Below are 279727 nucleotides of genomic sequence, written 5' to 3' on the forward strand. Positions count from 1 at the left end.
GATATCAAGGAATGCAGGGTTGTAGATATATATCCAAGCGGGAGCCTGCTGGGTTTTCTCATGCATTTCAAAACAAACGTGGAGGATTTTTTTTTTAACACATTTATATAATTTTGTAGTGTAAATCATGAATCCAATAAACCACCAGATCTAATGACTCCCTCTAGTAAACAGATGAGCACCTTATTTATTCTACACAATTACTCGCATTAATTATGTAAACTTGAATCTACATACAGCATGCTACTTTTGCGATGTGTATCATTTTGAAAAAAATGCTGCTTACATCTTAATTTATCCAGAATTTTCCCTCCACAGAAGGTTGCTAGGGCCATCTTCACAACAAAGACAGATATCTTGCCGTGGCCATCTCTAGAAACAAGAACATTATATTATAGTCATGCACACAAAAAAAAAGAACTGTGAGACAAGGGAAGATATGACACTGAAACGAGCAATGGCAATGAAAATGATCCAATTAAAAATAAAATACAAGAATTAATTTACAGTATCTCATAAAAGTGAGTACACCCCTAAGTGAAAATTTCCAAGGTGTCAATATTTAGTGTGGCCACCATTAATTTCCAGTGAAAATGTGGACATTTTGTTTGACTTTAAAGCAGCACTGCAAGTTAGTGGTTAGCACAATCGCTTCACATTTGAGATGTTCTGGGTTCAAATATCTGTTTAAAGCCTATTTTGTGTGGAATTTGCATGTTCTGCCAGTGCTGAACTCATTTGCTCCCAAAAACATATAAATGCGTTCTATCTAAAATAGTACCATGCTCCCAAAAACTTACTTATATGTTTTTTGTTTTGTTTTTGTTTTTTATGCTAGAGCATACAGAAGGCTTTGATGCAGCTGCTGACCTGAAAAGGTCGCACAAAAGGCAATGGTAGTTATTACAAAAAAACGGCTAGCAGGTGGCAGCAGAGTATAAGAGATTAACCAGTGCCATGTTGCAACAAGCTCTTTCCCCCAGTGTTTACAACAGGTTTGTGAATGATGAAACTTAGCTATATTATAATGCTAATTGCTGCAAAACGGAAACAGATACAAATATATATATATATATATATATATATATATATATATATATATATATATATTTATGTTTTAATAGCAATAGAACACAATATTATTTGGGCTTTGCCAAATCAGTCAAAATCCAGTAAAACAGCCAGGAGCGAAGTGAAGATGGCTGAGAGTCAATGAGTTAAGTAGGCATCCATGATTAATTGAAAACTTTAAAGGGGAAGACAACCCCTGAAAATGCTCTTGACAATATGTTCTATGCAGCCCCACTAGTCTAAATACGGTACGCATCAGTTTTTATTAATATCAGAAAGCAGCCGTTTTGTCACTTGCTGTCGAGTGAAAATGACATCACAGTTGCGCAGGTCTGAGGTAACAACCAATCACAGCTCAGCTTCAGAAAACAGGTGAGCTGTGATTGGTCGTTGCCTGAGCCTGAGCAACACATGATGTCATCTTCAATCGACGGCAAGTGGCAAAATGGCCGCCCCCTGAGATAGATAAAAACGGCTGGATTTTGCTTCATTATTCATATTCCAAAAATGTAATATTAATCAGAATGTCATGTTTAGACTAGTGAGGTCACATACAGTGTAACATATTATTGTCAAGAAATGTTTAAGGTTGACTTCCCTTTTAAGTTGGCCTGGACTGACCCCTCCCCTCCCCTCTATTGAACATAAAATTGACCTCCACATTACTTTATGGGAGCTGCACGTAACGTTAATTAATTAATGGTGGACGCACGTCTGATGAAAGACATTTAGACCATTTGTAATTGATAATGGTTTAGCTCTAGGTTACATTTAAAGCGGGTGTTTTTGTGTTTTTTGGGGGGCAGACATTGGTCAAATGTAGAAATAAATTATGATATTGAATTTATTTTTGTAATTTTGTAAATTTGTAAATTATAGTTCACCTTGACTATAGCTGTCATTCATTTTGTGTTAATTAGGGTAACGTTTTACTTCTTTCTGCCCCCTCTCATTTAAATAAATAAATGAAATAAAAATGAAATGTGTTTTCATTAACATCAAGTCGACATTGCATTTACATTGCACTCACACTGACAGTTATCAGTGAAGCCTGATTTGAATCTAAAGACTAGTGAGGTCACATATAGTATATTATTGTCAAGAAATGTTTAAGGTTGACTTCCCCTTTAAATTGTCCAGAGGTTTCAATGTGAGCGCAAATGTTTGCTTGTCCCTTGGTGCCCTGTGATTGGCTAGCATGGGCGCCATCTTACTTGTTTCCCTAATGAGAATGAGTGCTAAAAAAAATGGATGGATGTTTGACTTAAAAAAAAAAATCTGGTAAATATTATATTCACAGGCTCCACTTTGCTTTGTGTGACTTTTATAGAAAAATGACACACTATTTGCACACAGTTGCAGTCGATAGTCAGCAGTGTCCCTCCCACACTGTTTGTGTATTTCTCCACCTCAGGCGACAAAGAAGCAGGCGTGACTCACGGGTCGTAGGCCGCCAGCAGAAAGTTGAGCAGCAAGCCGATGGCGTGCTCCACGTTAATCTGGTGCGTGGTGGGCATGCGCTTGTTCAGCTGGTACAGTATGGTGGACAGCACCACTTCCAGGCGGGCCACGGGGAGCTCGGCGTGGAGCTCCTCGGCGTTCAGGCCGTTTTCTCGGAAGGCCTCGATGACGTTCCAGATGTCGATCAAATGGACTGGGGCGGGGGGGGGGGGGGGGAGTGGAGGAAATAGTACGCGGCGCATAACGGCAGCAGAGGTGTAAGTGGACACGTCATACTCACAGTTGCATCTCTTCTGCACAAATCTCAGTTTGCAGGCTGTCCTGTATGTTGACAGTCGAATGGAGTCCAAATCCTGAGCCCCTGAGGAACATTTTCTGAGTGAATTACCTTATAATTAAACAATCAATAATAGGGGTTTAAGGCGATAAAAAAATCATCATAATTAAATGCATGACTTTAATAGTTAACTCATGAGTAATCGCAAATCTGTTCTAGATGTGCAATCAAATATACAATCAAATATTTTTTTCTAATTTTCTTTACATTAAAGTGGGAAAAATGTTAAACTAATAGAAACATGGCTGCATCTTTTAGTCACTGATAGTCATTTCATAATAATTCATTAAATTGACTTAAAATAAAAAAAGATGTTCTGTACTGTAAAAAATGAGTGTGATATTGATTTGTGTTGAGGTCATTTTTCTGCCACTGGATGGCATAATTGCATTTGTAAGATGGTGACAGCTCAGAGCATTTTTCTTTTCATATTAAGAGCTATATAATCTTTAACATTAAGTAACTTGTGAAATTCTGCACATTTTTGAAAAAGTAAAATACAACTTCACCTTAAATTTATTACTGCTAAATATTGACGTGGTTGTGACTGGAATTCCCCCAGTACAGGCTGTCCAAGTAAGGGCTGGTCATTAATCGCGCATTAAAAAAATTAGTTTTGGTAAAGGAACTTTAAATTAAATCAAATTGAATGCACTCATTTCGACACCCCTAATCAATAATGTTTTTTGGGGTGGGGGGGATTCACAGAGATCCAGCAAAAAAGTCACATGGTATCGTGTGGTACACACATGCTGAAAATAGGTGCAAAATTTGAGCTTGATTTTTTTTGTTTGGAAAAACAATCGGGGCTGAGGATGTAAATATTAAACCTGTTTAATATTGATAATCGCAGATCCTTAAGTGGGGTATAAACATAACAAAAATCGGGCTTAATTTTAGCATTTTCCCTTCAAGCTTGTCAGATGTCAAAACATTACTCTAAGTGATTATGCTGTGTTCACTGCAAAAAGGACTGTAGAAAATGTAAGAAAAAAATATAGTAAAATAAGAAAATTAATACTTCAAATAAGCAAAATTATCTGCCAACAGAACAAGAAAATTGTACTTAAATTTACCTGTAAGATTTTGAAAAATAAGAAATCAATACTAGGCCCATACCAACCACTACGGTCTTGAAAATAGTATTTTCAGACTAAAAATAAGTAATGTCGACTTTTTTCAAGCTGTAATAAATAGAACTATTTTCTTAAATTACATGAGTAATTTTCTTTACATTTGGATAACTTAGCCTAAGTGTCAAACAGGGAGGTAACGGGTCCCATTTTCTTTGTCATGAGTTAGCCAGGAATTGAACCCACAACCTTCAAGTCTGAGGGTAGGCACGCTACCACTAGACCACTGAGCTGGTACTGAAAGAAGAATAAATGAGCTTAGTAAATATAACGAAATGAACCATATTGCACTCGTCTGTTTTCATACTTGTATTTTTTTTCCATTTATCTTAAAATAAGAAACCCCAGTTCAGGGCCTTTGATGTTGGTTAGTTGTCATCTTAAAATGTAGGAAATGCTTGTTTTAAAAAAACTAAAACTGGCTGTTAACACTCAATGTCAAGACTGCTTAATCAAATAAGATAATTAAGTCATAAGGATCTTAAAATAAGCACAATAATCTTGCCTGACAATTTCATTTTAAGTAAAAATAACTTGTCAAATCAAAATAAGCAAATTTTGGTTAAATTTAATAAATTATATCTTACTTAAAATTTTTGTTTTTTCAGTGTTATGTTAAAAGAAGTTTTACTCCCCGATCAGCGTGGGATAACCATCATGGTCAACAATCGTAAAATTTGGAGCAATCCTTAATCAGGATACACACGTACCGATAATCGGGCATAATTTGAGCCAAATTTTGCCCTTACGATTAAAGTTAGCATAGTTGGTCGGTTATCGGATGTTTCTCAGTGATTATCCTGTAGTGAGTCTTCACCACCAATCTGCTTGGAAAAATGGCCGGGCCGACAATAGCAAATGCTAAACCTGTTCAATCTTTACAATACCAAATACTTAAGGGTTGTACACACACTCGTAAATGGGCCTGATTTCCACCCTGTACGGGCAAAGTCACTAAAGTTTATCAGTAATTGGATCTCTTCAAAAGATTATCCTGTGGTGTGTGTTAAGAGTTAAACCCTGTTCAATAAACGTGTCCGGCCATTGCACTGTCTCCGTGATTGTGACATGTAACAGAATAATAGCCAATTAGGAAGCAACCTGAAGCTTGTGTAATTTCTTAATGTCTTAGAAGTCATTAACTACAAAAAAAAAAGATTAATAGTGTATTGGTCATCTTAAGAACACTGCACACTGTAAGAGCAAGCATGCAGATATTTCCCCCCACCTCATGTATGGGCTCGCTCATTTTTAAAATTCTGCATGTGCATATTAGTGCACTTTAGTGAAAACATAGTTTTTTCATTTTAACACTTTCAAAACACATCATACGAAGCTCATCGAGGACCTTGGGTGCCGTCCAAGGCGATACAAGCGTAGCGCCGCCTCTCAGTCTAGTGTGAAGTTACTTTTTAATGGGCCGACGACTAGAGCCGCAGCAATTAACTTAAGTTCACTCGAGCTTTTCAACCCTTATTGTGAAAGGTCTTAAAAACGCATCGGATGAGTTCACATTTTTCACAGCTATATATTTTCCCTGCATTTTTTTTTCAAGTGGATATTTCTTTCAGTATGATCACTGCACATTATATTAACTCATTCACTGCCATAAATTGTCTCTCTTTTTTTTTTAAAGATCATTAAAAAATTAGGGTCAAGAGGCGATTCAATTTTTTAATTGTAATTAATCACATGACTTCACTAGTTAACTCACAATTAATCAAATAATTTTTTATCGGTTCTAAATGTACGATAATAAAATTCTAGGTTTTCATACTCTTGTTAACAAAAGTGGGAAAAATGTTAAATAGAAATAGTTAAAATGAAATTTTGACGTTTATAGCCGTCAATGGCAGTGAATGAATAAAAAAAAAAAAAAGAAAAGATAAAAAATTCGGGGCGTCAGGCGATTAAAGTTTTTAATCTTAATTAATCGCATGACTTCACTAGTTAACTCACAATTAATCAAAAATTTTATATCGGTTCTAAATGTACGATAATAAAATTCTAGGTTTTCATACTCTTGTTAACAAAAGTGGGAAAAATGTTAAATAGAAATTGTTAAAATGAAATTTTGACGTTTATAGCCGTCAATGGCAGTGAATGAATTAAAAAAAGAAAAAGAAAAAAGAAAAGATAAAAAATTCGGGGCGTCAGGCGATTTAAGTTTTTAATCTTAATTAATCGCATAACTTCACTAGTTAACTCGCGATTAATCACAAGTTTCATATCTGTTTTAAATGTACCCAAAAAAATCTAGGTTTTCATACTCTTGTTAACAAAAGTGAAAAAAAATTTTCAACTAATAGAAATAGTATATAATAATAATAATAGAAAGGAGTTTTAATGAACGGATTAATTAAAAAAAACTGTTTAAATAAAGATTCAAATATAATGCATAATACATAAAAGTTAAATTGTGCATCATCATTTCTAATAATTTGTTTACCTTGATGGGTTACAAGAGAGGGGCAAACATGATGCATTGTTTGGTAAAGGGCGTGATGTCATCCTCCTCCAGTTTATCATCAATCTAGATATGACGCGAGTGAGATCATTTCATCTCCATCATATTTGCCTTACACGCAAACTTGGGAGAAGCGAACATTTTAATGGCCGCTGGGTGAAGGGAGGCCGGCATAGATTAGGACACGGGCGTGTGCGCCTTAGTACTTACTCATCTCGACAAGCAGTTGCCTTCTGTCTGCCATGTTGTCCCCGCTCCACCCGCAGTCTTCAATCATTCTGATCAAGAGAGAGAGAGAGAGTAAAAGTCAATCTACGCATTCCTGATTTTTAGCGTCGTCCTCATAAAAATCACGGCTTGATGACTGAACACGAAATGTTTTCGACTTAATTCCCAGAAGCGTCAGAAGGCAACTGATAAAACCATTGTGCATGTGAGACTCTAACCACTTCATTAACACAAGCAGGCATAATGAGACAACAGCCATTCAGCGTGACCACAACTCAAATTCATGTACTTTCATTTGTGTTTTTGTACATATAAATGCATTGAACACTTCATTAGGTACACCTGCACAATCTAATGAGATGCAATACAAGGACTTGGAGGGGAACCATTCCTTCATTATTCACTGAACAACTCACCTCACTCTGCTATTTTTGCACTCAGGTCAAAGCCATGTCTAATAGAAAATATTGCTTTGCATCTGGTGGCATCATAGGGTCAAGGATCTGTTAAAGTGGAGGGGTGGAGCTTCGTTTCAGTCTAATAGAAAAAAAAGTGCTAGGCCAACATCTTGTGGCATCCGTAAACAATTACAACCCTATTTGGGTGTGTATCAATCAATTATGCGTAAATAATTTGCGATTGACAGCCGAACCACTGCCAACAGCGGGTTACGCTGTTCTAGAATGGCACATCTCATTTCACTTAAAGTGTAGAATTTAGTGGCTAGCAAGAGCTCACTAAAGCAGCTAACAAGAGCAGTTAGCGAAAACTCACCGGAGCGGCTAAAAAGAGCAGTTAGCAAGAACTAGCTGGAGCGGCTAACAAAAGCAGTTAGCAAGAACTAGCTGAAGCGGCTAACAAGAGCGGCTCGCAATTACTAGAGGCTAACTATATTTGTTAAGTTCTTCTCATTTGGGTATCCATAGCAGAAAGATTATAGGGTCAAGGACCTGTTAAAAGTGTGGGAGGAGGAGCTTCATTTAGTTTAGTGTAGTAGACAATTACAACCCTTTTTGGGTGTGTATCAATCAATTATGCGTAAATAATATGCGATTGACAGCCGAACCACTGCCAACAGCGGGTTACGCTGTTCTAGAATGGCACATCTCATTTCACTTTAAGTGTAGAATTTAGTGGCTAGCAAGAGCTCACTAAAGCAGCTAACAAGAGCAGTTAGCGAAAACTAACCGGAGCGGCTAAAAAGAGCAGTTAGCAAGAACTAGCTGGAGCGGCTAACAAAAGCGGCTCGCAATTACTAGAGGCTAACTATATTTGTTAAGTTCTTCTCATTTGGGTATCCATAGCAGAACGATTATAGGGTCAAGGACCTGTATAAAGTGTGGGAGGAGGAGCTTCATTTAGTTTAGTGTAGTAGACAATTACAACCCTTTTTGGGTGTGTATCAATCAATTATGCGTAAATAATATGCGATTGACAGCCGAACCACTGCCAACAGCGGGTTACGCTGTTCTAGAATGGCACATCTCATTTCACTTTAAGTGTAGAATTTAGTGGCTAGCAAGAGCTCACTAAAGCAGCTAACAAGAGCAGTTAGCGAGAACTAGCTGGAGCGGCTAACAAGAGCAGTTAGCGAAAACTAGCTGGAGCGGCTAACAAGAGCGGCTCGCAATTACTAGAGGCTAACTATATTTGTTAAGTTCTTCTCATTTGGGTATCCATAGCAGAAAGATTATAGGGTCAAGGACCTGTATAAAGTGTGGGAGGAGGAGCTTCATTTAGTTTAGTGTAGTAGACAATTACAACCCTTTTTGAGTGTGTATCAATCAATTATGCGTAAATAATATGCGATTGACAGCTGAACCACTGCCAACAGCGGGTTACGCTGTTCTAGAATGGCACATCTCATTTCACTTAAAGTTTAAGTGTATAATTTAGTGGCTAGCAAGAGCTCACTAAAGCAGCTAACAAGAGCAGTTAGCGAGAACTAGCTGGAGCGGCTAACAAGAGCAGTTAGCGAAAACTAGCTGGAGCAGCTAACAAGAGCGGCTCGCAATTACTAGAGGCAAACTAGATTTGTTAAATTCTTTTCATTCGGGTATCCATAGCAGAAACATCATAGAGTCAAGGTTAAATGTAGAAAAAGCTAAATAATACACACTGTCCCTTTCATAATTGATTTTTGTGGATGTGCTTTTTATGCTAATCCTGTAGGTGGATAACCAACATCACGTGTGCTTTGGGAAGGTCAACTACATCCACCACATCAGAGCTTCCGACAGCAAGCACATGAAAAAATATACTATAGTTAATTAATTTCCACAATAAACGATCACAGAGATTTAGTCAAACTGTATTAAACACAGTTTCTTGTGGTGGGTGAGGTGGGCCACTGCTCCACTTGGCCCCCATGCAAGCAGACTGTAACAGAGAAGTAAAATTTCATTTCCTCAGCCTACACTGTTACCTGGATTTGCACAAAAATTTTGCTTATGTGACGTTGACAGGCAGAGCACTTTGGCACTGTGATGTCATTTTTCCGTGGACAGCAAGAGGCAGTACAAGACAAAATGGCCACCTCCTGAGACAGATTTAAAAAAAATGGGATGAGTGGGGGTGCATAGAGCTTATTTACTTGACTTCAATTTTAAACATTTACTCTCAACGATTACTCAACTCTTAAAATAATTGTCAATTAATTTAACAATCGATTAGTTGTTGATGAACAGATTAATGTGACACCTCAAAATCAAACGTTTAAACTAAGCAGTCAGTACACACAAAATTCACAGCTTCACCTTTTCCTCTATTTTGCGACACTTCCAAATTAAATGTACAACGCACACACATACAGAATCCGAGGGGAGGTGAGCAAACATAAGTAAGACAAGGACAAGACTTTCAAGGAAGCAGGGCAGAGGGAGCAGCCGAGAGACGACTCACACCACGCCTCGTCGCACACTGTCCGAGGCAATCTAATACACCTAGTCATGTGCATTGTTGCCATGGCAGCAAGCCCCCACACACACACCCCTCCCCGCACCCCCTCACACGCCTGAATCAACACCGACCCCCCCACCCCCACCCACACACCCCACTGCAGACGGGCAAAGTTTAGGGAGTAAAGTTTTTTTTTTCTTCTATCGTAAATATCATTTATGAGATGTAGCTCAGTGGGGACGGTCGTTTTCTTTGGACGAAAGGTTTGAGATGATTATTCAGGCATGCAATTTTATATTACTTTGACAGTAATTAGCCGTTTTCTGCAGACACATGTGGCGTAATTAAAAAAAAAAAGTACCAGAATTTAAAATCAGCAGGTTTCATTTTCTGATCCCAATCATTGCGAACAGTCACGGTTCTTAGAACCACAGTTGGCAAGGAAAAAGAATGTGCTAATATGTTAAGATGGGTTTACAGAGTTTACAGAGGGTTTGGACACATTTTCAAGGCCAGATTTAAGCAAGATCAGCTTTCAAACTTCTCAGACTTTCACTTTTGCTTGGTGTTAAGTAGGGGTGTTGAAAAAAATTGATTCTGCAATATATCGCGATATTACAGTGTACAATTCTCGAATCGATTCAATATGCGGCCAAATCGATGTTTAAACCTAAAAAAATGTATGGAAATATTCAACAAAACGTCTTACTTAGGGTTAGGGTTCACACTTTAGGCATGGAAGAATGTTATATTAATGGAACATTAAGCCATCATATTTTATTTCAGTGCTGTTCAAACATAAAACAGACTGCAACCTGTTAAATGCAGTGGCTCAGTTATAAGCCTGAATTTTCAGATAAATAAATACATTTTCATACAAATGTTACAGTGTACATGTACAAGTTTACTGAATCAGTATTTTCTAAATTTGAGCTAAAAAAAAATCGCAATAATCAATTTATATATTTGTATCGGGATTAATCGGCATCGAATCGAATCGTGACCTATGAATCGTGATACGAATCGAATCGCCAGGTACTACACAATTCACACACCTAGTGTTAAGAATCATGTTCAAGGTCACTAAAACATGTCCTGTGCTTGTTCCTACATAAGGTGAATAGACTACTTTAGTGCGGTACAGTGGAACAAAGGTCTTATGATTTGGAAAAGGACCCAAATTTGTTGGAAAAAAGTAAGAATAACTCAAATTCAATATTTAATAATGAAAAATTGAATTTTAGCTTAACGTGAAGTGATATCACATGCTATTTTAATTACTTTATGTAAATTTATTTTTACATTTGTATGGCGTATTTAAGGTATTTAATTTTTCATGATGACGACAGTTTAAGAAAAAAAATATTTCCATGACCTTTGACCTTGGAGGTTCCACTGTCCCTTAAAATATTTGCCACAGGAAAAAAAAACGTAGAAAGTATAATACTAAATAGTCGGTTTGCTAGGCATGAGTCGATTACCGATTAAACGCTTTTAATGTAATGAGCCGAAGGGACTTCTAAGCACAATACGATTGGCTGCTTGAAGAGTTGAGTAAAGTTGCTGCCTCTTCAAAGTTAATTCAGGCCAGCTGCTTTTTTTTCTCTCCTCCTCGGTGAGCAGCGAGGGGAGGGCGAGCCATTATGTGCGCTGGAAGGAGGACGCAAGAGGAAAGAGACACTGCAAACACAGATGCCATTTTTGCTTTGTTAATTAATGTGTTGTCCTTAAAAATAAATAAAAGTACATCAGTAGAAGAATTAAAACAGAAGATGCTTGTTAACATTTATTGATTTAGCTATTTATTTATCTAAACTCATCATTGTACACATTTGTTAATGTGACAAATGTTCTAATAAATAGATTGTGTTCAACTTCAATTGAAGAAAAAAACTGTATTCACTTATATATATATATATATATATATATATATATATATATATAAAGCATTTTAAACTGACACTTTTTAATATTGTGATGCAGCGATATTTTGGCTCAAGGTTGTCATACCGTCATAACGTAATATCGGCCCATGCCTACTGTTTGGGATCCATCCATTTCTGTAGTGCTTATCCTCAATAACTCATTTGCTCCCAAAAACATATAAAAACGTTCTATTTTAAATATTGCCATGGTTGCAAAAACACATTTATATGTTTTTATTTATTTATTTATTGTTTTTTTTTATTTTTATGCTAGAGCATACAGATGGCTTTGATGGAGCCTCTGACGTGAAGTGGTCGCTTAAAGCAATGGCAGTTATTACAAAAAACGGCCAGCAGGTGGCAGAAGAGTATAAAATATCTTTTCCCCAGTGTTTTCAACAGATTTGTGAATAATGATGAAACCTAATTATATTCTAATGCTAATTGCTGCAAAACGGAAACAGATACAAATATTATTTGTTTTTCCTAATGAAAGAAGAGACTCTAATCTTGTGTAATCTTAACACTTTAATAGCAATAGAACACAAAATTCTGTGGGGCCTTGCAAAATCAGTCAAAACCCATAAACCAGCCGAGCGCAAAGGGGGTTTGCTTCAGTGAAAATGGCTGGGAGATAATGAGTTAAGGACTTTAGGCGAGAGGCAATGTACACCCTGGACTGGTTGCCAACCAATCACAGGGAACCTAGATGAACCATTCACACTCACACCTATGAGTAATTTTGAATTTTCAATAAACCTAACATGCATATATAAATATGGAAGGCAGCTGGAGTATCTTGTGAAAACTCACAACATGCAAACTCCACACAGGAAAGATGCAGATGAGATTCGAACCCAGAACGTCTGGACTGTGAGGCACAAACGCTATCCACTAGCAGCCATGAGGCAAATACAACAGAAAAGCCGTTTGGATAAGAAGGAGCATCCCTTTAGGACAAGACACGGCCATGAAGTAGTGCTTGATTCCTTGTGAGGCCAAGCTGAATGTGCTTTGAGATGTGTACACATGAGGCCACCACCAGCAGCCACTAGGCCACTGTCACACTTCAAGCCCGCTACATTCATCATTTTCTCCTGGGAGTGAATATAAGCGCAAACATATGCACTTTTAAAAGATTCACAACGATAGCAGCGCTCGCACGGCACGTCCGAGCCATGTGACCTTTGGCAGATTGTTATGATTCTGGGAAATAACAGAGATTGATACAATCTAGCGCATGAGTAGATATTAAAGCAGCCAAAACGAATCATAGTGTACCGTACCTCTCATAAAACACCATGCTTGCGACTCCTTCCGCTCGCCTCGTCTTGACTTATTACAAAGTCCTGACGGAGACGAAGTGCATGCAAGGCCAAATCCCCGTCTTAAGGGGGGGAAACCTAACGACAAAAGAGCCGGGACTGAAGATGTGTCTGAAATTAGAGCGTGTCTAGGACGCGGCCTGCGCTGCCTCTATCTTTAACTATCAAATGAGAAGGCTCCACATTCTTGTGCAGCTTTACTGGCGCTCCAGTTGCAAGACCCGAAACCTCGTTCCTGGCATGTGCCCAACACGCATTACTCTCTCCCACCCTCCAACCCCAAGCCACCTCCCTTTCTGTGCTACTGTCACACTGGCAGCATTGGAAAATAAATGCCCTTAAAAAAGAAAAACATCACATACAGGGTACATACCATTAACCACCGACAGCCTCTGGGGCTAAATCCTGCCAAAAGACATGGCAAGGAATGCAGACAGAGATTTTTTTTTAATTGGCCAAACATGTGACAACTGTTCCGACAAAGTTATATATAGGTCATTACAGAATTTTCTGTCCCGCTCATGAAATTTCTAATAATCCATGCACAAAAAACAGAACTTGTGTCTAAATCATGTCATCCATTTCGGGGGTAGCGGCCATTTTACCACTGCCTGTTTTCATCCATCTCATGGTTTTATGGTTTTATTGAACATATAAAAAAAAAACACATTACAAGTCTAAAATATAAATTGAAGTAAAAAAGAAAAAAATAATAGGTAGAAAGAAATAGTTTATATGTTCAAAAGGGGTAGGAGGAAGTTAAAAACGTATCTAGTCCTACCCCTTCGTTTTATGTTGATAAAATGATAAGGTAATGTATTCCAACATAAGGAAATGTATCAACCTAATCATATATACAAGTGCACTTTAACGTATGCACATTTGCCAGCAACATATGTACATGAAATTCATAGACATATACCACAATACATTTATAAATCATATCCTCATACTCACCTATACAATTTTCATTACACTCATACCGATACATCCAAAGAAATTACAGCATAAATATATTTTTAACAACTCATGGCTGATCTAAGTTTTTTTTTGTTTTGTTTTTTTACTTTGCTTTTAAACATGTTTTTAAATGGGTGGGGGGCATTTTTCCACTCTCTGTCAAATGAAAATGACATCACAGTTGCTTAGGACTCAGGCAACAACCAGTCATGGCTTGTGAGCGTCACATGACGAAAATCAGAAAACAGGTGAGCCATGATTGGTTGCTACCTTAGCCCCGAGCAACTGTGATGTCATTTTCAGTCGACAGCGAGTGGCAAAATGGCCGCCCCCTGAGATGGATAACAACGGGTGGATTTTGCTATTTAATTCATATTCTGCAAACACAATATTAATCAGAACACTGAGTTGAGACTAGTGGAGGCACATAGAACATAAGCACATTTTTAACTTGACTTCCACTTGAGCAACCAGTTTTTTTCCCCTCTTGAGCCTCCCTCTTGATTAACTTAAATGTAAAATGTAAATGATAAAAAAAAAAGGTTTTAAATTAGCTTTTTTGGTACAATTTTGTTGATATGCCTTCTTGATAATTGTTTTAAAAATATATATTTTTTCACATTCATATTTTAAATAGTAGTAACAAATATACAATGCTTCGAATTTGAGTCTTTCAACATATACACAACTCTGTTGCTGAACCCTTTTTAGCCAAATAAAGGACGAGTGGAAAAAAGTGAGCTACATGACTCGGCAGAAATGACGTCATGAAGCTCGCTTCTTTTATTTTTCATTTAAAAAAAAAGATTTTCCGATGTATTGGAGTGTGTGACTCAAACCAACACAGCCCTGTTACTCATCAGAAAAAGACAATCATATAAAGTTTTTTCTTTTTTATATATATACTTTTATTATATTGGAAAGTTCTTGATCAGCAAGAAACAACACTAACATTAGCAATGCAAACAACCTACTTTTATTTTTTATTTTTTTATGTTGGTGTCTTAATTGTCCTCCAATTCTGAAAATGCTCACATACTTTACTATATATAAGCATACTGCAAGTTTGTTTGTGTACAAAAGTTCATTTCTGTCCAGTGAGTTGGAGCACATCATGGTGTGACATTTCTGTAGACAAACACACTTACTAGAGTTTCAGTCCACTGCCTGTTTGCGGCACATGGCAGCTGTTAACACCGATTGGCCGGGGGTTATTTTTTGCACCGCGATACTATAAACTACACTGGCTTCCCATCCTCTGAGCCAGAAGGGAGAAAAACGTATCCAGAGATGCTGCACAGCGTAGCTGTCTCTTCCTCTTGCGATCTGATTACTAACTTACCGCCATAGTTTTGGTCAAACATACCCTGATTGAACATAAACAGAAAATGCATGGATAAAATCTGCAGTAAGATTATAGTGTCTGTATAAACGTCAGTGACACTGTGTGTGAGCGTCTGAGCGTGAGCTGTGACCGACAGCAGCTCCTGTGTATGTGGGCTCATTGGTTTTGTGTGTTCTGCTATTGTCTCACTGTTCAATAAACGGTGGGAAAATGCATCGGTGATTGTGGCTCACCTTTACTTACATTTGATGTATCATAGTAAGTATATTGTAAAAATCCATTGAAAAACACCAATGACACGATGCTATTCATTAGCCTGTCTATATCTCTTTTTTCTTCTTCTTTTTTTTGCATTCAGCCAAGCGAACTTTCCTAAGGCAAAACTATGTAGTTGTTTGAAATGCACACGTAATTCTATTTGTTGTATGCTCAGTGCAGTAACCTCCAACTGGAAGTGGTAATAAACAGCTTGAGGCCTCAATTTTGAATAATTGTTCACTTTCTGCCAAAACTGCTGGTTGTTGTGAAAGTGAGTGTAGTTCACCATGCAATGCTCGAATGTCAAATGTCGGAAAAAAGAAATAACCTCAGCTCATATTTTGACAAACTCGTGATTTGGTTCACAAATCAGAAGTTTTGAAAAATGGTGGCAAACATACATTAAAGTATGCAACTAATTTTTTAATTGTTAAAAGAATTGTAAAATCAGTTAAAAGTGAAGGGAAATTGAAAACTCCACACAGGAAGTCCTGAGCTGGGATTCAAACCCAGAACCTCAGAACTCCGGGGCGGAAGTGACAACGCCTACCGTACCATGGTGCACACGCACAGCAAATTTCCAATTTAAGCCAAAAAGTTTGGGAAAACCTGCTTTAAAGATCATTTCAGTGCACACAATGACTATGATGAGGCACTGAATTGAGTGCACAAATGGCCATGCATGCACGGGACAAAAACCTAACCAACTCACCTCATGCACGCGTAAGATTTTAAAATAAACGCACCAAACACTGGCCTGCGCACAGGGAGAAACGCGTGTAAAACATCCACAGCAGCCATTGTGGTCAAAAGGTAAAAAGGGCAGCGAGAAAAGGCAACAGGCGCCTACTCGTATGCTCAGCATGCATCTTGCAGGAGACACCTGTGTGAAACACTAAACGCACCATTCCGATGTTTACATCAACGCAGAAGTGTCATTTACACCGCGTAGTGTCAGACGACACACGGTACAGTCCCGGGTTAAGGTCGCGATTTGACTGCAGCTGCACGGCCACTTACCACAACGTATTCCGAGGCATGCCACGCCACATCGTCCCTCCGGGAATGCCACCACCAACACAACCGATCGTGTCCTGCAGCCCGCTAACAGGCTTCCTTCGTGGCCGGGCAACGCATCACTACAAGCGGCCGTCCCCCCTTGTCGGACTCGCTGGTGTTGTCGGGAATGTTCGTGCTTTGCAAAGCGCGCACACGCACTCGGGTGGCCTTTGCGAGATGACGTAATGCGGAATCTCGTCACTCGCGCCAGTGTGCTTTTTCTTTTTTTTTTTGGGCTGAAGGATCTTTCAAGTTTGGAACATAAATGGAGATATACTAAGTCCATATGCTCGAGGTCCTTTTTTTTATTTTAAAAAATAACAGATGACTATGCAAAGTTTTATTTATCCCCCTTAACAATGACGTAATGCACATCAGGGTACTAAGCCTAGAAGAGATTTTGCCAGTGATGGCATATTGGTTGATTGATATAAAACGCAGAAATAGTCACATTCAAAAAAATATACATTACTGTGATTTTTACATTTTTATTTCATTATTTTTAAGTTAAAGTACTTGCATTTAAAGTATTAAATCACGTGTCAATGTGGCTTAGCAATTTCAAGTATCATACTGAAATTCAAGTCTAAATAACAAACTACCGACAACGAATGAAATCGAAATGTTTTAGTTGTTCGTTCAGGTTGTTTATAGAATATTTCCAACCGTAGGCAATGTTGTTGAACGCCTCAGGACCCTGGAGCGCAGCTCCTTGTTGCCTAGCAACCACCCCAGGAAGATTGACAGGCTGAGCGTTTTGTTTGATTCACGTAAAACTTTGGAAAAAAAGACAACTTGCCAACCCGGCGTGGTGTTAGCCGAAACCGTGTCACGCAAAGGGGCCACTTAGCTTAGGTCAACGAGTCACTTCCAAGTAAGTCGATTTTCACTTTCTGCCACGACAACGACCCCCGCCGAGCTCATTAATTTGTTATTAGCTCAGTTAATTAAGCGTTGACGCGAGATCGGTAAGTGACTTCCGACTATACGGAGACGGTGAAGGTATCCATTTATGCTAGCGTTAGCTCACTCGGGTCGACTCCAAACACCACATTTTGGTGAGTGTTCAGTTAACATTTGCTTTCCCCGCCGGTAAAGGAGCATTTTATGTTGTACCTTCACAGGTGGTGATTTTCATCGTGGATATTTGTGTCCGTGACCGTGACAGTCAAATGCTTGACGTTGTCCAGGCCCTCACGTTTCCTCCAACAAGAGGACCAGATTCTGCTTTTAAACAAAGTACAATTTAGTTGGACTGTATGGAAACCCATTTAGGCTAAATAGGATTTTTTTTTTTCAGAAGCCCGAATCCGCCAGTTCTTCTTCTTCTTTTTCTTCTTTTTCTTCTTTTTACTTACTGACCTCCAATTGACTGACTTAGCCTAAGTAAGTAGGAGTACTCAAGTAGGAGTACTTTTACTTTAGCGATGATGCAGTATATGACTCAAGTAAAAGTAAAATGTAGTTCTCCAAATAATTACTTGAGAACGAAACTCTTTGCGAGAAAAATAATAATAAGTGGTGGCACAGTCTAAAATTAACATTAATATGAAAAAGTTTTTGGGGGTCTGAAAACTGCGATCACCAAAATTGACCACTCATACCTCTGAAAATATTTAACATTTACTTTAGTGTTGTGGATGTTAAACTTTGCTACGTTAAGTGTTTTAGACTGTCCCCAACTGGTAACTTCTTCTTATTGTTATTTTTATTTTCTTTAAATCAGAGCATTTAAGTAAAAAAACAACAACAAAAACATCTCTAAAGGGGAACTTGAGATATTCCTCACCAATATATCAGTTTCATATTGATGAAACGTGAGTTGACGTTCATCAGTCAATAAAGTCATTGAGATTTTCTTTCCCCAGTAGACTACTTTTTTTTGCATTATGGACCGGTTGCACTTAAAGACATATTTTGACAACATGGCTCAGAAACAAATGATTTAAAAAATACAACTCACCACTGTCCTGATTGTAGTTGTAAAAGTGTGAGCCCTGCAATTGTTTCTCTTCTAAGAGCCAGCTTTACTGTTGGAAGTGTTACCACGTTGACGTCAGTGGCTTAATGTGACGTAAATATTGTGATTTTGGTCGTGGTGTATAGAGCATTTTTTTGTCATCTTGGACGCAGAGCTATGAAGATTTGACACTTAATTATGGTTTCAATGCGATAGCCTGTCAATCTTAGGTTAGCATATCAATTAGCATGGCTTCTTCATCTTTTCTGGTCATCCTTTCATTAGAATGATACTTCAGAACGATACTTATCAGAAATGTGGCACTTTCGCCATCATTGAGGCGCTGATTACTGACTTAGGAGTGATTCCGCAATGTGTTTTTAGATGCACTCGTAACCAACCGAAGCTAGTTGCTAGCTAGCAAAGAGCTTCCCTCGACCTCGGACTAACCACAGTAGGTGACGTCCAGCCCAGCGAAGCTTTTTCGTTCCGTCTAGGGGCAGTTGAGTCTCACTTGTGCTATTGAATGTGCTTCGATGAGGCGCAAAATGAAAATGGTGCCTCGCAAACTGTGATGCAAAACCGCTTATTTAGAGTCTTGACCTGTATTATCAACAGGTATGTGGAACTTTCTGGAAGTGTTGGCATTTATTAACATTAACAGCTCAGCATGACACAGCCTAGGGAAGCTGCATCATACTGAGAAGTGTTTCTTATATTTTGCCCCTCTCATGTGACTAATTAGTACTGCTGGAACAAGGAAACATATCACTTACAATATATTCTAAATTTATGTTTTCATTCAACATTCCTATTATGTGACTGAGATATTTCACAATTACAAACATAAATATGGCAGATGTTATACATTTTAAGTATATTTGATATTAATATTGCATAGTGATGTGATCAGATATTGTACAATTATATGAATGCTAATCTCTCAGTTGTTGACAATTATTGACTTTCAAATATATTTTTATTTGGTAGCTATTGATTTTGCTTCGTGACTCGAGAAGCATTCAACCAATACGGAATGTAAATAACACAAATATTTGTTTAATTTAAATTTTATATTAAACAATGCCTTGAGCAAACATGCATTCTAGAAAATATCACATATTTTTATTTGTATATTTTCTGTTTAATATTGTAGAGCCTAATTACTAGAGCATATATCATCCAGTTACATGGATATAAATATCTGAGACATTATATATGTATATATATATATATTTTTTTTGTGATGCTTTTCAGTTGATTTGCAGCTACTGTGTTGCTTAGTGGTTAGGGCCGATATTCTACAGTCAATGTAGAATGTTGCCCTAAAAAAAAATCATATGCCTTTGGTGGCTACAGGCAATTTTCTAGAGTTGTATTGAATATAAATCCATCCATTCATCTTCTACAGTGCTTGACCTCATCGGGTACATGTAAAATATTTCTGATCAAAATTGCTCAAAATGTCTGCCATGCATCACTTATTTGTATTGTTTACCTCCAGATGGCGCCCTTTCCCCACCTTGGCTTTTCCTGGAGTTTGCTCCTCTCCCTGACACTTTCAAAAACAAAACATGTCAGTCTATACGACCACACTCCCAAGTGAGAGTACGGAGTTGCAGAAGACGTTTCACAGCCAAATAATTTTTTGTAATTACTTTGCAGAGTCAAATTAATCAAATAGAGCAAGTGTTTGTTCCAACTACATCTGCTGCTTCCTGATGTTCATGCTGCGATGGTTCTACCTCCACGTATATTTCAAGGGGCTTTGTTTCATTAAATAGTGACAAGTGTTTGTTTGTGATACACAAACATTCGAGTCTGGTTCACAGAGCTCAATGTTCTCATGAAGCAGGCCTGCCTGTCGACCGTCTCTTCCGGACGACGTCGCGCTTGTGCACTGCTCAACAGTCCCTGCCCGAGTGTCAGCAAAGCTGTTCGCCATATCCAGGAGCTCCGCAGGAAGGTGGACAACTGGCGTCAGCAGCAGGTAGACTAAATCAAACTAATAATGACCCCCAAAAAAGCACAAAAAAATCTGACTTTTATTTCCTACCAGACTAGAAATGATCAGGCACGCGCTCCCCAGGCCAATCACCAACACGGCGACGCTTCAAGGTGATTGCCGTCTTTTTTTGCAACATATGTTTTTATTTTTATGAAGTAAAATATTACTTTTTCCTCCGCAGGTGCCCTACCAAAGATGCCAAGTTGATTGTCGAGGGCTTTGCAATGACCATAAGAGGTGAATTTTGACATGTGGCGATTTTGAACACAGCAGGTGACTTCATTAGGCACAACACAATAAAAGAAATGTGTCAAAAAATAGTTTTTTTTTGTAGAATGGCACTGCATGACATAGAAACAGAACCATGAAACCGACAATGAAGCTCCTCTTTTTTTTCTTTCTTTTCTTTGTCACATACCAGTACTCAAAATTTGACGTCTGCATTTGACCCATCTCAGCCAAGACCAGGGTTACTTTTAAAATGTATTCCATTACAGTTACAAGTTACCTGCTAAAAAATGTAGTTAGTAATGTGTTCCAAGTACCATGATATTAAAGTCATGTAAATTAATTACTTTGGATTACTTTTGGATTACTCCAACACCAAGTATGCTCATGAAGACAAAATAAAAATAAATATAACCACAATATATATTTCTATACAGTGCGCCCCTGCTATTAGCGGGTGATAGGGACCAGACAACCTATAAATAGCAAAAATCCTTTTTGATTATAATTAAAATATATGAATAGATGGGTTTGTTGGTTGATTGATTGATTGAAGGCCATATGGTGTTTCGAACTGTTACTGAAAGCAACCACACCTCACAGACAGATAGATAGAGAGATAGATAGATGTTGCTGGAATGGGGAGAAAATTTGCTTTTGAAAGCAACATTTCCAATGGTAGCTTATTTCACCCATGCATGCACTAATACTGATATGAGGTTGACCATGCGTGATATCATCTACAAAACTTTTCTCCCAGTCACGACTTTAGCCGTGCATATTGTGTATAAGCGTTTAAATAGTGAATTGGTGGGAGGGAGATTTGTTTGGAAGGTAACTCACATTATGCCTATGGTTAGCAAGAATCTCAGCGTAACATGCCGCAGGACTCTCAGATCAAACATTTTCTTTGTTAAAGACAAATCGGTCCTTCAGCAAATTTCCAAACAGTGAATGCCGGTCGGAACTTCCTCCTTTCGTCTGTGAAGCTTTTTAAACGGGCCGCGTGCGGGTTTGGAAGTCACGACATCAACACGAATACAAGAGCAGCCTCTCTCTCTCTCGCTCTCTCGCTCTCTCGCTCTCTCTCTCATCGTAGAAAATCCCTTGAAGTAATCCCTATTTTTAATAAATACCTGTAATCTGATTACATGTTTTTTTTCCTGTACTGTAACGGAATAGAGTTCAAAATTTTTTTTTAATTCTGATTACGTAATGCCAGTACATGTATTCCGTTACTCCCAAAGCCTGGCCAAGACACGCTATTAGTGGCACCTATTAGAGAAGTATGCTCTTTAAGTGCCCAGGAAGGGCTTCTTTTTATTTATTGTTTTTTAAACATTTTGTTTTGGGGAAATAATGTTCAAACAAATGGAACTGTTGCAAGTTCTGGTGTTCGGGTTAGAATCTTGGCCGTGGTCTTCTGTTTTGGAGTTTTCAGATTCTCCCTGTGTTTGTGGTACAAAAGCGGCGTAGAGAATGTCACTGTTTTAAAAACAAAACAAAAAACAAAGTGACATACAATGAGCAAAGTCTGACTGTCCTTACGATTTATACTCTATTCAAAGACAAACTGCTTCGATGTCAGCTCAAAATTGTAAGCTGCAGTGGTCATGTTCTGCAACCATACAATACACTATTGTAAGTGTTGTCATCCCTGCAGGAAGCTGTCCATTATCACCACTGTTGAAAAAAATAAACCACAACCTTGGAGAAGCCACATACCTTATTGAGCGTCTGGAGGCCGACCGTCAGCGTACGGCCGAGGCCCTTGTCAAAGAGAAAAGAAGAAAGAGACGTCTGCAGAAGAAAGTTGAAAAAGTTTCGCAGTGGAGGCAACCGGAGTGCTATTGTGTTGTTGAAGAAGGTCAGTTTATGAGGATACATTAGAGTTGCCTTTCTAAAAAAAAAACAAACAGATTGGTTTACCGTAGATATCAAGACTTATAGTACACTTTACACACCACATTTCATGCCTTGTTGAAATTGGTGTGTTTAAGATGGGGCAGCGTTGTCTGGTGTGAGCACTTGGACAGCCATGCTCAATGATCTGCATGACTAATGGCATAGGACAGATTTCACACAATGAAAATGGAGTGGAGCCTGACTCTTGTGACTCGGGGGGGTTGGGGGGCAGAGTATTTTCACTCAAGTAGGCAGCACTTCATACACTACACGGCATTTTAGTAGCATAAAACACAAATACCCCACCACCATGTCGACTGCTTCACAGAGAATTTAAGGACGTGCTACTTTTCAGAAGCTAACTTTGTTAGCTAATGCTAATTTGTGAGTCCAGCAATACTAAGTGCAGCTCTGCTTACCTTTTGACTTTAATATGACAGCAGGCATCGCACCCGTTGGGGATGTGGATGTTTCTGCATGACATGATGTAGACAGTGTAGCCGGACTCCAATCGTCACTTGAAAGTGGCTCTTAAGCTTCACCCAGTCTAGCTTATTATGTCATCTGCAGTTAAACTTGGTGGCGGACAGACACATTTTAAGAACTAGGCGGAGAAAAGATTTATTTGGTTGGTTTGGGTAGGCACTCCACAAGAGACCCAACTTTTTTTTTGTATACAAGCCATTAATAAGTCAATTTTCCATAATATGTCTCTTGACTCTGTAACGGGTAAACTCACATTATTTCCTCAAAATCAGAACTCGGCCAGTACCCCGGAACAAATAGTGTTCTCCTTAAGACGATCTGCTCCAGTGCTTTCATCGTCTTGGCAACGCTACTACAAATGTGAAAATGTTTGCTTTATTGTCCAGAACAAGAGGTCTGGGCTAAACATGTCTCTGAGCTTGTGTGTCAGCTAAAAGTGCAAAGGGACAAACTTGAGCAGGTCCAGGGGGAAGTGACACACACACAGAGCTTTTGAATCGGCACTTGGACGACAACATCAGTCTTGTCAAAGCGCAAACCGCCACTCTGAGAGAGACGCTGGACTTGGAAACGGGCATCATCAGTCAAATCAACACAACACATGCGGAAGTAACATCCAGCCACATTTACGCTTTGTTTCAGTTTTTCAGTTCTTGATATCGATCTCTTTTTTTCTTCCTTCAAGGCAAACGCAGTGTACTTAAAGACACAGAATGATCTTGTATTGCTCGAGTTGAAACGATCCAACCCAATGTAGATGAAGAGATGTGATTCTCAATGATATAAATGTTTCAGGATTGTTTATTGATGCTTGATAACAGTACATCTACTTAGACAAACTTTGTTTTAGTACATTCAAATTTATTGGACACCTCCACATATTTGTGTTTCGGCATTTACAAATTTACCTGGTGATGCAAATATTTGTATTGAAACCAATCCTCCGTTATTTTCAGAAACTCATACTTGCCGTTTCTGCGTTTGTGCCGAAACAACAGTATAGCTTTGGTGGCATCTTGATCTAATGGCTAATGCAACAATTTCAAGTGATTTAAGGAGATTCATTTAGTAGTTGGGAATGGGGGGCGGAGCTAGGGCATGTGACGAAGCGAGAGGCTACTCAGCATTTCCAACGTAGTGACTCAGTCCCTCTAGTGGATTTTATCTTTCCAAATCTAGCAACTTTTTGTGGCGCTATTGAAGACGGATGGCGCATCAGTGGCTAATTCTAACATCAGAATTTGGCCAAATCCAAAAACGGTTCACAGGCATGTTTTCAAAAAGAGGAAGATAACAAAAGATTTACTGTACTTGGTTGTTTAATTTCACACTTGATGGGTGGCCAGGCACTCTGAAGACCCAACAATTTGTATACAAACAATTACAAACTCAGTTTCCCATAACATGTCCCCTTTAAGTCAATTAAAACAAGTCAAAGTCCAAAAAGTTGCTTTGTTGTGATTGCTTGTTTTTCGTATGCCGTCCTACTTTGGCTTTCACATCCTTTCCTCGACCGTGTTTTTAATTCACTTACCTTCAAAACAATTTGTCACCTCAGAGAAGAGTTAAACCACTTGGAAACGCTTGAAAAAAAGCCTCTGCGCTGAAATTGCGGATGCCGAGAAAGAGTGCGCATCCGTGACCCGGCGTTTGCCTCAAATGACGGCATCGAAGATGGCGAAAAATAATCAGGTATCTTATTGTGTGCAGTGGAACCTCCAAAGTTGTAGCACGGTGGGCTAGTGGTTTGCACGTCTTCCTCACAGTTCAGATTTCGGATTTTGGTTCTAGCCCTCCTGTGTGAAGTTTGCACGCTTCTTCCCACGAAGGCTGTGCAACTTTAAGCAAGTAAATACATATTTTGAGGAACTAATTAGAATTCCACAATCATGTTAAATGTTTTATTTGGCTTTTTTTTGTTGTTGTATTTTTTTGTATAGTGCACCACAGCCACACTAGGTCCAAATATGAAGCCCAAAAGAGGTTGCGTTCAATTTTGGAGGTTTTATTGTATTAGTGGGGAAACTCAAGAGATTTTCATGTTTTTCTTTTTCTAATTTGCAGATTGCACAGTTAAAATACAAAATTCAGGTGGAAATACAACCCAGTAAGACGCTAAAAGAAAAAAGTAGTTGCACTTCAGCAGGAAATTGAGAAGACTGTAAGTACTGTCATGATAACACACCTGTGGTGACTTTGCACATTCATTTTAGGATGTTTATTTTCAAAGTTTTATTACTGCTGTACTTTGAAATAATTCCCACTAAGACAAGACTCTGTTGTACTTGCCTTGTCTAAACACGTTGTTTGAAACTCCCGCAGAAACTTCATGGAGAAGCAGAGAGAAGAGCAGCTTCAGTCAAAACGTAACACACTTGCTTGTGTCCGTCAAGAGAACGCAGAGCTTGAAAACAAAGTGAAACCATCAAACTTGAACCATCAAATAGCCAAAAGGTACATGACAAAGTGGAAAGTTAGATAGCATTCTCTGAATTTTGAGGCGATATAGACACTCAATTAACACTTTATTTGCTACATCTTGTTGAAGAAAATAATCATTTTCTTCGCGTGTTCGTTTTCTTTCGGCTAGTGAGAATGTTGGTTATCCGAATACAGGCTGGAGATCGGTGAACAGTTCCTTCGAAGGTTTTATTTCTACAGAACATTCTGGGCACAAGCAAGCTCCCAACAATGGTGGCAGCCTCTCGCAAGTGCGAAGTTACAGCGGATTCAAAACATTCGTATACTATCTTGAAGGGGCGGTACCACAACGCCCCCTCCAAACAGCCCACCTGGAGTTCACCGGACATGAGATAAGACTTTCATTGATTACAGACACTTTTACAGAAATTGCGACATCACTCACAAAGACACATCCACAGATAAAAGTTCTACTGAGGAAATAAATAAATTAAAACAGTTATGACTAAATATGGGCAGAAGACCCTCTTCAATCTACAAAATGGAGAAAATTGTATCCAAAATCCTGCCTTTTTTGTTTAACATTATAGAATAGGAGTGATTCAACTGCACTGCATAATCATGAGAAATCTTCTATTAAATTGCTGTACTTATTTAGCTATGTGAAATGGTCAAAATACCTTTCCGCATGATGCAGTGATGTTGTACATGACTTTGAAGAAAAAAGACATTAATAAACATGTTAAATTAATGTCAGTGACTATGTCAATCAAAAGTGAGCATTTGATATTTGTATTGCTTTTTTTTTCTGGAGAGCCCAGTATTGTTCATTCGGTAATTTTACCGATTTGACATGTCATCGTCATTGCTCTTTTTTTTTTTTTTTTTTTGGAAGTGGGTGAGCGTGTGCGTGCGTGCGTGTGAGTGTGTATTCATTAGTTCACCTAAAACCTATTAAAAAATCCCATACCGTTCACCTAAACCGAACACTTGCAGCCAGAGTCGTGAGGCCGTCAGGAGACCCGAGGAAGGACCAAAGAAAAGAAAGGAAAGTGAAATCCAGCACCGACCAGACACCACCCACTGCTTTTTTTTTAATAGCTCCTATGCTAATAGCTCCTATGCTTGATCTGGTTTTCCAGTGCACCTAAGGTTGTTGTCTAAAATTCAAGTTTGAACTAGACCGTTGAACTACACCGTCAACATATTGAAGTGAAGACTAAAAGCAGTCACAAAATACGACAGCAATGATATGATTCTAAATAAACCATCATTTTTAATTTTTAGATGACAATTCTTTGTTTTGACTGCCTGAAGTCCATAAGCACTCAAATCTGAGTTTTCCTCCCTGAAGATACTGTACTTTTTGCCTGGCCTTATGATCCAAGTCATAAAAATGATGCTTGTATTTGAAATTATGTCTCTTATCCAAACACTTCTTGAGCCCCAGGAAATGAAAGCACTGCTGCATCAAATGGCTGCAATTCGTAAAGACTATTTTTTGTGTGTATGAAACGTTTTAATTTAAAGCAAAAAGTTGCCACTTAAATCACATTTGATAGTTTTATTTCAAATCCATTAGGCAAAAATCGTCAAACCTCCGCACCTAACTGTATGTGTTCACCCTCCATCTAGCCAGACGGCCAGTGAGGCAAATGTGCGAGGAAAGGAAGCAGATGCTCCATAAGGTTGCCTCCATTGGCGAGCAACGGGAAAAAGCCCGCCGGGCGAATCACTCGAATTGAGGCCCGGCACAGCGTCACTCGGGCGGAGCTTAAGCAGCGGCTGCGGCTCACCTTCACGGAAGAACGGCGGGTCAGGGTCAGTGGAGGCATTGCCCCGTAACCTGTTATACATCTCTTGCGTGAGTGTCGAGGGAAATTCAGCACTCTCTTGTGGATTCCTTTCTTTGTTCCTTACAGGGAGAAATGGAAATGCTGTGAAATGAGCTGACGGGTCAGAAGACTGTGCTGGAAGAACTTAAGGTAATGGCAATGGCCAAGTCCTCTGCTGGTCTCTGTTTAAAACCTAAATTTAAAGGTCTCCCTGATTTGTTGGAATTTAGATGTCTCTGGGGTTGGTGAAGGACTCTGGTTGGTGGCCTGGTGGGTGGTGTCTGGTCGGTGCTGGATTTTACTTTCCTTTCTTTGGTCCTTCCTCGGGTCTCCTGACGGCCTCACGATTCTGGCTGGAAGTGTTCGGTTTAGGTGAACGGTATGGGATTTTTAAATAGGTTTTAGGTGAACTAATGAATACACACACACTCGCACGCACGCACACACGCACATACACATTCTCACCCACATACAAAAAAAAAAGAAAAACAGAGAGCAATGATGATGACACGTCAAATCGGTAAAATTACCGAATGAACAATACTGAGCTCTCCAGAAAAAAAATAAAAATACAATAAATTTAATTTAATTAAAATAAAACCTCAATTTAAATTTTTGTGGCTTTACTTGGTAAATGTCCACTCAAGCTCCAGGCACCAAATGCAAATATGATTTGTAGTGGTTTGACCATCATTCTTGTATTTATTCAATCAGCGTCAGTGTGTAAACATTAGCGACGAGCTGCACCAACACCAAACAAACAAGCTCAAATCTTGTCAACCAAAAACTTCAAGTTGAGGTTCTGCAACACCTACACCAACTACAAACTTTTCATAAAATAACAATCATTGACTCAGAGTGTTCTTGTGATTGTAGAATGTCAAGAAGTTGACACAACAAGCCCGAGCAGACGCAGCGGGAGCACATGGACGCTCTCGCTGGACTGGGAAGAAATGAAGAACTGAAAGGTGGCCAACTGACAGCTGCCGAGGTAAAAAAAGATACGTCTCACACTTGCTCAACTGGGCTCATTCTGTAGCACTTGTTGATGAGAAAGTGAGTGGCAACTATTCTTATGTATATTCTTTGTGTACAGGAGCTCCAGTCTGCCACGACAAGGCGATATGACAACATAATTGGCAGGATTGGTGACCTCACAAAGAAGTGCGAACAATACGAAGATGCTTCGGATACAATGGAAGAAAATGTTGGATGCATGTCTGAAGCAATGGCAAAACTCCAGTAAGTAGAAGATGGAAACTAATAACATGGGCTACGTTCACACTGCAGTTCTTAATGCTTAATTACGATTTTTTGGGTGAAATCCGATTTTTTTGAGTAAGCGTTCGCATTACTTATTTTTTGTGACCTCAGTCTCGTCTGCTGTCTGGACGTAATGCATCCCCAAAGTGATCCACATGCGCAGAAGAAGATTCGTAGAAATAATAAATCATATTGGACTTTTGATGACGTCGAGGTTGGGTATATGCGACCTGGCCGTTCAGACTGCGGTCGCATTGCAAAAATTCGGATACATATCCGATCTAGGACCACATATGAAAGTGAACCAGGTCGGATATGAAAAAATCGGAATTGAGACATAAAAAAGTCAGATACAGGTTGCATTTGGGCAAAAAAAATCCGATCTGGGTCGCATTTGCCTGCAGTGTGAATGTACCACTGTTGTTGGCCCCTCTGCGCATCCTTACACATTTTAGGGGTTTTCGAAAGCAAGAACTAACATAAGCTAGCCAAGCTATCTGATTTCAGTCTTCTCAAAGAAGAGTGTTGTTAACAACCCTGCCAAATTATGATAATAAAAAAAATTGGCAATTACATTAAATGAAGCTTTGAAATTGTGGGGGAAAAAAATCAAGTTACTTTCTCCTAGGGGTGTTAGAAAAAATCGATTCGGCAATATATCGCGATATTACAGCGCACAATTCTCGAATCGATTCAATATGCGGCCGAATCGATTTTTAAACATCAATTTTTTTATGGGAATATTCAACAAAACGTCTTACTTAGGGTTAGGATTCACACAGTAAGCATGGAAGAATGTTATATTAATGGAACATTAAGCCTTAATATTTTTATTTCAGTGCCGTTCAAACATGAAACAGACTGCAACCTGAATTTTCAGTTAAATAAATACATTTTCATACAAATCTTACAGTGTACATGTACAAGTTTACTGATTATTATTTTCTAAATTTGAATTAAAATCGCAATATTCAATTTATAGATTTGTATCGGGATTAATCAGTATCGAATCGAATCGTGACCTATGAATCGTGATACGAATCGAATCGCCAGGTACGAGGCAATTCACACCCCTACTTTCTCCACTCTTAAGCTCTCTGGGTGTGCCTGCTGTGTACTGAAGCCACGCCCCTCAACTGTGTCAATCAAATACTACTACTAAGACCGAGAAAAATGGATGCCACTTTGCTAATATATCCCGTCGGGTTACTTTTCCATGCTATGACGAGTCGCTCCAAAGCGTCACACTAGCTCAGAGTCACTGTCTTACACATTGGCTGTCAACGTCTGATTTCCCCCCCCCCCCCCCCCTCTATCCATCTTCTCTCTGTGGCGTGCATACACTCAGGGCTGACAATCAGACACTCTAAAGCAGCCAAATCAGCGGACTATCCGAAGGGAAGATGCACTTCCAGGGTCTAGCCATGGCTAAATATCCTATTGTTTTTGAATAGGGAGGCTCAATACCACTTTTTTTTCCAGACCAGTACCAGTATGAGTACTCAACTCATGAGTAGTCACAGATACCAATACCAAAATAAAAATACAATTTCAAAAATGAAAAAAAAACAACAATATAGCATTTCCCTTAAAGTTGCATGAAATTAATGGCAATTTTCTATTCTTCTAACTTCTAGCTACTGATTGTAAAACGGCCATAAGGGGGCGGCCACTGTCATGAGTACCGATACCTTAAAATAAGGCTGGTATCGGTAACAGTAATACTAATAATAATAATAGTAACAATAATAATGATCATGATAATAATAATAATAATATTAGATTTTATTTAACACATGCATATCACAGGCAACAATATAAAAGCAATGGAAGCACAGAGTAGATAAAATTGTCAATTAAAAATCTGTTAAAAAAAATATACAGTTTAACAACAACAAAATTAAAATCAGCCAGGAAAAGCTTTTTTTGTAAAAAAAAAAAAAAAAAGAGAAAGAAAAATGAAAGGTTTTGAGTCCTTTCAACGACTCGCCCATCCCTAGTTTTGAAGGATATATGACTAAAGCCTAGTTAGCTGAGGTCAAACCTTAAATGAGTACCATCTACAAACATTCATAATTTCAGGCGTCAAACCAAAAATGATTTCCGTTTTTTTTAAATGGTATTAGGCACAAACCAAGCAAGCAAAAATTACATTTTTATTGAGACCTGGAACATGGCTGAACTATCTGAAGTCAAACTTTAAATAATTTTAAATTCTAGTCTTCTGTTCAATCAGGCTAATCACCTGACTTTTAAGTGTCCACTGTCCTACCCTACTGAATTTTAATCGATACCTGACACATCCTTGATTGTTTTGTAAGCATTATTATTGGACACAAACGCAAAAAGTGCCACGATGGCTTTCATTCTGGAACCCACTTAACATTTCATGCTATATTTTTCCCATCAGGGCTTCTTTCTACATGGAGGAGTTCAAAAGGGACTCAGCTGCTGCCATAATGAGCGACCACGACGAACGCGGCGATCCACGCGGAGGCACAAACTCAAAAAACCAAGGTGACGCAACATCACGCCGACAATTAAGCACATGACATATAGTGTCAAATACTGACAGGACCAAAAAAAAAACCCAACAACAAACAAACAGTGTTTGTTTGTGGATTTGCACATTGCTCGTTACAATGCTTCCCCCTCAAGATGCAGACAAAAGAGCTGTGGGCAATTAAAGCTACAAGCCATGGTCAATCTTGTTTAAGTGCTTTTCCCACAAATGACAACTCACAGTTGTTATAGTCTTTTGTCTGGATGTATTTGATGATGCGTGTCCCAGGGAGATGCCGCGAGCCCCGCGCTGCTTGTTACCTGTGGGCCGACACCGCTTCGGGATAAACATATAATTTGTATTTGGGATTTAAAAACGCCGGGAATTGCCAGAGGAAGCCCTGTTCATTGTAAGGTTTTCATCTGCAGGATTATCAGCCCCATCCAGAGCCCTCTTTGCTGATGGGGGTTTCACATGGCTTATCTAATGTGAAATCGCCATGTGGTATATAGTTTCATTAAACGGTGATCAAGAATGCATTAGTTCAAAACAAGAAAAGGCAATGGAGCTTAAGCCGGCACGCATCCAAGTGCAGCAACTTTAAGGAAGTTGTTGGTGTGAGACAATTTAAGAATTAGAAGTCGCACAGACACAACTCCCATTAGCCAGATAAGAGTTAGCCAAGCAAAGAAAAGGCTTTCGTCTTCGCACTTGACAAAATTTGATGCCACAACAATAGTCCCCGGCAAATACAAAGATGAGAGTCGGCCGCGAGAAGTAAATTGGTTACTTTAATCACACAGACTCAAATAAAGCACATGAGATATCTACATTAGCATTTTTAACCTCTAGTTGCATATAAAAATAATCATCCATCCATTTTTTCCATAGCGCTTTTCCTCATTAGGGGTTGTGGGTGAGCTGCATCCCATCCCAGCTGTCTTTTGGGTGACAGACGCTGTACATCCTGGAACACGCACAATCATAGAAATGTAGAGTTGATCTTTAAAAAAAAGAAAATATGGGAATTCGCGAGTTAAAAGGGGCAGCCAACCCAAAACTTTGCACTACAATCATCATTCTATGTAGCCCCACTAATCTAAAGATGATTAATATTGTGTTTGTGGAATATGAATTGAACAGCAATCAGTTTGAAAATTTGAGGGAAAATGTTATATTGGGGGGGGGGGGGGGGGCAACCAGTTCAGGGTGTACCCCGACTACTGCCCAAAGCCAGCTGGGATAGGCTCCAGCACCACCGCGACCCTTGTGAGGAATAAGCGGTTCAGAAAATGGATGGCCGGATGGATGTTATATTGGGCTATATACAGTAAGTCTTAAAATTATTGGCCATTGTTTTTTTAAAAAAAAATATATATATTTTTTTGAGGAGTGTCAAAATTAGGGTGTTCATTTTTAATTGTTTGAGTTAATTTAAAGTTCCTTTAAAGCCACGTTTTTTTTTTTAAATGCATGATTCATGGCTACCCCTTACTTGGAAAGCTTGTACTGGGGGAATTCCAGTCGCAACGCAGCAAACATGTCCACGTCAAAATTTAGCAGTAATAAATTTAATAATAATGCATATGTTTGTGGAGACTGGGGTCAAGTTGTATTTGACAATTTAAAAAATGTGCAGAATCTCACAAGTGACTTCATGTTAAACAGTTAAAGATTAGATAGCCCTTATTAAATAAAAACAAAAATGCACTGAGCTGTCACCAACGTCTTACAAATGCAATGCTGCCATTATCCAATTATGCCATCTCGTGGCAGAAAAATGACTTCAACACAAATCAGTATCACACTCATTTTTTTACAGTACAGTATATATTTTTTTAATTTTAACTCAATTTTATGAATTATTATGAAATTACTGTATCAATGACTAAAAGATGCAGCCATATTTATATTACTTTAACATTTATTTCAACTTTTATGTTAACAAGAGTATTAAAACTTAGAACAAATATTTATTGATATAAAAATTTGCAATTAATTATTGAATTTATGTGATTAATTATGATTACAAATTTTAATCGCCTGACACCTCAAGTGGTACAAATACTTGGTATCGGTATCAGTGACTACTCAAAAATTGAGTGCTTTCACTGTTATCGGACTGAATAAAAGTGGTATCGAACATTTCTAATTTTAAATTAAACTCAACTTTTCTGGAAAACTGCACTTCCTAAGAATTCAAACTATCATCATGTGTGACCTCATGTGAGACGTCAGAAATTCCCATGAGACTTCAGCTCAGTGACCATCCAAAGGATTTGTGTTTTGTATTTTCTTGTTTTTTGTTTTGTTTTTTGGTAAAGGGTACTAGTTACAGTATAGTAAAGGAAAATTGTGAGACATGGAGTCCTCAAGTTACGAACGAGTTCCGTTCCTACGCTGGCGATGTTACCCAAATTTCCTCGTAAGTTGGAAATTTACATAAAAATACTTTGGATAAAAATAATCATTAAATGCATTAAAATAATATAAATAAATAAGATGCTGTACTTACCATTACTGCTCGGAGGTGGATGGAAAAGCCAAATATATTCTGCCTGTTCAGTGCAATCATTCAATTTACCAAGCAGATGCCAACGAAAATAGTACAGTGGTTAATGACGAGCATGATGTCATGTGACTGTCTGGCATCTTCAAATGGTGAGTGGTTTTACTTAAGTTTAGTTGTACAGCATTTAATTTAATTGCACAGTGTTTAATTTCTACTTTATGCTTGTGTGACAGGTCAGCGTATTAAAAAGTAACTTAAAACATTGCCTGTAGAGATAGTAAAGGTTTTATGATGAGCCTGCAACCAATTAATAAGTTCAAATGACTTCTTATGGGAAATGTTTTTATTGTAACAAGCCCAACTTTGAAGGCAACCTGCGTCACAGAATGGATCGTGTTCCACTTTGGAGGTTCCACTTCATTTTCCTCGCTCCTTAATGCGCATATTTCGGTATTAGCGAGTAAACAATGCAAACTGCCGACGCTATCAGTTTCTTCTGCGCAACCAAGTGTAATTTGTTCCATTTACATTTCACAACGGCGTCAGATGGGCTTTGTCAGAGCTGCACGGAGTAATTAAACCCAAAATCAATGGCAGGCATTTGTCATGTTTACAGGCCCCCTTTCTGCTGGGTTCAACTCATCATCACTGTTGTGCTGTTTGCTTTTTACTATAGGGGGACACACTCCATTATGTCTCCAGGTAGACTTTAAATATTTAGCGGAAACATGTAGACAGACGCCACACTTGAGAGCTTTTCTGCATATACTTAATTAGCCGTACATTATCTCTGTATTGTAGACAAACTTTGATATGGCAAAACCTTCAAATGTGATCATACTTGCCGTCATCGTATGTGTATGGCCTACTTGTCTAATGTGCATCACATATTTGCACACATTTGCATCTGGGCTGTGCATTGTGCTGCCTCAGCAAGTTTTCAACTCGCATCAAGTGAACTCAGGCAGTGTGTTTCTTATCTTAGACAAAAAAAAGCAAAAACATCAGTTAATGTTTTCTTTTCTCTCTCTTCTAGTGTGCTATTCTTACTTTGGTCTGACATTTTCCCCCATAGTAAATAATTGTCTTAAACTGTTGCCATCGTAAAATCTTGAACTGTGTATGCAAAACAGTCGGACATTCCTAACTGCCTTACAAAAGAGGCCAAAAAAAAAAAAGACAGCTGAAATAAAGTAAAACTACTCACCCTTTAAAGTCACATAATAGAGATCGATCAGAAGGTGTTTGCTGAGCAACACTGTTACCAAGTGGCCATTTATAGGTATTGCTGATATAAAAAATAAATAAAAGGAAGACTGGAAAAGAAAAAAGGAAAACACATTTGTGTTAAGTCCTACAATTTTTTTGTGTTTGGTCATATGTAATGAGAGAAGATCATTTTGGTTGAAGCGCTTTACATTCGACTATTCATGATGCGGCATCAAGAGCAACTGGGGGTGTTCAGTATCTCACTCAAGGATACTTTAACATGGTCACAATGGCATGGGATCGAACCCACAACCTCTGGGATTGGGAGATGGTCACTCTACCACTGAGCCACGCCGCCTCATTGTACATTGATTATTTATTCAAATTCCTTGAACAATATTATTCAGTCATCCATTTTCTTGAGCACTTGACCTTATTAAACTCACCTGGAGCCAATCTCAGCTGAGTTTGGGTGCGAGATGGGTTACATACTGGACTGGTTGCTAGCCAATTGTAGGGCACATAACCATATATACCAATATACCAATATATAACCATTCAAACACACAATTTAGAGTATTCACGTAATCTAACGTGCACATTTTAGCGATAGCGCATACAAGCATGGGGAGAACTTACAAACTCCACACAGGCCCAAATCAAAATTTGAACCCTGAACCATTCTTCTTTTTTTTTTTTTGAGCTCAGTATTGTTCATTCAGTAATTTTACCGATTTGACATGTCATCATCATTGCTCTCTTTTTTTTTTTATTTTTTTTTTATATATGTATTTTTTATTAATTTTTATTTTGTATGTGGGTGAGAATGTGTATGTGCGTGCGTGTGAGTGTGTATTCATTAGTTCACCTAAAACCTATTAAAAAATCCCAAACCGTTCACCTAAACCGAACACTTCCAGCCAGAGTCGTGAGGCCGTCAGGAGACCCGAGGAAGGATCAAAGAAAAGAACGGAAAGTGAAATCCAGCAACCCTGAACCATTCTGACGGAGGTAGACGTGCTATTAGTTCACTTTGCTGTCATCAAACTCAATATTTAATCTAATTATCCCCTCCAAAAACACATTACTGCTACTTCTTAACCAGTTGAAATCTAATTATGACAAATGAATACTTGTATACTTTGATTTGAATCTGTGTAGGATGCGCTTCAAGTTGCACTGAGGGAAAACGAGCAGCTGGCCAGCGAGTACGAGGGTCTTCACAAGCTCCTCGTGCGCAAAGATCTTTTGGTTTCTTACACACAGGTACGTTTTCTTTACGTTAGGTTACCCCAGTGTTTTTTTTCTGTTGTATTTTGTAATGTTTGTATGGACCACATGGGATACATTAGTGGTCCAACTGATATATTTGTTTGCAGATCACAGTTTATAGTTAAAGTTGTATTTTTTGTTGGTTCATTGTAGCTAAATTGGCTTTTAAGATGGTGTCATTTATATGTAATTTGGTACATCCTAAAATAACATTAGAAGACGTCTTGATGTAGACAAGTGCTTCTCCCCTGTTTAATCTTTATAGTTTCTGACACTATTTAACCGGAATGGAATTGCACTTGACAGCTTTAATGTCACAACGAGGATGTGCTCTCCCCGCAATGAGAAAATACATATTATTTGTTCCAAAAAACTGACTAATACCTTTACTTGAGCAATTCCTCATCTAACTGCATGAATGTTATCAAGTGCAAAATGCATGCAAAAATAAAATCCTGTGGACAGGATTTTCCACGCTCGTGATCAAAGCCTGATTTCTTTTTACTCCGGCTTCAGCCCTCCACCGTTTTTGTTTGTCTCCACTTGACACTCTTACAACACAAGCCTCTTGGCTTCTTTGCTATATTCCTAAATTTAGTTTTTTTGTGTGTGTGTTTTTTTTAACAAGCTTATGTCAACATGTAGATTCAGACGTATCCTGTTGAATCAAATTTACATACTTGCAGACTTGTTACGTTTGGGCTGTTTTACTAACATTTGATCGCCAGAATTTCATGCCACATTTATGTATGTACAGACTGCACTGCCTTTAATTGATTTGTTCTCGACTCGAGGCGCTTCTTGTGTAACAGCCTTTACCGTTGTTGGGATCAGAAAATCAGCACCTCGCATTAATCTCTTTGATATTCAGCAGAACGATGCAGTGAAAATAAAACCGCATCCCAACAACATTGAGTGCCATCGAGGTGAACCGTTGTAAATGAACCATTATGTTGTCACAATACGACAAATTAACATTGGACAAACACCGACAAGTAACAACGGAGAAATTTACAATTCAGAAATTTATGCTTTATAAAGGCATTATTTGCGTGCAGCTATTTGCAGTGAGTTAAGTGAAAGTCTGTCAGTATTTGATGCCCACCCAGAAAGGTTTGCAATTGCCTAAAGTTGCCACAGAATAGCAGCATTATTTTTATTTTTTTTTATCAGACAAGTCTATGGCCTGACTAAATGATGTTGATAACGGAAGGTAGGTTCCCCAAAATAACCGTTTCTACGAGCGCAACCACAATTTGTTCACTGAGCTAACAGATAATTGCAGTAAATATTTGTATAAAAACCCTTGTTGGCCAAAAATATATATATTTTTTTAATTAATTGATGATTGTGATCAAAACTTTTTTTTATTTACATCCCTTTTTTGAAAAACAGGACACGCGGAAACCACAAAGACAAATTGGTTATGTTTACTGGCTTAGTACATAACATCTGTCAGACAATCTGCAAAAAGTTTAATATTTGTTTGCAAATGTCTTACTTTGATTCAACTCAAAGATAAACGGTCTGCTTTCATGGAGGACTACAGAAATGGGACAATATGTACTGATGAGTGGCTGAAATTCCGAGGATTCTGACTATTTGAAGTTAAACAAGGCCTCTCGATACATGGTTAATTGAGAATTTCACAAGCCAACTTTCTAATTGAATCAAAAAGTGACTTTTCACTGTATTTTCCCAAATAGTGGCCATAACTTTCATAAATGCCACGCCCACTCAGATAGACGCCTCCCCTAATTGTTCACACACAAAGATCAAATAGTTAACTGATTAATCGGTCTGGCCATTCCACTGTTGCAAACCAAAACAGCAGCTCTAAAGCATATAAGCAGTCGCTCCGTTTAATTAATAAAATGGAGACTTTAAAGACTTTTTTTTATCTTAAAAATATGCCAGCCCATATCTTTATTTGAGTGAATGAACACTTGGCTACTATCTGTTTAAATTCTGTGCCTTACTCGGCTATGACCATCGGGGGCACTGTTGATTCTGTCTCAACAAGTTTGCTGTTAAAGGGGAAATCGCCCCCCAAAAAATGTCTTGACAATAATATGTTATGTATGCAGCCCCACTAGTCTAAATACGATATTCTAGTTAATTTTACGTTAGTGGAATATGAGTTTAAGCAACAAAATCGAGTCGTTTTTAACAATATTGGAAGGCGGACATTTTGCCACTTCTTGTCGAGTAAAAATGACATCATAGTTGCTCAGAAAACAGGTGATTGGTCGTTGCCTAAGCCCTGAGCAACTGTGATGTCATCTACAGTCGACAGCAAGTGGCAAAATGGCCGCCGCCTGAGATGGATAGAAACGGCTGGATTTTTGCTGCATAACTAATTTCAATCAAATACCTGTCCCTATTGTGACTTCTCATCGAAAATAAATTAGTATATAACGGCTCCTATTATAAAATACCCCCTCCTCCCCAACATTGAGCATGATAGCATGGCTTTGTTACTTTGTTTTTTAATAAGGTACCCTAATCAGCCTTCATGTTATTGCCTTTCATGAAAGAGCTGATGACTTAGCTTAATTCACTTCACTTCCCAGCATTGGAGGACACATTGCCAGGTGATGATAAGCTTTGTCGAAAGAGTAAAGGTGTGGGGGGGGGTTGCGAAGTCATCAATCACAATGGAAAACCTCTTTTTGCGTGAAACTGTGTTCAAATAATAAAGCAAGCAGCATGCCTTTCCAAGAGGCTGGGAATAATTTCTGCCTTCGGTGGGGGGTTCATGGCTCCGTGTGTACGTGTAAAATATGTCTTGAGGGGATTGGTATAAAGTTAAACTGGGTGAAGTAGAAATATTTTACTCATCAGCTTTGCAGTCACAGAGTTTGCCTCAGCTAGAACAAAACTGCTGAAGCATTTAGAGAAAATTAACCCCCCATCCTGGCAGCCAGATGTGACTGGATTCTGATGAGTGCACACGAGTGGGCAGAGAAACCAAGAGACTGTGAAATTCCTGTCAGGCCCGTGTACTGCAGAATGGGCTATTGACTGCTTTCTCTATTCCCCTCCATCATTCTTCTTGAACACTGCCATTAATTTCCTCTCCCTGCCTTACCAATTCCTTTTCTCTGCCTTCTCTCCCCCTAGCTCTCTTTGTTGCAGAAGAGGATGCACAAAGCTTTGGTGAAATACTTCAGACAACGCAGCCTCAGCGGCGAGGCTGAACTGGACCGCTGCCAGGCTCTTTGTCGAGAAGCCGACCAGAAAATAAAAACAGCCCAGGTACAGTATTTGTATGCCTGCATGTCAAGTAAAGTGCAAACTGTCACCATTCACTACAAAGTGATTCAACTTTTTTGCTCAGACAAGGATTTTCTACTGGATCCTATCTTCAGTGTCACTCAATGAAAAAAAAATATATATAAAGGGTTCTCAGTATACAACATTTCAAGATTACAAATGGCAGGCAATGACCTAGTTTGCACAACACAATGTCATACCGCGGCACAAGAATGAAAGCATACTCATTTACCGTTGCACTTAGTATTTTTCATTCGGTTCTTTACAATTTATGGCCTAGACGTGTTCCAAATTGCATACAAATTCCGGTTACGTATCCCCTCAATTTCCATTGGCTGCCAGAACTGTCATTCAGTGCACATACAGTAACCCCCTCCATTAAGTTCAAGATCTCACCACATGTGAAAATCCGCCACATAGAAATACGTCATGTACCACATACAAAAAAAATAATAATAATAAAAATAAAAATAAAAGAGAGAGAGCAATGATGATGACATGTCAAATCGGTAAAATTACCGAATGAACAATACTGAGCTCTCCAGCAAAGGAAAAAAAAAAGAAATACCTCATGTAAATACACCCTGAGCATGTTTTTATGGCATTTATATATTTCTTAACACAATTTTCAAACAATAAAAACACTTTTAAACTTACATAATATGTGAAGAGAGCAGGTGCATTGGACAACAAAAATATTCTACAAACAATATTTAAAAAAAAATATATATATATGTATGTATAGAGGATGGGTTTACTGTACTTCGGGTTTAGACCTTACCTCCCTCATTTTGGATCGTAAAGAGAAAAGATGATTGACGTTGCTTTGTGTCAACAACCTTGGATTATGAATGTTTTGCGTCAGTGAACCAAGTCTGTATGCACGTCAAATTCAAATGGCAAAAGTTACCATTTAACCGTGAATTATGCTGATTTTAATTTAAAATAGAAATGCCTTACTTTGGTGAAAACATCATTTTATCCTGCTAGTTATTGTTGCAAACGTAAAGGAAGACAAATGTATGAGAATGTCAGCTTCACATTTTAGATTTAGAGCATTAAATCAAATGTGTAACTACAACATACAGCAATTGTGCTAAACCACTTTTATTGTCGTGTGTTTTTGTTTTTATGAAAGAGAAAGTTAAGTCAAACATGTTCTTTACAATTATCTGATTAATATTGTGTTTGTGAAATATGAGTTCAGCAGCAAAATCCAATGACATCACAGTTGCTCAGGGCTCAGGTAATGACCAATCACAGCTCACATGTTTTCTGAGTTTGGTCATATGACATTCACAAACTGAGCCGTGATTGGTCATTACCCGAGCCTTGAGCAAAAGTGATGTCACTTTAAGTCCGCAACAAGTGGCAAAATGGCTGTCCACTGAGATGGATAAAAACAGGTGGATTTTGCTGCTTACTTCATATTCCACAAACGCAATATTAATCGGAATACCGTTTTTAGACTAGTGGAGTCACATAGAACATATTATTGTAAGACATTTTAGGTATTTTGAGTTTGGGTATAGTCATCATTGCTGAAGCTTTTGATTTCATTTTTAGGCGTACTGTATATTTCTGAACAAAAGGTGGAAGTACTAACAAAACCTGATACTAAATGAACCTCACTTAAAAAAAAGAAGTTTTTATTGAGTTTGCATTTCCATTCTTAGTGGACTGTTTGCAAATTAAAAATACTAATTGTCGTTTTGGCTGCTTAACTCTTTGACTGCCAAAAACGTTAAATAACGTTTAGTAAAATCCTACGGAGGAGCGCCAAAGACGTTAAAAGACGTTCACCAAGTTTTTTGGGGTTTTTTTTGGAAACGGGTGGAGGAAAGCCTTGGCCAGCTGTGCTGAAAGTATCAAGCAGATCTAGTTAGTATAATGACTATTTTTGGCCCCTAGATGGCAGCGATGACTCTCTTTGGACAAGATCGGGTAGGCGTCAGTAGAAGACGTGAGGCGGAGCTAGAGTGTTGAGGGGACAATGGCTGAGAAAGCAAAAATGCCGACCGGTGGGAAGCAGCTCACGCTTGATCGTTTTTTTCAAAGAAGAGAAGCATCAACCAGTGCTAAAGAGCACATTGATGACGACGATGAAAATAATGATGATGGTGACTTCGAGGTTGACGCCGAAGTTGGAAGCGTTGACGCGGCGGCTATGATCACGTCATAAAACCTCACCGGCTAGCGATGCTAACGCCGGAAAACGCGGAGCACAACCGAGCACTTCAGCTCAGGCGGATGTTCAATCGGACGACGAAGAGTGCCCCGAGTCCAATGCATATTCATCGGAGGAGTGGGTACAGTCTGATCACGGAGAAGACACTGGTTCTGGACTACGATGCCACCATGAATGGAGTGGATACGATGGATCAGAACATCTCTTAAAACCCGGTATAGGAACTGAAGGACATGAGGAAGCCAGACGTAACACCACCGTAACGTCGCCGTATCCTGATCCTGAGAGTAGGCTTGATGGCAACATGGCCAAACACACACTGCGGTATATACTTGCTATTCCCTGGAAAAAAAAGCCAGCAAAAAAGTGTAGCGTCTGCAATCGCAGTGAAACTAATCTGTTGTGCAAATCCTGCTGCGTCCCCTTGCACGCAGGGGAGTGTTACAAAAAGAAAAACTGTATTTGAAACATCCACATAATTGTAAGTAGTACCACGGTTGCACACATTTGTAAATAGTTTGCCAAATTGTTTTGTCAAATTGTTACACTGTTGAATGTAAATAAACGTATTTTGCTATCAAAAAACACTTTTTCATTGTTGGTGGTAGTGTTTTACAGAAGTAAAGCACTGTTTAGGTGTTTGTGGCATCATTCATGGAAAAAAAAGGTGTCAAATTCACTAGAGTGCATGAAATAACATCGTTTCACAAAAAGCTTGATTTCTCCGTATTTTGTTTCAAAACAGAGCATTTGGGTGAAACTAACCATTTTCTATTGTTGATTACTGAAAAACGGAATAAGGTAGAAACACGAAAGATGAGAGTCCAATCTTTCATTTGGTAGTATGTGTGTTTCCATAGTCCAAACACAAAATTTTCTGTGGACCTTGAAAGATCAGTCAAAATGCTTAAATCGGCTGCCACCCACGGCATCCCTTTTCTGAAAACGTCTGGCAGTCAAAGAGTTAAATACACAACAAGAAAAAACACAAACTTCTAAATCTTGTCTCAAAGTAAAAGAAAACACAGCCATGATCACTCCTGTGTAAATGCTGAAAGCCGCATCATCTCTTAAATGGAGGACGTGCCCATGCTCGAGTATGTGGCAGAACACAGATTCAAATAATGAGCTTGATGACTTTTCTCCAACCAAGTCTATATTTATTGTGACCGGCTGAGATAAATTACTCCCATAACTGCAGGCCTCAACCCAAATATACACTAAACTGAGTATTAAAAACATCCTTTTGGATCATTCTTTACATACAATACAATTTTTGTCAGATTGTTTCCCTTGCATCATTGACCCTTCTCCACTCCGTCCACTCGGACTGATACTGAGATACTGCAGATGATGCTGAGTCTGCTTGGGTGCTTATGCCGCTGACCTCGTGTGTCGGACATAAGCTCACGTTACATTAAAAAATGGGACTTTTTTTGGCAGCCGAACAGCCCTCCGCCTCTCATGCGGACGAGTAGCTGCAGATTCCGCAAGGTTGAGACGTAAGGATCTTCAATTAGAGCGTAATCAGCGTCTCATCTGCGCTGCCATGTGAGCTGAGGTCACGGCGGACAGAGGGACAGTGATGAATCATTTTGTCCCACGTTACCGCAGAGCCAGGTAGCGTGCGAGTATAAGGGAAAGTCCACTCTTACCTGAACCTCTTAATGGTCACAAAAGGCAGATTTGCTGTTTGTCATCAAAAGTGAGCTGATCTACCGGATATTTGCTAACACAATGATTTGATTAGAGCTTTTCCACCTTGTGAAAATACTATCAAGTGGTTTCCTCCTCACACAAACTACACACACTCCTTAGACTGCTGACATGCTTTTTGATGGCTCCGGTCCGGACATTACAGAGGGTAGCCATGTCTCATTGGCCTAGCCTCCGAACACACACACACACACACACACACACACGTACACACCCCCTACCCCCGGCACATCACACAGCTCGAGGCGGGGTGGGGAGGAGCTATCAGTGGGCTGCAGAGTGTGAAGGACAAAAGAGCCGGTGTATTCAAGCGCACCGCACCGTCACCCGTCACAGCTCAGCGCAGGAGCCATCAGAGCAGGCAGTACTCACTTTAGCTCCTTGTGTGAAGTGGCCAAGCCTTCCCAAAAAAAGCAGAAAAATTGAAGGACTGTCAGAATATTAAGAATCGGACAGAGATGGTAATAGCTTCTAATTGAGTGCGACATGAATTAGCGACGTCATTTGCCAGTTTCGAAGCAAGAAATCAATAGAAGCAGACTGAATCCTACTGGGGCTCTTACGGATCCATCATGTCCACTTGACCCCGCCTAGCTAGGCCAGGCCGCGGGAAGGTCAGGCTACGGCGAGCTCGATGCGGTTTTGCTGGAAAGGAGCTTGAAGGGAGAGGATGGTGGCAAACCTCAGGGGCTGGAGATGTGCTGGTGGTTATGTGGAGTGAAGTGGGGAGGGGAATGCAGCGGGCTGTCAGCCCCGCTACACTACAGCCGGAACTGGCAGTTCAGCTTTGTGTTGCGTGGGGTTTACACCAGGGATGGCATAATTGACAATGGCTAACAGTGGAGAGCAGCGGCGAGCCTTGTTGAATGGCCGGTAATGATTGGAGCAGACGCCCACCGGCCCAGTCCCGGGGGACAGTAATCCAAGATCCTGTTTCTGATATAATTGTTAGTCAGAGAATTTCTGCATGGTTGCGCCAGCTCACATTCCCAAGCTGGTTGACAGTGCCAGGCAGTTTAATAGAAAAACTGCATGCTGAGAACAGAAGAGCAGTGAACCTGCACTTGGTTGACCATGAGTCTCTTTATCCTTTTTATCCCAAAACACACTCTCACTCGTTTTAATTATAGCGGTGTCAGGAGATTAAATTCTGTTCATCGTAATTAATCGCACGACTTCAATAGTTAACTCACGATTAATCGCACATTTTATCTGTTCTAAAATATTTTTTTCTAAGTTTAGTGGGGAAAAAATGTTAAATAGAAATATGGCTGCATCTTTTAGTCATTGATACAGTAATGTCATAATAATTCATAAAATTTAGTTAAAATTAAAAAGATGCACTGTTACATAAAAAAAAAACAAGTTTGATATTGATTTGTGTTGAGATAATTTTTCTGCCACTAGATGGCATAATTGAATATGTAAGATGGTGGTGGCATTGCATTTTTCTTTTCATATTAAGAGCTATCTAATTTTTAACATGAAGTAACTTGTGAAATTCTAATCTGCACATTTTTAAAATTGTAAAATGCAACTTGACCCGTCTCCACAAATATATGACAAAACACTCACACCAGCTTTGAGAATCCCAGTGCAGCTCCAGATAAAAGTCGGCCAGCTACAAGATAAATGAACAAATGTTCAAAATTAAATAAATATATACATTAATTAATTTATTATTATTAATAATAATAGTAATTAGGGGTGTCAGGCAATTACATTTTTAATCATAATTAATCGCATGACTTTAAGTTAACAATTAATCACAAATTTCATATCTGTTCTAAATGTACAATAAAATGTACAATAAAAAAAAATCAAAAAAGTTTTCATACTCTTGTTAACATAAAAGTTTAAAAAAATCTTTAACTAATACAAATATGGCTGCATCTTTGAGTCATTGATACAGTAATTTCATAATGATTCATGAAATCAATCAAAAAAGATGTATTGTACAATAAAAAAACGAGTGCGATATTGATTTGTGTTGAGGTCATTTTTCTGCCACTAGATGACATAATTGCATTTGTAAGCCGTTGGTGATTTTTCTTTTCATATTAAGAGCACGAAGTAACTTGTAAGATTCTGCACATTTTTTAAATTGTAAAATATAACTTGACCCCAGTGTCCACAAATGCATGCATTATAATTAAATATATTACTGCAAAATTTTGACGGGGACGTGCCTGCTGTATTGCGACTGGAATTCCCCCAGTACAAGCTTTCCAAGTGGGGGCGGTCATTCATCGCGCGTTAAGAAAGATTAGTGGCGTTAAAGGAACTTTAAATTAACTCAAAATTAACACACTAATTTTGACACCCCTAGTTGTAATTATTGCTTTCATGTTTCGAACCAGGTGGCGCTGTCACAGGAAATTGAGCTCATCTCGGCGTTCCAAGCATCCATCACCACTCATGACCCGAGCAAACAATCCAGCGTGGACAAGTAGATGTCTTCAGCTCGGGACATTCACCTGTACCAGACAACTTACTTACCCTCACACGCTTCACTATCTTCCTCCCCCCCTCCTCTTTTACTCGCTGCAGATCCATAACAATGAAACAGGTGACTTTCATGCTGCTGTCAGGACTGATCTAATTTTAGCTGGGTGAATGATTGCAATTGGCTTTGCCTCATCAGATAATTAATCTATGTCACCATTAATTGGAAAAGAGAATAATTACAGGCCGTGTTGACAGAAATTCTACGCTTCTCCAGATTCCGAGATCTAATTACAACTAGCGAAAGCCGGTGACCTTAACTAGCACTTAGCACACCTTGACCACCATGTGAGGATCCGCGCGCGCGTGATTCAGAGATGGCGTTTTGGTTGTCGATAAGAACCGCGACGCTCTCCGCCACTCGGAGAGCTGTCTCCCTCAATCACTTTTCAATATTCAATCTTAATTTTGTGGAAGTTTAGCATTTTCAATGAGCTGGAGATGAATGATTAATGAATAAATTTGAATGCTTCATTTTGTCCACGGATCATTAGTTAAGTCCTTTGTGGGAAGGACCTGAGAAAGGAGTGAAAATTATTGAGACATTAGCCCCGAGCAATCCAGGGGTAAATAGTGTGCACAAAAGGATGTTGCTTCTGCACTACGGGAAGAAAAGAAAAAAGCCTGGGGAAACATTATTTCAAATTGAAATATTAACTGAATTGCATTCAAAAATCAATATTTTTTTTCCCCGTCACCAGCATCATGCTGATGATGCATGCTCCGTTTTAAAAGTTCAATGTTCCTGAATAAATAATACATGCCAAAACGCAAACCGAGCCATTAAATATTTACATCCATCAAAATAGGAATAATAAATAATGAAAATGATGCATGAATACAAATTCATTTTGATGGTTGTCGGAAATCTGCCGCTTTCAGGATCGCTTAGGAGTACATGTTGCTCCCATTGTGTCTGTCTGTGGGAGCCTAATAGAGATGCTGTTGTTGGTTTTGTGCTGTAGATGTGCTCGTGCTACCAGACCGGTCTGCTGGTGGCAACAGAAGGGGGCAGTATGGACACAACAACCTCACGCCCATTGACAGTGCTGTTAGTAGCTTAAAACGTTTCAATAACAAGAAAAAGGTCATTGTTGTCATTGGGAAAAATTTGGGTCGAAATGAAGTTTAGGTTGTCTTCATAAACTTTAACTTGGCCTGCATAGAATCCCTAACAACGACCTCTAAAAATCGTTACTAGTTTGTACATTGACAAATGATCCATCAGGAAATGGATGAATCATTTGTTTATATTGCTTCATATTTTCCTGGTTGATCCTAGCTGGCTTCTTATGAAAGGAGGACTACACCCTGGACTAGTTGCTAGTCAATCACAAGGCACATATAGATACAGACAACCGTTGATTTACATCAACAAATGATATTTACCGCATTTCCTTAATTTATGGGACTCAGTCATTAGTCATAAGATGCGTAATCCACTTAAGATATATAAACACTTCTCCTTAAATAGACACCTCCAATCTCATCTGGGAAAAAGCATAACTAGACAATTTTGTACTTGATAAGCCCATTTGTACATTGTTGCTAACCAAAACCGCAGCACCTACCCAGGCAGGTCTAACTGATAAACTGCTGACATATGCAACTTGAACAAGAGCAAAATATAGCTATCAATTCTGACCTGGAACGGAAAACCTGCGACCTCTGGTGTTCTTATCAGGAAACAACATTTTTTCTGGCTCCACATTATTCTTTTTTTTATTGATCCACAAGTAACATGGTGTGATTGTCGAGGAAGAAGTAGATTGCGCTGGATTGGATTGGCTGTTGCTATATTATATTAAAACAAAGAGAGGAAGCGGGTGCGAAATAAAGGAGAAAGTGTGGATATTTAAGAGGCTGTTGGCAATGATTGCCCCATTCATTGACTGCAATTCATTTCGGGGACAGAGACTCTGCATGCTTTGCTTTTTAGCAATATACACAATTATTTAATAATAGATTATGACACTTTGTTTATATTCTTTGTGAGTTACAAGTTACAACCAGCTGTCATCACTATAAAGTGTACACACCTAAATGTTGCTATAATAACACTGAGGTGGACACTCCAAAAATTTACTGTATTTGCGCTTTGCAGTTTTTTGTGACAATGATGCCGAAATCTCACTGCGGGCTTCTATTCTGTGATATATCGAAGTGTTTCTTTCGCTCGGTTTCTATAGCGGCATCCTATCTAAAAAAAAAAAAAATCTGATTTACAGGCAGCATTTCAGCGTGGCGCCACCATGCAGGCGACGGGCCCGTTTCGCGCCGATTCACCCCAGCGATCGCTTTTAGTCATCAGCGGCAAGCCATGTGAATCGGAGCGTGGCTCTCAGGCTAACGAAAACTCTCTGCTTTGAGGTCTTTTTGAAAACAGGGAAATGGAGGTGTCCTCTCTGACCAGGCCGTCTTTTGTTCCCGAGCCAGACAGCACAGTTGAGCCACCGAGGCGACGGAGAACTGGGAAAGAATGTGAGTGGGGAAGAGATTTGCCACTGTGTCTAAAATATCAATGAGAGGGATGCTGACAAAGTTTTGGGGTACACAAGCGACAAGACAAATGTATACAGTATAACCATGTATTCTAGGATGGGCATAACAAGCAGTCATTGAATCAAGAGATATTCTCATCGCATTAAAATGTATATTTTAAAACAACAACTATAAAAAAAATTTTACCCATAGTATACGAAGGAAATTTTGTCAAATTTGACTTAAAAATTCAGTTTGTAGATGGCACTTTTTTGGATTACTTGAAAAAGCTTAAAAATATATAAAAATATACCCCAAATTTCTATTATATATATATAGATATAGATATATATGTATATTTTTTCTTTGTGTGTGTTGCCCTGCAGGTTTTTGCAATTTTCCACAAAAAGACAAAAGAATATATAAATATTTATATATCCATCCATTTTCTTAATCGCCTGTCCTCACAAGGGCCGCGGGGTGCTGGAGCCTATCCCAGCTGGCTTCGGGCAGTAGGCGGGGCACACCCTGAACTGGTTGCCAGCCAATCGGCTATATATATATATACAGTATATATATATATATATATATATATATATATATATATATATATATATATATAAAATGTGATATTTTTTTTTCTCAAGAGATTTAGCATGTTTAAAGATAATTGCTGACAACGTGAGAACTACGCATAGATATACTAAATATAACTATTTTCAGAGACAAGCACCAGTGAGCTCGGTGCAAAAACAGGCGCATCTTCATTTTTATGCTAGGACAAGTCTACTTTACCGCGTTTGGGAATTTGGTAGACCGTACTACACCTCAACAGGCATTCCCGGCGTATTCTATTGCACGCCCACCCGCGCATCTGGCAATTTGGTGCAAAAAGTAGATTTTAGACTAGCTAAAAGGAGGTCTAAATGGTAGTGCAGGTGGTGTAATGCGATTTTGGTGGATTTGATTGAGAAAGGACAGACAGATTTTGAGCTGCGGACGTGTGTGGGGAGTGTCACTGTATTCATGAATATGACAACAGCATTGCCCTGAATCACTGTAGAAATCAATTGAACAATTCTTAAAAATACTTTAATAGCACCCCCTGATCGTACACGGATGCATGATCAGGGTGGAAGGCGGTCTCTGATTGCCCCTCCACAGCGGCCAATTTTACATCAAGTGTTGATGTTCTTGCAATTCCTTTTAAAAGGACAATGTGCTGAATTTTGGGATTTTTCAATGTTCATTCCTTTTAAAACCCCACTCTTAATTTCAATAATATGCAAAAACACATGTTCAATAACATCAACGGGCATTTAAAAAAATATATAATCATAGGTCTAATAATAGCTAATCATATTATATAGATCACTCCGTGCCTTGGAGGAGACTAGGATTCGGCGGCCAACTTTCTGCTACAGATACTCGAAGGAGAAATACTTTGACAACGTAGTATTTGGTGGTAGGCTTGCGAAGTGTGGTCTGTCTGAGGCACCGTAGTACGCGCTTCGAACTTTGCATTCTATTAGTTCTCTACTAGATGGCTCTAAATTCTACGTACTTTAAATGTACTTTGCGCGAACCCGAGAATGTGATTACACAATCTGAGGCACGCATCTGAAGAAGGTTGGCCATATTTGTTCTCCAACTACAGCAACTACACTCGTTGAAAATATGTAGGAAGGTACCACAAGTTGCTTTTCCAACATTATGCCCAGCTCTTCACTGATTGGTTCTTTCCACTGTCTGGTCAGGTTTGACCCGCCTTAAAAATGTGTTTCAAGACGACCGAGGTTTTCAGTTGAAAATACACATAAACCAAGAATACATGAAACACCTGGATGTTGTCTGAAAAAGTGATTCATCAAATAATCATAAACACAACGATTTAAAGAAGACCTTGTAAAAAAGAAGTCCAGTTTTTTTTGTTTTTTGCACGTTTCAACTCACTTCCTATCAAAACATGTCGCATGTGAGCTCTATCCCTTTTAATGTATCTTTAAACATTCACACACAATGAATATAGCAGTAATTCTAGGCACTGTAATTCTGTGTTTCCGCGAAGATCAGCAAAGTAAATTATCTGTCAATGCTTTAAATTCTGTATTCTCTCAAGTGATTCTTTAACGTGCAGAAAACATGCCAAACTAATTCATCAGGATAACAATACATGTTCCTTCTGCCTTCACACTCGTCTGATTTTCCCAGATATTTATCTTAGCAGGATAATAATTTGTGAAAGTCTCTGACATTTGTGGCTAGCTAGCATGATAATAAATCCGTGGCTCGGAACATTTCTTAGTTAATTAGAGTCAATCAATCCAAACTTTGCTCACTTACCGGTGTGAAACCGGAGCATAATGAGCAGAAATCAGCATGGTGATTGGAAAACACAAATTACAGCTGTTAAAGAGAAACTCATCCACTTTTCTTGCCGTCGACGCCAGTGCCTGCTGTGAGGTTTTAAAATTAGCATGGCATTCCTTTAATGGATGCTGGGGGAATGTGCTCCTCTATAATTAAAAAACCTGTAATACACTCATCGGCCGAAATAGGAGTGGCGGCAATTCTCTCAAGGGACCGATCGGTCCCTTCACGCACCAAAAAAAAAATAATAATCTGCTTCTTGTTATCATAACATACGTTAGGGATGCTTGATACCACTTTTTTTTCCCAGACAGATACCACTACAAATACTCAACTCTTCACAGGTACCAATACCAAGTATGAATACCAGTATTTTTGATTCATAAAGTTCCCTCTCAAAAACCAATGGCAGATCATTTTAAAGAAAGATCTATGTATCCTGATATAGCATTTTTTTTTAAAAGGTTGCATGAAATAAATGGCAATTTTCTTCTACTTTCTAGTTCCTGATCATAATACTGATATTGACCGATGTCGTGAGTACCGATACTTTGAAAAAAGGCCGGATATAGGCACGATACAAATACCTGGTATTGGTGCTCGTCCGTCATCTGGGGGCCCAATACAAACCCAATCATGAGTCCTTCACATCTGCATTGCCAAAAAAGTTTTAGAATATTAACTCATTCACTCCTAGCCATTTTCACTGAAGCAACCCCCTTCGCTCCTGGCTGTTTTACTGGATTTTGACTGTTTTGCAAGGCCCGCAGAATATTGTGTTCTATTGCTATAAAAACATGGATTCTACCAACACAAAGATTAGAGTATCTTCTTTCATCAGTCCCGTTTTGTATCAATTAGCATTAGAATATAGCTAAGTTTCATCATTGTTCACAAACCTGTTTAAAACATTGGGGAAAATAGTTTTTTTTTTTTTTTTGCAACATGGCCCTGGTTGATCTCTTATACTCTGCTACCACCTGCTGGCCGTTTTTTGCAATAACTACAATTGCCTTAAGCAACCTCTTCAGGTCAGAGGCGGCATCAAAGCCTTCTGTATGGTCTAGCATAAAAAAAAAACATAAAAACATGTCATCAATGTTTTTGGGACCATGGCAATATTTAAAATAGAAAGTTTTTTATACGTTTTGGGGAGCAAATGAGTTAATGTTTATCATGAACAAAATATGAATTTGAGAAAATTCTCCTATTTCCTGAGCTAGTGTATATAACTTAAAGCCCATAAAAGATTTGTTAAGGATTATCTAAGTGAATAATCTCATTTGCAACTAGCAAAAGCCTCTTGCTTTTGCTGCTGTCTGTTACACACATTGTGTTACCGAGAAAAAGTTTGAACTGTTTCTTCTCCACTTCTGCGCTCCATTGGGATAACATGGCTTCGTTTTCAACAAGGGCTTAGTGAAAAGATGGACTAGCCCTCGCGTAACATTAATGCGCTTCATATATGATCAACAACACTTGTGTACAGAACCTCTAAAACATCTTCAAAGGGTGAGTAGTTTTACTTTGTTGTACTATACACTTTAACCTATTTTGCATTTGTTACTTAAGGGGGAAGTCAACACCCCCAAAAATTCTTGAGAATATGTTCTTTGCAACCCCACTCATCTAAATACGATATTATGGTTCATACTGCCTTAGTGGAATATGAGTTAAGCAGCAAAATCCAGCAGTTTTTATCAATAGGCTATCAGAAGGCGGCCATTTTGCCACTTGCTGCCGACTGAAGATGACATCACAGTTTGCCAGGGCTCATGCTGCGTTCGAGGATGGCCAGAAGTCAGTTTTTTTCCCACCTCAGTTCCGACCTGAAAGCATTCGAGGCGAATGGTGGATAGTGGTAAATTGTTTATTTTGGTCCTCAAAATTAATTTTGACCTCCAGCAAAATTTTGCTTCATTTATGTATTTATCATAAGCATTCCATACTGTTCAGTAGTTCGCCGTATAATTTCATGCAGAGAGTGAGAGGCATACTGTCAAGTATGTTGTTTCACGTGAAGTTATGTAGAATATTTATGACTGACGAAAGCTATCTAGTTTTATACTCGAGTAAATTGTGTTTTACCATTCACGGTCTGTGTTTCCAAAGGGGTCGCCATTGTAGAATGACGTCATATTGTACTCCGTCAGTGAAGTCGGGGTACTTTTTTTTCCCGACTTTGTAAGTGGAATTTCCAAGTTCAAGGGGGAGTTCCCGTACACACTTGCTGGTTTGAAGTCGGAAAAGTCCAACTTTCGACCATCCTCGAATGCAGCATCAGGCAATGACGAATCACAGCTCACCTATTTTCTGATGGGTTGTCATCACATCACAGTTGCTCAGGTCTCAGGTAACGACCAATCACAGCTCACCTGTGTTCTGAAACTGAGCTGTGATTGGTTGTTACCTGAAACCTGAACAACTGTGATGTCATTTTCAGTCGACAGCAAGTGGCAAAATGGCCGCCTCTTGAGATGGCTGGATTTTGCTTCATGACTCATATTCCAAAAATGCTATATTAATCGGAATGTCATATTTAGACTAGTGAGGTCAAGAAATGTTTAATGTTGACTTCCCCTTTAAAAAAAAAAAGTATGCTTTGTGATGGTGAAAAATTGAGCCTTGAGCTAATTGATCTACTTTCCATGTTTTCTTATGGTCGCATACTGAGAGGTGTGTCTAATATTTAGACTCGTGTAGCTAAATAAGTTGCCCAAAACATTACAAGCGACTCTCCCCCATGATGCAGTGTAATAATAAACACATTGTTAAATGAATACCTCCCTGACAGCTCTTGTATTGGCTCTTACTCGATTGTGTGAGTATCTAATGAAGTGTCCAGCGAGTGTGTATATGCACTTTATTAGATATATTAGACATAATGTTGATATGCTTCGGATGATAATGTGCTGAAATAGTGTGAGGTGGTGTGTGCTTTAGTGAGCTCATGTCACGTGACCTTCCTTGACACGAAACGGAACTGGCCGGTTCGAGGCCGTGCTTGCTGCATAGGTCGGGATGTTTGCATTTTTCTCATTCTATTTCATCACAATATCAGACATATATGATATCAGTTCAGAGGTACTGTCACTATGTGACCTGGCTTGCAAGGGGCCACCATGTACAGTATGACATCGCCCCCCCAGGTGTATTTTCCTCTAGCAGCTCTCTGTAAGGGGAAAGCTTATGTTATGTTGTGCCCGGAAACAGAAATTGCCATTGTATTAATTATTGTCGGCGAATCCAAGGAGTGAAGATAATGCAGGATGCACTGGGTTGGTCCCATTTGTTTCACTTGTCAGTGGACTGAATAATTGCGAAAACTGACCATGTTAGACGCCGAGTTTTCCAAAAGATAGGACTCCAATAGTTGCGACACAAATGTACGCTTCAGAAATGAAAAGCTTTGGAATAATTTGTCGGCTTGCCTTTGCCAAAGGAATCTAGTGAAGTGAACACTGTTTACCGCAGAATATTATTCTAAGATATGTGTTTTGATCAAATACATCCATTCGTTTTCTATAGTGGGCTATTGCAGTTAACCTTAACTGCTAAGCCAGTTGCTAACCAAAACAGCAGCATGGTAGCACTTTTAACCATCTCAAGTTTGGCGTTTGACAGCATATTGTAAATGACGTAATATTAAATATGATTTTATGTCACGTGGAGACAGCGTCTTTATCGATGATACATGGCTCAGTCCACGCTTATAAATGCCGGCTGCCCACTTTTAGTCCTGTTTTTGTCCTGTTATTTAAGTAGGATAACAGGACACTCGTGCCAATAATCCGGCCAAATTTGTGTATTTTTGCTCAATTCTGTCATATTATTATCCTGACTGGTTGTGAGTTGGTGTGTATTAAGAGTGATTTTCTTTCCTGACCTGTTTGGAAACTGGTCCGGGCCGACAATCCATCCATCCATCCATCCATTTTCTTAACCGCTTGTCCTCACAAGGGTTGCGGGGAGCGCTGGAGCCTATCCCAGATGGCTTCGGGCAGTAGGCGGGGTACACCCTCAACTGGTTGCCAGCTAACCGTAGGGCACACACAGATGAACAACCATCCACACTCACAATCTCACCTATGGACCGTTTGGAGTGTTCAATTAACCTGCCCTGCATGTCTTCGGAATGTGGCAAGAAACCGGAGTACCCGGAGAAAACCCACGCAAGCACGGGGAGAACATGCAAACTCCACCCAGGAAGGACAAAGCCCGGACTCGATCTCACGTCCTCTGCACTGGAAGGCGGACGTGCTAACCAGTCAGCCACCGTGCCGCCATGAGCCGACAATTGTAAATGATTTGCGACTAAAGCCAGAGGACAGCCATCTTGAATTGCCTCTGTTACTGACAACTTCTGTTATTTTTTTCCCACTGAAAACATTGTTATCAGTGCGTGTTTTATGCCACAATCCCTGTATGGAGTAATGTGAGTCTGAGTCGAGCAAATAATGAATTTCACTGGCTGCATCGACACTTACGAGAGTATATTACGGTTATTTGTCACTTACAGAAGTCTTGAATGGAATTTGCTGTCATTTCATTCTGACAACTGAGCACTCGGAGATATACCTTCTGAGATTAAAAAAATAAATTGTAATGTCATCTTTGCCAATTAAATGTTTATTTAGAGCTTCTCCCAGACTTGTTGGTACAACCGTACGCCATATACTGTGCCATTTTTGTGAAAACTTCGCAGAGAAATCAATGTTTTCAAGTAAAGTGTGCTTATGAGTGGCAACACAAGATGGCTACCGATGGCTTCCCTTCTTGCCTAAGTTATTACAATATATGGGGTCATTGACGGACAAGCTTGTCCAATGATGCCTATTTTATGGATTATCATGTGGTGAGACCTAAAAAATATATAGCCAAATTAGGACTTTTATTTTGAAATGCATTTAAAGACAGGAGTTTGTATCATCCACAAGACAGTCAAGGACACGTGGGAGCAGCTATCAGGTTTGTACTGACTCATGTAAAAATGTTACCCTTTTAGCAACTGGTATGTAGTGGTCATATGTAGACATCATGTGGTATGACCTGAAAACAATAATTAATATTAAATTTGTCCAACAAATATATATTTTCAGTAGAACTTTACTTGTGTGGCTAGCTAGCTTGTTTTGTTTAGATGGCTAATTGCTAGATTCATAACTTTGATTTAAGTTGAAAATATTATGTGGTGCGACAACAATAAAGGATAAGTATTTAACCCTGGAGAACCCAATAACCCTTTTCTTCTTTGGAAAATTATGAATTATACATTAAATGACTGCTAAAAGTTCACTGAACACCAAAATATATGTTTTTTTCAATTTTAACCCTTGTTTTTTGAACTAGCTCAGAGTTTCTAATTTATCAAAAAACATACTCCTAGGCATTCTGCAACATGATATGAAATAGATTAACAAAAAAACACAATTTTACCATCTGATGGTTTGCTGAGAAGATGGTTTTGTTTGGATTGATTTCCAGCTCAACAAAACAGCATGTTGTGTTGCCAGCCATCTTGTCACCACCACTCTGGCTCATGTAAGTGCAATATTCATCCACTAGATGGCCCCATGCAGGGGTCAGAAGTGGCACTCTGGACTTTTGAAGTTAAATTTGTAAAGAAAAAAAAAAGGTCTTTGTTATTTGAGTAGCAGAATTTATAGCGGCCAAATTTGACCCTGTGGGTTCTCCAGGGTTTTGATGTGTTTTTATAATAAATGAACTGTGCTGTGTCTTGTAATATCCTTATCCATCAATGACCCATATACGCACACCTGTGTGCGAAACTGAAAAATTCTTCTCTTTCTTCTTTGTATTTCCAGGAAGCTTGAAGCCTTGTGGTACCATGCTGCCTTTCACAGGTTAGTATTGCGACTGCATCATAAATCTTGCATTTGTCGATACAAATATGTGTTTGATGTCGCTCATCTCAAATACACCAGTTGAGATCAAAGTTAAACATCACTGGTTTTATACATTCATTGGCCACATTAGTACTCACAGACAATTTAGCAATTTTGGTCACCTTTCTTCATCTACACGAGAGGGACAAATGATTAGATACGACTTTGACTAGAATGCTGAAGGCTTGAGAACTTTGTAAGAGAAGGACTTTGCTAATACAATGGGGCTCATCTTGCAGTCCTCCCAAGGAAGAACTATCAGTCCTGCTACAACGGCTTCAGCGTCCCCAGGTGACCGCGCCACTGAGCCCGTGCTCGCTCCGTCGCACCCCACTCCACGCCTGCTGCCACCCTGAAGGTAGATGCATCACGCTGGGGGACTGTGCAGCAGAAGCACCCCCCCCCCCCGCCCTCCTTACTTCCCAGCTGAAGGCGCCACTTCAGACCCCCGCTACCCACATACAGTCTGGACTCTTCCCTCAGGTCAGTCCCAGTTACAGTCGAACCCCACAAACTAGTATTCGTTCTTTAATTTGAGAACCACACACATATGTTCCTGTGCTTGCACATGGGTGTGTGTTGTGAAGGTGGGGGGGGGTAACACACCGCCTGTTTCTCCCGGCTGCCTGCTGACTCCCTGAGGCGTGTCTGTGGTGGCTACGCCATGTGTGGGGGTTAGAGAACAGCAGGGCTCCCCGAATGGCACATACTGTATACGCAAAAAGTGCTAGTCCTGTCTTGTTTATCTTTTTTGCAACTGCGGATGGTTTAGGAGTCATATCTGATCAGAAAAAAAACCCGCAAGCACCCACTTAACTGTCAGTACAATAAATACTCAAATAAGTCTCTAGCTCTCTTTCCTCTTCTAAATTGAGCACGAGAAAGAAAAGTTGCAACCTTTGACTCCTTTGCTTTCTCCTCATTTGTTCCCTTCATGGAGAAGTGAGGAGACTGTTAGAGTCTTTGTGAAGCAGCTGCTGCCCATTCAAAAACTCCTGATCCTCTAAACTACTGTTTCATGACCTCGACTAGCTCCATCTGTGCTAACATGTACTACGTTATTTCAATCAGAAAATGAAAACATTTCCATTGAGAATGCCAGAAGAATCAAAACAACTGATCTTTCATTTTAATTAGTCCTTCTCCATTATTTTTTGTTACGCCACCCCTCCCAGGAATAACAAAATATTTTGCGCCCCCCACCCCCAACAACAACAACTCCCTGCTTCAACAATAATTGGTACAATTTGTCTATGACATTTTTTTTTTTTATAAATACACCTCTACAGAAGAGCTAATATTTCTTGCAAATTCTGTGAGAATGAGAACGCCACTGCCACCTACTGTCGTGGATGTACAATTAAACGTCATTCTAATAAGCTAGCTTTCTTAATATATTGTAATCACGTTATCTAAAATATCTTAACTTTGTCTACCTGCAGATAACCATAAGTATTTTCAGTTTTGTGATTGCACTTTAAGTTTGCTGTGTTTTGGAACTGCGTTGCGCAATACTGAGGGCTGTTCTAATAATTTGGGTTATTTCCAAAGCCTTTAGTACAATGCAAACCTCTTTTCCAGAAATAATCCTACTTTTTTGAATTGTTGTATTGGATCTCATGTAATTCTGCCATTGTACTTGTACAATTTAATTGACTCACATTACACATATTAATTCATAAATTGCAGTACCATACCACAGATAGTTAACAAAATATATATCTTCTTTTTTTTTTTTTTTAACAAGCAAGATGATATCGCCCTCTCCATGATATTAATATGATATGTTCTGTGATCTGTAAACAGCTGGTTATCTTGCTTTTCCACGATAAGAGAAAGTGCTGAGGATTTACGCTCGCTGAGCACATTTGGGCTGAATCTTTCACACGTCACAAATTGCAGATGGGAAGCAGTGATCTTGAACAGCCGATCACATTTCCGTGACCATCTGACACCTTCCATTTAGGAAAATAATACTTTCTATCTTAGCATAACCCCCCTCCCTCACCCTCCATTTTCTGTCTGCAGAAGCTAGCAAACGGAATTATGGATGAAAGACTTTGCTATTCACAACTCTGGATTTGGCCTTTTTTGTTTCGGTGCACTGATGGGAGTAAATGTTCACCCTTTAGGTTAACGAAACAAAACATGGCTAACCTTATGATGTGTGCACATGCAGTGTGGAAAACAGCCCCTTTATAGGTTACCATAGCATTGCGATATAGCCAATGGTCTTGTTTATTTTAGCTGTTAAAAACTCAAATAAAAAAGCGTGACCTTACGCATAACTGTCTTTGTGCTGTTGACATCATCTCTAATGGTTCCTCCAAAAAGAACGGAGGTGGACCTGATCTGATCTGTGTAATATGACACCTAAATATGAGTCGGGTTAACTGGCACAGAGAGTTGTAAATCACTGTAGTGTGATTCTTTGTCTCAACGGGTTTAATTAGTCTTGAAATTCTTCTCTTATCTGATGACCCCCCCCCCCTTTATTCCCCTCCTCCTTCCCCCCTTTACCACCACCACCTCCTCCTGCTGCACACTGCAACCATAAACGCCCAGCAATCTGAAGACCAGCGGCCTCGGGAGACTGAGCTGCTACAAAGAGCTGAAAGAGTTTGGAAATGGTCATTTTATTGTGTTGGAATGGCTCGCTGGAGACTTGGGTAATTTAGTGCTAACTGAGCGCTTGTAAAGATAACAGTATGTGACTCCCAAGTGCAACACGGCCGGCTACTGTAGCGCTGCCACGCGTCCTCGCAACTACGACTTAAACCGTAGTAAACACCAACTAGGCATGTTTAAAATGACTTTTTTTTTAAATGTCACTCAAACGTTTCATCTTGCTAAAAAACATCTAACATGTGCTAGTTAGTGCATGTCCATATCCATAGCACAATGTTCTGTTTCATAGTACGTGAACATTTATCCAAATCTGTCATTCCATATAACTTTTGAGGTATCTGTCACTGTCGGTCCCATGGGAGTCCCACATGGAAGTTTTTTGCTCTAATTGAGCTCTTTATTTAATTGACAGTTCATTATGTCCTATTAAGTCACTCTCGACCAATTTTTTCATAGCATTATTAACCATTCGTTGCCATAAAGAAGACAAAATTCCAAGTCAATCTGCCTGCCATTCTGGTCTTGGTCTTTGTGCAAGTTTGTGGGGACAACTCTTCAGAGTTCTTTATCAATTTGTGGTCGTTAGCTGTGTGTCCAGTTGAAAGGGCCCTTGGGACAGGTGATAGCTGAGTGATGGAGCCTAGAGATTGGTGAGACACTGGGACGATTGTTTTGGGCATGTATGGGACACGTGCGCCTCTCTCGAGAGAGGGGGGGGGGGTGGATAGTGTGCTGACGCGTGCTTTCATTACATTGATCTGGCTAACATACCCAGGCTCTAATGTGTCATGGTTAGTGTACTGTTATTTCTGTCTAATAGACCCAGATTCAGGGCTTTAGATTCAGGGCTCGATGAAAAAATAGACACATCTTAATTTTCATATCGGAGCAAGTCTAGTTTACTGTTTGGGAATTTGGCGGACCATGCTGTGCATTTCTTGGCATTCCAGACTGAGGACGTTTTTTATTACACTCCCCCCGGCGCACGTGACAATTTGGTGACAGAAAGTAGACTAGCCTTTAGACCAGGTAAAAGCAGGTCTAACTGGTGGTGCAGGTGGTGTAATGTGATTTTGGTGAATTTGATCAAGGCATTCTGGTCTCCGCTGTTAAGAGTCGGCAATGTAACCACTGGTTAGGGCAGGGGATTGCTCTGGTTCGCTGTAGTCTGCGGTAAGTTGGATGATTTATAGGGGTGGGAATCTTTGAATGTCTTACGATTCGATTCTGATTTTTGGCTATGCGATTCGATTCAGAATCGATTAAGAACTATTTTTGATTCACAATGATTTGATTGACAATGATTTTTGCTTCAATTTAGAGATGTTCAAGGAATTGTAATGATCTACTCCAGTCTGACTCGCTAATGCTAATTAGCGCGCTACTTGCGGCACTTTTATCACTCAAAAGAACAGCTCCATGCTGCAAAAAAACAACTTTAATTGGAATAACTTGATTGTGACTTTTTCCTTCTACTCTCTAATGTGACTACAACTTAACAGTGTATCAGACCACGTGGGACCACACTGCCCCTAAGTGGCCAAATCGGGTACAACATGAACAACGCTCCCAATAATTGCGCACAAAAACAAAGGGAAGACAGTATAAAATAATTTGAAGAAAAGCGATTTTGGGACGTTTAAAATCGATTCTGAATAGTACTAAATGAGAATTGCGATTCTTATGAGAATTGTTTTTTTGGCACACCCGTAATGATTTACTCACTTAAATACTCGTAACTCGCTGAATTCTTGACAGATTTTTAAAAAAAAATTTAATCGCAGATTTAAAGTGGATGTCAACCCCCCCAAAAAATTATTGACAATAATATATTCTGTGGAGCCCCATTAGTCTAAATACGATATTCTGGTTAATATTGCGTTAGTGTTATATACGTTAATCAGTCAAATCCAGCAGTTTTTTTTTTTAATCTATATCAGAAAGTGGCCATATTGCCACTTGCTGTCGTTTGTTGACAGTTGCTCAGGGTTCATGTAACAACCCATCACAGCTCAGCTTCAGAAAACAGATGAGCGGTGATTGGTCGTTGCCTGAACCCTGAGTAATTGTGATGTCATCTTGAGTTGACAGTAAGTGGCAAAATGGCTGCCCTCTGAAATGGATTTTTTTTTTTTAAATGTCTAGATTTGGCTTCTAACTGCCACTATCTACAAAAATACCAAAAGAAGCAAAACTCTACAAATGCACAAAATTGTGCTGGGCACGAAAATGGGGCCCTCGCTGTGTGTTTCCTCACATCGCTGTAACAATTGATGTCAGAATTTAGATGGTTTGCTGTGAGGACCCTTTTTGAACCCTGCTGTATCTGATGGACGCTGGAGGTGCGTGAGGTACTAAGATTATTACAATAGGGCAGGGGTCACCAACTTTGGTCCTCAAGGGCCCCTATCCTACATGTTTTAGATGTTTGATGCAGGGCAATAGAGTGATATAAAGTGTGACGTGTGTGTCTTCCTATTATAGTGAGACAAAGTTGGTTTGGGGGCCAATTTTTGCACCGTGCATACAAACTCAGGTTCATTTCTCTGATTGTGTCCAGTCCTGTATATACAAATTAGTGTCGATCAAAGTACAGTATAGTCCTTCATCTGTTTTTGTTTTATTGTCCTGTGCCTTCATACGTAAAAACAGAGGTGCATCCTGAACACGGGAGTGGACATATACATATGCATCATAAATTCCAAGTTGTATGGAGCACCTTGCTTTTTGAAGGACTAGCTGCAGGAAGGGGTGGGGGAGATGAGGGGTTATTTTGCCGATGGAGATTAAGGCAGGGGCTTTTTGTCATTTGTGCGAGACAAGCCATTCATCCATCCAGTTCACGGCCAAAAAAAAGGCTGGTCCCAGAAATTAGCAGTTTCAGCTCAGCAGCAAAGTCGCCGGGCTGTGAAGGCAGAGAGAAATTGACTAATTAGCAATGCGCACTAAAACTTGACGGTTTCTCTCCATAACAGCGAGGGGTGGAAAAAAAACCGAGACTCGCCTTTTTCTCCCCCCTTTTTTCCCTCTTTCCTTTCTTCCATAGATGTTTGAAATCGCAGTCATTTACGCTCGACAGTTTTTACAATAGCCTTGAGCCATAATTTTGCGAGTCTCTCCAGCATCCATACCCCTGCATGGTCTCTCTCCACCGGCCATGCACGACCGTTTCTCTCCCCAACCGTGGATTTCCTATTACTCTCGTTACGACTCACTGAGCCCCAGGCCCAAGGATAATGATGTGTTGTTTCTTGGTAGCATAATTTGTCACACGTATATTTCTTCTTCTTCTTCTTCTCCTCTTGCAGAAAGCACGGCTCCCTTCTCACATAGTCGCACACTTCTGGTTAATTCCGAGGAAACAAATGATCAACAAATAACGCCAAATTGGGACTTTCGTTTCTTTTTTTCTTTTGGTTGGACTCGCTTTTCTTTTTAAAAAGGAGAACAAAAGAAGGGATTCTTGAGTGAGCTTTCTGGGGACCCCCCTACGAAGATTACTTACTTTCTTTTTTTTCTTGGAGTGTGTGCGTGGCGAGTGTGTCAGGTAAGTTGTGGCTTGCTCTCATCATTTAGTTGTCACATGCGCGCGTAAGTTTACGCACGCACGGATTGCGTTTTGTCGCGGCGCGGACGCAAACAAAAGACGCGCACGTCGCGGTGAACTTTTCGACGTTTTTTTTTTTTATTCTTTTGGACGAGAAGATTTGACTGTTTATGTGAGAAATGCGCGCGCACCAGCGTGGTGTTTTGGTCGCGGGGGTGCGCGGCTGTAGAGGGAAAGGACGAGAGGGGATCGATGCTGCATGATCTCCCTAGCGGGGATCTCGCCACTGCGCATCCGCCGAGTGGAGCCTCGTCGCGGGCTGAAGATCCGCAGCGTCTCGGTCGTTCTGGTTCAACCATAGGCGGCGATGGGAACGCGTTTTTTGTGTGTGATTCTTTCACGAATATGAAGTTGAAGACTACCTGATCCACGTGGGATGTAAATTCCCTGGCATCCTGGATCACTAACTTACCCGAGAGATTGTTTTTCCTCTTTTTGCTAGACTGAGCCTCCCTGTGTTGTGCTGCTTGGAAGTCAATGGCTTACATGGTTTATTTGTTGCCCAGGTGGCGTCCACAATCAGGAAGCCATGTCCAGATCGGGTGACAGAACGTCCACCTTTGACCCGGCGCACAGTGACACGCTGCTGCACGGGCTCAACCTGCTGTGGAGGAAGCAACTCTTCTGCGATGTGACTCTCACCGCCCAAGGGCAGCACTTCCACTGCCACAAAGCGGTGCTGGCGTCCTGCTCCCAGTATTTTAGGTCGCTCTTCTCCTCCCACAATGCCATCAGCAACAACGAGGGCGGCAAGGGGGACCAGGGCAGCAGCGGCACCCCCTCGTCCTCGCCCGACGACAAGCTGGTGACCCCCAGTGCCAGGCCCATCAACAACCTGGTCCTGCAGGGTTGCTCCTCTATTGGACTGAGACTCGTGCTGGAGTACCTGTACACGGCCAACGTGACTCTCTCCCTGGACACTGTGGAAGAGGTTCTGTCGGTCAGCAAGATACTCAACATCCCTCAGATCACCAAGCTGAGCGTGCAGTTTCTCAACGACCAGATCTCGGTGCAGAACTACAAGCAGATCTGCAAGATCGCCGCGCTCCACGGACTGGACGAGACCAAGAAGCTGGCCAACAAGTATCTGGTGGAGGACGTGCTGCTGCTTAACTTTGAGGAGATGTGCGCCATGCTGGATGCTCTGCCGCCGCCGGTGGAGTCGGAGATGGCGCTCTTTCAGATGTCGGTGCTGTGGCTGGAGCACGACCGCGAGACTCGCATGCACTACGTGCCGGACCTCATGAAAAGGCTGCGCTTCGCTCTCATCCCGGCCCCGGAGCTGGTGGAGAGGGTGCAGTCGGTGGATTTCATGAGGAATGACCCGGTGTGCCAGAAGCTGCTGCTGGATGCCATGAACTACCACCTGATGCCCTTTAGGCAGCACTGCAAGCAGACCACAGCCAGCCGGTAAGACTATACGACCACCGGGCACCACTTTTGTCTTGTAAATGTCAACAAGTTGTGTGTAGTCAGCTGCAATGTTATCTTTCGTTATGACATCAGTGGCCAGTTCGGTTTTTATAGTCATTCGCAGGCCATATGTAATTTGTCATTTGAGCATTTTGTGGGTTAAATGGTGATTTTCATAGCAGTACCTCTGAGGTTTTAATTGTTTTTTAGAGTTACATGGCGGGCCGGATTTTATCCACCACGGGCCGTATATGGCCCACGAGCTTCAGGTTGCTCACCACTGTGTTGTGGTAAAAAATACCTGATTTGTAACCACTGTCACTTGCACACTGTAAAAAAAAAAGGGGGGGGGGAGTAATATTTACTTGAAAAAAAAAAGTTTTTTCACCCACTAAGTAAATAATACTAAGTAAATTTTATACGGAGAGTTTTGGTTACATTATACTAGTTTATTTAAAAAATAAATAAATAAAAAGCTAAGTAAGCGTTGAGGAACAAACTCATGCCCTTCAGCTTAACAGACACTTTTTTGCTGTTTGCCACTATACTGCATTGCTGGTGGTGGGTCCAAAATGAGACCACAAACTGGTCTCTTGGAGGTACGAGGATTCCACCTGACACTAGCAATATACTAACACACAGAAGAGAGTGGCATGGCTCAGGTGGTAGAGTGGCTGGCTGTCACACAAGCTGAAGGTCATGAGTTCGTTCCTCAACACTTTTGACTCTTTTTTTTTTTTTTTTAAATAAACTAGTAAAATGTACTCAAAACTCTCCTTTTAAAATTTGCTAAGAATTTTTGGGTTAAAAAACAAAAAAATTCAAGTAAATATTACTTTTTTTTTGCAGTGAAGAGGTTACACGTATAATTGCTTGTCACTAAATACTTCATTTTAATGAGACTATATATACCTGTAATATACATTCCCGTTAGAACATTTAGGAAAGTCCATACTAAGTTGTTGAGGAGCTGAAAGTAGACATCTTTTATCCGGAAGTTAATTGAATGGCAGTGATGTTATAATAATAAGCATAGGTGTTCATCTCCATAAGTGTTTTGAGAGCAGAAATCCGTCTAACATCTATTTCCACGCAAGTACCTAAATGAACACGGAATCGGAAATCGTCATAATTAGTTTCACATGCCACTGTGTTTCTCCTCTCAATTAATCACCATTATCTATGTCCAGGGGCTCATTTGCATACGAATAACCCCTAAAACACATCCAAGTTGGCCAGTGGCACGGAGAGAGCAAAAGAGACGCGAGTGATGTAGCCATGCATAAAAAAGGACAATATGAGAAAAAGGAAATAAGGTTTATGTGACTGAGTGTAATGTCATATAATTACTGCACTTTGTGATTAATTGCTAGATTTGTGTTGGAGCCCATTAGGAGCCAGACAGTTCTCCTAAATGTAAAGTAAAGCGTGACGCCGCATCACATGCAAACTCTCACAAAACGGCCGGGGGACGTCACATGAATCATTGCAGCCAATGAGATGGAGACATTGTATAGGCAAGGTTATGTCGTCAATTGCCTTTTCGCCTCCGGCATGGCACCCTGCAGGACCATCCTCACTTCACAGCTAATTAGAACCAACCATTTTCAGAGTGTAATAACCATTCGATAACACAGCCCCGTGAAAAGTGTGCCTTTTGTTAATTGTAATAAATGTCTTCAAGTGCCCCTCTATAGGAGCAGTATTTCTTTTATTTATTTATGATTGCAATTGTTCTGTCATTACAGAATCCGTTCCAATAAGAGAATGCTGTTACTGGTGGGTGGTTTGCCCCCTGGACCCGATCGCCTCCCCAGCAATTTGGTCCAGTACTATGACGATGAAAAAAAAACATGGAAGATCCTCACAAGTGAGTTTAAAGCAAAAGATTTTATTTGATTTTTTTTTCCAGCTTTCTCCTGTTCGGGGATTTTTACGGTCGTTCCTGTGGATGACTTTAACGCGGGTTAATTTGAGCGAAGGAGTTCCCTAAATCCTTCAGGTAATAATATATCACTATCACTTTTTAATATAAGTTTCTAATCAGAGCGTGACTTCACGCCACTGCGGAGCGTCACGCCTGGTTCGCCTTGTTTTTGCTGAAATATGCTGCAGAGATGCATGATGAGATTCACTTGAATCTAATGATCTGCTGTGGCAGAGATTGAACGCGGGGCTTGAGTGATATCTTTGCCGAGTGGCTTTCAAATTCATCCTGATTATTCACTAACGCTGATCAATACCTGCTTGAATTGCTCTAATTATTTACACAAACACAGTTTAAACGTAGTCTGTGGCCTTAGTCTCCTTACTTGAATTTAGAACAAAAACAAATTCTTAGCTATTTTTTTGACAATCTGTAATAAAATACTATCTTGAAATGTTGTTAGCATTTAAAACTAATTTTAGCACAGACTCGGAATATGCACAGCAAATGAATGTATCTTTGCAATTCTGTCTAACTGATCGTGTCTTGAAGCGAATGAGGTGAAAAGGAGTGCATTACTTGGCTGCGACCAGCAGAGGCGCTGTTGATTTACTCTACTGGCTTTGCTAGCAAATGAAGTGCTGTTCATGGCATCGCCTATGAAAAGTTGAGCGACATTCACGCTATAATGTAACTAATGCGGTTTTGCTAGCCTAGCAGCAGAAGCTCAGAACATTTAGAGAGAGCATCAGGATCCTCATCTTGAAAATAAAACCATTATCTGATTGATATTTTTTGCCCATCGTCAATCAAGGGAGTTTATCCCCCCTTATTATATAATTAATATAATACATGTCTTGGCTAGTCCACAATTATCAAAGATCACCAAAGTAGACTTGAAGCAATTTCAGGCAGAATGCAGTGCAGTACTTGGCGGCAACCAGCAGAGGCACTGTTGGTTTACCATCAATTAGTTTGCTGTCTAAAAAAGTCCACCATGATAACGAGGTGCATCCACGCTATGATGCAAATCCTTCGAATAGTATTATTCTGCTCAGTATAACACTTGTGGGGTAACAGGAGTACAGAACATTTAAAGGGAGATTTCCGCCTCACAAAAATGATTGAATAAATTCCTTGATTCTTAATTTTCTCCCATACTTGATAAATATTATCCCTAGTATAGATAATGAGTCAATAAATACAAGATTAATTCACTCTCAACTACTTTGCGGTCTGAAAAAGGGTGACACAATGTCAGATGTGGGAAGTCAACCACGCTAATATGCAACACCAGTGTGGAAACAGGAGTTCAGAACACTCAGAAGGATTTCCCCTACCCGGAAAATGAATTATTTGAGTATTTGAATGTTATTTTTTTTTCCATTAGCATCTGTAGCATAGACATTAGCACCAGACGAGTAATGACCTGGCTGGTCCACCAATATTACACGCCACTCAAATTTTGTGTCACCATGGCAACAACTAAGATGGAAGGTTAACATTTACATTAAACGATAACATTTTTGAGGTTGTGAACGGTGCACGATGAACTAATTTGTGTAGTGGCGTAAGTATTCGTGTTTACATTACACAAAACGGCACATTCAATTACCAACGTACGTTCTGTTTTCCAGGCGATTATTTTATTTTTATTGCTGAGAAGGGATTTTCTAAAAAAAAATATTTACTGTAATTATAACTTTCTATTGGGTCTCATAACAATTCTCTTGTTCTTATGGGCTTCAAGCTTAGGCAATAATTGAGACCTTATAAATTCTAGGATGTTTATTTTCTCTTAGCTTAGTGCTCTGTCATCATATATTCTGTATGTAGACTCACAAACACGTGACGTCACTCACAAGGGAAGTGTATATGATGACAGAGCTATCACAATAAATATCCTACAATTTACAGGTCTCAATTATTGCCGAAGCTTGAAGAACAACAGACTTATTGGAAGAATGTCACACATGTTGAATTATGCTAGCTTAGTAATAGGCTAGCGCCTTTCGACTTGCGTACAAATTCAGTTTATGTCGCCGCCAAAGGAACGGAAGTCCGTCATAAATCCTCGGTATTCCGAGCATCAATTATCGCACAGTGTTGCTTTATCCAACTCCTCGCAATCGTATTTCATATGTGGAAACTGAGCCACTTTCCCTCCCTCGCTACCATCCATCCTCGACCTTTTCCAGACTCACCCCTCTATTTGCTCTCATATCGCAAAGGTCAAACTTGAGATAATGGGAAAGCATATTTTCTATTCTCTCCTATTGAGCTTTTATTTGTTGTTGCTCATTTCTCAGCATTAGCAGATAGTTTTTTCCCTCCTGTGCCTCTTTGGAGATTCACACTACACAATTTTTTATTTTTTTTAATGGGTGTCAAAATTAGTGTGTTCATTTTGAGTTAATTTATAGTTCATTTAACGCCACTATTTTTTTTTAACGTGCGTTTCATGACCGTTCCTTACTCGGAAAGTCTGTACTGGGGAAATTCCAGTCGCAATACAGCAGACCCGTCCACGTCAAAATTTAGACGTAATAAATGTAATAATAATGCATATTTGTGGAGACTGGGTCAAGATGCATTTTACAATTTTAAACAGAATTTCCCAAGTTACTTCATGTTAAAGATGAAATAGCTATTAATAAGAAAAGAAAAATCTATTGAGCTGTCCCCAACGTCTTATAAAAGCACTTATGCCATCTAGTGGCAGAAAAAGGACCTCAACACAAATCAATGTCACACTCGTTTTTTTTTTTACAGTATATATTTTTAATTTAACTAAATGTTATGAATTATTATGAAATTACTCTAACAGTGACTAAAATATATATTTCTAAAATTTCTGTATTTCTATTAGTGTAACATTTTTTTCCACTTTTATGTTAACAAGAGTATAAAAACTTGTACATGTTGTTTTACATTTAGAAGGGATGTAAAGGTTGTGTCACAATAATAATAAAAAAAAGATTAATAATAATGTTGTCTTTTAAAAGCCATGGTTATCATGTGTGTCCACGCACCAATCACATAAAAAAAATGTTGTGCTTATATTAGTCCATATTCATCCATTTGCACTCCACATGCACATGCTCAGCCTGCGCCGCCATTTGCTCATTACCCTCAGCCCTCATGGGTGTAAACGGCAACTTGCCAAAAAGGTCAGTGGGGATTTCCATCAGTCACAACTAAAAAAAGTTAACACTCAAATGGTCCGTGGCCTTGCGGAAGGACAAAACTGCACAATCATCCCCTGAACACATCAGCGAGCGTCTGATGTCGCCTGCGCACACAATGGACGTGAAAGAGAGGGAGATTATTAACATTCAATCATAACTTTCCAATGAGGCGAAACCTGAGAGGGACAGCCTTTGATTAAGACATTCATCAAGATAATTTGGGAAGATTCTTGATTCTCTTCACTCTTGTTGTGTTTCACACCGAGTGGCTCGCCGTTGATCCCAGTGTGAAGTTTGCCATCTAGTGTACCGACAGAAGCGTGAACGCCCGTAATCGCGTACTTTGCATCATTAAAGATAAAATAGGACTCCACCCTAGTGCGGAAATGGAAAAAAAAAAAGACACAAAAGAGAGAGAGCTGGCGCATTAGCCGTGGAGTCAGTCAAGCGTGGCCTGCCGCCTCCATGCAGAGGTTTCTGACTCCCTCTAGTGAGTTCCTGAGCTCAGTGTAGACAGCCGCCACCGAGGCGACCCTGCAGGAGGATCTCAAAGCGAGAGGGTAGATTAACTTCATCCACTTTCATTTTACAATAAGGTCCAACACGGGGGAGAGGTAAAAGCCAATGGCATGTTTTATGCTTTCCACCATCTCAGGTATGACGCCTCGCCTGCCACTTATCCTGCCGCCCGCCTGTGTCCGAGACACCTGTAGGCGGCAGGACAAATGTCCCGCTTCCTCCGACTCCGCAGAGCCCCTCCCCCCTCCCCGCCCCCTCACAAGATGATTCCAAGTCGCTCGACATCAAATCAAAAGCCGCCCATGCGTGGCCTATATACTGCTGACTGAACAATAATGTAAATAGCATGTAAGGGAGTTTGGCAGTCATATGGTACTTGTCTTAGAGGCGCGCTGGAGGCAGGCAACCTAATCCCCTCGTTTTGAGATAAAGCTGTGTTTAGCGTACGTGGCGTTAGCGTCTCTCTCTCTCTCTTTCTCCCGCCTCGTCGAGGAGCGAGCGGCACATGTCAGGCAGGGCCGAGTGAGATTGCAGCGAGAGGGCCAATTGGAAAGAAATGAGATTCAAGGCTGTCTAATTCTGCAGCAACTGTGATCCATCAGGCGCCGGGGAGGCGGCAGTGGAAATGACTGATGGAGACAGACAGGTGGGCCTTAACATTCCACTGATTTGTGCTCCGGCAGAGCCCCCTCCCCGCCAAGCCGCCACCTCGGCCGAGATTTATTGAGTGAACACGATCATGTTCATTACGACTGTCACCCAAGACCATTTCTCCACATCTCAATGGGGGTCACAGCAACAAAAGAAGATGGAGGACAGGGAGGGAGCGCAAAAGCAGGTGAACCCCATCAAAAGTGATTTTTTAGAAGATAACGAGGATACTCACCAACTCCTTTTCATACTACTTCTTCTGAAATGATGGGAAGGGTTTATGCGCTGCCACTAGTCTAAGAACAGTATTTTCATTAATTGTGTTTGTGGGATATTAATTACACAGAAAAATCTGTCTGTTTTTATCCATCTCAGGGGGCGGCCATTTTGCCACTTGGTGTCAACTCAAAATGACACGACAGTTTCTCAGGGCTCTGGTAGCGACCAATCGCGGCTCACCTGTTTTCTCAGTATGGTCATGTATCATTCGCAAGCTGAACCATCGTTACCTGGGCCCAGAGCAACTGTGATGTCATTTTCAGTTTCCAGCAAGTGGCAAAATGGCCGCCGCCTGAGGTGGATAAAAAACGGGCGTAGTTTGCTGTCGACTGAAAATGACATCAGAGGTTGCTCAGGGCTCGGCTTGCGAACGTCACGTGACCAAACCCGGAACACAAGTGAGCCGTAACATTCGCAAGCTGAGCAATTATGCACTGTGATGTCATTTTCAATCGATAGCAAGTGGCAGTACAACACAAAATGGCCGGGATGGATAAAATATTTTGCTGCTGAATTCCTATTCCACAAATGCAATATCAATCAGAATGCTGTGTTTTATTTTTAATGCACCACATACACACACCAACACAACTCACCAATTTCTGGGAAGCAGGAGGATCGGAGCGGGGGGGATATAATTTCCCTCTGCTCCTTCTCACCTGCTCCCAATTTTAATGCACCACACACACACACACTTGTAACAGGGTTAGTTTTCACTAGGCACGCTGGCGTGACGACCGGGACCTTTCGCCGCTCGGCCTGGGGACCGGGGGTGCCGCCCGTCTCTTGGTGCTCCCCTTCCGTTTCCCATGCGGCTGGAGGTGGGCTGGGCGCGGGTTAATTGATGAATCAGATTTTTTTTTTTTTAAATACAAGTTTAAATTTCCCTCCCTACATTCAAAAACAGGACATTGCAGTGCAGAAAACGGACAAATACAAATGAAGTAGGATTTAGTTATTATTTTGGTCCATAACATGTCAGAAAATCTGAAAAATGCGTATTGCTTTTCAAAGTAAAAGCAGATGTTTGTGACTGTTTTAATTTGATTTAACACAAATATGATCATTCATTTTTGAGAGAATATTTCCTGTTGAGAGGCTGAAATTCTGAAGATTTTCACCATTTAAAATTGAACGCGCTTAATTGAATATCAAAATAATTATCGGGTAGGTAAATATCGATTAATCATTGCGCCTCTACTGATGTCACACCCCACTGCACCAGGCCCCGCCCCTTAAGGCACATATCTAACACACATACACTATAATAGATACAGTATTTTAGATACGTTTTTTGTGTGTGTGTGAGTTCAAATACATTTACAATGTGTTTAAAAATGTCAACAACTTTGTGTGTTTTAAGTGTGTCCGAGGGGTAAAATAATTTGTCTCTCTAACGCAGATTTTTTTTCCTATTGTGAAAATAAATCGGGTTTCATTTTACCCCGCTTTAGTCACGGTTTAATTTTCTTGCTTTCTGTGTGCCGCGCAGTAATGCCTTACAACAGCGCTCATCACTGCGTTGTGGAGGTGGAGAACTTCCTGCTACTGCTCGGCGGAGAGGACCAATGGAACCCCAACGGTAACGACGATGCACCTCACCCGCTTCCCGTTCACATCATTTTCTACGAGCTAAACCATGAGAGAATTTTGTCGACTGCACTCACTACTACTTGTTGAGATCACAACTTTAAGCCAAATGAGCACCGAGTGGACAAACAACACCCACCAGTCAGTCACACTTGTCACGATTTGGCACCGAGAAGTAGAGGTGAAATATTTGATGTGTCAAGTTGCTTTATTGTGAAATTGTGATGACAATCAAGTGGGAAGCAAAGACTGTAAAATCCTAATTGTAAATACTGTATGACATTTTCTCCATTTCCATTTCTGTAGGGAAACACAGCACCAATTTTGTAAGTCGCTATGATCCCAGATTCAACAGTTGGATACAACTTCCTCCTATGCAAGAGAGGTGAGGACACTTTCAGGACGTTTTGCACAAATCTTGTATTAAATTGCAGCAAGATGATTAATTAATTAATTATTGATCAATTCATTTTTGCAAGAGCATCAGGGTGTCCGTTGGGGTTCAAATTAACTGGTAGTAAATGGAAATGGCTTGAATGAATGGATTCTGGCTTGAAACCCTAATTTGAAACCCTAACTCTTTTTTCAAAACCCTAATCCATGCTTGAAGCCCCAACTCAAACTTGAACTCCTAATTTGAAACCCTAACCTGGGGTTCAAACCCCACTCTATGCTCGAGTCCCTATTTTTAAATCCTAACCCTTGTTTGAAATCCTGTACCTAGCATGAAACCTTAACACAGGCTTGAGCCCATAACTTTAAACCAACTACAACCCTGGCGTGAAACTACAACACAAGTTTAAAACCCTAATTTTAAATCCTAACCCTGCTTTGAAACCCTACTCATTTCTTAAATCTCAGCCTGATCATCCTGGAAGGGGGATTACTACATTTGCGTTCCCTTCTCAAGATTTCTCATTTTTCACCTGATGTTTTTTTCTTCTTTTTTTTTCTTTGCCCTCTTGTGGTTCGATTAGGGGATTTCGTTGATATTTGTCAACGGTGGACATGTGAAGTATTTTTAGACTCTTGTGTGATTGAGGGCTATATAAATAAACTTGACTTGATTTGATTTGACTTGACTTGAATTTGAAACCTTTGCGATCCCTAATGGCACAATAAAAGAAGAAGTAGCCCTAATTTGAAACCCTAATTCAGACAAAATCTAACCCAGGCTTGAAACCAGAATTTGAAACCCTAACCCTGGTTTGAAACCATATTCCAGCTATAAACCCTCATTTCAAACAATAGCCCTGGTTTGAAAAGACTCATTGTGAAAGCCTAACCCTTGTTTGGAACCCTAACCCCCAGCTTGAAACCCTCATTTCAATTTCTAACCCTTGTTTGGAACCCTAACCCCCAGCTTGAAACCCTAACCCAGGCTATTTGAACACGTAAAATTGAAACCCTAAAATTTCATACTCGCACGCACTCACACACGCACATACACATAATCACCCGCATACAAAAAAAAAAAGAAAAAGAGAGAGCAATGATGATGGCATGTCAAATCGGTAAAATTACCGAATGAACAATACTGAGCTCTCCAGAAAAATAAAAATAAAAAAAATAAAAAATAATAATAATATAAAATAATAATATACTAAGAAATTAACAGAGGGTATTAAATATAACTCAAGCGTTTCTGCGATTTCTAAGGAGGAGGTAACATGTCCTCCTAGACACAGTACTGAGGGCATTTGAGTTCTTTCGCTGCTCCGCTCCTTGACATCTCGTGGGCGCCGCTTCCTCCCCAGGAGAGCCAGCTTCTTCGCCTGCCGCCTGGACAAGCACCTGTACGTGATCGGCGGCCGCAACGAGACGGGCTACCTCTCCAGCGTGGAGTCGTACAACCTGGACACCAACGAGTGGAACTACGTGTCGTCCCTGCCGCAGCCTCTGGCCGCCCACGCCGGCGCCGTGCACAACGGCAAGATCTACATATCAGGTCAGAGAAAACAACAAGTAGGGTTGAGGCTGCTCGAGCAGGCGGTCGCTTTGTATTCGTTACTGTAAAACTGACACGTAAAACAAACATTCAACATTGTACGGTATTTGTAAATGTGTTTTGCTACATTTAGAGTAAAAGTGTTTTGTGAAGGTCCTTATTCAACTCATTTACTGAAGTAAAAAATGAAAAAGTTCATACTCTTTATTTGTCAGTATACGGAGCACCTGTTTTAACTAGACTAAATGCAATTTCTGCAAAAATTGCGTGGGAATGCTGAAAGTTGAATGCTAAGCTGGATGCAAATGAAGGAAATTGAAGGATACATTATATGAAAATTACAAAGTATTTAACTATTAATTACTAGTAATAGTTGTAGAAAATTACAAAGTATTTAACTATTAATTACTAGTAATAGTTGTAGTAGTAGGAGTAATAATAGAATTAGTTTTACTAGTAATTATTAAGTAGTAGGGGTGTTAGAAAAAAATTGATTCGGCAATATATCGCGATATTACAGCGCGCAATTCTCGAATCGATTCGATATGCAACCGGATCGATTTTTAAACATCTATTTTTTTGATGGGAATATTCAACAAAACGTCTTACTTAGGGTTAGGATTCACACATTAAGCATGGAAGAATGTTATATTAACATTAAGCCTTAATATTTGATTTCAGTGTTGTTCAAACATGAAACAGACTGCAACCTGTTTGTTAAATGTAGTAGCTCAGTTATAAGTCTGAATTTTCAGATAAATAAAAAAAAAAAATTCATGCAAATCTTATAGTGTACATGTACAAGTTTACCGATTAGTATTTTCTAAATCTGAGTGGGGAAAAAATCGCAATAATCAATTTATAGATTCGCGTCGGGATTGATCGTTATCGAATCGAAACCTATGAATCGTGATACTAATCGAATCGCCAAGTACTAGGCAATTCACACCCCTATTAAGTAGTAACTTGTAGTTGAGTGATAAATGAATAAAAAGAAAACTTCAACTGCAATTTGGTGAAGGTGGGATTCGAACCATCGCCTTCTGTTTACCGGTCAAAGCTCCGCTGCACTAGCTGAAGAGTTGTCCAAGCAGGGTTCAAGTGTGGCAGGTAATTGCTCAAACCACTGTGCCATTGTTGCCTTAGAAGAATCTGTGACATTGTATATACTGAAAGCTTACGTTGAATTTGAATTTGGGATTACTGGACAATGCACCACTGAGGAGTATCAGAGAACTGGTAATGATGATAAATTGTATGTATGGAAGTGGGCGTGGAAAGTGGGTCCCATTGAAAATGAATAGGGAAAAGTTGATATTTAACGTAAAATTGTGCCAATGCTCTAAGAAATGTGGAATCAGACGATAAATACCAGGATAGGCGTGAATTTTTGAAGCAAGTTGAAATTTGAATGGTGTAAATCAGAAGTATTATGTGAGAGTTATTACACGGCAAAAAAAGTGTAGAAGAAACAAATCCGAATTAACATATGCTTTCAGCATTCCCACAATAATGTGGCAGATTGAAAAAAAACTTTGTTTCTCTCTTTTATTAACTTTCATAGTGTTTGTACTGAGGAGGAAAAAAGATAGTTAGCATTCGTTACGGCTTTTATATCAGCAAAACGTGTTTTGATCGCTTCTCTAACATTATGAACTGATTACAAAAAATGCTAAATTAGCTAAGGATGACTTTTATGTTTTTCTCGGACTGCAATAAATTGGAAAACTCGAATAATTCAGTTACAAAAAAAAAGGCTGAGTTAGTTAAATCTCTGCCTTAAAGCTTCGTAGGTGTCATCTAACTTACATACAGTGACACGCACAACTCTGTATAGCGTCACAGCAGCGAGTCAGAAGACAAGAGTCCCAAAAAGACAGAGAAAGTCCAAAGTTCACGCTGACAAGGAAGATAAAAACGTACCACAATAGCACGTTTACGACGGCCATCACAACGTATTGTATCAATGTTAGCTAATTTAGCATAGCCTGGCATCACTAAATAGATTTTTTTTTTATAGGTTTTAGGTGAACTAATGAATACACACACACTCGCACGCACACACGCATACATACTTACCCACATACAAAAATAAAAATAAAGGAGAGCAATGATGATGACATGTCAAATTGGTAAAATTACCGAATGAACAATACTGAGCTCTCCAGAAAAATAAATAAATAAATTAATTAATTTTTTAAAAACTAAATAGAATGCATTGCAAGTGGTCAAAAATAGACACAGCTGCTGATTCTATAGCTTTATTGAACAAATGATCAGAAAACAAACACGTAAGCACATTCATAAGTCACTCAACACGCAGACTGGCTAACGTTAGCTAGTTAGCAGCTAGCAACCGCCACACTCTCATTTGCTAAATACCACTCAACTTAGTATTTTTTCTGCCTTTTAAGTCTCCAAGATCTCAATTTATCAATCAAGAACTCAACCGCTTTGTATTGTTGATGAAAAGTGGAAAAGTCATCGCCAAATGAAAAGTAAAGTACAGATATCTGAGAAATGTACTCAAGTACGTCCCACTACTTATTCTTAATGTCCAGTACATTTGCCTTTTCCAGGCGGGGTCCACAACGGCGAGTACGTGTCGTGGCTGTACTGCTACGACCCGCAAATGGACGTGTGGGCCCGCAAACAGGACATGAACACAAAGCGCGCCATTCACACGCTGGCCGGAATGAACGATCGCCTCTACGCCATCGGGGGGAACCACTTGAAAGGCAAGCGCCAAAGCGTGTCGGCAAACCATCAAGGAATTGATCTGGGTTTTTTTGTCGGTGGTCGTGAGCGGGCGACCGTGATCTTCGCTGCATTGTTTCCCTTCTTTCTCTTTTCTTAAACTATACAAAACAATGCTGTTGTTTTGCTTCTTGCTCTTCCTGTGAAAACATTTTGAGATACTTATTTTTTTTTACCCTCAATGTTTCCTCGCCATTTTCTTGTCCTATCTATAGAGGTTTATTGTCAGTGACATATTTATGATGCTATTATTTCCCTATGTTGGGATAAAACCGCTGTGAACTTTGAATGCTAGCTGACACTAGCTACTTCAAACCCTAAATTGAAACTTTTTCCCTGGCATGAAACCCTGCTTTAAGTTCCTTACCCTGGGTTGAGACCCTAATAAGTGGACCCTTACCCCAAATTGAAACCTAAACCTTCTCTGCAAATCGTACCCCCACCCACTTGTAGCACTAATTTGAAACCCTGACCCAGGTTTAAAAAACCCTATTTGTGACTTAACCCCGGATTGAAACCCTAACCCTAATTTGAGACTGCAACGCCTGTCTTCAAATCCTTCTCCAGATTTGAAATCCTGAATTTGAAACTGAGGCTTGAAACCCTATGCCTCGATTGAAACCCTACCCTCAACTTGAAACACAATTTGAAACCCTAACCCTCGTTTGTAGCTCTACCGCCATCTTAAAACCCTTATTCAACATTTTAACCCTGAAAAATGAAACCCTAAAAAAATTATTTAAACCATAACCTTAATTTGAAATCATAGCCTTGGTTTGAAACCTACCTCCATCTTGATAATCGTAACTTAAACACATACTCTATTTATTTTTTTTCAATCCTACCCTCATATGCTATTTAAATAAATGAATTCCCCGCCATCCCAGTTAAAAGGGATCTTTGACATCCATAGCCATTAATGGCAGCGAATGAGTTAAATACAACTCGACTCAAAGTAAAAACTGTGACTGATACCAGATTTGTGAAGCAGAGCTTCACTCCCCTTCTTCAAGTTCCCATTCAGAGATTCTTTCTCAATGTCAAAGCAAGAACCGTATTGATTCTGGAGGATATCCAACACAAGATATGTGAAGCAGGTCAGATCAGTGCTCACAACCTTCTTTTTTTTTTTTTTTGCAACGCTCTGCCAGGTGCCATTTTACACACTCACACACACTTTTCAGGGATTATTTCTCTGTGAAAGCAAGAAGATCAATTTTTGAAGAACATCTAAACCGAGCGATCAACTTGTTCCTCTCGCACATAATCCTTGTCATTTTCCATTCATCTTCTTCAGGTTTTCATTCAGGGATTCTCTCTCAAAGCAAAAAGTTTTTGAGATATGCACAAACGAAACTCTCTGCTATGTGTCATTTCCCACTCATTCTTTTCAAGTTTTGGCCTATATTATTGATTTTATAGTTCTAACCCTGGAGAACTCAAATTTGGCCCCTATAAATTCTGCTACTCAAATAACAAAGACCTTTTTTTTTTTCTTTTTTTTACAAATTTAACTTCAAATGTCCAGAGTGCCACTTCTGACCCCTGCATGGGGCCATCTAGTGGATGAATATTGTACTTACATGAGCCAGAGTGGTGGTGACAAGATGGCTGGCAACATGCTGTTTTGTTGAGCTGGAAATCAATCCAAACAAAATCTTCTCAGCAAACCATCAGATGGTAAAATTGTGTTTTTTTTTTTGTTAATCTATTTTATATCATGTTGCAGAATGCCTAGGAGTATGTTTTTTATATAAAGTTTGATAAATTAGCAACTCTGAGTTAGTTTAAAAAAAAGGGTTAAAAAAAAACAAACATATATTTTGGTGTTCAGTGAATTTATAGCAGTCATTTAATGTATAATTCATAATTTTCCAAAGAAGAAAAGGGTTCTTGGGTTCTCCAGGGTTAAGGTAGCCATAATCAAGTTTTAATTTGGTACCAACTTCTTAAAAACCCTTGTTAATTATGAACAATATCAGATGAAATTCTCAAAATGTCTGCCGTTGCATTTAGCAACATGCTAAGTCCTTCTAGCCACATGCAAGCTTAACCTGAAACCCTTCGTTTTCTGTCCCCACTCATAGGTTTCTCTCATTTAGACGTCATGTTAGTGGAGTGTTACGACCCCAAAGCCGACCAGTGGAACATCCTGCAGACGCCCATCCTGGAGGGACGCAGCGGGCCGGGCTGCGCCGTCCTCGACGACAGCATCTTCCTCGTGGGCGGCTACAGTTGGAGCATGGTACGGTACAGTGTGTTATGTACTTCGAGGGTAATTGTCGAATATTTTTTGGAGCGTGTTGAGAGTCTAAATTTTGACAGGTGTCAATTATCTTAGGGTGATTTTAGGATTTCCCAATCGCCGTCATATGCGAGCAGGCGTTTCCGGTTATACGCAAAATATGAAATAAAAGAAAAGACCTCTGTCTTTGTGGGCGTATAAAATAAAAAAGAGCAATATTATGGGAGTGCATTTTACGAGGGGAGGTGAACAAAGGTGAATAGAGGAGCAGCTTGTAATTGACTTGTTAAAATATAACTTGTTCTTAGTTCAATTTAAAATTGAATAGCAAAATATTGCACATTTTATTGTAAAAACATTACAAACATTTTTAGGTTCTCACCAGCTGAGCTGAAGTCTATCACACACTGGGCTCGTCACCATTATATCAGACACAAGAAAAAAAAAGAGCAATGATGATATGTCAAATCGGTAAAATTACCGAATGAACAATAATACTGAGCTATCCGAGAAAATTAAAAAAATTATTAAAAATTTTTTTTTAAATAAATAAATAAAAAAATAAAAAAAAGTGGTTTTCTAAAGAAAACATATGGCATTTTTAGATATACATTTTTTTAAATTAATGAAAACATTTTGTCTTGGAAAAAATATACTAATTTATTCTTGTAAGATTGCAACTTTGTTTTAATTTTAAAAACTTTTAAAATATATTTTGCCGAAAGATCACAACTTTTTATCTAAAACGTAAGATGACTTTTTTTTCCGTGAGAAAATACAACTTTGAAAAACACAAGTTTGATTTTAATTTATTTTTTGTTTGCGTTTAAAACAAAAAAATGTGTTTTATAAGAACACAACATTTATAAAAGAAGAAAGACATTTCATTCTGAAAAAAAATAATTTCATAAGAATTATTTTTTTCTTGAAAACATGTAAAAAAAAATAATACCATTTTTGTCTTGTATACAACTACATTAAAATTATATTGTTCTCTTTATAAAAAAAAAATTTCAACAAATGAAAATGACTTTTGAAGAGTATGTTTTTTTCACACAGAAGTTTTATCTTGAAAAAAAATATTGACAAATATGACCTTTTATAGTCTGAATATACTAATAATGTTTAATTAATTTATTATAATTACTGTACAATTTTTTTTAAATTTATACTTTAAAAAAAAAGAAGAACTTTTTTAACTACAAGATTTTTGGGGGTAAAAATAAGACCTTTTATCTTTTGTGTTAAATTCTTATTAGAGTATGACTTAAAAGATAACACATATATATATACAGTATATATATATATATATATATATATATATATATATATATATATATATATATATATATATATATATATATATATATATATATATATTTATTTATTTATTTATTTGTATTATTTATTATAATTTTTTTTGAAGAATCCATCTATATTAAGATTTGACTTTTTCAATTGGGAAAAAAAGCTTGGGGGGGAGGGGGGTGCTTTGTACCTTTACAAAAATGTGTCCATATGTCTTGAACAAATATTTAACTCGATTTAGTCTGACCTTTTTTTCTTGATTCTGACTCTATTCCCACTTTTTTCCCATAGGGGGCGTATAAGTCTTCAACCATCTGCTACAGCCCCGAGAAGGCCTCATGGACAGAGTTGGAAGGCGAGGTGGCGGAACCTTTGGCGGGCCCGGCCTGTTCCACCGTCATCCTGCCCGCATGCCTCCCCTTAATGAGTAAATGACAACTAATCCGGCCCAGGGACGACAACCAGAGTGATGATTGGGGGGAGTAGCGCTTGTAAGCTGACAGCCATTTTACCACTAACCTCCCCCTTTTCTGCTCAGTCGCATGAGGGTGTATAAATTATTTTTTTACAAGTTTGACCGGAGCACTTTGGTTATTCCCCTCTGAAGGTGTAAAGAGAGGGAAGGAAAGCGGTTGTGTAAGTCATGTATTTAAACTGGTCATGTTCATACCGTATGAGCTCTGATTTATTGACACTGTCAGTGGCTGTTTTCTTCTATTCTATAGCACATTATCACAATGCTAGCTTCCGGGTCCGTCATATATACAGAGAGAAAGAATGATCATTCCCGCTGGACATTGGAGCACAACCAGGACCGCGTGAGTTACTTTTCATGTATAAATAGTTGTCATGGCTCAATATGTTGGCACTTGGTCATCTGCTTTAAACATACTTTCTTTCTATTTTTCTCACATTCTTGCATCTGAAGTGGGACCTTTTTTTTTTTTTCAAATTACACTGTAAAAAAACATCATGATGACTTTTAGATGTGCAGCCCGAGTGGACCGAATTCCAAACGGTTCGGAAGATTTTCTCACCTTTTGGTTGATTTCATAAGAAATCTCAATCGTGACACGTTCATTTGATCAGTGTATTGAATGACATATTGATGGTACAATCAAATTGTAATTGCTCGCCAATGTATGGAAGCATGTTTAGGTGAATTGAGTGGCGACTAAAAATGGACACGCCACCGACAGGAGAAAAAGGCATACTACAATCTTCCATCTAAGAGTATGAAGAAGTATTCGAGCCACACTGAAAAGAAAAAAAACAACAACAACCATATACTATGGGAACAAAGTTGTAGTCTTACGAGTATACAATTGGAGGGGGAAAAATTACCAACTTGTCTGGCCTGTGTACATTTTTTTCAAGGATAAAGCGAAAAGTCACAATATTATAAGAATACATTTTACAAACGTAAAGTAAAGGAGGAAATAAATTTTTGGGGAAGTCCCTTGTTAAAATGTGTCTTTTTATTTTATTTTTTTTACTTTAATCATATAATTTTTTCCTCTTTTTTTTTAGCAATGTCTTTTTAGCCAATAGAAACAATCGTAGACTCAAGATTGCAACTTTTTTCCTTGAAAATACAGATACTTTTTCAGAAAAAAAGACTAAAATAATATATACCTGTACCTGTAATAGTATTTTTCCGGGGGGTTGGCTGGGGGAAATTACGACTTTTACTTTTAAAATGCTTTATTTAAAACTTAAATCTAGTCGGATTCAAACTTTTTTCCTGGAAAAATATGATTTTTTTTCTTTTTCTAATGACTTAAAAGTCTGACTTTGCGCAAATGTTTTTTTTATATTTCCTTTTTTTTCTTTATTTTTTTTAAAGGGTCTTCTCATTACAACGCAACTTTTTTTTCCTGGAAAAATTATTATTATTTTTTTTTTAATGACTTAAAAGTCTGACTTTGCGCAAATGTTTTTTTTATATTTCCTTTTTTTTCTTTATTTTTTTTAAAGGGTCTTCTCATTACAACGCAACTTTTTTTTCCTGGAAAAAAAAAAATATTTTTTTAATGACTTAAAAGTCTGACTTTGCGCAAATGTTTTTTTTATATTTACTTTTTTTTCTTTCTTTTTTGTAAAGGGTCTTCTCATTACAACGCAACTTTTTTTTCCTGAGAAAATTGCATTTTTCTTGAAAAATATAAGACTTTTCCTTATTCATAGATTATGACTTTTTTGAATAAATACAACTTTTTCTACTACGATTGCGTTTTTGTTTTTTTCCCAGTTTGGCCCCAATACTCCTTCATATATGAGCATTCAGCGGACCTTAATGCACTAATAGTGAGCTTGTGAGTTCACTGTAATGTAAATGAATTATTGTGTTGTGTTACTAACAAAACAAAAAAAAACGATTTCAGTACAAATGAGTCCAGTCATGTCTATGTTACGGAGTAAAAAAAATAAATAAAAAAAAGTCGACTAAATGTTGAATCCTGTAAAGCTTTGTTGACTTCATTCCTGTACATACTCGCTTGCAGCAGTGAAACATTTTTGGATTTATTCTCAAATCCTGTTTATGTCCTTTGCATTTTAGAATATGGAAATAAACTGACTCTTGATGACTAAACGCTCCGTCCATCCATTTTCTATGGTGCTAGACCTCATTTGGGTCACAGATGTGTTGCAATCTATGCCAGCTGACTTTGGGTGAGAGGTGGCGTAAACTGGCCAATCATGGGGGCACATTTAGATCAACTCACATTCGCACCTATGTATAAATTTGATGGTGGAAAACTGAATGTATTTCAGTTATTCAATTCAAAAAGTGAAACTCGTATAGATTTATTACAGATGGAGTAAATATAGTGTTCCCTCGCTGCTTCACGGTTTAATTTATTGCAGCTACACTTTTTTTTTGGGGGGGGGGGATTTGTTTGACATAAACTGTATTTAACAATTTGATTTTGTATATATTTTTTTATAATTAAAGCTTACAACCCAAATTTAATTCCTTAATATGAATTTCACTTTTTGAATTGAACTTAAATACATTGAACTGAAATAAATGAACTTCTCCACGACGTTCTCATTTATTTAGATGCACCACGATGTCCAAAGTGTTGTGGGTGGAGCTATGGCACGCCACTGTCCACTGATTGGTTGGAGCCACAAGGTATGTTGGCAGCACTGTTGGAAGCATAATGTAAAAATGTGTTTAAAATTCTTTAATCAGTATGTGTCAAGGCAGAAGGCCCCAGTGCCAATGTGAAACGCCTCTTCATCTGCTTGGGGAATTACTGCAGTGAACACAGGTGAACTTTTAATTAACAGTGTGGTCAAATAATAGCACATTTTATTCGTCACACAGGATGTGAGCTTTCTGCTACTCTTGTGGTCAGGATGTGGCAATAACCTAAAATACGGTGACTCAAAACACATTAATGCTTTTTATACTCATACATTTTCATTCAGTTTAGTCATAGATTGTGAAAATGTCTCTTTTGTCACAGCCGGAACATTAGAATAGAATGGATGTGAATGCTTAGTGATTCTAGCATTCACACCAAGCTTACCTCGATTAGAGGAGAAAATTGAAAATGAAATGTAATGGGGGGAAAAAATCATGAGCTTTTTACTTTATGCATATTTACATAGATGGAGGTTATTTGAGGTGAGGTGTTTATTTGTTCAAGTGCACATGCATTGACGTCTTAACCAACGGCTTTAACACTTCTTATTATATATATTCATTTTATTTATCCATTTGTCCTTTTTACTCTTAGAAACAATTTTTCATTATTCTCACGCCGTTTTTGTGACATGGATGAAGACATTTATTTGTGGTGAGGTGTTTACGTGTTCAAGTCCTCATGCTGCAATTGACTAATGCGGTAAATCTTGGTTTATTTATACAGTTAGCATTTTACTCTGAGAAACCACTTTTTTATCACTCTTACACCATTTTTGTGACATAGATGAAGATAGATATTTGAGGTGAGGTGTTTATTTCTTCAAGTGCTCATGCATTGACATCTTAACCAACGCTTTAACACTTGATTTATTTATCCATTTTTAATTTTTACTCTTAAAAAACAATTTTTCATTATTCTCACGCCTTTTTGTGACATAGATGAAGACAGATATTTGAGGTGAGGTGTTTATTTCTTCAAGTGCTCATGCATTGACGTCTTAACCAACGGCTTTAACACTTCTTATTATATATATTCATTTTATTTATCCATTTGTCCTTTTTACTCTTAGAAACAATTTTTCATTATTCTCACGCCGTTTTTGTGACATGGATGAAGACATTTATTTGTGGTGAGGTGTTTACGTGTTCAAGTCCTCATGCTGCAATTGACTAATGCGGTAAATCTTGGTTTATTTATACAGTTAGCATTTTACTCTGAGAAACCACTTTTTTATCACTCTTACACCATTTTTGTGACATAGATGAAGATAGATATTTGAGGTGAGGTGTTTATTTCTTCAAGTGCTCATGCATTGACATCTTAACCAACGCTTTAACACTTGATTTATTTATCCATTTTTAATTTTTACTCTTAAAAAACAATTTTTCATTATTCTCACGCCTTTTTGTGACATAGATGAAGACAGATATTTGAGGTGAGGTGTTTATTTCTTCAAGTGCTCATGCATTGACGTCTTAACCAACGCTTTAACACTTGATTTGTTTATCCATTTAGCATTGTTTACTCTTAGAAACAATTTTCCATTATTCTTACGCCTTTTTGTGACATTGATTATGCCATTTATTTGTGGCGAGGTGTTTACTTTTTTAAGTCTACACGCTGCAATGCATTAACCAATGCGGTAATGCTCAATTTATTTATACAGTTCACATTTTACTCTGAGAAAACACTTTTTTATCATTTTTACGCCATTTTTGTGACATAGATGAAGACAGCCATTTGAGGTGAGGTGTTGATTTCTTTAAGTGCACATGCATTGACGTCTTAACCAACGCTTTAACACTTGATTTGATTCATCCATTTATCATTTTTACTCTCAGAAACAATTTTCCATTATTCTTACACCTTTTTTGTGACATGGATGAAGACATTTATTTGTGGTGAGGTGTTTACGTGTTCAAGTCCTCATGCTGCAATTGACTAATTCGGTAAATCTTGGTTTATTTATACAGTTAGAGAAACCACTTTTTATCATTCTCACGCCATTTTTGTGACACAGATGGTGTCTATTTGAAATAAGGCTTTTATTTTTGCGATCACAGCATCTATTGAGAAGTTGCTTAGGTATGTGGCTTCACTCCACCATCTAGTGGTGAGTGTATGAGTAAGACACGCACGCACACATGCACATGCACACATGACTACACACTCTTCCCTCAATCTCCAGCGAACCTGTTGCACTCCTCTAATCTCCACTCAGATCTTGTTTGAATGGTCACTATGCAACAAAGGACAATTATTGACATTGTTTCTAGTTTGCAGAAGAAGAGAGAAGCAAGCATACAAAGTGACTCATAGCACGGCAGCCGGTCGGTTGGGGTGGGGTGCTGAGGGGAGAGGAGGGGGCGTTTGGCTTGTGGGGGCTGGTGGTCTCGCTTTATTGCCACGCTCCACTTGTGTTTACGCTCCTGCATGTAGGGAAGGAAGGAACGCTGCTCCCTGGCTGCCAGCCACCCCGCGGGTATTTATAGCCCCCCCCCCTCGGCGTGAAGCATCACTCAAGGAATCCACGCGAAAGCATCATCCTCTTCATCATCACCATCCTTCTCCTCATCCTCGTTCCTAACTTGTGTGGAGCGGGCAGGGAGGGTCTGCGTGGAGGATGCAACCTGAACCGGACGCCGTGAAGGAATAAGGGCGTCTTGTGGAGGTAAAAGTGATTCATTTTTGTCTAATCAGTGCATGGATTTCATTTGTGTGTCTGCAATTGAATGGAAAGGAATGGTCAACTGCTCCAATCGAACCCAATGGGCAGGTCTCCATAATTGGCTGATGAATGAATTGCTACATTTGATGTGGATAAAGTGCACAATGTGTGTGTGAGTGCATTGTGAGCCACAAAGCAAAAATAGATCACAGCCACTTACTCCAGTCATCACATTCTTCAGTTTAGCCAATCATCTGTTTTCAAGCAATCATTATTTCAAAATGGATCAATTCCCATAGTATTGCTAATCAGTTGTGTTTGTTTTATTATCAATAGATCCTCATGACATCCCTCATCAAATGTAGTTTATTATCAAGCCATTTGGAGTGTAGTTTGCGTTGAAGCGCAAACGTTTAATTTAATTTTGTTATATTATGATCCAATGCCACTTTTCATATGCAAACAATTTACTATTATGGCCAATTAGTGAATATTGTTCTTTTCTTTTCTTTTTTATGTTAAAATATTGTATTTTATTATCAACTCAGCTATAAAATTTCCTTTATTTTCATGTATTATTTTCTATATTTTTCTATTTATTTTATTAGTTACCCAAGTAACAAATATTATTTATATTATTTGTTTTGTATTTTAAAGCAATTTATTTGATTTGATTATATGTTTGAATTTTAGTTTGAACCTATGTGCAACTTTTTTTTTGCATTTTATGCAATTCTCAGACAATTTATTCTGCTTTGTTAAATAAATAAATTAATTAATTGTTTTAATTTTAATTTTAATATCAACCCAGGTGTAACAGATAATTAGCTTGATTTTAGTGGTTATTTTATCGTTAACCCAGGTGATAAATATTTTATTTTATTTATTTATTTTTAACATTTTCAAGCAATTTATTTAATTTGATTAAATGATCAAACACTGAATTTTATTTTGAGATCAACTTGGGGCAACATTTTATTTGTTGACGTTTGACGAGTGACTCACTGCTGTGCCTTGGCCTCATCTTCATCCTCATCCTCCTCATCCTCCTTTCAGCCTCCACATCTGATCCATCTTTTGTGACTTTTTGTGTGACTGAGGCTCCGCCGGGACCCTTCCGCTTCTCCACGCCCCCGTCTTTGGACTCTTGTCATGCTTGTAGAAGAAAAGAGTGCTCAGTAGCTGAGGATAATTTTTGCATGGGCCAGGGAGGCGTGTCTCTTCCCATGAAGATTGAGATTATGTTGTGACCACATGCTATGTTTTGCTTATTCAAAATTTCTTTGCGTCAAGAAAATCAGTTTGCGAACGTCTGGCGAATGTCTTTGCAACCGTGACGAAAAAACATTTGCTACATGCGCAAACACTCGAAACTAAATAATAAATGTAAATAATGTTTTTTTTTTAAGTATAATAAGCAATTGTAATTAATAGTGTTTTTATTTGTCTAAGAAAGTTGTTAATTATAAGCACATTAATTATACAATTAAATATAAATGTAAACACAAATTTTGGTAAAAAAATAACCGAAATTGGGTCAAAAACGGACTGACCCAACTTTTTGAGTTATTTGACCACAAAAAGGTGTGTCAAATTAAATGAATAACCCACAAAGCAACCCATTTTTTTAGGTTGTTTTGTGGGTTATTCATTTGACCCAACCTTTTTGGGTTAATTGAATAGCTCAATTGAATGGTGTCAAAAAATAACTGACTGACTGAGTTGTTTAACCCCAAAAATTTAATTACAAGAAGATTTATTTAACCCCAAAATTTGGGTAAAATTTAATTAACAACATGCAAAGTAACCCATTTTGGGGGGCTGTTTTGTGGGGGTATTGATTTGACCCAACCTTTTGGTTACTTCAATAACTCAATTGAGCTGGGTCAAAAATAAAGTGTCAAATTAAATAAATAACTCACAAAGCAACCCAATTTGGGGGGTTGTTTTGTGGGATGTTCATTTGACCTAACTTTTGGAGTTATTTGACCAAAGAAAGTGGGGTCAAATTAAATTAATAACACACAAAGCAACCTTTTTTTTTTGTGGGTTACTCATTTGACCCAACCTTCTTGGGTTAATTGAATACAAAAAAAGGAATCGACTGACTCTGAGTTATTTAACACAAAAAGTTAAATTCCAAAAGGATTTATTTAACCCCAAAAGTTGTGTAAAATTAAATTAATAACCCACAAAGCAACCCAATTTTGGGTGTTTTTTTATGGGGGTATATATTTTACCCAACTTTTTGATTATTTGAAAAACTCAATTGAACTGCAGCTCAAAAATGACCAAAGTGTGAAGTGTCAAATTAAATTAATAACCCAAAAAGCAGCAAATTTTGGGATTGTTTTGTGGGTTATTCATTTGACCCAACTTTTTGGGTCAATTGAATAACCCAATAAGTTGGGTTAGTCCCTTTTTTACACAATTTGGGTTATTTTTGACCCAACTCTTTTTAGAGTGTACTATTTTACATATTTGACATGTGCATCTTAACTTTTTAATGTCATTTTGCCATTCAAAAAAAAATCTGATGTACAAATGTAGGCCAACTCCTGCTTTTGATGTTTCTCAAAACTGACATAAATGTTTTTTCTGCCTCCTTGTCTCTGCCCAGGCATCTTTACATGTTGGACTGTTGCCAGCGTAGAGATGTTCACTAGTTCCAATCAGTCCCTGTCCGTCTCCCTCACGCCCACCCTCCACTCCCCGTCCACATGTGGTCCGGGTGGCCAACAGCGCGTTCACTCTTCCCTGTCCCTCCCCGAACCCGAGCCCTGGCGTAAGCCCCTCCCGGCCGGCCGGCCCGGCCTGGCGCAGGGCGTCCGTTCCTGCTCTCTGCAGGTGCCGCACGGTGAGTTCCCGGACCTTCCCACCCGGGCGGCCAGCTTTGACTTGCCGCATACCGGGGGAGACGAGTCGGACCGGGGTTCGGGCTCTCCGAGCCCGCACGGTGCGCTCCGGCGGCGCGGGGGCCTCGTGGGGCAGAAGGACATCATCATGGCTCACCAGGCTCACAAGATGCAGAGCACGCCGCAAGCTCGCAGAAAGGAGTGGGAGTAAGTTGTTCTGAACTCCTGTTTCCATATATTACCCTGATGAGTTTAACAAATGTAATAAGTAGATCAGGATGTTTTGGCTGATCAGCGAGTTTGTAAAATGACATGTAATGTCTTATTTTGTGGATCCAATGACGCCATTGATCGATCGGGCAAATTAAGACACTACAGCCAATCACCGATTTTGCATGAAAATGCTAACTATCATCCGATCCCGATCCAACTGATCAGATTGGTGTGAAGTCTAATAAAAAGATAACAACACTGATCAAAATAATAAAGTGGGTGCTTGGCCATACCCAAGCAGAGGATGATTATTGCATGCGCCTGGGAGGCAAGTCTCTTCGCATAGACTCACTTCACTGAATACATTATTTTTTGTTCTTCTAGATAGAATCAAATACAGACCTATCAGTCTGTATGCTTTAGAATTTAAAGTATCTTTGTGCAGTTTGTCACTTTTTTACTCGCGACTGCCACCTCTGGCCCGAAGCGTAACTGCGGCATCTGTGTCAGGCTCGTTCATGGTGCGAGTATGTGCACGATCTTAAAGCAACAGCCACAGTTGACAAACAAAAACATGACTTAAAATGAGGTCAGAAAAACTCCGCCCCTCCCTTCCACAAAGAAACTGTGGCGTGTGCAGGGTCCGCACATTCTACTACAAAGGGAAGATAAAAGGTGATAGGTGCAGTCAGAGTAACACAGTCAGGGCTCTTCGTACTCATCTGGGAATTGGTGGAGCATGCATGATGTAGAAAAAGCTTTAATATTACCTTTTTAAACGGCACAATGCACCTTTAATATAATGTAAGTGACCCAGTGACCTTATTTTAGGTTTTACACAGTAACAAGCTGAGGTCATTCAGACAACGATCATGTTATGAATTTTAGTACCAACGTCTTTTTTTTTTTGCATGTATCAATAAAAAAAATAAGTGAAGTTTTATAAATTAAAATAACATTTAATAAATTATAGTAAAAATAAATTGAGATGGAATAAAATTACATTACATTAAATCCATTTAAATAACAATTACACTACAATAAATTGCATTCATTTAATTTACATAAAATAAACACAATTAGATAACATAAAATAATAATTACGTGTGTTTAAATCAAATCTCTCGTCTCCCAACTGTGAGTCGAACATGCTAGCCACTATTCCACTTTGCATTTTGAGCTTATAATAATAATAATAATAGGAAAAGAAGAACATTTGTTAGGTCATGTATTATAAAATAATATGATATATCATTATAAAAAGTGAAAAAGAAAATGTTGACATCACGGCCATCCAATGGAAGTGTTGTGAGTGAGTCACCGAGACAGGAAGTCCATATACAGAACTAATGCTGTTTTGGTGCTGCTAACTTTTTTTCTTTAAGAGTTCTGCAGGAAAGCAATGAATCACGCAATCATCTCCCAATGATTCATGGCTCTAAACACTATTTATGTGTGTGTGTTGAGCAATGCGGCGGCCATTAACGGCCGAGGTAAGGGTGCCGTGATGAGCCGCTTGCCAACACTTGAGCGTGGAGTGGCTCTCCATCAAGCGTAACCCCAAGCCCGCCCCCCCACCACCACTTCCCCCAACCCCACAGACACACACTTCCTCCCCCTCCTCCTTCCTCTATTTCCTCCAACACCCACTCCATCCCCTTCAACAGTTAGCACTTCATTGTTTATTTGCAAGCCTCACTTTTTATTATAGGACATAACACATTGGGAAGGTGAAAGGATGCGCCAAGCTGTGCTACTTTCTTTTTTTTTCTTTTTTTTTGTGCCGGGTGTATTGCAGTTTTTTGTCCATTAGGGGATGCTAGGGAATCAAAGTAGGAGAGCAGCGGGGGAAGCAGCATTGGATGCCTTTGGGATTGACAGCTTTCAATTTATTGCAGCTTTCATGTGAATAGGATGAATTTAGGCTTACAAAGGGAAGAGAAAACACATTAAAATTTGAGAAATGGTATTTAGATTATGTACTGTATACATATGTCACAAAAGTGAGTAGCCCCCTTACAACACTGAAAAAAATGACGCTTTGGCACAATGAAAAATAGTATCAACTTATATAACAAAATTACTCAAAATACAGTCATTAGTAGCTAAACCTCTGGCAACAAAAGTGAGTACACCCTTAAGTGAAAATGCCCAAAGGGTCAATATTTTTTTTATGGACATCATTATTTTCCAGCACTGCGTTTAGTGTGTTTGTGTTTAGGTTTAGGTTTAGGTCTGGAGACATGCTCATCCCCAACATCTTGGGCAAGGCAATGATAGTCTTGGAGGCGGGTTTGGGGTCATTATCATATTGGAATATTGCTTTTCGACACAGTTTCCGAAGAGAGGGTTATTGATCGATATTTATCTATTCATCAATTTATTTTTGTATTTATTTTCACATTTATTTTTATTTTTGTGTTTATTTTTACTTGTATTTATTTATATGTATAGATGTATTTTGTTTTGTTTTTATTTCCATTCATATGTATTTTTTTTATTTAATTTTGAATTGTCGGTTTTTATTTGCACATTTATTTATTTATTTTGTATTTTGACATTTTCGGTCCTCCATGCAGCCACATACGCTTGACACCATCTGAACCAAATAAGGTTATCGTGGTCTCATCAGACCACAGGACATGGTTCCAATCATCCATGTTCTTAGTCTTCTTGGCTTCAGCAAACTGCTTGCGGGTTTTCTTGGGCACCTTCTTTAGAAGAGGCTTCCTTCTGGCAGACAGCAATGTCGACCAATTTAACGGAGTGTGCGGCGTATGGTCTGAGCATGCAGCACCGACAGGCTGACCCCTATCATCTGCAACAATGCTTCATACTTTGTAATTACTTCTCGAAAAGTTTTATTTAAAAAAAAATCCATGATTCATTTCCTAAACCAGATTTTTAATTAATAAATCAAGTTCATACAAAGATAAAAGTTATCATAATGTTTAGACTTTCTTTTTTTAACTCATTCACTGCCATTGACGGCTATAGACGTCAAAAATTAATTTGAACTATTTCTATTAGTTTCACATTTGTTTCCACTTTTGTTAACAAGAGTATGAAAACCTGGAATTTTTTTTATTGTACATTTAGAACAAATATAAAATTTGTGATTAATCGTGAGTTACCTAGTGAATCTATGTGATTAATTACTATTTAAAATTTTAATCAACTGACACCCCAAATGTTTAGCAATCTTTTTTTTGAAATCACATCAGGCGATTTTTAATTGTAATTAATCGCATGACTTCAATAGTTAACTCATGATTAATCACAAATTTTATATCTGTTATAAATGTACAATAACATTTTTTCCCTCGGTTTTCATACTCTTGTTAACAAAAGTGGAAACAATTTTAAACTAATTGAAATAGTTAAAATGAATTTTTGACATCTATAGCCGTCAATGGCAGTAATTGAATGCAGAAAATTCCATTTCAAATCGCTACTGTCACCTGTGGCCGAAAAATGAAACTGCACACACCCTTCTTCACATACACGATGCGCACATAATGTCACATCGGCAGAAAGAGGGCGGGAAATTTTAACCCGAATCCAGTTTGAAAACTCCTGGCCAGAGGTACGCGGGAGTCCCCATTATCAACAGCTAAGGTGTAATTAGAAGATGTTTCAGTCATAAATGGTCAAGGGCGGGAAATTCGAACCCGAATCCAGTTTGAAAACTCCTGGCCAGAGGTACGCGGGAGTCCCCATTATCAGCAAAGGTGTAATTGAAGATGTTTCAGTCATAAATGGTCAAGGGCGGGAGATTCGAACCCGAATCCAGTTTGAAAACTCCTGGCCAGAGGTACGCGGGAGTCCCCATTATCAGCAAAGGTGTAATTAGAAGATGTTTCAGTCATAAATGGTCAAGTAAAAAGGCTATTATAAAGATATTTTTGCGCAAATTGTCAAAAGAGCGACTTTAATTACTCTGAATTCATAATTTCCTTACCATTAAATTATGTTTAATACATGTCCAATTAAATCAAACATTCCTTTGATTTTACATTTCTTTCATATTAATGAACAATTGACATCCACTTCCACGGCATGGTTAATCATACATTTGAGCGGATATCCGTTGCTAGGGAACAACTGAAAAGAAAGAATATTATCTCAAAAGAAAAAAATACTCAAAAAATCCTCTTGAGTGAATGTTGGCTGTAAGCATGCAATTATATAAATGCAGACGTGCATAAGTATGGCCGCTTTACAGCTCACGTGTGTGCGCATGTACCCCGAGGCCGGAAGAGGCCACTTTCTTTGCTTTACAGGAAATTGTATTACGTGTCCCTCTATCATGATCGATACTACCCAAGTCAAGTCAGTTTTTAAAGGTATTATTTGCTCATGGAAAAATAATGAAGTTATCACATTAATAATAGACAAAATATCATCTTCTTACTGTTGAAAATGGCTCAATGAGTCAAGTATCCCTTTAAACACGTTTAAAACATAACAAAGGTTAATAATGTCATTCAAATTGAATTGAATTGAAATTCAACCCTCTCCTGTTATGATGCAGGTCAAATTGACCTCTGACCTTTACTACCACATCGATATGCTGATCCAATTTAAAATCACTGTCCAACTTAAAGTTAATGTTTTCAAGACATAATAAAAGTGCTTGTTAGGAGAAGACATCTTTCTTCTTAAGTGGCACATGAATCTGACTGAAGTCATGTGCTTAATCAAAATAAAACCAAAGGGCAGCAAATGCAACAAGAAAAGCAGCAGCCTTAAAATTGTACCCTGTGGAACCCCAGTAGACAGTGGTGTAGCGCGAGACTCAGACCTAGCAAGTCTACCAACCACCTTGAAATCTAAGGCTGGATAAATGTTCAATATAACACAAATACTGTTGTTGCTTCGCAGAAACTGTATAAGTACTGTATATGTGTATATAATATTTCCTTTTATTTATTTATTTTTACTGAGAGAGCTCAGTATTGTTCATTCGGTAATCTTACCGATTCAACATGTCATCATCGTTGCTCTCTTTTTATTCATTTATTTGTTTGTGTGCGTGTGTGTGTGTGTGTGTGTGTGTGCATGCATGTGAGTTTGTTTGTCACCTAAACCGAAGATTTTAGAAACTCGCTAGAGACCCGAGGAAGGATCAAAGAAAAGAAAGAAAAGTGAAATCCAGCACCGAACATCATCTACCAACCACAGGGTTACAAACCAAAATCTTTCACCAACCCCAGAAACATCTAAATTCCAACAAATTAGGGAGACCACAAGAGACCAAAGGAAAGACTAAAGAAAGGAAGGAAGGATAGATGAAGTGAGATCCACAGACATCAGGCTCCGATTCAGCGACTAGAGGAGGAAGCAAATTGTTTGAATTTCGGTAGATGCTGCTGTGGTGGATCTGGCATGCATGAAAACCTCCACCAAAGAAGGGAGCCATCGACCCCGGTCAGGACAGGGCAAGCACAACCCCCCAGGGCCCCCCAGGGCCCCCCAGGCTGCGGCCACCGGCCGGAGAGCAAACCTAGGAGCCCGGTGCGCCCCCCACCCCAACACGGCAGAACGGGGAACAGCAGGCCTACCAGGCACCCCACCGGCCCACAGCCTCTGCTCCCCCCACGACTCCCCAACCCCACCACAACCCAGCCCCCACAACCCCCCACCACCAGCACACCCCACCCAGCCACCCATACCACCCTCAACAAGCCGCCAACCCCCCAACCCCACCCCAAAATCCAGACACCCAAATCCCCCTGTACTCTATATAATATTATTATTATATAATATAATAATATAATATTTCATTTCATTCATCATACTATTTTATTTGGATAAAAATAGGGGAGGAAACAAAATATATTTTGTCATATGGAAACAATCATTTTTGGCTGAAAATGGAAGAAAAATCTATGTTGGTATTTTTATCATTTTCATTTTACTGTATTTAAAAATATTTATACTTTCATAAGCACATATAAAGTTATCAGGGGTGATGATAAATTATGATTAAGAGGGAACTCAAGGAAGGTGGTCCCTAATTGATATTTATTTATTAATTAGGAGTAGATGACAAAAATGTCCCTCACAGGAAATCTTTGAGATTTTCTAGATTTTTCAATACTGTTTCATTTCCACTATATAGCACGAAACAAAAACTACAGTAGATCTCAAAGTCGGACCGAGACGCTCACAGAGTCGCTGCACTTCTGTGTGCGCGCGCGCACGCGTGTGTGTAACGAAAAGCAGATTTCTGTAGGAAGAGCCATTGTGAAAGATGTCTTTTGTTGGCAGAAATAAAAAGAACGGGAGCAGGAATTGAAGCCAACCCGGTTGCTATGGAAACAGCAGACAGTTGGAGACGGTGCAGATCGACAGAGAGAGAGAGAGAGAGGGAGAGAGATGTTTGCAGGGATGGACAAACATTTTTGGTAGATGATGTTTCTTATGTAAAAGTGCAGGAGGAGTTGCTAATGTAGCATGAGGTACATAGCATAGAGTTGTTGGTCATTTTTACAACAAAAAAAATCCCCCACCAAGTGTCTTTACATGCTTTTCGTTAATCAGTGAACACTTTTTAAAAAATATATTTTCTAATTTAAAAAAATATATATGCTAACTAAGAATCGGAATCATAGATTTTGGTCATTTAAGAAAGAATGAAAACATAATATTTAAAGTAATTGACAAAATGATGCATTAAAAAAAATCAAGGTTAGCAATTGCCTGCAAGGATTTCATTGGACAGTGAATGATTTGATATGCAGTAATATATTTTATAAATGTACTTATGCAGTTTATACAATAGGTGTACAGTATAAAATTATGAAAACGTACTTTTTAAAGAAAATTAATTCATTTAAATAATAATTATAATGAAAAATTTGAACTTTATTTGGACAGCGTTGTGTTCATATGCAACATAATAGATTATTAGACTGAACAATACATGCTTTTAATTTGACATTGACTGTAATGACATGCTCACATTCTTATTGTTTATTTTATTTTTTTAAATTAAGAACTTGATATATTTTTAATACGAAAATGCTACTTCCGCTAATAACAACAACAACCACAACAATAATGGTTATGACGATAATAAACACAAAACAACAAAAATATGATTTTGATGATCAGAGACACTGACTATTTAATATTATGTAAATATTAATTCAGATTAACATTTATTTAATTTAAATAGTTTGAGTCTCATTCAGAATTTCAACAAGGATTTGTATTTTTATTGTTTTGAATAAACAATATGCAAGAAAAAGTAAAGTAAATAAATTGTCTTCTTTATATGTTTTAAAAAAAATTGAAAGAAATGATATAGAATTTGAAAAAAATATGTAACTCCATTTTTAAATAGGCAGTGATAGTAATGATTTTGTGTTTATTTTTTATTTAAAGGGGAAGTCAAGTCAAACATTTTCTTTACAGAAGTATTTTTTATGCACCCAGACTTACGCTCACCTGTTTTCTGTCTTTGGTCATGTGACTTTCCACAAGATGAGCTTTTAGGCTCTGTGATGTCATTTTTAGTCGACAGCAAGTGGCAGTAAAAGGCAAAATGGCCGCCCCCTGAAATTGATTAAAAAAATGGGTGGATTTTGCTGCTTAATAAATATTCAACAAATACAATATCAATCATTCTTATAACATGACAATTGTAAAGACGATGTTTGACATGACTTCCCTTTTTAAATAAATTTAGAAAATCAGGTCATTTGGATTTTAATCCCACACTTGATTTGTATATTTTTCTTCCTCGCAGACTTGCGCTTGTTTGCCAAGTGTACACTTGTCAATGTCTGTTGGCTGCCGTCCCAATCCCCCATCTGAGCCCTCAAACGCTGCCCATCTGCACACTTATGCGGGAGACTTTCATTTGCATATGAGCTTTTTCAATCATGTCTTTTCTCAAGGTCATCCTTAGCAAAGAATGCCGGGCTGGAGGTGCAGTGGATGGAGCCAGCAGCAGCCTAATCAGGTCTCACTTGTGGCACCCGAGGAAAACACTCCTCTTATTTTTTTTTCCCGCTCCCCCCCAAAAGAGGAGCAGATCTATTTCACGCTCTATTTTTACGCCTGACTTTTTCTCCAATATTAGCACAATGGCCTCCTTTTGAAATATTGCTATAGTGCAAGTAAGTCCCCATTGAGCTTATACTTACTATCTGTTTATTGACATTCAAGAGTGGGCAGCATACGGCTCATGTCGCATTTAATAAGTTTATGTGGCGGAGAGTCTCTGTTGCCAAAATGGACAATGGCAATCAAAGAATGGGGCCACCATTGCCAACAACTACTCAAATATTATTTTATTTATTTTTTAAGGAAAAAAAGAATATAGTACAATACAGTACAGTATTTGTGGCAAGTCAAAAATGTTTCCCTGTAAGAACACAAGAGGTTGTCGTTTTTCCGTTGCAGCAAGTTGGCTTGTGTGCAAGGGTCAATCGGGAGGTTGCAGGTGTGAGTCTCTGACTGTAATTTGACTGCATCACTTCACATGCCTGAGACAAATATTCACTTCAGCCTTTACTACTACAACTATACTATACTATATCATACCATACCATGCCATACTATAATATACTACACTACTACGATTCCTCTTCCTCCTCCTCCTCCTCCTCCTCTTCCTCCTCCTACTACTACTGCTATTACTATTACTCTTACTCTTACTAATAGTACTACTTCTACTTCTTACTGATACTACTTTTGATAATACTCTTGCTACTAATACTGTTACTTGTCTTACTACTACTAGTCCTACACTTACTACTATTACTACTACTACTACTATTACTATTACTCTTACTAATAGTACTACTTCTACTTCTTGCTGATACTACTTTTGATAATACTCTTGCTACTAATACTGTTACTTGTCTTACTACTACTAGTCCTACACTTACTACTATTACTACTACTACTACTACTACTATTACTATTACTCTTACTCTTACTAATAGTACTACTTCTACTTCTTACTGATACTACTTTTGATAATACTCTTGCTACTAATACTGTTACTTGTCTTACTACTACTAGTCCTACACTTACTACTATTACTACTACTACTACTACTACTATTACTATTACTACTACTCTTACTAATAGTACTACTTCTTACTGATACAACTTTTAGTAATACTCTTGCTACTAATACTGTTACTCATCTTACTACTACTAGTCCTACACTTACTACTACTACTACTATTACTATTACTACTACTATTACTAATAGTACTACTTCTTACTGATACAACTTTTAGTAATACTCTTGCTACTAATACTGTTACTCTGTTACTCGTCTTACTACTACTAGTCCTACACTTACTACTACTACTACTATTACTATTACTATTACTACTACTCTTACTAATAGTACTACTTCTTACTGATACAACTTTTAGTAATACTCTTGCTACTAATACTGTTACTCGTCTTACTACTCCTAGTCCTACACTTACTACTACTACGACTACTAAAACTACTACTTTTACTACTACTACTACTCTAACTACTACAAGTACTACTCTTACTTGTAGTGCTACTCTTACTTCTACTTTTAGTGGTTGTCTTGCAACACCGAGGTTGTGGGTTTGATCCCAGGCCATTGTAAGCATGTTAAGTATCCTTGAGCAACATACGAAACCCCCCAGCTGCTCCTGATGCTGGGTCATCAATAATGACTACTTTCTGTACTACTACTGGTTCTATGACTGCTACTACGCTTAACAGTCCTACCACTACTCGTATGGTCACTACTATAGTATTTCTTACCACTTCTACCACTACTCTTAATAGGACTACTACTACACTTACTATTTATACATACTACTACAATAATGAATATATCAAAATTAAGCGTAGTATCCTACAATTGTACGATACTACTACTAAAAGTTCTCCTACTACTATCACCAATGTTAACATTCGTTGTGTGATATTTGGACCTACGGTAGGCTATAATACCACTACCGTTACTAGTTGCTGCTGCAACTATTGTAAATACTTCTACTCGAGTCGTGTTGTGAAAAACATGTATCTACAAAGGATAAAATGAATATAAGTATTTTTGTTTTGTATAAAAAGAAGAGAAATGTGGATACATGTTTCTCATTGGCGTTTACGGTTGTTTCATGATATGTTTTTAAAAAAAAAAATGCAGCAGTGTGCTTAGAATTGCTATGGTAACGAAGCGGACGCCCCTCCTTCTCTTGGTCGTCCTCCATTGAGCAGCAGGTGGCGTACGTGAGTCCATGCGGTGAGAGGCGTGCTGTGCTGCTGCTTGTGCATCTTATCAGTGCAGCAGGTGATCATCACCAATCCTCCTCCTCATCCTAATCCTGTATTTGGACGCGTGCGTGCGATGGAGCCACTCGGGCGACGAACCAGCTTGGCAGAGTAGACTCACTTTCGGAGGTCTTTTTTTTTGGCTGTGATGCTTAAAGTTTTCCAGGACTTGGCGCGGATTTGCACGCGCACATCTTGATGCTAAAAGTTGTTTTGAGCGCACTTCACAGACGGGACATGAAATGGAGTGATCGGCGGCAATTGAGCTCTTTTCAACTCTTTTGCTAGAATGGCTCGCTTCGGTGACGAGTCCGCCCCGAGCACCGTGGACTCCGGGGACGGAGACGCGGAGCGCGGCGGGGACGCGCAGGACCTCGAGGCCGGCGCGGCGGCGGCGGCCGGAGGAGGCGGTGCCGACGGATCGGCCGCGATGACGGCGTCCATGAAGCAAGCCAAGGCGCAGCGGGCCCGGACCATGGCTCTATACAACCCGGTGCCGCACCGGCAGAACTGCCTGACGGTCAACAGGTCGCTGTTCATCTTCGCCGAGGACAACATCATCAGGAAGTACGCACGGCGAATCATCGAGTGGCCATATCCTTTTACTGTTGGGTTCAGCACCACGGACAGCGCAAAACAAAACCCCTCCACCACTTAACACTTTTTGTGCTTTGAGTTGAGATGTTTGTCATTGAAGTACAGTAAATATCTTAAAGCATATTTGCTTTTCAATAGTGCCGCATATGGACAAAAGTATTGAGACACTTCTTGATTAATTATCGTTAATCTTAAAGCTATCTAACTTGGTCCAGAGCCCTTTTTTTATTTTTTATTTTTTTAGTTCAGTTAGAGAAAACAAAAACATAAACACAAAATTCAATGTCAAAAGTATTATTATTATTATTATTATTATCAATATTATTATTATTATTATTATTATTATTATTATTTGGTCACTTAATCCACCATAAATCATATTTTTTTTCACTTAAGTATTTTTCAAGTAGTTAAAAATACAATGATATATAATATAATAATTTTAAATATATTATTTATTCTCTATATTCTAGTTATCATTTTCATTATAAAATTAAAGATGTGCCTTCTTTACAATAATTTTTTTGCACAATTTCGCCAAGTTGATGTGATTTATTAAGATTTTTTTTTTTTTAAAGCTACTTGGCCCTGTGTGGAAAAAGTACTTGCCCCCGAAACCTAATAACTCGTTGGGCCACTGTCAGCAGCAACAACTGAAATCTGCCATTTTCTATAACGGGCAATGACTCTTTCACATCACTTTGGAGCTTTGGAGATATTTTGTCCCACTCTTCATTGCGGAATTGCTTTAATTCAGCAACACTTGAGGGTTTTTGAGCATACTTTTTTCTTCATTTACATTTTTAACTTAATTTACAAGTTACAGTCTAGGCCTACGCTTATGGAAAAAAAAAACAAATAGCATCATTTTTGACACGCTCTTTAATTTATGAAATAACATCTGGTAAGAAGAAATAATATATTTTTCATAATTTCATTATCATACATTAAAATATATGTTGTCTACTATATGCATGTATAGCATGCAATGTATTTTTTCATAATGCATAGTAGCATCCATTCGACCACTGTACACACTGACTGAGTAGATTTAGTTGAAACAAATTATCTATAATAGCTCAGACCCCAGACTACCATGTTCAGACTAATCACTCAAAAGCAAGTTATCAATTTACCAGTACATAGTAAAATAACTGGAAGCCGGAAAGTTCAGTTTTTCCACCCCAATTTCTGGCGCCTCCTGAAGCCATGGCACCAATTAGCATTCGCCTTATTCGACTATTAGACGAGCTAGCTCTTGATAATTTTTACTCTATATATAGAATTCATAGTTCCATCAATTACAGCAAGTCATCCATGTCCTGGAGTACTAAGGCAGCCCCAGACATCACGTTAGTATTGAGCGCTTTTTATGAAGTGCTGCTTTTCATTTTTAGCAGATGAAACGAGACACACAAAAAGTTCAACTTTCATCTTGTCAGTCTGCACTATAAAAAAAATTGTAATATTGAAATGAAAACATCTTTACACTCTCAAAACATTTGGGGCAAAAGTAACCCAATGATGGATCAAAAATGGACCGATCCACTTTATGGGTCAATTTGACCCAACTTTATGGGTCGTTTTATACAAAATGACCCAATTTTTTGACCCAAGTAAAATATCTGACCGATATTGATGAGTTATTTTACGCTGAAAGACCCATTTCTTGAATCAAAGTTGGGTCAAATCGACCCAAGTAGAGGGTCCGTCCATTTTTTACCCATAGTTGGGTTATTTTTGACCCCAAAAAAAATTCCCCCTCAGAAATTCTAAGTAACTTTTACAAGGTAAGTTTTAAGTACATTTTACAAGGTGTTTAAAAAAGAAGAAGAAAAAAAAAGCTATGTGAAAATTGAGGAACAGACTCATGACAGCCACTCTACCACCTGAGCCGTGCCACTCCTTCTGTATGTTAGTATATAGCTGGAGTCGGGTGTCCTCGTACCTCCAAGAGACCGCTTTTGGTCCCATTTTGGACTCACCAGCAATGCAGTATAGTGGCAAACAAGAATGGCATGGCTCAAGTGGTAGAGTTTGTTCCTCAACGCGTACATTGCTTTTTTTCCCTTCTTCTTTTTTAAACAACTTGTAAAATGTACTTAAAACTCACCTTGTAAAAGTTACTTAGAATTTCTGAGGGGGAAAAAAAACTTCTGTCAAAAATAACCCAACTATGGGTAAAAAATGGACGGACCCTCTACTTGGGTCGATTTGACCCAACTTTGAGTCAAGAAATGGGTCTTTCAGTGTAAAAGAACTCATCAATATTGGTCAGATATTTATATTTTTTTTTCATTTTTTTTTTTAAATAAACTTGTCAAAAAAATCGCATAAAATTTACTTGAAAAAAACGTTACTAGGATTTTTCAAGTACATATGACTCCCCATTTTTTTTTTACAAGGCTCCCTAACATTTTGAGAATCACTCAAAGATTCACCTTGTACTTCTTGGTCAGCAGTGGTTTTCCACCTTGGACTTTAATAGACCATAGAGGGAGGAGAAGGAATCTGAGTTTTTGACTTCCTGGAGGTGTCCCAATCCTTTTGTCCATAGTTGCTCTGAATTCAATTGCCGCGGTGTGCACATTTTTCACATCGTGTGCTCCACTCAAGGCAGAGGACACAAAGTTAGTGTGTGTGTGTGTGTATGTGTGGTGATCATTAGAAGCAGCAGCAGCCTGTGGGGGAGGCTCACACAGTGTGGGCGCATGTAAGCACAGCACTGCATGCCTTATAGTGCTCTGAGTGGGTGTCGGTTCAAATCCAGCTCAGCAGCTCCTCTCCGCTTCCTTGCACAGGATGTTTGCGTGCGTGTGTGTGTGTCCATGTAATATAAACAGAGCTATGATTGTGAATATGACGGAGTTTGCAGCCCTGTTCTCTGCCCGAACGATGCGCCGTGTTGGGCTGTGGATCACTCCAAACGGCCCCCTCCAGTTTGCAGCGTGCCAGTCGTCCTCCGGTTACCTAACCAGTGTGGGTGAGTGGGAGTGGGGGGCTAGTGGTCAAGACTCGCTCCGGGGCCTTGGAATCGGCAGAGAGGCGTGTGGGAGGGCTTTGGCAAAAATGTCGGCGTATTCAGACCCACGTCTTTCCCCCACCGGCCGGTCCAAGTGCAAAACATTCAGATGAATTCAACGTGATTTTGGGCTGTTGAGCACAATGCTTCGTCACTCTTGTACTTTCCAAGTCATGCCGCAATTTGCTGCCTCCAAAGTGGAACATGACAGCTGTGTATGGAGAGCAGTTTGACCTTGTATAACCTTTATTTGCAACATGTCCTCCAACAATTACCACCATGTTGGTCGTAATTAGAGCTGTCAAAGTTAAAGCGTTAATTGATGAATTAATCACAAAAAATGATCGCATTAATCATAAATTAACGCATATTAATCACACTATTAATTTTGACCATAGATTAGCCTTTAGCGTGACAGTGGATGGTTACGTTAAAAGCAGTTTGAGCAATAAACATAATTTCCTGCATTAAAGTAAAGCATTTAATGTTTGCGTACCACATTTAGAATATTTGTTCATCATTGGGTCATTTTTTTCCCATTCTAAATTATGCAAATAATTAACTGATTAGAAAAAGAGGAGGATGAGCGTGTGCAGTGGATCAAAAAAAATATTGAAGACGTCCTCATAACCCGTGCTCTTCAAATTTGGTTGGGGGAAAATGTAGACAAAAAAGGCTTTTTTATTAAAAACATGTAATCAGATTACAGGTACATTTATCAAAAATGGGGATTACAGAGGGAGCGAGAGAGAGAGAGCCCGCCCGCACGTGTGGGACAGTTGCTACATGTCGGGGAGGTGGGAACGAACGAACTGACTAGTCGTGTCCTCCACACGCGGGCACTTTGAAAAAGCTTCACGGACGGGACAAAATGGCGACCGGTATTCCCTGGAACTTACTCGGAGCGAAAGTTTGAGCTGAGAGTCCGGCGGCATGCTACGCGCTGTAGCTTCTTGCTAGCTAGCCCGCTAGCCTACAACCATAATGTGAGTTACACCTTCCAAACAAATCTTCCTCCCACCAATTCACTATTAAAACATCATGCACAACATATACACGGCTAAACTTGTGACTGGGATAAAAGTTCATTTTGCAGTTATCTATCTATCTATCTATCTATCTATCTATCTATCTATCTATCTATCTATCTATCTATCTATCTATCTATCTATCTATCTATCTATCTATCTATCTATCTTGTCTGTCTGTCAAACTGTGAGGTGTGGTTGCTTTCAGTGACAGTTCAAAAACAGCATATCAATCAATCAATCAATAGCCTACATGCTTTTTAATACACAATGACTTTTGCTATTTGTAGGCTGCCCGGGTCCCTCTCACCCGCAAATAGCAGGGGGCACATTGTATAGAATATATATTGTGGTGATAATTATTTGTATTTTGTCTTCATGAGCATACTCAATATTGGAGTAATCCAGTTACATTACTTTCATATTATGGTACTTGGATTACGTTACTAACCACATTTTTTAGCAGGTAACTTGTAACTGTTACATTTTAAAAGTAACCCTCCCAACCCTGCCGATAGCATGTGCTGTTATTTTGAGCTGCTATCAATAATTGGCACTGTCAAAGTGAGCACCAGGTTGTGAGTAAGCGCTGCGGCCTCCAGGTCACCATCCCAGCCGGTCCTCTGTGAGGCGCTGACCTCCTTTCACTGGAGGAGGAGACACGGACTTCGAGGCTTCCTCACGCTCAGCTCTCACTAACTCAAAACAAAATATTAGTTTTGAATTTAATGGCCAAGTAGGTAAAAAACGAACAAATTCTTCTTCGCAGTCACAACTTTACAAAACAGTGACTAACAAAGTGACAGAGTGGGAAGCCTGACGGTGCGCTAATTAGTGCCCCGAGTTTCTTAGATGGGGGAAAAAAAAGGAGACATGAGGAAAGAGGCCCGCCCATTCTGTGCTCTTTAAAAGGGAGCACAGTATGGACCTGGAAGAAAATAGCATGGACTTACTTTGGAACTTCAAACATTAATACTGGACATCCATTTAGTGCAGGGGTGGCCAAGTTCGGTCCTCGAGAGCCACTATCCAGCCTGTTTTCCATGTCTTCCTCCTTCAGCGGAGCTGATTCTAATGATCAGCTCATCAGCAAGCTTTGCAGAAGCCTGATAACGATCCTGATTATGAATCAGGTGTGTTAGTGGAGAGAAACATGGAAAACAGGCTGGATAGTGGCTCTCGAGGACCAAACTTGGCCACCCCTGATTTAGTAGATAGTAGACATTCATCATGTTGATACTGGTCATTCATAATATTGATACTAGATATTTACAAAAAATGACATTTATAATACCAGTTTGTAATATTGGCTTTGAACATTTACATGATCCGATCATATTTATACTGGAAATTCATTTGCATCGTGCTATCTGTCAATACCGAATATTTTTCAGAATCAATTTATCGATTATTCAATGGATTAATTGACTAATCAGATTGATTTTCATTTTGCATTAAAGTGTATTACACAAGCGTTTTCCCCTGTTTATAAGCCATTGATTATTATTCAGCGTTGATTATTATGGATTGATGTTGTCGGGTCGGTCATTGTTTGCAAATGTCTAATTTTGATTGTAGCTGTCAAATGATTATATTTTTTAATCAGATGAATCACATTTTAGAATTTCTTAGAATTTAATCGCTTAATTAAAAAGGCTTTTTTGCCCGCCAAATTTGAAGAGCACCTGTTACGTTAAATCTTTTGACATTTAATGTTATGAGGACGTCTTCAACATTTTTTGATCCACTGCACACGCTCATCCTCTTTTTCTAATCAGTTAATTACTTGCAAAATTTAAATATTTTATATTTTATAATTTTGAAAATATTTTGAATGTCATTCATTTAATGCTTGAATGCATGTAGTGATGATTATTGTTCAAACACAACCTGTGCTACCTTAAACGTTACCATCCGCTGTCACGCTAAAGGCTGATCTATGGTCAAAATTAATAGTGCGATTAATCTGCATTAATTCATGATTATTGCAATATTTTTGTGTGATTAATTAATTAGTTACTGCTTTAATCATTCTTCTTTCATTAAGGACTACAGAAATCAGTGAACAATTACTGTTGATATGCTTAAATCAGAGGATTTGGCTCAGAACGATTAAAAAAGGTGTGGATTAATTTGATAATCAATTATTTGTCGATTAATCGATTCATTTTGACAGCTGTTCTTCAAAACTGTACATTTTCAGTAACTTAACAGCCTTCAGGTGTGTCAGAGTTTTTCGTCCTCCCAGTCGGGCCAAGGTGACTCGGCAGCACTCGAGTTGCGCTCCCACCCTCGCCGACTCCCTCTCTCACCTGCTCGCCATGAAAAGCACTTCAAAAGGCTTGAAGGTTGCCGTAGCAACAGCAGCTTCCTAACATATTCGCTTCCGTATCACAAAACATGAACAAAGCCTTAATTCATCTGTCATTGAAAAATCATTCATCAGGTTGTTCTTGTGATTGCGCACGGCTGACGCAATTGTGGGTTTTTTCAAAAAGTCAGAACTCGCACACTGTATGTCGACTTTATATGTGAGTGTTTTCCTTAACATTGTTGTCCTTACTCCGTTCGAGTACATGATCCTGGCTACCATCACCGCCAATTGTGTGGTGTTGGCTCTGGAGCAGCATCTGCCCGGAGAGGACAAGACCCCCATGGCCAAGAGACTGGTGAGTGCATATGCGTGGAAAATATTCAGCGTGATTTGAAAGTCAAAGATTTAGCTATTGACATCAACTTCAAGAGCCATGTGCTTTACACAATGTAGACTTTACACAGATCTGATGAATCCCATCAACCGGTATTTAGCATTTTATGCTATTTTTTTCATTAGCCACGATATCTTCAATTCACCGATCGATCAATGATGTCATTGATTGGCTCCGCAAAATAACTACAGTGTTTCCTACATACAGTACTTACTACCTGTTGTTGGCCACCACAAATTAATTTTGGCCATATTTAAAAAAAAAAATAAAATAAAAAAAAGTTCATTCATTGCTGCACACGCTCTGCTGCTTGTGTGGTTCTTATATGAGTCTGCTAATCGATACCATGACCGATTTATTTTGTGTTACGATACTGCAAATACTCTGGCTCAAATGACTGCAGTATTAATAGTAAGTCGTAATATATAATCATATTCATGTTTAAAGTTTGGGAATCGATTCAGGCTGTCACAAGCGAATCTTTTGGGAATCGATTATGCTATCGATTATTCCATCGATTACTTAGCAGCCCTATAATCTGGCATATTTAAATGTTCATTAACTCATTTGCTCCCCAAAATGGATAAAAACATTCTATTTTAAATATTGCCATGGTCCCAAAAACGTATTTTATATGTTTTTTATTTATTTATTTTTTGCTCCCAAAAATTGATAAAAACATTCTACTTTAAATATTGTCCCAAAAACATATTTTATACGTTTATTTATTTTTTATGGTAGAGTGTACAGAAGGCTTTGATTCAGCCTCTGACCTGAAGAGGGCGCTTAAAGCAATGGTAGTTATTACAAAAACGGCCAGCAGGTGGCAGCAGAGTATAAGAGATCAAACAGGGGTTGCTTCAGTGAAAATGGCTGGCAGTGAATGCGTTAATATACACAGTCCCATTTTAAACAACATTAATAAATACATACATTAAAAAAAATACACTGTATGTGTACAGTAAACAAAGAAGCTATTTAAAATAGACATATTGCTTCATCTTGTGATCAAATGAATCGGTTTTTATTGATCGTTGATTGGTGGATTTGGACTTTACCTGTATACTAAACATTTTTCAAAGAAGGTACGGGACATCTTTTTATGGGGACTCGACATTTGCTTCACCGCTAGGAAACTTTCACAAAACTTCAAATTCGATGTATCAGTCCTCTAAAATTGTAGTATCGTCTTTGAACTTTCACAGTATCTGTGCATTTGCAATACCTCTACTGGATATTTGGGAACATTTGCGGTTTACAGTAGTTGTGTAAAACTGCAGTAAACATGTCAATTGCAGCGGTCACGCGTGTCATGAGACATGTTTTGCAAATATAAACAACTATGAACTCTGAAGTTGTGTGTTTCGTGCTCTCTGCTACACACACACTTATAATTGCAGGTTGTTTGGTTAACACACGTCCCAGAATACATGCTGTTGTTTTGACTGTGCGACATGTTTATGACCACGACGATTCTGACCCGTCAGGAGAAAACCGAGCCGTACTTCATCGGGATCTTCTGCTTCGAGGCGGGCATCAAGCTATTGGCGCTGGGCTTCGTTTTCCACAAAGGTTCCTACCTGAGGAACGGCTGGAATGTCATGGACTTCATCGTGGTGCTCAGTGGGTGAGTGGCCCGTCTCCATGGCAACCGCAATGTTTGTTTAGCCCAAGTTGATCCTCGCCAAACGTTGTTTTTGGATTGGCTCGCGCGAAGGCAAATAATCGCAGTTGCTCAGAAATCAACGTCTTTTCTTGGTTTGTCTGGAATTGTCTACCGAAATCAGGCTTGTTTCATGCTGGATGGTTGATGGATCACAACTGGTTGTAATGTTGCATTATCATCTTGGACATTTGCAGCGTTGCAACTTAAGTTGACAGTTTTGACGTTTTATTACTTGCAGTGTCACAATGGAAATTTGTAATAATGTTGCTTTTTTGACAGAATCACAACTGACCCGTTCAAGTATTGACATTTCCAGTATTGTTACAACAAGACATTTAAAGGGACAGTGTGTATTATATAGCGCTAGAATATTATTTTAAATAATATGCAAAAAAAAATCATTTATAAATATATATATAGGTCTAGTAATCGCTAATTATATTAAAGAAGTGCAGGAAGCTGACATGTTTCGTCGACATCTTTCTGCTACGGATAGAGAATTTTGCGAACATAGTTAGCCTCTGGTGGTGCTAGCAGCTCGTGTCAGACCCAATGGGTCGAGCGCCGCTTACATACCACAGCTGGGGCCTGCAGGTGGTCATCACTGCTACTTGTGTCCCTCTGCTTTGCTAGCTTTTGCTAGCTTCTCCCGCTAGCCACTCTTGTTAGACGCTCCAGCTAGTTGTTAGCCACTCGAGTGAGTTTTTCAATGTATTGTTTTGGACGTTTAACTCATTCACTGCTATTGACGGCTATAGACGTCCCAAAAATTATTTTGACTATTTCTATTAGTTTAAAAAAAAAAATCATATGAAAACCTAGAAGGAAAGAAATTATTGTAAATTTAGAACAGACATAAAATTTGTGATTAATCATTAGTTAACTAGTGAAGTCATGTGATTAATTACAATTTTAAAAAATGTAATCGCCTGATAGACCTAATTAAAAAAAAAAAAAGGGGCTTTTAATCATAATTAATCGCATGATAATTTTGTATCTGTTATTATTGTACAATAAAAAAAATAGGTTTTCATAAAAAATGAAATTAAATGAAAAATTGTTAAACTAATAGAAATAGTTCACATGAATTTTTGACGTCTATTCTCGTCAATGGCAGTGAATGAGTTAACATATCGTCAGTGGAGATGTTTGGTATCAGGACATCAAATCTCCAAATTGCTCCTGGAAAAATTTGTTGTACACATTGGACACTGATGTTGTCGCACTTTTCTGGTATTGATACAAGACATGTTTGGTATCACATTGGATCTCTTACTAAACATATTTGATGTATCCATATGTGACATTTGCGGTATTGTGTTGCTAGAGGACATTTGCGGTAGCATATTGGACATTGGAAGTATCACATTGCATATTTACAGTTTGGACATTTGCTGCATCATTACTCGTAATGAGCTTTAGTGGGACGGCATGGCTCAGTGGGAGAGTGGTTGTCTCCCATCCGTGAGGTTATGGGTTTGATTCCTCACCCCTGGTGATCATGTCGAAGTGTCCTTGAGCAAGACACTGAAGACTGAACCCTGATTTGCTCCCAGTGGACTTTGCAGCGCCCTGCATGGCAGCAGTTGACCACTGTGTGTGAATGGGTGAATGTGAGGCATTGTGAAGTGCTTTGGGCACTTCTTAACTCATTCCAACGGGTAAATACGTTTTTAATACTTTGTCCTTCACTCCCAAAAATGTATTTACACGTTTTTTTTATGCTAGAGCATACAGAAGGCTTTGATGCAGCTTGTGACATGAAGCGGTCGCTTAAAGCAATGGTAGTTATTAGAAAAACGGCCAGCAGGTGGCAGCAGAGTATAAGGCTGCGTTCAGACTGCAGGCATATGTGACTCCAATCGGATTCCTCCTCAAATCAGATTTTTAGGGCCGACTGTCCAGCAAGGGTCCAAATCCGATCTGGCCCTGTTCAAACTGAGCCATGTTATTGGCCCATCTGACAGGTTGCTGTAGCAACGACGTCAAACGGAGGCGGCGCCCAGCGCATGTAGTGTGACGCTGTTTACTGCTCCGTACTTCCCATTCTTTTCATTTTCTTTCTTTCTTTCTTTTTTTCTCTCTTTCTTTCTCTCGGTTGTGCGTGAGAGGAGCCGAAGGGGCAGTGGAGCCGTCAAGGCGTTTGACAGCCGAGCATCCGAGAAACCGATTGGATATTGACGGGCGCATTGGTTTTTGCGCGCGTAGATATCCGTTCCGAGTGTTTCGAGCATCTTGTCCAAATCGGATATGAAACTACCTCCCGCATTTGGTTTCAATCCGTCCAGCAAAAATCGGATTTCATGTGCTTTGTGACTGTTCAGACTACAAAAGAGCCATCCACATTCAATCTGGATGGGTTAAAAAACGGATTTGGGCTGCCAGTCTGAACAAGGCCTAAGAGATCAACCAGGATCAACAAGCTCTTTTCTCCAGTTTTGTGAATAATGATGAAGCTTAGCTATATTCTAATGCTAATTGATGCAAAACGGAAACAGACACAAATATACTTTTTTTTCCTGATGAAAGAAGATACTCTAATCTTTCTTTTGGTTGGTTCCATGTTTTTATAGCGACAGAACACAATACAGACGCTCCCCTACTTACGAACATTCGTGCTACGAACAACGGTACATACGAACATGTCTGCGCGCATGTCAAAAAATGTTCGGAAAGAGATGCTGTAAGTTCGATTTTGTATTGCGCACCTTTTTCCGAGTACTGTAGTGCTTCTTTCCGCCGCTAATACCGCCGCTTGGCGCTGTGAGAGCTCACCCAGCATTGGAGGCTCAGCAACGTGTCGAGGAGGAGGAAGAAGAAGAAACGCCTGTCGCTCATAGATAAAGCCATCGCACTCTTCGAGCAGCAAGACCCAAATATTGAACGTTGCACAAAGGTTGCAAATCAATTGAATGATGCCATACAGTGCTACCGCATCATTTATGATGAAAAAAGAAGAAAACTGTGCAATCGTCGTTAGATCGCTTCTTTCGGACAGTTTCTAGTAAATCCTCCAAGGAAGATACTCATCAACCCTCATCTTCTTCTCCTCGAAACCTCAACTTCTTCCTACATTGAAGTTACGGAGGAGGAAGTAACTTTTGAAGCCCATTCCAGCGACGACGAAGAACCTCTCATGATATAAAATCCTCCTCTTCCTCCTCCTCCATCAAATCCTTAAGCATCGAGTACATCTTCCAAAAGTAAGTTAAACTTCATTTTATTTATCTTATTACGTACATGTACATACTGTGTGTGTGTCTTTCGCTCTCTCTCTCTAACATACGTAGTACAGTACTGTACGTATTCTCTTTAAACATAAATTATAATACAAAATATAGCACTGAAGCAACTTACGAACAAATTCACCTTACGAACGATCGCTCGGAACGTAACTCGTTCGTAAGTTGGGGAGCGTCTGTATTCTGCGGGCCTTGCAAAATCAGTCGCAATCCAGTAAAACAGCCGGGAGCAAAGGGGGTTGCTTCAGTGAAAATGGCTGCGAGTGAATGAGTTAAAAGCGCAATAGAAAAAGCAGTCTATCTACCATTTCATCACAATGGTCATGTTGAAGACATTCTGCTTCCCCGTATACTTACTGCATGTGAGCGTTTTTTACAATGCATATATAGTACCTCCATTTTTAAACTGACAACTGTATTAGAGCCCAAACAACTTTAAGAAAAAATAAACCTCAGCAATGCGAGTGTGCAATTAGTTGGGACGAAATTCATTCTGCGTTTACTAGGCTGCGGTTGGTGGAGCGAAAGATTAATTTCAGACACGCTTTGTCATCTTATGTTGGTGCGTTCAAGCGTCCCGCTACCTCCCCTCCCATTAGCGACAGGCTCTGTGAAGGCGTCTATTCGTGATAGCGTGAAGCTTGACCCAACCGTTGGATTTTGGCTTTTGTCAAGCAGATTTCCTCAATTCAGACCCAGTGATACGAATATAGGAAATGCGCGTTTCCATGGAGCAGCAGCAGCAGCCAGCCTTTGCCTTCCGTGTTAGGTGGGTGGATAAATGGATTGGCACTTGTGTCTAAAACCCGCTTGCGGTCGCCCCCAGCGCCTCGCTCCATTCACTGAGAAGTGGGGGAGGGGGGGAAGCAGCGGGCTAGCAAGCACACACAAAAAAAAAAAAGCACACACACATAATGTGAGTTTTAATTTGAGCGTTGGGTTTAGTGAATTAATTGCACCGTGCTGCATTCAGGGACGACTGCTTTTGGTGTGTTTACATCTCGTTTCAACCTGACACCCACATGTTTTTTTTTTCCCCTCTCTCAGTCTTTCCATCTGACCATGCGCTCTCTTATATAAAATAAACATTTGCTTTGACTTTCTCTCATGATCCAACCTGCTATGCCGCTTAACTGGTACACACATACCGATTTTTTTATTTTATTTTTATTATTTTTTTTTTTTTTTTATAACATCTTAAGCGAGGTACACACAAGAATGACAACAACAATCGGGCCAAATTTGAACATTTTCTCTACCTCTTATCAAATGTCAGATTATGGAGACCGATTAGCCTGTGATGTTGTGTGTGTAAGGAATGATATTTCCTCGCTTAAACTGCTTGGAAAACTCTGGAGCCAACGATCATAAATCTTAAAACTGTCCAATATTTATGGTGGCAAATCCTTTTGTGAATGGTAAATTGGGCCAAGTCACAGACTAGCATGAAACGGATTGGTAGCCAATCAGGAAGCTAAATCCTCACACTTGACACTACATAGCGACGGAGGCTTAGGATCAAACTCTACCACCTGAGCCATGCCGCCCTCAAGTAGTAGAAGTAGAAGAAATTGCGCCAGATTTGTGACATACTCCAGATCTTACAAATTATTTTCCACTTAAATTCCTCCTTCTGCTTGAGCAGCTGGAAAATTTAGTAAGTAATGTGAGGGATAACCAGTGCAAAATGGCACACTGCAAGGTTAATTTGAGCCACCAACTGTTTTGAAGAACTTAAAATGATCCCTCAGAATATATTTCCTCATTTTTCTAGCAGCTTAATTGCTTAAGGTTTTCTGTCCGCTCATCTTCCCGCTGCTGGAAGCCAATTTGCTGATCACTGCTGAGATTGGAAGTACATCACGCAGTCCATAGAATAAGCTAGGCTAACTCTTAGCTTGTTCGCTAACTGCGTAGCGGTCTCCATGTCATTTTATTGTGGTAAATGTCTCGCATGGACAGAATTTCTAGGCGCACCCTCGGCGTTGAGGGGGTCCGGTTTTGTGGCCTCAACATTGCATCCCTGCTTTTTGCAGATGATGTGGTGCTGTTGGCTTCTTCAAGCCGTGATCTCCAACTCTCACTGGAGCGGTTTGCGGCCGAGTGTGAAGCGGTTGAGATGAAAATCAGCACATACAAATCTGAGACCATAGTCCTCAGTCTGAAAAGGGTGGAGCGCCCTCTCCGGGTCGGGGATGAGATCCTGCCCCAAGTGGAGGAGTTCAAGTATCTTGGGGTCTTGTTCACGAGTGAGGATAGGTTGGAGCGGGAGATCGACAGGCGGTTCGATGCTGTGTCTGCAATGATGCGGACTCTGTATCGATCCGTTGTGGTATAGAAGGAGCTGAGCCGAAAGACAAAGTTCTCGATTTACCGGTCGATCTACGTTCCTACCCTCACCTATGGTCACGAGCTGTGGGTCGTGACCGAAAGAACAAGATCCCGGATAGAAGCGGCCGAAATGAGTTTCCGCCGCAGGGTATCCGGGCTCTCCCTTAAAGATAGGGTGAGAAGCTCGGTCATCCGGGAGGGACTCAGTGTCGAGCCGCTACTCCTCCGCGTTGAGAGGAACCAGTTGAGGTGGCTCGGGCATCTGGTTCGGATGCCTCCTGGAGAGGTGTTCCGGGCATGTCCCACCAGCGGGAGGCCCCGGGGACGACCCAGGACACACTGGATAGACTACGTCTCTCGGCTGGCCTGGGAACGCCTTGGGATCCCGTCGGAGGAGCTGGTTGAAGTGGCTGGGGAGAGGGAAGTCTGGGCTTCCCTGCTAAAACTGCTGCCCCCGCAACCCGACCCCAGATAAGCGGTAGATGATGGATGGACGGATGGATGGATAAATTGCTCGTAAGACACATTATACAAACACTCAACAACTAGATGTCTTACGGCGCTGAATCTAACGTCCGCACAGCTGGCCATCTTGTCACAGGCAGGCATTCTGGTCTGTTGTATTGACTGTGAGCAAAGATGAGTGATCTAAACAAACGTAAACGCTGTTATCTCGCTTCAAACTTGACGGATTTACACACGGTTTGCTTCCTCACAAACTTTAATAAAGTAATAATTCTGGATGGATAGTTATTAACTAAAGGCTTCTATGGATTATTAATTATTAACAAGTATGCTACGCTAAAGAACTAAACCGCTCGATAATCTGTTGATTCTTGGTAAGCCGCTATTTTGAAGCATTTAAAAAACATGTACGATAAAAACACATAGTTATGAACGAGAAAGGCGGAGCGAGATGACTGTGGCAAGATGGCCGCCCCGTGCGGGTGTTGGATTCCATTGGCCAGCAGCGCAGACGAGACATCTAGTCTTTATAGATATCTATGCTCAACTCAACCAGTTGCTCTTATTATTCCATTTCATGTCACAGTCACACAGTTTATGTCTCATCTCAACAACAAGGTGTTGGTGACCACACATTATATATAAAAACAATATTGAACATGGTTAACTTTTATGATAATTGTCATCCCTAAAATCATAATTCTGTGGAGGAAACTTTTTTTTTTTTTTTTTTAGCTTGAAGCTTAATCTAGTTCAAGTCAAATGAGAGTTATTACAAAATGTAATTTATTCTGGAGCATCAGCATAAGTGGTGCCAGACTGAGTACTCTATTTTTGTCTTCTTTCCCACTTCACAACTATACATCATCCAAAATGAGAGGAGCCGTTCCCATTGGCCAGGTAGCAAGTCGCTATGTTCACTCCCACAACGGCGCAAATGCCTCTTTCTAGCCACACGTCTACGAAAATACCAGAAGAAAGAAAACTCCACACATGCGCTCGGTTAGACCGCGCTAGCACTAGACTTAGGCTGGGCACGAAAATAGGTTCCTAAGTGCTCCTGAGATACAAATGACATTGTAGCTATTTTTGTAAACGCGTGAACAGAATCCATGTAACTTTTCAGTATTTAGTGCAACCCGGAGATCATGTTGCTTAATTTAAACCACATTTGGTGACGGACGGCCTGGTTTCCTGCCTGCCATCTGACACATTTATCTCTCGACACATCTGCTTCCCTGTCTATCTGTCGCGCACACACCGCCACATAGACAGTCAAGTAAGTGGCATTACAAGTAAGTCAGACTTAAAAGAAAGCGTGCACATGTGTCACGGAGGCCGCGTGGGAATCCAATCGAGGCCACTGGGCCAGCGCTGCCGGCATCCATTTCCATTTGATATTAATGAATCGCTACAATCCAATCTGTTGGGACATGCGGCTCAATTAAAAAAGTCTTCATCTTAGCTATGATCAGCGCGTGGCAGTGAAGGAGAAACCTGCCGGCTAATTGAAATAGGCGGGGACGTGTCCTACGGCGGCAAACTCATCGCCACAGGTGGACACCGGATGCCTTTGGTCAGGAGTAATAAAAAAAATGTGACTCGTGGTCGTTGACTAGCTTCCTAAACTTAGCGGCACAATTGCCCCCTTGTGACACATTTAAATGACAGACATTATTTTTTTTTTAGCTTGACAGCCGGGGAAAAAAGGCTATCTCTTGTGTGTCTTTACTTGCTTTTAGCATCTGGATTAAGTGCTACTACGTTGACATTTAGAAGTCAGATAACAGTCGACATTTTAAATAAAGTGGCTTCCTTTAGAAGCATGATTATTTGCTAAGAACGTTTCAGACACAATATATAGCTATAAGTTAGCATTAGCGTGTGAACTTATCTCTTGAAATGAAATGAAATGTTCCATTCAACAAATCCAAAGGAATACTGTATCACAGTCCCACTTTAGACACTATTTAACAGTTACAAAATGTTAATGTAGGGCTAACACAGCTGTATTTAAAAATAGGATAGAATAATATTTTTTAAAAAGTAGCTTGCTAGCTTGAGCTTTAAATCCTGAAATGTCAAAAATACCATCAAACATCCTGTAATTTAAAAAAAACCTTCAGAGGAATACGAGGGCGTTTGAAAAAACTCATTAACTATGCAACATTTCAGTCATTATCATTAGCTGTTACTAGCCTTTAATATTGAGCTAGGCTACAGCTAGCATTGATTTATTTAAGGAGAAAAAGGGGGTAGCTTGTGAGCTAGCTAAGGTTAAGATGTCTATTAATGTTTAAAATTGTTCAGAGATTAAATAAAAGACCCCAGACAAATACGCTGCACTTAAAGAAACCACAGTTTTACACAATTTTTGTACCTTAGGTGGAAATTAGTGTGTTTAGGGGGTAAATTAGCTCAGCGCTCAGTAACCCAGTCAGTAATGTCCAAAAACACTTAACCTCCTTTAATTTGCAAAAACAAACAGATTCTTCATGTCATTATCTCACAGTTTAACCCTATTTTTGTACACTGTAAACATTAGAAAACAGTAATACAAGGTTGACACGGCTTTAGCTATTAGCTATTATTGAATGTTTGAAGGATTTAATTAGCTAATTTGTTTGTTTAAAAAAATGTTTCCATTTTAACCCTTTATTCCCTAATTTAAGATTAGGGCAAAATTTGGCTTTTTGGGATTTAGGGGTATCACTTCGAAAAATCACAATAGCAAAAACTGTCAGTAAACTATTTTGAATTTAAGAAAAATAATCAATCAAATGCACTGCTACATTTAACTTTTTTTTTTGTTTTACTGTATTTGTTTCATGTTAGAACTGGATTTTGAATGTACAAACACACTTTGGCCAATGGAAACAAGAACACAGGAAAAAAATCACTGCTTTTTTTTTATCCAAAAATCTGTTCTGTCAGAACTTACACTAGACATTGTGTTAGTCTTTGAAACAATTTATTTGTTGTTAATGCAGAGATGTACTGCACATTTTTCACATTGTATTTCAGTCTTGAAGTCCTTGCACGCGGCACATCGACGGCAATTTTCCTCCTTGACAGGCCAATGGCCGATTTGGTCAAAATGGACATCTGCACTCTGATAAACTCGAACAAATCTTGGTGGTGGCGGGGATGGGGGTAAGGAGGAGCTAGGAGTTGATGGCCTTCCCCACTTTCTTGCTGTTCCAACTTCAACCAAACCCTGAGCAACCAAACCATGAAACTTTAGATCCAGTGTTATCCTGGTAAAGGAGCCATGCATTGATCACCGCAACAAACATGAAGTGCCAGAAAAGTATCAAATACCAGCGACGGGTCCTGATGGGAAATTTAAAATGCGAGATGCAAGATGCGCATCCAGCATATCAACACCTCCCATGGAAGCGTTTTACTCTTTGATGATGTTCGGTTGATCTATGTAGGTGTACTCTTTTTTTTTTTTTTTTTTTTTGTACTTGTCCCAGCGCCTAGCTTTTCCCAAAGGCTGTGGTTAGGCATATGTTGACATTAAACTGACTGCTTTCGTGTCTTGCCATTTCAAACAAACTGTGTTGTGTTGGATAATCGTAGGATAGGATCCAAGGCCTTTCTTGGACAGGTCTTTGTCAGATATCAGGTTGCACTTGGACATTTTTTCCTCACAGTTCCTGTGTAGTAGATTCCCATCCATCCATCCATCTTCTTAACCGCTTAGTCCTCTCAAGGGTCGCGGGGGCGCTGGAGCCTATCCCAGCTGGCTTCGGGCAGTAGGCGCGGCACACCCTGAACTGGTTGCGAGCCAATCGCAGGGCACACAGAGACAAACAACCACCCACACTCACAATCACACCTATGGACGATTTGGAGTGTTCAATGAACCTGCCATGCATGTCTTTGTCGTGGGAGGAAACCGGAGTACCCGGAAAAACACAAGCACGGGGAGAACATGCAAACTCCACCCAGGAAGGCCGAAGCACGGACTCAATCCCAGGTCCTCTGCAATGGGAGGCGGATGTGCTAATCAGTCACCCACCGTGCCGCCCTAGTAGATTCCCTTTGCCAATAATTTCTCAATGAGGGGCATGGAAGGGATGAAATTGTCAGCAAAAATCAGGAAATTTACTTTCTCTGCAAGCAATTAGCATAACTTCACTACAATGTCTCCACCAACTCCCAACTGACCCTTTAGTATACTGCTTTATGCCACCAAATTTACCTGTGTACGGCACCATCATTTCATCAATGGATTGTTTTTGACAAGGAGCTTTAGTCAGACATTGAATAGTCAGACAAAGAATCCCAAAAATGGTCTCAGTTTCCAAAGTCGATCCGTTTTTACTTCTTCATTGGCCATTTCGTTGTCTACAAAATGGATGACAGAGAGTAGCCGGTTGAATCGGTTGCGACTCGTGATGTCTGCCACAGGCCCATAACAAACTTCACTTTCCCAGTACTGATCTACTCCAGACATTAGAATAATCACATCCTGAGATACATTCCTAAAACATGTTCTATATTTCCTTTATTGAAGTGTCTACACATTTCCCGTGCTTTTAGTATGTTCTCCGATATTTTCCCCAACATATCAAGGGAAACAAAGTGGCGAAAATAAACCAGTGGTGCGTCTGTTGTGGCATCCTGGCATGACTCAACAACACGTCAGGTAACTCAAAGACTTTATTTTGCCACCTGCTAGTTTTTGTGGCACAATTAGGGTCTAACTGTGGGCTCGCAATCTCTGTAAATTGCACATATTCGGACGAGTCATTGGACGAATCATTGGACGAGTCACTGTCTTGGGCAGAAGATTCACCACCCTCACTTTCATGTGGTTGAAACAATTCATCAGAATCACTATCGCTGTCCAATTCTGCGCCAAAGTCACTATCATCAGCTTCAAGTTGTTCCAATACATAATCTGTTGTATTCCCTGTCCTAAAGAGTAACTGGCAATACTCTCTGAAAAGACATAGGTATTTATTAGTCCTTGTACCAGTGTATTCAGACCAGAAAGACTAAGACTAAAGACTAAAGGGCTTTAGTCCACTTGTTTGGCCCGGACCAAAAGCGGACTTTCTCTTTTTTCGTTTGGTGCGGTTCATATTCACACTGTGCTTTTTGCAAGTGGACTATATTGCGTAATCACGTCGACCCGCGTGACGATCTGTTCTCCCATTGGACAGAAATGATGAGGGCTTGAACGCATAACCAAACCCAGAAATAGAGGAAAACATGGAATTCCGACGTGCTGCTTTACGGCGCTACATATTTGTGACGTTATTAGATGCAAGATATTTGCAAGCGTCGAGGGCAGCTCATTCAACGGAGGTTCCGCGACAATTTGGAACGCGTCGTCGATTGCGTGCAGTAACCGGAGGAGCAGTTGCGCTCTGCGTGCCCCGCCCCCACCACAGCATGCTGACGGCAGCGTGGCTAAACAGACTACGGATGATTATAAATGAATTTAGCACAATATTCACTACCGGGCAATATTTCCCCCTGCGATGCTTGGCTACGGTGGCTTGTTAAGACCAAAAAGGCGCATACGTCATGCCGTTGGAGGGGATCAGCCGTCGTTTGTATTCAGACTGGGAAGCGAACCGCACCGAGTGTGTTTGGAAGTGGACCGAGACCACCTCAAAAAGCGGGTCTCAGTCCGCACCAGGATTCGTTTGTGTGTATTCAGACATGCACAATAGGTCCGGATCAGCGTGGGAAACGAACTCTGGTCTGTTAAAAGCAGACCAAACAGTGCAGGTCTGAATACACCCTTAGTAAAATATATTACACAAATTAACTTTAGCCAAATATAAGACTGTCACCATTCTCTGTGTCACCAGAACCAAAGTGGCTGACTTTTTTTTTTTAACCCATACACCCAGAGTGTCATTTTTAACCATTCTCAAAATATAGATATATAAAACATACTTCTAGGCATATATTCTACATTAACTCTTTGACTGCCATGGACGTTAAAAGACGTCAAGTAAAAACCTACGGAGGGCCGCCAATGACGTTAAAAGACGTCATCCAATTTTTTTTTTTTTTTGGGGAATCGGGTGGAGGGAAGCCTTGGGCAGTTGTGGTGAAAGTTTCAAGCAGATCTAGTTAGCCTAATGACTATTTTTGGCCCCGAGATGGCAGCAATGACTCTCTTTTGACAAGATTGGGTAGGCGTCAGTAGAAGACGTGAGGCGGAGCTAGAGGGGACAATGGCTGGGGAAGGGAAGAGAACATGGCGACCGGTTGCAAGCGGCTCACGCTCGAGCAGTTTTTTTCAAAGACGAAAAGCATCGACCAACGCTAAAGAGCACATTGATGACGACAATGATCATCATCGATGATGATGATGGTGACTCCGAGGTTGGAAGCGTTGACGCGGCAGTAGAAGACGTGAGGCGGAGCTAGATGGCTGAGGAAGCGAACAATGGCGACCGGTTGCAAGCAGCTCACACTTGGGAATTTTTTTCAAAGACGAAAGGCATCGACCAACGCTAAAGAGCACATTGATGACGACGATGATCATCATCGATGATGATGATGGTGACTCCGAGGTTGACGCTGAAGTTGCAAGCGTTGACGCGGCGGCTATGACGACGTCATAAAGGTTCACCGGCTAGCGATGCTAACACCGGAAAACGCGGAGCACAAACGAGCACGCTCAGGCGGACGTTCAATCGGACGACGAAGAGTGCCCCGAGTCCAATGCATATTCATCGGAGGAGTGGGTACAGTCTGCTACTTGCTATTCCCCGGAAAAATAGGCCGTCAAGAAAGTGTAACATCTGCACGCGAAAGGAGCCATCGCACGTGAAACTAATCTGTTGTGCAAATCCTGCTGCGTCTCCTTGCACGCATGGGAGCGTTACAAAAAGAAAAACTGTATTTGAAACATCCACATAATTGTAAATAGTACCACAGTTGCACACATTTGTAAATAGTTTGCGAAATTGTTTTGTCAAATTGTTACACTGTTGAATGGAAATAAACGTATTTTGCAATCTAAAAACACTTTTTCATTGTTGGTGGTGGTGTATTACAGAAGTAAAGCACTATTTAGGTGTTTGTGGCATCATTCATGGGCAAAAAGAAGTGTAGAATTCACTAGAGTGCATGAAATAACATTGTTTCACAAAAAGCTCTTTTTCTCTGCTTTTTGTTTCAAAACAGCATTTTGGTGAAACTAACCATTTTCTATTGTTGATTACTGAAGAACGGAATAAGGTAGAAACAAACTTTTTTTTCTGATGAAAGATGAGAGTTCAATCTTTCATTTGGTAGTATGTGTGTTTCCATAGTCCAAACACAACATTTTCTGTGGACCTTGAAAGATCAGTTAAAATGCTTAAATCGGCTGGCACTGGCGACATCCCGTTTCTGAAAACGTCTGGCAGTCAAAGAGTTAACAAAAAAACTAAAATTTTACCAAGTGATGGTTTGCTGAGAAGATGGATTTGTTTGGATAGATTTCCAGCTCAACAAAGCAGCATGTTGCCAGCCATCTTGTTACTACCACTCATGTGCAATATTCATCCACTAGATGGCTCCATGCAGCGGTCAGAAGTGGCAGTCTGGACATGAGAAGTTAAATTTGCACCCCAAAAAATAATAATGTCTTTGTTATTTGAGTAGCAGAATTTATAGGGGCGAAATTTGACCCCGTGGGTTCTTCAGGGCTAATGTAATTTTATGAGGTATTAAAATTATTATTATTATTATTATTATTATTATTATTATTAAAACATTTTACATAAGGTATTGAAATTCTGAACTTACATCACGAGTTAAAATGGCGGTCGTACTTGGTGAAATGACGCTCTCCGCTCATTGAAAAGCATTGTACTTTGGATCGTCGTAATTTGAGTTGTGAGGATTATTTTGATTTCAAAATGTGATGAAATATCATTTGACTACAAATCTGCCTGGTTTGTATGCTAGTCATTGGCAAAAAGCAATACAATACACCATTTGTGTTCACCGTGTAAAGGAAGCATTTGCATTACGTTGCATTGCGGAAACATCAGAAATGTGTGTGTCTACAATGTACTGTATATTATTTAAAAACAGCTGTTAGTTATTGGCTTTATTCACCTAACTGCAAAGTTTGCAGTGCAAACTTCACGTCCTTCTGTGTAAATATATAAAGCGCTATATAAGTCCAGTCCATTTTACCATACATGCACTTTTAAATATTTGCCTCTGCCTCACTTTTGATTTTGCTTTGATTGCTGAGCCAAATTACTTAATGTTTCAGGTAACATTGTTCAGGTAACAACATTCGTCTAAAAGTTGAAACGTTACATTATTCCAGTCCAGCAGCATCACATAAATGAGTTGGTGTTCTTTAGCTTGCATTAAAGTCACTAATGTGTCCACGCAGGAGGCCAACGCACATATACCGAGCTGTGCTCAAATGGCAACTGCTGTGCTGTGGTTGCTGTTGGCGGCGTTGGGAGTGTAGGTGGAGGTGTGTGGGAGAGGCTGCATGTAATTAATTCAGCCTTCCTGCAGCCACTTTGCAACAGTGCTTCATGTACACAATGAAGAGCCAAGCAGGAAGACATCAGCCTCTCACGTAACTCACTCATGGCGGAATAGAAAAAAAATATCAAAAGGCACTAAGTAGTGCTAAGACCACTGCCAAGCTTGAATTTGTAAAAAAAAAAAAAAAAAGAATTATAAAAAAAAAATATATAGTATATGGAATGCCATATTTGTGATTGTTTGTCTGACAACTGAGTTTAGGATATATAAGTGGCTGGCAAGCTAGCTAGCTTAGCTCGTAGCAGTTGCTGAGATCTCAAATAACCAGACGTGGCAAAAGTACTCAACATCTGTACTTAATTTCATGTGTTGGAGTAGTTTTGAGGGGCCAGACATTCCGAGGCCTTTAACCACCTAAATTCTGACCAATGCCACCAACCTCTTCCCAAAATAAAGTGAAATTAAGTAAATATAGACATAAACATTACAATAGAGATGTATTGATTGTTGTAATTTACTTATGTCTACATGTCATGAAATGGGACTTGGTATTGAACCCTGTGGAACTCCATATTGGGTACTATGCTGTATACCTGACTACACTTTAACTGAATTTCCACTCACACACGATACACTATACCTAGCCTGGAAATCCAGACTGTATTGTGGACATTTTATTTTCATTTTCAGGATTTTTTTTTTTCAATTTTTTTTTGTCCTGCCTTTTTTTATTCAATTTTCTGCCTGTGTCTGAAATTGACATATTATGCTTTTCCTCTTCTTTTTTGAACATTTTATGGTCATTTTTTGGACATTTTAACTTGGTAGTTTTTAAAACGTTTTTATCTACCTTTTGTCTCTCTTTTTAAAAATATGGACATTTTGGGAATATTTAATCATTTTATAAATCTTAATAATTGCTTAATTCAAAGAATATTTTATCTAAAAAAAATTAAATATATATATTTTTATTATAATTTCTACAATTTTTTTAGAGACCCACACACAGGGAGCCACAGGAGAGGGACTAAAGATCCACATATGGCTCCAGAGTTGCAGGTTGCAGACCCCTGCATTACACAAATACACTGCATCACATTCTGATCCATTTCTTCCATTGCGTCTCTGTTACAAAATCAGGTTACCAAAGCATCATAAACAGCCCAGCATGGCCTTGAAGTGGCAACCCTGCCTGCAGCCTTTTGTGGCCACTGTGTTTGCAGTGAAGGCTATTTTAGCAGGATGCCGCTTCACTGCTCCTTCCGGGTGTCTCTCGCCACCGCCACGCACTCACACACGCAAGCACTCATACACACAACACAAACGCACTCATGCTCTCACTGTCCTCGCTTCCACAGCTTACAGGAGAGCTTCTGCGTGGGCCGGCGCTTGAGTCTCTGCCATGTGACGCCTTCTATCCTCAAACACACACTCTCAATGTGCAAACACACACACATGGGCCAATAGGGGCTCATCCCATTACATGTCAAGGGTTGTGCCACACAAATATAGGATGTCAAAAACACACAACTTTGCTTATGTATGTGTATGATTTTGCACACTAGCTTGGCTGAAGTATTTTTTTAAAAAGCACATGTAGACAAAAATATCATTTTATACTATTTGCCTTCAGTATTGCTTGTTGTGTAGGTGCAGATGTGAGTATAGCAATGCCTGCCAGGTGTATTATATCCATACGTACGCCGGATGTACAGTATATTCATTGTTTAGAAAAAAACAACCGTATATTTATAGTTCTTCTCCTTGCCAAATGCAAATTGTGCCCCACCACCATTCATTTGTTCCAAACGTGGCTTACGTCATGTGAAAAATGCATATGTATTATCCATGCTTTTCCCACAAGACGAAGAAACCTTAATCATTCATGGCAGGACTTACACCGCTTTGTTTAGGCTTTTTTATTTTTTTGTCTTTGAATACACCATGGACTAAAGTGTTCACCTTCACAGAACAAAGAGAATCTTTGTTTGTCCCTGTTCCATATTCTATTTTCTACGGCAGGCTAACAGCATACGAGTAACAAGTGACAATGATGTCTCGTCCGTCTTTTAGGATCCTGGCAACGGCAGGAGCGCACATGAACATCCCCGTGGACCTTCGCACTCTGAGGGCCGTGCGAGTCTTGAGACCCCTCAAGCTCGTCTCCGGCATCCCCAGTGAGTCATTTACTACACTTACTCTGTTTCATAACAATAAGTGACTGACTGAGGCGCAGCTCTCTGCCAAGGCTTAATTAAGACAGGCGTGTCCAAACGTTTTCCTCAGATTTTTATTTATTTATTTAAATTTTAATCAAAGTTAGAGTGTGGTTCATAAAATCCTTAATTAAATTAAGTATATGTATATATGTAATTTTATTTTATTTTAATAAGTATTTATTGTATTTGTATACATTATCTAACATTTTCCAAATTTGGGATTTTGCTATCCTTTTTCTATCATATATGTAATTTCTATATGATTTTGTATCAAGTCATGATTTGTGTTTGTTTAGTTTTTTATTTGGTTTTGCTTCATGTTATGTCCTGTTTCTTGGTGTTCATGTCTTTGCTTGTTATGGTTTTGTGTCCACCTGTTTGTCAACCCTTGTGTCTACCAATCAGATCCCTCAGCCATGTGTGTCGTGTCCAGGTGTTTCGCATCTGTCTCGTTAACTTGCTTGTATTTAAGCCAGTTTCAATGTATCGTCACGAGTTTCTTACCTTTTAGGCCGTTCGTCCAGACGATTGCGCGGTTTCGGAGCTTGAAACCGATCACTTTTGAAACCGGGCTCCAGAGTGGAAAGATTTCAAAACGCGCCGTTCTTCTTCTACGCTTTCCGTTAACTCCCTGTGGCTGCGCTACAGCGCCACTCCAGACTTGGCATATACATTACAGCCGTTAAACGTCCTCGGCGTCTTCTTTAGGACACACGCAAGTCTTGAAATGTTTCTGTGTGTACGAAATTTGTTTGAGGAACGAAGCCGGCTTTGCTTCCGTCTTAGTTCCTTGTTTCTCTTCAGTCCTGGTTAGATCATTTGTGTGCTTTCGCTCATCGTGCTAGTTAGTTGTCCTCTATCATGTCTATATAAATGAGTGTTTGTTTCTTTGAATATGTTTAGTTTTTGATAGTTTCAACTAGTGATGGCAAAATGAGGCTTTCTTAAGCTCTGAACCTTTTATGAACCACTGTCATAAAAGGGTTTACCACCCGAAGCTTCATTCAGCACCCTTGGGTGGCCTCTAGTGTCAGCAGCGATAATTGTACATTTGGGTTTATCATCCAAAAGAACTATGTGACACGCTTTTGGGGAAAAATAAATAAATAAAATGTTATTATAATAATAATGATACAATCAAACCTAACATCACAATTTTTAATGTGGCAGTTACTCAAATGACTTGGCAATGCAACTGTGTTCTTTTGAATTTGTAATTTGTACCCCATCGCAGAAATTACACCCATGAAGCAACACTTTAAAAAAAAAAAGGCTTTGAATTTTGGATTGTCATTCATATTTCTTTTGAGATTGTGTTTGGTGTATACTGAGTGTTTGACATTGTGTACTGCTTAGTGCACTGAATGTAACTCAAGTTGTTTTTATTGTTGGAACAACATTTTCATCACAGAAGGGCCCGGTCGATTTTTTTTTTTCAGCCTTAGATAACAACATAATTGGTAAGCGATCATTGGATGACGTCACCACTGGCAACGCGATCTCAGACTTTATTATTTAACAAGTGGGAATTAACTCATTCACTGCCATAAATTCATAAAAATAAAAGATTATTAAAAATTAGGGGCAGCAGGCGATTCAAATTTTTTATTGTAACTAATCGCATGACTTCACTAGTTAGCTCACGATTAATCACAATTTTTTTTATCTGTTCTAAATGTACAATAAAAAAATTCTAGGTTTTCATACTATTGTCAACAAAAGTGGAAACAATGTTAAACTAATAAAAGTAGTTAAAATTAATTTTTGACGTCTGTAGCCGTCAATGGCAGTGAATGAGTTAATTGGTTTCGGTAGCGCTGCAAAGATGATGCATAATATCAACACAAATCAAAGGTCAATTAAAAAAAAACACAATCATTTTCATTTATATAGCTCTTTCATAAGTGTCATTCTACATTGTTGTGTATGTGATTATTTACATACGAGTTGGAGACACTGAGTTCCTTCCGATTATGTGCTCAACAGCACTTTAGGTGATTATTCATTATAAACCACTGCAGTGCTAGTTTTTGTTAACAGACTAAATTCATCCCACATTTCCCCACAGGCCTGCAGATTGTGCTGAAGTCCATTATGAAGGCCATGATCCCACTGTTGCAGATCGGCCTGCTCCTCTTCTTCGCCATCCTCATGTTCGCCATCATCGGCCTGGAGTTCTACAGCGGCAAGCTTCACCAAACCTGCCTGCCGTCCGTCGACATCCTCGGTAGGCTCCCGTTTGCCGACGCACGCCTCTCGTGCTGGCTCTCCTTAAATTGTGCAGGTGTATAATGCAGTGGGTTACATCGTGATAATTATGTGTCAGAAAATGAAACGCCAGAGAACATTTTGGAATGCTGGTGGGCGTGCACATGTTTCGACGGTGACACGTGTCCACACATTAGCGAGTGTTTTGATCATGTCTTTGCATCCCACGGTCCATTTTGCAACTCTGTTTAATTAACTGCTGCTCTTGAGTTTGAAAGCAGACCATTTATGTGCTATTGGAACATTTCGGCTATTAGATTATCCATCTATCCATTTTCTATGGTGCTTGTTCTCAATTGGCTGTTGAGTGAGCACAGCGGATTTTTGGGTAAGAGGTGGAGAACATACCTGAAGTACATGCAAACTCCACACAGAGAGGCTGCAAGCTGTGATTTAAACCTTGAATCTCACAAGTGTAAAGCAGACAAGCTAACGAGGTCACTGTGCTGCCTGGAGTTGAAATAATGGCCTCAACCAGGTGTTTTTCTTGATTCACACAGAACTCATTAACTACGAACTAAGAATTGGAATCCTGTTTACTGGCCAAATATGTTAAAAACACATAATAAATGTCACCAGTAGTTTGAGACAATCTTGTACTACTACTACTACTGGAAAAAAAAAGAAAAGAAAGAAAACTACTACTGCTTTACTGGCTTTTAGTTCAGCATGAATTGTGTGGTCCTCGTCCTTTGTGATTAATCGCGAGTTAACTAGTGAAGTCATGCGATTTAGGACAGCGGTCTGCAACCTGTGGCTCTGGAGCTATATGTGGCTCTTTACTCCCTCTCCTGTGGCTCCCTGTGTATCTCGAAAAAATAATTGTGAAATTATTATTATTATTATTATTATTATTATTACTTAAATATTTGTATTTCTAGATAAAATATTCTTGAAATGAATTAAAGATTTGTATAAAAAAAAAACTAATTATAAAATATTTAAAAATGTCCAAATTTTTTAATTGTCAGAAACAGTGAGACGAAAGGTAGATGAAAACATTTTAAAAACTACCTTAAAATGCCTAAATGGTGACCATAAAATGACCAAAAAGGAAGAGGAAAAGCAGAAAATTACAATATAATGTCAATGAAATTGCAAAAAAGGGCAGACATTTTTTTTTTTAAAAAGGCAGGAATGAAAACATTTGAAAAGTAATTATGAAATTCCCAAAACAGAAGAAATCCCTAAAATGACCATGAAATGCCCACAAAATTGCCAAAATAGTCCGAAAATTGATTTAAGAAAAAGCAGGAAAGAAAATTTTCAAAAAGTAACGATAAATGTTCAAAAACAAAAGAATAAATCCCAAAGATTAACATAAATGTCCGCAGAATTGACAAAAATGTCAGAAATTGATAGTAAAAAAAGAGGCAGAAATAAATGTAAAAAAAAAATAGCCATGCATGTCCAAAAAGAAGGAAAAAAAGAAGAAAATTACCATAAGATGTCCATAAAATTGCCAAAAATGTAAGAAATTTGACAGAAAGGCAGAAAATCTCAAAATGTATAAAAACGAAAATTAAAAAAAAATATATATATATATATATATATATATATATATATATATATATATATATATATATATATATATATATACAGTATATATATATATATATATATATATATGAAAGGTAGAAGATGTTTTCCAAGTCAGAATGACATCATTTGACTACCCGTGTGTCCTTCTGTGTATATTGAGGACCCCAATGAGGTCAGTGCTCTACGAATCTAGATTCATAGTAACACTCAGGTGCTCTTTTCTTAGACAATGAAACGGTGGACTCGTCCGAGTTGGCGTTTGCGTGCGGCATACGGAAGTGTCCGGAGAGATACGACTGCAACGACACGTGGATCGGCCCCAATGACGGCATCACGCAGTTTGACAACATCCTGTTCGCCGTCCTCACCGTCTTCCAGTGCATCACCATGGAGGGATGGACGGCTGTTCTCTACAATGTAAGTGTGTAAAGTATAGAAGATATTATGCATATATATGGATTAGGGCTGTTAAAATTAAAGTGTTTACTCTGGAGATTAATTTAAACCTATTAAAACGTTTTGTTGTTGTAATTAACTTAGTTAACTCAGTGTGCAGCCAAACTTGGTGGCGTCACTAGTGGGAAGACAAACACGAACTATAGGGGATTTACTTGCTTGATGCATATTGGAGAAAGTAATTTATGCACTTTACAGAGCCAAATTCAAATAACATTAGTTGCTCGCCTTTGGCGTATCATCTCAGAGCAAAATTTCCTGCTCCTGTTACAAAAAGTATATCGGAAAAAAAGTAGAAGCGAAAGTAGAAAAATGTGATTAATCACGATTAATCTTGATTAGTTATGTAAAATTGTGTGTTTAATTAGTTTAAAAATAATAATTTGTTTGACAGCACTAATATGGATATAATTTATTAAATTGGTATATTATTAATTGCAATTAAAATGTCATGGCACAATTTGATTACAACTTTATTTAATTTACGATCCGAATTAGCTATATGTTATATATTTTATGTATATTTTTTGTGATGTCAAAATGTACAAATATATAATGCATCATATTTGTGCTTAATATTTAATAGTTATTATCAGAGATGGGTGCGTCAATAAATGTTGCCGGTCCGTCAATCGTCAACGGTCAGCAACTATAAGCCGTACCTAAGTCATCATTATTTTATTTGGTTATGACAATTACATTAACGGATAAAAAAAAAAACATTTTCTTCAGTACTTAGTCCGTTAGTTTATTCGTTAGCAAAATGGACGTCCGTCATTGACGGATAATCAGACCTGCTTTTGTACTTTTTTTTTTGCATTTTTGCATTTTTGCATTTTTGCTCCAAGAAATTAATTGATTTAAGTCGATTAAGTAGCAAACATGACAATTGTGACGGATGGAAAACCAATTCCGTCAATGATTATTTTGTCAGTTTTTCAAAGGTTCCTGTCATTTGTTTGCAAAACAGGCGTCCATCATTGATGGATTGATGGACCTTGCATCAATTTTGACGAAGTGCCCACCTCTGGTTATTATCATTACAAAATGTTATTAATGTTTGTTCAGTACACTACTTATGTTCTTCTTTGCAATCACAAACAAATTTGTATGATTATTGCCAGTAATTTAAAAGTTGCAATTTATATTTAATACAGAGCAAAAAATGAATGCACTTTAAAAAGAGAATTGTTGAACCAATTTAAGATTACAAATTGAATTATTGACCAAATTGGTAACACACGATTGAATTAAATTATAAAAGTCAATATTATATATATATATATATATATATATATATATATATATATATATATATATATATATATATATATATATGTGTTGTTCCGATACCATTTTTTGGCCCCCCGATACTGATTCCGATACCCAGTTTTGCAGTATCGGCCGATACCGTACAGATACCTAGTTTCTTTTTTTCCCCAACATGAAAAAGCTGACCTGCCTTTGGTTCAGAGCATTTAAGGGCCAATAGGATATCTTGGCTCGGCATGCAGTGAACACATCACACATCAGTGAATGTTGTGCACGAGCAAGACACAAGATGCTGCATCCAAAGTTTTATGTTGACTTCGGAAATAATGTTATCGGCATTACTTGTACTTGCCAACGCCGATACCACTGTTTTAATGCAGTATTGGGGCTTCTCCCGATACCGGTATCGGAACAACACTAGTGAGTGTGTTTATATACTTTTTTTGTGGCAATATTGGTGCTGTCCGATTAAATTTAAAATTATCCAAAGTGAATGTAAGTTTAATATATAAGTTTAATTAATTATGAGTTAATTAAATTTAATATATTCACGTGAATTAAGTTAATCCAAAATTTATCCAAAGTAATATATTAAATTTAATTAACTCTAAACTTAACCAATTGAAGCAATTTTATAAAGTTGGTCAACAATTCAATTTGTAATCTTAAATTGGTTCAACAATTCTCTTTTTAGAGTGTGCTACCTGACTAAAAAGTGGTAAGTATTTGGCTACAGAGGAATTATATTTGAAACATAAAATGTGAACTATTGTGTTTGTTATTTGATAAATGTCATTTTAGACTAATGATGCTTTGGGCTCCGCATGGAACTGGATGTATTTCATCCCACTCATCATCATTGGCTCCTTCTTTGTGCTCAACCTGGTGCTGGGTGTCCTCTCCGGGTGAGTGTGACCAATCCAGTTCACTCCAGATTGTATATGGTAACTCATAATATGAGTTAAGCAGCAAAATCTAGCTGTTTTTTTTTTTAACTCATTCACTGCTATTGACGACTATAGACATCAAAAATTTTAAAAACAACTTTTTTTTCATTTAATTTCATTTTTTTATGAAAACCTAGAAAACAATTTTTATTGTTCATTTATAACAGATATAAAATTTGTGATTAATTGTGAGTCAACTATTGAAGTCATGCGATTAATGGCGCTTACAAATTTTAATTGTCTGACGCCCCTTATTTGTAATAAATAAAAAAATTAAGGGCGATTAAATTTTTTTTATTGTAATTAATCACAAATTTTATATCTGTTCTGAATGTACAGTAAAAAAAATTCTAGGTTTTCATACTTTTGTTAGCAAAAGTGGAAAAAAATGTTAAACTAATAATAGTTAAAAATAGTTCAAATGAATTTTTGACGTTTATAGCCGTCACTGGCAGTGAATGAGTTTTAATGTTTTTTTTCATGATATTTTCAATACATCCCTGCTCAGAGAGTTTGCCAAGGAGAGGGAGCGGGTGGAGAACAGGCGGGCCTTCATGAAACTGCGGAGGCAGCAGCAGGTGGAGCGCGAACTGAACGGCTACCGCGCCTGGATAGACAGGGCAGGTACTGCAACTTTACACCTGCAACTGCCATCCACCATTTTTCTCATCCTTTTCGGATACACGCCGGGCGTCTGCGCTATAGGGCTGCACACACAAGCGCTATAACGCCGTCTGCACTGGCCATCTCCCACGCAAGTAGAGGGTGAGAAAAAGGTGATACTGACTCACTGGTTTACAGTAAATGTGCGCACATGTATGCATGTGAATTGTGTGCGTGTGCTTGTTGGTGTGGTGAGTGTGGGAAGCGAGAGTGAGAGATATTGCGAGCAGTGAGGAATGAATAAGAGCTGCTTCTCTCGAGGAGGTCACGCGGGCCTCGCTCCTAAAATCGGAACCGCGGCCACTCAATGTGTGCTGTATTTCCTTAAATAGATTAATAGGCACTTGCCCCGATTACAGTAGTCATTATTTGTAACATTCACAAATTAACTGTTCGGAGGGGGGGGGGGGGGGTGTCAATGATTATAATTACTAGCACTGGTAGTGTATTGGTGCATGCTGCTGGGCGGCAGTGGCAAGCAAAGACAGGCATACATGGCCCCATATGTATATAAACAGCAAATGGCAAAATGTTCCTTCTGTGAAAAATCCCATGGGGCATTGCTGTTAAAGAAGTGGGCATGCAACATACGTAACAGACGATGGTTATTTTTAACTGCTAATTTCCCGAATGCCCGAATTGCATGAAAAAAGACGACGCTGAGGGTCATAAAATTAAATTGTTCATGTAGAGGTTCTTCTGAGCCCAGTTGACTCTGGTGGTAACCAAAACAGCAGCACCTACTGAGGCCTGCAAACAGTCTTAAAGGGGAAGTCAACCCCCCGCCCCAAAAAAAATCTTGACAATAATAATGTTACATGTGACTTGTTATGAAGCGAAATCCAGCTGTTTATATCCATCTCATGGGGCAGCCATTTTGCTGTCGACTGAAGATGACATCAATGTTGCTCAGGTCTTAGGTAACAACCAATCACAGCGCAGTTTCAGAAAACAGGTGAGCTCTCATTGGTCGTTGCCTGAGCCTTGAGCAACTGTGATGTCATCTTCAGTCGACAGCAGGTGGCAAAATGGCCGCCCCCTGAGATGGATAAAAACAGCTGGATTTTGCTTCATATTCCAAAAATGTAATATTAATCAGAATGTCATGTTTAGACTAGTGAGGTCACATGTAACATGTTATTGTCAAGAAATGTTTAACGTTGACTTTCCCCTTAAAGTGTGGAGTCTGCATGTTGTAAATGAGTCCCCTGCACAGTATTAAAAATGGTGCTCCATAATGGGGGGATGGCGTCTTTATCGATTAGCCTACACTCATTTAAATTCATGCAGAGTTTAATATTTTTAAACATTAAAAGGACATTAAAAGGGGTGTCTGTACATTTTTACCTTATATATTGACAAAAATAATGATTAAGTCTTATGTTCGCTGCTTTGAGTTACAGATCACTAGACAAAAACATTTTGATTTTAGACCTTAAGACATGATCATTCCACAATGTTGTGCGCGCTCATGTTGATATTGCAGGAGGCTACACTGCCAGTTTGCCTCGTTTCTCACCGTTTCTCTCAATTTTCCATTAAAAGGTTTTTTGGTTTGTTTTTAAACTCCTGCTAGACACCTTCCCACCTCTTGCAGTCGAGTGAATAAGCAGCCCACAGCCACTATTTGAGGAAATACTGTTTAAAACTTTCAGTTTTTCTGTCATTACAGAGGAGGTAATGCTGGCAGAGGAGAACAAGAATTCGGGGAGATCGGCATTAGATGGTAAGGTCTCACTTCACTACATAGACTCATGGCCATTGCATAGTTTAAATATATAATTATAATATTTCCAGTGCACTTTGGGTTAAAATAATAGTGGACAAATGTATCAGACTGCAAGAACCTTGGATGTTAAGGTTCATGATAGTTTGTAGTTTTTATGCTTGAGGGAACAAGTGCACTTTCGTTGTATATTTTATGCAATGACAAATGAAAAAAAGTATATCTGTATACAAACTTTATCCCTATAGCCTTATTGACTTATAGTACTATTCTTGCCACAGCAATGCCGTCAGCTGCATTTTGCTTGTTTTTTGTCCAATGGCTATTTTGGGATCCTAGTATGTGGCTTTCCAGTAATCTGGGTATAAATTTAAAGACATTTTGATGATGATGGAAAAGTATTCACACATGCTTTTGTACAAAACGTACTATTTTTAGTAGATATTTTTTTTATTCAATTTTTAAAAACTTTTTTTTGCTCCAAGGAATTGATTTAAGTCAGGTACAAACAACAATTTTGAACAGTGCTAAAATCGAGCTAACAAACACAGCTAACCACACACAGCCTAGTAGTAGTCGAAAAAACTAATGAAAAAGCTAGGCTAACTGTTAGCTTCTCTTGTAACTACCGTACATTGTGGTCATAAACATGTCTCCTTGTAATTTTTATTGTGGCGAATGACACAAAAACTCTAACTACTAATTGCTCATTTATTTGTCTCAGGCAACAGTGACAGTTTAGACTTGCTTCCTTGCTAGCTATCATTCCCTTTTACGTTATAATCAAGGAGTCAGTGGCTACACAGCCAACCACACACAGCATAGTAGTAAGAGGGGAAAAAATGAAGAAGCTAGGCTAACTGTTAGCCTCTCTGATAACTAACGTACATTGTGGTCATAAACTTTTCTCCTTGTGATTTTTATTGTGGTGAAAAAAATCAAAATAGTTGCTCGTTTATTTGTCTCAGGCAACACTGACAGCTTAGGCTTGCTTCCTGGCTAGCCGCCATTCCGTTTCACATTATAAATCAAGGAGTCCATGACTAACTCTTGTGTTCACAATATCCATGAGGATTTGTGATTGTGAATATTGAACAGGTTTTACATTCATGGTTGTTGGCCCGGCCGTGTTTCAAGCAAATTGGGGCGAAAAAAAATCACTCTTTGAGCACACTCCTCACCACAGGATAAATGCTCAGGATAATTTTTCAGAGATATCTGATACCTTTATTAACTTCAATATGTTTGTACGTCACTTGAGTTGTGAATGCAGTAGAGAAAAAAAGGGCCTAATAGCTTTGTTGCTATAACTTTTGTTATAATATAATAGTTAAAGACTTCATTAAACTTGAGTTTTCGTGTCCAAAGTTCTGAAGAGAGCGAGTAAGAAGACGGGCGCACGTCGAGGAGCCCCAGGCGACGACAAGTACACGGACATGTCCACTGCCAGTGAGCCTTTTACTTGCCTTCTTACTTTACGTCTCTTTAATTACATTTTGCATGATAGTATGTTTGGGAACTTTTCCCCCATCTGTGTCTGGCAGGCATGTCCCGCTCCAGGATGAACTTCCGCAGCGGTCGTCGTGGTCCGGCCGCCTACCTGCGGCGCAAAGAGCGCATGTTGCGCATCTCCATCCGCCGCATGGTGAAGACGGACACGTTCTACCTGATGGTGCTTAGCCTGGTGGCTCTCAACACCATCTGCGTGGCCATCGTGCACCACAACCAACCCGACTGGCTCACCATCTTCCTCTGTGGGTCGCCACAACTTTAGTGGCAGATTGCTTTCATTTTCATCTCATGGATTGTTTTGTTTTCTCCAGACTATGCAGAGTTTGTGTTCCTGGGGCTTTTTCTAGCTGAGATGTTCCTGAAGATGTATGGTTTGGGTTTCCGTCTCTACTTCCATTCATCTTTCAACTGCTTCGACTGTGGTGTGAGTGCCTCGCCATTTGTGACAATTAAAGGAGATCTTCGGTTTTTCCATTTATTTGTTGTTTTTCAGCTAAATAAAACAAAAACAAATATTTCATGTATACTAAAAGCCAAATAATAGCACATATGTGTTAATAAAGATATAAATACTAATAACAAAATAGGTTCTATATGTACTTCTCACCTGGATTGACTGGCAACCTGTTCAGGGTGCAACCCTCCTACTGCCCGAAGCCAGCTGGACAGCAGCCCCCCCCCCCCAACGTATTAAATCCCAACTGCTTCTTACATAACATTTAACATGGTATAGTACTTTCGCATCCTAGTGGTTAAGTTACATCTGTACATAGTCCTAATAATGTAAATAACAGATGGTAAACACATTATGAAAACCGCCGTAAATGGCACCTAATAACGCTCTAAAAAATAATCTGCATAATTTAGTGTACAGTATATTTCGACCAAAAGTTAATACTGGAAAACACTGTTAGCTAACACTAATCTAAGATAATACTACAGCTAAATTATTTGTATACAAACAATAAAAACAAAACTTTCCATAGAATGCACTTTTTATTTCAACTTATCAATTGGATTTCGTGCAGAGGTGCGCATTCCGTCAATATTGACGGAAGGTCTGTCAATCCATCAATGAAGAACGTCCGTTTTGTTGACGATTAACGAATGACGGGAAACTTTGAAAAATTGATGGACTAAGCATTGCCAGAAGTAGGTTTTCATCCATCAATGAAATCTGCAATAACCGTACCTTCTTAGTCCGTAAACACCCAATTTCACTGACGCACCGCAGAGTACTTCCACGTCTTTCCAGAGACTGCGGCCGGGCCATTATTTTACTCCTGCAGTAAACAAGTAAATAAATATACACTTAACAGGTATGCCAACTTCCTCGCATACCATTGTTCAAGCCTACTCGCTTCTGGTTCGGTCCCAATACTGATAGCACGCCATGTTGTAGAGCTCGGGTGACTACAAACGTAAATTCCTCGTTATTGCAAGCTTTATGCTGCATTCGAGGATGGTCGGAAGTTGGATATATCGGAGTTGTTTTTGCCCAGTTCCGACCTGAAAGCGTTCGAGGCGAAAGTAAACAACCAAAATGGCGGATAGTGATGAATGTGTTTTTTATTTTGGTCCTCAAAAATCATTTTGACCTCTAGCAAACTTGCCTTCTCGCAATTTTGCTCTATTCATTGTTTTTATCTTATTTCATAAGCATTCCATACAGTTCAATACTGTCACGAAGTTATGTCGAATATTTATGAATGAAGAAAGCTATCTAGTTTTATGCCAGAGTACTGTAAATTGTATTTTACAATTCACGTTCTGTGTTTGCAAAGGGGTCGCCATTGAAAAGTGGCGTCCCAATTGTAGTCCGTTGGTGAAGTCAGGGTACTTTTGTTTTCCAACTTCACAAGGGGAATTTCCGAGTTCAAGGGGGCGTTCCCGTACACACTTCCTGGTTTGAACTCTGAAAAGTCCGACTTCCGACTATCCTCGAATGCAGTATTAGTTTAGTGCTCAGTTTGTTTATTTTACATCAGGCAGGTTAGAGGGTTAAGGGGCCCTTCAGTGTGCCGGCAGGTTATTGAACAGCTCATGGGTCCTAAAAGGGAAGTATTGAATCTGATGGGCGTGTGCGGCAGTATTGCCAGCAATTACGAGCGTGTTTACATACTATGTGGCGACATTAATGAGGAAAAGAATCATAGCAAAACAAGCAATGTCAAGCAGAAAACAGTGGTGACAAAACGTAATTTGGCATGACGTAAGCGTGGTTAAAATAAAATTGACGGACTGACGGTCCACAGACTGCAGCCATGAAATTTACTGTCAGTCCTAAAATAGCGTCTGTAATTTAGCGGTTAAAATAACGTGAATGATTGCCGATTACAGTTTGGTTCGGCTTCAAATATCGGCCGATTGACGGACACTCAAAATTCATTGACGCGCCCACTTGTAATTTTATGAATGACAGTATGACAAAGTTTAAGCATGACGGCTAAAATACTACTACTACTGTAGAATGTAAATGTACTCTTGTTGATGTAGCAAACAATGAAAACTAAAGGATGTAGCTTGTTGCCATGACATGTCCTCCATCCTGATGTTTGCAGGTGATCGTGGGCAGCATCTTCGAGGTGGTTTACGGCTTCTTCCGTCCCGGTATGTCGTTTGGCATCAGCGTGCTGAGGGCGCTGAGACTTCTGAGGATTTTCAAGATCACCAAGTACGTAGTACACTCCCACCCCCCAACTCCCAACTTTTAATAGTAGAGTTTTTATTTTCTCTTTGCCAGATACTGGGCCTCTCTCAGGAATCTGGTTGTGTCGCTCATGAGCTCCATGAAGTCCATCATCAGCCTGCTTTTTTTGCTCTTCCTCTTCGTTGTGGTGTTTGCTCTGCTGGGGATGCAGCTTTTCGGGGGACGGTAAGACGCGGGGGTCTACAACTGCCCCTTTTCCACTGCAGTGAGCGCCCTTTCATCTTGGCGAGTAGAGCCGAGCCTGTACTGTGTAGTGGAAAAGCTTCATTGACGTTCCTCATGACACAGCGTGTGATGAAGACACCGAGGAAACCAAAATAGCTGAGCATCTTCCTCCTCCGTGGTCATATCTGACCCCACGCTTTTATTCTCCATCTTCCTTCCCGCTAGGTTCATCTTTGAAGATTACACTCCCACCAACTTTGACACGTTTCCAGCTGCCATCATGACAGTGTTTCAGGTTTGGCCTCCCTCCCCCTCCTGCTGCCATGACACATTGCACCCCGGGAGACTTTTCACCCCGGGCGCAGATTAAACAACTCTACTCACTCGCTCGCCGTCCCCACCCCGCCTCCGCTGCCCGCCCACACGTCCTTGCACACATATGCGCGCATCGACATCACAAACATGGACTAAATTCATGTTGGAGCTGCCACAAACACAACTGAGACTTCGTTTGAACGATCTGTTTTGTTTACTTTTACTATTTTTTTATAACTATACTTGAAAATCCACTACAGTTGCCAGTCACATCATTAGGTACAGGTAAATATAATAAAAGAGCAGTATCAAAAATTCTGCCTTGATAAAGATAGTATTTCACCTTTTGACAAAAACATATTTTTAAAAAAATTATAAAAATAGAACTATTTTTGGCTATACCAGTATGGTTACTACTGGGGATGTTTGATACCACTTTTTTACAGAGTGATACCAGTACAAGTACTCAACACATATTAAGTACCAATACCACTAGTAGGGCTGGGTATCGATTCTAATTTCCTCGATTCCATTTTGATTCACAAGAGTTTAGTTTGATTCCATTTCGATGAGAAAATATTTTCATAATTGTAAATATAAATTTAAAATATTCTGATTTGTCCTGAAGTGCAATAAGTCAGGTCTTTCATAAATGTAAGAAAATACTTTTAAATTCATGTGAACGGTCAATTTCAATAAAACAGTGAGATACAAAAAATTGCTTTTAAAATTTTATTTTCTTGTGAATTTATGGGAAAAAGCGATATTAAAATGTTTTATGAATCGATATCAGGCACAAAAAGAAAAATCGATTCAATGTCATGTATTCTATTTTTTTTTTTTTATCCCAGCCCTAACCACTAGGAGGGCTGGACTGGCCTTCTGGCAGATGCCCAGTGGGCCTATGTGGTGCTATTCAATTATTGTTTCCCTCCATTTTACCCCAAGAGACCGGCCCACAATTTAGAGGGAGCAGCCCATTTATCCATTTAGATATAGAGACCAAACTGAACCAATAAACATCAGCAGTAGAGCTACGTGGTAGCTAAGGGTGGTCAGGAATTGGGCTGGCGGCGGGCCTAAATTAAAATGCCAGGGCCAATTATTTATGCCAGTCCAGTCTTGACCACTAGTATCTTTGCTACATAAAATTTCACCCAATGAAAAAAAAACAATATAGCATTTTTTCTTAAAATTGCATGAAATTCATCACAAATTTATCTTCTTCTAGTTTCTAGTTTCAATACCTGGTATCGGTACTCCCCCATCCCTAGTTACTTCCATACAAGAAAAGTATCTTTATGCAATCCTATCCAACAACATGCTTGTCAACTTGCAGATATTGACGGGTGAAGACTGGAATGAGGTGATGTACAACGGGATTCGCTCGCAAGGAGGCGTGCAATACGGCATGTGGTCATCCATCTACTTCATTGTGCTCACCCTGTTTGGAAACTGTATCCTTGATGACACCTACAATAACAACACAAGGAACTCAAATAAAATGTTCTTACTTGTTTAGGCGCAAGTCCATCACGGTGAAACTCTAAGTGGCCTTAGTTTGTTCAATGCAAATGCAGAGTGTTGTTATTATTATTATTGCAAAATAACTTTTGGTTTTGTCTTAGTTGCAGCGTATCCTGCAAATATGCAGGATAGGACATCATTGCTATACTTACTTGCCATGACCTTCCAGAAGTGCTCTTGTATATTTGCCGCATGGTTGCTTCTCTCTGTATGATTTCATCTTTGGTTTTGTGGCAGCAAAAAGTCCAATTTTCCTGAAGCGATTAAGTGTTTGCATTGGAAAAGCAATAACACGCTTCAGAATTGCAGGCCTGAGCAAATAACTCAGTGAAACAACAACAAAAAAAAAATTGTTAATGGAGCTGTACTGTGAATCAGCAACAAATGACCAGAAAACCGTATACATGGAAACGGCATTTCTTCTTAACTGCGTCTCTGTCAGACACACTCCTCAATGTCTTTTTGGCCATCGCTGTGGATAATCTGGCCAATGCGCAGGAACTGACAAAGGTTTGATCTCCACAATTTACTGTTCTTTAATTTCCCCTGTGAGCCACGCTTCCCCCTAAAATTCAACACAATGTGCCTGTTCGCTTTGCTAGGATGAAGAGGAGGAGGAAGAGTTCTTCAACCAACGGTATGCCCGAGGCAGAGATGGCTTAATATCTGAGTAAGTTAAGAGTTAAGATAAACATATGACCATGCTGGGATGAGAAAAAAGATGGGGGGGGGGACTTTCATGCCCCTCTGTTTCATTTGATATGTTCCAAATGGATCCTGAACTAAACTGAATACTAACAGAATATGGTAATTGAACAAAAGTAAGAACGTAGTACTGTTCTACAGTACTGTATGAGTTTAATGTCCTCTGAAGATTGTTTCTATTCTTTTGACTCTTTGCTCTGAGCTTGGTCAAACTTTTAGCGTAGCAGTGACCTGGTGGCTCATGATCCAGTTGGGTCACACTGGAGGCATTTAGTCAGTCTGTGAGGCTGTAGTGGGAGAAGACACACTTTTGGAAGGTGGATATCCCAGTAAGGATGATGGCGTCACAGTGGAAAAACACGGTGACGCTTGTGCCCCTAAAAAGTGTCTCATCCAAGCATGGACATGGCTTGCTCAAGGGCTGGGCGCATTAGTTTTGCATGATTTGATGCTAGTAGTTTTCAAATCAGTACCAAATATTAAATAATAATTAAAACTGATAATTCTAATAACTCTATTGATTGATTGATTTTCAATTAATGTATTTTAGTTTTAATTTACCGGTAACTTGTTTTTTTGATTTAATATAATTGTAATGAATAATAATAATAATAATAATAATTAAACTACACACATACACAATTAATTAGCTTTTCTTTTCTTTTTTTTACCTTTTATCATTATAACCCTTGGAATTGCACCAATAAAATATGTTAATTAGATATTTTTATATTGCAAAAAAAGCTGACTGTACTTCTGAATTATCACTTAATACATTTGCAACCGTTAGCATTTTCCCCTCCTATTTTTGTCGTGTTGTGATCAATATCAAATTCATTTTTCAACGAAAATAGCATTTTAGTCTCTGCATGTTGATTTTAAAATAAACACTTATAGTGTGCCTTAATGTTTTAAGAATTTGATCAAATTCAAGTATTCCAAATTAGTAGCTAGTAAAATATTGTTTACAAATATAATCAAACAACCTCCCATCTGAAGTCAAACACCGGCCATATTTTTGAATAGGTTGCACCCCTAAAACTGCATTTTGTTTTGTTTTTACTCTTATTGGGTTATTTAATCACACATTGGGTTATTTTTAACCCAGCAGTTTTAAGGGTTTGCTAAGACTCTCTCACTGTGTCATTTGTTTGTATAGCAACATTTTGCAGTGTTTTAATGTGTTTTGCTGTTCCATCATGTTGTCCTGTTTTATGCCTGTTGTAAAGTGGCACTGGCCAAAATGACATCGGGTCCCCGTGATGAACCATCTTATTTTAGAAGCTATGATTATTATTCATTTCCTGTAGTAATCATAACCATATGGTTAAAACCTGTGTCAACTTGCCCGTCATGTTAATTAGAGGTCACATTTTGGACTGTGTCACCACTGTTCTGTGTATGTTGTAAAACTAATGTCTTGTTTTCAAATCATCACTCATTTATTACATGGACAACAACAGAATCAGAATAACAGTAAGTAAAACTGTATGCATCTGTTGTCTTCTCAAGAAATGTCTCACTTGTTGAAATTCTGTTCTTTAGATTTAACACTATGCTTTTGTGTTAATCCTGCACTTTCCCTTTTGTGGTCTTGTGGGTTTTTTCACTTATTATCTCTCAGGTAACCTCATGGTTTTCTTCTTTTTTGGATGCCTTTATTTCTTTAGCCTGGACTATTTGACATATTTTTCCCATTACACCTTTAAAGTCACAGAAAAGGTCTAATCTTTTCTGTCAAGTTTCAGTTGTTCCAGCATTTTATTTATTTATTTGTTCTTGCATATCTGGTATGCTACATGAATATTAGTCTGAATGTTGTTTTCCACCAATGAAGCAGTAGTTTGACCTTTTGGAAAATGTGCTTAAGTGGTTAGTGACAAATAAAATTTGCCCTGAAGTCTATTAGCTTTGTACAGGGAAACAACTAGCGGAACTTCACGCATTCAGTCAAAAACAAAACAGCACACTCTGTTTAGTGACTCAGCAATAGTGAATTAACAACGCCATAGGAAAATAGCTAGCACCTAACATTAACTTTTGAGACAAGAAATTGGCTAGTTGTTTCTCTCTACGACTTTATATGCTGTGCTTGGCTAAGATACATTAAGTTTAAGCATTGTAGATTCAGTAGATACTAGATAAGAATCAGTTGTCTCACTCAAATGTCCAAAATGTCAAACTAGTCTTGTAAAATCGGATATTTGTGCTGCCAAGTGCTGATATTGTGTGTATTGTGCTCTTTAGTGGCAGAAGAAGACCCTACTTATACAGGAAACGAGCCATCCACCGAGGTCGACCTGCCTTCCCCGATGACGCAGACGGCGTGATGGCAGCCGCGGATGAGCAGCCTCTCAACAGCTCCAACGCCTTCGCTAACCGCCGTGAGAGGCGGAGAAAAGTCAATATGTCCGTGTGGGAGCAGCGGGCCAATCAGTTGCGCAAACGCCGCCAGATGGCTAGCAAGGAGGAGCTATTCAATAGCCCCCCCGAAGACACCATCGAAACCCCCAGTACACACCACGTGCCCGCATTGTCAGCAGAAGCCAGCCCGGCCCACCTGCCCGAGTCCCCCATGTCAGTAGGGATGCCCTTACCCGAACCGCCGATGTCCATTACTATCCCCATACCTGAACCCCCGGTGGCCGAGCCTTTGGTCAACCTCTCTGAGGAGAAAACGGGTGGCAATAACCACCGAACTACGGGCGGGGGTCGGCACAGGATGGCCCGCAAGTTCAGACCAGGTCAGGGACCAGAGGAAGGGGCCAGACACAGACGTCACCGTCACCGAGAGGCTCGCGCTGAAGCCAAGAGTCTGGACTGCACGCAGACACCACATAATGCGCTGCTGGTCAAGCGCTCACACAGTCAAGAGAGGAAGATCCTAGATGAGAGGGAGGAACATGAGGAGAAAGCCGAGGCAGAAGGCCAGGTCCAGGATGATTCTGGAATGTGTATCGTCAACCCGTATGCAGACGTTGGAGAAGATGGAAGGTAGACTGTCCGAAAAAGGGTTACCTTTAAACTGTCTTATTACTGGGGTGGGACTCCCTAGAACTTCTATTTCATAAAAAAAAAAAAAAAAACTGTATTTCATTAGGAAGGCTTGGGAAGACACCTTTAGTCCAATGGGAAGAAACTTTGGAGGATAGTTGTTATCCCTTGGAAAGATATTAGTCTTCCCTTGAGATGATACCTGGACTCCTTTGGGAAGATACCTTTATTTACTTGGGAAGATGCCTTTATTTACTTGGTAAGATACCTGTACTCTCTGGGGAGGATCACTGTACTCCCATGGGGAACACACCCATAGTCCCTTGGAAAGAAACTGTACCTCCCAGGGAAAATACCTGTACTACCTTGGGAAGATACCTGTACTCACTCTTTAAAATACCTGTACTTCCTTTGGAAATGTGTACTCCTTTGGGAGGATACCTGCATTCTCTTGGGAAGATACCTTTACTCCCCTGTGAAGATACCTTAACTCACTTGGGAAGTGACCTTTTCTCCCTTGGGAAAATATCTTTACTCCCATGGGGAAGACAACCACAGTCCCTTGGTAAGAACTACTTCCAGGGGAAAATACCTGTGCTGTACTTACTTGGGAAGATATCTGTACTCCCTCTGTAAAATCCCCATACTCCCTTAGGAACCTTGTATTCCTCTGGAAAGATGCCTTTACTCCCCTGGGAGGATACCTATACTCCTATGGGGAAGACACCCACAGTCTCTTGGAAAGAACTACTTCCAGGGGAAAATAGTCCTGTACTGTACTACCTTGGGAAGATACTTGTACTCCCTCTGTAAAATCCCTGTACTTCCTTAGAACCTTGTACTCCTTTGGGAAGATACCCGCATTCCCTTAAAAAGATACTGGGAATATACTTTGTCTTCCTGTGGAAGTAACCTATGCTCCGTTGAGAAGTAACATTTGCTCCCTTGGGAAAATACCTATACTCCCATGGGCAAGACACCCACAGTCTATTGAAAATAACTGCTTCCAAGGGAAAATGTCTGTATCTTGGGAAGATATCTGTACTCCCTCTGTAAAATACTTGAACTTCCTTAGGAATCTTGTACTCCTTTTCCCATGGGAAATAACCAATGCTCCCTTGGGAAGTAACCGTTGCTCCCTTGGGGAAAATACCTTCCTACTCCCTCAAGAAGACCCCTGTACTTACAGTAAGTAGGAAAACACCTGTACTCCCATTGGAACTTGGGAAGACACCTGCACTCCCTTGGAAAGCTACTTGCACTCCTTTGGGAAGCAACCTGCACTCCATTGGGAAGATACTACCTCTTCTCTCTTGAGAATATACTTGTATTTCCTTGACAAGACATACAGTATCTTCTGTATTCCCTTGGGGAAGGGATTTGTTCTTTCTTGGGAACATAATTGCATTCCCTTGGGAAGATAATCGTGTTTTTTTTAGGATTTTTTTTCTCACTTGGTACCTTTTTAGTCCAGGAAATGGTTACAGTTAAATGTACCTTTTGGGGACATACCTGTATTCCCTTGGAAAGATGCTTCTACTCTCTTAGCAAAATTTCCTTTTTATATCTATTTCTGTCAGTGTCGGGTTTTCAAAATAGGTATTTTGATCATATCTTTACTACCCTGTTTTTGTCTCCTGCCTCAGGATGTCTGACATTCCCGAGCCTCCTCAGTGCGAGCGACTTCTGGATTGTCCAACCATCCCAGTGGAAACTGCTGTGGAGGCCACGGAGTACACCGTGTGCACCCTGGAAGGCGAGAAACGCGCAGGTTCCCTCCACCGCAACAAGTCTAGTGCTGAAGGATGTGTGGCCATCGAGATGTCCACACAGCCGCTGCTGGAGTTAACGCCCATGACAGGTAGTCCCATACGTTCACAGCCAGACACAGAGACCCTTGTTGCACCAATTCTGATTAAAACTTTCTAACTTGTAGTGAACAGTAAAGAGCTGGAAGCCTACCATTCTGAACAGAGAGACGAAGAGGAAGATACAGAGGAAGAAGAACCTCCTATTCCTCCCAAAACTGTTGCTCCGGGCAGCATGTTCCTCTTCAAGGCCTCAAACCCGTAAGATCCGCCTACTTTCTCAAAATGAATCACAACATTTTTGTTTTTTTTTACCAATATTTGATCTACAGGATCAGAAGGATCTGCCACTACATTGTCAATATTCAGTACTTTGAGATGAGCATCCTCCTTGTGATCGTGGCGAGCAGCATTGCGCTTGCCGCTGAGGATCCCGTGTGCACCAGTTCGGAAAGAAACAAGGTGCAAAAAGATTCTTGAGGTCGTGCAATTTTATCCAATGGATGTTATATGGACAGTAGGGGTCTACTCGCACCTGCACTATTTTCATTTATTGCTGTTAAAAAGACCATATAAAACAAAAACTAAGGAAACTTACCCTTTCATAATAACAAACAAAGCATTCACACCCATGCTTTACTAGATACAACATACAGTGTATGGATGAAATTGGTTGTATAAAAGAATATCTTTTTGCTTTTTAAATCAGGTCCTCCGTTATTTTGATTATGTCTTCACCGGTGTGTTCACCTTTGAAATGATCATCAAGGTAGGCGCACAACAACATCATTCACTGCTGTGAATACGTGACTGTGGCGTGACTCAAATGGTGTGTGTCTATTGAAGATGATCGACCAGGGTCTCATCCTGCACGATGGCTCCTACTTCCGAGACATGTGGAACATCCTGGACTTCATCGTGGTGGTGGGGGCGCTCATTGCCTTCGCTCTGACGTGAGTCACCGTATAAGCACTTATCTGCCAGTGACTAACACGCTGACTCACTGCCAGTCATCGGTGACCATGCGCTGTGGTTATATATCACTTTTTACTGCATTGTGCCTCAATGACACAGGAAAGGAAGCGATATTTCTGTTTAATTGTATTGTGTCATGACTTGAGAGTAATTATTTCTGTTTGTCTCTCAGTGCAACAACTAACCTTTTTGAACTGTTTGCCTTTTGTTGTTAATTTTTCTGTTGTGACTTTATAGCTGTGACTTATCCAGCTCACAGTGTCTCTCTCCTTATGCCTCCGCCCTCTTTTTCTCTGTTGTTCCTATGGATTTTGTCTCTGTGGGGGAAACCAGGAATGTGATGGGGTAAACATTTAATTGTCACACTAAAACTTCACCGTCATGTTCCTTGATATGCCTTATTTTATTGTTTAAATTAGTGCACTTCCAGTTGGTGTTTTTTTTTTCTTCGTTATCTCTGGAGAGCTAGACTCACACAGACATATGCTCCATTCGAGGAAGGTAGGAATTCAGATATACCCCACTTGGAATCTCCCAGTTCTGACCTCAAAGCGCTCGAAGCAAATGTAAACAACAAACATGGTTAATTCCAATAAATTATTTGTTTTACTGTCTGACTGTTAACACAGTCAGTTGAAATCACGTTGGGTTGTGTGAAGTTAATTTTGTCAAATAACTAAATTAATGTTATAATAAATAAATGTTTATAATCGTGTAAATTGTTTGGCCATTTACGCCATTGTCGAGTAACGTCAGATTTAAACCGGTCGCGGCAGTCGGTGAAGTCAGGATCCTTTTGTTTTTCCCGACTTCACAACTCAGATTTCCAATTTCAAAGGGGCGTTCCCACGCATGCTTCCTGGTATGAAGTCGGAAAAGTCAGACTTTCCACCTTCCTCGAATGCAGCAATGCACACCGGCCACTTTATTAGTTACATCTGCATAATCCAAAGTGTGGTGTACCCCTTTTTTTTTTTCTTATTTATTTATTTTTATTTTAACCCATTTTTAAGATGTGAGAGTCATGCAGTGGTTTTGCACCTGCGGATGCAGCTATTTGCTTATTATTGTTTTTGTTTTGTTTGTTTTTTACCATTTTTTTGTTTGTCATATTTCCCTTCAAATCATGGATTGGTTTATTTAATTCTATTTTATTTTATTAATTATGTAAGCCAATTGTGACATGTGACATGCAGGATTTTAGTTAATCTAGCGCATTTGATTATTTTGACCTAATTTGCATGTATAGACACTCCAAATGGTCACTCACACTAAAATGTGATTATCTTTAAACTGTGTATGATTTTTCCCAATTTTTTATGTTATGTTGTTGTGGTGCACTGTTTAACAACTGCCCAAGCTTGACCCTAAACATCACATTTCAACATTTTAAACAGAAACAACAAAGGTCGAGACATCAAGACCATCAAGTCCCTGCGTGTTCTGAGAGTCCTGCGGCCTCTCAAGACCATCAAGAGGCTTCCTAAACTCAAAGTAAACTTCACCACACACTCGCTCTTTCAAAACATACAGTACGCGACCTTGATCAACCATTTTGTTTCCCCCTTCTTTCTTTTTGTAGGCCGTGTTTGACTGCGTGGTGACATCCCTGAAAAATGTCTTCAATATCCTCATTGTGTACCAGCTCTTTATGTTCATCTTTGCCGTCATCGCCGTGCAGCTTTTCAAGGGCAAGTTCTTCTACTGCACCGACAGCTCCATGAACACAGAGAAGGAGTGCCAGTAAGTGCTCGTTATAAAATACCACCACTAATAACTAGGGGTGTCAAAATTAGTGCGTTCATTTTGAGTTAATTAAAAGTTCCTTTAACGCAACAATTTTTTTTTACACGCGATTAATGACCGCCCCTTACTTGGAAAGCCTCTACTGGGGAAATTCTAGTCAATGCGGCAGACATGCCCACGTCAAAATATAGCAGTAATAAATGTTATTATAATGCATATATTTTTGGAGACTGGGGTCAATTTGAAAAATGTGCAGAATTTCACAAGCTACTTCATGTTAAAGATTAGATTTTTTAACAGTACCGTACACCTTTTTCATTTTAACTAAATTTTTTGAATTATTATAAAATTACTGTATTAATTATTAAAACATGCAACCATATTTCTATTAGTTTAACTTGTTTATGTTGTCCATAGGTGTGATTGTGAGTATGGTTGTTTGTCTCTGTGTGTCCTGTGATTGGCTGGCAACCAGTTCAGGGTGTACCCCGCCTACTGCCCGAAGCCAGCTGGGATAGGCTCCAGCACCCCCGCGACCCTAGTGAGGAATAAGCGGTTAAGAAAATGGATGGATGGATGGATGTTTACAAGAGTATGAAAAAATGTATTGGACATTTTATTGTACATTTAGAACAGATAAACAATTTGGGATTAATCGTGAGTTAACTACTGAAGTCATGCAATTAATTACGATTAAAAATTGTAATCGCCTGACACCCCTACTAAAAACCTCTGATCTGAATAAATGACTGGATAGCCGATAGGCCGAGACTTTTGAAGCCGCGAGTCCACCATATTGCTCCCCCCAAGAAACGTTTCTCGGCATACGATCCTATACATTTACAGTATCGAAATTGGAGAACATTTGAGACGGTACTGAAACAGCATGATTTATGATGTTTTAAATATGTTAAACATAAACAAGAGGACTTCAGACATTTTACAACTTGCCTTAAATCTTTTTCTTTTCCGTTCGGCTTTTCTCTTCAGGGGTCGCCACAGCGAATCAGTTGCCTCCATCTAACCCTGTCCTCTGCATCCTCTGCTTGCCTTAAATACATGTATGAATTATATGCTTAATGATGTTTACAACAGGAAACTTATTTTTTTTAAATAAAGAATTATAACTGTAATTCAACAAAAGATGCCTCTGCCAAATCTAATATTGCGGTTTAAGGAACTGAGCAATAGAAAAAGGGGGTCTTCAAAGCAGCACATGCCGTCCACTTGTTTTTTTTTGCTTTCTTTTTAGTTGTGAAAAAATAGTGACCACCCTGCCACAAACCCCCCACTCCCGCCCCCGGCCCTATACTAACTGCCTAGGAGCAGTATATGTCTAATCTGTACGTATACCATATACTGCAGTTTATATACAGTAGTCTGCTCGCAAGATGGGAGGAGCAAGATGGCCGCCCAGGTCGCTTCAACGGCTTGCACGGGCGTGTATGGGCTATCGGCTATCCAATCATATATTCAGATCAGTCCTAAGAACCAATAGCATCCATGTTTTGTTTATATATCTTCTCGTGCACATGATGACGTTTTTGTAGTACAGCATAACAAATATAGATAGTTAACGCGACGCTCGTGTCGAATGAAGGAGAAAATCATTGCCAATGCGATTTGGTATTCGAGTCTTAGATTGTTTTGATATGCTGTGATGTAATAAAGATTGACGATCCAGCTCTTGTATTGGATCTCCTGTGATGTGTGCACCCCAGAGGCTACTACATTGACTACACCAGAGACAAAAAGGAAGTGAAGAGGAGAGAGTGGAAGAGACACGAGTTCCACTACGACAACGTCTGCTGGGCCCTCCTCACTCTCTTCACCGTCTCAACCGGCGAGGGATGGCCCCAGTCTGTGATTTTCTAGTACACTACCTATTCAAATGAACAGCAAAAAAGTTGTAAAGTTGTCTTACCGACAGGGTGCTGCAGCACTCCACCGACGTGACCGAGGAGAGCATGGGACCGAGTCGAGGGAACCGCATGGAGATGTCTGTTTTCTACGTGGTGTACTTTGTGGTCTTTCCCTTCTTCTTTGTCAACATCTTCGTGGCTCTGATCATCATCACCTTCCAGGAGCAGGGTGATAAGATGATTCAGGAGTGCAGTCTGGAGAAGAATGAGGTGCGGCGCTGTCACATCACTGCACACACAAGTTCTTTGCTGATCACTAGGAGTGGAAATTGCTCAAATTTGGCCTGATTGTCATTATGTGTGTACCACACTTAAAGGGAAAGTCTACCCCACAATGACAATAATATGTTCTATGCAGCCCCACTAGTCTAAATGTGGTTAGTATTGCGTTAGTGGAATATGAGTTTAGCAGCAAAATCTAGCAGTTTTTTTTTTAACTCATTCACTGCCATTGACGGCTATAGACGTCAAAAATCCCTTTTAACTATTTCTATTAGTTTAACATTTTTTCCCACTTTTAACAAGAGTATGAAAACCTAGGGAAAAAATGTTTATTATACATTTAGAACAAATATAAAATTTGCGATTAATTGTGATTTAACTAGTGAAGTCATTTTAATGGCCTGACACACCAAATGTTTTAATAATCTATCTATCTGTATGTGTATATTTATATATATGTATATATATATATATATAATCAAGCAATCATTTGGAGCCATTTTTTTTAATGTAAAACTGTCCAAATCCTCTGATTTCAGCATATCAACTATGACTGATTTCTGCAGTCCTTCATAAAAAAAGAAAAGAAAAGATTATTAAAAAATTAGGGGCGTCAGGCAATTAAAAATTGTAATTAATCGAATGACTTCACTTGTTAACGCACGATTAATCACAAATGTTATATCTGTTCTAAATGTACAATGAAGAAAATCTAGGTTTTCATACTCTTGTTAAAAAAAGTGGGGGAAAAAATTTTAACTAATAGAAATGGTTCAAATGGATTTTTTATGTCTATAGCCGTCACTGGTAGTGAAAGAGTTCATATCAATATCAGAAGGCGGCCATTTTGCCACTTGCTGTCGACTGAAGATGACATCATGCTCAGGCAACGACCAATCACAGCTCACTAGGATATGAACAACTGTGATGGCATCTTCGGTCGACAATAGTGTTAATTTTATCAGCCATTTTTTAATTTAGTCTCAGTTTTAGTCCAGTTTCAATCACGCTTGTTAGTTTTTAGCATTTTAGTCTTTAACCCCCTTCAGACCGGCAGATGGTCCCAGTGGACATGACATATTTTCATGACCAATAAAACGCATACTTTGGATGACGTCAACACTTCTTGTTAATGATTGGATATTAAGTAACCAATCGCAAGTTGATTTGCATGATGTTCATATTAAAAATGTTACATATAAGCTTGGTAAGTTTACAACACTTTACAGAAATATTATCCTGGCGTTCACTATAACAAATAAACACATGAGATAACCCCAATTTTTTTCCCCATGTTCTTATGTGGGAAAAGAGTCAAAATCGGCAACAAAAATAAATAAATTTTGCCCAGCAGAAAAAACCCGGTCTGAAGGGATTACTTTAGTCCAAGAAAGCATAATTTTATTCGTCTAGTTTTAGTCAACAAAAACTGTTTGTTTTTTTTAGGTTTTTTATCAGCAGATAATGTTAAACATTTCGAATCTAAAACTATTTCACATCAAATTTTCTCTTATCTTTCTGATGAAAAACAACACACACAATTGCAGTGGCTCCATGCTATGAGCTAGTAAATTAGCCAGCATTAGTTAGCGGTCGGATTAACATTATTGTCGGAACGTTATAGCCGTTGGATTAATGGTACATTATAACTATAATTATTTTATTATTATTTTTTTTTTACCTTTCACTGCGAATCCATGTGTTTGTGGATGTTGCAGTCGCTAGCTGCAGATTTGAAAGGGGTGTGTCACTGTGTGTCACTGTGTGTCACATGACAGTGTCACAGTGACAGATTAGCAGAGACAAGATTTTACAAAATCATATAATTTTTCATCTCGTCTTTCTTGATGAACTAAAATGTCCATATATTTGAGTCCAGTTTTTATAAAGTGAAGTGCATTTTTGTCTCTTATTCATTAGTCGACGAAAATGCATACTGATTTAGCCCCAATTATTGTTTATTAATGTGGGTTTTAGTCTAGTCTCCTTTTCGTCCGATGAAAAATGTGTGTTGACAAAATTTGTTTTATTTAGTTTTCGTCAACGAAATTAACACTAGTCGACCACAAGTGGCAAAATGGCCGCCCCCTGAGATGGATAAAAACAGCTGGATTTTGCTTCAAAACTCATAATCCACAAATGTAATATTAATCAGAATTTCATGTGTAGACGAGTGAGGTCACATATACCATATTATTGTCAAGAAAGGATTAAGGTTAACTTCCCCTTTAAGGCTTTTTAGCGTGACTTACTTTTCTGTTTCTTCCAGAGGGCCTGCATTGACTTTACCATCAGTGCCAAGCCCATGACGCGCTACATGCCCCAGAACAGGCAAACCTTCCAGTACAAGTTGTGGCACTTTGTGGCGTCGCCCTCTTTCGAGTACACCGTCCTAGTGATGATCGCCCTCAACACGGTGGTCCTCATGATGAAGGTAAACATGACACAGGACTTTACTCAAATAGAGGATGGGGATGTCTAGTCACTCAAGTTCCAGTAGAAATATTCAAGATGTAGAAAATCACGTTGTTCAAGCAAGGTTCATTTATTTGTACAAATGTATTTTTAGAAATAAGGTGCATATGCGCAATAATATTTTTGTTAAAATAGGATAGTAGTAATCATGTAATGTATATTACCTAGTGTATTACAGTGTAATAGGTATGTTGTTACTCTCATGACATAAATTCTAATTGTACAAATGGTTCAGAATGGATGAACGAAGATTAAAACATCACCCTTGTGTTAATTTTACAATGACATTTGCCATAATGAACATTTACCAGTAATTTGTCTTCATCATCTTTTGTCTGTTTCTTCAGTACCACTCGGCCCCCACAGCCTATGACACAGTCCTGAAGCACCTCAACACAGCGTTCACCGTCCTCTTCTCCCTGGAGTGCATACTCAAGATCATGGCATTTGGTTTTGTGGTGAGGAAAGACATGCTTAGGAACCGAAATGTAAAGCAGTAACATGTAATAGTGCCGTCTCTTTATTTCCCACAGAATTATTTCAGAGACACCTGGAATATTTTTGACTTCATCACAGTTCTTGGCAGCATCTCCGAGATTGTTGTGGATTTGCAGGTGAAGCCAAAACACTCCAAATATGATATTTTATTGCAAAGGCAGAATTTATGCTAACAGCTCATATGTGCAATTTTTTTCCGGTCCAGTCGATGAACACCATCAACATGAGCTTCTTGAAGCTCTTCCGAACAGCCCGCTTGATCAAGCTGCTGAGGCAGGGTTACACCATTCGCATTCTTCTCTGGACCTTCGTACAGTCTTTCAAGGTCAGAAATCTTTACCTCGCCCAAGAAGTTCATTTATTTTTGTCAGTTTTCATGACATGCTTCTTCAGTCTTGATTTATTTATTTTTTTCCGGGCCATTGACAGTGGAGTGGTTCCCATAATTGACTTCCATTGCATCAGTTTGAGTTGGTGTGGGTAGTCATGAGCCAGTTCTAAAAACTTCTACCAACATTGTTTCATTACTTTACTTTCAAATAAATACATATTATTAAGCTTTCCTACATTAAGAAAATGTCTACTTAACATTTAGTCTCTAGAATGTCAGGGAGGACGTGGTTGGTTGAGGGATGGCGGACCCAAATGCAGGACAATAAGACAGCGGAACAGGAACCAAGTGCAATACAAGTGCTTTAATGAACCATAGGGAAAAAGGTGAGCGGACAAACATGACTTGACAGGACGTGACTGGACTGGTCACCATGACTGGACAGGATGTGACTGGACTGGTCGCCATGACTGGAATGAGCGTGACGTGACAGGATCTGATTTGCCTTGACTTAACTTGCTGTGGAGTGGCTACGACTTGGCTGAGGCTAGGGCTAGGCTGTGACGAGGAGCACTTGGCTGTGACGAGAATGACTTGGCTGTGACAATGCCTTACTTGGCCTTGACAATGGCTTACTTGGCTGTGACGAGGACCACTTGGCTGTAACGAAGACCACTTGGCTGTGACGAAGACCACTTGGCTGTGACGAGGACCACTTGGCTGGGACGAGGACAACGTGGCTGTGACAATGGCTTACTTGGCTGTAACGACAACTTGGCTGTAATGACGATGACTTGGCGGTGACGAGAACGACTTGGCTGTGACAATGGCTTAATTGGCCTTGACAAGGGCTTACTTGGCTGTGACGAGGACTACTTGGCTGCGACAAGGACCACTTGGCTGCGACGAGGACCACTTGGCTGCGACGAGGGCGACTTGGCTGTGACGAGGAATACTTGGCTGCGACAAGGACCACTTGGCTGCGACGAGGGCCACTTGGCTGCGACGAGGGCGACTTGGCTGTGACGAGGACCACTTGGCTGGGACGAGGACAATGTGGCTGTGACAATGGCTTACTTGGCTGTAACGACGATGACTTGGCGGTGACGAGAACGACTTGGCTGTGACAATGGCTTAATTGGCCTTGACAAGGGCTTACTTGGCTGTGACGAGGACCACTTGGCTGTGACGAAGACCACTTGGCTGTGACGAAGACCACTTGGCTGTGACGAGGACCACTTGGCTGGGACGAGGACAACGTGGCTGTGACAATGGCTTACTTGGCTGTAACGACAACTTGGCTGTAATGACGATGACTTGGCGGTGACGAGAACGACTTGGCTGTGACAATGGCTTAATTGGCCTTGACAAGGGCTTACTTGGCTGTGACGAGGACCACTTGGCTGTGACGAAGACCACTTGGCTGTGACGAAGACCACTTGGCTGTGACGAGGACCACTTGGCTGGGACGAGGACAACGTGGCTGTGACAATGGCTTACTTGGCTGTAACGACAACTTGGCTGTAATGACGATGACTTGGCGGTGACGAGAACGACTTGGCTGTGACAATGGCTTAATTGGCCTTGACAAGGGCTTACTTGGCTGTGACGAGGACTACTTGGCTGCGACAAGGACCACTTGGCTGCGGCGAGGGCCACTTGGCTGCGACGAGGGCGACTTGGCTGTGACGAGGACCACTTGGCTGGGACGAGGACAATGTGGCTGTGACAATGGCTTACTTGGCTGTAACGACGATGACTTGGCGGTGACGAGAACGACTTGGCTGTGACAATGGCTTAATTGGCCTTGACAAGGGCTTACTTGGCTGTGACGAGGACTACTTGGCTGCGACAAGGACCACTTGGCTGCGGCGAGGGCCACTTGGCTGCGACGAGGGCGACTTGGCTGTGACGAGGACCACTTGGCTGGGACGAGGACAATGTGGCTGTGACAATGGCTTACTTGGCTGTAACGACGATGACTTGGCGGTGACGAGAACGACTTGGCTGTGACAATGGCTTAATTGGCCTTGACAAGGGCTTACTTGGCTGTGACGAGGACTACTTGGCTGTGACGAGGACCCATAACAAACATAGACCCATAACAAACATAGACCCAAACCCCACAGCACCGAAACAGGACATAATGAATTTCTCCGCCATGGCTATCACATAGTGACAGTCTACTTGTTAGCTAACAGCCAATCAGAGTGAACAATTGCCACCAACCGACACCATTTTTTGCATACTGCAGTTGTTGACCCATTCATCCAAGTCGTATCAATGGCACTCTAAAAATCTAAAAGCTAAATAAATAAAAATCCTTTAATTCTTCACAATTCTCTCATTGCTTGTCGTTGCAATTGTTTCCAACAGGCACTTCCTTACGTCTGTCTGCTGATCGCCATGCTTTTCTTCATATACGCCATCATCGGAATGCAGGTAAGGTCTCCAGCTTGCTCTCTGCAGTGCAACCTTTAAAGTGGAACAAATTGTCAGGAAAAAAAGCTGTGCTTTGTTTTCTGTGACAACAGAACTTGTGCTGATGAAGAAATTGAGTAGCTACTCAGTAGCCTACACTATGACCATTCCTATTTATTGAAGATCAGTTACGAACACAAAATTAATTTTACCATGCAGATGCTAACTTCCATAGCATGTAGCTTAACATATAATGGCTAACAACCGGAGAAGCTTGTCAATAAAAAAGTAATTTTACTTGTTTTTGTCATACAGTGGTAAACTTGCTGTGAATTTTAAGATGCAACTGAAAACAGTGTCCATAAAAACATGAATGCATTAATAAATGTTTTATTACACAACAAATTCATTTACATTATTTCCTATGGGATTTTTTTTTTTAATAGAATAACTTGGAAGTCAATAAGTATTTTGCAGCAGATTGTGTTCTCTTTGGAGGTTCCACTGTATTCTGATGTTACTAGTGATGTAATATTGATATTGTGTCTTTCCAGGTGTTTGGCAACATCAAGCTGAATGACGAGAGCCACATCAACCAGCACAACAACTTTAAGACCTTTTTCGGCGCTCTCATGCTGCTTTTCAGGTGGGCTTCACGCAGCGTCAGCTCGTCTTGATGTTGACTTCGTTGCTTCATGTCATGCAAATGAGCCACTCGCTGTCGTTTAAACCATCAGGAGTGCAACGGGGGAGTCCTGGCAGGAGATCATGCTTTCCTGTCTGTCGGGTCGAGAGTGCGAGCCCGACCCCTCCATCGCACCCTTCACCTTATCTCCGGATCACGAGGGAGGCTGCGGCACTGATTTCGCTTACTGTTATTTTGTCTCCTTCATCTTCTTCAGCTCCTTTCTGGTCAGAAGACAAACTATGCAAAGATGATGATGTTGGTATTCGTTTTTAATGTAATTTGTTACTTGTAGATGTTAAATCTCTTCGTGGCTGTCATTATGGATAACTTTGAGTACCTGACGCGAGACTCATCAATCCTCGGACCGCATCACCTGGATGAGTTTGTCAGAATCTGGGGAGAGTATGATCGTCTGGCATGGTGAGATCAAGTTATTGCATCCAGTGTAGTGGGAAATTTATTGTTTTAGGGATTGGCAAGTACTGATATCAGTTATCCGTATCCAAACTCTTTTCAAGGTATCGATACTCGTAATGGCGGCCGATGCCAGTATTGCAAGCCCTCTTGTGGCTGTTTTATGATCAGGAACTCGAAATGAGGAAAATAGAGAATTGTCATTAATTTCATGCAATTTTAAGGGGAAAAAAATATTATAGGGTATATACAGTAAGTATTTCTTTAAATTTATCTGCAATTATTGTTTATTTTTTGGTTTTTATTTTATTTTATCTATCAAAAGCACTAGACAGACACACAATCCAATAAGAGTCAATAATATTAATACATAATGTGTAATAATAAAATAAAATTGAGGACATTATTGTAGCTTCTTTAATCAAAGTTTATTTACTTATTGACATTGTTATTATTATTATTTTAAAATGTTTACTAATTATAATATGCATGTTTTAATGTTCAAAATGAGTTAAAATTCAGATTTCTCAGCTAGACAGCGACCTACACAAGTGCCATATACTACACATTCATTTGATTTAAATCTTAAATCTTTGACATTATAAATTAATAAATTATAACTCAAATATTTGAAATTATAAATTACATTATAAACAATTAATGTAATAATAATACTAATAGTGTGTATATATAATTATTTAATTAATTAATAATTATTATTATTATAATAAAATTATTTTAGAAACTAAAATGTTCTACTTTCAATATGCAGTAGGTCATTTCATATACAGTACAAATTAAGTGGGTTGTTTCTACAGCATGGCCCTCTAATTTGTCAGTTGTTCTATCTTTCTCCAACAGAGGGCAGCAAGGCCATTCTACAGTCACGTGTGTGATTTTCACAACAATTGTCCTGTTGTTCTTCCAGGCTTCAAGCTTAGGCAATAATTGAGACCTTATACATTATAGGGTATTTATTGTGTCTTGGGTTAGCTCTGAAAGCATATATGAGTAGTTTAACTTTTTTTTTTTTCCTTCCCAGAGATACGTGCTGCGTCACGTCACGTGTGTGACTCGCATTAAAGAAAAATTTAAACTACTTTGCTTAGCTCTGTAAACATAGAAGACACAATAAATATCCTATAATTTATAAGATATGACTTATTTTCTAAGATTGAAGCCTGGAAGAGCAACAGAATTGTTACGACAATGTGACACGTGTGACAGGAGAATGGTCCAGCAAATGTACTGGAATCATCACTGAAAATCAACTTCTCTCTTATTTGTTTTTTCCGTTCTCCTTCTTGCTTATCGCACTGTAAAGTGGACGCATCCACTACACCGCCATGTATGAGATGTTAACGCACATGTCTCCTCCACTGGGCCTGGGCAAAAAATGCCCTGCCAAGATTGCCTATAAGGTAACAAGAGCAAACTCCTAAAAAGAGATGTGAAGGGTTTTAAGAACCAAAATGTAAAAGACCCCGCCCCTTTTATGGTCACACAGAGGCTGGTGTTGATGAACATGCCGGTGGACGAGGACATGTCGGTGCACTTCACCTCCACGCTCATGTCGCTCATACGTACGGCGTTGGACATCAAAATAGCCCGAGGTGAAGATCAGATGAGGATATAAGTGTCACATTCCTTTTGTTTACGCTGTACAATCTCTCCTGCTAAGATAAAACCTTGCGTGTGTCACAGGTGGCGAGGACCGCATCGCCTTGGATGCGGAACTTCAAAAGGAGATCAGCATCATCTGGCCCTACCTGCCACAGAAGAACTTGGACCTCCTGGTGCCCATCAACAAAGGTGGGGTCTCCGTGGTGACCATGTTAGCATTAGTGATAGCATTGACATGAGTCGTGTTCGCAGACACGGACATGACGGTTGGGAAGATTTACGCCTCCATGATGATCATGGACTACTTCAAGCAGAACAAGGCTAAGAAGCTGCGGCAACAGCTTGAGGCTCAGGTCGGGCCAACCAGATCGTGGTTTTTACAACTTTATTTCAAAATCAAATAGAAATAAAATCTTACTTTCTGTGTTTCTAAATCAGAAGAGCAACCTGATCTTTAAGCGTCTGGACGCATCCACCCTCCCTGAAGACATTCTCTCCAATACGCAGCCTCTGCCCATGATGGCCCACAGCGCTGGATCCGCCCTGTCAGTTTATTTCTACTTGCATGTATGCATCTTTTTATGTGTTTACATGATTTGCTATGTGTCCGATCCCTACACAGGACACGTGGGGGCTTTGTGGCTTTGAGTCCTATTTCACCACAGGAGCTGTTTTTGCAGTCCATGAGCTCCGACACGAACGCTGGTCAGCAGCAAAACCTGGTAAGCAAAGAGCAACTATTCGTACACGTTATGACTGTAATATTTTTCATTTACACTTCAGTGGAGCCTCCAAAGTTGAGCGATTTGGATTTGATGCCAATTGTTCTGGGAAAAAATATGTCCTGATAGTCAAACGAAATGTCATCATCATGAAAATATTGTGTGACTTCAACCCTGCGAACATCTTAGGTACGACGGCGTATTAGGGTCACGTATAAATATTTTTTTTAGAGGGTGATAATATTCCGAGAAAAAACTCATGAATTTGTAAATTTATAAAGTGGCAAATTTGCGAGAAAAAAATTACAAATTTACGAGAAATAAAATCACAATTTTGAGACATTATAAAGTGGCAAGTTTGCAAGAAAAAACTCACAAATTTACGAGAAAAAAACTCATATAGTTGCAAAATTATAAAGTGGTACATTTGCGAGAGAAAAAAAACGTACACATTTACGAGAAATAAACTTGCAAATTTGCAACATTATAAAGTGGCAAACGTGCGCGAAAAAAACTTAAATTATGAGAAATATGCTCACTCACTCAATATATATTTACCGTACTTGTGCATTTATGTTTCCAGAATTATTATATACACATTCATACATTTTGGTGTGTTTTTTTTTTTTCTTTTTTCAAGTAGCTAAGTTGATATGTTGAATCTGCTGTTCTCAGTCATTCACTTGCATTTATCTAAAGTATGCTAGCTTCTGATTGGTTAATGTTAGTCAGCTGATAGGGGGTCAGGAAGTGATGTCAGTCTAGCTGCCATTTATGACGATTAAAGTTTAAGAAGAAATCCATCTCCATCCTGCCTTCTCCATCCTGCCTTTTCATTTTATAAAGAGGGTTCAGGGTTCCATTGATCACCAACGAATCTTCAAGCTAGCACCTCATCCAGACTATAGTTACTGAGGGTTTTTTTTCTCTCAAACTGCAAATTTATTTCGCGTAAATTTGCCACTATATAATGTCGCAGATATGTTCGTTTTTTTTCGCTTAAATTTGTGTTCCCCTTCTAAATGATTGCAGATTTGAAATACTTGTCAAATTTCCTTTCCAAGCAATGCCTGCTTTGTGAAGAGTGCCCAAGTACTGTAGTTCCTGAGCTAGAAAGGTTTAAAGAAAGGCGGCCACGCCCCTTTTTGCCAAAAATGTGCAAATTCGCCGGGCCGTAGCTTCCAATCCTCTGCTCCAATTGACCTACAACTTGAAATTTAGTGTTGTGCCATTGCTATCAACAACATGTAAATCTGCTTGTTTAAACCCACTGGATGATTTGGCATGAAGCGACCCAAACGTCCTTAGGCCACGCCAAGACTCTAGTACTCTACATTTAACCCTATTCCTGTTTTTTGGGGTCCAATGGACCCCGGGCTGTTTTTTAAAAATATATCTTTCTTCTTATTTGAGATATCAAGTCCATATTTTATGTAATCCTCACCCAATTTATTGGCAACACATTGGGTGGCTTGAAATTTAATTTAGGATAGTGGTTTCTCGTTCAAATATAGAAAACCCTTTGGATTTTGAAACAATTTTCAAAATCGATTTTTAATCAATTTTTTTAAACTAGTAATTGACCTAGGAATGCCCTAAAAATGTGTCTTGGAATACTATGCAAACACTCTAAAGCTGCTCTTCGCTAGCCTGGAAATCCAGATTCACTCGAGGCTTTGCCGAAGAGTGAGTCTGGTCAACCGTGCTATCAGTCGCATTTCTGAGGCGGGGCAAATCGTTGAACCATTTGAAGTGGGCTGTGACCACTCCCGCCATGCCACTACCAGATTTACCCCAATCACAAAAACAGACTACCTAATGATGTGTCCAAACTCCAAAGATGTCATTTTTTAAATGGTAGAACTTGATTAATAAAAATAAAAAATACATGTGATTAATTAAAAAAAAATACAATGTGATTTATTTATGACTTTTATTTTGCATTTTAATCGTATGAAACATTTACGTACTATAGGCAATGTTTTTTCAGATACAAATATTAGTATACTTGAAACTGGCTGTGTTGTACTTTGGAGGTTCCACTGTACCTGGGCAAACAAACAGGGACACTTTTGTTTTATAATCTTGTAGAAAGTCTTCCCAGATGAGTGGAAACTGTCCGTATTTTTCTGCCATTGTTACTTCCAATGTGTCCTAAATCTTTTGTCCATATAGTTTCCATTACAGAATTACTTATCACTGGTTGCATTCATTTCAAACGACTTTCTTGCGCCGCAGCTGGACATACTGTAGCTTAAGTCATTAACTGCCATTGACGGCTATAGACGTAAAAAATTCATTTGAACTATTTCTATTAGTTTCACATTTTTATGAAAACCTAGAAAAAAAATTCTCTACTGGGGAAATTCTAGTCGCAACGCAGCAGACATGCCCACGTCAAAATATAGCAGTAATAAATGTTATTATAATGCATATATTTTTGGAGACTGGGGTCCATTTTTAAAATGTGCAGAATTTCACAAGTTACTTCATGTTAAAGATTAGATTTTTTTAACAGTACCGTACATCTTTTTCGTTTTAACTAAATTTTGTGAATTATTATAAAAAAAAACTGTATTAATTACTAAAACATGCAGCCATATTTCTATTAGTTTAACTTGTTTATCTTTACAAGAGTATGAAAAAAAATTTATTGGACATTTTATTGTACATTTACAACAGATATAAAATTTGTGATTAATCTTGAGTTAACTAGTGAAGTCGTGTGATTAATTACAATTAAAAATGTAATCGCCTAATGCGCTTAATAAAAAAATGTCAATAGTTAACTCACGATTAATCACAAATTTTATATCTGTTCTAAATGTACAATTAAAAAAAATCTAGGTTTTCATACTCTTGTTAACAAAAGTTGGGGGTAATGTGAAACTAATAGTTAAAATTAATTTTTGCCGTCAATGGCAGTGAATGGGTTAATGTGGTTTTCTACTCGGAGAAGACAGCCTGTTGTTAGTGCTCTCTTGTTCTGTGTCTCCAAACTGTCCGGTTTTAGTGGCTAGAAGCGCCTGTCGGCCCTGTAGACAGATGTTCTTTTGTGTTTGTGGCTCTCAAGATGTGAACATGCATGACCACATGTCCCCTCAAGCTCAAATATCGATCCCATCTTTCCCTGTAACACGTCACTCTTGCTGTCGCTAATTCGTCTGTTGCCGAACCGGACTTTGGTGCCGGTGATAGTGGCTCGACATGATCGAGGCGGTCCTCCTCCTCTGTCTCTGCTCACCCAGGTGGGCGAGCGCCGTTGGGGGATTCCGCTAGGGAGGGGCCTGTGCGTGCGGGCCTCCTCCATGCCGCGCCTGGCTGTAGAGTTGCAGGTACAAACTTCCTGCATGATAAAGTCTCCTGTGTGGGCACAGCCTGGACGTTAGCCAGCGACTGCGTATGGGCGATGAGTCTTTTTCGTCCTCATGGGCCATCACCAAGAAGTGCAGCTTTTTGGGTTTGATGCTTTGGAAATCTGGTGAAGGGTAAACGGACAGAAACATGGCTGCTTTCTTCCAGTCGGGGAGAGGCTGCACGGAATGCTTTTTGGAATTTTGGAGGTCTGAAAATGTCCTGAATTTTGAATAGTTGGCTTAGTGATGAAAGAGGGAAAACATTTTCCTGCTTTGTTTGCTGGCTGATGATTAGATTTAGTCTGTTACAGTCTACTTTCAAATAATCACTTGTCCTCTTTCTATGTTTCAGTAAATATGTTCTAATAATGTATCACTGCCGTAAAATTACTTGAATTTAACATTTGAAAAGGTACATGAACCCGGAGGCTCAGCCTTTCTTACTGAAGCATGCAGACGAAAGCGTCTAACTTTAATGATCCGTACGTAATGTGGGCGTTTTTTATGTTTCTTTGTTTTTGTTTTTACAGCCAGAGGCTGCCGGCGGATCGTTGAAGCGTTCCGCCTCCACCGCGTCGGACCAACAAGTCAACAGTGTTTGGCAGGAAGAGAAAAGTCCCGAGCGTTTTTATCGACCCCGTCACAAGAGCTACAAGGCTGCAGGTTTGTCAGCAAGTCACGTTTCCTACATCGATGCAACGTTGTTGAAAACAAAGGCTTCTCGGTTTGTGAAGGAGTTTTTTGCCTATCGAAACATAACGTGAAATTTACTAGTTCAATGTTGCATGTCAAACCATCATGAAACGAGGATACTCTGAAGTTTTCAAGCTAGGGTTTGATTTTTAAACTTGGCTTTTTTAAATTTGTGCTTGAAACCAAGGTTAAGGTTTCAAACTTATTTCAAAATATTTATTTTCAAATCAATTCCACACTGTTCAACAATGTGATAGCAAGAAAAACAAAAGAATATTTAATATATTGTTAATTTTATGGATCTGGAACATAATATCGTTACAGATTTTTTTTTTATTCTTTACATGCAAACAACAGTCAGCAGGGGGCGACACTGCCTCATTTGCCTACCTCTATCATACGTCCATGTCCTGGTCTACGAGTTTTGTTCCTACAGCAGCGAAGCATCCCAATTTTGTCGGGATGTACAGTAGTTTTATACCTAACTGACGCTAATGCAGTCGTAAGGTCATAAATACAGTAAATATTTAAAGGAAAAGCACTTCTGCGTCATAAATATAAAACAATTAAATGGGAAAAGAGTAAGTCAGCAGTAACCGAGCATAGCAAAAAAAACAGCATATTCTTTGAGCCATTAAAGTCAATCCTAAAATATTTTTTAACAGTATGTTCTTTGCAGCCCCACTAGTCTAAATACGGTTAATCTGGTTAATATTATATTTGTATAATATTGAGTTAAGCAGCAAAATCCAGCACTGTGACGTCATCTTCAATCGACAGCAAGTGGCAAAATGGCCGCCCCCTGAGATGGATAAAAACGGCTTAAGTTTTAAGTTTGACTTCCCCTTTAATATTGCATCGTCAACCAGAGCAAGCCATTTTCAACATATTACATTGGTCAATAATTGGAAAAAATTACCAATAGTACCGATTTGTGAAAAAATACTGAATTGACCAATATGAGGTTTAAGCCTTTGCCAGCAATATATTTGAACTGTCATAAGCCAAAGACCCCCTGTCATCATCATCATTATCTGTCTGGCCAGTGTCTCGGTCCGAGCACTGGCAGCAGGGTGAGCGGGACCGAGGTCGATCCAAGGAGCGTTGCCACCTTCTCTCTCCAGATGCGTCCCGCTGCAACTCGGAGGAGCGCAGCTTGCAACCGTCACGCTCCTCAAGTGTTGAGAGGACACGCCCCCGAGACAAGCAGGTATATATCATATACATATATATATATATATATATATATATATATATATATATTGGCAGATCTTGAGTACATTTGCATTTGTGATCATGCTCTCTGGACATAAGTACTGGGACAGCTAGACAGAATTCTTAATTGTGCCAATTAACTTTATCCCCAACAACTACAGCATGCATACATGTAGGACAAAAATTATAACTTATTTAACATTTAAGATTTTACATGAAATAACGTCTATACAATGTTTCCTCACTTATGGCGGGTAATAAGTTGTTTTTCCTCCCAAAACCGCTGACACTGTCTGTCACCTTGATTAACTCTTCGGACTTGCACGAACAAGTCGTGTGTAAACATTTCGGGATTTCACAGAGTTGTGGGGCCCACCCGTCCATGTGGGACCATTTTGCTGCGCCCCACAAGTTTAGACCTCTTTTTGAGGTTCAAGACTTGGTTTTAGAGTTTAGGTTTGAATTGGGTTACGGTTGAGGTTAGGGTAAGGAATGGGGGTAGGCAATCATTTTTGATGGTTGGGGTTAAGGGGAGGGGCTAGGAAATGCATTATGTCTATGGATGTCCTCACAATTATATAAGTACGCGTGTGTGTGTGTGTGTGTGTGTGTGTGTGTGTGTGTGTGTGTGTTTTGTTACATAGTGGGGCCAACATTTCTGGATTTCACAGAGTTGTGGCGCCCACCCGTCCATGAGGGGGCCATTTTGCTGGGCCCCACAAGTTTAAACCTCTTTTTGAGGGTCAAGACTTGGTTTTAGAGTTTAGGTTTGAATTGGGTTATGGTTGAGGTTAGGGCAAGGAATAGGGGTAGGCAATCATTTTTTAGAGTTGGGGATAGGGGAAGGGGCGAGGAAATGCATTATGTCTATGAGATGGCCCCACAAAGATAGTAAAACAAACGTGTGTGTGTGGGTAGGGTGGGGGGATGTGGGTTAGAGTGAGTTTGTGGGGGGCTTTGAACTTTTGTTTGGTATTTAAATGCTTTTATAATTCACGTGTCATAAGACAATCTTTGTAGTGGTGTAAAGTGTCACTTTTTCTGATGATGGGGTCCATTTAGGAAAAGTCATAAAGTTTCAATTTGTAAAACTGTAGTTTAAGGTATCTTTTCTACAGCTAAACATGGTAATGGGTCACTTTTGACCCGCAAGACAACACAAGGGTTAATAACCCTATCATGGTACGCGTTTCTTAATTTACCAAATATTCTATATTTTGTTTAAAATAATAGATTGTGTTGAATGAAAGAAAGAACTGTTTATTTACTTAAATATGACAAAAATAGCAGCATAAATTGACCCCCAAAAAATTCCGTGATAAAGTGAATCCGCAATAAGTGAACCGCGAAGTAGTGAGCGACCACTGTATTGTCCTATGAGCCAAATGAAAAAATATGAATTAAATGAATGACATGTATAAGAACTTCCTTTGACAGCAGCTGTAATCTCCTTACCAGATCACAATTGACTGATTATTGTTGTTGTTTTTTCCCTTAGGGTAACAGCTCAGACAGTCCCGTGCCCTCCACATCAGAGTCCAGCACCCCCAGCGTCCGACGGCCTTCATCACAGACCCCCACGCACTCTCGTCCTCACATCTCCTACTCGCCGCTGGTCTGCCGCGCCGACCCCTCCATCGGCGAGGACGACGAGACAGAAACGACCAGACGGGACAAGGAGGCAGTCGGCGGCGAGCGAGGGGGCGAGGCGGGCCGACACCCGTCGCCTCTGCGCCGCTACCCCTCCGAGCCCTTCCTGGCCTCGCAGGAGGAGGACCACAGCCCCGATCCCACCGGCCCCATGGAGACGCTGACCTTCGAGGCGGCCGTGGCCTGCAGCCTGGGACGCTCAAACACCGTCAGCTCGGCACGCCCGCGCTTGCGGACCGGCTGGCAGGTCCCCAACGGGCACTTTCGCAAGCGTCTGGCGCAGACGGCCTCGGTGGCCGGTTGCGATCCCCTCAGCGACACAGAGGAGGACGACCGGTGCTAGGGACAAAGACACGGCAACTCTTTGCTGCATTCTACACCCTCAATCACGACTCAAAAGAACACTTCTTTCTGAAACTGTACTTGCCAATTCACACCAGAAAACAAAGGTCTATTTCCTGCCTTTTACTTGACGATAGAGAAACAGTAATTCATTGGAAATGGCCAAAGGATGAAGGGAGAGAAAAGTGGGTACACACATACTGATGTTCAACATTTTTAAAATGTGAGAGTCACCACATGATAGGTTAAAACAAATATAATATCATGTGCTAGTTGTTACCCAGGATGGCTGTTGTAGTACCAAGACAGACCTGTGAGAGGCAGCACTGTGCAACAGGGCACACAGACTGCTGGAAAATACAACGAAGAACATTAAAAGAAGAACTTGCATTAGCTTTTTTTTGTACAGGATAATCTTTTAGAGATGCCAGACAATCAGGCCTTTGCTGACTCTGGTCGCAAAGGGGGAAGGGCAAAATTCTCAAATTTAGTCCAATTGTCACTATGTGTATACCCCACTTAAAAATACAGTACTGGGCAAAAGGCTATAAAGCACAAGTATATGAGCCTTATATCATACAGCAACACTGTATCCCATGACTTTTTACTGGGGACACCGTTACATTTTGGTGAGGTTTCATACAAAGGTCCAGATTGTATTTATTTATTTATTTGTTTGTATTTATTTATTTATTCATTCATTCATAGACAGTCCTCCCCCACGAATCAGAATGACACCTTACGTTTGTTGTCAAATGCTTTTACTGGCCTTGGTGGAGGTCAGTGCTCAGTGTATTGTCATTGTATACACAAACAAGTAAACAGCAACGCTAATAGCGTCCTAAAGACTTTTGCACAGTACTATTGACCATTTGCACCGACGTCACGTGATCACATGACTGCCCTATGACGGACGGCGGAAAAAAATGATTGTTGAATGGAAGTGGACGTGACCCGGAGCGACAGTTATTTTACAAATTAAAAGTTATTATTGCCCATGGAATCTATTACTTCAACCGAAGGTTGCCTGTCAGTCGAAGTTGCACATTTAGTCAGGACTCATAAAGCGCGATATTTACTTTAGTTGGAGATCGCTAGTTTGAAAACAGCCCCTTACCTTCTGTTGCATGCTGTTTTTACCAAGTTAAACAAATCGCCGACTTTGCCGGAATTCACAGCGCAGGACCTATATCATTATGTAGTCAATGCCGTCTCTTCTCCTTACACCGGGGCTGATTTAAAACCTTGTCACTGGCGGTCTCTGGGACGAGATGCTACGCTCACAGTGGGGGACAATATACCTCGTAACGCAAAGGTAAAACTTGTTTATCATGCTAACTGACTTGTTTTTACACAGTCCGTTCTATATTGAAACGCTGTGATGATATGTTTACTAGCATGGAACAAATGACTATGGTAGTGGCAAGCTATGCGTTAATTTCATGAATATGACTTTGGCTCCAGAGTGAAAAACTCCAAGCACAAAGACGAAACACCCCCATTATTAAACAGTCAAATGCACTTAATAGTTTTGAAGAAGGTGCGTTTTAAAACCAAGATGTGTGTTCGTGCAGTTGGAGTGGACGCTAACTAACTAGCTATCCTTTCTGCTGATTGCTGCTATCAATCGACGTCTTTTGTCTTCATTAGTAGGTGTGCGATAAAAAGCAACATTTGGTTTACTCCTTTGTCTGTCTGTACAACCGACCGCAAAGCAAGATATGACCATTTTATAAGATAATTGATTAGATAAAGGACTTTACGCTGTATGAGATTCAATGCTTACAATACAGGCAAGTGGCTCTTTTGCCGTCCAGTGTCCCGAAGGGGGCGTTTCCATGAGGGCTGAGACGTCACGTGCAAAAGGTCAATACATATGAATGAATCAAAGGACACCATTAGATAATCCAATGTTGCGCTTTGCAATGTTTCGGGTTAGTGTAAATATGTAACTACATTTTCCTATCAGTGACTTTTCTCTATAAATACATTGTGACATGTATGAGCAAACACTCCTATTTCATATAGAATTAGATTTAAAAAAAAACAACAATATGAATGGATCTGCATGAGAGAGGTGTCATTTTTTTTCTTTTTGCTTTAAACTTGTGAGATAAGAATGCACTTGTAGAATAATAGAAAAAAATGATTGTTATTTCAACCAGCTAAACAAACCTTTAAAATCTTTCTTGTGTCATTCCTGTTTATTTTTATTTTCCCAGTCAACACCCTTTACAAATGGGACCAATGTAATCTTTCAGGAACACCATTGACATGTCATATTTATTTACCATTCTCTTTCTTGTGAATATTCAAAATAGAAAGCACTGCAGACAAAAATGACTGTAGAAACACTGTAGACACATCCTCAATCGCTTACTTAAATGTTACTCTACTACTTACTAATAATGTACAGAGACTATTTGTAACATTTTAGAGAAAAATAAATAAACCATAAAAAGCTGGTGAGCATTACAAGTAAAAGCGTTCATTTTAATGATCGCTGAAGGTTTGCGTGTTTGTTTTAATTACCCAACAAAGCCAAATCTGTGACAATCGCGACCCCCAAAAAAACCCTGCAAATGTGTATCACGAGTTCCTAAAAAGAAAAGAAAATGCAAATAATTGTTGGTTTTTACGTGTATGATAGCTGTGTATATACAAATAAACGTGTTTTCAAGTTCACTTTGTTATTGAGTGTGTATTTATTGAGCCCTGCAGAAAAGGAAAGATTAACACTCATTACATTTTTAAACATTGGTAACTTTACACTAACAGCTGTGCTTTTGTTGTGTCTAAATGTTTATTGTTGTGCTAAAACAAGAAACAATCATTTAAAACAAACTTTTTCCGACTACCTTGAACGCATCACAGGTCACGCTATGTAAACATCATGTAAAGTACTGTAAAACATCACCAAATCTGTTAGTCATGATTATTAATCAACAAAGCGATCAGAAAAAGAATAAAACATAACTTCAATTCGTATGAGCAAGTTAAGTGTCTTTTTTTGGGCAATGACGTTTGCACATATTTTGGCTTGAAGAGGAAGTTACCAAAAAAGGGGCGGGATTTTCCCATTGTTTTGGATCTGGTGAAACTAACCAATCAGCGCAAACAGTTTTGTCGTGACGTCATACCCAAACGACACTTTAGCATGTCTAGCGAGACAGGATAGCTAGAAAACTGTTTTTCATGTTAATGGTGGGGGATAAAAACGAAAATGTCGCCATTGCCGGAGCTCAAGCCGGTTTAGTTGAACTGTCGGTGCTGCTTCCGTCTTGGTTATTTTTATGTACAACATTCCGTAGGAGTGAGGAAATGAGCGGGGCCAATCGAGGAAGTCGCCCAGCTGTTGGACAAAGCTAGCTGGCTAGCCGTTAGCAGGAGTTCTTTGTTTTTGGCTTCAACGCAGAGTTTTAGTGTAAACATGAGCTGAAACTGAGGCGGCTTGGTTAAAAAGTGACATAAAACATGCAGTCTTTACTGTGAATTCTTATTTTGTGTGTGAGAGACATAACCGTAGAACAGCAAGTAAGCAACAGTGGGCGTCGGTTGTAGCATTTCATTAAAATATAATAGCTCCTAGTTGGGACCGACGCAGAACAAAGGGAGTACAAAATGGGCAACTGCTTGAAGTCGCCCACATCGGACGACATCTCTCTGCTTCACGAGTCCCAGTCGGACAGGGCGAGTTTCGGGGACGGGACGGATCCAGACCTAGAGCCACCTCCGCCCTACCAGGTGAGCGACGTGACCAACAAACACCTACTAGGACTTGAATCATTTAAGAACAGCTTTATTATGAATGCGGCCAATGACAACTTGTTATTTGACCTAGGCAGAGTGATGGTGACATGTTAAATGGCCTAAAAATGTTACGTGAGGTAAGCTGCTTGGTAGAGACATTCGCAGTAATTAAAATATCATCAGGTATGTTGATTTAACAATATACATGATGAAAAGTCGGACATAATTAATATGAACATTAAGACTTTAACCCAAAAAATCAGCAGAAAATGGATGAATGGATAATATTATACTTAGCATTGCCTGCAACATTGTGCAGTCAACAAGCAACTTTGTTTGCAGTCAAACTTCCACCATGTGACTGACTTTTCAAGAATGTCAACACGCATGTGCGTCGTGAAAGCTTGACTCGTCAGACCGCTTCGGTGTTGTTGGCGAAAGTGAAAACCTGTTGTGGAAAATGTTTGCGCCTGTGCTTCAACAGGAGCAGGCGCACATGCCCATGTACCATCCCACGCCCAGTCAGGCCCGTCTGGCCACCCAGCTGACGGAGGAGGAGCAGATCCGCATCGCCCAGCGCATCGGACTGATCCAGCACCTGCCCAAGGGCGTGTACGACAGCGGCAAAGATGGCTCAGAGAAGAAGATCCGAGAGTAAGTTTTAAGAATTGTCACTCGTGTATGATATCACATACAGATGTGGAGCATTTTGTTTGCTCATCAGGTCCCAAACATGCTAAAAAACAACAACATTTTTGTGTTTAGTGATTAATTTAATAAGTTAATTTATGTCAACCAGAAAAAAATAAGTGTTTTGGTATCTTTAGGTGCGTGATCTGCATGCTGGATTTTGTGTACGGCGACCCGGTGCGGTTCCTGCCGTGCATGCACATCTACCACATGGACTGCATAGACGACTGGCTCATGAGGTCCTTCACCTGCCCGTCCTGCATGGAGCCCGTCGACGCCGCCCTGCTCTCCACCTACGAGACCAATTGACGCCCGCCGCCCCCTCCTTCCCCGTCAGCTCGCCTTATGCGCCGCAACAGTGGGTGGAGCTTAAAAAACAACAACAAAAAGGTCGGCTGTCGTCTTGCACTTTGACAAACATGATGTTCAAACACCCTCCACACACGTGGCTAAGAATGTTCGACAACCTTGTAGCAGAGATGTGTGTGAGTGTGTGGCCACTTGAGCCGGACTCAGTGGTCACCTGACTATTAAACTATTCACCCAAAATCTTAAAGCGTGTCACTAGAACTCACACCTTATTAGCAATTGCCTAATGTCTCGGTGCATTAACGCTATACTTTAAATATTTATGCATTCTGATTGTGATTGTGTTTGTGTGCGTGTGTGTTGCGTGCGTGTAAATGTATGTTATTAAAATGAACATGTAACACACTTGTCTCACACATATTCAATTGGCAATATTTCATAAATTGCGGCCAACCAATAAAATACCCTTCTGTCAAAAGAGAACAGGAAGTCACTGTAACTGCATTAGTTCACTCAGAAACTGGACATTAATTAAAGAGTCAACTGCGCATTTGGACGCTGTTGCTAACCAAAACAGCAGCGCCCACCGAGCCACATAAGCAGCCTCTTATATTAATTTAAGTGTCAAGCTAAAGATGCCTTTTGTGTTCCCCTACATTGTGACATGTGGTTGCTCCACAATGTTGTGTCCACGTATTCGCTTGAAAAAATCCGCGAGTAATGGACCAATAAAGGTTCATACTGGGCTGTAATTGCTTGTAGATACCACAAGATGGCTGTAAATGGACGGGGCTAGTCCGCGGAAAGTGAAAATCCATGTAATTGATGTCTATTGAAATGCATTGGGGCGGGGAGGAAAAATTTAAAATGAAAACAAAAAAATTAATCAAAAAATACTGGAGGGGGGGATATATTTCTTTTAAGTTGAAAAAATTCTATGCAAATCCACAGGTGCCTAACTGTGAGTATAGGTGGTTCAACTCACTTCAGCAGTTCTTTGGCACCAAAATGCTACCCAGAAGACAGCAAACGTGAGTTTTTCCAGCAAATAACAGAAATAGGATTTTTTTTTTAATACACAAAAATTTGCAAAAGCCAAACTTCAAACGTGCGTATACCCTTAATATTGTAAAATTGTATTCCCCAAAAGTCCCCCTCCCATTTGCACACACCCTCACCTCATACTGTGCAGTTGGACTCTGTTGCTAACCAAAATGGCAGCACCTCCCAAGGTACTTACTCACTTACTGTCCCTCAGAGGAATTAAAATTTTGAGTGAAAGATGATCCTTCATCATGTGTAAACGGCAACTTCAACATTCTGCTTCTGTTGATTCATTTTTTTCCACAATAGTCCCCTTCATTTTGTTTTAAGCTCCACGTTCACTTCAGGTGCAGCAATATTGTCTGAATATTATTATTTTTTAAACAACAACAACAAAACACGTCAATTGCAGTTGAGTAATTATTCCCGGCCACTATTTGCAGAAATAGACAGAATAAGCCAGGTTTGAAAATGTATACAAAATGCAGTTAATTTTAAGCTTAAAATGCTGTATGATGTAAAATTTTAAATAGGTTGTCCTTAAGTGTAACATGGTGTGTGTGTGTGTGTGTGTGTGTGTGTGTGTGTGTGTGTGCGCGCGCGCGCGTGCAAGTGTTTGTGTGTGTGTGTGTGGGTGTACAGCAGGAGGTCAGCCAGTGTAAAGGGCTCAGGCGGATCGCAACATGCTTGCACACTTTTCATCTGATCCACTGATTTGCACTTTAGAACAATATGTAAAAAAACAAAACAAAAAAATATATTATTAATATATGTATTGTAGACCTTATAATAACCTTGCACTATCAACATTTACTGTACTTTTGTTTCCCTCTTAGTCCTCAGTCGTGTACGGACAGAGGTTTGCAGTCACCAGTTACAATATATAATATCATGAGAGATTAACTTTGTTGCAGAAGGTTGTCAAGGCAGTAGCGGGAGATTCTCTTGTTATGAACTATTATTTTTGTCACAGTTAGCAGAGTTGAGACACACAGGATTGCCTCACTGCACAAACCTCTGTCCAAACCCATATTGTGTGAGTTACAAAAATAGGTTTTACGTCACGTTTTTTTTTTTTCCCCCTTTACAGTGTTTTAAAAACCTGGACATTATTTCCTGTAATCTTGTTTTATTTCTTCTGTTTGTGTTGGTTTGTTGGCGCAAGGGCGAAGCAGCTCTCGCGTGTAAAGGAAAAAATGTAATAAATATGAAAAGACCACCTTTGGTATGATTCTTATTAATATTTCCTTCATGTCATCAATCATTTAGATCAGTGGTTCTCAGCTGTTGTTACCTGCATCTTCCTATTGTCACTATTGCGACCATTTTACAGAAGTTAAGAACAACAAAGCATTTTTTATAACCCATTGACGGCTATAGACGTAAAAAATTTATTTGAACTTTTTCTATTAGTTTTACATTTTTTTTTCCACTTTTGTTAACAAGAGTATGAAAACCTTAAAAAATATATTTTATTGTATAGTTAGAACAAATATAAAATTTGTGATTAATCGTGAGTTAACTATAGAAGTTTTTTTTAATTAGGGGCATTATACAATATATATATATTTAATTTTAATTAATCACATGACTTCACTAGTTAACTCTAGATTAATCACAAATTTGATATCTGTTCTAAATGTACAATAACTTTTTTCGAGGTTTTCATAAAAAATGTGAAACTTATAGAAATAGTTCAAATGAGTTTTTGACGTCAATAGCCGTCAATGGCAGTGAATGAGTTAAATAGCCTCTGAAAATACATGTACGGTATGTTTTTTAAATTAATTTGACTATACAGCGTGAAAAGCATATTGCTTTTATGATAGCATTGTATTTGTTTACAGAGTAGCTAATGACCAGAACACAATTGAGTAAGATTCCCTGACACTTACCCAATACTGTATGTTTATTGTGGGAACCTCATCAATGGCATCAATGTTACTGAAAACATGAGTTTATTATTTACCGGTACATCTAAATGAGCACATCAGATGCCAATTTGTGTCATCATAAGTCCGTGTTGCATTCAGAGAACTTCCGTGTGCCTTGATGGCAACATTCTTTTTTTCCCCTAAATTCAGATTAAAAGACAAACTTAATCAGATTTTCGACACTGCAACACGGAGGCCCTTTTACTGTGGAGTTGCGTAATAAATCCATCTTAGAACCCTGCTAATAATTCCGATTTTCTATGGTGACATATTTAATCTCCACAAATATCCCAACAATGTCGGCTTATAGTCGCGTTTGACTTGACGGGAGGCAAATCCTACAATGTTCTCCTTGAAAAAAAAAAAAACACACACATGCACTCATGTATCCAGAGAGAGCGATTTTATTTTGAATGAGCACCGAAATGTCGGCCATCAGGGCTTGTACATGCCATGGAAGGTGACGGGCATTGTGCACTCCACCTCGGCCCGGGCGATCTCCGACAGGTCCTTGGCGTTGAGGATCAGGAGGTACCCTGGTCTCTGTGAGCCGGGCGCCACCACGATGGTCAGCAGCACACCTGGAAAACACCACGGTCACATTCATTGCTATCGATTGGCTTTGCTTTTTATTTGGCTTTTTTTTTTTTGTGCTCAGGTGTACCAAAAGAAGGATCTTAAAAAAGGAGTGTTATGAAAGTGATGTAAAGTGAGTAGACTGTCACATTTGAATGTTTTGATATGAACAGTGAACTTTTTTTATAGTCTGTGTGAAGAGACTCACCTCTCAGGCACAAGCTCAGGTGAGTACACAAATGTATAGTTTTGATGTCAGCATTAAACGTAGCTAACTTCATTTCATTTATGAACATCTTTTTATGTCGTATGATGGGAAGTCTTTACATGAAGAGACACGCCTCCAAGTAATCAGTAACCCCCCCCCCCCGTACGTCGCCACGTCCGTGCCAAAGGGTGAGTAAATACGACGGCGTATTAGGGCCACGTATAAATTATTTTATTTTTTTAGATAAGCAATATTCCGAGAAAAAAATCTTTCAAATTTGCCACTTTATATAGTGGCAGATTTACGAGAAAAAAAACTTACGAGAAATATACGTAGCGTACTACTCGACTGTTTGTGCCAATACTTTTCGGTCGGGTTTCCAAATAAGGAGATAGTAATCGCTTTAGCATAAATTAACCATATGATATTAAGCATTCGCTCTTTGAAGCGTTGTGTACGGCCACTGGCCAGCGACAAAGACGCCTCGTTTTGCGAAAGTCCACACCCGGACGATCAAGCATTTAAGTTAATTCGTTAAAATGTATATTTACTTGTACATTTATGTTTCCAGAATTATTATTTACAAATTGATACATTTTTTTATTTTTTTGTACAAGTATCTTAAGTTAATGTGTCGAATCTGCTGCTCTTTGTCATTCACTTGCATTTACCTAAAGTATGCTAGCATCTGATTGGATAGTGTTAGTCAGGTGATAGAGGATCAGGAAGAGTTGTCGCTCTGGCTGCTGTGAATGACGAGTAAAGTTTTAATTTAAGAATTAATCCGTCTCCATCCTGCCTTTTCATTTTATAAACAGTGTCCCATTAACCACCAACAAATCCTCACATGATTAGACTATAGCTACGCTACGTGTACTTGTTGTAAGTTTTTGAGTTTTTTTCTCTCGCAAATCTGACACTTAATAAAGTCGTAAATTTGCGGCTTTATAAAGTGGCAAATTTGTGACTTTTTTTCTCGGAATATTGCCCCCGCCCCCTGAAAAAATGTATTTATACATGGCCCAACTACGCTGTTTTAAAATGAATTCCTAGTAGCTAACTTAATTTTTTTTTTTTTTTACTTAGGATCGTTGCGAATGTTAAAATGTAAAAAGTGTTAAACCCTTTTCACACTGCATTTGCTCAGTGTGAAAAAGTTGCACGGCATGCAAATTGATTGGTTGCTAACATGCCATGCCCATATTTGGAAGTGCTAACGTTGCAGTCAACCAGGAAGTGAAAATTGATTATGGTAAAAATAGTAATGATTTTGATTGATATTGAAATCACAATAATAAACCATTATTCACTGATTTGATTTGGATGAACTGACTCAAATTAATCTATCATACAAATATTGTACTCGATCTAATGCGATCCAATAAAAACATTGTATAAACACCTCAGTTTCAATCATACATACCATCATCCTCGTCCACGCCATCGGGTGTTTGCACAAAGAGGGGCTCCGAAGGATACGAGTCCGGTTCTTGCCAAATCCAAGTCTCCTTGGTCTTCACGTTCAACTTGCAGATCTGCACGCAAGACGAAAGCCAAAGTGAAAGCAAATAGAGCACGAGTGTGAGCGCGCCGTTTCGTCAGTGGGCCGGCCGAGTACCCACCCTGTCTGGAATGAAGTGGTTGAGACCCAGACCGTAGGCGTACGTGTAGTTCTTCCCTGCGTGCTTTTCGTAGTTGATCTGGGGGAATTCAAACGCTGCAAACACATCAGAATAATCAAGAGTCCTGTAATTGAGCTGGTTTAAAGGATTTTTGTGCACTTTGTCACTTTTTTACTCGCGACTGCCACCTCTGGCCCAAAGCATAACTGCAGCATCTGTGTCAGGCTCATTCATGGTGCGCGTGCGAGTACGTGAACCATCTTAAAGCGACAGCCACAGTTGACAAATGAAGACATGATTTCAAATGAGGTAAAAAAAAATATATATATATTTTTTTTTAAACTCCGCCCCTCCCCAAAGAACCATGGAGTGTGCAGGGTCCGCACACTCTACTGTCAGGGCACTTCGTACTCATCTGGGCATGCATGATGTACAAAAAGCTCTTAACATGACCTTTTTAAACGGCACAATGCACCTTTAAGCTGTTTTAACCTTTAAAATTGGTTAATTGAATTATTTTAATTTATACAATTAAATTATTGGGTATTTGATTTCTGATGAATTTAAAAAAAAAAACTAAAGAAATAGTGAAATGAACTGTTTTATATGTATGGTTAACATTACATATGTGCTGTGTATTTAATTGAATAACTGAAAGTAATTGATTATAAATAAAAGTAACAAATGAAGATTAATTTATTATTAAATAATGCATTTATGTAATGCATAAAAAATGAAAATGTATTGAATTGGATAATTAATTGCAGTGAGATAGTACAACATTTTTTAAGAAAACACAATTTTATATATTGTGACCTTAAAATAATGGCCTATGTTTTTTTTGTAGTTTGTTTTTGCCTTAAAATCCTCTCAGGATGCTGGACACATCTGCTAAAATTGGCTAACATCCTTAGTTAAGCAGAACATTCAATTCTACCTGAAATAAAATTATAATGTTTTCAGTATTTGGTTACATTTTTCACGTGCAACCTTTTTCATATTTCAAAAAGGTATTTATAATATTATTAGGTGCTTGCAACATTTTGCAGTTTAATTAAGAGTCAAATAAAAATGGACTGTCCTAAACAACTGTAGTGTATTGAATTTAAAAGTAGTTGACGATACTGCATACATACACGTAGTTTGAACATTTCATTCTTTTTCGTGAACTCACATTGAGACCCACGGTAAATTAATTATTCATATATTTTTCAGCGAGACTGAAGGCGTGAATGGATTGGTCTTATTACCCTGGCGAGGTCCGGTGAAGAGCACCTCGGGTTCCAGCCAGATGGTCCCGTCGGCGTGCATGACTGCTGTGGCTGTGGTGTAAGGCAAGCTCACCAAGTTCTTCCCTTGCTCCTCCTGCATGGCACAAACAAGTGAATTAAAAAAACAAACCAATATGCCTTTACTTTTATTTTATTGAATTTTTATTATTGGCGTGATTGACCTTGTGGACGTCCAAGGGAATGACGTATCTGCGAACTTCCGGCTGGGGCGCTATCATGGCGGCCTTCTTCACCTCGTCCCAATTGGCCCTCAGGTTGGCCAACCACAGGTAGTTGTACACAAACTCGAAGCTGATGCGCACAATAAATAGAAAGGATGACATCGGCGTCAGACGGAACGCGTAGGTGGCGTTTTGGCGACTCACCCCTTCCACGCGCACAGGTCGAACACAACAAAGCCGTCGTCCTCGTAGGTGTTGATGTGGTGGAACATGCCGATGGCCGCCCCTTTGAACTTGTGGTCGATGTACTCACCCGGGTTCTTTTTGGCGATGTGGAACAACGTCTACAGCAAAAACCAACATTGGCTTTTTGCACTTTAAATTATTTCGACGCATCTACAGCCGAACGTCCAAAGTGGAATGTGGTCTACTCATTTTTTTCCATTGGAAATAATATAAATTTTGTTTACTTCCCGTCAACAAAACACCTTTGTAAAGTATACAGGCAATTTTTTAAGTCTCTCGTAAGTAAAATCAATCATCAAGGCAAAATAAAGTAAACTGAAACGTGAAATGTGATACTGACACCTAGTGGTGATTTGTAAGTATGGCTGAAATTCACAATTTGTGCTACAAAATGTGACTTTTTGTCACAGAAATTTGACTTTATGCCACATAATTTAAAAAAAGTGGCTTTTTGTCATGTACAGATTTATTTTCACCGAAAACGAAACTTTTTCGTCATACAGTAATACTACAACTTGTGACTTTTGAAAATCTGACTTTCACCCTTATTAAGAATTGTTCTCAGTGGAAATCTGACTTCTTTTCAAAATAATTTTATGTCTTTTGTCATGGAAAATCTGACGTTTTATAATGCTACAGGTTTTTCATTAAAACAATTAAATAAAATCTGACTTATTGTCACTAAAATCCTACTTTTTTTTGTTTTTCAAAATAAAATAAAAACTTTGTTACAGAAAATCTGATATTTCATCCTCACTAAGGATGTTTCTTTTTAAGAAAATTACTTTTTTCTAGGAATACCATTTTGTTAAACAATATTATTATTTTTTCTCAAAAAAACAAACCAAAAAAGCAAGACTTTGCCATCACAAAAATCTGATTTTTCTGCTGTGATTTTTTTTTCCTCTCCAAAAATATGATTTTGTCACATAAAATCTGACTTTTGTAAAATCACAATTCGTGAACTTTTTGCCAAGGAAGATTGTAAGTTTTTGCTTAATAATAACAAATAAGATACTTGTATAGCCATGAAAAATCTAGTTTTCTTCTCCTAGTCTTATGACTTGTCACAGAAAACCCTTTTAATTTTTCATTAAAAAATACGGATTATTTCTTCTTTTTTTTAAACTGACATTTTACAAATTCACAATACAGTGTTCCCTCACTATATAATGCAGTAATGTACCTATTTGATCAAATTTGTGAAGGTTTGAACATTGAGAATGTTTAAACAAGAGAGAAATGTGAAGAAATGTAACTGCCTCGATGAGAAAAGTGTATAAACTATGTGGTGCGGGGTTTTAGAGCCTTAAAACATTTATAACAAATGTAAAATATAAATATAACTTCTTCGCGGATTTTATTTATTGCGGGTATTTTTTGGCTTACCCCAGCAGAAAACGAGAGAACACTATATATGAGCTTTTTGTCACAGAAAGTATTACATTTGTCTTCCATATCAGCAAATAAGACTTGTCTTTATTTTGTTGTTGTTGCTACTTTCACTTTTTCTTTTTTTTAAAAGATGACCAATTTTACCATGATTCTAGTATGACTTTTTTTGTCATGAAAAATCTAAACTTTTTCCTCAAAATTAAAGTGAATTTTTAAAAAAAAATCAGACTTTGACTCGTGAGGTATATTTTTCGGGATGGCCCAAATTGGTTCAATATTTTGTAGCGTTCCTCTTTGGCGTCTCGGCTGCGTATTTTCACGTACCCCTTGACTCTCATTGGACTCGAAGCAGTCCATGTAGTTGGAGCCTCGGATGCTCCACGCGCTCAAGAACTTGAGCAGGTTGATCTTGACGGGCGTCTCCACAAAGACGAAGTAGTTTTCCGCCATGCCGAAGCTGTGCACGTAGGCGGGCTTGAACCTCTCGGCGCTGGGGAACTGCACCACCACCCTGGACTTCTCGATGGGGTCCGACTTGTCTGGGGCAGGACATGACGTCAGGTGTTGTGATTTGGCCAAAAGTATTGGGACGCCTGAACGTGACATCGACGGCAACCTTTCTGCGTGGGCGGAATCCTAACGATGTTGTAGGCCAGCGTGGCTCCTTTGCCCATGCAGTTCCCGATGTTGTACACGGTGCCGTCCCTCTCAATGTGGGGATGCGCCGTCACGCCGTTGATGTTGATGTAGTTGCACATGTCCACCTGCGCGACAAAAGTCCAGTGTTTTTATTTTACCAAGAGGGCAGAGTTGTTGTTTTTTTATCCCTCCAGGTCACGGTACACACACCTTCTTCAGTGTTTCCAGAGTGTCGGGGTTCACTTTGGTGATGTAGTTGGTTTCAGTGACGGCGTAAAAGTCTTCGCCCACCGGGTAGACGTTGACCAGGCAGTTGTCCGTCACCTCCACGCCCTTGAAGTAAGAGAAAAACCTACACACCAAAGTTATAACAAAACAGTTTGGAAATAAATTATTATTTTTTTATTATTATTAATTTATTAGTTAGTTAGTTTAGCAGATCAGGTTTATTTAATTTTGTTAAATTCTGTATATTAGTTTAGTTTTTTTTTTTTAATTAGCTTTTATTTAGTTTTTTTGTTGTCTTCATACCTGGAGAAGATGTTTTTGCAAGGATCGGGATAAGCGAACGTGCCAAATTCGGTGATCACCACACGCTTTTCTGTGATGGCCCGCACATAAGCGTCGGTTTTGATGAATCTGCAAACATCAAATGACTTCCACATTAACGGCACAACACACAAGTCGAGAGCCCCAAAAGTTGGACAGGTCAACTTTTCACCAAATGTACACTCCCAAGGTTACATAAAAACACCAGGATGTGGCTTGGTGATCTTCCAAAGCAGTGGTTCTTAAACATTTTACACAGTGTCACCATCATGCCAACAGAAGCGTAGTAGGCCTAAGTATTCAACAAAGTAGGACAGAGATTTTATTCCCAACATGTATATTAAATATTTATAATATTACACAGAGTTTGACATTAGAGCTGCGCTTAAATATAAGAATATAAAAAAGATGCACTTAAATCATGATTCAATTGAAATGTATTGCACATTAAAGTTAAATATTTTTATAAAACAAGCACTTTTTAAGCATTAAATACAAATGTGGAACCTAAAAAGTCAATATAACCGAACTTTTCTTTGGCAGTGATTTTTTTTGTCCACCACTAGAGGGAGCCCATGTGCCACACTTTGAGATGCTCTCTTCTAAAGGATTAACGCCATAGGCCCACTTATTTGGCCTTTTTGTTTGTTTTTTGATGCCACTGCAGCTACTAAAGCATTATTTAGCTTATCAAACAAAATGTAAGTACTTGACTTCTTTAAAAAATATCAAACTTTTTTTTCTTGAAAATATCTCACCTTTTCCTCGTTTAATTACAACTTTAATTTAGTGTAACTATGTATTTTTCTTGAGTTGTGTGATAATGGACAATGTTCAAAACATGAAATGTGTGAATCACCCCTAATCACACTACAGATTTGTGATGATAACCATAGTACAGGAAATGGAATGTATTGTGACCAAGAGTTAGCATTTCTCTAAAATAAAATATGATTTATTTTTGACATAAGACTTTTTAAATTTTTTCCCAAAATATTGCATGCGTGTTATGATTTTTCCCCCGAATATATACATATTTTTCTATATGTCTTTTTCATTGAAAATAGACACTTTTCTTGAAAACATGCCTGTTTTTTCTAATAGGCTATACATTCCCTCCCAAAGATTACAACTTTAATCTAGAGTAATTTTTCTTGCAATGTTAAAAAAAGAAAATACAGACGTATGAATCAATTTATCATTGAATTTATTGCATTTTTAGAATTGTTTGCCATTCAGAATATAAAAATGTGACTCAAACACTGCACAGTGAATACTGGACGGTGGCGACATTTGACAATTCCTTTCATTTTTCCTCGGGGAAAAAATGGATTCTTAATTCAAACAACATGCCTAGAACAAAGTTTCGGCAATGAAGTTGAGTTTTAATTCTGTGTTAGTCTTCCCATACATCTTACTTGCGAAAGTAGGTGACTTGTCCGTTCTTGAAGTCAAACTTGTGCATGAGCGCCTGTCCATCAAAGAGGTGGTAGAAAGGCTCATCCCCCACCTCGAAAAGACCCGGACCCAAACGCAGTAGACTTCCTCTCAGAAACGACGGAATCCTTCCTGGGAGGGGATGCAGGAAACAAGCCGATCAATCAATCAAATAATTTATTCATTTGTTTGTTTATTTATATATTTTAGCATGAAAATAATGTGAAATGGAACCTATGACTGTTGCTGGAAGAGGCTCTGCAAGCTCCTCGCATGTCTCAAAGATCTTCTTGTAGCCACCGGCTGGGTGTTCAAATCTTGCAAGCACAACATCCAATAACAATGGAAATGAACTTGGATCAAATTGAATTAAGCACAATTCATATAAATCCATTTAAAAGTTATTAATTTCAGTTAAAATTCTAAAAAAATTAAATCACTACAATAACTGTAAATTAAATACATTCACTTTTAATTGAATCAATTTAGCAATTAAACTTATTACAATTAAATGCATTAAAAGTTTAAATCTAGACTACAACTAACCATTTTAAAGATAAAAATTACAGGTAGATTGAATGAGTTTTAAATTAGAAAAAGTATGGATGGGTGGATGGACATTCAATCAACAATCAATTCCAACTGACCTGCTGACCATGGCGGGTCTCAATGCTGGTGAAATAAATCAAAGCAAACTCTTGAAGTAAGTTTGTGCTCTCTGGCCAGACTGGAGCTATTTATCCGTCTAGTGCCCCCTCGCAAGCTTTTTTTTCCCCCTCCCCTACTCCTCTTTGTTTGTGGCCAATCAGGTTAAAGTGTGAACAAGAATTCTATTGTGTCGTTGGATGTCTCAATTGCAAGCCTGCTTGAAGCCGGATTTGTGACACAAAACATTCAGAATTGGAAATATGTTGCAATGAAGGGTTTTGGGGGGGGGGGGGGTTGGACAAAGGTTGACCTTTACGTTAAATGTCTGCTTAGTCATGTGAGGTACACATACAGTACAGTCAGTATACTGCACCTTGCCCTAGTCAGGGCAAGGTACTTACTGTATTCTTTGTTTTGATTTGCACACGCTTAATAACTGGTCTTTTTTTGTTACTGACATCATGCTGGGAGCTTGTTTTTTTAATAAAGCAAAAAATAATCAAAGCAAATATTACAAGAAGTTATCTTATCTAGATTGTGTAGAAAGTAAACTGTTTATGTGGTTAAATGTCAACATTAAGTTGAAAGATTATGATTTTTTTATTCTTGAAAATGTGTATTTTTTCCTCCAAATTTTTTTTTTTCTTCTCTTGTAAATATGTCTGTTTTCTCACAAACATGACTGAAAAAAAATAAGACTGACTTTTTTTTTCCCCTCCAAGCTATTTTTTCAAGAAAATCTGTGACTTCTTAATATACCGTTATAAAACCATTTTTTTTTTTCAAAACTTATCTTTTTTATTTTATTTTTATTTTTACTTTACCTAAAAATAATACTCTTTTTTTTAGGGGGGGGGGGGTATGCCACTTTTTCATATTTTTTTTCTTGAAGATATTTGACTTTTTCCTCTCAAAGTATTGGATTTCTTCCTTCTCAGATAAACAATTTTCTTATAAATAATAACATTAATGTAGTTTAATTTAACATATTTTTTAGAACATTTTATTTATTTATTTATTTTACTAGGCGTGAACTGCCCCATAAACACATTGAATGTCTTCATTTTAACCGAAAAACAATAAAATGTGAGTTAAAAGTAAACACAGTGCACAGCTTTTTAGTTGGCAAAAAAGAAAATGGCTGCTTTAAACCCAAATGACCTACTTTGTGTTGATTTAATGGAAAGGGTTTGCTTGACTTTTGTTTTTGTTTTGTTTTTTGCATAACCTGCGATGATGAACGTGGCTACTGAATTATGTTGTCAAATTGCAAAAATCTTGCTGGACAGCATTTGTTTTACTCTCAGGACCCCCTGGTGCTTAGGTCAAAATCTATAATTCTTGAAAAAGGCGTTGCTGATTTGACAAATTTGGGCCAGGGGTTCTTAAATATAAAAGTTTGTCTTAGTGCAGTTGTAATCTAGGTGTATAGGGAATTATGCTGGACAAACGCTGCATTGTTCATACTGAGCGGGCCCCCAATCATGAGTGAAGAGAGTGGGTGACGCTTAGTCCTTGTGCCACAGGCCTTTTAGGACATATTATAATAACTTTTATGGTTCATTTGAGAATTAAGACAACGTTGGCACCAACATTTGTGAAAACACAGACCATTTATTTTTGTTAAGGAACGTAGTTGAAAATCAGTGGGGGTTTTGCTCAAGAGTACATACTAGCCTTGTTTACTAATTGGTCAAGGACAAACGTAATAAAATAGCTTCAATTAAAAAAAGAAAAAAAGTCAAATAAATCCATGTCTATTTCCAATAATATGAGTAACAGCCAGGGTTGCATTGATTTAAGTGACACACTCCATTCTATTTCTACTAAAAACAAAAATATAATAATTTTCCTTCCATGAGTTTTTTTAATGGTTGACACAAGTAGAGGGTCATGCACAACTCAAATGTGATGCTCAAGCAATAATGGTGACCTCTGCTGGAACTTACTTGTAAATAACATTCACGTACAACAGATTTTGTACAAAATGATATTCGTGTCAAGAATTGCGTTTTATTATTTAAACAAACATAAAAACGCTCAAGCTCCAACCAATGATGACGCTGAGACAGGAATTGTAGTGCCAAAAATTGTAGATAATGTAAGAATTATGAGTTACTTAGTGTAATTTCCTTTATGTTCAACCATAAATCGATTCCACCTGCCGCAAAAAATCAAGAGTCGTTGCAACATTCGGACAGTGATTTACCCTATTTATGCATTGCCCTTGTAATATATGACGCGATGTCAAAGGTGATAAAAACAGTGTGTTGCTTGTGAGGCCAGTCGTGTCTGATTAGAACGGCTTTCTTTCGGAGACCGTACGACAGACGTTGCCTTCTGAAAACAATCCTCCATTTTCCAGCTGCACGCACGTCAAAAAGTACTGGTGGCGCGTTCAATAACCCCGTAATTCAGGCCATTAGTGACATTACACCATATTTGTCTAAAGATGTCAGTCAATTTGACAATATTTTTTACAAGGTGTGATTTTTCACTTACAGTATTTTTTGAAACTGTAAGGAAATGAAATGTAGATTTTCTTCCAGTTGTCTTTCAAATCGACATACACGAAGTACTTTTCGTAACAACACAGACAAAGGTGTTGTGGTCATCAAAACGTGCACAAATAAGTACGCAACCTGACGTTGTGGCACGCAATACTGAACGTTCTCGGTTTCAAAATCCTTCGTGTAAAAAATGTTTCCACTACTGTCGAACACAGCAGTCCAGTGGGGGCGTTCGAAATTGCGTTGTCCGATTAGGAGTTTAACAATTCCGATTTCCCACTACATCTGGAATGCATCATATAATCTCCATTCCCCAACATGGCCGCGAAATGGTGGTAGGCTGTTGTTGTACCAGTTAGCACCAGGCCGGCGAAAATCGAAATAATTCGCTATTTGGTTCACTCAACGGTCACTTGAAGGGTGACTAAATCAACTTTATTGACGGTAGTGTTGTTTATTAAGTGTAAAAGATGAGTTACACCACGAAGGTAGTCCAGGTGACCAATGTGTCGCCGAGCACAACGTCGGAGCAGATGAGAACTCTTTTCGGCTTCCTGGGAACCATCGAAGAGCTCAAATTATTTCCACCAGAGTGAGTGAACAAACCGACTCATTGATTGCTTGATTCATTCGGGGTTAGCTTTTGTGGCTATTTTGCTATCTTACCGCCATAGCCACGCCGAAACGCGACGCATGGCCTAGCCCGCTAACGCGAATTGTGAAGCCTGGCTAGCTAACTCTGCTAATTGTTGCCGTCAAAAATCCGATTTATTTGTCGTTTTTTGGCTAAAAACGGCCAAATATAACCCTATCCGTGTTAAGTAAGTGTCAGAATACGCGAGTTTTACTCTTTGGCTGTGAATCTAACCTGTAAATAGATTTACATCTGAAATATTTAGCCCAAGGTCGTAGTGAAATATGCACGCATTGTTATATTGTCTGAGGGGCACTTTTGCCAATCAAATGTCAATACGTGCGTGCACATCAATACATTCTGCATTGCCATTTTTGCGAATCCATAGAGAACAATGCACACGCGATAATGACGTCATTGATGCAACAAAAAAAAAACCCGCTGCAAACAAAACGACGGACGAAGAATTACAATAGACTAATGCGCGGTTGTGTTATTTCAGCATTCCCATGTTTGCCTTTGGATATATATTTTTTTGTTTTACAAAGTATTGTATATTGAACTATTTTGCATGACAAGATGACTCCAATGCAATATATTTTAAGTAGAGCTTTGGCCTAACGCAAATAGGCAAGTCTTTGGGCAAAATCAGCAAATTTGTGGATGTGTGGAAACAATTTACGTTCATATTTCACCGCTCCAAGTTGAATTGCCCTGATATGATATTAAATTGCCATCTTTTTCTTTTCCCTTTTCTACAGTGACTCCCCTGTGCCAGTGACATCACGTGTGTGTTTTGTGAAGTTCCAGGAGCCCGAGTCTGTTGGCGTATCCCAACATCTGACCAACACTGTTTTTGTGGACCGGGCACTGATCGTGGTCCCGTTTGCTGAAGGTTTGTGTCCTCACGAAAACCCTCCAATGACTCAAAAGTCCATTCAATTGTTAACTACATAAGTGCATTCAGATTACATGTAATGGAGATTTTGGTGTACTGTCCCAAGGCAAATTATCTGACCAAAACACTCCATGGCAGTATACCAAAATTTGGATGGAAAATTAGTTGATTAATTTCAAACTGTGGGTTCTGAATTCAATCATCAATTCAATCAATGCATTTAAGTTCTCCCCTCCCCATACCGGACTATCCTCTGTTAAACTTCTCTCTGTCATTTGTGTGTGCCTGTGTGTGTGTGTGCGCGAGTGTGTGTGTGGATTTGTAGCGAAGAAGTGAAAAGCATCCCCCTGGTTGATGGCTGAAAGTGGTCCTCTGCCCGCCAACAGGGGACTGTAAACATTTGCAAAAGGCCAGGATACATTCAAGCCCCACCCCTCTCTTATTTTGTCCTCTGTTGTCTCTCTCTCCACTTTTTCTCTTCTTATATTAACTCCCATCTCTCCTAGGTGCTTTAGAGGGAAGCACTAGATAATGCGTAAGGTTACAGAATTGCTCAAACGTGGACACAGCCAACATTTGGAGAAAGTATGCCGAAGGGTTCACTCGTACTTGGGTCCTTACCATGATGTTCAAGCATGCTTTTCGATGTGTGTTTGTACGCTTTTAAAAGATCCAAATGACATCGGGCGCTAAACTTGATGTTCAAATTGTTCCACTAATGTCAGGGCGCAAGCTTAGTGCGCTAAGTAATTAAGGAAATGGTCACAATATTATGACACAAAAAGGTTTTGTATGAAGAGAATAAGGTAATCACGAGAATATAACCATGTTAATCTCAGGGTAAATATAAGAAACTAGTCAAAATGATAGGAGACAAGGTTGTAATTATATTGGCTTAATGTAATTTAAGAATCTGCTAAATATGAGGAAACATTAAAATAGTTAAAATATGTGAAAAGTAGAATTTATTTAAGTAATTTGTGAAAACTAAGTCACAACATTATGACATGTTGTAAATTTAAAGGTGTAGGTAAAGGTTTTATCAGTATCACAAGACCAAAGTAAAAAAAAAAGTTGTCAGAGAATAGTCAAAATATGAGAAATGGTTGTACTGTAATTTTCTTACTGTTGTAAGCATGAGGGGGGAAATCAATATTTTAGAAAAAGTTTTCCGATTAGTAGACTACACATGCAATTATGCAAGTACGAGTAGTTGCCTTAAAAAAAAAAGACGAGAATAAACTAATGACCTTGAACGTGGGTTTGTTAAATTTTTGTTCTACTAAAACAAAGCTTCATCATTATTAGCCTTTTCCCCTAACCACATTTATTCTAGGTTAATTTTGATTTTACAATAGTCCCGCCCCCTCCAATGTGGCCATAAAATGATGAGAACCCGTAATAAGCCCAAAATTTGACTGGCGCAATGTCGTATGACGACGGGCCCGGGCGCGGTACGTGACAGTTGGCACAGTGAAGGCACCCTCCGGTTAGTCCAAGAAGGCTCCAAAATCAACACTTGATTGAGGATTTGTGCGTGGCAAAACACTATAATTAGCCGTCTACTTTGGCTGTGCGCTTGTATGTAAAACAGGTTTAATGAGAGCATCCGTAGTCGTTAAGAGGTCTTGCATAACAGTGTGCATCTGAGACGGCCGCCGACATGACTCACTGGATGTTGCTTCACTGCGTAACATTTAACAGTGGTCTTCTTTTTGTTGTTGTGTTTTACAGTTGTTTTTCCCTGGCTCAGCCAGTCCCGCAGGCTGAAACGCTCCTGCAGAAAATACCAACCGACTTAATTTGTCTCCTGCAGCCATTTTCTCTCCCCCCCTCTTTCTCTCTCTCTCTCTCTCTCTCCAGTTTGCTCTTTTTGTTTACATGTTGTCATGTGTGTGCGTGTGTGTATGTGTCCACGGTGTTTTAGAGGAATTAAAGGGGGTTGGGTTGGGGGGGTCGAGGGTCATTTTGGGGTAAATTTCCATCATGCTTTTCCGAAAGTAGTCAAGACATCAAAATACAGAAGACAGTCAACCAGAGCCAAAACCTGAATCCAATAGAAAATCTGCCCTCGAAGTCTGGCATATTTGTAGCACGCCTGCGAAGACCAGACTGCAGATTTTGGTCCCTTTCGATCGTTTTTCCACAGCTCATACTTGTATCCTTCAAGAAGAACCAAGTCACCGGCTTACAAGTTTTGTTAAATACAAGCATTTGTTGGTTCTCTGAGCGTTTTGTGGTGGCAGTCAACTCGGCTCACTCCACAGCAAGCGGCAGTTTGCATTTGCCATGGGCTGGTACTCGATTCGGACGGTATGATAACACTCAGCAAAAATATCACCGTTTTTAAAATTATGGTTCTCGAATGGCCTTTTTTGAAATATTTGAGTGAATAGAAACTTTTTTTCCCATATTGAGCACAATGTATTTCATTTTTAATCAGAATACTGAAAATTTGGTACAGTAGAAATTTGAATAAATGTAAATATTATTTTTTTATCTAATTCTTGTGGGATAATCATATTGTCCTTGGGGCTAAGTAGTACCCGCTGGCAGTATTATTATTTTTTCAGTCTCAACAAAAGAGCATCTGTTTGCCATATCTGGTCTTGCTCTCTCCACCTCCGTTATGAACCAAAGAGGAGGGGTAAAAAAAAAAAAGTTAATTGGAAGCAATTAACTTAAGAGGTGTTAACTCAACTTTGCAAGCAGTCAATCTTAGTGTACCTTGCATAGGCATACTCTCCAAAAACATAAGAGCTTAGACAGCCCATGCCTATTTGGCAGATGGTGAATAAGTCGTCAAGTGGAGTGAAGCTACTGTCAAACGAAACAAAACAAAAACTGAATTACATGTGTGTTTAAATCCACCAAAACCTGTAAAGCTTGCTTTAAATGTTTAGCTTAATGCTAAAAAATAGTGTGAAACAGCATATTGTTGCTATCCTATGAAAAAAACTTATGTCCATTTCTGTCACTTTATTATTTTTTTATGTTTATGGAATGAAACTAAATGCAGTCACCCCAAAAACGTTTATATAAAATAAAGTGTTTTTCACCGGGCAGCAACGATATATGGTCTGATGAATAGCATTGGTGTTGCAGTGTTTCAACCGTTTAGGCAACAAATATTGGGGCACATGGTGGAGCAATGTGTGTAGATAAATAATAAATATAACAGCATTCACGGGCATATATTCTTTATCTTCCACGTAGAACAACTCTGTCTGCAGCTTACTGTGAAGCAACCTCCACGCATGTCCATATTTGTTTTATTCTGCCCCCCCAGGTGGCTAAGGCGCAGCAACATCAGGAGCGGCAGATTGCTATTTAAGAAATAAAATGACACACAAAAAATGCATCATTAAAAAGTCTTAAAAGTAATTGAATCCATCAATCAAAAATCAATGCTCTTCCAGTTTTTTAACACTTTTTTTTTAAGCATATATCCGAAATAAATAAACAATTAAAAAAAAAATTAAATAACTGATATCACCAGAACTGTCCACAACCCGTCGTTGACAACGCCCACTGAGTACCCGGTGAATGCTTAATGACGACCACCTGTGACGAGAGGATCGTTGTGAACTTGGTCTTCAATGCAATTTCACACGGAATTAAAAAGTCTTAAATCCAACTTTCCTCAATCCATGGGAACGCGACGATGCATTCCGACTCCAAATTTGTAAGTCGGCGGTGAACTGGGGACCCTTTGTGTTTAGAGAGCTCACTGGTGCATGATTATATGACAAATGTTGTCCAAATTGTTTCCTTTTGAAAGACCGTCTAACAAAGTCAAAAGGAGTCTGATGATGTCTGACGTTTTGACTTGATTTTGCTTTGAGTAGTTGAGCATTGCCAGGTAAGCAGAACAAAATGTTACAGCAGGTTGTTGCTGCTGCTGTCATGTGGTTTATATTTCACTTGTGATGTACATATTTTTTTTTTCTCATTTATTTTGGAGACATTGTGTCAGACTTTTTGCCAACCGCCCTAAAATTCTCTCTGTTGTTTGTATCTCCGATTTTTTTCTCTGTGTGTGCTTTTTTAGTAGCGAAGGCGCCGTGAGTGAGTCGCTTGTTTGAGTAAACCGTCTAAATGAAAACTCACTGCCCATTGGAGAAGAGCTGGGCTTGCTCACGTTTGGTTCATGACTTAGCAAACACGTTCAGGTGATACATTCTTGGCAGTGTTCATTGGACTTAGTGTGATTGTATTGCCAGCATTAGTTTGTGTCACTGCAATCATTGTGTTGACGTCTGCACACCCGTGGAAGGTATAAACCTCTCAGTGTGAAGGCACTTGACTTTTTCTTGGACATGTTTGAGGCGCGCGCGCGCTCGCCGCTTCCCGTCGTGACGCCGTCGTGTGTTCTCTTCAGGATCCATCCCGGACGAGGCCAAAGCGTTGTCGCTGCTGGCGCCGGCCAACGCCGTTGCGGGGATCCTGCCCGGAGGAGGACTTCTTCCCACGCCCAACCCCATGCCCAATCCTGCTGTAAGATGGCAAAACGCCTCTCGTGACGGGAATCGCGTTCAGTCCACAAAATGACTGTCGTCTTCTCTGCTCAGATGGGGGCTAACCCGTTTGCTGGTCTCAACATGGATGCCATGGCTGCGTTTGGATTCCCAGGACCCAACATGAATCCTCAGGTGAGCAAAAGTGTGGGAAATCATTTCAAAAGTGATACTGAATAGATTCACTACTAGGGGTGTTGAAAAAAATCATTTCTGCGATATTACCGTGCACGATTTTTGTATAGATTCAATATGCGGCAAATCAATTTTTGATGGAAATATTCAACAAAAAATTGGTTTAGCTTTTCATTAGCTTTCAAACCAAGAGTGCCATCTAGAGGAGTCAAAAGATATCACAGGTGCTTCTTGAAGCTTCATTTGTCCGCCTGTCTGTCTGTCTGTTTAGCTAGCTAGCTAGCACCTTTAAATAAGAGTGCCATCTAGAGGAGTAAAAAAAATATCACAGGTGCTTCATAAAGCTTCATTTGTCTGACTGTCTGGTTAGCCGTTTAGCTAGCTAGTTAGCTGGCCAATTTAAACCAAGAGTGCCATCTAGAGGAGTCAATATCACAAGTGTTTCATGAAACATGTCTATCACTACTGATTAGTAATTTCAAAATTTTGGAATAAAAAAAATCGCAATTATCAACTTATAGATTCGTATCATGATTAATTGGTATCGAATCGTGATCTATGAATTGTGATACGGATCGAATTGCCGGGTACAAGGCAATTCACACCCCTATTCACTACTAATAGAGTGAAATGTTTAGTTTAATATTTTAATTGTAAGCTTAAAACCATTTTTGTTACTAATCAAGGTTCCCTACGCACAAATCGAACCCATCCACTGTTTTTGAGTGAGAAACCATATCTCATATTTATCTTGTGTTTTCTGAAAAGCCCAAAGGAGACTCAAGATGGTGCCAAAGTCATGTTTAATAGAAAAGTAGTCGTACAAATAGCAGTGCCTAATGTCAAGAAAGCAGAACATCTGATAAGGATTTCATGTTTCAAGGGATACTTAACTCATTGAGCAATTTTCAGCCATAAAAAGTTAGTTTTTGTCCAGAATGAATTTGATGACTTCATTATTTTTCATGTACAATTAGTACCTTTAAAAACAATTTTTTCCCCACTTGTTGTGGACTGAAGATGACATCACATGTGCTGAGTATGTAGGTGACGACCAATCACGGCTCACCTGTTTTCTTGAGTTTGGTCAGCAAACTGAAAATGTGTTAATGAGTCAAGTATCCCTATAATGACTACTTAAAATAAAAGCATATCTACAATACTAACATTTACTGAGATGCATCTTTATAGTATTCTCTAATGTAACAAAATGATATTTAGATAGGGCTTGAAGCAGTTGATAAAATACATCCATTGAGGGAAATTTAAATAAATAACTGCACTACAACGAAATGTAATGTGTATACTAAGAGATAAGCATTTAAATGAATAAATATCTAATTAAAAAATATCAAACAATTCATTTTTAATTGAGAAATGTTTTCACAATGAAACATTATTTAACAAATAGTGAAGCTGATGTACTTTAGACGGCAAACAATTTCAAGGGGAAGTCAACTCCAAATTTTCTAGACGATATGTTGTAGGCGCCCCCACTAAATAATTGTATTGTGATTAATAATGCGTTTGTGGAATCTGAATTGAGCAGCAAAAGCCATTCATTTGTATCCATTTCATGGGGCAGCCATTTTGTCACTTCATCATACTCAGTCAGGTAACGACCAAAAAAAAAGGTGAGCTGCGATTGGTCGTTACCTGAGCCCTGAGCAGCTGTGATGTCGTTTTCAGTTGACAATAACAAAATGGCCACCCCTGAAGGTGGATGACAACAGGTGCATTTTGCTGCTTAAATCATATTCTACAAAGTCAACATTAATTAGAATGCCGTGTATAGACTAGTGTGATTACAAACCGCGTATTGTGAAGAAAATGTTTGGGTTGAGCGACTCAACTGGCGCCCTCCATTTTACCGCAATGGCTTCATGACATCATTAATCAGCAATCTGTTTCAAACAATGGACAGAAAGATTGATGATTGAATATTTTATGCAAGCAAATCAAAGACGACATCATTTTATGGCGTTGCTGGAAGATCAGAGTGACTTAATTGGGATGCTATTATGTCATCCCTTATGATGCCGGCAGCCATTATGGGGCATACTTTACTCTGTTATTACTCCGACCTCTTTTGTCCATTCTAATTGTCAATGTGTGCCTTGGCAGGCTGCAGACCAGCTGCTGAAGCTCATGGCGGATCCTCAGTAAGTTGACATCAAAGTGTCAGCGTGATGCCTTTTGCGTTCCCATGCAAACTAACACGCCTTGTGGTGTAGACTCAACCCATTGGCCGCCGGCTTCAACCTGAGCGCCGGCCTCAAAGCCGACGCCGCCAACAAGGAAATGGAGGAAGCCATGAAGCGGGTGCGAGAGGCGCAGTCGCTCATTTCTGCCGCCATTGAACCCGGAAGTGAGTTTTTCCTTCTTTATTGAGTTCAGCCATTTGGACGCCTTGTCATGTGATGGGTCGTATGTCGCTTTACTAGATGAGAGCCGGAAAAAGCGATCTCGGTCCCGGTCCAGAAGGAGGCGCTCCCGATCCAGGTCTAGACGCAGGTGCGTGTTGAGAAGCCACTTAAATGCGGTTATAGATGTATTTTTATTATTTTATTTATGTGTTTGTTACTTTTTATTATTTATGTATTCATTATTATTATTATTATTATTATTTTAATAATGAAAATTGGTGGTAACACTGGTGCAACGTTGCAGGCGAAGCGGCAGCAGGTCCAGACGGCGCTCAGTCTCCAGAAGCAGGCGGCGCTCCAAAAGCCCTCGGAGGAGGCGGAGCCGCTCCAGAGAGAGAGGCAGGCGCTCCAGGACCAGATCCAGGTACACGCACTGAAAAAATGACCTCGAATCATAGACTTTATTGTTCACACACTGGCAGCAGTTATCTACTGAGCTCGTTTTAACTTTGCGGCTAACCAAAACAGCAGCATCTTTCAAGACCTTCTTGTTTGATTTGAATCCAGACACAAAATGGATGACAGAACAAGACAAAAAGCTTTTTTTTTTTTTGGGGGGGGGGGTGTATGAGCAGATTTGTCTCTGACACTACATTAAAGGCGAAAACTAAGAACATGAAATGTTTCCAGCAGAGATCGTAAGAAGGAAGAGGCGGTGAGGAGGAGGTCCAAGACTCCGCCCAAGAGTTACAGCACCACTCGGAGGTCACGCAGCATCAGCCGGTGAGTGGCGGGACGCTCACCGGCTCTTTTGGTTTGAAGAGCCACACTAACGTCTTTTCCTCTCTGCTGTCCTTCCTGGCTCAGGAGGCGCAGGCGCAGTCGCAGCGCCAGCCGCTCCCCGAAAAAGTCACCCAAGAGGAGGAGCTCCAGATCTCCGTCTCCTCGCAGGTTAGCAAAGAACATGTACGTCATGCTTTGATTTTAAGGTGGGGGCTGGGGGGCACAAATGTCATATGCACCTCGTCACAATAAGGCTGTCCTGACAGCTGTTATATGTTGGCACTTTTATTTTGTAGGCACAGCGGGAAGTGTTTTTAGTTAATATTCATGATGTTTCTTCAGTCACAGTGCACATGATTGGCAGATGGGAGGGGGCGGGGTTTGCAATGAGCAAGAGGTTTACTTTAGCTAACTTCACTATAGCAGCTCATCTGGAAGGGGCTGGCAAGAAAGTCATTTTTGGCGCCATTTAGAAAACAAAATATGCGAGCTACGTGACTCATGTAGGTCCAATGATAAATGATGGTGCGCGTGTGGTGTGGGGGGGGTGTGGGGGGGCACTGCTACGTGTTGCGAAGCTATAACTGGTAGCAGCTTCTCGTAAGTTAAGTGTCACCCTTCCATTACGAACCACGCGCAGCTTTACTATTTAAACACCACATTAAGAATAAAAACAGCTAAACTTGTAAAATATGAAAATGAAAATAAATTGTTCAGGAAGTGAATGTCTTTAGGTTAGTTCTCTGTGAAATGTGATGTGGTCAAAATGCTTGGTGCAACCAAGAAAAAATACTTGGTCGCACCTCTCCAACCAGTTAAAAAAAAAAAAAAAAAGTTAATCTAGAGCCCTGATTTTGTTTTTTAGCCTAAATAAATGGGACGGATGAGCCGAGCAACAAATTTTTGTTTGTTTACATGTAGCCAGTGCCGCCCATTTCATATCACACTAGATAAATGGTGAAATGTAAATTCAATGAAGTGTGGTTGAGTAAACTCCTTTTATTTGTGCATGCACGTACAACAGTTGGCATGCTCGTTATGGGTGTTTTAGCCCAACATTGCTTTTACCGTCATTGGCAAGCTAGATGCCACATTATTGCAATATTATGTGTCTGCATAAATAGCTTACTCAATACACACATTGCACATTTACACATTTGAGAAATGATTTACCGCATATTCACAAATGTATGCATTGGTTTTGTTGGCAAATGGTCTTTAAAAGTCTTAAATTTAACTCGAAGAAAACCTGCAGGAACCGTGTTTGATTGTGTTTGAAAGACGGATGAGGAGTTGACTTTCGTTGTCTTCCGCAGACACAAGAAGGAGAAGAAACGTGATAAGGAGCGAGAGCGCCGTAGCGAGAAAGACCGAGCACGTGAGGAGAGGGAGCGCTCCACCAGCAAGAAGAAGAGAAGCAGGGACAAGGACAGGGACCGCGACCGGGACAGGGACAGGAAGTCTGACGTAGGAGACAAGGGAGATATCAAGGTAAAAGCAAGCATAGGGCAAATTACTTGTTTTGAGTGGTACTTGCTTAGATTTGACACTGCAACAAAAAAAGCAATTTTTGCTGATTTTTTTTGTCCTTGTTAAGTTAAAAAAAAAATTGTTAAACTAAAAAAAGCTATTTTTTGCAGATTTTTTACTAAAATAACAAGCCGAATTTGGAGTTTTTTTGGGGGCTCTTGTAAAGTTAATAGTTAAACCCAAAAAAGCATTTTTTGCTCTTGTAAAGTTAGAAATTGTTAAACTAAAAAAAAAAAGCTGATTTTTTGCTCTTGTAAAGTTAAATAGTTAAACCCAAAAAAAAGCAAATCTTTGCTGATTTTTTTTTGTCCTTGTAAAGTAAAAAAAATTGTTAAACTAAAAAGCAATTTTTTGCAGATTTTTTACTAAAAAAAACCAAGCCGAATTTGGAGATTTTTTTATTTGCTCTTGTAAAGTTAAAGAAATAGTTAAACTAAAAAAAGCTGATTTTTCAGACTTTTTTTCCTCTTCTAAAGTTAAAAAAATAGTTAAACTTTAAAAAAGCAGATTTTTGCTGATTTTTTTCTGCTCTTGTAAAGTTAAAGAAATAGTTAAACTAAAAAAAAAGTGATTTTTGCTGACTTTTTCTCTCTTGTAAAGTTAAAGAAATAGTTACCCTTTTTTTTTCAAAAAGCATTTTTTTGCTCTTGTAAATAAACAAAAAAAAATGCAAATTTTTGCTGATTTATCGCTCTTGTAAAATTTAAGAAATACTGTTAGAAATATTGTTAAACAGTCTGTAAGTCATGTCGTTTTTATTTAATTATTATTAATCAGCTAATCAGAATTTAATTTGTCCAAATGTCGAAATCTGTATCGGCCCCCCCAAAAATTTTATTTTCGTCTGACCCAACAAAAAACATGTCTGTCAAAAAACAAATGTCGTTTTGCGGTTTCAGATCACGAGGGATTACGATGAAGAGGAGCAGGGCTACGACAGCGAGAAGGAGCGTCAGGAGAGGAAGGCGTCCGACTACTCGGACTCTGACTACCCGCCTCAGTTCGCCGACGGCAACGGCGACTCGCGGCAAGCCAACGGCGACGACGACGACGATGACGACAACGCGGATGCCCAGGAGGACGACATGGACGTCAGCGACTAAACGCGCCGTCTTTTGCTCCGTCCGTCTCGGTCCATCCGAATATGACTTGTGATTCAAAGAAGAAGAAAAAGCCCCAAACATTTTTCCCATCGTGATTTGCTTCCTTTTCCACCCGTCACATTAGTGCGTTCACGTTGATGCTCACATTTAAACTGGACGTCCAAGTTGGAAGGTGTTGCTTTTCTTCCCACGTTAAGCTACAATTCATATGCGTCGTTTTTGGTAGGCTCTCCCTTGTCCATGTTAGTGTCTTGGTTTTTGGAAATGTTTCTTTTATCAAGGATTTCTTTTATATAAATAAAAACCGTTTGGTAAATGATGCTGGATAGTTAGAGTGGTTTCTTTGGAGTGGTGCCCTCTGCTGGCCATTAACACTCCACTCTTGCGTGCCAATGATTCTCCAAACGTAGAATAACTGATTATTAAATGAAAATCATTTAATTTGTTTCCTTAATTTGATCATTTAATGGTTATTTCTTTTTACTTAAAACATTACATAAAAATGTTTTGAAAAATAAATACGGTAACTATTAAAAAAGAATAAATTTGCCTCAATTCATAAGTTAAAATAAACGAGCTAAATGTTAAATATATTAAATAAAGCACTTATTACAGTCCTAAATGTATCTTTTATATTTGGGTAAATAAAAACAGCATATTTTCACATTTAATGCAATCCATTTTCCGAACAACTTTTTAAACAAAATACACAATATTTGGTGCACGAAAATGTTTGTACTATGTTAAATTTAAATGCTAACATTCTTCTGTTTAAATTTGTAGATTAGATTACATTACAGTATATTTAATGTAATGTACTGCGGAGTACAGAATGATGTACAGTAATTTTTCAGCACCTGCCAAAACCTCAGCCACCGTAAAATGTGTAGATACTAGGGTTGGCTATAGGCGAAGGAAAAAAAAATTTGTTTTGTTTTAATAATTTAAAATTCAGAATCCTACACAATTGAGGAGTAGGCTTTCAAGAAGCATAAATGTGTAAACCAACTTTAATACATTGAAAGGAAATTTAAGATTGTTTTCCTCTCTTCATCATTCAATGTTCAGTCAACAGTTATAATTTTACAGCAATGTACATGACTTTGCTGACGTGTCTAGTACAGCACCACGTCAATATATACGGTATGGATATTCTAACTTGACTTTCCAATTCACGGAGGCTAACGCTTTTGTGATTTAATATTTCAATCACGACCTAAATCAGATTTCATCCACCTTATATTTAGTTGTTCAGACAACGATGTACTGCAATTACGCTACATTCGCCATTCGGTGGCGCTGCGCTATAACTTTGGTGGTCAAATGAGGGTCACGTGTTTCCGGTGGTGGCGAACGCGCCAACGGCCGTCTTAGTTAAAGCAGCGAAATATACTCCAAAATAAACTGAGTTAAGATTATGGTTTTGTTTGAGTGTTATAGTTACGTTTAGGTTTAGAAACTAAACGGTCAAAAGTGAAGACAGAATTGGAGGTCACGTGTTTCCGGTGGAGTTCCACTCGCACATGGCGACCTGTAAGCTGCAAGAAAAGCATCTTATCGACCAACGCGCTGCAGTTAATCGCCTCGCCACAATGAGTGAAATTAATTCAATTGAGTCTTTGCGTTCAGTGCCGTTTTCCCGGAGAACTTTTGAAGAAAAAAATAAGATCATTTCAAGTGGTCGACCTACTCCTGCAGTCGTTATCATAAAAACGAGGAAGCATTTCGCGCGTCATTTTCAAGCCAGCACATACGAGAAAAATAAATGGCTAACTGGCTGTCCGCAGGTTAGCAAACTGTTCTGTTGGCCCTGTCTCCTTTTTTCCACGGACCGCACGGTCTGGACTGCGACAGGTTACGACGATTTAAACAACCTTCACATTTCTATGAGCAAGCACGAGCGTGGACCTTCGCACATACGTTGTGTGGTCAAACTTAAGACATTTGAAAACACGCTGATCGAGTATCGACTTAACGAGGGTTTGCGACTCGACGCGGAGCAGCACAACGCGCGGGTCAAAAAGAACCGGGAAGTGTTGAAGAGGCTTGTGGACATCGTTGTCTACCTCGGAGCACAGCGGCAACCATTTCGAGGGCACGCGGAAGAGGATCGTGGTAACTACAACGAACTTGTTCATCTACTCCGGAAATACGACGAGAGGCTTGACCATCATTTGGAGTCATCGACTACGTTTTCCGGCCCGTCAAGCCGCATTCAGAACGATCTGATTGAAGCTGTGGCTAGCGTGGTGCTGAATGAGATTACATCTGAAATCAAAGACGCCAGCTTTGTATCGATACTCCTCGACGAGACAACCGATGCGTCGAACTTGGCCCAGCTTTCTACTGTGTGGAGATACGTCACCAAAGAAGGAGAAGTGGAAGAGAGATTTGTGGGCTTTTCGGATGTCCGCGCTGACAGGACAGCCGCGGTCGTCGCGGAGCATGTTTTTGCCGCGGTGGATGAAATGCAATGCGGGGACAAACTTGTCGGTCAAACGTATGATGGAGCCGCAGTGACGTCAGGCCACTTAAATGACTTGCAGGCCAAAGTGAGGGAGCGACACCCGTCTTGCGGTTTCGTGCATTGCATTGCTCACATTCTTAACTTGAACTTGGCGCTTTCGCAAGCGTGCAGCACCATCAAAGACTGCAAGGTTTTCTTTTCCACTTTGAATGGCCTGGCGTCGTTTTTTGCTTCCTCTACAAAGCGCGCCAAAGCTCTCGATGACATCGTGAAGAGGCGATTGCCCCGAGCTGCCCCAACCAGGTGGAACACCACGTCTGTGTTAGTAAACACAGCAAAAGATAACCACCGATCACTAATCGAACTGTTTAATGACATCAGAAACAACCCGTTGGACTGGGACGAGAGGTCCATTCTTTCAGCGGGCGGCTTCCTGCAATATTTAGAGGACCCCCAGGACCCCAAAGTCCTATTTCTCCTGCATCTTTTTTCCGACGTTTTTTCACTCACTGATGTGCTTTCCAACATCCTGCAAACCAAATGCTTCGACGTTGGCTATTGTGTGAGTCAAATGAAGAGAATAACAGAACAGTTGCAAAGACAGAGAGGGGAATTCGAACGTGTTTTTGCTCTGGTCCCGCAACCCGAGAACCCGGCAAAGAGGTGCCGAGGGCCAAGTGACATGAAAACGGAATATGAAGCACTTTATTTCAAAGCGCTGGACGTAATCGATTCCCAAATGCAACAATGCCTCTCATCTTTGGAGAAGATGGCATTTGTGAGTCTTCTGGACTTCAACAGATTCCATCAGTATGAGCAGGCTTTTCCCGACGCCGCTATTGACTCCCTCAAATACACGTATGGACACTTTTTTGATGACGGCCTTTTGCGCAGTGAGCTGAAAGTGTTGTACGAGTCTACCGATCTGAATCAGGAAAACGTCCCGGAATTAACCCATTTCATGCGCTCGAATGGCTTGTGCGATGCCATGCCGCAACTCTACAAACTGTGTGAACTCTTCCTCACTCTGCCATCCGCCGCCGCCTGGGGGGAAAAAACGTTCTCCGGACTCAAACGGATCAAAAGCTATCAGCGCAATGCCACGGGTCAGCACAGGTCGTCTGGCCTGGCCGTGATGTCTATTGAACGGAGGATGCTTCAGAAGATCAAGTCGGATGAAAGCTTCTACGACAAAGTCAGCGTGGAGTTTACCAAGAAGGCCCGTAGGATGGAGTTCGTCTATAAATAAGGTGAGACATTAATTTCCTGTAACTGCCCTTATCAAATATGTCACTGTATTCAGTAGTTAGTCTATATTTTGCTAGTTCAATATGTCAGTGTTTATTGTTTAGGCTTATGTCATTTCTTTTGCAGTAAACACATTTCAAAGGTTGTCAAAACTTTTTGCGCGTGCTGTCCGTAGTGCTGAAATCTACGACGCCGTATTAGGGCCACGTATAAATATTATGGGTGTGCCCAAAAATCGATTCTCATTTAGTACGATTCAGAATCGATTTTAAATGTCCCAAAATCGATTTTATTAAATAAATAAAAAGTATACTGTCTTCCCTTTGTTTGTGTGTGCCTTTATTGGGAGCGCTGTTCATGTTGTACCCAATTTGGCCACTTAGGGGCAGTGTGGTTCCACACGGTCTGATACACTGTTAAGTTGTAGCCACATTAGAGAGTAAAAGGAAAAAGTCACAATCAAGGTATTCCAATAAAAGTTGGAGTTTTTTTGCAGCGTGGAGCCGTTCTTTTGAGTGATAAAAGTGCCGCGAGTAGCGCGGCTAGTTAGCATTAGCGAGTCAGACTGGAGTAGATCATTACGATTCCTTGAACATCAATAGATTGAAGCAAAAATCATTTTCAATCATCATTTTGAATCCAAAAATCGTTCCTAATTGAAAATCGATTCTGAATCGAATCACTTACCCAAAAATCTGAATCGAATCGTGAGACATTCAAAGATTCCCACCCCTAATAAATATATATATATATTTTAGAGGGTGGAGCAATATGGGAGGAACAAATTATGTTCAAACTCCGAGGTACCACTGTATATACAATATATTTACTGTAGCCTACATATTTTTTCCCCCCAAAACCCACTTCCATAAAATGAGCTCAGCGCAACACCAATAACGCGGGGAAAATAAATAACCTTTGCTAAAGCGTGTAGTGAACAAAAGCACACAAAGTGAAATGTGATGCTGGTGCTTTATTGAAAAGGAAGGATGAGTGCCCGAAACTTCACAGCTTAGTTTGTACAAAAGAATAATAGCAGACAAGCTACTGTCAGCACTGAAAGGCGTTTGAAGGGGTGAGAGACTCGTTTACATGCGTACCGCAAAGTCCTCCTCAAACAGTTTCCTAGTGCAGCTTGACGCCAACGACAGTAACCCTGAATAGTCCCCCGCCCGCGCGCGCGCTACAATCTTTGACACGACGATGGAGAAGACGGGGCGAGGAGCTGGGAGGTAAGCGTGAGCTAACCTGAATGTGGAACGTGAACGCGGTTCGGAGGTCATTTGAAAACATTCTTGCGTATCGTCATTGTATTGCTACACACTTTTAAGTCCATGAGTAGAGAAACATATACGTACCGTACATATATGTACAAATGCATAATTAAGCGTAAGGATATAATATAACCGATGACATTTTTAGTTTGTTGAGAGACAAGACTATTTACAAGACATTGTCAGGACACTTGAAGTCAATGAGAATATGAATCATAATATAGTGTGAATAGCAGCATGGAAACATCGGTTTGCCTTGGATCCAGCAACAAAATGGCCGCCCATCAGCTCCCCTTAAGCAGATTTCCTCAAATAGTTGCTCACTTGAGATGGGGGGGAAAAAGCCTTCCCTTTTCTCCATCACAAAAAAACCCCACCAAGTATAATTATCTCCATTTATAGACATTAAAGAGTAAACCTATTTGAGCATTTTTGCTGACCAAAACAGCAGCACATAAAGCGCCTGTGGGCTGAAATTAAAGTGCACCGTTTTCCCCACCTTACGTAAACCAGTTCAAGACCACCCGGACGAGCTTCATTACCGACACAATGTTGCGTGCGTCCTTTCATTCCTTTTAAACTCACAGCACATAAATAATGTTTAATATTATTTCCAATAGATAAATATCCGCCCTCTCTGTGGCAATTGTGTGAAATGCATGGAAGGAGAGCGATGGAAAACCTATTGCTGTGTTTGCAGGTGGTCAGAGATCCGGGAAGCGGCTGGGGTCTTCTTTAAAGTCGGAGGGGATGACGAAGTGAGAGCCTTCGAAGTGGTCGTGGTGGAACTCCTGGAAGGTGACGGTGGCCGTGATGGTCGGGAACACGGGGATGTCTGCGGGAAAAAGGAAATGTGGGGGGAGGGGGAGGGGGGATGTTACCGGGAGGAGGCGGAGTTGCCGTAAGAACGGGGCCACGCACCGAGTTTGACGGGAAAGCCGGGTGGCAGTTTCATCTGGACGAACTCCCGCAGCTTGTTGAAGTGCTTGAAGGGAGCGACCACCTCCAACACGTTCAGTAAACTGAAACGACAGCAACACACCGTCAACTTGTTAACGTTTTTTGGGGAATTATTAAAGCTTTTTTTCTTCTTTTGATTTTTGATTCCTCATTCACTCTGCCTTGACACAACTTCCATTCAGGGCTGGTATTGATTTACTTTTTGTGAACAAAGGACTTGCATTTGGATATTCTACAACAAACGCCTTTATTTTGGTAGGTTTCTACTTCCTGTTTTAATTCCCCACAATGTTGGGTGAACAAAGGACCTTGATTTGGAAATTTTCTGTGACTGGTTTTATTTTGGTAGCTTTCAACTTCCTTTATTTTATTTTTTTCTCTCATTCATACTGACTTGATAGAAAGATCAGATGGACCTGGAAGCTTTGATATTGTGTATGTTTTATTTTGGTAGGTCCTGTATTCCAATCTCCATTTTCATTGGCTCAACAGGACTCACATCTGTGGCTCGTACCAGCTTTTGTGAATAAAATACTTTGATTTGGAATATCCTGTATGTTTTTAATTTGGTGAGATCCGTACTTCCTGTTTTTTTTATTTTTTTTATTACTCGTTCCCATTGGCTAATACTTTCATCCGGTCTACAACTGATCAATGTTTTCTGAATAAAGATCTTGGATTTGGATATTCCGTTGCTGGATTTATTCCTCTAAATTTCTACTATTGTTAAAATGTGACTATACAGCCAATATATGATATTTATAATATATGATAAATACATTTCGGACTCTCACACTACTTATTGTAAATACAACTGAGCTCAATGGACCTTTTTCAAAGTCCGTCAATATTCCGTATAGTATTAACCTCGGTGGATATCAGCACAAACGTACACAACTATTTCTAAGAAATACAGTCTAACTTTAGATTATGATGAAAATCCCTGTGTTAGATAGAATCTAGTAAGAGCTATCTCACACCACGTGTCAAGTCAAGGGTGTGTACTTACGATTCGATGCCCAGAGGGAAGTCCTGACTCATTGCAACGGTGGCCTTGAAGTTTTTCTTGTTCTCCTTGCACACCAGCTCTCTGCCCACGTGAGGAGGCCTGCGTCCACAAGGAGAAGACGTAACACAACATTGATACAAAAAAACACAACCAAAAAAAAAGTCAAATAATGGCTACTTACTTTCCGTGTTCTGCCGTAATGTACTCTTCCCAGGAAATGGTATTAGGGGCCGGCGCCGAGAGGGACTGCCTCCTCACGGACTGTGGAAAAAGTTGGTGTTTTTATTTAAGCAGCACAAAAAAACAAAACTAAAAAAAAGTGTCAATCACCTCAAAGTTGTGCTCGCTGATGCTGCCGCCTTTGCTGAGGCTCTCCATGATGGCTTTGTTCCTGAGGATGTCCTCTTCGCTCAGGTGCTCGCGCCGCTTCCTGGACTCCAGCACCAGACCGTTGACGGCGTAGAAGTCCGCCAGGAAGTTGCCCACACGCTCCTGCAACGTTACATCAAAGCGCTTGACTCAAAGTGGGCAAAAAAAATAAAAAATAAAAAGCCTCAATTTTAAAATTAAATAATAAATAAATTTTTTAAATTAAATAATAAAATACATTAATCCATCCATTTTCTTCTCCGCTTGTCGCAAGGGGCGCTGGAGCCTATTCCAGCTGGCTTCGGGCAGTAGGCGGGGTACACACTAAACTGGTTGCTAGCCAATCGCAGGGCATAAGCTTACAGCACCTGGTATTATTCCCAGGGGGTCTCCCATCCAAGTACTAACCAGGCCCAACCCTGCTTAGCTTCCGAGATCAGACGTTCTCAGGGTAGTATGGCCGTAAGCTTTCTAACAATGTCGGTGCCATCGCTCCACGCCATTGCGTTCCATCATCGGGATCTAGCTTGTAGCCTATGTACGGAAGCCCAGCGGCGCAACCCCGCGGGTCCCGGCGACATGAAAGATGTACGTTGAAAATAATAAAACCGTCAAAAATAATGGCTCTAAAAGATCTGGGTCCAAATAAGTTTGCCTCTTTCTTTTGGCTGTGCTGCACTGCGTCTATGTCTGCTGTTGTCAATGCTCGTAGTGGCTAGTCGTGCTACCCTGTAGTGGCCCGCCTCTGCCGCCTACGGGTACCTTGATGGGTTAAATTGCGCATTGACATGCCATTCACGATCAATTGCGTTATTCTTTTTAACGCACTAATTTGCGCGTAATTAATTCATCTGGATTAACGCGTTAGACTGACAACCTTAAATATAATAAAAATAAATAAAATGCCTCAATTTTTACATTAAATAATAAATATATTTTTTTATTAAGTAATACAATAATACTAAAACAATTATAATGAAATAAATTAATCAAATACTTTTTTTTTTAATTAAATAATAAAATGAATTAAAATATTTAAAAGTGAAGTGGAGTAGAAGGTCTTACGGTTTTGTCCTCCCTGAAGAGCCAGCCACTCTGAGTGCGGGAGAAGGTGATGGACTTAGTGGACAAGGTGGCCGAGTAGACGTCGCTGCTCATCAAGATGTCCACCTCCTCCTCTGTCTCCATCTCAGACTCCTTTGAGGCGCATACACAATCAAGATCATTCAATGCTGCAGCTTCTTCTTGTGCAGGTGAAGAGCGTCTGACCTCGTGATGTATTCTTTGGTACACTTTGGCTTCGTTGTCCAGGACCACAAAGGATTGCGAGGGCGGCGCGTCCCCGTTGAAGATGAAGCTGAGGTCTCCACGCTGACACTTCATGTCGATGAAGTCGATGAGGGTGGTGTCCAACCTACGAAGGGAGGACATGCCTGTTTGTATCTACATGTATCAACGTATATGACGTCATTGCTTCTACTTTTAAATTGAAATAATTATAATTCCTCTCTTTTGTGAGAGTCTGTAGTAGATTTCACATGACAAACACTTTGATCAAGCACAAGCTTGAATTTCCAAAGATCTACAATGTTTACAACCTTCCTCATTCCATTGATACGGATGAGCTCATGCAAGAGACACAATTCTGCCACCTGCTGGTCATAGTTATTATTTGAAAACTTTTTTCCAAACCAAAGCAGGCCAAGATTTTTCTCCACTCATTCCCATAAAAAAAAAATAAAGTGGTCGACGACAACAATTTCCATCGCTGGAGTTCAGAATATCCAACACCGCTCAAAGAGTTAATTCACATACCACTTATACATTTTATCATCTCATTACATTACAGCAAGAAGCATTCCTACCCTACCATATTTAATATAATAATCCATCCATCCATCCATTTTATTGACCGCTTTTTCCTCACAAGGGTCGCGGGGGTGCTGGAGCCTATCCCAGCTGGCTTCGGGCAGTAGGCGGGGTACACCCTGAACTGGTTGCCAGCCAATCACAGGGCACACAGAGACGAACAACCACACTCACATTCACACCTAGAGACAATTTGGAGTGTTCAATTAACCTGCCATGCATGTTTTTGGAATGTGGGAGGAAACCGGAGTACCCGGTGAAAACCCACGCAAGCACGGGGAGAACATGTAAACTACACCCAGGAAGGCCGAAGCCCGGACTCGACCTCACGTCCTCTGCACTGGGAGGCGGACGTGCTAACCAGTCAGCCACCGTGCTGCCCTAATATAATAATAATATATAATATTATGCAGTACTTCAATTACAATTAGTTATGGAAAATTATAAACACTATTTCATGGTATTATTCATACATTTGCACATTTTTTTATTTTGTTTTTATTTTTAAGAAAATTTGATAACATAATCTACAGTACATTCATTTCATGGTCATTACCTGATATTGATGCCCTGCTTGTAGATTTTACATGTATCGGACGGAAGCATCCGTGACAACAGTGGAACTGTGACGGAGAAATTATGCCAATAAGTCTTTACAGTATTTACATCACTTTCCCAATATCGAAACTAAACACTCACCCCAACTTTGGAAATCCCAATGCAGCTCCAAATAAAAGTCGCCCAGCTACAAGAAGAAAAAAAAACATTTGTGGATGAGGAGTGTGACGATGTGTAAAATAAATAAATAAATAATAATAATAAAAGTGATCTTTGACATGCTCACCTCCCTGAGGGCTTTCAGTAACTTTGGCCTTTTGTCCTCCACACTCTCCCTGGATTGTTGTTTCAGTTTGCGCAGTATTGCTGTGACTGCGGGACAGGAAGTGAAAATGAATTAACCTCTTGGCGCGTGCCCAGAAGACCCGCATTGGATGGACAGTGTCAGAGAGGTCGTTCAACAATATTTTGGCATGTTCAGCTTTACAGATGTCACGAATGCGGTGTGTACTGTGGCTAAGACGGATCATCATCGTAGATATGGCAATTACAGACCAGCTGAAAGACAGTAAGGGACTAATGGAGGCAAGGCATTTATTTATTCATGTGATGACACCACTATTTGAGGAAAGATGGACATTTTGTAACATGAAAAGATCAATAATGAGCATATTTAAAAATGTGTACCTCTCTGTCTGTGTCAATTTAAAAAAACACACACCGTATTTTGCCCACATTAGCAAAACAGCTTTGCCCGTCTGTATAAGGTACTTGATTTTAAATGGTGCTCATTTGGATGAGTTATATTTATTTATAGTACTACTAACTAGATTGTGTACCCAATAAAGTGGCCAGTGAATGGATTCACATTAGTATACATTTGGTTGAACCAAGACGTTAATGCATTAAAAGTGCATAAAGGCAAGAAAAGCCAAACACTGTATTAAAGTCCAGCATTGCATGACTTGATTAAGAGGACAATTCCAGCGGTTACTAATTCACACGGCATAGCAAAGCTGCGCACGTGCAGCTCCACATTAAGCTAATGCATCTCCAGATGCATTGTGGGAGTCGGTAACATGCTGACGAGGCACTTCTTTGAGGCGACCACAGGTGAAAATGAAGGACAAACCTGTTGTTTTTTTTTAACCACACCCTTGGATTGACTTTTTCCATAAAAATGGCTTCATTGGTATGCAAGTAAATACAAGCAATGGCGGCGATCAGGGAGGCGCATGCAAAGCGGCTACATACGCAGTGCCGGCATGCAGGCTGAGGCTACTTTTCAATTATTCACCCTGGACTTTTCAATCTTTAATGGCTTGTACAAGATTCCCAGTATGAACAGAGAAGGCATCGCAAATGCTGTTTATACGAAACGCTTCGTGACGACGAGCTTCCCGGCACTAAGCCGTTCGTCATTTGGGCGGCGCTCCAAAGCCGCCTCTGGATGGCCGAGGCCAGGATAATAAATGCTCGGATCAAATCCACCAACTAACACGCACAGGAAAGCAACCAACAAGGAGAGGTCTAGTTCCGGAATATGATTTAGATTCATCGCTTTTTGTAGAGCGCTTGACATCATGAGGGTCCCGGGTGATGTCGCCAGTCAACCGCAGGGGCCAAGCACTTAAGCCAATGTAAAGAACATACACCGAGTATCTGATGAAGTGATGCTACTCACTCATTTGTCTATCACCGTAGCTGATGGCTTCTGCCAGAGGGCTCCATCCCTGTGCATTCTTCATCTTCACTGGTGCATTGTGGGCCAGAAGAAGAAGGGCACATTCTAAAACGTAACAGGGAAACGGATCAATATTGATTATCAATCAATATTTTTTTTTATGCCTGTTCATAATGATAAAGTGTGAGCTAAAACGATTGCTCTTACATTTAGAAAACGTTGGTTGGAAGATGGCTACAGTTTGACATTAAAACGGATATTTTTTCTATTTCCTGTGTTACTGTGTTACTCTAGTCTTGAGCTACAGATTGTAAGCATCTGCCAATGTCATTTAAATGCACTCTTACCTTTGTTGCCCAGCATCACAGCAAGATGGAGAGGTGTATTACCTAAAAGAAAAAAAGAAAGAAAAAAAAACATAAAAATCTATATTAAACTAGAAAATGTGAATGAGAATATTCAGAGGGAAAAAAAATCACAAATTTACAAGAAAAATACTCAAATATTTGTGATACTGTATTATTAAGTGGCAAATTGGCAAGAAAAAAAACCTCACAAATTTACGAGAAATACACGTAGTCTACTTGGATGTTGTTCGCAATTCCCAAGTGTGCAAAATGCCTACGGTGGAAGAACTCGTTAAATGATATTTTTCAGTCAGGTTTTCAAATAAGGAGATAGTAGTTGCTTTAGCAGAGATTAAGCATATCATGTTAAGCATTCGCACTTTGAAGAGGCACTGCAATACAATGGCATATTAGGTCCACCGTCCACGTATACAGCCGTGGGACTTCTGTGCCTCCCCATAGGTCTGTGCATAGCTTAAGGTCGCGGCCTGTGATGTGACCTCAACACGCACTGCCTCCTCCATCCCAAACGTGCCATCATCTCGCAAATGTAAGAATTTTAATGACACAAAAATCAGAAATGTGGAATGCTGACAAATCTGGACATTTTTTTAATGCGATCAATAATTTTCCAGTAAAGACAGACAGTAAATATGGAAATTTCCTGCATTTATTTGCAAATTCTGTCATGGAAAATGTGGAGTACTGTAGTGTGACAAACAGTTCTATACATGTCCTGACTCCCGGATAATCTTAAGTGCTTAAAATTGGACTATTTTAAATGGGTAACGAAATGTTGAAGGAGAAAGTAACTAAACGATGTACCTCTAAAATAGTCACTTTAGAGGTGTCACCCAAAAAGGCGTGTTTGTTTAACCATTAACGTTACATTATCAAAGAGAGCAAGCCATTTTCAACACTTTAGATTGGTCATTAATTTGTAAAAAAAAAAAAAAAAAAAAAAAAAACACACGTGTGGACTGACCAATAGTATAGATTTTTATTTTTTATTTTTTAAATATGAATTTACCAAAATGTGACTTAAGGGGTTTTGGCTCGGACCGACACCAACGATATGTAAAATATCTATATTTGTGTCTTTTAGGAGTGTTAGAAAAAATCGATTCGGCAATATACAGCGATATTACAGAACACAATTGTCAAATCGATTCAAAATGCGGCCGAATCGATTTTTAAACATCCATTTTTTTAATGGAAATATTAAACAAAGCGTCTTACTTAGGGTTAGGATTCACACATTAAGCATGGAAGAATGTTTTATCAATGGAACATGAAGCCTTAATATTTTAATTCAGTGCTGTTCAAACATGAAACAGACGTAACCTTTTTGTTAAATACAGTGGCTCAGTTATAAGCCTGAATTTTCAGATAAATCCATTTTCATACAAATCTTACAGTGTACATGTACAAGTTTTAATTTGTATTTTCTAAATTTGAGTTTAAAAATAATCGCAATAATCAATTTATAGATTCATGTAGGGATTAATCGGTATCGAATTGAATCGTGACCTATGAATTGTGATATGAATCGAATCGCCAGGTACTAGGCAATTCACACCCCTAGTGCCTTTTGTCATGGGAAATGCTTAATATTGAAAATGGGGGTAAATAGTTCTCAAGATGACTCTGAACATTTGAACGTTTAAATGTTCAATGGGGAATGTTATCAAGGGTTAGATGGAATTGTGGGCAAAGTAGGAATTTGGGGAATATGAGAAAATTGTCTCCAAGTTTTTTTTAAATGTTTTTTTTATTGAAATAGGTTGTAAAAGTGTGGACAGAGTAGAATGGTGAAAATTGACGGAATAAAGAATTTTGCATGATACAATAAATTGTCACGCGGAGAGGATGAAAACAATGAGCTAATGGCATCGTTCTTACCGTGCACGTCTTTCTGAGAGATGCTGTGGGTCCTGATGAGGGAGGAGAGTCGTCTCACGTCCCCTTTGAATACGCACTCATGCACGGGGAAATCCTCGTTGGTGAGGATGATCGGATTCCTATTGTCGTCGTTGACAATAGACGCGTTGCCGTTCAGGTTGTTTGCATTCAACTGCTGGTGCTGGTGCAGCAGCGCCGACGGTTTGATCGGTTTCAGGAAAGCCTTGTTGGACTTAAAATGGTGACCGGTCCCGTTGGGGATGGTCCCGTTGGAAGTCTCGTCGACGGCTTGGGCATTTTTGTTGCCTTTGTAGTGCTCCTTGCGCGCGGCGCGTATCATCTCACCTGTCATGGTGGTAAAATACCCTCAAGTAACCTCGATACTAGCTTACTACGCTCTTCGGCATTAGAATTACACGAAAGCTAGTCGAAAAAATGTCGAAGAGAACAAAACGATTTAACTTGACGACATTAGCGCCTATATGGGAAGCGCTGCTACCGCTCTTGCTAGCCCACAATAAAAATATAGTGTAGGGTGGGCGCGGCGATAAAACCCCAGAAGCGTTTAATATTAAACGGCGCACACATTTAAACAAAATATAGCTAAGACTCAACCGTAAATAATTACACAAACGTTTCCTCCATTCATTCTTCGAAGCATTTTTTTTTTATCGCTAAGCTCGCTTTGCGGCAAATATCAAACAGACAGGATGGTTCAAGAAGCCCAGAGCTATCGCGAGATCCGCCGTGAACCAGAGTGTTGACTGACGTCACTTTCACGCGCCACAATAGTCTCAGCTTGTCAAGCAAGCCAGTTCTTTTTGTCGCAAGAATGGCAACCGTGAAAAAAGGCAAAGGAAAGAAAGTTGTAAATCAAGAGGAACTCCGGCGCTTGATGAGGGAGAAGCAAAGGCAAAAAGAAGAGAAGAAGCGCGTCGAGTCTCCATTTGCCAAGTACAACAGCTTGGGCCACTTAAACTGTGTTCTGTGCAACACGCAGGTGAAATCTGAGTTACTGTGGCCCGCTCATGTACTTGGGAAACAGCACAAGGAGAAGGTGAGCGAGCTCAAAGAAGGGAAACAAACAACTCAATGTCAACCGGTGAAGAGAAAAGTGACGGATGACAAGGAAATCAACGGCAAAAAGGCCAAACAAGATCCGGGTGCAAGTGAGTCTGCCGCGGCAGTACCTGTAGGTTTCTTTGAGAAACCGGATTCTGTCAAGAAGCCTGCAGATGTTAGTCTGCTAGCGGGAGTCTATGATGATGATGATGATGATGATGATGATGATGATGATGATGATAATAAAGAAGAAACCGAGGAGATGACTGTGGAAGCGGGGGCGACCACCGCCGATCCTCAACCCCCGGAACACACCGGGCTACCGTCGGACTTCTTCGACAGCTCCATCCCGTCCGCCCCGACAGTCTCCCACTCCGGCTCCATCGCCAAGGCGGAAACGCCGGAGAAAAGCACCGAAAAGAAGGACAACACGGCCGAGGCGCTGCCCGAAGGCTTCTTCGACGACCCGGTGCGGGACGCCAAGGTGCGCAACGTGGACGCGCCCAAGGACCACATGGACAAGGAGTGGGAGGAATTCCAAAAGGAAATACGGCAGGTCAACACCAAGTCTGAGGCAATCGTGGCTGAGGACGACGAGGAAGGCCGCCTCGAGCGACAGATTGACGAGATCGACGAGCAGATAGAGTGCTTCAAGAGGGTAGAGATACTGAGGGACAAGAGAGACGTGGTGAAGAGAAGCTTTCGGCTAAGAAAGGAGGAACCCATGGAGACTGAAGCCAGCATGGAGGACGACGACGAGGAGAATGAGGAAGAACTGCTTGGACTTTTGTCTCAGGACTGGAGGGCCAAAGGGGCACTGGCTTGATTTATGTACAAAACAACCGACTGAACTTTTTTGTACTTATTGTATTGTTGACATTAAAATTCAGGAAACCGCTAATCGTCTTTCAATTCAAAGACCACAATCCCAAAATCTTTTAACTGTTTATTCATTGATGCTCACACAAAAACACAATCGCATAGTAGCAGCATTTAGATCAGAGATGGTGAACCAGTCCGCCAAGTTCCATACTAAATAAATGGTAAATGTAGTGTACTTATAAAACAAATGATCAAATAAATAATTACGGTGTGAGCATATGTGGGTTAAAAGGCTGACGGTTCCCCACCACTGATCTACACCAACACCTTTCACCATTGCATTACCAGCAAATTGTCCGCATTGTTGACAATTGTCGCATTGTCATAAATGTGTACATGTTACATTATAAGCAACATGGAAAGCACAACTTAAAATAATATACAAGTTTTAAGATCAGAATTGTAAAAAGTCATCAAACACCTTGAACCAAAATTGATTTTTTTTTTTAACAGCGGTCATTTTAGGGACAATTGCATAAATGCAACATTATGCTGCCTATAAAATGTCTTTTAACGAGTGACGTCAGTGCTTGAACTACCTGTTAACACATTCAGCTTGGTGCATCTATCTCGGGTGGGGAACCTTTATTCTATTTTATCAAGTCATTCGTGGGCCGTACGTAATATGATACAATAACCAAAGAAGTGTTCATAATATATTGTAAGCATTCCTGGGTAATATGTTTTTGGCCCACATGCTGTTTGTTGGTTGCCCACCCCTGCTCTACTACATGCTATGCCTCTTTATTATTGCTACATAAATTCTTAGTGTTTCCACGTGAACATAGCCCTTCACATCTTGTTTTATAGGGGGAGGGGGAAACAACAAAGAAGAGGGGGGGGAAAAATAGAATCAAGATACTTTAAATATACTGACTGACCAGGATTCGGATCAATCAAGTGTCTCAATTAAGATAGGAAAGTGGGCTAAAAACGAACAGGTTGGAAGAATCAGCTTCTAGTAGTCAAGTTTGTAAACATTCATAAAAATCTATAAATACATTTCACGCTTGTACCAGGTGAGAGCGCAAAGGGGGTTGGGTGAAATCTCAATGATTGACGGTGTGAATGACACTTCTAAGTAGGACATTCTGTAGCTGAATGGATTAGAGCTCAAGTTTTAGGGCAGGAGCTGAGGTTGTGCAGAATTGAACAGAAATGGAAGAAGACTGACCATCAGTTCGCCCACACACAAAAAAAGTGCAGCAATTACAGAGACCTGCGCCAGACCCCGCTGGGCTTCCTTCAATACTGTTCACTGCTGTCTGTGGGTGACTCGCTCACACCCCATAAGCGGCTCTCAGCTCCGTCAGGGAGTACCTCTTGTCGCCGTCGCTGTCGAAGCACCTCAGCACACGAGCTTTTGGGGCAAGTTGCCCGAGTTTCCTCCACAGCTCTTCGTACGTTAGGCTCGCTGCATCGCCAGCGGCGTCCGCGAAGATTTCTTTCAGACCTTGTGCGCAAGATCAGGTACTGTCATTTCTTGAGATGTTTTCTTTTTTTGCCCAAAATGCAGGATTTGCATCTCATTTGCATTCTTAAAGGGGAAATCAACCCCCCCCCCCCACATACACACAAAAAGATAATAATATGTTCTATGCAGCCCCACTAATCTAAATATGGTATTCTGGTTAATACTGCGTTAGTGGAATATGAGTTAAGCAGCAAAATCTAGCCGTTTTTACCAATATCAGAAGGCGGCCATTTTGCCACTTGCTGTCGACTAAAGATGACATCAATGTTGCTCAGGGCTCAGGCAACGACCAATCAACAGCTCACGTGTTTTCTGAAGCTGAGCTGTGATGTGATTGTTAAAATGCCTGGATTTTGCTTCATAACTCTTATTCACCAAATGTTTGTCTTGTTTAGACTAGTGAGATCACATATAACATATTATTATCTATAAATGTTTAGGGCTGACTTCCACTTTTAAGTATTTTGGGTAAATACTCAAGAAACGTTCAAACTTGGTTACTGGATTACAGCTACTGCGTTTGTCGTCGTTTTACACACCTTTTAAAGTGACTCCAGGAAGGAATCGCCTCTTTTGGCATTTGATGTCGATATTTCTCTTGGAGCGGTTCGGGGGCAGGAAGCGTGGGAGTCTGCTTGTCTGTGGATCAGGACTTGGCTTGGTGTTGTCTATCAAAATGAAAATGTAAGGTAAGTAGGGGTGTTAGAAAAAAATCAATTTGGCAATATATCGCGATATTCTAGCGCGCAATTCATCGAATTGATTCGATATGCGGCCGAATCGATTTTTAAACATACATTTTTTATGGGAATATTCAACAAAGCGTCTTACTTAGGGTTAGGATTCACACATTAAGCATGGAAGAATTTTATATTAATGAAACATTAAGCCTTAATATTTTTATTTCAGTGCTGTTCTAACATGAAACAGACTGCAACCTGTTTGTTATAAGCCTGAATTTTCAGATAAATAAATACATTTTCATACAAATCTTACAGTGTACGTTTACAAGTTTACTGATTAGTATTTTCTAAATTTGAGTAAAAAATGTGTTTGCAATAATCAATTTATAGATTTGTATCGGGATTAATCGGTATCGAATCGAATCGTGACCTATGAATCGTGATACGAATTGAATCGCCAGGTACTAGGCAATTCACACCCCTAATGGTAAGACAGGTAAAAAGCAGGGATCAGTTTTATCCTGTAGTGGCAACGCAGCACCTGGTTTGGTTGTTTGGCTCTCGCTCATCTTCTCGGTCGTTTGAGGCCCGCTCCTGTTGAAGGGTTGAAATTCAGCGTCTTTCAACTGGAGAAATAGGGGGGAGGGGAAATAATATTTGGAAATATCTCAACACTGGCAGTGTTTGTGTTCATGTTTTTGGAATCTTGCACAAAAAAATTACTCTTATACATGATGTAAAAAAATATATATATAGATATTCAAACATTTGTTTTCCAAATAAGAAATAGAGATCATGCATTTGTTTTTGAAATGTCACTAAGTACAAGATCAAATTTTAAAAAACAAAACTCAGAAAAAAGGCCATCATGCCATTCAGTGTGCGCAAATGTGACAAAGCCAAAGAAAAATCTCACGTTTTGTTTGGAGCCATTCTCCAAAGACGACACTCTGTGCTGGAGCTCGGCGACGCTTGACAGGAGCGTGTGGATCTGCTCATCGCTCAACGTGTGGTGTTTGGCCTCCGTCTGGTTGGCCTCGCTCACCACTTTCCTCAGGTCGCTTATGTCCTGTTACAACAAACACACACACATGCATACATACATACATACTGTTACTATGCCTCTATTTTCTGCAAGGCTTTTATAAAGGAGGTTCAGAAACTGCAAACGGGAGCAAACTGGCTCGAGAAGGAACAACATTTGTAATTTGGCTCTTAAATTACCGGTAAGCTTTACAGCTAAGCTTAGAGGGAGAAATCAACGTTTTTAAAATTTTGGCCAAGGCGGAAGTCTGCGCTCCACAAAGAACTTCCACCCAGAAAACATGTGTCAAAAGATCAACCTGAAACTAAGCCAGCATCTTCCCATAAGCGTCAAGTGCCAATTGTTTGTTTCAATCGGACAAAACAAGAACAGTGTGAACACATTCCAAGTCTGCTTTACACCTTGTTGGCTGCCAAGTTCACAACACAAAGCAAAAAATAATAATCATTTCAAACTCCCTCCCCAATGTCATAATTTATTTAAGAGCTGCGTCAAACCACTAATAAACACATGGTTACCATTGAGGCTGTAGTACAAAAAAACGTGTTTTCATCATCGATTTCAGGCCACATTTTGGAGTTTTCTCAAATGTTTGACCTACTTTTGTACTCAGAAAGTAAGCTCCTAAAATAGACTGGCACTTGTTCCATGTATTATTAATGAAAGCACGAGCATGATGGCGCAGTGAAACGAGCCCGGTCTTAACCCAGCGTCTTCTGCAATGGAAACTGCACCAAAGGCACATCATGTATGTTGCATAAGAATATTGTAATACATAAATAAACATTGGCAGGATTTGGTTTGGATTGCAGCCTGCTGACATCTCGGCCCGCGCGCAAGCCATCGTTATTAAAAGATTAATAGGCAGAAAGAGGACAGCAGCTGAGGAATGACAAGTAGAGCAGATGCTTTTCAAATCGTGCAGTTACATGACCACATTCAGAAAATCCTTTGCAAGCTATTAGTTTTTCAAAATGTTAATATTTGATTCTTGTGAAATAACAGCATTTTTTTCCCCTTGTAATAGATTTTTATTATTTTATCATAAACTTGTAAAATTATGGAGTTTTCTCACAAAAAAAACATTATGTTTATTTAATTGCTCTCATATTGCCATTGATTCATCATAACATATCCCCTTCTCATAAAATCACATAAATATGCCGTAGCCTTTTATTGTAAAATATTCTCACAACTAATTTAATTGGTGATTTTTTTTTTTTAATCATTAAACATTGAATAACTTTCATAAAATTCAGTTTTGATTTTGGCTCTACTGGTTTGATTCCTTTTGCTTTAACTCAGGGGTGTCCAAACCTTTTCATTTTAAGGGGCCCCATACAGAAAATCAGAAGGACGCAAGGGCCACGTAATGTTATGAAGACAAATTGTGTTTAGTCCTAAAAAATTGTGTGTGTTTGCATATCTAGAAAAGTGCTAGTTATATAAACCAATTTATTTGTAATAGTGGCACCTAATTTTTTCAACACCCTCCCTTCTTACTTTGACCAGCCCGATTTTTTTGTTTTTTTAAATTTTAACTGTGTCAAATGCCATTTTTAGTATATGTCACGGGCCACAGACAATGGATAGCGAGCCGCACGAATAACAAATACCTGATTTGTGTACAAATTTACCATTGTTGCCTTCAAACTGTCTGAATTCTTCTGAGTTTCGAGCGCAGTCTGCATGGTCTTCACGTCGTGTTGAACACTTGTTAGCGTGCTTCCGATCGTAGCCACGCTCTGAAATCCAAAGGGGGAAAAAAAACCTCCGTAAAATAAACAACAACAATGAAAACATGTATTTTATAAACTCCACCTTTTGAAGTTCTTCCACTGTCGTGGGCAGGCTGATTAAATCAGAGGCCGATTTCAAATTGGCCTTTAAGTGGTTTACAGCAGAGTCCAACAAAGTGATCTGAAATGACATTTTTTTTCAAAATGAATTCATAATGCTTACTCTTTCATTTCTATTACAAGGGATGGGAAACTATTTTTACCTTACTGGGGGAAAAAACCTGTGTAACTCTCCTTACAACTAGTTGGACAACGTTAAGATGACAGCTAACCTTTCTATTGATGTCTGTGAGGTTGAACCACAGTTTGCTCAACCCTTTGTCTCCATTTTCAATGTCATCAAGCTTCCTGTCCTTGTTTTTCAGGTCCTCGCTTAGTTTTGGTATTTCACTTGAAGACGCCTTTTGGCTTGATTCCACTGTTAAATAAATAAATAATAAGTAAATTGCAGCAGTGTTAAAAGGGTTCAAAGTTCTACACGGCCATCACAACACAACAGCAGCTGCGTGCCAGCGGCTCTTACTCCTGCGTAGTTGTTCCTTCATCGAGTCCAGATCTTCCTTCAAGGCAATCTGCATCCAGATGAGTCCAGCGCAGGCCATGACACAGGCGGCGAGTATGATGAAAAGAAACAATGGGTAGCAAACAGTGCAGCATTGACTGTAACGTCGCCTGTGAGCAGACAAAAGCCGCAGCATGAGAAACACTGCAACGCTTCTTTAATTATTCATGGAAAAGATATTTTCAGAGGTTTGTTACGCCATGGGGATTGTATGTTTTCATTACGTCTTCAAAGCGCCATCAACTACAAAGTATTAGAGGGCTACTGAAGTGAACAATAACTTGGGATTGTTATGAGTACAAATGACATAAAATAGTACAATTTACAATATTATATAGGGTGGGAATTGCCTAGTACCTGGCGATTTCATCATAATTATGATTAATAGGTCACGATTCGATTTGATACCGATTAATCACGATACGGATGTATATATCGATTATTGCGATTTTTTTTTTTACTCAGATGTAGAAAATACTAATCACAAATTAAACATAATTGTATTGTACACTGTAAAATTTGCATGAAAATTTATTTATTTATCTGAAACGTCTGGCTTATAACTAAGCCACTGTATCTAACAAACAGGGCCCAGTTGTTCAATTCTTGGTTATTTTAACCACTGTTTAACCCCTAACCGGTGGTTAAATTCTTAACCCGCCGTTAACTATCCGGCTGTTAATTATGCGTTGTTCAAAACACGGTTAGTCACGCTGTTTGTTAACGGCACCGTCAAAGTTAACCATGCCGTTTAAGTCACTGGTTAGCAGCGATATATCCCACAATTCCTCTTTTTGTTTACTTCCGGGTTGGCGAAAGAAATGGATACTATCCAAACGAGCCCTCGCACTCGGCACAAAAAAAATAAGCAGGAACTTTTCTGCTGACGTTATTCAATCAATGGTTGAAGCAATTTAGGAGTTTTTGTGAGAATTATTTTATTTTTTATTCATTATAATTAATTTTTTCCTACTGTGTGTATTTTCAGTGAATATTTTGTGTAATATTTGTATTTTTGCTAATATTTTTGTAGCATATAATATTGCATGTTTGTCTGATTTTGTTTATCATATTTTTGTCTGTTTTTTTGTCTAACATATTTGTATTTTTGACTGATTTGTATTTTTGTATATTTTGGTAAAATAGTTTTGAATTATTTGTCATTTTGTATTTACATACATCTAATGTGTGTATTTTTCATCTACTATTTATAACTATTACTAATATTTGTAATTGTTTTAAATTAAAATTAATACAAAAATATATAAATTAATTAAATTAAATAATTAGCTGCTATTCACAGTGGTGTTGTCTGTTTGATTATTGATGTGAAAGCAAAGAGTTAACCACACTGTTAAAAAGTTAGCAGTTATCCTTAGGTGTGATAATTTTAACAGCATGTTAACAGCCGGTTAAAGTTAAAGAGTTTTTTGGACAACAAGATAACAGTGTTAACCGTCGGTTAAATCTACTTAACCAGTGGTTAAAGATATAACCGAGTTTTGAACAACTGGGCCCAGGTTGCAATGTTTGAACAGCACTGAAATAAAATATTAAGGTTTAATGTTCCATTAATATAACATTCTTCCATGCTTAATGTGTGAATCATAACCCTAAGTAAGACGTTTTATTGAATATTTCCATAAAAAATTGATGTTTAAAAATCGATTCAGCCGCATATCGAATCAATTCGAGAATTGCACACTGTAATATCGCGATATATTGCCAAATCGATTTTTTCTAACACCCCTATTTTTAATGGTCAAATATTTAGACAATCCCTATTCTCTTATCAATTATATTTTTCTACAGCTTTATCTTGTAAAATGGTGAATGTTCTTTTAATAAAATTGCTAAATGATTTATGCAACTTGTATACAGCACTACTTTATTCTTAAAAAAATGACAATTTATTTCTCATATTATAACTTTGCTCTCATAATATAATGCCCCTTGTTGGGTTAGGTAATAAGGCCTTAATTATAAAAACATTTTAATGTTTTTTCCCTTTTGCTCAAATAAAAGCAAATGACTTTGACAGTTTAATTGAGAGGTTAAAATAAGACAGGGTTGTTTGTGTAAACAAAACACATCAATGGAAATACATGTTGAACTGCGGAAAAAAACCAAAGAATATATTATTTTTTAAAACATTGCCAAATAAAAGCGAATTACATACATTTTTTATTCTTTATTTTGTTTATTATTATTACTACATTCCGACTTAACTTTTGTGTAATTATGTATTATTTTTCTGTAAAATAACCACTCTAATATTATACAAAATAAATAAAATGGTGAGACATATTCTGAGCACTATCATAATTATTATTTTTTTTATTCCCACTTAATTATTTTTATTTTGGCGCTGTCATGTGCTAATATGCTTGTGACTTACGTATGAAAGGACTGTTTACACATACGGTTCTATAACAAGAAGTCCATGTTGTCCAGTATGCTAAATGTTGCAACAAACATGAGATTATTGCCCCAAAAAGTGATCACTTACTTGCCAAAGCTAGCTCCGCTGCTCATGCCGTTGAACTCGTCGTCCTCCGAGCTGGAGTCTGACTCCGAATCCGGCGGCTCGGTTCGGAGAAGCCGGTGACCGGAGCCCTTCTTTGGCTTCTTTCTTTTGCTGTCCCCGAGTCCGATGAGGGCGTTGAGCTCCTTCCTCTTCTTCATTTTCTTCTGAGGGGTCAGCGAACCCGCCGCACTCGACTTAAAGCCGACTAAATCCAATGTTTTGTCCAGCTTGGTGGCTGACTTGCGGTTGAAGCTAAGCTAACGCCAGAGTTTTAATCACGGAAAGAAGCCGGGGGGAATAAACACACCGGACAGCGCCAGTTACTCTGACAGACAATTACCTCGAGATTGTTATTGATCGAGTAACATAACCATCATGTTAATAAAAATCCTCGCTTCCAGTAACTTGAAATGCTAGCACTCGTATGAAAATCCACCGGATAGCTAACTCGGCTACATTTGACACATTGCTAACGCGAGCGAGCACTACTACAAGTGGCTCACGTTGACTTAACGGTATTCAAAGTGACTCGCACCGGTGACGACCATTTTTGTGTTAATGATGGACGTATGAAAATAGAAACGCCATATTAAACGTCACAATTCTAAATTTGCTGCGACGTCTTTCGCTCGGCCTTGCTGCATGTATAGTAGATTGTTTAGGTGCGACGTTCCAGTAAGATCAAACCTGATTGGTGGACTGATCAGATTCCAACTTCCTGTGTTTCACTATAGCCCCACCCACCTCCTGCAGCGTTTGGAAGTCAACTCACGCACACCGGACACGCACACTCAACTACAGCAATTAGAATGAGAAATTCGAACAATTAGAAAGAATAACTCGAAACTAAACCAACTTTTTTTTCTGATAAACTGGATACACTGGTGCCTACAAATGCTGTGTACATGTCCTGGTTATTACTTTGACATTTTTGTGCATGTTTGTTGAAAGCTTAAATCTGGGGCAAAACCCGTATGTTTAAATTATCTAACCTTAACTAGCGAAATTTTATAACTCAAATGACTGTTGGTGTTGCGATAAATTAGATGTTAATTGGACGTGTTTGGTGAGGGGCCTGACCTACTGAATTTAACTAAGTGGTAGGCTTAAAGGGATACTTTATAATGTTCCAATTTTCAGCAGTAAAAAAAGTTAATAATTTGTCTATCATGAATTTATTAACGTCGTTATCACCACCTTATTATTGTGAAATTATGTTATTTCTCCTAATAACGTCATTATTTGAATGACATCACACGTTTTGGGCTCGGGGAACAACCAATCACAGCCTCCCATCTGTCCAAATTATACCTGTAATGAAATGAATAAAAAAAACAAATAAAGAAAACATTTAGTGATAGTTTGAAATACATGTTTATTTCATCTTGTTAAATGGATTCAAGTCGAAGAATTTCCAAGTGGCCCATGCATTTTTCGATTTTTCTGTAAACGGCCTTCGGAGGAAAACGTTTGGACACCCCTGAGCTAGACGGTCAATCGGACGGACTCATACGGTGACCAGCTAATTTGTTTCCTAAAGGGACGCATACTGTAGAGAAGTGATTTTCTTAGTATTTACTTATTTATATCCTGAATGTAGTGCATTGTGTAAATATTGATTTTTGCTGCCATGTGGCCGTCAGCAGCAGGTCATACCACCGACTGTCGGTGTGACCCAGCAAGACTCTTGGGCTGAGTGAAGGCGAGAGTCCACTGGCCTTTAGCTTTCTTTTTCATGAAAACTGCACCCCCACTGGCCTGCTTTCTGCTGGGGGGAAATATATTCCTTTATATCCCCTGCTGCCCCCCACCCCCAAACTTCTGCAGCGAATTACTAATAATAGTCACCCGGTATGAAATTCAACACACAATAGCCACTGAATGCTCCTTAGCATCTCAGTTTGAGATGTGGCCCCACTGCTGATGCTTTATTATTGCCAGAAAAAAAAGAATTCTTCACATAATAATGATAACATTGCGCCCACACAGAGCTAATATTATCATATCTTAGCAGGACTAATGTGTCAGTTCTGCTACACCAAATTAGTGGGGGGGGATGATGTTATTGTTTTGAAGATTATAGGGGGACAAAATTCAATCAGCGTCGGAACGCCCGGCGAGGGGGACACGCATCCTGCTGTGGTTCGTACACATCCTTGCCAGCGTGACGCCTGCGATTCAAAGAAGCTCTGGTGTTTCATCTTTTTTTCTTTTCTTTTTTAATCTCAGGGTCATAAGGCCTAATGCCATGTCACTGAATGTGATTACAACAAAAACAAAACACGCGTTGTTGTGTTTTGCTGAGAATGTAAACAGCTATGCATTGCGTTGGAATAGAATCGCATGCTAATTGAAGGCTTTGGTCTGACACGGAGGACTTTGTGAATACAGATTATCATCAATTGGAAGCAGTGGGTGCGAGCGGAATACAAAATTTTTCTTCTGCTCGCCAGGCAATTTACCTCTCATTCACCACATCTGGATTTATTTTGTTGCAATAGGCATGAACACTGCTATGGGAAAATGTATGTTTTTATGGCTGTCACACTTTTGGGGAAAACTGCAAAAAAAAAAAAGATGACCAAATATAGGCAGGCTAATAAAGAGTTTGTTACAAAAGGAATTTTGTAACAAACTCCCTTTCTTTTCTTTGATCCTTCCTCGGGTTTCCTGATGGCCTCACGACTCTGGCTGGAAGTTTTCGGTTTAGGTGAATGGTATGGGATTTTTTAATAGGTTTTAGGTGAACTAATGAATACACACACACTCACACGCACGCACACACGCACATTCACATGCTCACCCACATAAAAAGAAAAAAAAAGAGAGAGGGAAAAAAAAAGGAATTTTGTACAGCATATTAAATCAATCAGATTTGTTTAGTGAAAAGGTTGACCAGATAAGGGCTTGATTGTAGAAAAATTCCATGGTTCAGAAAATGTTTGTGCAGTATCATAAGCTCTAATTTAAGAAGTTTGAGGCCAATCACATTTGTTATGTAAAAAATGTCAGTCAATCAAAACAGTATTCAGTGACATAACAGAAGAGTATTCAGATTAATATTGTGTTTGTTTGGGCAATATAAATTAGGCTGAAAAATCCACCTGTTTTTATCCATCTCATGGGGTGGCCATTTTGTCTAGTACTGCCACTTGCTGTTGACTGAAAATGACATCATAGTGCTTAAGGGCTCAGCTTTTGAACGTCACATGACCAAACCCAGAAAATAGGTCAGCCGTGATGTGATGGTCGTTACCTCTAATGCTGCATTCGAGGAAAGTGGGAAGTCGGACTCGAGTATAAAACTAGATCGCTTTCTTCATTCATAAATATTCAACATAAATTCACGTAACATGACGTATGTGACAGTATGCCCCTATCGCTGCATGAAATTATATGGTGAACTCCTGAACAGTATGGAATGCTTATAAAATAAGAATAATTATCACTAGTATCCACCATTTGGGTTGTTTACTTTCGCCTCGAACGCTATCAGGTTGGAACTAAGAAAAGCCAACTGGGATAAATCCGACTTCCGACCTTCCTTGAAAGCAGCATAAACTGAAACACTGTGATGTCATTTTCAGTCGACAGTAAGTGACAAAATAGCCACCCCCTGAGGTGGATAAAAACAGTGTGGATTTTTCATCTTAATTCCTATTCCACAAACACAATATTAACTCATTCACTGCCATTGACGGCTATAGACATCAAAAATTCATTTGAACTATTTCTATTAGTGTAACATTTTTTTCCCACTTTTGTTAACAAGAGTATGAAAGTCTATAATTTTTTTGCTGCACATTTAGAACAGACATAAAATTTGTGATTAAATGTGAGTTAACTAGTGAAGTCATGCGATTAATTACGAATTCGCCTGACACCCCTAATTTTTAATAATGTTTTCCCTCTTTTTTTTTTTATCGCGTCAGCCGATTACATTTTTTAATTGTAATTAATTGCATGACTTCAATAGTTAACTCATGATTAATCACAAATTTTATATCTGTTCTAAATGTACAATACTTTTTTTCCTAGGTTTTCGAAAATACTCTTGTTAACAAAAGTGGGGAAAAATGTTAAACTAATAGAAATAGTTCAAATTAATTTTTTACGTCTATAGCCGTCAATGGCAGTGAATGAGTTAATCAGAATACTGTGTCTAGGGGGGGGGGGGTCATATTACATATTGTGAAGAACATTTTTGGCTCGACTTCCACGTTTGACCGTCATGCAAAGCATTAAAATGTGGGTGAGAAGAAAAAAAGAAAAAAAAAAAGGTCTGTCTTGATAACAGAACCTCCTATTACTGCAATTCTGTGGTTCAAATTCTATTTGTGCAGTATACAGAAGATGGATGGTGATAAATTTAAATCACGTTTCATGTCAATTCATGATGCTTTCTCCAGTGTGTTGAGGCATCAGCAGGGGGCAATGTTCTCTCACTTGAAGGCTTCACTGGTGTCAAGGACAAATGTGCTCACAATCACAGGCTCTCGAGGCCCTGAAAACTAGATCACTTTCTCTATTAGGCTCACTTCTCGCAGCCATAACCGGGCTTGTACCAGTGAATATTTCACGCTGAGCAATAACGGACGGTATGCATATAAATACATTCACACAAGATGTTTCATTAATATTTAAAAAAAAAAAAGGTCAATTATCAAGGCCATTGTGCTGGAATCCAGTGCCTGTGGGTTAATGTGGCGGGAGTGACATTAAAAGTGTATTGTGTCACTTCAACAATACAATACACGGCATGATAACAAGAGTGTTTAACACTTAATCACCAATCAGCCAGTGACTGCGTGGGTTGGCTCTCAAGCACATACGAGGAAACAGCTTCATGTCTCAGGGGAAAGAATACATCAGCGATTTGATTGCATTTGAAACCTTTTTTTTGGGGGGCTCTTTAAATCACTTCATTTAATCAACAGTGAACCTGCAATGGCCTCGACCACATTGCAGCTAAAACGGCAAAAACGCTTACGAACACCGCCTTTCTTCATTAGGGTCACGAGTCAATCGAAGCCTACTGCAGCTGACTTTAGGCACCCTGGACCAGAGATGACGTAACAGGGGAGGCAATTATTATTATTTTTGCCTGGGGCCCCTAAAGACTATAGAACCGCTCCTGCCATGGACTGGTCGCCAGTCAATCACAGGGCACATACTGTATAGACAAACAAGCATTCACACTCTCCTTCACACCTGTGGACAATTTAGAGTGTGAATGACCCTAACATGCATTCCTTTGGAATGTGGGGGGAAGCCGGAGTACATAACATGTAAACTCCACAAACTCTGGAGCCGAGATTCAAACTCAGAACTTCAAAATCATCATGTTGTTGTAAGACAGGGTTCTGCAACCTGAGGTTCTGGAGCCACATGTGGCTCTTTTGTATTTCTCCTGTGGCTCTATGCGAATCTCTAAAAAAATATAGTAGAAATAGTTTCTTTACATATATATATATATATGTTTTTAGATAAAATATTTTTCAAATGAACTAATCATTTAGATAATAAAAAAGAATAATTAAATATTTAAGTCCAAAATTTTAAGCTGTCAGAAAAAAAGAGAAGAAAGGGAGATGAAAACTAACCTAATTGTGTAAAAAAAAAGGGACCATAAAATGTCCAAAAAGCAAGAAGTAGAGCAAAAATATATAATAAAATGTCCATAAAATTGCCAAAAATGTCAGCGAATTGAGGGGGGGGGATAAGGACGGGGGAGAAATGACAGAAAAGAAAACGTTCCAAAACAAAATAAATCCCCAAAATTGCCATAAAATGTACACAAAAATTGCCAAAAAGTCTGAAAATTACTTTATTTTATTTAAAAGAAATAAAGGCAGAAAACGTTTAGAAAGTAACTATAAAATGTCCAAAATAAAAATTAAAAATCACGAAAATTACTATAGAATGTACACAAAATTGCACACACAAAAAAAAGTCTGAAAATTTATAGCAAAAAAAGTCAGAAAAAAATACCAAAAAATAGCCATAAAAGGAGGGAGACAAGTGGCGGGAGTCCGAATCATGGAACTCATCGTTCGCAAAGTTCTTCTCCATCAGGTATATGAAGCAGAAAGATGGTGACAAAACATGTCAACCTCCTGTAAGTCACGGTGCAACCTATGTAATATAATTAGCGATTACTAGACCTACGATTATAGATAAAATTATATGTTGATATGATAGCACTTAAAAAAATGTTTTTTAATTGAAAGGCGGCACAATGGATAACTGGTTAACGCGTCTGCCTCCCAGTCCAGAGGACGTGACATCGAGTCCGGGCTTCGACCTTCCTGGGTGGAGTTTGCATGTTCTCCCCGTGTTTGCGTGGGTTTTCTCCGGGTACTACGGTTTCTTCCCACATTTCAAAGACATGCATGGCACATTAATTGAACACTTTAAATTGTCCATAGGTGTGATTGGTAGTGTGAACGGTTGTTGGTCTCTGTGTGCCCTGCAATTGGCTGGCAACCAGTTGTAACTTGCCAGCTGGGATGCGCCCCCTGCAACCCTTGTGAGGACAAGCGGTTAAAAAATGGATGGATGGATAAATTAGTAGTGGGTTTTTAAAACGAATCCACTAGATGGTGCTCAATAATCCAAACTGTTTCTTTATTTTTTCAATTATTTATAACTCATTTCATTTTAATTAATAGGCCAATTATTCAGTAAAATCAAAACAAAATTATTATTATTATTTTTTTACAGTACATTTGATCTGAAACAGTTCATTTTAATAATGAAATTACTCATGCTCAGTTTTAAAATCTTCTTATTTGCATAATAATAATAATAATAATAATAATAATAATAACCAATTCTTTAATGCAACAATACATTTAAAAAATTGTACTTACAATAAAACAGTTACTGTAGTTAATGAGATAAGTAATCAAAACAAAACAAAACATAATTATTGTTAGCATGTGTATTTTGGGTGGAAATCAGTTTTCAATTGTTGTTGTAGCAAAAACTACAGTATGTGTCCTACTGCAATCTTAAGGTTGAAGAAGGGAACCATTCCCTCCACAAAGGCCAGACAGTGAAAGGAGTCCATAGCTATAAATGTTTCTGTTTTTTTCTTCTATTTGCTAGTCGTCAGGCTAGTTCCCGCTTCGTGGAAGGAAAGAGGTTCCGCTCCCTGGCTTTAATCGATACCCTGGTGCAGAAGCACTAATTCATATCACATGATTGCATCTTTGATTTGAAGCGAGCTAATCCGTCGTCAGCGCGGTTGAAAGAGGATGAAGAGAAGAAGAAGCGGCAGCACTGGAAGGAGAACAGAGGCTCGGCTGATATACGATGCTCATTTAGCACAAAGAAAATTGGGGCAACGGGGGGTGTAAGGCATTTGAAGTTTGGCAGATGAAATTAAAAACAGTTCACGCGAGCTGCTCAAAGCTCAACAACAAAGGAGGAAGTGGATGATTAAGAGGATGATGATGATGATGATGACGATGATGATGATGCAGCTCATCCGGAGAAGGAGAGGAACAATTCTCCTTTTCATCAAGTGCTTTTGTGTGTGGTGGAGCTCAAGTTTGCCCATGTAATTGTTTTCCTGGTGGGCAGGGGTGGACTTGCCATTAGGCAAAAACAGGCCTCCAGATTTCCCCTGGGAAACATCTTAGAAAAATTCAAGCACAAAACATGGAAGCGTTTGCGTGTGTATGGGACTATTTAGCAATAAACTCAACTGTCAATGAAGCCGAGCTAGACAGTTTATCAAGGCCTTTGTCTTTGTTACTTCATTGCTGGCCTCTCACACTGGAACACAAAGGGAGTTTGGAGATGAAAATAGCGCTTAGCGCTAGCCAGAAGCTAGGACGAAGCTAGCGGATGGCTTGAAAATTGGTCCAAAAGGATAAGCGGTTCAGAAAATGGATGGAAAATGGAAAAGAACACCCTTGGTTCTGCTGTTCGACAGTGGACGGCAAGCGATTCTGGAGGTTCACTTATTCACTGCCATTGACGGCTATAGACGTCAAAAAAATCATTTGAACTATTTCTATTAGTTTGTTTATTTTTTTTTACTTTTGTTAACAAGAGTATGAAAACCTAGAACAAAAAATAAAAAATAAAATTTGTGATTAATCGTGAGTTAACTAGTGAAGTCATGCGAATTATTAAGCTCCTAATTTTTAATAATCTTTTATTCCCTTTCATATTTTTTTATAAAAGATCATTAAAATTTAGGGGCGTCAGGTAATTACATTTTTAAATTGCAATTAATTACATGACTTCACTAGCTAACTCACGATTAATCACAAATTTTATATCTGTTCTTAATGTACAATAAAAAAAATTCCAGGTTTCCTTACTTTTGTTAACAAAAGTAGATTTTTTTTTTAACTAATAGAAATAGTTCAAAGGAATTTATGGCAGTGAATGAGTTAAGGTAAGTTATCTTAAGCTCAAGGTTGATGCTACGTGACCGTTAGCGCGTCGGTATTCTCTCATATGACAGCGTATGGTGTAGATAAAAGTACACTTCATTTACTATTTACCATTATGATAAAATTGGATTATTCATTTTTTGGGACTATGACGTGTTTTCCGGCAAAATTGGGGTACAAGCTCTAATATGTACTGACCTTGATATAAATAATTAAATAAACGTAAAAAATAGAGAAGAGGGAAACAGACAGTTGTTTTTAATTGAAGCAACCAAAGAGCTGCGTTTGCGACAAAAGCAAGCGTCGGACGTTCTTACCAGTAACAGCGGCGCTGCTGTCAAATGTTAGCCGAGGAAGATGGCGTCGAGATGAGCGACATGACTCAGTGACATTTTTTTCTCTCCATCAAGATGCATTAAAGTGGCTGAAACAGTAAACTAGATTAAATGTTGATTCATGACCTCAGCAATTACAGTAAAAGTGTCAAGATGATTCACTTGCTATATATTAAGTTTTTTTTAGGAAAAGAAGAATTTTCTCAAGTTCACAATTTTTAGTGATTGATAAACATTATTATTCAAAAATCATTGTAGTACGTGAATGTGGCAGCCCCATGAATGGTTTTGCCTTGGGCCACCGCATGACTAAATACGCTTTCACTAAACAACAGCTCTGGCCTTGATTTTCACACAATGCAACTATTTTATAAAGAATAATCAGATTTTACAGCTGCAACACACTGGTGGTACTTTTCATTATTTTTCATAGTGGAGCCAAAGGTGGACCGATTTATACAAATATTAAAATTACAGACGTAGACAGAGTGCTTTATTTATTTTTTATTCTTGAATCCAAGGCTTTCACGTGGGTTATTGAAATTTTATTTATTGTATATTCATGAAATGTTCTTTATTTGTATTGTCGCGTGGACCTAATATTTTATCTAGATGTAATAATTTGGCATCAGGTGTACCTTGGCCAACAGTGTACCTAATATTTTGGCCACATGCGTGCCTACATTTTTGGGCCTATGCGCCTAATAATTTGGGCTTAACCTGTACCTAACACTTGTAATATTTGGGTGTACCTAATAATTTGGAGGTACTTAACTCATTCGTTTGCCATTGACGGCTACAGACGTTAAAAATTAATTTGAACTATTTCTATTAGTTAAACTTTTTTCCCCCACTTTTGTTAATAAAGAGTATGAAAATCTAGAAGAAAATTATTGTACATTTAGAAAAGATATAAAATTTGTGATTAATCGTGAGTTAACTATTGAAATGATGTGATTAATTACAATCACAAATTTTAATCTCCTGACGCCCCTAATTTTTAATACTCTTTTCTTTTAAAAAAATAAAATAAAATAAAATATTATTTAAAAAAAAAGCTTTTCATACTTATGTTAACAAAAGTGGGGGAAAAAAGTTAAACTAATAGAAATAGTTAAAAAATAATTTTTGACGTTAATAGCCGTCAATAGCAGTGAATGAGTTAATAACTTCGCATCCGGACAAATTATTAGGTACACCAAAAATATTAGGCCAACCTGAGAGCCTAATATTTTGTATGTACTCAAATATTTGGTTTTATTAAATAATTTATTCATCATACTTTTGGTTGCACCTAATATTTTGGCCGAAGTTGGCCTTTTAGTACCTAATATCTGACTTGTTAAGACACACACATATACACACAAAGCAAATATAATGTAAAAGGCACAGTTGCACCCACCCACCAAATTTCAGGGGTCAAAAGAATAATTTTCCAACCCCAGGAGCATTGATTGCACGATGAAGGATATCCACTGTTTTGGCAAGCTTGTTGCGGTTCTGTTGTCATATTTCCACTCGGCTGTTGTTCCTTTTTCCATGCCTTTTCCTTCAAATTTGCTTTCAACAGTTTACATGTGTCTCCAAATGGAGTGGTGGAAGCAAAGCTTTCCAAGTCAAACACAGTGGGAGTCCTGATTTTGTATTTTTTTTGGGTATGGTCTTCCCTCCAAGATGAAGTGCAACGTGAGATCCTTGTGTGTATGCGCAGCGTTGCAAAGTAGTATCAGCATCACTTCATAACCTCATTTGCCACCTTCACCTTCACACTGGCCAAGTGTGTGACAGTTGGCAACCTTGAGCACAATCCTTGAGTCTAATGTGTGAATTCCAGCAGTGAAATTACATGTTGCGTTGAGGCCTATGTTGCACTTTGAATGCTTGGGCAACATCTGCTCAATGTTAAGCTATACTAGTGCACTATATATAAAGACAGCCATGCACATACTTTATGTGCTGTCATTTTTAGTAGGCAAATACATGCAGCCTTTGATATATTTATGAAATATAAGATGTCACATATCACATGTATATTTAAAACACTGTATGGCACTGTGTCTATATTTTATACACATTTCAATTCAATCGCTTCATTTCCAAGCCATAGGCTACTAAAATTATTACAATGTGGAATAAAGTTACCATTTATATTCCAAAAATATATTTACTATTTATGTTACAATATCAGAACTGTACATTTTTATTTATATTTCAATATTAATGTGCTCAAATGTGTGTAAACTCGGAGCTCATGGAACTACTTTTGACATTTTTTGTAACGTAGGATCTTTAAAAATAAATAAATAAATAATTATTCATGTTATAAAAACAATTTGGAAATCACGTATTAATGATTTTAGAGTACATGTTTGGAATTATAAAATGTTTTTTGTTTGGTTGGGGTTCCCTTGAAAGAGGTTTGTTTATTACAAAATAGTTGTTTACATAATATTGTGAGGATCAAAAATAATTGTAGAATGACTGTGGTGTTCTTTTTCAATTAATGAATATAATTTGAAAAGCTACTATACAAATATTGACTAACAACAATAAATAAATAATGTATAATAAATATCCTACAAAAAGGGGTAGTTGATTTTTTTTTATAAATAAAATTAAAAAAACATACTTTAGATGATAAAATGTTAAAAAATTATAAAATAAATACTAACAATATGGGGGGTGGGGAATCCAGTTGATAGCTACTGCTTGGATTAGAAATTATACAATTTTGTCAACGTAACAAAGCAAAAAACAAACAAACAAATTATTACAGTTTTTTATTTTTATTATTAGTATATATATATATATATATATATATATATATATATTTATATATATATATATACAGTATATATAGTATTATTACAGTATTACAAGTAATTAGTACATTTTTGGGTGGTGGTACTATATTGTTTAAATCCAAAAATATAATTAAAATAATCGAACATACTTCTCAGGTCAGACGACATGGCTCCCAATCTGAAGGTTGTGGGTTCAATCCTCAACTCTTGTGACCATGCCAAAATGCCTTTGGGCAAGATACTGAACCCCCCAGTTGCTCCTGATGCTGCATCATCAGCAAGTAGAATGAGGAAACAGTTAAAGTGTATCCAAGTTATGCAAGTGAAAGCCCATTTTTTAGTTACAACTAACCATTTGTAATGAATATTTTATAAACAAAAAAAAACGACTTCATATTTTGGGAGGTTGCTTGAACAAGCTTTCAGAGCAATGAATTTTATAGAAATTTATATTAGTAATTATTAAATGTGTTAATAAAAAAATCTTAATGGTGCAAATATTTTTATATAAAACAATTTCAGTAAATAAAGAAATAATTTATAGCTGCTATGGATTAGAAAAAAAAATCCAAGCTTTTCTTGACATAATATTTTCATCATGGCCTAGCATGATTTATTGAATTTACACAATGTACATATACCTGTATATTGTATAGAATTGTAAATGCAGAGCTTTTATGACCTTTTCAATGCTTATGTTGAGGTTCAGTAACCAAAACTGACTGGAATGGATTATTTCTATTTACATGAGGCCCAATTTCTTTGGAGGCTAGTAAACCAGAACGCATCGTGTTCGACCATGCAGTATACTTCGCAATTGAATCGTTACTCTGTATTAAATATAAAAGGCAAACTGTAAAGACAGAACACGGCTCCTCTGTTTTGTAAGAACGCACATTTTTGCTTTCATGTGTTTGTTTGGAAGCCCTCGGGAGAATGGGTTGGACTAAAACCCTTCAAAGCCTTGTCGGCCTGCCTCGGATCCTTTTGTGTACACCACATGGTAAAGAAGCTTCTCCACACTCCGCGCAGCTTCATGCCTTATTTGTGTTTCTTCTGGACCTCAAGGTGAGCCTACAAAAAAAAATAAAAAATCCAACAGCAGCTCCTCTGGTGAAAAGCGCCGTTTCTTTTATAAGCATGTAAGAGGATTAGAGGGCCGCTAATATATGCGCAACCTTCTATGAATACCTGGACGTATTTGCAGAATTTCAACATATGCAGGACGGGGCTTTTAACGTTCTTTTTATATATGTCACGGCTGATGTAAAGCTCGCTTAATTAAATACTAGTAGGTTGTTTGTATGAATAAGGAGGAGGCGACGATTCACTACAACAGAAATAGGAATTGAATTAATAGAAGGTCGAAAGGCTTTTGTGAATCAGCCGCATTATTCAGCATGTATCAAGGATTTACTTGTCGACCAAGCGTCTTTCTCTCGCGCTTTCTTTCTTTCTTTTTGGAGTTCAAATGTCCCCAGTGACATGAATGGTTAAGCCACCGATGTTGTGATGGAATGTAGGTAATGAAAAAGTCGCTTGAATGGGTGATTATTAAAATAAGGCAAAGGGTGATTTTGCATGTTATGCTTGTCTGGAGGGCTCGAGTTGACAAAAAAGCGAACACAAGTCAAGTCTATTTCAGTTCCTTAAGCCAAATCATGTTTGGCTTTGTTGACGCTCCCTTTAGCTCCCTCACCAAGACCCACCCCCCAATTTTTTTTGGAGCACCCTTGAATCAAACCCTATTTTTAGTATAAAAATTTAGTGTACTTTCTGACAAAAAAAAGACACTGTATAAAACAAGCATCTTTGAGGCTCTATTTGACTTTTCCCTCCCGTAAATGCTAACCTAATTTTTAAACAGGGAGTCATATAGAACTAAAATAATGACAATTTCAGGTGATTTGTTCCCAAAATGTACACTGTATATAACCCAATGACAGTAAAATGAAATGAAATTAGAATTATACATACATACATACATTGCAGGCCTATTTAAAAAAATAAAATTTAAAAAAAATAAAAGAAAGAAAGATCATGAGTAATGGGACATTTATTTCCTAGAAATGTTGTAGAAGTGATAATTTGAAAATGCAATGAAATCATTACCATGATCAGTGTCTTCACATTGATGAATAACATTAATAATACTAACATAAGGTAATGAACTTTTTTTTTTCCAGAAGTGTGTATCAAACTGGTAAATCTTCACATTAATCAGTACCTAAGAAGTAGTTCTCAGTTTCAAAAAGGTTGGTGAGAACTAACCCAGACTGTTTTAACCCTCCTAATAATATCTTTGGGGTCAATTTGACCCCATTCACCCATAGGGTCAAATGTGTTTTTTAGGACAACAGGAGGGTCAAAATGGTAGCACACTTAAGCTCCTCCCGCTCCTTAGGACTAGTTAGGAAATTACTTTGGCCAATTCCTTGTTTTGTTTTCTGATTTCTATTCATACATTTGTAAATGACACCACACCTTGCTCAACTGTGGAGCCTGTTCTCATAATTTAGTCAAATTTCATACAAATACAAACGTTTATGGAGGCTTCTTAATCAAAAAAATATTTCACTTTAACTCATTCACTGCCATTGACGGCTATAGACGTCAAAAATTCATTTGAACTATTCATATTAGTTTAAAACTTTTTTTCTACGTTTATTAACAAGAGTATGAAAAACTAGGGAAAAAATGATAGTACATTTAGAACAGATATAAAATGTGTGATTAATCGTGAGTTAACTATTGAAGTGATTTGATTAATTACAATTGAACATTTTAATCGCCTGACGCACCAAATTTTTTAAATTAAAAACATTATAAATGTCTAGGTTTTCATACTCTTGTTAACAAAAGTGGGGAAAAAATGTTAAACTAATAGAAATAGTTCAAATGATTTTTTGACGTTTATAGGCGTCAATGGCAGTGAATGAGTTAATGACAATTTAGCGATGACATTTTTAGTTTGTGTTGCTGGAAAGCAGTCCATTTATGAAATCAACTTTTTGTACCATTTTCTACTTAATTGCCCTGAGCTGTTGTGTTGTCAATGTGTGACATCAGGCCACTTATTTGCACAACATTTCCTTGATTGACACGCGCATTGACATATAATTGTGTTTCTGTCATTGTCATAATGAAAAGGATTCCAATGGAAGATGATAATCACGCAATCAATTAGAAATAATTACGTCTCGGCGTGGTCAGAAAATATGCAATTATGATGATTGGAGCTGGCATCGCTCGTGATTCATTTGAGACTTTTATTGAAGACACTGTAGATGTGTTTACAGTATTGGGTCAGGATGTGTTACAGCGTGAACAGCGCCACATGAACATGGCGACTTTTGATGTGCCAGTGAGAAGATTGGGGACGCGTTCGCCATCGTCTCGCACGGTTACGAGTGATGCGCTGCTCTACTGTGGCTCACAGACGCGCTTAATGCAAAGTGACAAGGAAGTTTAAAGTATGTTTTTTATCCTTCTGCTGAATTTTTAGAACTCTTTTCATCTCTGCTATGAATTTAAAGGTCTGTGGACAGGGGCGTAGCTATCACTTTAGAAGTGTGGGGGTGGGGTGACTTTTAAGAAGTAAACGAACGGAAAAATAACAAAATGGGCGTCAAACTGGTTGAGGTAAAACATACTGACAATAAAGTAGCAAGAGACACATTTAAACAAACTATAATTCTTGGCAACAATTTCACTGCACATTAAATGAAAAAGAAGTCAAAAAGGTTCTGAGCCATTTTTTGAATATTATAAGTCCAAATCCTTTGATTTCAGCCTCTCAAACATGAATATTTTCTGATTCCTTGATCAAAGCAGAACATTTGAGTTTAAGCAAAACTAGACATCCATGGGCAGATTGAACTTTTTGCTCATCTTCTGACACGTTTTGAATCAAACACAACCCCCCAGTTGTCCACAAATGCAATTTGGCCTCTGAAAATTCTCTCTTGCCCACCAAAACCTCAAGATTAGGATCAACATAACACGAATAAGCGCAAATGCAAATGAATAATAAGTTCAACTCACTTATTCAGAACATGAACGTAAAGATGTTTTTATACATCAATATAAATAATAGAGTATTGAAAGATATGCAGAAAATCCATACAAACATTAAATCAGACTATTAAAGTTGCTGCAGTGCACACATTTCAAAACAGGGTTTTTAGATATTGCAACCAATCACAGCTTTATGATTCCTACTCCTAGATTAGAAATGTTGTGCGTGCAAAGCACAAGTTTGAACAAATATGGGTACAAAATCTTAAAAGGAGAAACAGATTGAGTTTGTTTATGTCCTTAAAATAGCTAGCAGGCAAGCTAACTAGTGGTGCTGCCATTGATTGGCCACCTATTATGATAGGTCGATTTCCGTGGAAAAGTACTTGTTTGGCTTATGTCGATCAATAGGCCTACCTTTCAATGCTCATCCGAAAAACGGATCACCTGAAGCTCGTACTTAGCAGCCTGCAGCCAACTAAAGACCAGCCTATGTGCAGTGTGGCGTCCCCTCTCCCTTAACACTGCATGGGACATTTGGATAGGTTTTATTTTACGTTTTAATTTGACTCATTAATTAATCAAAAAATAATTGACAGATTGTTCTTACAATAGCTAGTGAGCAGCTCTAAATTGAAAAATGTGCTGCGAATCCATGTGGTCAACTCGCAGATCTCACTTATGGATGATTGGTATTGGCAGCATTAAACCCTGATTGGGGTAACAATTAGGGGTGGGAATCTTTAAATGTCTCACGGTTTGATTCAATTCCGATTTTTGGCCCTGCGATTCGATTCAGAATCGATTTTCGATTAAGAACGATTTTTGATTCAAAATGATTTGATTGACAATGATTTTTGCTTCAATCTATAGATGTGCAAGGAATTGATTGTAATGATCTACTCCAGTCTGACTCGCTAATGCTAATTAGCGCGCTACTCGCGGCACTTTTATCACTCAAAAAAACGGCTCCACGCTGGGAATTTTTTTTTTTTTTATTGGAATAACTTGATCGTGACTTTTTCCTTCTACTCTCTAATGTGGCTACAACTTAACAGTGTATTAGACCGCGTGGAATCACACTGCTCCTCAGTGGCCAAACCGGGTACAACATGAACAGCACTACAAATAAAGGCACACACAAACAAAGGCAAGACAGTATAAAATAATTTAAATAAAATCGATTTTTGGGACATTTAAAATCGATTCTGAATCATACTAAATGAGAATCGCGATTCTTATGAGAATCGATTTTTTGGCACACCCCTAGTAACAATGTTGGACAGGTTGAGTCTAAGGAATCTGATTGACAATATAATTTCCCACAAGAAAATAAAGAGAACAAAAGCAGTTTCAAAGATGACAGTTTTTACCATATGACACCCCAAGTACACAACTTTTGTTTTGAAAGGGCTGTGATCAATAATATATTTCTATGCTGGACAACAGAGTCTGATATCTCCTCCCTGGCCTTTTGACAATAATCACCCCAATCACTACAGATTATTCCTTGAACCTGTGTGTGCCTCGTTGAAGAAAAAAGCAGCGAGGCAAAACAGGATTGCACTCAGAAACAGGCCTTGAATCTTTTTCAAGTGAATGCAATACGATTCTGTGATATACCTACCTATCATATTTTATGCCCACCTCCACCCAAATATGTTTGAAGCAAATAATCAAACCAAAATAAATAAGTGAATACTAATAATAATAAATAAATAAATAATTCCCTCTTACAGACAAGTACATTGGGAATAAAAAAGACAAATCATGAATCAAAAGATATATATATATATATATATATATATAATTAACTACAATAATATAAATATTATTATATATAAATTATCTCTAATAGACAGGTAAATTGAGAATAAAAAAGACAAATCATAAATTTAAAATTTCTATAATTAAATACAATAATAATAATAATTAAAAAAAAAAACGGTTATACCCACATATATGGAACAAACAAACAAACATTAAGAAATAATTTTTTAAAAATTTAACCAAAAAATAAATAAATAAATAATTCCCTCTTATAGGCAGGTAAATTGGGAATTAAAAAAAAGACAAATCATAAATTAAAAGATATTTATAATTAACTACAATAATATATATATATATATATATATATATATATATATATATATATATATATATATATATATATATATATATATATATATATATATATATATATTCTACCTAATCACATATGGAACAAACAAACAAACATTAATAAATAAATAAAAAATTGTATACCCAGTTCAGTTTGATCTGAAATACCAAGTATTATTCAGAAAAAAAAAGAACAAAGTGAAATATGTATAAATATAACATTTGAACCCTCTTGTGACGCTAAAGAAGGTCAGCAAAAACATTAGCAACCATTGTCATATCAGCCACACATTACCTTGACATATTCTAAGCTGTGTAGCCAAATGTTTGTCTCACTTCACAAAAAGAAAACACAATAATTGTGACTCAAATCCATTTTGTCACCCTGGACTCCCTTAATGGCCGTGTTGCTGCTGTATAAATCCCAACGCTGCAGTCACTTGTCATGCTGGTAGTGACACAAGCTATTTGTCAGTGCCTCACATCACTTTGCATGCACACATAAATAAAAACCAAAAAACAAGAGGGATCTTAAACATGCAACTGTCAGCATGTCAACATGTGGAGCTTCCATCAAGTACGACTCCGCTTAGCAATTGCCTAATATTAGTGTCACTTGTTATCGGCACAACTGCAGTGCGGTTTTCAACCACTGCACGTTGTCACTGCCTGTCTGTCACACTACAATAATTCCTATAACGGCTCTCTCGCTCTCTTTAAGTGCATATAAAAACTCTGTGCACTACTGTCCAAATGCCAGGTTTTTGTGACATGGAAACATAAACATCTGTGATAATGGGGCCTATTGCGCCGTTGTGGGAGGAAGCGCAGCCGACTCCTAGTCATTGTATGTGGAAATCTTTTGGACTGTAAAAATGTCAGGAGAACAAGTGAATTGTATTTTGGGTTAATCTTAGAAATGGTGGCAGGTGTGTGGTGACTCTCAGTGAGTTTGAATGTGATTGGTAGACACTTTGTCTACATATAGTTTTATAGTGCATGACATTTTTAACAAAATCCTATTAATTTATTGCAATTATTGGCTCATTTCACTCTTTTACGCCAGTTGTTTATGAATGTTTAATGAGTTGGGGGTGCTGATGCATGTCTGGGATTATACGTGTGTGCGCATCATACAAAGAGATGAAGCTTCCTGCCTTGGCATTAACCCTCGGAAATAATCCAGCACTGATTAAAGCGCTTGATAGTTCCGATGTTTAGTAGTGTCTTTGTTTCCAAAAGCTCCCCCGTGCGCACCCCCAGAGCATCAGTACCACACACTCATGGCTTTATAAACCACAGCAACATTAGGTAAATTAGATTAGCCTCCAGTGACATTATGAGAAAACATTTATCTATAATAAAACACATCTGTAAAAGGACCACGCAGATGCATTTGTTTTCATTGCATTCGTCAATGAAGACAAATGACTACAGGAGATAAAGATATTATAAGGCAAGCGCCCTGTTTTCTCTTTATTAAAATGTTGTCCTTACATTTTGTACATTATGCAGTAATGGAATTGTTTTTATTATTTATAGTATTGAACCTTTGCTCTCTCTTATCTACTACACTAAATCAAGAAGTAGCCTTACATGGTCAGTAGGTAACTACAAGTGGACTGCATCATACTGGGAGCTGTTTGTAATATTTTGATTACATGATTTAATGTAATTAAAATATTGGTATATTATTATATAAATATTGCGCACTTACCTTTTTGTGTTTGTGGTTTTGTGTGTGTGTGTGTGTGTGTGCTTTTGCTTGTTTCATATTTTGTGTTTGTGCTTACTTTTTTTGGTTTTGTTTCATATTTTGTGATTTGTGTTTGCAATTACCTTTTCGTTGTTTTCATTTTTGTGTTTGTGTTTTTTTTATTTGTGTGTGTTTGCGATTCCTTTTTTGTTTTGTGTGTGTGATTCCATTTTATTTTTGTGTTTATTTGTATTTATTTATTTGTATTTTAATGTTTTTTATTTGTGTTGTTTTTTTGGTTTGGTGTTTTTATGTTAATGATTACATTTTGTTTTTGTGTTTATTTTTGCTTATTTGCTGTTGTGTTAGATTTGTGTTTTTTATTTGGGTTGTTTTTTGGCTTGCAGATGTGTTCACTTATTTTTTGGGGGGTTGTGTTTTTGTGTTTTTTATTTGGGTTGTGTTTTTTGGTTTTCAGATGTGTTCACGTTTTTGTTTGGATTGTTTTTTTTGTGGGGTTTGGTGTTCACATTTTTGTTTTTGTGTTTTTTATTTGGGTTGGTGTTCACATTTTTTATTTTGGAATGTGTTTTTTTGGTTTTCAGATGTGTTCCTGTTTTTGTTTTTGCACCACCATAACACAACCTCGTGTGTGGACCAAGGTCCAAAGTGTGAGATGACTTCACGCGTATATCCCATTATATTCAAGAAAGGATTACCTGACTGAGGAAGAATCACTTCCCAGGCGTGGGAAGCGAACCCACGCCAAGCTGCATCGAAATAAAGTGACGGTACCGCTCCGCCACCAGAGGCCCGGAAGAGTGAACTTTCCCGAGTGGCGAGTTCTCCAAACCCTCCTCTCCCTCTACCCCTGCCCCACCCCCACGTGTTCGCTCTGCCAATCGTGATTTGTTGTGTTGAAACACATGCCATGGCGCAAAAGCATTCATTTTCAGTGAGCATGTGTCCTCTTTTTTTCCTTTTTTTTGCTTGTTTCAGAGCTTAACAGCCACTTACAAGTTAATTGTTTGATTGACAGCACCCTCCAAAACAGAGCGGTCTGCTCGAGCAGGGAGTGAGGGAGATGGAACATACCAAATGCAAACTACTACATACAGTAGTGTATTGTTTCTTTTCTTTCTTTTTTGCGTGCCTACCTTTTTGTGCGCCTTTTTTATTATTATTTGTGTTTGCGATAACTTTTTGTTTTTTTGTTTCATATTTTGTGTTTGTGTTTTTTGATTTGTGTTTATGATTACTTATTGTTTTTTTGTTTCATATTTTGTGTTTGTGTTTTTTTTATTTGTGTTTGCGATTATTTTTTGTTTTGTTTCATATTTTGTGTTTGTGTTTCTTAAATTTTTTGTATGCGATTACGTTTTGTTGTTTTGTTTTATATTTTGTGTTTGTTTTTTTGATTTGTGTTTGTGATTGCCTTTTCATTGTTTTGTTTCACTTTTTTGTGTTTTTGATTTGCGTGTGATTAAGTTTTATTTTTTTGTTTCGTTTTTTGTGTTTTTTATTAAATTTGCGATTACCTTTTTGTTTTGGGGATTTTTTCAAAATTTACTGTCGTGTTTCTTTTTTGTGTTTTTTATTTGGTTTGTGTGTTTTGGTTTGCAGTCGGGTTCACTTTTTTGTTTTTGCGTTTTGCACTTCAGGGCAACCCTAAATATGGCCACTGTATGATAGCAGTAAGCTCTACTCAACTGACCTCATTTTAGTTGGTATTTTTTTCTTAAATGGCTTCAAGCTATTTACTTCCGCTCCAAGTTGAAGTTGACTGTCAGCTTAATGCTAACAAAAATGCAAAATAGCAGAGAAGGCCTAACGATAACATCTGTGCGTCTTCTATATGTCTTTCTTAGTCTTCCCCCAGGTGGTCAAAGCACACACACCAAAAGGAGCAGCAAAATGTCCAGTTGTTTATTTCTTTATTTTCTATTTAACTGTACAAAATTATCGAGTGCTACATTTATTATTAAAAACATTTGTGAACATGTCGCAAATAAAAGGGGGCACACTGTATAGTCACTGATGGTAAAAATTGTGATTGTGCAAGTGTACCTAACAAAGTGCCCATGGCGTGTTTCAATCATGAGTTAATGGGAGGACCGAGGGAGTGTATAAATCGTGAGCCATTAGATCTGACAGGCAGCAAGCGTGGAAGAGTTGCACCTCTGCCCAAAGCCCTGAGCTTCACCATGGGGAGAGATTAACCTCGTCCTCTGCCGTTTGATGTGCTCGGCTGATGTAAACTCTCCCACACCAGCCTCATGCTAATGCTACTTCATGTGTGATATATCCTCCACACAGCCTCCAGCCAGGCATGATGTCACTTCTCGCCCTGCAGAGAGACTAATCGGGCCCCGCTCGCATGCCTCAAGGCGTCCCCCCACCCCGAGGAGTTATCACTCTCTGATAGTTGTCTTGGTTGCAGCTTATTCAACATGTAAGACCACTTCAGACCCCACGCGAGCCCATAACAAACACGCTGGATCACTTCTGTCGTTAGAAGTGTGTGTGTGGGGGGGGGACGCCACAAGCTTCGCTCGTTATGTCCCTACTGTAACGCATGCATTAATACATCAAAGCAGACAATGTGCTACGCCAAGCAAGTCGTGTGAATGTATATAAACATTCTGGCAAAGCTTTATGCAGCTAACAATGTTCACTTTTGAATTAGCACATCAACCAATCATGCATTTGCATCTGCATCATACTCAGACCGTAAACTCAAGACTGAGGTCATTAGCATGGTTTTAAGTGTAAACCTGAACAGACTTATTACAGTTAAGTTCACATCATAATCAACGTGATGCTTATACGTTAAAAGTGTGCCAAGCATACCACAAAGACAAACTACATGTCGCCCAGTGTATTGACCTTTCGCGCGTGATGTCACAGCCCTCATGGGAACGCCCCCTCCGGGACGCTGGACGGCAAAAGAGCCACTTGCGTGGATTGTAACCATTGAATCTCGTACAGCGTAAAGTCGTTTATCTAATCGATTATCTTATAAAATGGTCCTATCTTGCTGTGCGGGCGGTTGTACAGGCAGACAAAGGAATAAACCAAATGTTGCTTTTTATTGCACACCTACTAATGAAGACAAAAGACGTCGATTGATAGCAGCAATCAACAGAAAAAAATGGAAGCCCATTAAGTATTCACGGATGTGCAGCGACCATTTTTTGTGAGGTTAGTAGATAAATGTAATTAGTAGATAAATGTTCATTCATTTCACAAGTAAACGTACACTCAAACAAAGATTGTAACAGAGGTGTCGAATTGCGTGTTTCAAATCACATTAACGAGCCAGATTGTACGAACACACAGCTTACTTTTAAAATGCACCTTCTTTAAATACTATCAAGTGCTTTTGACTGTTTAATAATGGGGGATTTCGTCTTTGTGCTTGAAGTTTTTCATTCTGGAGCCGGAGTCATATTCATGAAATTACCACACAGCTTGCCACTACACATAGTAACATAACATCACAGCATTTTAATATAGAACGGACTATGTAAGAATAAGTCAGCATGATAAACAAGTTTCGTCCCAGAGACTCAGCCAGCGACAAGCTTTTGAATCAGCCCCGGTGTAAGGAGAAGAGACGGCATTGACTACATAATGATAAAGGTCGTGCGCTGTGAATTCTGGCAAAGTCGGCAATTTGATTAACTTGGTAAATACAGCAAACAACAGAAGGTCAGGGGCTGTTTTCAAACTAGCGATCTTCAACTAAATGTGCAACTTCGACTGACAGGCGACCTTCGGTTGAAGTAGTAGATTCCATGGCGCTCTGGGCAATAATAAATTTTAATTTGTAAAATAAAAGTCGCTAAGTCACTATGTTGCTCTGGGTCACGCCCACTTCCATTCAACAATCATTTCTTTCCGCCGTCCGTCATAGGTTAGTCACAGTGATCCCGTTACGTTGGTGCAAATGATCAATACTGAGCCAAATTGTTCAGAAACAGTTGGCAAATACATAATAAAAATAATAGTTGTTACAAATAAGTATGCGAGTTCCTTATTTGTTCAGTTTATGTACATTTTCTATCGTAATATCCACTCTTTGGCAACGAGTACAGCCTAATGTTATGCAAACTGTCATTCATCTTTATTCTGTATTGACATTGGGTAAATGTCAAGTTCAGCCAATGTCAGTTACGTTGAGATCGAAGGGGCGGGTCTTATTACAACTGATGTTACGTTGTTGCATTAGACGTGAGAGGAGAATGCTTAAGCACCTGTCGGAGTGAAGCTGTTTCACCCAACTGGGTGAGCTTGTTGTACGCTACATCGGGACAAACTACTCGTTCTTACTGGATGTTTGTACATACTGGATGCTTAAGAGGTAATTACATCTGTCTGGTTATGTTTAAAAAACTACTACTGCCCGTTTGGTTTGAATTAGCATTTGTCGCTAATCGCGATTAGCATTACCAGTACAGTGATGTTAGTTAGCTGTCGCTGCTAATGATAATGTGAGTTGAGAGACAATGGGCTCTTTGCACAAATCCACTAATTCGTGAACTCAGTAACACTCCTTCATTTTCTGTCTTTCATGATTGGACAAACTGATTAATCCAGGTGTGCCTGACCTCAGTAACCACGACGACAATGGCCAGACACACCTGGATTAATCAATTTGTCTAATCGTGAAAGACATGAAATGAAGGAGTGGTATCGAGTTCAGGAGGTAGTGAATTTGTGCAAAGAGCACATTTCCTGCTAGTTCTACACAAAATAGTAGAGATGGGACAATGAAGCCTTGTGAAGCTTTTGAGGCTTTCGGCTGATTGATTTGGAAAAAGAGTCGACGTTTCAAAGTCCCATAAAATAGATCCTACCGGTGACATCTGGTGGTCAGCTGGAGTCATAGCAGCTATAATCTTCAAAGTGAGTCACCTGATTGATTTATATTCCAACATAACACCAGTACATTCAGTCTTACATTTGTGTCTGTCTAATGATCATCAGGTTGCAATATTTTGACACTGTACCAGTACTATGGTTCAATGTGATGTCCTGTTACTCATTCGATTTTTATAAACATGATTTGGATATGACACAAGTGCGCTGTGAAGCCAGATAAGAAATATTTCAACATCAGTCTTTGGGAGATGTGACTGAGGGTCTTGGAGAAGCGCTTCTAGCAACTTGGTGGAAAATACTTGGGTCAAGCCTGTATCTTCTACACACGATTTAAAAATAATGCATAATTGGAAACTTTAAATGCATCATTGTGGGAGTACTTTTGTTGGAAACATACCGAATAACTAACTTTTCCAGGTGAACATAAAGTGAAGCAAATATCTACATGAGGAAATTGTGCGCCTGACACTGCGCCAAAAGGTTTGTTACGTAAGTTACGTAATTTCCGGTATCTCATTAGCGCGCATAAAGCCGCATACGTCATCAGCACGTGATCACGGAGGTTTGATCGGGGCTTTTGATACATTGTTTCGAGCAGTCTGTCTCACTCGGCTGACACATGCTCCGGAGTCTCTGTGTCAAACGTCCCATCTCTACAAAATAGTATATTGACTTGTAGCTCAGTCAGTACTGTCCTGTTAATTCAGGAGCAGTCGTGGTCAGTTGTGAGTAGTCTGGAAAACACTCTGCTGGACGTCTGGCGAGCCCGTTTTCTGCTACTGGGTTGGACTGAGGGCTGATTCTTCGCACCGTGCCACGCATTCTTTCCTTTGCTATTCTTCCCTCTCCTTGAAGCACACCATCTCCATCCTTCACCAGATCTGTGAGTACTCAATCTAAACAATTTGCGCACGAAAAACCTCAGGCCTGCAATGTTCTTTTTTGGGGTTTGTTTGTTTTTTTTATGCCGGCTTAGATTGTAAAATAGAAGTGAGTCAATTTGTTTACTTATTCATTTTTTCATTCAATAAGATCATTTGATTGTTATTTTTTTTTTTCTCTCTCTTACTTACAAATTTTCACAACTAAACAACTTTGATATTTGGGTGTCTTGTCTATTTACTCTAACAAAATTGTTGTTTTCGCAATCTGGTAATTGGGACAAATTCCCTTTTAAAACTCAAAAAATCTGGGGCCCTTCTCTATATTACATGGGGATCAGATGGGCTACATACACATTAGCAAGCTGCACAGCAGATGCTGTTAGACATTATTAACATTTTAATTCTTTATTTCATATATTAACCATGTTGAAATGTTTTATAGATGTGTAAAGTAAGTGAAATAGTGTTGAACTCAGTATAATTTGACCTTAACCTAATCTGGTACACCTTGTTTGGTCTAAAATTCCTTCTCAGTGTTGCGCACACACATTTTGTTCTTGAGAACAGAATCTGCTTTGAGAGAGCGCACACACACACACACACACACACACACACACACACACACACACACACACACACACTCTGTTTGTGCCATCGCTCACGACCACTCTAAATCTGGTTCAACTTGTTTGTGAGATATTGTTTTGAGAAAAAGTACCCTGAGAGTATATTTTGTCTAAAAATGAAAAACAGGTGCAGTCTGTGTACGCAAATAATAATATGTAACATATTGTGTGAGAACCAATCTGTTCTACCCATTCTTAGTAGGAGGAGAAAGGGCGTTTACTTTCAAAACTCGATTCTTTAAAAGCTGGATTCCGCAAAGGGAGGGGCACATGGGCAAATTCCACCTCATACGTGATGTTCAGGGTTGTCACGATGACCGGAGAATTCTCTGTTTTAATAAATCATCCTTGCAAGGAATTTCTCACAGGAAATCTGTCTTCAATGATTTTTGAACACGCAAAAGAGGACATTATATTTAGCCTCTTTCAATGCTAATAGGAAGACAGCTCACATCGTCATTACTTTAAAGTACCTCAAACATACCTCAACAACAAACTACACGTCAGCACGACCTTTCTCCATTTAATGGTTAATGTACATATAGGTTACATTTTCATGTTAGGTAATTTGTATCTCAACGACAAAAAGATATCAAACATACAGCACGTCAGTATGGTCTTAGTCGTACAGAAGGTGCAAAACCAGTTAAGAAGTCAGTGTGTTGTGTTTTAAATTTTTTTTGGCTTATGTCTGTAAAAATTCACATTGAGATACTCATGTATTATAATACTTAGGGCTGGGTTTAAAAAATTGAATACAGGTAATCAATGTTCCTTTTCAAGCCTGTTGTCGATTTATAAAACCATGAATTGATTATTTTAATAGCTCTTTTCCCATAAATTCATAAGAAAATAGAATTTTAAAGGCCTTTTTTTTTTAAATCTTACTGTTTTCTTGAAATTTACTGTTCACATGAATTTAAAAGTATTTTCTTACATCTATGAAAGATCTGACTTATTGCACTTTAAGACAATTCTGAATATTTTTAATTTATATTTACAATTATTAAATTGGAATTATGAAAATATTTTCATCTCATCCTTGCTGACATCAATGTTTGTGTAACACTTAAGTGGTTTTATCACGTGTTACTTTCATAAATAAACAAAATCATTTAACCAGTTGCTGCCTACATACCTTGAAAACAGGTAGCCGAGCAAAGCCGAGCAATGCCGAATGCTCACGTTGCGGTCGTTGAGACGATGCACTGCTTATTTCCAGTCAGATTGTGAATACTCCCGGAGGTGCTCCATACTTGCGAGTGCATTTTGGATTTTTCCACAACAATTTATTATTATTTCCTATGGGGAAAAAATGTTTCGGGGGTTGAACAATTTGGACTTTGAACACTTTGCAGGAACGAATTATGTTCAAACTCCGAGGTACCACTGTATTCATGGAAGTACCTCAAAAATGGACAAAGATTCAGCAATTTCAATGCGCTAGGTTGGAATATCTCGTTTTGAAAAAAACAAACACGTTTAAAGTTTTGGCACATACATCCATCTTTCAAAGGTGCATAACAACCAGTACCGTAGGAAAAAGATTTGACCCTGAACAGTTAAGGACATCTTCCGAGATTTTAACCTACCGACCATCGTCTTTGGGAAAAACGGCCGCACATGTTTCTGTCTTACGTTTGATTTTTTTTCTGGAAGGTCACATTATGGTGTATTTGGACTTTTATTGTCTTTTATGTCCATTTATATCAACCATTTGTGAATGATGTTAGAGGAACTCCGGCTTATTTTGAGGCAGGTTTCCCCAAAAGGCGCTAGCTACCAGTCGTGATGCACGTTGTCGACTAAACACTTATTTTCATACACGTTGACTACAATTTGAATGATAATGAAAATGGAGAAATTAAGGAGATTTTTTTTTAATTATCTCAAAACAGAGTTTTTTTGTGTGCACCAGATGTATTTTTGTCAGTAACTCGAAGCTAATCTCTGCAATGCATGCTTGATTTTGTGAATTGTATTGGAGATGATAGCTGTGGGTGTACTAATTACTGTATATGGTCGGGAAATGTATTCATATTCATATGGAGGGACACACAAACACAAGCACCCGCTCTCTCACTCTCTTTCTTACACGTAAACACATACAGAATTCATGTGCCCAAGGTGATTACAAACAGGATGTAAAATGCTTACGTTAAAAAAACAAACATAGTAAACAAATTAATTCATGATTAATTTATCAGTATTTATTATGTTACTAGGCTATTACTTTATATATATATATATATATATATATATATTTGTAGTGGATCTCATTGTGGGAATGCTGGAAGCATAATCTGAAATGATTAAATCCCACTTAAAACAGATTGCGGTTCAAGTTTTCTTTTTATTCATTTGTCATTTAACTACAATTCAAAATGTGTAATTTTCACATAATTTATCTTTCGATTTCCATCATAAGCATTCATCTTAGCATTCAGCTATTAGCATTCAGCTTCCAGCATTCCCACGCAATTTCTGCAGAAATTGCACTTAGTCTAGTTAATTGTGAGGTTGCAACAAATGGTGTGGCTGGGAAATGTACATTCACATTCATAGGGGATGCGCGCACACACACACAGATCTCACACAGTGTGTGACTTCCTCCTCTCCTGCTGCTCTGTCCTTAAACCTCTTCACCCTCCATGCAGGGTGCAAAATACTGCGCTCCCTTCCTCTTTGTCATGCTAATAATGCTAAGCCTAACTGTCCCCCCCTTTTGCCTGTCAACTTGCATTTATTTTAGTTTTTTTTTTTTTTTGCTTTTCTTTCTCCGACATGTACCATCGGATTCACCCACCCTCCTGTAACTAACGACATTTCACGGCTGGGACTCTCATTGCCTACACAGGAAAGGACAGAAAAGATTTATTTTCTATAACCTCAGCATCGCACCTCTGCTGGTCCATTCTTACGATCCCACGCAAGAGGTTTTCTTTCTTCTCCTGACAGTGCCAGTAAAAAAATAAAAATATCTGCTTGTTTTTGTGACGCTCTCCTGGCCCTGGGCATAGGCGAACTAGGCGGTCGCCTAGGGTGCCATCTAGTGGAGGGGGGCAAAAAAAAAAAAAGATAGTAAAATATTTTTCCCCCTCAGGTTTTCAAAAAGAAAATGTTATACAGCATATACTGTGTGTATATATATATATATATATATATATATATATATATATATATATATAATTTAATTAGTTTTTTGGTTTGTTTTGGTGTGGTTTATTGAATATATAAATGCAATACAAAATAAAAGTGAAAGAAAGAAAATAAAGGGTAGAAAGGAAAATAATTATTAGTAAAGTCAGAATTTACATGTTCAAAGGGAGTAGGAAGAAGTAACAAGAACTTATCTAATCATACCCCCACTAACTTATATCATGTACAATAAGTTAATATATTTAATAATAAATCATTAAAATAGAAATGAAAGAAAACGAATAATGGAAAATAAACAGAACATGCACTTTTCTTAAAAGCACAGATAATTCTAAATCCTTATCCCTTACACTAAAACAAGTAAAAGATAAAATAAAGCCCTACATATCTAATTAATCTAATCACAATATGATACATTTCCAAAAATTAATTGTTGTACATACATGAGCACATACAGCATAACTTCTAGTTCAAATAAATGACTACGAGACCATGACCTGGCACCCTGAACCTGACCCACTGCTTCTATTTACAGTGAAAGTTAGGGAGAGGGGTTGCGCATCATCTCAGAGTGTTAGCGCTATTGATGGATGGATGGCACGCTTGTGTTGTTGTCTATACATCCAAAACTTTTACAATGAAAAGGTCCAAGTCCTCAGATGCTGCATTAAGAAAGTTGCGAAAGGAAGAAGAGGGATAAACAGGCCCAGGGTCGAGGCGTGTATCATCTTTGTCTATAAAAATAAACATGAAAATAGTGTTAGCTTCTTAGCTTGCTTGTAACTTGTTTACATCCATGCTACTCTGCGCATCAGAGCGGGGCAAAGCTTGCTGGCTTTAAAATAAAGCAGTCAGTCCAGTCCAGATACCTGCAAATAGATTTGCATAAATCATTGTTTCACATAACAACGTTAATTTATGCAAGGAAAGAATTGTGTTTAATGTAAATAAATACATTATAAAGGCATGCTAAAGTTTTTTGCACACTATTTGTGAATCATGTTACCACCAAAGTTTTACTTTATCTAAGTTTGTATATTTATACAGAGATGGGCGCATCAATAAATTCCAACAGTCAGGACACCCTTCCGTCACCGTCAACCCGTCAATATTTCAAGATGAACCGTCAATCTGTCATTCGTCAATTGCTCAGCAAAATGAGCGTCTGTCAATATTTCTGGTATTCGAGGTGGGCATCAGTCAATGTTACGTCATCGTCAATCCGTCACCAAAACGGGACGTCCGTCATTGACGGATTGCCGAATTTATTGACTGATTGACGATTGCATTGACGGATGAAAACCCCCTTTGCATCCGTCATGTTCATACATTTTTAAAAGTTTCCCATCAATTGTCAACAAAACATTGACGGACCTTCAATATTGATGGAATGCCCACCTGTTATTATTTTTTTATATGTATCTTACACAAATTTATTGTACATAGTTTGTAATAATAAAAATATCATATATAATCTACACTTTCACCTAGGGCGCCAAATCACCTAGGGCCGGTCCTGGCTCTCTCGGTTAGTCTAGCAACATTTGAGCTTCCACTTTTCAGCCTGGCGGCTTATCCTTAGTCAACGCTGTGAGAAACAACCCCCACGAACAGCTCCTGCTGCTGTTACTATTAAGCCTGTTTGCTTGATGGTATGAAAAGAGAAAGGGAAAAAACGTTGTTGTACGCGATGTGTTTTATCACACATTTCTGCCCGAGAAGCACTGAGAAGCGTGTTAAAGCTGCGATGGCATTGTTCTCATTCATTTTGACACCGCGTCTGGTGTTTTTGTGGCTCTGTGAAGCACACCGTGGGCTGCCTGCTGAAGGGCTTGCAGAGGTTGATTATGCGCTCGCAAACAGTATTCAGCTGTCTATGTTCCTGTTCTTTCTTTCCCAGCATCTATCTTCCAACCAACTTACCTACCTACAACCTTTTCGACATACTTGCTACACACCATCAATTCAACCTACTTACCTTCCAACCAACCAAGTTACGTTCCTGTCAACCTACAGTAACAACTTAACCCAAGGGTCAGCAACCTTTCCTGTCAAAAGAGCTATTTTAGGCCAAATAAATAAATACAAATCTGCCTGGAGCCACAAAACATTTGAACACTGTGTTAGTATTAATCCAATGTACTGAGTGCCCAAGAGCTAATTAGAACTGCACCATAACAGAAAAATATGCATTACGTACTTTTTTTCTAACTTTCGTCATTTTTGGTGTAATTTTTCTTACTTCATTTCATTTCATTTATTTATATATATATATATATATATATATATATATATATATATATATAAAATTTAATTTTTTGTTCTCGCTTTTCTGCCTTTTGTAATTTTGGGCAGTTTTATGGACATATTCTGTTAATTTTCTGCCTCTTTGTCCTTTATGGACATTTTTCATTTTCCGGGTTTCTTCTTTTGTTTTGGGAAATTTTATAGTTACTGTCATGTATGGGTTGTGTTTTTTGGTCCCCAAAAGGAAAGGGCAGACCCAGCCAGTCACTCAGTTTTAATGGAATAACACAAAGCGCACAACACGTGGACAAGGGGTTGTTTAAGCAAAAGGTGACGACGACGACAAAAAAAGTGTACGTCGTGGGTACAAACAGGAAAACACAAAATCACGCCAGAGGGCGGATAAAACAGAGGAGCACACAAAAATGACTAAAGAAAAAATCTCTACTAGTTTAATTGCTAGTGGTGTCCACAACACTAAGAAAGATTGCTGCTCTGAAGGTAGCAGTATCAAAAACCGTCAGGTATGGCAAGTAGCGTAGCAATAACCCGACACTTCTCTCTGTTGCTGCCAGGCTTTTATTTCAGCCTGATGACATAATGGGCAGCAGGTGTGTTGGCAGGATCCGCCCTCCAGCCGTTGCCCCAGCAACTGCAAGGGAGAAAGCGGAAACAGGAAACGGCAGAGAACCAAAACATAAGTTACTTTTTGAATGTTTTTTTAAAAATATATAAATTCTCTGACATTTTTGGCAATTTTATGGACATTTTATGGTCATGTTTTGGACTGGTATATTTTGGTTTTGTGGAGTTGGGTTTTTGTTTAGTTTTGGGTGTTTGTGTCCTTCTGTGTCATCTGTTCTGTTGTCCTTGTGTCCTTCCCTTGTCTCGTCAAGCTTTATGTTATCCACCTGTGTTTGCCTGACCTTCCTCATGTGTCAACCAATCAGTTCCCCCTGCCACTTGTGTCTTGCCCACGTGTGCCTCGTCATTTCAATTATTGTTGGTGTATTCAGGCCCCGTCCACACGAAAGCCTGTTTCAATGTATCCTCACAAGTTTCTTACTATTTAGGCCGTTGGTCCACACGATGGCGCGGTTTCGGACCTTGAAACTGATCACTCTTCTTTTGGACACCCGTAAGTCTTGAAATGCTTCTGTGTATACAAGATTTTATTGAGGAACGAAGCCGGCTTTGCTTCCATCTGGACGGGACCTTAGTCTCCGGTCTTTTGTTCAGTTCTTGTTGGTCTATTGTTTGTTTTTCTCCTTGTCTTGCCTTGTTGTTTCGCCCCACGCCTTGCCACGTTTTTGATTAGGACTTTGTTGTTTTGTTTGTTTTTACCTATGTCTTGCTGTCTCGTTTTTGTTTAATTAAAGAAACCATTTTTTGGACTTTCAATTTTGCCTCTCTCCACGCCTCTACTTCCCTGCACTTGGGTCCTCAACTACACCACCTTGTGAATGGACATTTTTAGGTTATTTTAAAAACTTTTACTTCTACCTGACAACTTAATAATATGGACTCTGACATTTACATTTTTATTAAAATTGTTTATTTAATCATTTATTCACTTAAATGATATGTTATCTAAAAAATTTAAAACTAACATCCATCCATCTTGGCGTATTCTAAGTCTCTAAAATAGTGGCATTTGTACCGATGCTAAAGATACCACTGCATAAACGGCGTCCTGGCTGGTCCACGGATTTTCTAACCAAATAAAGTAGGCGATATGGGCTTGGTTTGCAATGCCAGAGATTTGATTCTCCTCCTGCTGCTGCTCACTGCTCTCTCAGGGAATGGGTCGAATGCAGAGAACAAATTTCACCCCACTTAGATGTGTTTTTAATTACAAGTTGGTGTTCAATCAAAATAATACATTATATACTGTTGCCTTAAAGGTTTTGTAACATAACCTCTAATCTTCCATATTGTAATATAGTATGCAATTCACCATTTCCCATTCAAATAATGATACATTTGCACGTAATTATTTGTGTAATTATTGACTATTAATGGGAGACAACAGCAAATATAAGATTGCGGGTATACCAATTATTTTTCGTTGTGTACACACACACACACACACACACATACACACAAACAACCAGCGTGATTAACTGGCTTGATTAAAAACACCCCACGAACGCGTTCAATTTAAAAGCTACTAATGTAGTGCTGGAAAATAAAAGATTGGTCTCTTTGCAATTTAAACTATACACTTATTCATGATCCTTCTGCTCCACCTGCACTAGTGTGTGACTGTGTGTTTCTCTGCGGAGGCACCTCTCCCCCAAGGGATCACGAAGCCTCATCTGAATGCTTTGACTCGACTAAAAGGTGACAAGCCCTGATAGCAAACTGACAGGGTATTTTTCAAAGAGGATATATACAGTGCTACTCAAAGGTTTGTGAACCCTGCAGGCATGCTCAGATTTTTTGGGGTATAAAATATTAAAATAACCTTATTAAATGTTTAGTCATATCCCAATCTACAATGCTGACATTGAAAATAATTAACTTGAACAAAAAGAATGATAATATTGTCATTCATTATTGAGCAAAAGTTGTTGATTTAAGAAAAACTTAGATTTCGTGGTTGCAAAAGTATGTGAACCTCTCACTTAATCAGCCATTGCACCTCCTTTTGTAATGAGAACTTCATCCAAACACTTTTTTTTTTTTTTTGTGACTTATCAGTCTTTCACATCTACTTTAGGGGATTTTTGCCACTCTTCCTTGCAAAATTCAGCCAATTGAGAGAGAGAGAGGTTGGATGAACGTCCAGCATAAACTGCCCGCTTCAGGTCCCGCCACGGTATTTTGAAAGCATTTAACTCTTTCACTGCCAGACGTTTTCAGAAACGGGTTGTCCCCACTGCCAGCCGATTTAAGCATTTTGAGTGATCTTTCAAGGTCCACAGAAAATTTTGTGTTTGGACTATGGAAACACACATACTACCAAATGAAAGATTGGACTCTCAGCTTTCATCAGAAAAAAAAGTTTGTTTCTACCTTATTCCGTTCTTCAGTAATCAACAATAGAAAATGGTTACTTTCACCGAAATTCTCTCTTTTGAAACAAAAAACGGAGAAAAAGAGCTTTTTGTGAAACGATGTTATTTCATGCACTCTAGTGAATTGTACACTTCTTTTTGTCCATGAATGATGCCACAAACACCTAAATAGTGCTTTACTTCTGTAAAACGCTTTCACCAACAATGAAAAAGTGTTTTTTGATTGCAAAATACGTTTATTTCCATTCAACAGTGTAACAATTTGACAAAACAATTTCGCAAACTATTTCCAAATGTGTGCAACTGTGGTACTACTTACAATTATGTGGATGTTTCAAATACAGTTTTTCCTTTTGTAACGCTCTCCTGCGTGCAAGGAGACGCCAGGACTCGCACAACAGTTTACTTTCACTTTCACATTGGTCCGTTTTGCGTGCAAACGTTACACTTTCTTGACGGCCTTTTTTTCCGGGGAATAAAAAGCAAGTAGCAGACTGTACACACTTCCTCCGATGAATATGCATTGGACTCGGGGCACTCTCCGTCGTCCGATCGAACGTCCGCCTGTGCGTGCTCGGTTGCGCTCCGCGTTACGACACCGTCATAGCCGCCGCGTCAGCGGTTCCAATTTCTCCGTCAAGCTCGGATTCACCTTCATCATCATCGAGGATGATCACCGTCGTCATCAATGTACTATTTTAGCGTTGGTCGATGCCTTTCGTCTTGTAAGTGTAGAGCTGCTTGCAAACGCTCGCCATTGCCCGTTCCCTCCTCTATCTAGCTCCATCTAACGTCTTCTACTGCCGCGTCAATGCTTCTCAACCACGGAGTCACCACCCTCATCTTCATCATCGATGATGATCATCGTCGTCAACAATGTGCTTTTTCAGTGATGCTTTTGGTCTTTGAAAAAAAACGTCTCGGCGTGAGCTCCTCGCGACTGGCCGCCATTTTTCCTTTGTCTTGCATTCTCATCTCCTGCTCGACGCTCTAGCTCCGCCTCTACTGACGCCCACCCGATCTTGTCAAAAGAGAGTCATCGCTGCCCTCTAGGGGCCAAAAATAGTCATTAGGCACAACAGACAGACTTGAAACTTTCACCAGACATGCGGAAGGGTTTCCTCTACCCGTTTCAAAAAAAAAAAAAAAAATCATTGGATGACGTCTTTTGACGTCATTGGCAGTGAAGCGTAGGTTTTTACTTGACGTCTTTAAACGTCAGTGGCAGTGAAAGAGTTAAGTCAGGCTTTTGACTGGGAACATCCAGAACATGAATCTTGTTGTTCTTCAGCCATTCCTTGGTTGTATTGCTGGAATGCTTTGGATTTATTGTCATCCCCCAAATTTTTTTCGATTTAAAGCCTGGATCTACCAGCACTCTATCCTGCCCCGAATCCTGTGGCCCCTGCTAATCTACGCAGTCCCAATGACTGCAGTGGAGTCCTTAGATAGGAAGATCAGTGGCTATCTTTGGAAGTGGCTAGGCCTTACACGCAGCCTCACGCGCTGCTCTGTATGGCACAAGCAACATACTGCAGCTCCCATTCAGTGCCCTGACTGAAGAATTCATGGTGGTACGCACCAGAGAAGCTCTACAGTACAGGGACTCCAGGGACTGGAAGATGTCTTCAGCCAGTATCGAGATGAGGACAGGGAGGAAGTGGAAGGCCGAGAAAGCAGTGGAGGTAGCAGTCACGGTTGAGGCAAAAGGCGCTGGTGGGCACCGTGACGACAAGCAGAGCAGGCCTTGGATACTTTCCAAAGACCCTAATCAGCAAAGCTTACAGCAGGGAAAGACACCACCTGATTAAGGAAGAGGTCCGAGCAGGCGTAGAGAAAGTGCGAGTGGGCAGGGCGGTGGGATTGCGTCAGTAGGGAGCATGGACTAGGTGGGAGGGCACACTACAGGTATCCCCTGGTAAAACGTCCTCCAGGCAGACTTTCATCGAGTGCGTTTCCTGGTGCAAGCAGTCTACGACGCCCTGCCAAGCCCAGCGAACCTCCATGTCTGGGGAAAGAGTGAAACACCCTCCTGCCTGCTTTGCTCTGCAAGAGGCTCATTGGAACATCTCCCCAGCTGCTGTCCAAAGGCCCTGGTTGACGGTCGCTATCGGTGGCGCCATGACCAGGTCCTGAGGGCTATTGCAGAGAGTTAAGCCTCAGCAAGCACAAACAAGTGCCAAAGAAGGCAGTCCCCTTCATTAAAGCTGGAGAGAAACCCCATGCATGCCAGTATGTAACAGGCCTTCTCCACACGGCATCTGACTGGCAGCTGCAGGTCGACCTGGGAAAGCAGTTGAGATTCCCCCAACACATCACAAGATCTCTTCGTCCAGATATGGTCATTACCTCCCAGACGTCAAAACATCTGACCATTCCGGAGTTAACGGTGCCTTGGGAAGAACAAAATCGAGGAAGCCAACAAGAAAAAGCGGGCCAAGTACCAGAAACTGGTGGAGGAGTGTAGGGAGAGAGGTTGGAGAACCTTCTATGAGCCCATAAAAGTTGGCTGCAGGGGCTTTGCAGGACGGTCACTGTGCAAAATCTTGAGTCGTTCGGGAATCGTAGGAGTTGCAAAGAAGAGGGCCATTAGATCTGCAAGTGAGGCCGCAGATATCGCCACTCGGTGGCTTTGGACCCACAGAAGGAACTTCCAAAAAGCTTCAGGTTTGTCCAGGGTACTCTCTCTGGCAAAGTTGAGATGGGCAGCTTTGGTCTTTTTTGTGAGCAGAAGGTTCCACCTAGCAAGCCTTCCAAGAAAGCCTTGTCAATTGACTTTTCTTCTGTTTGTTGAAGCATGCACATGTGTCCCACATGCAGCAAAAGAGGTTGGCAAATCCCTCGATGTGTTTCACAGGTTGGCTTTCACCTGAATTATCATTTTTCTTGTGGGTCTCGCTGATATTTTAGAAGGTCGTCCACATCTGGGCTGGATTGTAGTAATTTTCAGTGTTCTCTAGTTGCAGATGATCTGCTTCACAGTGGAATGATGAAGCTAATTTTTTTTAGGCGACTATAGATTTTCCCAGACAGATGTGCTGTCACTACCCAATTCCTGAGGTCCCCTGAGATTTCTCTTCCTGAAATTACTGACCTGAATAAGTTCACCTGATTAAGACTAAAGTGATGTGGTTTTGTGTCTGTTTCAGTCAGTGAAACCTCATTTCATTGGTTAGTTTAGCTACCAATTTGTCCCACCTGATCTTAATTGACTGCTTGTTTTAAGCAATGCAGCTCAGGAGGGTTCATTTACTTTTGCACCTACATGAATTGACCAAAAACTCTTTTTAATTTAGTTTTGACTACACAATAAAATTTTTTTTTTAAAAAAACAATGCATTGAAATGCTAAACACTACACCTGTTATTTCATATAAAATGTAATGGTTCAGATTGAACAACAAAATCAGGTTGAAACGATTGAAAAATCCAAATTGCTCAAGAAGTCCACAAACTTATGAGCAGCACCAGGGAGAGCCCCGCAACGCAGCACCCCCCAAGAGACCCAGGGAACGGCCAAGACGCAGCCGCAGCCAACAGAGGGGCAGAGCTGCCCACGCCCAGCCAGGGGGGGGCAGCACCTATAGAAATAATCCACTGGCATGCAGTGAACCCGAATATTAACCCTGAGTGCCCATTGGAGGTGAATCTTGAGGAGTTGGTGATTAAGGTGTCGTTTGATGTAGTCTGCTCGATCCTGCTGGCAGCAACTGGGTTCCTGACTATAAAAACACAACCATTAGTTACAAATTGCCAAATACAGAAACAGCAATGTAAGTTATCGCGATGTGGTGGCTCTCGCTAACAGGCAGAATTAAGTAACCAGATTTAGGTTAAAATATTCTATATACGTTTTGATTCAGATATTCAGAGTTTGTTTATTTTAGAAATACATAACCGGAGTGCATAACCATAAAGCATGAAAATAAGTTTCTAGTGTTTTGTAAACATTGGAGACAAATGTCGGAGTCTGAGAGTCCCATTTTCTTCAACATATATTGAGTAATGTATGTTCTATGAATAATTTTATATTGGATAAGTTGTAAATTTGTGTGTTTTGTCATTTTAAATGCGTTTTCACAAACTTGAATCCAAAAGTCAGATTCCGGAGCTATAGACAAGTCTGTCTCCCATTTCGAGATGGGTAAAGACATTTTATCAGTCTATGAAAGTAACTTATATATTTTTGAGTTTTTTTGTTGTTGTCGGAGAAAGCTTGGTAATATCTTTAGCTAAAACAGGCGGTTGGAGCGTACCCCGAAGTGTTGGAATTGGTTTCTTTATCATACTTTTAACTTGCAGATAATGTAAAAAAGTAAACAGTCCTGATAAATGTGCTACTTCTATAAGAAGGCTCTCATAGGAAGATATTCAGTTAAAATTGTGTGTTGAATATGGCCTGCATTATATTACTTCTTTTTTATTCTAAATGCAGTTAGGCTGTGGCTTAAGCGGGGGTTACAAACATACTGACAATTAGGCTGAATTGGGTCATTTTTCTTCCTTTGCAATTTAAATCAGCAAAGGTTGGATTGTCAGAAGTCTCTAAAATATTATCAAAAGTGAGTATCCTTTGTTGTTTTAAAATTTCAATATTATCAGAGGTGCAAAAAGTTGACGGTTGTTAGTGAACAATAAAAATCGAGCTGGGATCCATTTTGTCTCTCAATGAGGAAACCCTGAGTGAGGGAGTGTGCAGGTGTCGTGTTTGGATGACAATTATGGCCTGATGTTGGGGTAGCACGGATCAAGATGGCCTGACATCACGGGGCAAAACGCACTCCATGGTGAGATTAGGAAAATCAAAATCACACATATTCACTCGAGGTGCATATTCAGTTCTTCACTGTTTGGGGTCACTTACAGTTCAGCCTCCCAAATTGCTGGTCCTGCAGTGTGGAGCTGATGAGAGAGGAGCTACAGAGGCAGTCTTATTTATATTCTGTGCAACGATTTAGCCTGACTCATCAAGCCGCCACCGCCGCAGGAGGAATTATTAACAGTTCTGTCGCATTTCACTGCAAGTAATATATTTTTTGAAAAAACCTGAACAAAGACCCAATTCATTAATTCACATTTGAAGAATGAGAGCGCTTGTTTCTGCATAATGACTTCACAAGTTGATGCGTTAAAAAAAAAAAATATCACTGTTCTAAATGCATGGGCTTCCCACGCAAAAGTGCCAATCAAATAAAGGCAAGGCTTTTTTTAAATTATGCATGGATAAACTCCTGAACACCAAACTGTCATAGGTGAACTACTACACCATTTCATCCAGTGCTGGCTCTAGAACATTTTACTTGGGGTGGCAAAGGGGTGGCAGGAGGTTCAGTTGGTGGGCAGAGATTATAACCCAGTGGTTGCTAGCCGTTTAGCATAGGCTAATTTTGTTGGTGTTTAATGCTCACGCACGCAAGATAATAAACAATAAGTAGTTATGTCCAGGGCAGCACAGTGGCTGACTGGTTAGCACGTCCGCCTCCCAGTGCTGAGGACGTGAGATCGAGTCCGGGCTTCGGCCTTCCTGGGTGGAGTTTGCATGTTCTCCCCGTGCTTGCGTGGGTTTTCACCGGGTACTCTGGTTTCCTCCCACATCCCAAAGACATGCATGGCAGGTTAATTGAACACTCCAAATTGTCCATAGGTGTGATTGTGAGTATGGTTGTTTGTCTCTGTGTGCCCTGTGATTGGCTGGCAACCAGTTCAGGGTGTACCCTGCCTACTGCCCGAAGCCAGCTGGGATAGGCTCCAGCACCCCCGCGACCCTTGTGAGGAAAAGCGGTCAAGAAAATGGATGGATGGATAGTTATATCCACTCAATTCAACTCATTGTGATATTATGATAATACTAAATGGTGGTTAGTGCTCGTTTGCCTTAACTGGTAACTACTAGCGTGCTAATGCTAATCGTGTTTGCTAATCGTTTGACATAGCCTAATTTTGTTGGTGTTTAATAATGCATATGCACAGAGGATAATAAATAATAAATAGTTATCCAATCGAATAAACTCACGCTGGAACCCATCCCAAATTGACTTGCAGTGACAGGAGTTGAACCGTGAACCACAGCTATGTGAACCATTACAGTCTGAATGTTCCTCGCATGACTTCGTTATTTTGTCATTGTCCCTGACAATTGACACCAAACGCACACATGCATCTTCCATCAAAGCCACGTCAGAACATTGTGACGGTCCAGATTCCCTCAACCAACCGACTCACGCTGAGTGGGATGAGACAAAGTCGACTGTTTGATTCCCGATGCCACAAGCCGCAACACTCGCAGCTGACTTTTGTTTGAGGCTCTATATCAAGCAATGACTCTTGGCAACGTGAAACAGCTGCCCATAAACTATCTTGACAAACTCGTATGAGATTTTTTTCATTTTGAGAGAAGAAAAAATGACAGCTGTAGTTAGACTGTCTTTCTGTCGGTAATCTTTATTATTGCTTGTGCTGCATTTCCCCGACTCTGCCAGAGCCATCGCATCTTAAAAGGAAGGACGCGGCAGAACATATTTCACTCCATTTCTCAGGATTCCTCAAGGACTTTAGACTTTAGAGCATGCTCTCTGCTGACATGAAAAATTTAATAAAGGAATGAAAAGACGGCGCACTCTCGTCTCCAGTCCAGGATGCTAAATCATCACGTCAAAACTTGGAGCCAATCAGGCGAATGGGAGTTGATGTAAGACACAAGCTATTAGTGATGTAGTTGGATCTTTGACTCTTCCTGTTAGTGGCGCCAGCACCCCTAGAGGGCAGTACACATGTTGTCCTTTCATCCTATTCTGGCTATAGGAGGTCAGAGGGGATTGAGGCCCGGGCTCGCCGCCACATGTTGCTCAGTCAGGCCCGTTTTGCTTAAGGCAACGATTATCGCCATATAGCAGCGGCTACTGTTACAAAATACCTCTGCGGCTTGCAGAGCTGGCCAGATCCTGATTGGCATATCGGGAGACTCCTTCCCCACATTTCCTTTTAACCACTTCATTGATAGAGAAAATACACACTGACATCAGGGAATTTAAGTCGCCGCTTAAAGGCCTTCCAACCCAAACAGCTAAACTGGGAAGCCATCTAGAAACATTTAGTTGGAAATACATCACTTCGGATGAGGATTTTCAGTTCAGCTCCACTGCACGACTAATTTGTAAAATATACTCGTGTGAATACCAAAGATCAGATATTACACTTGACATTGTGCTCCAGAAAATCATTTTCTTGCCAGTAATAGCTTCACTAGTTCACAATGGATTCCAACTCAACTCATTTCGGACAACTTAGCTACTATTTGTCTGAAGACCAGAAAAAATATTGGACTTATTCTGCATTAAGATCAACATATTAGAGTTGCTAAAATCAAATCACATTGCTCTGATCTGAGGTCATCACCTATGTTGCTCACAGCCACTAAGGAGCATTCACACTATATTGTAACACATTAAGCAGTGATAAAGTTGCCCGAGCAGCGGAAGCTGCGAGGTCCCTCTTGTTTTTTGTTATTATTATTATTCTTTTTCTTGGTAAACTATCTCATTTTTGGGGACCTAAACATTTACAAAAACTCACCAAACTTTGCACACACCTCTGGCTCAGCGAAAAATGTGATATTATGAAGTTGCCATAACAACATATAGCGCCCCCTAGCGTGGACAAATATGCACCAATCCCGGCACGTTTGACCGAGGGCTACAAAAATTGTCAGGCACGTGAAGCGCCCCGAGACACACAAAAAAGTCAATGGAAGTCATATCCTAAAATGTACTGCAAGTAAGCTATGAATTTTTGAATGTCCATTTTTGCACATTCACTGTGGTCATTCTTTTTGCCTGTTTGCCAACAGTTTTCATACGATTTACTTCTAACTTGGCATGGATCATCTCAAGACCTGGGACAACAACTGGGGAAAAAATCTTGACTTTTTGAAATACTATATTACGGGGGCGGGGCCTCAAATTTTGTCTTTAATATTTCCTTCATCAAAAAAGAGGAAATGCTTAATAACTCCAACAACCAAAAAATCCCAAACTTCTCATGCATCTTAATAGCCATGGCCTGAAAACATCTATATTATAATATTTGGTTATACATGTAGCGCCACCTAGTGGTGTTTTGCTTTTAAACCCAACCAGCTAAATTTGAATGTTTGCAGTTAGAAACACAATAATGTGAGTTTTTAACTTTCTTTTATCTATCTATCTATCTATCTATCTATCTATCTATCTATCTATCTATCTATCTATCTATCTATCTATCTATCTATCTATCTATCTATCTATCTATCTTGTTGAATGAGGATTTTCACTTCATCTCCATTTCACAATCACTTTGTGGAAATATAAATACCACATTGTAACTTTGCTATTTCTCAACGCATTCCAGTTTAATCAAAGGACCAAATATGCAACTCGGCTGAGCTATTATCGTTGTCTGTCTAGACGAGAGATGGGAGACTTAGATGCTGGAGGGGGGCCACAATTTTTCACCAGTTGCACTCGAGGGCCACATAGGACCACCCACTTCCCAACCAGATGTATGACAAAAATGCCATTTTAGATATGGACTCTTTATATCGTATTTCATTTTTCCCAATACCTTTTTCAATCCATGTATAAAAGATACACTATCCAACCCAACAATAAACAATATCAAACATACTGGAATTTTTTTCTAGTGCAAAGGGCTCTCTTGCAAAAATACTGCCATTCAAGGATGGCACAAAACTGTTGAACAATAAACAAACATTAACTCATTCACTCCTGGCCATTTTCACTGAAGCAACCTCCTTCACCCCCAGCTGTTTTACTGGATTTTGACTGATTTTGCAAGAATATTGTGTTCTATTGCTATAAAAAACATGGAACCTACCATAAGAAAGATTAGAGTCTCTTCTTTCATCAGGAAAAAAAAGTATATTTCCTTCAACAATAACGACGAAGACGAAGAGTACCCCGAGTCCAATGCATATTCATCGGACGAGTGGGTACAGTCTGCTACTTGCTATTCCCCGGAAAAAAAGGCCGTCAAGAAAGTGTAACGTCTGCACGCGAAAGGGGCAATCGCAGTGAAACGAATCTGTTGTGCAAATCCTGCTCCGTCTCCTTGCACGCAGGGGAGTGTTACAAAAAGAAAAACTGTATTTAAAACATCCACATAATTGTAAATAGTACCACATTTGTAAATAGTTTGCGAAATTGTTTTGTCAAATTGTTACACTGTTGAATGGAAATAAACGTATTTTGCAATCTAAAAACACTTTTTCATTGTTGGTGGTAGAGTTTTACAGAAGTAAAGCACTATTTAGGTGTTTGTGGCATCATTCATGGACAAAAAGAAGTGTACAATTCACTAGATAGAGTGCATGAAATAACATTGTTTCACAAAAAGCTTGTTTTCTCAGTTTTTTGTTTAAAAACAGAGCATTTCGGTGAAACTAACCATTTTCTATTGTTGATTACTGAAAAACGGAATAAGGTAGAAACAAACTTTTTTTTCTGATGAAAGACGAGAGTTCAATCTTTCATTTGGTAGTATGTGTGTTTCCATAGTCCAAATACAACATTTTCTGTGGACCTTGAAAGATCAGTCAAAATGCTTAAATCGGCTGGCACTGGCGGCATCCCTTTTCTGAAAACGTCTGGCAGTCAGAGTTAAATACATACTGGACTAAAAGCTATGAACATTTTAGTTCATGAACGAAGAAAACTACCATTGCTTCAAGCATTCTCTTCAGTTCAGAGGCTAAATCAAAGCCTTCTGTATGCTCTAGCATAAAAAAATATATATAAATACATCTTTGGGAGCAAGGTAATATTCAAATAGAACGTATTTTTATGTTTTTGGGAGCAAATGAGTCAAGTCCAAGAATTTATTTTGTGCATTTATTTTTTACAAAAATTCAACTCACTCAAAATGTTAATATTATTGAGGACGAAGTACTTTGTTTGTCCTGCATGTAATTTCAAATCCGCATGAAATTATTAGGTGTACTATTGTAAGCGTGACTAAGCTATGTCTGCCATCTAGTGGTGAATGATGATATTACAACTTAAAGGTACAATTGATGCATATTATATGCATATTGGCAGATTAAAAAAAAAAAAAAAAAATCAATATTTTTTAGGTTTAAAAAAATAGATATAATTTTTACATTTTTTCTCCACATTGACCTATAGCACCTATATTGTATGGTTACCAGAATTTTCTGAAAGATAAAAAAAACAAAAAAACTACTTTAAATTATAATTTTTTAATATAAATTTATTTAATGTAATCAGGGGAAGTGTAATCAAGGGCTACATGACAGTTGCCCATTCCTGGTATAGACAGTTCGTTTAGAAGTGTTGAACTTTTTCTTGATAAAGCTTTAATTATTCGCATGGCTAGAAACAAATGCAAGCAAAAACAGAAATAAACAATGTTGCTTACAGTCACGTGGGTGCAATTTATCCAAGGATGACTGTAATTCTGTATATTGACCAGAAACCAGTAAAACATACTGTGTGTTGTTCTTCTTTCGTAAATCTCGATGGCATGCTATGCTTCATTATTTCAGAAGGGATTCCAACTCCGTTAAAGGAAAAAATGTGCAACTCATTTGGGACAAATGTGCCAATATTGTTCTCAATACAAACAGTCAATACTTCAGAAATATAGGACTTTTCTGTAATAAGATCAAAGCGCAGAAGAGCAATGATGCGATGCCATTTGGCAGTTGCCAATGCTTGGATTTGTTTTTTCTGCATGAAGATATAAACAGTAACGCAATGACTAATAAATTGCAAGAAAAAAAATTACAAACCTTCAATCAGATTACCGTGATGTCATTTCACAATTTTGGATGGTACGAGTACTGTTATATAAACCAGTGTGACAATCCTCAATAATTTTACTTTTTTAACATTTCTGCCATTTCTAAGAGTGATTCTTATTAATGGCATACAGTCAACCGTCTGTTTTTGTTGATGCGCTTTTCAAAGCCGCATTTAATAATCTTGCTTACATCTGTTTCAATTAAACAGTGGCATCATTAGCACAACAAGGGCGTGAAGCTTGATTTGCGTTAATGAGTTGGCAGAAAATTAACACAGGCAAGAGACGCAGGAAGTTTTCCCAGCGTGGAAAAACGCAACAAGCCAGAGAACTTGGGGAAGCTTATAAGGAAAATGAAATAGCGTGCGTGTTTTTTCCCGCCAAATGAGCTGCACAGCATGCGAAAACAAGACCTGCTGTTACACACTTATGCAAACATGGCTGTCATGCTGTGCTATGAAAATGCTATATTTGGTCATGAAAATGTCCTATTTTGCTATAATTTAAAAGCAGCTGGGGGGGGATCTGGTTAGATTATTTTCATAAAATCTAAGAAAAACCCAACAACTAGTTTTGTGTGATTTATAGTTAATAGTTTTTGCAATAAAATGTTGATATGCTATAAAAAATAAATATGAAACACATCAATACCTTTCATTTCCTCAAACAGCGGCCCTTACTCAAGTAAACAACATGCCTCTATGTCAAATAAGCATATCCTTCTAAGAGACGCCTCCTTTCTCTTATCAGAAGTCAAAGGAGTAGAAAATATGAATTATCTCAGTTAACAGATGATATTTTTTATACATTGTGACATGAAGTCAACTGTTGAGCTTATTTTGCTAACCAAAACAGAAGCTCAACCCCAAAATCCTCTATGGGACACCTAACCACATCTACATTTGAGTAAATACATATTTAATTTTTTTTTTATACATACATGAATACGCTACACTAACGCTAGGTGATGAAGTGCTTCATCCATGAGCGAAAATACAGTCTAAATTAGATTAGACTAGATTTGAGGTTCAACGAATTGTGCGGTCCCTTTTTGTCATGGTAACAATAGTCATACTCTGTACTGGCCCACACTCTCATAAGTAGGGATGGGCGAGTACCGTTACCGGTTATCGCATCGGGCCGATACCCGGCCTTATTTCAAGGTATCAGTACTTGGTAGTTAAAAGAATAGAAAATGGCCAATAATTTCATGCCATTTTAAAGAGGAAATTAACCTAAAAAAAAAAACTCTTGACAACAATATGTTCTATTCAGCTAAATATTGTATTCTGGTTAATGCTGTGTTAGTGGAATATGAGTTAAGCAGCAAAATCCAGCAGTTTTTATCAATATCAGAAGGTGGCCATTTTGTCACTTGCTATCGAGTGAACATATAAACTCTTTTCTTTCTTCCTATTCTTGTTTTTCTTTTTTACTACAACTTATATTTTATTACTTGTAATGTTTTTTTAAAAAAAAAAATATATTTTTATGTTGATATGTTCAATAAAACCATAAACCAAACAAAAAAAAATACATCGCAGTTATTCAGGACTAAATATATATATATATATATATATATATACACACATATATATATATATATATATATATATACACACATATATATATATATATATATATATATACACACACATATATATATATATATATATATATATATTTTTTTTTTGTATGTGGGTGAGCATGTGCGTGCGTGCGTGCGTGCGTGCGTGTGTGTATTCATCAGTTCACCTAAAGCCCATTAAAAAAAAATCCCATACTAATAATATAATATAATAATAAATTGCCAAATGCAGAAACATCAATGTAAGTTATCACGATGTAGTGGCTCTCGCTAACAGGCAGAATTAAGTAACCAGAATTAGGTTAAAAAATTCTATATACGTAGACCATGTTTCTATAAATTTTGATATTTGGTTTTTATTTGAGGCAGATATTTTTTCCATTAAAATGTGATTTATAAGGAGGTTAGACCATTGGTCGATATTCAGAGTTTGTTTATTTTCCCAGTTAACAAGAATTGTTTTTTTAGCGATAGTAAGGGCTACAAGTGTAGATTGAAATTGTTTATGTGGCAAGTCAGTTGTTGTTAGGTCACCTAGCAAACACAAGTTTGGAGATAAAGGTATCCTACAGTCCAAAATAGCGGAAAGTTTTTCTAAGACTTTAGTCCAGAAATACATAACCGGAGTACATAACCATTAAGCATGAACATAAGTGTCTGTAGTGTTTTGTAAGCATTGGAGACAAATGTCGGAGTCTGAGAGTCCCATTTTCTTCATCATATATTGAGTAATGTATGTTCTGTGAATAATTTTTATATTGGATAAGTTGTAAATTTGTGTGTTTTGTCATTTTAAATGCGTTTTCACAAACTTGAATCCAAAAGTCAGATTCCGGTGCTATAGACAAGTCTGTCTCCCATTTCGAGATGGGTAAAGACATTTTATCAGTATATGAAAGTAACTTATATATTTTTGAAAGTTTTTTTGTTGTTGTCGGAGAAAGCTTGTTAATATCTTTAGCTAAAACAGGCGGTTGGAGCGTACCCCGAAGTGTTGGAATTTTTTTCTTTATCATATTTTTAACTTGTAGATAATGTAAAAAATTTCCGTTTTTTATATTGTATTTTTGGAGCAAGGATGTATATGATATAAACATATTATCTGAGAAGAGATGGTGGAGATGTGTAATTCCTTTCTGCTCCCACACACCTAAAGAAAACGGTTGGTTGTTAAGTTGAAAGTCGGGGTTATGCCATAGGGGAGAGAGCCCACAGGACTCCACTTGGGCTTTTGTCAATTCTAGTGCCTTCCACCAGGCAGTCACGGTGGCGGAAATCATTGGGTTTTTAAAACAATTAAGTCGCTTAATCGATGTTGTAATAAAGAGTAAATCTCGAAGTCTGAGGTTATTACAATCCTTCTGTTCTAGTTTCAGCCAACAGTTAGTGTCTCTGTTGGGTTGTGCCCATAGAACGATATATTGTAACTGGTTAGCTATATAGTAGTACATAAAATTTGGTGCCTCTCGGACCACCTTTGGATTTACTTTTCTGAAGAGTAGATAGACTAATCTTTGCTTTTTTTTTATTCCAGTAAAATTTTGTAACTGCTGAGTCCAACAACTGGAACCATTTAGCCGTAGGTTTAAATGGAATCATTGAGAAAAAATAGTTTATTTTGGGTAAAACTTTCATTTTAATGGTGGCTATTCGTCCTATTAGAGAAGTAGGAAGATTATTCCAGCGCTCCAAGTCACTATAAATGTTATCCAGAAGTGGACAAAAGTTTAAATGAATTAAATTAGTTAATTTCGGTGAGATTTTTATGCCTAAGTATTTTAAATTACCTATAGGAAATGAGTAGTGTGGGTCCTGGCTTGCAGGGTTCCATGAATTTTCTGTAATAGGTAGAAGTGTTGATTTTGTCCAGTTAATAGAATAATCTGATAACTGTGAGAATTTAGTTATTAAGTTAAATACTTCCCCTAGCGAAGTAGCCGGCTTTTCTAAATAAAGTAAGATGTCATCGGCATATAGATTAATTTTATGTTCTGTTACCCCAGAGTGAATTCCTTGAATCCTTCTTTCCTGGCGTATGGCTAATGCAAGTGGCTCAATAAATATTGCAAATAATAAAGGGGATAGTGGGCATCCCTGTCTTGTGCCGCTCTGTAAAGTAAAGCTCTGAGATATAATCCCATTAGTAGTAACTGTAGCTTTTGGAGAATCATATAATACTGATACCCAGTGGATAAATGATTTCCCAAAGCCAAATTTATTTAAAACAGCAAAGAGGAAGGACCAGTTAACTTTGTCGAAAGCTTTTTCTGCATCCAATGATATAATAACTGCCTTTTTATCATGCCGCTGTGACATGCTAATAAGGTTAAAGAGTCTCCTAATATTAGTAGAGTGCCGATCTTTAATAAAGCCTGTTTGGTCGCTATGAATAATTGTCGAGATTACTGTTTCTAGTCTAGATGTGAAAGCCTTAGTGATAATTTTAATATCAGTGTTAATTAGTGAAATCGGACGGTAACTTGATGGAAGGGTGCGGTCTTTTTCTGGCTTTAATAAAAGTTTAATTGCTGCTGTATTCATGTGTGGGCGTATGTAACCCTTAGTTTTAATTTCTGTTACTACTCTTAAGAATAGTGGAGCAAGCATTAACCAGAAGTGCTTAAAAAATATAGCCGGATAACCATCCGGGGCAGGTGCTTTGCCATTAGGTATACTATCTAGAGCACTGTACAACTCGTTTATAGTAAGTGGCGCATCTAACATGTCTTTATATTCAGTAGTTAACTGAGGTATATTTAAGCTACTGAGGAATGCCTCAATATGCTCAGGGTTAGGCTTGTTAGTTTCTAAGTATAGGTTACGATAATAGTTATAAAAAATGTGATTAATTTCTTCTGGTGATTGTGTGCATTCACCAGTTGTCCCTTTAATAGCCGTTATAAGAGACTTTTCCCGATTGCGTTGAAGTTGGTTTGCAAGAAATTTACCTGATTTGTTATTATATTCAAAGTTGTTATATCTCAATTGTTGTATTATAAATTCTGTCTTTTTAGTTAGCATATCGTCTAACTGTATTTTTGTATTTTGTAAGTCAGTCCATATTTGGTTATTTGGGTTTATTGCGTACTCATCCGTCAGTTGTTTAATTTTATCTTCCAAGTCTTTTTCAGATTTTTGATCCTGTTTCTTTTTATAAGATGAATATGATATAATTTTACCTCTAATTACTGCTTTCCCAGTTTCCCAGAGAAGAGATGGCGATAGGTCTGGAGAGTCATTTATTTCCAAAAAGTCTGCCCACTCTTTTCTTATAATTTTGTCAAACTCTGCGTCATTTAGCAGTGAGATGTTAAACCGCCATGTCGGTGGTGGTTTAAAGGTATAATCAACTTGTAGGGAAAGGGAGACTGGTGCATGGTCGCTAATAATAATAGGATGTATTTTTGTAACAGTTTTATCAGCAATAGAGTTATTTGTAAGAAAATAATAAATTCTTGAAAAAGACCGGTGCACAGCGGAAAAGAAGGTAAATTCCTTCTTATTTGGGTTTTTAAGTCTCCAGCTGTCGACGAGGCCAAAGTCATCCATATATTCCCCTATTACTTTAGTAGATTGTAATCGCCTACATGTTGTATTATTAGAACGGTCAATTAATGGATTTAAGACTGTGTTAAAGTCTCCTCCAATAATAATAGTAGAGTTCGCTGCTAAATCAAACAGCTGAGAGAAAAATTCATGGAAAAAGGCCGGATCATCATTATTAGGGGCATATAAATTACCAAGTGTATATATTTTATTAAATATAGTCACCTGAATAATAATGTATCGGCCCTCTGGGTCTGTTATTGTATTATTTAAAGTAAAGAGTAAATTCTTATGTATGAGTATACAGACTCCTCTTTGTCTACTGTTATAAGGGGCAGAGTACGCTTGGCTAAAATTCTTATCAATAAGTAATTTTTCTTCAGATTTTTGTAATTGGGTTTTTGAAGAAGAATAATGGAATTTTGTCCTCTTTGCGTGTTCCAAAAATGAGGATAGGTTTAATGCAAGAAAACTACACCTTTGCAAAAATGATTTTTAATTTTTCAGAGATCTCTGGGCATTCCAACAGCTTCCGATTTCATCACTTAAAGAACGTGGGATTTCAGAGCGTCAAATGTGTCTTCTTCCGGGTGGTGGATGGCTTTTATTGTTTTAGGACCTCCCCTCTTTTATTTGTAGACAAAACATATCTCAGTACTTTTCCAGAGCAGATGGCGTAAACAAGGTCAGATCTCGGTGTATGTATTCGGGACTGAATATGTTATATAGTTGAAGGATCTATTTTTCCCCATAACAACATCTCACAAACAAGTTGAATCAAATTCACGGTGGCCGTGACTGATGAAGAAAGTAAAAAGTGTGTGTGTGTATTATTTCAAAGCAAATTCTGTTTTCATGACCGAGATGTGCGTGTACAAATAAAACAAGGAATTTTGGACCAATCAGTGTATACCAGCCTAAGGAGTGTGTGTGTGTGTGTTTTTGAGACAAATTCTGGTTCAAGGGCTAAATGTGCTTTTGCACAAAACGCTGAGAAGGAACTTTTTTAGACTAAATAGTATGTCCCAGCTTAAGGCCAGACCATACGAGGTCGACATCATCTGCTCTGCTCAGGACACAAAACATTTCGACAAGGTTAATGTGAAGAATTAAAATGTTCATAATGTGTAACAATAGTTGATATATGAAATTAGGTATTAAAAATGTTATAATATCTTTCAGTTTCTTGTAGGAGGCAAATATCTGCTTTTAATTTTAAGAGATGGTCTAAAGTTTTTATTCTTTTTGCTTCTGAGCGAGCGCCACAAACATTCCAGGAAACCAGAACTAATTTATGCATACAAACAATATAGACTCAGTCCTGTGTATATATCTGCATAGGTCATTTGTCAATATTAGTATGTTATAGGATAGAATCAAAGTGGTTAGGTGGTTTATGTAATTTGTGTAAAATATGAGGTGACGAGTAAGTAAATATAACAGTGAAAAAACAGGTAGGGAGGTAAAAGTAAAGGAAGTTAACGGGGGATTAAACATAAAAATACACCAATAACTGGTAACCTAAGCGAGATTTTTTGTTTAAATATACTTTAGATATAGTTACAGTATGTATTTAATAATATATTTATAATATCGCCTAAACATAATGAGTATTCATATTTAAGGTTTTATAACCACATATACAGTATATGTATACATCTAATAATCAAACAAAGTTTAGTTCCACCAATGCCATTTAGAACAGCCAGGGAGTGGAGTTGGGGTTCCGGAATAGTTGGCCATCGATGTATAGTTTATCGACGACCATCGCAGTCCGTTTACCCTCCTGCCTATTTTGTTTCATTATAGGAAACAGTACCTTTCGCCGCTCATTAATCTCTCTCGGGAATTGGTCGTTCATTCCAAATGAGGTCCCTTTAAGCTCCCGTCCTTTACTTTTAACAAATTCTTTCTGTTTAAAATGCTTAAACTTGGCGATAATAGGACGGGGTCTGTTGCCCCTAGGGGCTCCAAGCCGATGTACCCGGTGAAAAGAGATGTTATTTACCGACTCCTGAGGAATTTTTAACAACGTCGTCATAATTTTTTTTATCTCAACCTCTGGATTGTCAGAGGTATTCTCGGATATTCCTGAGAATATTAAATTCTCCCGCATGCTACGGGATTGAATATCCAGAACAGTTTCTTTTAGCGTTTTATTTTCCCTTTTAACGGTTTCTAACTCGGCTGAAACAGTCACGAGTGTAGAGTGTAACTCGGCATTGTCTCGTTGGAGATCACTTACTTGTTGGCTGAAGAATTCCATACTTACCTTTAATTCTTTGACGTCCTCGCTGATTAGGGAGAGGACCTCTAATTTTTTATTTATGGACTCCAGCATACTGACCGAAACCTCCGTAGTGGCTAGGTTCTCCGTGTCCGTCGCTGAATCATTTTTCCTCTTTTTCGAAGGTTTTCTCGACAGTTTCTCGACGGAAGGATTCTCCATCGCGCAGCTGTAAAAATATGCGTCGATGAAGCGTTCGAGGTCCTCCACGTTGGGTGGTATTCCAAATCTGTCGGATGAAAAAGAGAGGGGAAAAAAAAAAAGGCAAGATATATGATGGTTAAATTTGGATTAGTTTAGTATAATAGAGCTAATTCTATTTTAGCAGCAGGGCACCGCCATGTTGGGGTTTCCCGGTCTCGCGATAGTCACAGCATCTCGCGCATGGGTCCAAGCTTCCTGACTTCCCCTTTCTATTGGGATGTATAGGTTTTTCTTTAAAATTATCTGTCATTGTTTTTTGTTTTTTTTTGGGGGGGGGGGGGGGTTATGTATCAAAAGTATTAGTGGTATCGGCACTTGGTATTTATATCAGTCTGGAAAAAAGTGTTATCGAACATCCTAATGAAACAAGTATTGTAAAACTTCCTCTGGGTCGTTTTACAGAAGAATATAAAAGATATTATCAAGACACAAGTAGAGGGAACTGTTTTGAAATGGTGTAAAAAAAAAAAATGCACAATAGGTTTGAAGTGCCATCAAATGAAAGATTCTGCTCAGACTGTCCCCCCTCTACTTACCATCAAAACAATATTTTGTCATTTGTATTTGTCTAAGTCACCAGAGGCCCGAGGAAGATTTTGCTCACAATCACAATTTTATGGTTGGTGAGGAGGCTTTTTTTTGGGGGGGGGGGGGGGGGGGGGTTGTGTTGGAGTCATCCAGCAGTGGCCTCTGTCTGTCTGGCATTTTCCCTGTAGTGCATCCTGTGGGAGCGAGAGCTTTGGAGCCGAGCTGCACGGCCACATCAAACAATGGCTTTTTGTTGTAAACAAAGCCAGGGCAGCTTGCCTTGGAGTATGGGGGGGGTGACAGAACCCCCCTGCCCCCAACCACTGAACTCCATCTCTCTCTCCTCCGGATGCTGTCTGCCTCCCACAATTCCGGACTGACAGATAAATGCGTGCCAGCGCATCTCAAGTCTCTTTATATTTGCACTCAAACATGAATCGGGCCTTCCAAATGTGTTGAAGAGCCGCGTGACTACCTGGCGTCAAACACAGTGTCCCGCTGTTTAACTGCTGCCGAATGTGACAAGCACATGAGCATGCCCGTAACATAACACGTATATGTACTTCAAGTGTTGCCCGCCCGCCGAGGCTGATTATTTTAATTGTTGCATAATAGCGACGCAGAGACTGCACGCTCTCATTACAGACTGTCGGAGTAAACAGCCAGAGTCTATAAATAAAATGTGAGCATGTGTCTGCTGCTGCATTTAAAAGTTTGCCCAAGCTATGAAGGATCTTCGCAATGCATGGCTTATGACTTAAACATATTCGTCTTCGTAGAGTTGCATACTCTACTTTATTTTACATCTTAGCGTGTGATTTATGAGCGTCTGGACTTGGATCACTGGCAGTCTCATATTGTAATATTCATGTCATCGTGAGATAAAAGGCAGCTTAGACTACTTAAATCTGTCAGCTCATGAACTGATGACATCGTTTAACGTGATGATTCTAGCGCCATAGACTAAGTGTAATAAATGGACCTTCAGGTTTGATAAGCCAAATGGAGATGACCTTAACCAGCATTTTTTTTTTTAACTAATGGCCAGCAGTGGGAAATTGTTGTCAGTCCAAAAAGGGATGGTTTCCCATCAAAACCCTGACGTATATGATCTGACACATGCATTACACGGATAATCCATTAGAGGGCAATATCACCCATCTGATAGCAGAGCCGTAGATAGTTTGGCCAAATCGGTTTCAGCACGGTAACAACACAGCGTACGCTGTGCTTGGTCAACTGCTGGACACATTGACATATGGACGCCATGTTGTTACCATGCTGAAACAGAGTTGGCCAAACTCTATCAACGGCTCTGCCATCAGATGGGTGATATTGCCCGCGAATGGATTATCCGTGTAATGGTTGTGCTTGCTCTGTCCTGGCCGGGGTCGACGGCACCCCTCTTTGGTGGAGGTTTTCATGCATGCCAGATCCACCACACTGGCATCTATCGAAATTCAAACACAATTTGCTTCTTCCTCTGGTCGTTGAATCGGTGGAGGCTGATGTCTGTGGATCTCACTCTGCTTCATCTATTCTTTCTTCCTTTCCTCAGTCTTTCCTTTGGTCTCTTGAGGTCTCCCTAATTTGTTGGAATTTAGATGTTTATGGGGTTGGTAAAATATTCTGGTTGGTAACCCGGTGGGTAGTAGGTAATGTCTGGTCGGTGCTGGATTTCACTTCCCTTTCTTTACTTTGATCCTTCCTCTGGTCTCCTGACAGTTGGATTCTGAAGTATTCGGTTTAGGTGAACGGTATGGGATTTTTAATAGGTTTTAGGTGAATTAATGAGTACACACTCACACGCATGCACACACACACCCGCACATGCACATACTCACGCACGTACAAAAAAAAGAGAGAGAGCAATGATGATGACATGTCAAATCGGTAAGATTACCGAATGAACAATAAGGATTATCCGTGTAATGCATGTGGCAGATCATATAAGTCAGGGTTTTAATGGGGGGGGGGGGAAATTCTACTCATGTAATAGAGGGCTCAAATTGTGTTGTATTTAATATGATACGTTTGGCCCTATAGGGTTAAACGTAACCATCCGCTGTCAAGCTAAAGGATCATCTGCTATCAAAATTAATAGTGTGATTAATCTGCGTTAATACATGTTCAATGCGATTCTTTTTTGTGATTAATCAATGAGGTAATGCTTTAACTTTAACATGACTATTTTTTGTTTTTTTACTATACATTCTCAGTAAGGCTTGAATAGATTTGAATGACAAGGCCTTGTGGTTTTCATAAACATAATAATACATGTGAATTGAAATGTTTGGTTAAGTAAGTAAAGTTACAAGAAAGGCTGTGAAGTAGATTAAAAGTTACATGCTTTTCTGAAAATCCCCAGACTGTGACCGTTCAACAACTCACAGGTCAGTGGAATGTTTGTAGGGATGCTTTATGGGCTTGTAAATGTTAAAAAGACATTTCACTAGTGGCATGTTTCTAAGTAAAAAGAAATGGTGGCGGTCCGGCCACTTAGGTATACCATATCAGGAAAAGTACACTACTCTGTTTTAGAATGCCAGTTTCTCTTACAACAGCTTTATGAATTGCATAGACAACACAAATAACTTTGGACCCTTTAATAAAAACTTCACAGGCTCTTGCGTTCTTTTTTTATTTTTTTTGCTGTCTAGAAAAAAAATTGCTTTTTTTTGGTCAAGGCAGTTTTGCACGACTGCTGTTCCCGAGGCAGAATTCCTCGAGTGCAATTATAAATGCCCAATAGGCCCATACGCCTACTCAACTATAAATTTACTCCAACAACACTACCACATTTATGTAAATGTAAACTCCCCTCCTAACGAGTTGGATGAGTGTGGACAATTTTAGCATTTTCGCTGTAGCCTGAATACATTTGGTTTCAACACCAACAGATGAATATGAGACAAGATAACCATATTAGCATTTATTTTAATGTTCAGAACATTCATTGTCCAATTCCGTTTGTTAGAATTTTGGTGCCCTACAATTGGCCGGAGACCAGTCCAGGGTGCACCCAGCCAAAAGTCAGCTAGAATAAACTTGAACACCCCCAATGGACAGCTACAACAGAAATTTGATGGATGGCAGGAAAAGTAGTCAATTGCCTGCGTCTTGCGTAAACGACACCCCTAAATACCAAATTCAGTTTCTGCCAGGATGAAATGGATTTTCTTCAGAATAATTTTTCGTGGCTCACTGTGCAGTTGAACTGACAAGACAGACCGAACCGTGAAATTGCACTTAATGGGCACCCATAGGTGTTGCGCCATAATGTCTCATTACAACGGTGAACCTGTCTTGAGCTTGCGGATGATTCAGCTGCCCTCCAGCCCCTGCTGGTTCTCCATTAACAAGCACCTGGCCTGTATTTGATCCAAGGTGCCAGAGTAAAAAGTTTTCACGGTCAAGCTCATGCTAATTCCACTGTTTAGTGATACAACTGACTTGTACACGGTACAGGTCAGTGATTGCACTTTTGGTTTCAGGTTGCATTCACACTAGCAGAATCCCTCGTCTGTTTCAATTAACCCTAGTTCACATCTCCTGGTGAGGTTCATTTGGCCAATCAGGTGTCAATCAGTCCATTTTTTGTAGCGATCTTCTACTTTGAAAATTATACATACAAATCCGTTACTTCATTTTGTAGAATGCTTGTCTTGATTAGCCGACGCTTACCCAGCCCAGACGACTTTGGGCGAGAGGCAGGATACTCCGACTCAAAGGTATTATCATTCAGTGAAAACATCAAAGATGCTGTCACAGAACAAAATGTCAAATGCACACCCTGGATGTCAAGTGTGTGCTTGAGTGAGGACACACACAGAGAGGCAAGGCAGGGGTTGCACCAATAACATGTTTTTTTTATGTCAAAAGAACAAAAAGGCAAGCAAACATGGCACATGGAATCAAAAACTACAAAATAAACAAAGCCCAAAAAACAAAACCCAAAGTTAAAGTCAAATCTGGGTTTTCGACTTTGAGACATGACTGAAACCAGGCGGGGAACCAAATACAAAAAAATGACAAGACAATGAGCAACACCTGGTAAAGACACAAGTGGGTGAGAGAGCTGATGGAAAACACGAGGGACAAAATTGACGAGCACAGATGGCAACCAAAAGACGAACAGGACAAGACAAGCCATCTGATTGGTTGCCAGCCAATCACACAGCACATACACACTAGACCTGGGTTCACCAACTTAGCTCATCAGCAAGCGCTGCTGAAGCCTGGTAACGATCCTGATCATTTGAATCAGGTGTGTTAGAGGAGGCAACTATCTAAAACATGCAGGATAGGTGTCCTCCAGGACTGGAGTTGGTGACCCCTGAACAAACAACCATTCCTAACTCCGATTTATGGGCACTTTAGACTCTTTGTTGAACCTAAATTGCATGTTTTAGGAGTGTGGGAGGAAGCCAGAGTACCCAGAAAAAGCA

General features: G+C 39.1%; 11 protein-coding genes, 1 long non-coding RNA gene and 2 pseudogenes across 30 annotated transcripts in view; 9 read left to right on the forward strand and 5 right to left on the reverse strand.

Annotated features, from left to right (window-relative positions):
* Positions 1-16623, reverse strand: part of dtna (dystrobrevin, alpha) — a 41967-nt gene extending 25344 nt beyond the window's left edge. For 2 of the 6 annotated variants that reach the window (XR_013291122.1, XR_013291123.1), the window contains exons 1-5: positions 12807-13005; positions 6680-6747; positions 2813-2893; positions 2512-2725; positions 287-372 (exon numbers count right to left, since the gene is read on the reverse strand). Coding sequence is in view for 4 of the 6 variants with exons in the window: in XM_077557275.1 (XP_077413401.1) it covers positions 287-372; positions 2512-2725; positions 2813-2893; positions 6680-6747; positions 12807-12823 (466 nt within the window). In the remaining 2 variants the exon portion in view is untranslated. Of the gene's footprint in view, positions 1-286; positions 373-2511; positions 2726-2812; positions 2894-6679; positions 6748-12806; positions 13006-16428 lie in introns of those variants that run through there. The other 4 variants (XM_077557272.1, XM_077557275.1, XM_077557271.1 and 1 more) reach the window with 4 other exon arrangements.
* A 529-nt stretch (positions 16624-17152) lies between these two features.
* Positions 17153-56886, forward strand: LOC144044811 (uncharacterized). 5 transcript variants are annotated; one of them, XM_077559453.1, is made up of 20 exons: positions 17153-17341; positions 17592-17706; positions 20280-20417; positions 20487-20545; positions 20617-20672; positions 22327-22530; positions 25119-25215; positions 25377-25508; positions 27111-27296; positions 27398-27460; positions 27541-27689; positions 28187-28301; positions 28407-28552; positions 30984-31090; positions 35718-35808; positions 35959-36063; positions 39193-39327; positions 45610-48235; positions 56431-56469; positions 56751-56886. In XM_077559453.1, exons 12-15 carry the CDS (start codon positions 28236-28238, stop codon positions 35801-35803), a joined length of 405 nt encoding a protein of 134 aa, XP_077415579.1. In that variant the 5' UTR covers positions 17153-17341; positions 17592-17706; positions 20280-20417; positions 20487-20545; positions 20617-20672; positions 22327-22530; positions 25119-25215; positions 25377-25508; positions 27111-27296; positions 27398-27460; positions 27541-27689; positions 28187-28235; the 3' UTR covers positions 35804-35808; positions 35959-36063; positions 39193-39327; positions 45610-48235; positions 56431-56469; positions 56751-56886. The 5 variants fall into 5 exon arrangements, with proteins under 5 accessions (XP_077415579.1, XP_077415574.1, XP_077415576.1 ...); XM_077559448.1 differs by lacking the exon at positions 35718-35808; XM_077559450.1 differs by lacking the exon at positions 35718-35808 and having other exon boundaries at positions 20283-20417.
* On the forward strand, positions 56880-83164 carry klhl14 (kelch-like family member 14). Of its 2 annotated transcripts, none has more exons than XM_077559446.1 (9): positions 56880-56994; positions 63253-64156; positions 65908-66029; positions 72216-72305; positions 72620-72698; positions 74071-74261; positions 76841-76999; positions 79106-79263; positions 80863-83164. In XM_077559446.1, exons 2-9 carry the CDS (start codon positions 63276-63278, stop codon positions 81004-81006), a joined length of 1824 nt encoding a protein of 607 aa, XP_077415572.1. In that variant the 5' UTR covers positions 56880-56994; positions 63253-63275; the 3' UTR covers positions 81007-83164. The 2 variants fall into 2 exon arrangements, with proteins under 2 accessions (XP_077415572.1, XP_077415573.1); XM_077559447.1 differs by lacking the exon at positions 56880-56994 and adding an exon at positions 62570-62686.
* A 3049-nt stretch (positions 83165-86213) lies between these two features.
* Positions 86214-170096, forward strand: cacna1eb (calcium channel, voltage-dependent, R type, alpha 1E subunit b). The gene is made up of 47 exons (XM_077559744.1): positions 86214-86400; positions 89018-89459; positions 100041-100345; positions 106962-107068; positions 108595-108734; positions 125363-125466; positions 127577-127735; positions 129545-129735; positions 131848-131951; positions 132502-132617; positions 134329-134382; positions 135751-135831; positions 135927-136136; positions 136206-136318; positions 138456-138568; positions 138638-138769; positions 138995-139064; positions 140424-140541; positions 141054-141121; positions 141214-141281; positions 143564-144310; positions 145957-146171; positions 146247-146379; positions 146451-146580; positions 146828-146887; positions 146965-147071; positions 148491-148587; positions 148676-148836; positions 150561-150698; positions 150770-150971; positions 153253-153417; positions 153806-153916; positions 153992-154072; positions 154162-154281; positions 156664-156729; positions 157263-157354; positions 157446-157620; positions 157689-157816; positions 159135-159231; positions 159318-159423; positions 159515-159622; positions 159686-159786; positions 159872-159978; positions 160056-160155; positions 164042-164174; positions 165251-165414; positions 166918-170096. The coding sequence occupies exons 2-47, from the start codon at positions 89053-89055 to the stop codon at positions 167410-167412; spliced, it is 6999 nt and encodes a 2332-aa protein (XP_077415870.1). The 5' UTR covers positions 86214-86400; positions 89018-89052; the 3' UTR covers positions 167413-170096.
* A 428-nt stretch (positions 170097-170524) lies between these two features.
* Positions 170525-174423, forward strand: LOC144044707 (RING finger protein 11-like). Its single transcript, XM_077559287.1, has 3 exons — positions 170525-171155; positions 171646-171815; positions 171989-174423. The coding sequence occupies exons 1-3, from the start codon at positions 171033-171035 to the stop codon at positions 172158-172160; spliced, it is 465 nt and encodes a 154-aa protein (XP_077415413.1). The 5' UTR covers positions 170525-171032; the 3' UTR covers positions 172161-174423.
* A 1101-nt stretch (positions 174424-175524) lies between these two features.
* On the reverse strand, positions 175525-184006 carry rpe65a (retinoid isomerohydrolase RPE65 a). The gene is made up of 13 exons (XM_077559856.1): positions 183911-184006; positions 183498-183580; positions 183245-183395; positions 181809-181916; positions 181488-181629; positions 181255-181402; positions 180963-181177; positions 179202-179341; positions 178998-179127; positions 178795-178909; positions 177545-177639; positions 177346-177457; positions 175525-175719 (listed from the first exon to the last, which is right to left on the reverse strand). The coding sequence occupies exons 1-13, from the start codon at positions 183919-183921 to the stop codon at positions 175574-175576; spliced, it is 1596 nt and encodes a 531-aa protein (XP_077415982.1). The 5' UTR covers positions 183922-184006; the 3' UTR covers positions 175525-175573.
* Positions 184007-186616: 2610 nt separating this feature from the next.
* On the forward strand, positions 186617-198706 carry srsf11 (serine and arginine rich splicing factor 11). Of its 9 annotated transcripts, none has more exons than XM_077556464.1 (12): positions 186617-187013; positions 187817-187950; positions 192335-192450; positions 192525-192605; positions 194730-194767; positions 194840-194973; positions 195050-195119; positions 195276-195395; positions 195662-195736; positions 195839-195937; positions 197071-197245; positions 198184-198706. In XM_077556464.1, exons 1-12 carry the CDS (start codon positions 186892-186894, stop codon positions 198385-198387), a joined length of 1368 nt encoding a protein of 455 aa, XP_077412590.1. In that variant the 5' UTR covers positions 186617-186891; the 3' UTR covers positions 198388-198706. The 9 variants fall into 9 exon arrangements, with proteins under 9 accessions (XP_077412590.1, XP_077412586.1, XP_077412592.1 ...); XM_077556460.1 differs by having other exon boundaries at positions 186618-187013; positions 195662-195754; XM_077556466.1 differs by having other exon boundaries at positions 186618-187013; positions 195839-195922.
* Positions 198707-199734: 1028 nt separating this feature from the next.
* Positions 199735-205021, forward strand: LOC144043237 (zinc finger MYM-type protein 1). Its single transcript, XM_077556606.1, has 2 exons — positions 199735-202104; positions 204077-205021. The coding sequence occupies exon 1, from the start codon at positions 199911-199913 to the stop codon at positions 202101-202103; it is 2193 nt and encodes a 730-aa protein (XP_077412732.1). The 5' UTR covers positions 199735-199910; the 3' UTR covers position 202104; positions 204077-205021.
* LOC144043238 (ankyrin repeat domain-containing protein 13C-like) lies at positions 203056-212468 on the reverse strand. The gene is made up of 13 exons (XM_077556607.1): positions 212075-212468; positions 210173-210214; positions 209826-209930; positions 208428-208513; positions 208283-208328; positions 208140-208206; positions 206984-207128; positions 206780-206911; positions 205676-205837; positions 205527-205606; positions 205346-205444; positions 204298-204398; positions 203056-204211 (listed from the first exon to the last, which is right to left on the reverse strand). The coding sequence occupies exons 1-13, from the start codon at positions 212424-212426 to the stop codon at positions 204081-204083; spliced, it is 1548 nt and encodes a 515-aa protein (XP_077412733.1). The 5' UTR covers positions 212427-212468; the 3' UTR covers positions 203056-204080.
* Positions 206071-206182, reverse strand: LOC144047292 (5S ribosomal RNA; annotated as a pseudogene).
* A 241-nt stretch (positions 212469-212709) lies between the features above and the next one.
* On the forward strand, positions 212710-214037 carry znf830 (zinc finger protein 830). Its single transcript, XM_077556609.1, has one exon. It carries the CDS (start codon positions 212907-212909, stop codon positions 213960-213962), a length of 1056 nt encoding a protein of 351 aa, XP_077412735.1. The 5' UTR covers positions 212710-212906; the 3' UTR covers positions 213963-214037.
* Positions 214038-214069: 32 nt separating this feature from the next.
* Positions 214070-222788, reverse strand: efcab14 (EF-hand calcium binding domain 14). Its single transcript, XM_077556608.1, has 9 exons — positions 222091-222788; positions 219543-219691; positions 219292-219437; positions 219042-219140; positions 218858-218965; positions 217092-217244; positions 216717-216801; positions 216032-216160; positions 214070-215471 (listed from the first exon to the last, which is right to left on the reverse strand). The coding sequence occupies exons 1-9, from the start codon at positions 222264-222266 to the stop codon at positions 215299-215301; spliced, it is 1218 nt and encodes a 405-aa protein (XP_077412734.1). The 5' UTR covers positions 222267-222788; the 3' UTR covers positions 214070-215298.
* Positions 222789-234627: 11839 nt separating this feature from the next.
* Positions 234628-243570, forward strand: LOC144045060 (uncharacterized). Its single transcript, XR_013291417.1, has 2 exons — positions 234628-234726; positions 242098-243570. It is a non-coding gene; the product is annotated as an uncharacterized LOC144045060 (long non-coding RNA).
* A 14057-nt stretch (positions 243571-257627) lies between these two features.
* Positions 257628-259057, forward strand: LOC144043104 (uncharacterized; annotated as a pseudogene).
* The last annotated feature ends 20670 nt before the right edge of the window (positions 259058-279727 follow it).

Source organism: Vanacampus margaritifer, chromosome 2 (assembly GCF_051991255.1).
Source record: "Vanacampus margaritifer isolate UIUO_Vmar chromosome 2, RoL_Vmar_1.0, whole genome shotgun sequence".
Classification (NCBI taxonomy): Eukaryota; Metazoa; Chordata; class Actinopteri; order Syngnathiformes; family Syngnathidae; genus Vanacampus; species Vanacampus margaritifer.

What these genes read in the sequence shown, in the direction of transcription:
- LOC144044811 (XM_077559448.1), top strand. Translation starts at nt 28,236, where the DNA reads ATGGACGCTCTCGCTGGACTGGGAAGAAATGAAGAACTGAAAGGTGGC. An exon ending in GCCAACTGACAGCTGCCGAG is followed by an intron (nt 28,302 to 28,406) that starts GTAAAAAAAGAT and finishes CTTTGTGTACAG; the next exon opens with GAGCTCCAGTCTGCCACGAC. An exon ending in GAAGCAATGGCAAAACTCCA is followed by an intron (nt 28,553 to 30,983) that starts GTAAGTAGAAGA and finishes TTTTCCCATCAG; the next exon opens with GGCTTCTTTCTACATGGAGG.
- klhl14 (XM_077559446.1), top strand. Translation starts at nt 63,276, where the DNA reads ATGTCCAGATCGGGTGACAGAACGTCCACCTTTGACCCGGCGCACAGT. An exon ending in AAGCAGACCACAGCCAGCCG is followed by an intron (nt 64,157 to 65,907) that starts GTAAGACTATAC and finishes CTGTCATTACAG; the next exon opens with AATCCGTTCCAATAAGAGAA. An exon ending in GGACCAATGGAACCCCAACG is followed by an intron (nt 72,306 to 72,619) that starts GTAACGACGATG and finishes CCATTTCTGTAG; the next exon opens with GGAAACACAGCACCAATTTT.
- cacna1eb (XM_077559744.1), top strand. Translation starts at nt 89,053, where the DNA reads ATGTTCACTAGTTCCAATCAGTCCCTGTCCGTCTCCCTCACGCCCACC. An exon ending in GGACGGCTGTTCTCTACAAT is followed by an intron (nt 129,736 to 131,847) that starts GTAAGTGTGTAA and finishes ATGTCATTTTAG; the next exon opens with ACTAATGATGCTTTGGGCTC. An exon ending in CCTTCGTACAGTCTTTCAAG is followed by an intron (nt 154,282 to 156,663) that starts GTCAGAAATCTT and finishes TGTTTCCAACAG; the next exon opens with GCACTTCCTTACGTCTGTCT.
- LOC144044707 (XM_077559287.1), top strand. Translation starts at nt 171,033, where the DNA reads ATGGGCAACTGCTTGAAGTCGCCCACATCGGACGACATCTCTCTGCTT. An exon ending in AGCCACCTCCGCCCTACCAG is followed by an intron (nt 171,156 to 171,645) that starts GTGAGCGACGTG and finishes GTGCTTCAACAG; the next exon opens with GAGCAGGCGCACATGCCCAT. An exon ending in TCAGAGAAGAAGATCCGAGA is followed by an intron (nt 171,816 to 171,988) that starts GTAAGTTTTAAG and finishes TGGTATCTTTAG; the next exon opens with GTGCGTGATCTGCATGCTGG.
- rpe65a (XM_077559856.1), bottom strand. An exon ending in CTCTGGAAACACTGAAGAAG is followed by an intron (nt 181,403 to 181,487) that starts GTGTGTGTACCG and finishes TTTGTCGCGCAG; the next exon opens with GTGGACATGTGCAACTACAT. An exon ending in AGTCCAATGAGAGTCAAGGG is followed by an intron (nt 179,342 to 180,962) that starts GTACGTGAAAAT and finishes TTTTTGCTGTAG; the next exon opens with ACGTTGTTCCACATCGCCAA.
- srsf11 (XM_077556460.1), top strand. Translation starts at nt 186,892, where the DNA reads ATGAGTTACACCACGAAGGTAGTCCAGGTGACCAATGTGTCGCCGAGC. An exon ending in GACCCAACATGAATCCTCAG is followed by an intron (nt 192,606 to 194,729) that starts GTGAGCAAAAGT and finishes GTGCCTTGGCAG; the next exon opens with GCTGCAGACCAGCTGCTGAA. An exon ending in AAGCTCATGGCGGATCCTCA is followed by an intron (nt 194,768 to 194,839) that starts GTAAGTTGACAT and finishes CTTGTGGTGTAG; the next exon opens with ACTCAACCCATTGGCCGCCG.
- LOC144043237 (XM_077556606.1), top strand. Translation starts at nt 199,911, where the DNA reads ATGGCGACCTGTAAGCTGCAAGAAAAGCATCTTATCGACCAACGCGCT.
- LOC144043238 (XM_077556607.1), bottom strand. Translation starts at nt 212,426, where the DNA reads ATGACAGGTGAGATGATACGCGCCGCGCGCAAGGAGCACTACAAAGGC. An exon ending in TACTGAAAGCCCTCAGGGAG is followed by an intron (nt 208,329 to 208,427) that starts GTGAGCATGTCA and finishes TTCTTCTTGTAG; the next exon opens with CTGGGCGACTTTTATTTGGA. An exon ending in AAGCAGGGCATCAATATCAG is followed by an intron (nt 207,129 to 208,139) that starts GTAATGACCATG and finishes CTCCCTTCGTAG; the next exon opens with GTTGGACACCACCCTCATCG.
- znf830 (XM_077556609.1), top strand. Translation starts at nt 212,907, where the DNA reads ATGGCAACCGTGAAAAAAGGCAAAGGAAAGAAAGTTGTAAATCAAGAG.
- efcab14 (XM_077556608.1), bottom strand. Translation starts at nt 222,266, where the DNA reads ATGAAGAAGAGGAAGGAGCTCAACGCCCTCATCGGACTCGGGGACAGC. An exon ending in TCACAGACATCAATAGAAAG is followed by an intron (nt 219,141 to 219,291) that starts GTTAGCTGTCAT and finishes ATGTCATTTCAG; the next exon opens with ATCACTTTGTTGGACTCTGC. An exon ending in AGAATGGCTCCAAACAAAAC is followed by an intron (nt 216,802 to 217,091) that starts GTGAGATTTTTC and finishes CTATTTCTCCAG; the next exon opens with TTGAAAGACGCTGAATTTCA.